This window comes from Myotis daubentonii, chromosome 5, assembly GCF_963259705.1.
Source record: "Myotis daubentonii chromosome 5, mMyoDau2.1, whole genome shotgun sequence".
NCBI lineage: Eukaryota > Metazoa > Chordata > Mammalia > Chiroptera > Vespertilionidae > Myotis > Myotis daubentonii.
In genome coordinates, this window is record NC_081844.1 from 1,541,061 (window position 1) to 1,829,418 (window position 288,358).

Consider the following 288,358-nt stretch of genomic DNA (forward strand, 5'->3'; position numbering starts at 1 on the left):
TTTCTTCTGAGGGTCTGCCTTGGGCTTCGAGGGGGGCGCTACAGCCTATACCCCTGGGCTCACCTCTCCTGGGCCTCCTGAGCCAGAAACCTGCCCGGCCAGGGTGGCCACAGCCCTGCTCTGCTGTGGTCCATGCACCCTGTCCAGGCAGTGGCTTATTCCTATGGCCTAGACCCTGCCCTGCCGTGGTCCAGGGAGTGGCTAATTCTTGTGGCCACGGGCCCTGCTGTGCTGTGACCCAGGCAGTGGCTTATTCCTGTGGCCATCCTGTTTCCTGTGGTTTCATCCCACACAGGCTTCCGGAGCCCAGCCCTGAGGCTGTCTCTGACCCACCTTGACTGCCGCTTCCCCAGGTGCTCACCTGGGATCCCGCGTGGCTTCCTTGCGTGGCCGCCCTGTGGGTCCCTGGTTTTTTGTGATGCTGGGGGTGGAGCTCAGCTGCCGGCCTCCGCCTTTATTTATTTACTTTTTAAGTGTATACTTTTTATTGTGTCTCTGCCTTTAAAAGCAGTTGTAACCCGGCCGGCGTGGCTCAGTGGTTGAGTGTCGACCTATGAACCAGGAGGTCATGGTTTGATTCCGGGTCAGGGCACAGGCCTGGGTTGCGGGCTCGATCCCCAGTGTGGGGCGTGCAGGAGGCAGCCGATCCATGATTCCCTCTCATCATTGATGTTTCTCTCTCTCTCTCTCCCTTCTTCTCTGAAATCAATAAAATTATATTAAAAATAAAAAAAAATAAAAACAGTTGTAAACACGGCCAGGAGGCGACGCGCTGAGCAGGGCTGGCTCGGCGAGGAACCCGGAAACCGCGGCGGGGACTGAGCTTTGACACGGCCGCTTGGCTCTCCTCCCGGGAAGGCCCGCGTCCCCGACTCCGGCCACGAAGTGTATTGCAGACGGCGAATCACAGTGGCGACCTGAAAGGAGGGATTCGGTGACGAGTGGTGTCATGGTGACAAGTAAAATGCTGCCGACAAATAAAGGCCTTGAGTTGCTGCTTCGAGGAGGGAACCAGCTGCAAAGAGCCACAGGCCTGTGTCCCCAGGGCTGCTGGGTTCCAGGTTCGCAGACTCTACAGGGCTCAGCAGTCCCGGGCTGGCTGTGCCCGTGTTGCTGGGTCACACATGCATGCACGTGTATATGGGGGTGTTTTCTACACGTAGAATACCGTGTGTGAGACATAACATATACCACGCGTGTCCTGCTGAGGGCAGAGGGCCTGACGGGGAGAGGAACACGGGGGGCAGCTGTGCCTCCTGCTCACACGTGTCTCCTTGAATCCAGAGGCGAGACTGACGTGTTTGGCCGCGTCATTAAATAAAAGGACAAAGTAAGTATGGGAACAAATAGAAAACTTTCTACACAGCCAACCAGCCAACCAACCAACATTCGCTGTCACCCCCATCACAGGGCGCAGCTCTCTCTGTTACTATGGACACCCTCCTCTGATTTCTGCAGAATCAGAAGGAAGGCGGGTGGGGTTCAGACTTAATTCATGACTTTCTTTGAAGTTTCAATTCAGTCTATTCTTCATACATATATTGATCGATCTCAGAGAGGAAGGAAGAGGGAGAGAGAGAGAGGAACACCGATGATGAGAGAGAGTCATGGATCGGCTGCCTCCTGCACGCCCCGCACTGGGGATGGAGCCCGCAACCCGGGCCTGTGCCCTGACTGGGAATCGAACCCTGACCTCCTGACTCATAGGTTGACACTCAGCCACTGAGCCACACAAGCCAGGATTTAATTCAATCTGTTCTTAACCACTTACGCACGTGAAAGCTCCTATTCTTCCAACAGCTCATGTCCATCGCCCTGTTTATTAAAGAACTTCCGAATGTTTCTTCTACCTAATGACTGAACATGTTGTTTAACTATCTAATAATAGGAACTGTTCAAAGGAAGTCTCCTTTCGGTAGCTTCTGCCTTCTTTTGCGACAGGCACCTGAGACAGCTAGGTTCCCGGGTCCTATTCTTGCTCCGGGCCCTCATCTTCCTGGTCTCTAACTGACCCCCCCCGTGAAAAGACGCTCAGTGTCCACACCCGCCCTTCCTGCTTAGGGTCTTACCTTTCATCACCGTCTTGGTTCCTCTGCGACTCATTCTGCACTAATGTTAGTGGAAGAGCTGCAGGCACAGAGAGGAGCACAGGAACCTTCTGTGGGGCTCACGCTGCCGTCAGGGGAGGCACCTGCTGGGGGTCAGGGGGCTCAGGTGGGGCCCTGGGAGGCAGCGGGAGGGGAGGTGCTGGTGGGAGCCCAATGGCCCGGCAGAGGGTAGGAGGGGCTGGTGGGGACCCAGGGGGGTGAACACATGTCCTATTGGGTTTGGGACATCCCAGCCATCAGTCAGACATCCCCCAAGGGCTCCCAGACTGTGAGAGGGTGCACCGGGCCTCTAGTAAAAACTATTTTTTAAAAAAAGAAGGTTTGTGGGGAGAGAGCCAGGGTCATGGCTCCTGCAGGTTGCAGCCTGAGCACAGGCCTCACCCTGTGTGCAAACAGGGCCTTCCTTCCTCAGAAAGGGACGCGTTCCCTGTGGCTATAAAGTGGCCGCACGCTGCCTTCCATGTGGTGCTCATTGGAGACAGTCAGTCCTGGGCATGGTCTGCTCAGCACAGAACTGCCCAAAGCCACCCACTCTCCAACCCAGACCGCCATTCCCCTAACAGTCGGCACGAGCTGTCCGTGACCGCCCTAATCCTGTCCCGGCACCTGGGGGGCACGGCTTCATAGACACGTCACCAGGTGAGCACGTCCGTCTCCTATTGGGCCTGGGACGTGCAGAGGGTGAGCATGTCCGTCTCCTGTTGGGCCTGGGACGTCCAGAGGGTGAGCATGTCCGTCTCCTATTGGGCCTGGGACATCCAGAGGGTGAGCATGTCCGTCACCTATTGGGCCTGGGGTGTCCAGAGGGTGAGCATGTCCGTCTCCTATTGGGCCTGGGACGTCCAGAGGGTGAGCATGTCCGTCTCCTGTTGGGTCTGGGACGTCCAGAGGGTGAGCATGTCTGTCACCTATTGGGTCTGGGACGTCCAGAGGGTGAGCATGTCCGTCACCTATTGGGCCTGGGACGTCCAGAGGGTGAGCATGTCCGTCACCTATTGGGCCTGGGACGTGCAGAGGGTGAGCATGTCCATCTCCTGTTGGGTCTGGGACGTCCAGAGGGTGAGCATGTCTGTCACCTATTGGGCCTGGGACGTGCAGAGGGTGAGCATGTCCATCTCCTATTGGGCCTGGGACGTCCAGAGGGTGAGCATGTCCGTCTCCTGTTGGGTCTGGGACGTCCAGAGGGTGAGCATGTCCGTCATCTATTGGGCCTGGGACGTCCAGAGGGTGAGCATGTCCGTCACCTATTGGGCCTGGGACGTCCAGAGGGTGAGCATGTCCGTCTCCTGTTGGGTCTGGGACGTGCAGAGGGTGAGCATGTCCGTCTCCTATTGGGCCTGGGATGTCCAGAGGGTGAGCATGTCCGTCACCTATTGGGCCTGGGACGTCCAGAGGGTGAGCATGTCCGTCACCTATTGGGCCTGGGACATGCAGAGGGTGAGCATGTCCGTCTCCTATTGGGCCTGGGACGTGCAGAGGGTGAGCATGTCCATCTCCTGTTGGGTCTGGGACGTGCAGAGGGTGAGCATGTCCGTCTCCTATTGGGCCTGGGACGTGCAGAGGGTGAGCATGTCCATCTCCTGTTGGGTCTGGGACGTCCAGAGGGTGAGCATGTCCATCTCCTATTGGGCCTGGGACGTCCAGAGGGTGAGCATGTCCGTCTCCTATTGGGTCTGGGACGTCCAGAGGGTGAGCATGTCTGTCACCTATTGGGCCTGGGATGTCCAGAGGGTGAGCATGTCCGTCTCCTATTGGGCCTGGGACGTGCAGAGGGTGAGCATGTCCGTCTCCTGTTGGGTCTGGGATGTCCAGAGGGTGAGCATGTCTGTCACCTATTGGGCCTGGGACGTCCAGAGGGTGAGCATGTCCGTCTCCTATTGGGCCTGGGATGTCCAGAGGGTGAGCATGTCCATCTCCTGTTGGGTCTGGGACGTCCAGAGGGTGAGCATGTCTGTCTCCTGTTGGATCTGGGATGTCCAGAGGGTGAGCAGGTCCCCTATTGGGCCTGGGACGTCCAGAGGGTGGTGAGGTCCTGTTTGCAACGTGTACAGGCCGCTGGTCAGGCCAGGAGTGTGAAGTATGACTCAGCGAGACGTGGGCCCCCAGGTTCAGAGCTGAGACAGAGTCCACGGAGACCGCAAGGCCGTGGGGGCAGGTGCGCTGCGAGGCTGGGAAGTGAGGTCTGATGTCTGTGCGGCCGTGACCTGGAGGCTGGGACCACCTCTCCCTCCACTCTGCTCTCCAGGAGAAGGGCCCCTATCCAGTGGACAGACAGTCCCCGCTGCTCCCCGGGCAGTGGCCCTGGGTCCTCCCACGAACCCCGTCACATGCTGAGGCGGACCTTGATCTCCAGCCCTGCATTCACCCTTCCTGGTGGCCTGTGTGGCCTGGCCGCTGTGCGGGGTCCAATGTGTCTGGGGTGAGTGTCTAGCTGCCCCAGACAGTGGCAGGACTCTCTCAGTTCGTGCGTGGGAGGCGGTGATGATGGGGTGTGCCAGGCTTGGGTGGGTGGGGGGCGTTCTACGAGTGGTTAGAGTGAGACACACCCGCCTGAGCACGAATGTGAAGTCCCATCCGTGATCTTTATTGATCGCACAGGGAAATCATTTTGGAAGAGAGTGTATCCAATAGACATTAGATTTTCTGGTGCTTTCGTTATTTTAGAAGGAGTGTCCGTTTGACTCACCAGCATGCTTCCTTGCTGCCAACTTAATTCTTTCTGGGCTGTTGTTTGAATACAAACAAAATGTGGTTTTGGGTGCGATTTGTAAGATCATTTTTTGTTCTTGTTAATCCTCACCTGGGATATTTTTCCCATTGAATTTTTTAGAGAGAGTGGTAGGGAGAGAGAGAGAGAGAGAGAGAGATAGAGATAGAGAGAGAGAGAGAGAGAGAGAGAGAAACATCAATGTCAAAAACATTAGAACACATTGATTGGTTGGTTGCCTTCCACACACACCCCAACTGGGGCCAGGGATCGAACCTGCAACCCAGGTATGTGCCCTTGACCAGGAATCAAACCCAAGTCCTTTCAGTGTGTGGGCTGACGTTTCAACCACTGAGCAACACTGGCCAGTGCTGTAAGATCATTTTTAGAGACTGTGTTGGACAAACATCTATATATATATATATAGTCAGGGGCCATCACATCCGAAACAACTGAACAGACAATCGAACAAGCTGAGTAGGGCGACCAGGCCGGCTGGGGGTTTAGTGAGGGATGACCAAACGACTGAGCAGCAGGCTGTGTGGGGTGACCAGGCTGGCAGGGGGGCCAGTTAGGGGTGATCAGACAGGCAGGAAGGTGAGTAGTTAGGAGCCAGCGGTCCTGGATTGGAGAGGATGCAGGCTGGACTGAGGATCCCCTCCCGTGCATGAAGTTCGTGCACCACGCCTCTAGTATATATATTATAATGCAGGCTATTCATGAAACGCTGTCCCTGCCTTTATCAGTGTGAAGAAACCAGTGACTATATCTGTGAATCAGACAAGTAGAACAAAGGAGGGAAAAGGAGAAGGCACCTGTTTGCTCAAAGGTTTTAGAAAGTTCTTCACAAGTTTAAAAAGCATGTCGTTGCAGACCGAGAGATATAATTTATTTATTTATTTATATTTTTTAAATATATTTTTATTGATGTTAGAGAGGGAGAGGGAGAGAGAAATTGAAACATCAATGATGAGAGAGAAGCATGTGCTCTTGACCAGAATCAAACCCGGGACCCCTCAGTCTGCAGGCCGACGCTCTTTCCACTGAGCCAAACCAGCTAGGGCTAGAATTTATTTAAAATTTCAAAGAATTGCATATATTAAACATTGTGTCTGTAATTCTGAAGTAGCCAGTGAATAAAAATTGAAAAATCAAAACATTCCAAAAAATTTCCTGATTTATCATCATTTTCTCTGGCCCAGGGCCCCTCTAAGCAGTTTACTGAGATGAAGAGAGTTACACAGTTAGACTTTACTTTGTGGTCTCCGTCATCAACCTTAGTAAGAGGAACGTGCGTGCTGATTGACATGAACCGTGGAAATGGACCGGTTGGATTTGGGGGGCTTTCGCTCTCAGATACCTGTATGTCGGTGAATGATACTGTTTACATCATTTAGAAAAAAAAATGAAAAAATGTGCAGAATGAGTTTTATTCTTAAGCAATCTGGTGATGAACTGTGCTTTGAGTTCGGTGAATGTCGCTTAATATGAAAAATATCTCCTGTCTTCTATAAATATATCTGATATCCCATTTGGAAAAACAAAAAACGAAAAAACAACCTTTAATTTCTAGCTCCGGAAAGAAAGGAATCTACATATATAAAAGCCTAAGCGACAGAATGACCGAACGACCGGTCGACCAGTGGCTCTGACGCGCACTGACCACCAGGGGGCAGACACTCAATGCAGGAGCTGCCCCCTGGTGGTCAGTGCGCTCCCACAGCCAACCTCCCGGGCTGGCCAACCTCCCGCGGTCCCTCCCCACAAGGGACCCCCAACCTGTGCACGAATTCGTGCACTGGGCCTCTAGTTAGAATATAAACTGGAGGAGCCAGTGAACCAACCAACACAGTGTTGGCTCTTGGCCCACAATCCCCCTGGTCTGTGGGCACCCGGGCGCTGCTGGCACCCGCTCCCCCAGTGGCCAGGCTGAGAACTGGGGTCTCTCGGCAGACAAAGGAAAGTTGGTGATTTCTGTTCATCGTGCCCAAACGAAACCTTACATTTCTTTCCTTTTTTTTAGCGGCGGGGGGGGGGGGGGGGGGGGGGGGGGGGAAGAAAGATCAAGAGCCTCTGGCTGCCGTGGGAAGATCAGGAAGGAGCATCTGGGTGAATTCTGAAATAAAACAGGTAGGAATCCTTGATTCTCCCTTAGATCTGACTTGAATCGCCCGCTTAAAATAAAAGCACAAATAATCAAAAACAAAGGTCTTCCGTGCCCTCTGCAGACACTGAATCCTGTGGAGCAGTTTCTCAGGTTACAGGGGACGATCTACTATTTCAGCCCCCGGACAGCCCCGGGGGGCGGGGGGCAGGAGGACGGGCGGGCGGCCCCAGCGGAGCCGTGTGATGCGCGTCCTGCTGAAACGTCACCTTCATGTGTCACTGAGAGATGACGGGCTGCCACGTACCTTCAGCCACAAAACAGGACCAAGTCCCACGGCCCGAGCCCGCCCTCCGCACGGAGAGGCACCTGCCACGGCCACAGGAAGGGCCCCTCCCCGGACCTCCCGTGTGGGTGAGGCGGGAGAGCAGAGCGCTGGGGTTAGAGACGCCGACGGGAAAGAGGTCAGTCTCAGCTCACGGGTATATTTAAATAGGCGGGAAGGACGTGACCTCGTGCACAGCGCCCACACGGCACACAGCAAGCCGTGCTTCCACGGCCAACGTGCGCGGCTTTGAAGGCGCGAGGGCCCCCTGGACCCGTAAACATCCCTCCTCTTATCTGCGTGTCCTGTCCCCCGTGGTAGCGGCCCAGTCCATAGACCCACCACCCCTGTCCGGGCATCCTGCCGGGCTGACAGCACGGACGGCTTGCATCGCGTGGAGACGCTCCCACAAACCCGCTGAGAGCTCAGAGTCTGCAGTCTCGTCGCGTTTCCTGAATCTCGGACGGGCGCTGGGGACCCACGACGCCCGGGGATGCTATGCGCCGGGTCAGGGTCAGCTCTCCTGCCAGTGAGGGCGCTGCAGCCGATCCCTCCTCAGAGGACAGATGGACACGGAGGCTCCAGCTTCACGCGGTCAGCGAGCTGCGGGCGCTGATGGAGGAGGGACAGGGACAGGCCTGGGGGCTCACCCACCCAGTGACGGCCACTCAGAGTGGGGCAGGGTCCACCCGGCCTCCCTTACAACAAAGCACAGAGGGAAGCGGAGCCCTCCACTCAGCCCCGCTCACACCAGCCTCGGTCCTGTCTCCCGCCCAGGACTCTAACCTGTCCCTCGCCCACGGTCAGGGCTCCGGGTCACCGAGTCCCTGAAGCCAGAGGCACGGGCTGTGCTGGGATCCCCGCCCGGAAGCCCCCCGCAGCTCCCACAGGCTGGCGCCGGTGGCTCCGCTGCCCGCAGATGTAGGTTTCACATGTGGAAAGGACGGGGGGGCTTGGCCACAGTCCCTCCCCGGGGCACGCGTGTGCCGAGGGCCGCAGCGGGGCTGGCGTCCTGCTCTGGGCGGCGGGTGGTGGCGCGGTCCTGCCCGCGGGCGCTACCTGGCCTTCTGCAGCTCTTGGCGCAGCCAGGCCGGCAGGGGCTGCCCCAGCCGGTGCAGCAGCCGGGACAGCTCCACGTTGTGGTCCCGGTAGTAGCCGGACAGGAAGGCTCTGGCCTGCGAGGCAAGGGGAGAGAGGAGGCTGAGTGTGTCCCGTGTCACGAGAAGAGACCGCACGCCTGCTCCTCGAGGGGCTTGTGACAACACAGGCAGCGGCAAAGATGCATCTCTTTGTGCGTCCGCTCAGATGTCACTCATTTTTACCTTTTGAAACTGTTCGGGGCAGAACAGAATATGGGGGACCCGCTGCAGCGATCAGACTGAGGGTCCTGCTCCGTCACCGTGACGGCTCTGCTCTGGGTACAAGCACCGCCTCGCCCGGCTGGGAGCCGCCGCCTGGGCCCGGGAGCCCCCCTGGGAACGCGGCCCATCCTCCTTCCGGGAACCGCCCGTCACGATGGAGGGACTCACCACCTCGTGGCCGAGACAACCTCGTCCCGGAGGCACCTGCTCTTTCCACCCCAGCCCCTGCTGCCTGAGATCTGGTCCTGGGCGCCCGGGGGTGCCCCTCTGTGACCGCCCCACCCCCTCCCCGCAGCCCGCATGACCTGTAACCTGTGCGATTACCCCTGTCCGCTTCCCATGCCTGTAACTCCTCCTCCCCATAGAAGCAGCTGGTGTGTGGGGGGCAGAGCAGATGACCTGTGGTGACCTGCTGCTCCCCCTGCTGCCGGCAGGACTGGGTTAAACGCTCACATAGGATCCAGCCCTCTCTCTGCTGAGTTGGCTCACATGGTGACAGGCGGCTGGACCCCTTGGTCGTCCGGTTACAAAAACATCTGGAGGACGCGTAGCTGAAAATGAGACCCTGTCCAGGTGTGTCGGCTGCGGCTCGTTCACCATGTGCCCCGTTGAGGGCGGAGGGCGACGTCCACGGGGAGAGACGGACGGGGGGTCCTCTGATGCTACAGAGGAGCCAGGGAGGGGGCAGATCTGGTACCAACTCTACAGACCTCGCTGGACAAACTCAGGTACTTCCGCTGAATGTGGCCACCTTCTGCCACTTTGGGCCGTGGCATAAAAACAAAACATCCCACAAACGGAAATTCACGTTAAAGAAATCACTTGTAATGCTGCAGAAACATTTCCTATCTTTGTTTTGGGACCAAAAGAGGTTTTCAAAAAATCATCAAGAACTTCCTGCTTCAAAACGGTCTCGTGGGAGACCATCCTGGGCCGCGTCCCCGGGTCCCTGTTCCTCGCTGGCCGCAGGGCTTGGGCCTTTGCAGACGGAGGGCTACACGCCAGGGTTACACGATGGGCCATGGCCCTCGCTTACGCTTTCTTTTCTTTCTGGAAAACAGTGAGTTCACTGGGGTTCCTGTCCTGGGGTTCCTGTCTGGGTGACCCCTGCCTCACCCTATCCCCCAGGGAGCTCTGCGTCCCTGATGGAAGGCGGGGAGGACCGGTCCCCGCCTAAGCTCAGGCACCAACAGCCGTGTTTTCCGTCTGGTCAAAGCCACACCCTCCCTCGTCAGCCCGTCAGTAATTTACCACGAATGGACCCCTTTCTTCCTACAAACTCCCCACGCGCCTCCTGTGTCCGCTGGGAGAGGGGACTCGAACGACCACACCCTTCACGCACATGCACCAGGTGTTCCGTTACGTGTCCTCCCAGGACCCCGACGCACACCCTTCACGTCCCGATCAGCCGCTTGTAGAAGCGGTGGGAACGTTACGCCCACGGACGTCTTGCAGGTTAAAGTGATTTCGGAAGCCCAGTGACATTCTCAAGTCCAAGGTTCTAGTTTGAGGACCTCCCGGTCCCTCTGTTTGCATAGTAACGCCCGCATCACTCCATCCCTCCCCTGCTCGCCTTGCCTGGGAGGGATGCTTGTGGTCTCTGCTCCGGAGGCTCGCTGCTTCCCAATCCCGAGCCTCCTCCGAGCAGCCCTCCGGCCACAGACCCCCCTGCCTCGTAGAGGGTCCCGCTCCCCGGATCTTATCAGACCAGGGGCCATAGCTAGCTCTCCCTCCCTGCCGTCAATCCAGGCCCATGACTGTCTTATCCTCGCTGACGTCCTGGCAGAAGAAGAGATAGACACTTGGTCTGTGTCGTGTCTCCGGCACAGCGTGCCTAAAACGGAACATCCCAGGTGAGAGCGACCACATCGTCTTGTCAGGTGACGCGGTGGCCTTTGAACCTCACCCAGATGGGGCTGGCTGCTGGGAGAACCCCACAGGCATAGAAGGTAGGAGCTCGAGCCCCATCCCTGACCCCTGGGAGGAGAGAGGGGTGGGGGTGGCATGATCCCCAAGGCCAGGGAGTGCCTCAGTCCTGCTGTAAGGGAGCAGCCACCCCACACCCGATCGGAGGGACCACGATCTCCAGGTGGTGAAGCGGGGATATTGGGGAGAGGGAGACCCCGAGGCATGGTCTCCCTGCCCCTCCCCACACGGCCCTGTGCTCCTCTCCCATCCAGCCGTTCCTGGGTGAGTCCCGTGTTTATCTGAGTTCTGGGAGCTGCTCCCGCGAGTTAATGAAACCCAGGGAGGGGCGTGGGGCCCTGTGACTTCCAGCCGGTGGGTCATGGGGCACAGATGAGCCCGGGGGCTGGGAGGACTCTGAGGGGTCGGGGAGGGCGGCCTTGCAAGCCTGAGCCCCGAGCTGCGGCTCTGACGCTGATACGGTGGCGTGAGCCGGACGGTAGGACCCCCGGCCGGGGCCCAGCACTGCCTGTCGGCGGGAGAAGCCCCGACACGGTGCAGGGGCCTCCACGGCTTACTCAGCCCATGCACAGAGCAGGCGCTGGGCGTGCACTTACTATGTAAACACGCTGCTCACACACGTGATCCAGCCACGTGTCTGCTAACCCCTGTGGGTACCTCACACACCTGGAGCGGGTTGCTGTCCAGTGAGCGTTTCCGCCCTCGCTCTGGTGATGGTTTTGTGCGTGACTGCACCCCAGGATCCTGAAACCAGGGAAACCCACCTGGGGGTCCATGGGCGGGTACTTCCGGCCTTTGCTTTTCCCCAGGCATTTGGTCTTCCCTCCTTCCAGCAGTTGGCACCAAAAGCCCTTCTGGGGGTCAAACCTATAAGAGACCACACGTGGACGCGGTCAGAGAGATGATTACAAACAACGCGGAATCCGGTGGGGAGGCCTCCCCCGGGGACGGAGGGCCCTCAGGAGTGTAATTCACACCTACGTGTAATTGTTCAATTGGCCTGAGAGTCTAACCGAAATCAAATAAACACGATCTTATTACAGGGGAACCTCGTTCCGCTTCTGGAACCTAGTGCATTCGGAAGGCTGATTGAGAAGCGATTGGTTCCAATACGGAATCATTTCTCCCTAGAAAGACTGAAAATGGAACAAGTCTGTTCCAGACCCCCACCTGATCCCGTGTTAATCGTCCCCACACACAGTGCTTGTCTGATGGTCTGTTTACTGTATAAATTAACACTTCTTTTCTTTTTTTTAAAAAAAAGATATATATTTTATTGATTTTTTACAGAGAGGAAGGGAGAGGGATAGAGTTCAGAAACATCGATCAGCTGCCTCCTACACACCCCCTACTGGGGATGTGCCCGCAACCAAGGTACATGCCCTTGACCAGAATCGAACCTGGGACCCTTCAGTCCCAGGCCGATGCTCTATCCACTGAGCCAAACCATTCAGGGCAACCCTTCTTTTCTTAAACTTCTCGAACCACCCCTTCTGGCCTTGCAGGGATTTTTCCTGAATCACTGCCCCGAAATGCAGTCACTGCCTAACTGCTCCCCCTTGATCCAAACCAACACCAGCTCTGCCACCTCTTCAAGTGCCTGTGATGGCTGTTGTGTGAGCACGTTCACACCTTTACAACATTAGCACTCCCCAGGGCCTCTTCATGTTTTAAAACTGTGCTGATCGCCAGCAACAAAAGCATTCTCTCCTGTGCTAGCCGGGGCCGGACGCGTCTTGTCTGCTGAGGTATCAGCCTGGAAGGGTTATCAGGTCAAACACGGAAGATGTGGCTGACAACAGAGACATTTTTTTCTGTGAAGAACTTGGTCGAGAACCGAATCGTTCAAGATGGGAAACGTTTGAGAAGCGAGGTTTTAGCATCTTCCGTCGTGGAAAAACACACCTTTAGTCCGAGCTTACATTGAAGTTACTAAGTGCTGGGGTCCAACCCCAGCAGGTCCAGGAGTCCCCAAAGGTATGGACGGAGTCAGCGAAGAAGGAATGACACGGAGACAGCGTTCAGTTGATCAGCAGCCTAGCCAGGATCTCTAGCCAGGATCTCCAGCCAAGTTCTGGTCTGGATCTCCAGCGAAGTTCTGGTTAGGATCTCCAGCCAGGTTCTGTAGCCATGTTGCCTCACTAGGTTCTCCAGCCAGGTTCTGTCCAGGTTCTCCAGCCAGGTTCAGTCACCAGGTTCTAGTCAGGTTCTCTTGCCATGTTCTATCCAGGTTCTGTAGCCAGGTTCTGTCTCTAGGTTCTTCAGCCAGGTTCTCTCGCTAGGTTCTGTCTCTAGGTTCTGTCTCCAGTTTCTGTCCAGGATCTTTTGCCATGTTCTCTCCAGCGAAGTTCTTCTGTCTCTAGGTTCTGTGTAGGTTCTGTCTTCTAAGTTCTGTCTTGTTACATCTGTATTTATACTAGTTGACTCCAATCCTATCAATCTCTATTCCAAAGGTTAGGGCGTTTCTTATCTCCATTCCAGGGAGTAAAGATTATGTAGCTTAAGCATGATTGTTCATAGTTAAAGTGATTAATTACCCGCCTGGCACTTAGTTAAGGGGTTTTATTCCCTCCCTAACTTCAGGGGAAAATCCCGACCTGGGGAAACAACCTTTCTCAGAGAGGTGACCTTGGTTAAAACACGTAGTGCCAAGAAGGTGAGCAAACATATTAAGAACAGTATGCCATATATGCCAGGTCCCTTGAAACAGCAAGCATGGACCTGCTCCCAGCAACTAAGTTCCATGTTTTCCTTGTTCACCCATAAAGATCAAGGCCTCGTCATCAAGACGACAGCCCATGATGAAGGACCTTCAGCATATGAATCCACACCCTGATTCTCTGTCCGAGTGAGTCAATGTCTCTGAAATCCTTCCATGGTCTACAGGGCGGGCAAACATAGAGTGACAGCTGTGAGTACTGCAAACAGAGTTTATTCCTGTATTCTTACATATTCATCACTGTATCATTTCCCTTACAAACAACTGTAAACCGACTTTTGCCCCACCCTGTATATACAATGACTTAATGTAATAAAAATAAAATTCCGTGAATACAATCATGAATGAAACACTCTAATTTGGAAAAATACTGTATGTTTTTACAGTTCAAAAGGTTCATACCTTTCAAGGAGAGAATTAAAAGTGTAAAACATGCCTGGCCAGTGTGGCTCAGTGGTTGAACATCGACCTATGAACCAGGAGGTCATGGTTCGATTCGCGGTCAAGGGCACATGCCCGGGTTGGGGGCTCCATCTCCAGTGTGGGGTGTGCAGGAGGCAGCCGATCCATGATTCTCTCTCATCATTGATGTTTCTCTCTCTCTCTCTCTCTCCCTCTCCCTTCCCCTCTGAAATCAATAAAAATACATTAAAAAAGGATAAAATACAATGTGTTATATTTGGGGACAGTGAGCCGGGTGAGGGCGGTTGGAGAACCTCACTTCTGTTGAAGCCGGTGACCCCAGCAGGCGGCTCAGGGCCCTGGGCCCCAGGTTTCTAACTCGCTTGGCTCCCAGGGCTGCAGGAAGTTACAGGAGAAACGAGGTGTGGCCTCATTCACTGGTTTGAGCTCCACATGGAAGCAACTGAAAAGCAGAATTTCTGCTTAGGACTAACAAGGTAGGAAAAATGAAAGCCTGAGCCGGACGAGGAGAGGGGTGCTCGCGACGTCCCCCGGGACCCGTGGTGCACGGAACATGGGGGGTGGGGGTGGGGGGGCGCCTGGTCCTGCCACTCGGCAGAGGTTCCGAGGACGGAGTGTAATGGCCGGGGACGCAAAGTTCATTAGCCGCGGCACCTGTCGCGGCCCTGGGCCTTTGCCAGACACCGTGCCCTGCTGCTCATCGCTGCACAGGGGAGCTTCAGAGTCCCCTGGCCGCCTGCGGTCAGAGCCGTGGCCCTGCGGCCCAGGCTGCCCGCGGCGCCCATGTTGTCCATGAGAATGAAACACGTGGCGGGCGAACGGGTGCAGGGGCGGCGGGCCGTTTCCACCTGGGCTTTCAACCTGCTGCTTCCCATCCCCGTCCTGCCTCCGGCTGAGCTTTCCTTCAGTCCCAATCGGAGCGGCGATGACATTCAGCGGCTGCGCAGACGCGGCGGGAAGTGGCCTCGTGGTGCCCGGTGGCCTTGCTGCCGGGAGGGTGGGTAACTGTCCCGGTGACACGCAGCGCTGGCCATGGAGCCCAGGTGTCTGCAGGCGCTGCTCTCAGGTGTGCGGGCCCCTGGCTCCCAGCTACCTGAGGGGGGAGAACCTTCCAGAAGCCCGCAGGGCCTGCAGATGGGCTGTCATCACCTGGAATCCACGCTGCTCTGCTGTCCTGGCCTTGCTGACGGCCAACAGGGGCGTTTCTCTTCCCTGGGGTACAGGGTGCATCTTCCTCCGTGTTCCCTGCGCACGGAACTGTGAGACAGATGCGTGGCCTCCTCGGACGAGGGCTGGACAGCTTTGAGGACGTGAGGCAGCTGCCATCCGCGTCCCTCCATGGCCCGGAGCGTCGCGCGGTTATTAGTGTTCAGATGCTGAGACGCATTAGAAACCAGCTGTTCAGTGTCGGCCATCTTCCTTCCCCGGGAGGTGTGGCAGCTCTCAGGACGTCAGCAGCTGTTTGCAGTGAACAGGACGGACGCGTTTCCTCAAGTGCCGCCAGGAGGCGGAGGCCGGTCTCCTCCAGAGCAAGGATGCACCAGGTCAGGGGTGCGGGGCCCTGGGGGTGCGCTGCCCGTGCTGGTGGCTCTGCGTGCAGGTAACACCTCCTCAGGGCTGCTCCTGAGACCGGGAGCCACCCAACCTCATACCTGCTTCTTGTCCGCCCATGACCCTCTCTCCTGTCTAATTGATAGCCACCTGCCAGGAGCCGGGGAAGGATGTGATCAGGCTCCTTAGGTGTCGGACTGACATTGACTAGGCCTCCACTCTGCCTGGGGAGGGAGGCCAGTGCACCCGTTACTCTAGTAACGGCTCTGCCTTCAGCGGGTTTCGTTTGTGTTTGCCTTGTTTACATTTTCCCACTTTTACTTTCACGAGGACAGGGTTGTATTTCCCAAGCTGCTTACAGTGATGCCTCTCCAACCACATCCCCATGGGCAGGACACTCCCCCTCCCCCCGTGGACTTCAGTCCGCCCTCCCCCCATGGACTTGAGCTCCCCTCCCCCATGGATTTGAGCTCCCCTCCCCCATGGACTTGAGCTCCCCTCCCCCATGGATTTGAGCTCCCCTCCCCCATGGACTTGAGCTCCCCTCCCCCATGGATTTGAGCTCCCCTCCCCCATGGGTTTGAGCTCCCCTCCCCCATGGGTTTGAGCTCCCCTCCCCCATGGGTTTGAGCTCCCCTCCCCCATGGATTTGAGCTCCCTTCCCCCCATGGATTTGAGCTCCCCTCCCCCATGGACTTGGGTTCCCCTCCCCCATGGGTTTGGGCTCCCCCTCCCCCCGTGGACTTGGGCTGGCTGTGGTGACTTGGGTGTAATCAACAGAGCACGGCATCAGTGGCGTTGTGTGACCTGTGGGCGAGGCCCACGGAGGCCCTGGCTGTCTTGGACCACTGCCCCGATGTGCTGTCCACCCTCCGAGCCCAGCCAGCACGGAGAGGAAACCCCATGAGGGGTGTCCTCCCATTGAACTCGGCCTCTGATCCCTCCCCATCCACCAGGCAGAGATGTGAGTGAGGACAGAAGGAAGAGTCAGGTTCAAGGTGGCGAAGGTCGTGAGTCACCTCCTCCTGGGGTCGCGGGATAACTCCGTCTGTGGGGGGTCTGGGTGCGGGGTGAGCCTCCACCAGAGGGAGGACAGGCAGACACTCTGGCTGGGGACAGACAGCACACCTGGACCACGGACCTGAAACCCACTGGAGGGCGGCCGCAGGCGGGGCAAGTCGAGGAATGTGTTGATGAGCTGGGAGACAAAGCCATGGGACTCCCCCGAGCAGCAAATGAAAATAAACTTCAAGAGCGTGAAGAGACCTGAAGGGACCTTGGGACAGCAATTGCGATAACATTCACAGTGTCAGGGTCCCGGAACCAGACAGCTTCCCTGGCGAATTCTCCCGAAGAAGATCCCAACCCCTCAGACTCTCCCGCAACCTCGAAGAGGAGAGAGAGCTCGCACATTTCATCAGGCCCATGTCATCCCGGCCGCAAACCAGGCAAGGACACAGAGAAGCAGAATTACAGGCCCAAGTCCCTGGAGGACGCAGATGCAGAAATCCCCAACAAATCCAACAAGACGTGACCAGGCTCAGTCCCACACCGGCATCAAGTGGGACTCAGTCCTGGGAGACAAGGATGGTTCGACCTTCGCAGTCCATGCAACTTTACCAAAACACTGAGAACCAACCGATGAACACAGGGGCACTGCAGGATACAATGTTAATATTTGGAAATCTGTGGCATTTCTATACACAAATCATGAACCATTGGAAAGAGATCAAGAAAACAAACCCACGTACGATTGCATCTGAAAGAATAAAATACTTAGGACTACATTTAACCAAGGAGGTGAATGACCCACACACTGAAAAAGTAGCTTCCAGAAGATTCCAGGGCCCAGACATTCAAGTCACATCCAGACATCCACATCTTCCCAGCGGTGGCCCCAGGTATGATGAGCAGAGACAAGCTGTCTCCATTACCAGCCCACAGAATCCACGAGTCAATAACGTGGCCGTGGCTCCATGTTGGTGGGCTTGGAAATGGCCCCTCATGTAGCAACAGATCGTTGGACATGAGACATGATTCTCTCTGAGCAGGTTACCTCATTTAATGAATACAGAGTAAACCCAAAATCCGCCTGGCAGGCGTGGCTCAGTGGTTGAGTGTCAACCTAAGAACCAGGAGGTCAGGTTCAATTCCCGGTCAGGGCACATGCCCAGGTTGTGGGCTCAATCCCCAGTGTGGGGCATGCAGGAGGCAGCCGATCAATGATTCTCTCTCATCACTGATGTTTCTCTCTCTCTCTCCCTCTCCCTTTCTCTCTGAAATCAATCCTATATAATAAAAGGCTAATATGCAAATTGACCAAACAGCCAAATGACTGTTTGTTATGATGTGCACTGACCATCAGGGGGCAGATGCTCAATGCAGGAGCTGCCCCCTGGTGGTCAGTGCACTCCCACAGGGGGAGTGCCGCTTGGCCAGAAGCCCTGAGCTGGGCTCATGGTTGGCGAGTATAGTGGTGGTTGCGGGAGCCTCTCACACAGGATGTCTGACTGCTGGCTTAGGCCCACTCCCTCTTAAGCCATCAGTCGGACAACCCCCGAGGGCTCCCAGACTGCGAGAGGGTGCAGGCAGGCCTGAGGGACCCCCCTGAGTGCACAAATTTCATGCACTGTGCCTCTAGGAAAAATATAAAAAAAAGAAAAAAGAAATCTTCCCACTGTCATGGACCTCGTGATGCCATTGGGGTTTTATTCCTGACCCATAGACCTCGCAGGAGAGAGACTAACCTTTCACCTTTAAGCCTCCATTCCTGGGGATGGAAAAAGTGGACTTAACCAAACTTTTCCTGGGAAGAGCTCACAAAAAAGGCAGACACTCCGTAGATAACTAGGATGCCCCGCCTCCCCCCGCCCCCCCAGCTGAGGGCTCTTGAGTCACACAATGAGGTGTAAAAGAGTAGCTCGCGCTAATGGTGCAGGCCCATCTGCACCCCCACCCCCACCCCGGATCACTTATGACGGCAACTGATGGGTGCTCCAGCGAGCATGAGGCAGACTCACGTCAGTGCTTCTGAGTAGTTGTAACGCGGTGTCACTCCCAGAAACTTCTGGACGCCGTCCATCACAGTGGCCGGGTCGGACCTCAGCTGCTGTCCATCAATAATCAGCAACTGCCAAGGCAAAAATAGTCACTTAGTGAGGAACAAAGAGAAATTAACTAGACTCAGCCGCCTCCCTGGACCTCAGATGACCTGAACTAGTGGGTTAACCTGCACCACACGGAATGCAGGTACCACTGTGTCTCCAGCGGGTTAACCTGCGCCACACAGAATGCATGTACCATCGTGTCTCCAGTGGGTAACCTGCACCACATGGAAGGCATGTACCATCGTGTCTCCAGCGGGTTAACCTGCACCACACGGAATGCATGTACCATTGTGTCTCCAGTGGGTTAACCTTCACCACATGGATGCATGTGCTATCGGTGTCTCCAGCAGGTTAACCTGCAACACACGGAATGCATGTGCTATCGGTGTCTCCAGCGGGTTAACCTGCACCACACGGAATGCATGTACTATCGGTGTCTCCAGCGGGTTAACCTGCACCACACGGAATGCATGTACTATTGGTGTCTCCAGCAGGTTAACCTGCACCACACGGAATGCATGTGCTATCGGTGTCTCTAGCAGGTTAACCTGCAACACACGGAGTGCATGTGCTATCGGTGTCTCCAGCGAGTTAACCTGCACCACACGGAATGCATGTACTATTGGTGTCTCCAGCAGGTTAACCTGCACCACACGGAATGCATGTGCTATCGGTGTCTCTAGCAGGTTAACCTGCAACACGCGGAGTGCATGTGCTATCGGTGTCTCCAGCGAGTTAACCTGCACCACACGGAATGCATGTGCTATCGGTGTCTCCAGCGGGTTAACTTGCTCTACACGGAATGCATGTACCATCGTGTCTCCAGCGGGTTAACCTGCACTACATGGATGCATGTTACATTGTGTCTCCAGCGGGTTAACCTGCACTACACGGATGCATGGACCATCGTGTCTCCAGCGGGTTAACCTGCACTACACGGAGTGCTTGTACATCTGTGTCTCCAGAGGGTTAACCTGCACCACACGGAGTGCTTGTACATCCGTGTCTCCAGAGGGTTAACCTGCACCGCACGGAATGCATGTACATCCGTGTCTCCAGCGGGTTAACCTGCACCACACGGAGTGCTTGTACATCCGTGTCTCCAGCGGGTTAACCTGCACCACACGGAATGCATGTACATCCGTGTCTCCAGCGGGTTAACCTGCACCACACGGAATGCATGTACATCCGTGTCTCTAGATGGAACGCATGGCGATGTCTACTACGCGGTGTCTTCAAGTGAACGATTAGTTTGCTGGAGGCACTATTTAGAGCCCCGAGGAACCTGACTTCACGTCAGAGGTAACCGCAGACCCTCTCTTGGTTCAGTGGCTCCATGGGAACAGGGCCCTCCACGGCCGTGTGCCCAGGTAACCCCCAGTCCACGAAGCCCCCTGAGCACCCTCGGGCCCAGGGCAGAGAGCCTGGGGGTACCGAGGGGATCACCCCATTTCCTCGCAGACCCTGGTGAGGACGCAGCTTCCTGCCGCGCCCAAACGGGAATGAGGGGGTAAGCGGGGCGGACGCTGTCCTGCCATCCTCACTCCTGGCTCCGCCCACCTTCCCGGGTGTCCGAGCACTTCCCACGGCGGGCGACAGTCTACTCCCCAGTGGCATCTTCCCTGTGAGGCCGCGGGGACAGACGGCACGTGGGTAAGTGCATGCGTGGCGTTCCGTGGGCGTGTGGTCCCGGAGTCTCCGGTGGGAGGACAGGCCACTGTCCGCAGGGAGACCCGAGAATGGGGTCCATGCCGCTGACCCCATGTGACCATCGTGACTGACATTAAACATGTCTGTGACTGTCAATCCTGCCTGTGGCCATGTTACTGCATTCTCCCGTGTGTAAGACGCCCCCATTAGAAGACGCCCCCACTGTTCCAACCCAAAATTAAGAAATCGATATTTTAAACATGTTGCTGGTTTTCCTCTAAGTCAGTGGTTCTCAACCTTCTGGCCCTTTAAATACAGCTCCTCATGTTGTGACCCAACCATAAAACTATGTTCGTTGCTACTTCATAACTGTAATGTTGCTACTGCTATGAATTGTCATGTAAATATCTGATATGCAGGATTGTCTTAGGAGACCCCTGTGAAAGGGTCGTTCGACCGCCAAAGGGGTCGTGACCCACAGGTTGAGAATCGCTGCTCTAAGGCTTCTTTTTTGGCATCTTAAGGAGTTGTTCTTCCTGTTTTCCCCACTCTCTGATCCTACACCCAGTGGGAGTGTGTCCACATGGTCTCTCTGCAGCTCTATTTCCATTCTCTTTTGCAGAGCGGATTACATTCAGTTTGAGTTTTGCAGAGTAAGACAATCGCTTACCGGTATTTATCTTTTTATTTCTGACATCTTTATGAGCTCAGAACGCTCGGGTCCCTGTTGCAACTGCGCACTCTCCACCTCCACCTCCCATTACGGCATCAGCTGCCCTCAGTAACAATAAGGCTCGTGATTGGAGGAAGCCTGTTTGACCAGGTGTGGGCAGCTACGCACCCGCACGGCTCCCTCCTCAGCTGACTTCCGTGTATAAGACGCCCCTCAATTTTCAGTCTCACGATTTTAGAAAAAAAATAGCGTCTTATACATGGAAAAATATGGTAATTTCCATTTCCTTTTAAATATATGTTTATTGATTTCAGAGAGGAAGGTAGAGGGAGAGACAGATGGGAACATCAATGATGAGAGAGAACCATGGGTCAGCTGCCTCCTGCACGCCCCTCACTGGGGATGGAGCCCACAACCCAGGCCTGTGCCCCGAACGGGAATCGAACCCTGGACCCTACTGTCCACAGGCCGGCGCTCCATCCACTGAGCCACACCAGCTGGGGCTCCCATGGTGTCTGTGAGATCGGCACCATCCTGACACAGTGCACAGAGGCGGTCGGGGTCGGGACGCTACCTGCGAGGCCGCGAAGTGGGCCAGCCAGCGCTCGATGTGCACCGCGTACCAGCCGGGCACCAGGCAGCGCCGCTGCAGCGCCTTCAGGTCGGATGGGGCACCCTGGCCGGTGGTGACCACTTCGTAGAAGCTAAACCGCAGGGCGGCTGGGTCTTCGTGCGACCGCTGGTGCTGGAACAGAGAAGCCGCTGTCAGGGGAAGGCCTCCGTGCCTCGCCGGCGTCCATGCGCGTGAGTGTGAGGTGAGTGCCTCCCCCATGTCACGGAAGTCAGACAGACGATGGGTCGGCTCTAGAACAGCGGTTCTCAACCTGTGGGTCGCGACCCCTTTGGGGGTCGAACGATCCTTTCACAGGGGATGCCTAAGACCATCGGAAAACACATACATAATTACATGTTGTTTTTGTGATTAATCACTATGCTTTAATGATGTTCAATTTGTAACAATGAAATTGGGGGTCACCACAACATGAGGAACTGTATTAAAGGGTCGTGGCATTAGGAAGGTTGAGAACCATTGATCTAGAATAACAATGATGGTGAAACGTCCGGAAACGGACACCCAGCCCCCACCCCCTCCCGGCTTTTTGCCTCTGATTCCAGAATCTGCCCTGGGCAGACCTGTCCCAGCAGGGCCAGCACCCTCTGCTGGTTCCACGGCCACAGGACAGCCCCCCCCACCCACCGACTCTTCAGGGGACACCGAAGGTCCTCATGTTCTTGGTAGGTTCCCGGGACTGTGGCCACACACGGGAGCATGAAGCCTGCTTTACCAGGGCTGACACTTACAGGTTAGGTCCCGGGCGTCGCACCCAGAGCCAACGAGAGGGCGACGGCAGAACGTTACCCCGGGACCTGCTGCCTTTGGTCACCACCTAGGGGCCCGGGGGGGGGGTCTCGTCCCCCTTGACCCTATTTCCACGAGTTCTGGTGACTTCAACCCTGGGCCCCTCCTGATCCTGCCTCCCCCACCCCGATCCTGTCCCACCCCCTTCCACCTGCTGTCCTGGCCCCTGGCCCCGCGGCCCCGCTCCGTTCCCACGGCGACCGCTCCGGCGCCGCCCGCACCTGGTACCAGGAGTAGGCCCTGTCCGAGGGGTCGATGAGGATGGTGATGAGCTTGGCCTTGGGCACCAGGGAGGCCGCCCGCTTGGGAGCTTCTTCCGAGTGGAAGTAGTTGGCGCTCTTTTCAAACAGGAAGTCGCTGGTGACATTGGCCGGCGTTGGGAAGAAGTCCATGTACCTGCAGCGGGGAGATGCTGCGTGACGCTCCCGCCAGGGGGTGGCTGTCACTCACCGCGCGTCTTCACGTCCCCCCAACGGTTCCTAAGAGGCCGTGTGCTCACTGCGGGCACTGCTGTGCCGTGTGGCTGTGGGATGGCCGGTCGGGGAGGGAGCAGCGGGCAGGTGGGCTGGGACGGCGGAGGCACCGCCGTTGGATGTCATCGCTGTTCTGTGCTGCCAGAAGCCAAGTCCAGAGACAGCAGCGAGCCCAGAGGACCCCATGTCGCCAAGTGAACACTTTAAAGGGCACATGGGGGTTCATGGACTTAAATGCAAACTTCCTCCACTGAGCTTAGCGCACAGGACTTGGACCGAGAAGCCAAGCGCGCTGGGCAGACCCCGGGCTCTGAGCTTGCACCCCCGTGTCAGAGGAGATGGGTCCCCACTCTGAGCTCGCACCCCTGTGTCAGAGGAGATGGGTCCCCACTCTGAGCTCGCACCCCTGTGTCAGAGGAGATGGGTCCCCACTCTGTGCTCACACCCCCGTGTCAGAGCAAACGACTGGCTCTGAGCTCGCACCCTGTGGGCTGTGGGTGCCCTGCCCTCCCCATGGACCGTGGCCCTGGACGCTGCACTCCACGCGTGGGAAGGTCCCCCCAGGTGGACGTTACGGAATCAGTAAGTTCAGAGTTAGTTCAGGGCGAGGCTGTAATTGTGCGAGTCACCCCCACAGCTCACCCCTTCCCCGGCCTGCGCTGCCCGAGGAGACAAGCAGGGGCTGCACGGAGGACCTGTCTCCATGACGTGGCTGCGCTGCTTCCCGCCCTGAAGGCTGCAGGGGCTGAAGCTTCCTGCCTGGCCCTGCGGACACCGGTCCGTCCCTCACAGACGCCCTCCCGCGCGGCTGTGGCCGCTGCCTGTGATGCCAAACCCCACGCAGGGTCTGCAGGGGCCCCACAGCCCAATCCCAGGGCGAGGGGCGCGTGTCTACCGAGGGGAGGGGACCGGCTCCAGTGAGGCCCACTCAGCCCGGGGGCTCCGACCGGCTGGGGGGGGGGGGCTTGGTGGCAATTCCTCCTGGTTCCCCCTGCGGGACGGCCCTCAGGGACCGGTGCCCCTGCCTGGGACCTGGACCAGGACCCAATCTCTAGACAACGGGGCGGAGCTGGGAGAGCCGGGAGCAGGTCGCCGATGCCGGGTCCCTTCCATGTCAGTTCAGGAAGAAGGCTGAGCGAACGTTTCTCAAATGCGTCTAAGGAACAACATGCACTGATGGACGGAGGGGACCCAGAGCCATGGAGGCCGGGGACCAAGGGCGGAGCCTGAGGGGAGGCGGGGGGAGGGTGGGAGAGTAGGTGGGTGGGAGGTGGTCAACCGAAGCCCTTGTGTGCATCTATGCATGGCCCCTGGACACGGACAAGGTGAGGGCCTGGGCCAGGGATGGGGGTGGGCTGGAGGGGGTCGATGGGGGAAAGGGGAAATATGTAATACTTTCAACAATAAAGCTTAAAAAAAGGTAAAAAATGTTTTCAAATTCAAGGTAATATTCCTCTTATGCCCTTGTGTGAGCGGCAGGGACGCGGTTTTGTGTTAGCAGTAGGGACGCGGTTTTGGGAACCTGTGTTATTGCCACAACAAATCTGAGCTCACATCATCGCAACCGCCCTGTCTCTGCAGCTGATGAAGACCCACGTCGAGGGGTCTAGAATGAAACCCCCTCCCGATGCATGTGTCCCCGGGAAGACACCTTATACACCCGGTTCACACGCTCTAGGCCCAGCATGTCAGACTTCGTTTATCTGGCCCGTGTTAGCCTTTGAGTTTGACATGCATGCTCTAGGTGCAGTGACGGTAAAATAATAACAGGCAAGGAGGCTCTTTAAGCTCCTTACGCATAATCCTTACGGAAAGTATCCCACAGTCCTCTACTCCGTCATCTTCACTGACCAGAAAAGCGTTACCATCGTGGCAGCGTCCACATCACATGACGGGCCACACCGACCGAGCGGGTTCATTTCTAATTCACGTGGTGGGTGACACGGGTTCTGCGGTTCTGTGGGCGCCGTGGGCACCGCACCGCTGGGCCGCCCGTGGGCAGGGGGGCGGGTGCATGCGCGTGACGGCGCTGTCCTCACCAGTCAATCCCCTTGTGGTAGTTGTTCCCGTTGAAGAACTGCACCTCCTCGAAGGTGCGGGGGCTGGGCAGGCTGCCGACGATGGACGGGTGCATCAGCAGGAACAGGTACAGGGCTGTGGTGCCTGGCAGGGGCGGTGAGAGGAGAGGAGAGGAGAGGGGAGGGGAGGGGAGGGGAGGGGAGGGGAGGGGAGGAGAGGAGAGGGGAGGGGAGGGGAGGAGAGGGGAGGGGAGGGGAGGAGAGGGGAGGGGAGGAGAGGAGAGGAGAGGAGAGGGGAGGGGAGGAGAGGAGAGGGGAGGAGAGGAGAGGAGAGGAGAGGGGAGGGGAGGAGAGGAGAGGAGAGGAGAGGGGAGGGGAGGAGAGGGGAGAGGAGGGGAGGGGAGGGGAGGGGAGGGGAGGGGAGGGGAGGGGAGGGGAGGAGAGGAGAGGGGAGGGGAGGGGAGGAGAGGGGAGGGGAGGAGATGCGTGTTACTGCAGCAGCATCTCGGCTCAAAAAGCCCATCCAATTCTTTAAAATCTTATTATGATTTTTCAATATATTGTTATTGATGTCAGAGAGGAAGGGAGAGGGAGAGAGAGGGAAACATCAATGAAGAGAGAGAACCATGGATCGGCTGCCTCCTGCACGCCCCACACTGGGGATTGAGCCTGGGTGTGTGCCCTTGACTGGAATTGAACCCGGGACACTTCAGTCCGCAGGCGGATGTGCTAGCCACTGAGCAACACCAGCCAGGGCGCGTCATTCAATCCTTTAAAGAGTCAAAGCGATTTCCCTAAAGTCAGTGAGGCGCGTGTCATGCGGCAGCCACCCAAGTGTGTTTTCATTCTTGTCCCCGGCTCTGTGGACCTCAACACGTGATGGAAGGTCAACGCTGAGTACGGGCCAAAGCAAGCAGGCTGGCGAAACAGCCGGGGAGAACCTCAGAAATTGGGGTTCAGTTCCCTCCTAGGCCAGGCGCGTGGCCGCAGCATCAGGGGCGTCCGGCCCAGCACCGGGCCCTGCTGGGTCCCCGATCAGTGCCGCATCCAGGTCGGTTTAATAGAATCAAACTGTCCAGCAGATGCTGACTGGGCTAGTCTGTGCACATCCCTGCAGGGAAGGCCGGAAACACACCTCTGTGCCCTGCGCTGAAGGCGTGTATGGGGACATGGGTCACGTGACAGGCCCTACCTCATGGGGAGACGGGCCCCACCATGAGAGCAGAACAGGGAGCTTTCCCGCCCACAAGGAAGTGGGCGGTCAGGGAGGGCTCCCCGGAGGAGGCATGCTCTCAGGTTGGACCTTAGAAACACAGGTGTTCTCCGAAAGATTAAAGCAGGGGGCAGACTGCTGGAAAGACGGCCTTGGTGAATTCAGACGGCGCTGGAGCCCCCGAATCCCGCCCTCCTGCCCCCTGCACCCCGAGCCCCCGCCAGGCCCATCATGCACATTTAAGCAACGACGACAAAGGTGCAGGTCTGAGGCCTGAGCTGCCCTGCCACTTCCTGCTGTGGGACAGCCTACGTTCCTGGAGGAACAGCCTTCAGCACCAACACCCAACAGGCTGCGGACTGCCGCGGCCTCAGCGCCTCCGCTCGCGTGGGTCGGCCCCTCCGCGTGGGCCTGCGTGACCCCGTCTGTGCCGTGCGTGGTGCGCTCACCCGTGAAAACGCTCTCCCCGAAGCAGTGGGTCCCTGATACAGCGACTCAATAAAAACTGTAATAACCAGGACATGAGCGCCGCGCATAAAGCTGCCCCCTCCGGCCGCAGTGTAACATATTCTAATGGAAAGTGTCATCTGGCCGCTGAGTTACTCCCTGCGACGCCCCTGTCCTTCGGCGCAGAGAACACGGAGGAGCCCAGGTGCCCGTGGGAGTCAGCCCAGGCCGCATCACACCTGATGATGGGTCCCCCCTCCCCCCCTCCCACACACACACACGTGGAACATTTTAAGGCAATAAAGACAGTGGCTCTAAAAAAAGCCATTCAAGGCAGACATCAGTGCCCGGAGCTCTTTGTACAATAACTGAGGCAGGGTTACTCAGGCAAAGCCGCGGAAAGCAGAAATTAAACACCAGGTAGCAGGACAGACCCTCAACGTTGTCCAAAATGTGGTCTAGCCCTGGCCGGTCTGGCTCAGTGGGTAGAGCGTCGGCCTGCAGACTGAAGGGTCCCAGGTTCGATTCCAGCCAAGGGCACATGCCCGGGTTGCGGGCTCGATCCCCAGTAGGGGGCGTGCAGAAGGCAGCCGATCCATGATTCTCTCTCATCATGGATGTTTTTCTCTCTCTCCCTCTCCCTTCCTCTCTGACATCAATAAAAATATACTGTAAAAAACGTGACGTCTGTGCAACGATTTTAAAAGCTAAAACTTCAGTCCCTGAGCCCGGTTCCCAGGCAGCACCCGGACCGAGGCGTGAAGCCAGGTCCCAGCAGTGGGCCCCGTGCCTGGGTGTCTCCTTGTCCCACGCGCACCAGCCCAGCGACGCCACGGACGCCACGTCCCGGGACACGGACACGCGCCCGCCCGGCGGTGGCCCTCACCTGTCTTCTGCGGCCCGATGACGAGGAAGCGAGGTAAGTGCTCGCAGGTCTTCTCTCGGGACCAGATGTCCTTGTGCCGCTTGTCATCACAGGGGTTCTGCGAAGAGGACGCACTGTGAGCTCCGGGGCCATGGCGCCCGGCCCGGCCGCAGCGCAGCACCGGGGAGAGGACGGGGTCAGACCCTGTTCTGCCCTGGCCCTGTGATGTCCAGGGTCACCCGCTGCGGACAGCGTGGTCCCAGCTGCCGGGGCCCCACCCTCCGTTCCTGCGTTCGGTCTGTGTGCCTGCGTCACCGCCTGAACTTGGTTTGTAAAATAACTGGACCCAGGAGTTACTCAGGCAAAGCCACACAAAGCAGAAATCAAGCACCGGGCAGCAGAACATAAACTCGACGTGGTCAAGAAGTTGACGTCTGTGCGGCGGTTTTCAGATCTCTCGCTAAACCTCAGTCCCTGAGTCCATTTCCCAGGTGGACCCGGTCCACGGCGCTCATCCCTGCTCTCCCTGGTCCCCCTGGAGGCTGGGAGGCCGGCCTTGAACTCCAGCCGAGGCCGTGGCCTCCTTCCCTCTCCTCCCACTCTGTGTACCGGCCGCCGACCCTGCCAAACCCCAGTGTGGCCCCGCCGATGAGTCGGTGGCAGGTAGGGTCATACCTGTGGCCACCTCCTGTCCCTCCTCCTCCCCTGGGTCACTGCTGGACGGCAGAGGCGAGGGAACCTGGACCCAACCCATCGCCCAGCTTTGCCTCATCCCAACCTTTCCCTCCTGTCCTGCCGGCCCTGCCCCTTTCCACGGCCGGGACCAGGGTTCTCACCCAAACCAGGACGCTTCTGAGAATTCCCGGACCCGGCGATGGGAAGGGTGCACCTCTGAAACATTCCCTGGCTGGCAATTGGCTTTATGATGTCACCAATTCAAAAGCAAAGACAGTCAAACATCGCGCTCATGACGTTCTTTCTGAACAGCACGTGGGGCAGGAAAACAATGATGTTTCTATCCGAGTATGGAAAGTGACACAGGCGACCAGTCACGGCCGTTCACACTGACGCCCCCTCGGTCCTCGGCCACACGGCCCCCTCCCCAAGGCCCTTCCTGGGTCAGGACCCGTCAAGCTCGCTGCCAGCCCCGCCTTCTCTACTGGCCACTGCGTCTTCGTCGTTTTCTGTTTCGATCCTCACCCGGGACATGCTGTTTTTGTGTTTCTTTTTTCTTTTCTTTTTTTTAAAAAAATATGTTTTTATTGATTTCAGAGAGGAAGGGAGAGGAAGAGGGAGATGGAAACATCAATGATGAGAGAGAATCATGGATCGGCTGCCTCCTGCACACCCCACATGGGGGTCGAGCCTGCAACCTGGGCATGTGCCCTGACCAGGAATTGAACCATGACCTCCTGGTTCAGAGGTCAACACTCAGCCACTTGAGCCACGCTGGCCAGGCCAAGGATATGTTTTTATTGATTATATAGAGAGGGAGGGAGCGAGAGAGAGAAACATTAATCAGCTGCCTCCTGTACACACCTTGACAGTAATCGAACCCACAACCTAGGCATAGGCCCTGACTGGGATTTGAACAAGCCACCAATGATATATAGGGCGACTCTCCAGCCAATGGAGCCACCGGCCAGGGCTCGGCCGCTATGCTTTTGATTGCAGAAGTGTTTTCTCTATCGGGTTGAGGTAAGCTCAGAGTAAATTCTGTTAAAGGGAAATCTTTTCGGTTCAATTTTTTTTTATACTGAAATGTCTAAATATTAGAGACCAAATATTTTCACAGTGATTTTCATTTAGAGTTTCCTTTATGACAGATATTTTTTCAAGATAAAACTTGTCAGATAAGTTGTCTGTAATTATGATTCTTTTGACCATGTTGTCCAACACAGCTTCTGCAAAACCAGACTTCTTAACCCCACTCCATTCCAGCTCCGACTATAATTTCATTAATTAAAGTTAGGAGAGCCCGGCTGGCATGGCTCAGTGGTTGAGCATTGACCTATGAACCAGGAAGTCACGTTTCAATTCTCGGTCAGGGCACAGGCCCGGGTTGCAGGCTCGATCCCCAGTGTGGGGCGTGCAGGAGGCAGCCGATCCATGATTCTCTCTCATCACTAATGATTCTCTCTCTCTCCCCCTTCCTCTCTGAAATCAATAAAAAAATCTATAATAATAAAAGCATAATATGCTAATTAGACCAGATGTCCTAGCTGGGGCTGCAAGGGAAACCCAGGTCCCAGGTGCCAGAGGGAAGCTGGTGCCGGCAGCCGGGGTAAGGAAGGCCTACTCTTGTACGAATTTCATGCATCGGGCCTCTAGTATTTTAATAAAAGGTAGGAGATATGTCAAGAAATGCTAACCACAATTGAACTTCCAGAGTTTAATGAAAGAATGCCCTGTTAAACCCTCAATTTCACTCCAATTCTCATTATGTAACTTACCCAGTCCCTCTCCTTCTTGTTTTAAAGCTTTGTTTTGTTTTTAAAGAAGGTGAATAGCACTGAAGGCAAAAACGTTCAATATATCTTTTCCTCAAAAGAATAGTTTTCTCAGAAATAAGTTTCAAAGCTCATTCTTGTCGGTGTCATTACAGAGCCCGGAGGCCCTGGATCACCGTTACATCCCTGGGGTCTTGCCAGCCTGCTGAGCTGGTGGCCGATGCTAGTCAGACCTGGCAGGTCCAGGTGGTCACTCTACCTGCCGCGGTGGACGCGCGCTCAGAGGGGAGGCTCTTGGGCAGGTTCCAGGGCCCGGACGTCAGGGTCTCTGAGGTCCAGTGTCCGGCGAGGCCAGGACACCCTCTCACAGTGAGGGGAGCGTCCCTGTGCTTTGCAGCTGAGAAAGTGCATTGGGCTGCACGGCCTCTGGGTTTGGAGCCGCACCTCCTTGTTCCAGGGGACGCTGTTGTGTTGCTGGCCGGGCATGCAGAGGGCCACTGGTTCTGAGTGGCCCCAGAACAAGGACCGGCCCACAGGAGGCAGGCAGAGGGGCCAGGCGGACCGTGGACTCCGGCCTCTGGTGCAAGAAGGTGTCCAGTAGAATTCCGGTCAATCCCTAGGCAGACACAGCAGGCGCCCGGGGTGCTGAGCCGGGTGCCCTCAGGCCACCTGGTGCGCTCCTGGCCCCGGAAGAGTGGTCGCCTGTGCGCTGGGCACCGGCCACCTGGGGCCCTGGGTGACCACGTGGAGCGGAGCCGGCCTCCTGCTGGTCTGTACACAGTTGTGAGGAGGCAGACATTGTTTACTCGCCTCTGTATCTGCAGAGCGTCCTCGTCACGGTGACTGGGCCTGTGCTCTGACTCACTGTGCTACACGGCGCTTCTCTGGAGAAGGCGAGGGCTGGGGTCAGGCTGAGAATCGCCACACCGCTCGCTGGGACATCCTGCCACGAGGGAAACGGAACTCCAGCCGGAGTAGGCAGCCTGCGCAGGGTGGGGCTGCTGGGCGCGTCCGGGCAGCTCAAGGTCACGGCTGGTCAGAGAGGAGCCCGTTCTGCCCCGTTAGCTGTGCCTGTGGTCACACTGTGGCCACCATCACGCTGTGGCCACCATCACGCTATGGCCACCATTACACTGTGGCCACCATGACGCTGTGGCCACCATGACGCTGTGGCCACCATGACGCTGTGGCCACCATGACGCTGTGGCCACCATCACGCTGTGGCCTCCATCACGCTGTGGCCACCATCACGCTGTGGCCACCATCACACTGTGGCCACCATTACACTGTAGCCACCATCACACTGTGGTCACCATCATGCTGTGGCCACCATCACGCTGTGGCCACCATTACACTGTAGCCACCATCACGCTGTGGCCACCATCATGCTGTGGCCGCCGCTGCAGACACACGCACACCTGCTCTACAGTCTGGAAATAACCTATTTTTCTGGGCAATGGCCTATGTTTTTCCAATTTGATCAACATGTTGCCAATTCTTCTAGCATAAGCTAATAAATACCCTAAACCTGCCTTTTTAAATCAGTTGTTAAGAGTCCAAGCTCAGGGGAGACTGCCCGGGTGTTCAGCAATTTTCCTAAATTCTCTGAGATCCAGTTTCCTTGTTCACAAAGTAAGGTTGGTGTATCTACCTCACATGGGTATTGAGGGCATTCGATGCGTCTCTGTGTTTCAAATGAGGACACTGAGCTCTCGGAGAGCGAGTGCTCATTGTGAGACCCCACAAAGCCCAGCTCTTTCTCTATCCAGGTGAGTTAGGCCATTGGCAGAGCACATACCTCACCTTCGCTGAGGATGGGTTTGTGGCCAATGTCTGTCCTGAGGGCAGATGTCCTGGTCCCGTCAGAAAGCATGCACCTTGGGTGGCTGCCCCACCACGAGGAATTTTCTGTCACCATCTGATGACTAGACGTGTGGGATGTGAGTTCCTGGAGGACTAGACGGTTGGGATTTGGGTTCCTGGACAGGGAGAGAGCTGGGCTTTTCCAGATGCCTCGAGGGTAGAGGATGCCCTAGGCCAGTGGTTGGCAAACTCATTAGTCAACAGAGCCAAGTATCAACAGTACTTCTTCAAAATAGACTCGCCCAGGCTGAAAACCGACTTCTGTGCATGGGCCACGAAGTTTCAATCGTACTGTATGTGCGCGCCCGCACATGGTATTTTGTGGAAGAGCCACACTCTAGGGGCCAAAGAGTCGCATGTGGTTCGTGAGCTGTAGTTTGCCAACCAGGGCCCTACGCTGACCCAAGACCCTATATGGACCCTGCTGGTCCATTCATTTATGGATGCATTTGCTGTCTGGCTCCTGCCACTCGCCCACTAATGGATGTAGCACTTATCCTCAGGTGTCAACTCCAATGTTCCCCGTGAGGGCCGTCCTGGCTCCTGTCTCTACGGCACTTCCTGTCCCAGCCTCCTCCCCGCATTTCTGTGCTGGCACAGTCTTACTCAGGACGGGTTGGTAGTGTTTTACATAATAGTGCTGGGATATTGGTCATACCTCTGTGTCCACTGGAGTGAGCTCGCGGACCAGCAGATCCTCGTTGCTGCAATGAAATCGGAAAAATGCAGGACTGGGCTTGAGAGCGAGGGCGTGGATGGGCGTGGCTGCCAGGATGGGCAAGAGTAGTGCTGACGGGCAGGGGCGCTGCCACCTGCTCCAAAGCTGACCTCCCGGGGACTGTGTGGGCCTGTCCCCGTGTCTCCCGCAGAAAACAGGCTCCAGCGCGGCTCTCCAGTGGCTCCAGTGCTGGCTCCCGCAGCTCACCTGGCACTTTGGACTCACACCTGCTCCTCACACCTGCTCCTCACACTGCTCCTCACACTGCTCCTCACACCTGCTCCTCACACTGCTCCTCACACTGCTCCTCACACCTGCTCCTCACACTGCTCCTCACACTGCTCCTCACACCTGCTCCTCACACTGCTCCTCACACCTGCTCCTCACACTGCTCCTCACACCTGCTCCTCACACTGCTCCTCACACCTGCTCCTCACACCTGCTCCTCACACTGCTCCTCACACTGCTGCTCACATCTGCTGCTCACACTGCTCCTCACACCTGCTCCTTACACCTGCTCCTCACACCTGCTCCTCACACTGCTCCTCACACCTGCTCCTCACACTGCTCCTCACACTGCTGCTCACACCTGCTGCTCACACTGCTCCTTGTGAAGAGCTTTCTTCCTCGGTGGATGTTATTATTATTTTGTGACGGTGGGTCTATTTTTTCATCAATAATTCTGTATTGTTGAAAGCACTACATGTGATTCCTCGCTGTGTTTTGATGTCAGGCAATAGAAACGTAGCTGCCACGGCCTCCACTTGCTGAGTTTCTTCGCAGAGAACGCGATGAAGACGGCGTCTCGGTGGCGGTGGTGCCAGGCGCTTGCTCAGGTGGCTCATTGCCCTTCCCCAAGGCAGGAGGGCAAAGCGCAGGGGCCGGGACCCGGGAAAGCCAGGCTTCTGTGCGCTCGCTCTTGGCCGCACACACACAGCAGGCCATACCCTCCTCTCCCACGGCCCACGTCTTCAACATTCAAACCCGTACTTTTGGCCCTGGCAGGTTGGCTCAGCCTGCAGACTGAAGGGTCCCAGGTTTGATTCCCGGTCAGGGCACATGCCCGGGTTGCAGGCTCCATCCCCAGTATGGGGTGTGCAGAAGGCAGCCGATCAATGATTCTCTCTCATCATTGATGTTTTTCTCTCTCCCTTTCCCTTCCTCTTTGAAATCAATGAAAGTATATTTTTAAAAAAGAGGAACCCTCCTTCATGCTTCCTCAGGGTTATTCTATCAAAACAAAGGGGACATGAATTTCCAGAAACCTGTGAACATAATTTTTAGGGTCCCCCACCCCAGGGGTACATGGGGAGGGCACACTTGGGGGCAGATTTCCGCGTGCTGTGGGCACACGTCCCCATCCGACAGCTTTGAGAAACTCAGCCTCCCTCGAAGGAGCTCAGCGCACTGGTGGCCCTGCTGCTGTCCGTGGGCGGACACTCACGTGGCAGTTTTTAATGAGGCGACACGCAGTTTCACAGACACGGCCGTCAGGCCACAGGCCAGGGTGCTAATGAAAATGGACATAAGGAGCCAGAGGAGATGAACTACATGCAAAGGCTGTCGACGATAAGAATAAAGTTAAAAAAAAAAAAGATGCAAAGATTATCGCTGTGAACATTTTCTTTTTATTTGTGGTAACAGAAAAAGTGTGAATTAAAAATCTAATGGAAAATGACCGTTGACTAAGTTTTTAAGAGCGAACCACGCCATGTAGGAATGCACGCTTAGCAATACAAACACGTCCCCACACACGGAATCTGAGACTGTCCACAGCGACAGACACTGTAGCCCGATCTACCTGACTCTGTCGGGCTGTGGCGAATGGGTTATAAAGTGTTTAATTGGTGCCAGTTATGCGTTTATGTTTTTTAAAGTATTTTATTGACTTTAGAGAGAGAGAGGAAGGGAGAGGGAGAGAAAGATAGAAACATCAGTGAGAGAGACACATCTGTCAGCTGCCTCCTGCCCGCCCCCTACTGGGGATTGAGCCTGCACCCCGGGCACGTGCCCTGACCGGGAATTGAACCCCCAAACCTCTTGGTCCCTGGGACGATGCTCAACCCCTGAGCCACACCAGCTGGGCTGTGTTTATGTTTTTGACGAAACGGAACCCTGTATAAAGGTCCGGCTGCTGATGCCCACAGCTGGGCGTGTTGCTACCGTAACTACGAGTAGGCGAGGAGAGACTCGCCGGGAAGCAGCTGGGCAGCAGTTGTGCTTTATCTTTCCGGAGCCTCCCGCAGCCTCGGACGCTGCTCGTGGCCCACAGAGTCTGTCAGGTTTTCCTCAACGCGGCAGCCGCTGCCAATGCCATGGGCCCGAGTGATCCCTGACCCTCACTGCCATCCGCTCCCCTCCCTGTCCTTCTGAGATCCATCTGAGAAGGCGTGGCTTTGGTTCATGCGAAATGTTTGCAACGTCACCTCCCGTCTGAAGAAGCCACATAAACCATGCACCTCCCAGAATGCAATGGGAGTCTCTTACTCTCCTTTACTTAGATGCTCTGACAGCAGCTCTGTTTCGATGACACATCTGAAGATTTCTAAACGTATGTGAATGGCAGCAACGGTCACAGAACCGCGCGAACTCTCTAGGCTTTCCTGGCGAATTCTGTCATTTCATAAGAGGGTCCCAGAAACGACCTCTGTGCTGCTTTTCAAACGAGAACCGTCAGGCCCTGCCGGCGCTTCCTGTGTCTGTAGATGTTATGCCTCCTCCACAGCGACGTGGTCCCTGAAACACAGTTCTGTGTCCCATTTCTAATGTTCATGGGTCCCCCCGAACCAGCCCCGTGTTTCACGCTGAACAAACACTCAGTATTTAGAATCCTCATGGTGCCCCAATCATATGCCATTCACTCCTCAGCAAATAAATAGTGTCCCTGATATCAAAACAAAACAAAAAACAATTAGCTAGCCTAAAGAAAAGCTCACAGTGTTAATGATGCACATTCGTCATGAAAACAACACTTTGTCTAAAGCAGGAGAAAGAGTAGAGCTTGGGAGCATTGCCTCGTTTTTCATGTCAGCTGGCGGCACCCTTCTTTACGTTGCTGCTTTTTCTGGTTATTGTGCCATGAATTATAGATATCGCATAAGCAAACGTGTGTGAGAACAGGAGCGGTTTACTTCCGATGATTTATCAACGTCGCAAGTGTGTGGGACACGCTGCTTTGCCTTTGTTCAGCACGGACGGGGTGTGACTGTAGGCACCTTATTAAGGACTAGAGGCCTGGTGCATGAAATTCCTGCACGGGTAGGGCCCCTAAGCCTGCCCGGGGATCAGTGCCGATCAGGGCCTTTGGGCTGCGGCCGGGACCTTCCTTCATTCTGTGCTGTCCCCTGGTGGTCGGCGCACATCATAGCGAGTGATTGAACTCCTGGTCTCCAGTCGAACTCCAAGGGGACAATTTGCATATCAGGCTTTTATATAAATAGATGTCTGTACCTATTCATCAGCCTCTCAGGTTATCACCTCACACAGGTGGCCAGGACACTTACTGGGAGTGTGAGACTCCCACCTTATTAACCCACCGAGAGCGGCTTCAGAACGGGCTGGGCTCACGGTCACGGTTGTCTCCACGCGCCTGTGAAACATGTCCCCGCGAGCCAGACCCACAGGGACCCTCCACGGCTCTGGGAGGAAACCTTGTCCTCTGCTCCCTGCTTTCTCTCAAGTAGCAGCCTGGCCTCACGCCTGGGGATGCTCAGTGGACACGCGTTGGGTGGATCCCGCCACCCAGACTGCAACATGCAGCAGGGATCCTGGAGGAGAGCGCAGCACAGGCCGGAGGAGAGGGGAGAGGACACTGAGTCTGTCCCGGAGGGATTTCTCCTGAGTGATGCTGCTCCCGCCTCCTGCTCGGCGGGCCCTCCCACCTGCTCTGCAGCCAGCTCACCAGCCCCGTGGCTGGTGCATCGGGAAGAGCCAGCGGGGGAGGCGACTTTTCCAGCTGAGGCTACAGAGCAGAGGGTCTGTATCCCAGGCATTGAGGGTACGAGGCTCCCACTGTCTGTGAAAGCAATCCTCACCCTGGTGATTCCTTTATTATTATTATATTTTATTTTTTAAATGAATTTTTAATGATTTCAGAGAGGAAGGGAGAGGGAGAGAGAGAAACATCAATGATGAGAGAGAATCATGAATCGGCTGCCTCTTGCAGGCCCCACACTGGGGATCGAGCCCACAACCCGGGCCTGTGCCCTGACCGGGAATTGAACTGGGCAGCGATTCTTTTATTAATAGATCAGATCCTAGCAAAGGGTTGGTTAGATCTAAAGCAGTGGTTCTCAACCTGTGGGTAGCCAGCCTGTGGGTCACGACCCCTTTGGGGGTTGAACGACCCTTTCACAGGGGTCGCCTAAGACCATCAGAAAACACATGTATAATTACATATTGTTTTTGTGATTAATCACTATGCTTTAATTATGTTCAATTTGTAACAATGAAAATACATCCTGCATGTCAGATATTTACATGACGATTCATAACAGTAGCAAAATTAAAGTTATGAAGTAGCAACAAAAATAATTTTATGGTTGGGGGTCACCTCAACATGAGGAACTGTATTAAAGGGTCTCGGCATTAGGAAGGTTGAGAACCACTGATCTAAAGGAACGTAGCGACATGTTAAAGATGGACTGTGTTAAGCACGTGGTGAAGAGAGGCTCTTTGCTTTTTATGTTCACCCCCATCCCTGCCCTGGGTTGTACACACCCATGTCAGAGTCTAGTCGCGGGGCCTTAGATGATGGCGCTTGGCTGTCTATTCCCTCCCATACCCAGGGCGAGACACCCTCACCTCGAGAAGACATGAACCCTCAAACCACATCCTTGATGCAGAAGTCCCCAACCAACCGGACCAACAACCGAAACCTCAGGAAAACAACACAACAGAAACACGCAAACACGTAGCCCATCAGACAAACAAAACGCATCACTGAAGAGGAGAAAACCATTGGATAAAGAAGCGTGTGCCAAATGCTGGCTGTACTCTCTGCAGCTGAGCTCTTACCCCTGATGGGCATTCATAGTCTCCCTGCCCACCCCCTAATCCCTCCCCCTAATCCCTCCCCCACGCCTGTGTTACCTGCCAGAGCGGGTCCCTCTGCTCCGGGAAGAGCTCGAAGTACTTGCGGGCCAGCTGCAGGGGCGGCAGCGTCTGCAGGCGCAGGTTGGTCCAGCTCTGCACGAAGTTGGCCAGGTTCACGAAGGTGTAGGACCCCAGGCGGTCGTTGCCATAGTTGGACAGGTGGGTCATGAAGATGCTGATCTGGAAGAGGAACGAGAATGAGCGGACAGAGCATGTGCGAAAGCTCAAGTGGCAGAGGAGCCCCAGGCAGTGCCTCCCTCACGGGGATTTCCTGAGAAGCAGAGCCATCATTTTAGCTGGTGCAATGGACTGAGCCCTATTCCACCCCCCCACCCCCCCAATTCATATGTTGAAACTGTGACCCCAATGTGACTGCATTGAGAGATAAGGCCGTGAGGGAGGGAACAAAGGTTAAAGGAGGTCATCAGGGCGGGGTCCTAACTGACAGGTGTGGTGTGCTCGCTCTCTGTCTCTCCATCTCTCTCACCCCCATCAGTGCAGAGGGAGGAGCCCAGTGAGGACACAGCTGGACGTCAGCTGTCTGCGGCCAGGAGGAGAGGCCTCATGGGGTGGGAGGAGGGAAGAGGAAGATGGGGGATAAAGGGACATAAGTAATACTTTCAACAATAACGATTTATTTTTAAAAAAAGAGAGAGAAAGAGAAAGTGTACTGGGTGGGCAGGGCCTCCATTAGGGACTCCAGCCTCCAGAGCCGGGAGCTAGGAGCCAACAGAGTCAGTGGTACCTGGTTGGGGCAGCTCCTGCAGACACATGCGGGTGGAAAGCCACACGGGGGATTTCTACTTCAAAGTCATGCTCACAGTCACCCTGAAAACTAAGATGGGCCTGGCTGGAGTGGCTCAGTGGTTGAGCACCAACCTATGAACCAGGAGGTCACTGTTCGATTCCTGGTTAGGGTACATGCCCGGTTTGTGGGCTCGATCCCCAGTGTGGGGAGTGCAGGAGGCAGCCGGTCCATGATTCTCTCTCATCATTGATGTTTCTCTCTCTCTCCCTCTTGCTTCCTCTCTGAAGTCAATAAAAATGTATTAAAAAAAATGAAGACTGCAGTTGGGTTGGCACCCTTACCGGTCACGGGATGTGTGGCACCACTTTCCACATCAGTATTCCCCGTCGTGGAACCAGGGCCCAAACCCAAGGGTCTGAGACCCTTCAGATGAGCGAGCAGGAAGCAGAGGCCCTGGGCCCTGAGATGGACGCTCGCCCAGCCCTCTCCAGGGAAACTGCTTCTTCTGGGCTAATGAGGGATTGTTATTGCCAGAAAGACACTGAGTGTTTGCACAAAGCCGACTGCATTTAGGCCCAAACCCTTCCACACCCATTAGCCCTCTCCCACGGGTCGACCTCACACCAACTCTAAAGGCACCGTCTTTGGTCCTGGGCTTCTGTGGGCCCGAGACGAGGGCGGAGAGGAGTCTAGATCGGTACAGCCGAGAGGACATCAGACACTGGTGTGGACCCGGACATAATCCAGTCTACAACCCGCCGGGGCCCAGAATGATAACAAAGGCGGATTCTGTGAGGCCAAAACAACAACAACAACAACAACAACAACCACACAAACACCAAAAACTCAAGCACGGAGGGACCTGGAGAGTATCGTGCTAAGTGACATAAGCCCGTCCGAGAAAGACAAGTATGATGTGATCTCACTCCTACGTGGAACCTAAGTAACAAAATAAACGGATGAACGAAGTGGATCCAGACACATGGAGGCAGGGAGCAGGGTGAGGAATCTCAGAGGGAAGGCGGGGGAGGGAGGGTGGAAGGTAGTCAACCAAGGACCTTGTGTGCATCTATGCATGGCCCATGGACACAGACAATAGGGTGGTTGAAGGCCTGGGACGGGAGGCGGGGGTGGGCTGGAGGGGGTCAATGGGGGGAAGGGGACATCTGTAACACTCTCAACAATAAAGACAAAACAACAAAAAGAAAACAAAATAAAACCCCACAGAACCTGAATCCAGAGAACTGCGCAGCCCTGACCTACGTGGCCAGGTGGCTGAGGCAACTCACAAACGGCAGCTCGCCTTGTACCGTCAGCAGCGCGGGCCCTCGCTCCTCAGCCCGCGTTGCCTTTACCGCGTGTTGTGAAGACCCATCTGTTACTTATTATCTAGATCCACAAGTATTTCAGAGCAGCTCCCATTATAACTAGGTACTTTATCAACTTCATTAGAAAAGCAAAAGTAAGGTAATGTCACCAATAATAACCTTAGAGCAAATATAACCTGTGACTTTAACCGGGAAATAGCACCACAGGCCAGTGCGGAGGTGGAGGTCAGGGTTGGGGGCCGGTTTCCACAGGGACCCATCCTGCCTCTGGGTAAGGGCCCGTGTTCTTGGTGTGCGCATGTGGGTCACCATGGATGTGGGCTTTTTGGAAATACACATGGGTTTTTGGTCACCACTGCGATGGGCTGTCATTGCGGCCTGGCAGGCACGGCAAGCTGTCAGTCATGGTCATGCACGCGGGAGCATGGTCCCCAGACCCAGCATGCCATGGGGCAAAGCCGATGCCCAAAGGGGACACCCTTTGCTTTACAAACATAAAGCACTGGCTCCTCCCACATGCCCGGCGGGTTCTGCGAGGTACACGTTAAAGGCATCGGGTCCCCTAATGCCCTTTTATTTTATTTTATTTTTTTAAATATATTTTATTGATTTTTTACAGAGAGGAAGGGAGAGGGATAGAGAGTTAGAAACATCGATGGGAGAGAAACATCGATCAGCTGCCTCCTGCACACCTCCCACTGGGGATGTGCTCGCAAACAAGGTACATGCCCTTGACCGGAATCGAACCCGGGACCTTTCAGTCCGCAGGCTGATGCTCTATCCACTGAGCCAAACCGGTCAGGGCCGAGTGCCCTTTTAACTGTGGAAACCCCCACCCCCATTCCACGGGATGATGAAGGCCTTGGGGTTGGGGAGGCAGTCAAAATGGCCGCACATACTCCTCCCAGAGGGAGGCGGGGAGCAGAGGTTTAAAACAATAACTAGAATAATAACTAAAAGGTACACTGCGCTGAGCACGTGGGGGCATGAATCTAAGGGGTGAAATGATGAAACCCTCACAGCATCCAACAGGTAGCTATGTCCCCGGCCGCTCTCACGGGTGGGAGACTGAGGCACAGCTAGGTGACCTGTCCAGTCCCCTGTCTGGTCACGACAGGGCAGGACTTAAAACCGGGCAGCTGGAGTCCCGAATCCGACACATGACATGCCTGACACTTCCCCCCAACCAGCTCAGAGAGTTTACAGCTGTCATTGTATTCCTTTCTCCATTTTGAAAGTAAAAATCAAATAAAAATGAACGTATTTGTAGATCTCTGTCTACAGAAGAAAATGCACAATCCCTGTAAGGGTCATCTCGGGGACTAGAGGAGGGTTCACACTTTCCTCCTGAGTTGGGAGGACAGAGGAGACGTGACTGTCGGAGTCTCACGCGAGAGCTTCCGGGACAATGAGCCAGTGTTTGGGAGGAACATTGCGGAGAGACTGCAAATGCATCTCGGAGGCAGACTCACGCCATCGCCCCTTCAGCCCCTCTGTCCCCGGGGGCTGCACGCAAAGCATTTTATCCTAAAGGCCAACAGAGAAAGGCCCTTTGAGAACACAGCCTTCCCATAGCGCCGTAGATGGAAATTTAAATTAAATGTCCCGATGCCGGTCGCCACGCTGTCCTTCCGTGAGATTCACGTGGAGCCGCTGAGCAGACTCGGGGCACCTCTGCCTCCAAGCTGTGCATGGACCAATGTCTATCTGTCTGTCTGTCTGTCTGTCCGACTCTCTCAGGAAGAGCTCGCTCGGCAGGACTAAATTCCGGGTTTTCCAGAACATACCGTGGTGTCAGGAGTTGATGACCATGTAGTTGCTGTTGTTCTCATGAGAACTTTATGAATCAGCACAGAGAATACCCGCCTGATCCCAGCGCCTCTGCACGCACCTCACGTCACGACTGTGAGGAAGAAGTAAGGCCGTGCGAGCGGAGGCTCGGGTGAGAGCTCCTCACGACTGGATGATCCTGGGAACCGGCAGCAGCGGACGCCTGAGTCACAGGGTGAAGTCTCAGGGCGCCACCACCTGCCTCTGGGGCTGTGATTTCAAGGTGGAGATTTAAGGCCCCGAGAATCTCCAAAATCTGACAAAAGTATGAAAAAAACCACCACCTGGAGAGAATGTAAAGTGTGTATCCCACGGGCAGATGTGCATTACGTTTCATCGGGGTCAACACAAGGCTTTTAAAGGCTTCCCGGCCACTCCTTCCAAGTCATTCACCCAGAGTCTCCTCAGGCTGGAGCCGGGCTCTGAGGGCCATGTAGGCCGAGGGCAGGCCCGGGAGCCCACCACAGCTGCCCCGTGGGTCTCAGTGGACCTGTGCGTCCCATTCTAATCTCCCTTGACTGAGAATAGACTCGGGCACTGTGGTCGTGACGGGGGCCATCCCTGCTGCACGGGCACTGTGACATGTATCTTTGTCTCTGCAATTTGCCTGCTTCCCTGTGTTTGTTTCTATGTCTTAGGTAGAGCTGTATGTCTCCTAGAATTGGTAGAGTGGCCTTGTGTAGTGGGTGTCCTGTATGGGCCAGTGGCTCAGCCTCCCAGCCACCTGAGCTGGGTACTCTAGGTGTGGCCCTGTGTGGGCTGTGTGCACAGTGTTGTTGTAGTTGAACCTTGATTGCTGTTGGTGTCACTGGGAGGAATTGACTTCCAGGCCAATTGGCTGTGAGGACCAGCTGTGACTACAGTGAAAGAGCAGGAGACACCCCTATGGAGCGGGACTTGATTCAGTGGGGCTTTGGTGCTCACTGCGTCTGCCCCTTGAGTGTACCACTGGTGGATGTGGTAGGTTGTAATCTGGAGTGAGCTAAAGCTGTCCTCCAGGTGCACTGGCTTTGGGGCCTCCTGGGAGGCGCAAAGTCAGCCACTGTCCTGCCTGGGGCCACTTGTCAGGAGCTACAGAGAGATCTGCAGATAGTTGCTACTTGTGTTGGGCTTGGAAGTTCCCAGGAAGGCTGAGCTGTGAAGGCAGGCTGCTGCTGGTGCCGGACCTGGGACCTCTTATTGAGAGGCATGAAGGCCAGTTTCTTCTTGTTTGAGAGAGTTTAGCCAAGTCTGAAGCCTGAGCCAGGACAGGCCATTCATATGGAAAAGCTGCTGCAAACAGCTTGGGTGGGGCTGCAAATTGGATGGGGTGGGGTCTCAGAGAATCACCAAGGTGGAATGAACCAAGGTGTGAGCTAGGTTGATGGAGACTCAAATATGGCTGCCAGTCAGCTCTGTAGTGGGGGAGGTCTCAGCAGAGGAACAGTGACCTCTGCTAGCACTTTAGTCAGGGAGAAAGTGCCCTCAAGTTCTTGCCCCAATGCCAGACAACCCAGTTCCTCCTGGTATGTCCTTGGGTCCCTCCAAGCTTCTGTCCCAGAGCTGGAGTTCTGAGGGCGTGAGTCTGAGTAAGTCCATGTGCTTAAGAGGAACTGCCCGGGACTCCAGCAGCCTCTGTGTCACTCAGCCACAATCCCCACTGGGTTTTATAGCCTGAAGTTACAGGGGCTTTTCTTCTCAGCACTGGAACCCTGATCTGGGGGGCTGGTGTGGGGCTGGGACCTCTTGCTCCTCAGGGATGGCCTCTGCAGCCGAAATATCTTTCCCAACTGAAAAAAAAAAAAAAACGCCACACGTGGGTGCATGACCAGCTTGTTCTGTACCTCCACGCCTCCTACCAGTCTCCCTGTGTTTTCTTCTTTATTTCTCTGGTTGTCGGGCCTCCATCCAGCCAGATTTCAGGTGGTTCTGAATGACGGTGGTTCTGCATTTTGCTTGTAATTTTGACGTGGTGGTGGGAGGTGGTGAGTACTGTTTACCTACGGTGCCATCTTGGTTCTCTCTCCTATTTACTTTGAATCTTATCCTCCCAGAGCACCATCTAGAACAGGTGTCCCTGTGCGACATGGGTGCCACTGTTCACAGGTGCAGCTCACAGGGCCCGGAATTACTGCAGCCAAGAGAGACGGTTGTTCAGACATGAGCTTGTATCTCTCCTGCGACCAAAACTGGCAGGGGCATCGTGTCCAGTGGAGGAGTTCCGGAATGAGACGTCAGGGCTAATACCAGCAGGCCACTGCGGCGGCCACCCAAGGGTCCCTGAACTCTCTGCCATCACACAGGCTGGGCTGCCCCTGGTCCAAGCCTCTACCTCCGTCCCTCCCTCGACCCTTGGCCCTCAGCACTGTTATCACCAAACAGGAAACAAGTCTGAATCCTTCCTCCTTCTGTTGTAGAAACAGAAAACCAAATGCAAAGGCTCCAGAGTTCATTCTTCATGAAACACCTAGGGCGTTCTTTCTGAACGCCAGATGCAAGACGCATGCCCCGGATGTGGGAAGATGGTTACCTGTGGAATAAACTCATGTAATGCTGAGTCTACAGTCCCAGGAGAAAGAAGTTTTGTGTAAATAGTAATGTGTAAATCGTGACAATAGGGAATTAAGTAAACATGACTGAATTCTATGAAGAATCCTGAAACGTGGGTAGAAGTAGTGTCATGGTGGGAAGTGGGGCAGGGTTATAAACATTGTTGGCCTGGTGCATGAAATTCGTGCATGGAGGGGGGTTCCCTCAGCCCAGCCTGCACCCTCTCCAATCTGGGACCCCTCAGGGGATGTCCGACTGTCTGTTTAGGCCTAATCCCACAGGAATCGGGCCTAAACCGGCAGTCGGACATCCCTCTCATAATCTGGGACCACTGGCTCCCAACCACTCGCCTGCCTGCCTGCCTGATTGCTCCTAACCACTTCTGCCTGCCAGCCTGATCACCCCTTAACCACTTCCCTGCCAACCTGATCACCCCCAACTGCCCTCCCCTGCCGGCCTGATCTCACCCCAACTGCCCTCTCTGCCTCGGCCCCCCCCCACCACGGCTTTGTCCGGAAGGAGGTCGGACGTCCAGAAGATGTCCAGTTGACCTGGTCTAATTAGCATATTACCCTTTTAATAGTATAGATGGGTGGGCAGGCATCTTCCCCCGTCTTGAGGTGCAAGCTGTACATTAACTGTTTTATACAGATGTTCCTTTGCCTCTCTGGTGACATTGCTAACATACGAAACAGGAGAAAGGAAAGAGGGGGAAATAAAGGTCTCATTTCCTGTGAAATGCAGCATCCGATGGGGTTAATGTAGCTCCGACTGCAGGTGCAGGGCAGCTTCCTCCTCCTGTGCCCTCAAGGTCATGGTCAAGGGCGTGGTGTTAACAGCCAGAACCAGAAAGCCCAACGCAAGGCCTTACACTGCACTTTGAAATCACGTTTTAGAGCCGACCTTTTTACTTAAAGTACACAGCAGTATTTGCACGTAGTGCCTTTAAAAATCAAATCATTTACGGAGTAGTCAGATGCGTGGTTCATAGGAAACAGGCATCATTATCACAAATTCCGACAGAAACACTAGCTCCGCAGAGCGAGCAGGGAGGCGCCTGTGGTCAGGCCGCTGGGCTGCCCCGGCCCCAGCATGTGTCATGATGAGCATTAAGTATGAGCAGCTGGTTTCCATTCTATCCTCTGTGGCCCTGCCCGCCTGCCCCCGTTCCAACGGAGGCCGCTGTGTTTAAAAACATGTCCATGAGCTTGTTAAATTATTGATTGGGCTTTTAGTTCTCATAAAATGTGGGGATAAATGGAATACAGTGAGGGCGCCTATGATGGCCCCCCGTGGCAACCATCCAGACGACCTTCCGGACAAAGACAGGGCTGCCAGGGCTGGCCAAGGCTTCGAGGGCCAGCCGATGCTGCAAGGGGCTGTGAGAGCTGGCCAAGGCAGCTGGGCTGCGAGGGCTGGCTGGGGCTGCTAGGGCCGGCTGGAACTGTGAGGGCTGAGCCCCTTGCTCAAATTTCGTGCATCGGGCCTCTAGTCAACAATACAAAATATATTAAAACATGAAAAAAATAGCCTTGGACTCACTGATGCCTGGAGATGCCACAGGCCTTTCCCACATCCCCCACCACATTCTCCAAATTCCTTCACTTCCCCCAGGCACTGACTCATTCCTTCCTTTCTATCTGGCATTGGCTTTGACCTTTAAACCAAAACTCTCTTTCGAAAGCCACTAAGAACTTCTAGTTGGAAAATCCGAGGTTCTCACCCCGTGGTGGCCAGTCCTGTGTGACTAGGTTGACTTTCTTCTGACCTTGAAAGCCCAGTCTACCTGTTCCTTCTCTCTCGCCAACTCCTTCCTGCCTCGCTCCCTAAGTCCTGGGCCTTTGCATGTCTCTATCTGCTCCATTGTGTGTGACTCTCTGGGCCATTGTGTGTCTCTCTCTGGGCCTTTGCGTGTCTCTATCTGCTCCGTTGTATGTGTTTCTCTGGGCTGTTGCGTGTCTCTCTCTGGGCCATTGCATGTCTCTCTGGGCTGTTGTGTGTCTCTCTCTGGGCCGTTGCATGTGTCTCTCTGGGCCGTTGCGTGTCTCTCTCTGGGTTGTTGCATGTTTCTATCTGCTCCATTGTATGTGTCTCTGGGCTGTTGCATGTGTCTCTCTGGGCCTTTGCATGTCTCTACCTGCTCCATTGCATGTGTCTCTCTGGGCTGTTGCGTGTGTTTCTCTGGGCCTTTGCATGTCTCTACCTGCTCCATTGCATGTGTCTCTCTGGGCTGTGGGGTGTGTCTCTCTGGGCTGTGGGGTGTGTCTCTCTGGGCTGTTGCATGTGTCTCTCTGGGCCTTTGCATGTCTCTATCTGCTCCATTGCATGTGTCTCTCTGGGCTGTTGTGTGTGTCTCTCTCTGGGCCGTTGCGTGTCTCTCTCTGAGCCGTGTGCCCTCCTCTTTCTACCTCTGCCACGTTTGCCATCGGAGGCGCTGAGCTCCCCCCAATACTGTCTCTAGATCACTTCACAGGCTTCTCAACTCAGTTTTCTCTCCAAACCAGCTCCCCCTTACCATCCGCCTGGACACTATGTCTTGGACTCCCTGTCTCCCTGGTTCCCCCTGCCTGTCAGTCACGGGCCTGCTGTTCAGCCGTAGCACTTTTCCCGCTACAATCCTGTCCTTCGTTTGCATGTCCATCGTTCTAACGTAGCCTTTCTATGTCTCCTTAGCTTTATGGTAGGAAGCTCCTGGCTGCTCTCACTTCCCCCTTTTCTCCTGTGAAAAATAATATGCATGCAACTACTTCCAAATGGCGCTGACTGCCTGGCTGGTGTGGCTCAGTGGTTGGGTGTTGTCCTATGAACTAAGAGGTTGCTGGTTTGCTTCTGGTCAGAGCACATGCCAAGGTTGCGGGCTCGATCCCCAGTAGGGGGCGTGCAAGAGGCAGCTGGTCGATGTCTTGCGAATGTTTCTCTCTCCTCCCTTTCTCTCTCTTTACAATCAATAAAAAGATATTAAAAAATGGTGCTGGAGCTGCCAACACAGAGGAACTACCTTCTCCTCAAACTTCTGGAGGTTAAAACTGGGCAGGATAACCCGTGGACGGGGCCGAGGGCGGCCCTGCACCCCAACACGGGTTTGTTCGGACTCCCACTGCCTTCACAGCATCAGCTTCACAGGCGTCCCTTCCTAGCGGGATTAACACCAACACAGCGCTGCCTCCCGGTGAGGCCATCGGTCCGTCCCTCTCTCCCAAACCCCCGCACCCCCTCCTCCTGATCAGAACCCTGGGTTTCTGCCCAAACCCGGGGTCCCCAGGGGCTAGTCTTCTGGATCAAAAAGAAACGCTTGCCGCCTCTCGCTTTGGGCTTTTGTTTTAGATGAAAACAGCCCATCATTCACTCGGCACCAAGCAACACGTGATTCTCACACTGAGCATCCCTCGGAAATGCCGCTGCCGCCGGGACCTGCAGAGCAACGCGGACGCCACCCTGCAGGCCAGGCGGGCGCTGACATCACCGCAGTCCTCAGCAGGCACCCCTCTCCACTCCGTCCCACGCACCCCGCCTGTGCTCACCGGCTCGGTGTCACCACCCTTCCTCCAGCTTGCCTCCCAGCAGTCCTGCACTTTACCGTCTCCACCTGCCGACACCACACAGACTGTCTGCAGTTTTCGTCATTTTAAGGAGCCGCATGACATTGCCATGTTGCAGGCCCCACATGGCTGGGTCCAGGCACCTCTACCTGGTGCCACCTAACAGGTCCCCTCTTAGATTAGAGCAGTGGTTCTCAACCTTCCTAATGCCGCGACCCTTTAATACAGTTCCTCATGTTGTGGTGACCCCAATTTCATTGTTACAAATTGAACATAATTAAAGCATAGTGATTCATCACAAAAACAATATGTAATTATATAGGTTTTCCGATGGTCTTAGGCGACCCCTGCGAAAGGGTCGTTCGACCCCCAAAGGGGTCGCGACCCACAGGTTGAGAACTGCTGGACTAGAGGCTTCTTCAAGGTAGAATTGGATTTTATCTGTTCCTGCAAATTCTCCAGCATATTTATATTTATCACAAAATTACCATTAATTCACTAAACTTAAGAGTTGGTAATTAACACACTGCGGACCAGTAGTTTTATTGCTAGCGTTACCCAGTGGCCAGATAAGTTTCTATTGAACAAATGCAAAAAATGTTTTACATAAATGTTAAAAGCACACCTTAAAATGAAATACCCCTTGCATTTTGAAGTTATTTATTACATGTTCTTACAAGCTAATATCTTTTTAAAGTATGAGACTTTGTAAAACACTGTGTCATCTGAAGCGAGAATTCTCGTGATCCGTCCGCAATGTGTTAAGTCACGGACGTCACCGATAGCTGGATGTACTGTGAATGATGGCAACTTGGCTCTGCCAGCCAGCTCATGACGTTCTACCCATTTATTCCGGCATCCTGTGCTTTGAAATACAACACTGAGACAGCCAGGGGCATAGGGCCTGTTTATGCTGCGCCCTGGCATCTGGCTGGGGGGTTGCCCACTTGCTTCTTCTTTGAGAGCCATGGAATGCCGTCTGTCTTTGTATAAGAACTGTGCCCGCGTGACCGGTGCGTTCAATGGCCAGGCAAGCTCTACTTCATACCCACATCACGTAAGACTTTGCCATGACACAGGCACATACATTTCACATACATTATGCCTCTCGCAACGAATTCTGTTATGATTAGAAGAGTGTGTGCACGTGTGTGTGAGTGTGTGTGTGCGCGCCCGTGTTCTGTGAATGGGAAAGAGACGCTAATAGATCTGACAAGTTCAGTGATGGGAGGTGACCTCACAGGGGGATCTGATAGTAAATTCCTACCTGGGCAGGTCATGGTGGGTGGTCACACCCCGAGCCTATAACTTCTTTGGTAAAAGTCTTTTTTGTTGTTGTTGTTGTTAATCCTCACCTGAGGATATTTTTCCATTGATGTTTAGGGAGAGTGGAAGAGAGAGGGAAAGACAGAGAGAAACACATTGATTGGTTGCCTCCTGCACAAGCCTTGACCAGGGCCCAGGCCGGGGAGTAGCCTGCCACCGAGGTCCATGCCCTTGATTGGAATCGAAACCGAACCGGGACCCTCTGGTCCACAGGCCGATGCGCTATCCACTGTGCAACACCGGCCGGGCGGTACAAGTTTTACCTTTGCCTTGAGCCAGCCCTGCCCACTGTTCTTGGCCTCTAGGTTACCCCACCTCTGAAAGCCTCTTTTCCAGACCCCCAGAGGCGTGACTAGCCTCATGGGAGCGGGTGATCCATCGCCTTACCTACCTGCCCTCTGTCATGGAGCATCCTGCCTTGCGCTCTCCACCTCTGACTCTCCTTGGGTTCCCTCCTGAACCCAAAGGCACAGAAGGAGCTGCCAACTGCCAGGCTCCAGCGCATCTGAGCTCTCGCTCCAGGCATGTCGTTGGTTTGGCTCCGATAAACCCTTCGGGAAATTCCGTTCCGGTTTGGATGTTCTTTCTCGGTCAGCAGTAGAGAGAGTGAGGGGTGGCCTGGAGAGACCCGGGCAGGCCGAGCCAGGAGTGCGGAGCTGGGTCAGGTGCAAACCTCCTCCCTCGTTTTTAAAGGGTCAAACCTCCTAACAGACATTCACGGAGAAGCCAGCCTCTGGCGTTTCATCCAACAAAGCCGTGAAGGCAGGTCAGGCTGGTGCCCAAGAACGACTGAACCATATCGACGCGTTTCAGTGCCATAGGAACGGCGTCTGAGCAACAGGACTTGTGACTATGAAGCGGAGGTGGGGGCCTTTTCTCTGCCCGGGGCCATTGGATGTTTATAACCTCATTCGCGGGCCACACAAAATCATCCACTTAAAAACGAACCTGCTGTGTGTGGTCAAATGTTCAATTAACTCTCCCCCAACGCCTGGGCAGGGCCAGACCCAACGGTTTCCTGGGTCTGCTGCGTAAAGCAATCTCCATTTCCCCTCAAGTAACACGCTTTTACCCTAAAGCATACCACCCATTTCTCGTCTATTTTTTCTCTCACAACTAACACATCATTAATTATCTACTAAAATATAAAGGAACCTGAAACACCAGGCTGGTAACCAAGGGGTAAGAACAGGAAACTTTATAGAATTTTCTTGTTGATGTATCCTGCAACCACACAGGTTATTGCACGTAGTAATTATTGCTATTCCTTTCATCTAGCAAGATAATGTTGGTATCCATGATCCAAGTTTACTTTACGTGCTTATGATACCAAATTGCTAAAAAAGTCATAAAAATATAAAGAAAATAGAAATGTATCTAAATATTGGCCTTGTTTATTCATCTGCTTTCTTGCATAGATGTTAGAAATAGATGAATGTTAAAATAAAAAGTTTTAGAATAATGATGTCGATAATTAGGAGATTTGTGACAAAGAGGATGCGTGCCATTTTGGTAATTTGTGGTGATTTTTTTTTTAAAGGAACCAAATATAAAAAAGGAATAGCAAAAATATGAACTAGCATCCCAGGTAGTCTGATGGGTCTTACACAACATCCCCTTTACTATGTGTGCAGGCCACACGTGTAGCCTAGACATTTGCAGATACTCACACAAGTTGGAGACTTTGCTACCCTTGCCCATCTGTATAATTAACAGTTAATTAAAGGCTAACTGAAGACAGGTCTGAAAAGGAGCATTTTCCCTCTTTGGTCATTAACTGTAGAGTTGGAAACGTCCACGTGCTGCCCTGGCTGGTGTGGCTCAGTGGATGGGGCGTCACCTGTGCTCTGAAAGGCCACTGGTTCCATTCCCGGTCGGGGGCACATGCCGGTGGCGGGCTTGATCCCAGGTAGGAGGCGTGCGGTGAAGCGTAGTAACCTCCATCTTGTATACATTCTCTGCTATTGTGAGATAGTCCCTTGTTCTGTAAACTCTGTCACTTTTAGACAGTCTCTTATTTTGTAAAATTACTTTGTTTTTGTTTGAATAATAGAAAAAGATAAAAACTTAACTGTCTGACCTTGCAAGCTAGCCATCTAATGTAATGGACTAATACTGATAATACTTCCCATGTTCTTATGCCAGGTGTTTGTTCTTTATGTATCCAAGGTTACAAACTGTCTGTAACAATAACTCACACAGAGCTCTTTGTAATATCTGCAAAGAAGCTCGAAAGGTATAAATAAGGGAAACTTCCTGTGTGTCTTCCCTCAGAGATTTGGAAGAGACACCTCCCTCTGGGCCGCATGCAATGAACTCCTAATTAATGGGCTCACGAAGGCGTCTTGTGTCTCACGCGCTGATTTACGACACAACAGCGGGAGGCAGCAGATCAATGTTTGGTTCTCGAGTGGATGTTTCTCTCTCTCTCCTCCCTCTCCCTCTAAAAAGCAATTTAATTTCTTTAAAAAAACACCCACCTACTCTCCACGCTGCTCTACCTGCACCATCACAGCTGGGACGCCGAGGGACCAGCCAGACAAAGGTACGGCGGCCAGGTTTCACCAAAGCCGTGCTTTCTCCGTGGCCCTGCCCAGCTGGAGGGCGCAGGCACGTGGCAACGGCTCGTGTTCTCCTCTCTGCAAATGTGCCTGTGGTTCACGCACAGCCTCCGCCTGCCCCTGTGCCGCACGCGATGCTACCTCGCGGGAGAGAAGCCCGTTCAGGGGGCGTGCACATCCTGGAAAAACGACAGGAACAGCCCTGCCCTTCGCAAAGCCGCTGCCGCGCGGAGACACAAGCGGAATGTATTGTGTGTTAGGATGGATTTCCGATCAGCTTCTCAGAGGCGCCCGGAGGACATGAGAGCTGACTTTTTAATCAGAAATGTCCGTATAAATGGAGATAAAGGGTCCCGCTGGGCTCTGCCTCCGACCAGGGCGGCTTTAAGAGCAATCACAAAGCCCTGCGAAGGACAGGACGAGTGAAACTGAGGCATGAAGATGAGTTGTTTGTCCGCAGGGCTTCCTCTTGGTTTTCTTGTCTCGCTGATTTCATGCAGTTTTTGTTTGTTTGTTTGTTTTTAAAGGTAACATGACTCACTTTGCCTGGAAATGACCATAACCCCTCATTTCTGGAGCCCCACTATGTGCAACAAACCATGGAATGACTCCTGTTCCCTCTCCGGTTAGTTCATTAGCTGATATCGGATTTTCAAACCAACCGTTTGCCAATTAACTGAAACGGTGAGCAGCCCGCTCCCCCCTCTGTGCTTCCCCATTGACGGACATGAAAGGTTCATTTGGGCGATCAGGGAAGTCCCTGTCAGCTCTTTTTCACCTGAAAGGGTTGCTCCTGACACGCTCATGCGTTTCCCTGTCGTCTGCGCTCGCAGGGACTGAGTTGGGCTCAGCAGCCCCCTCCCTACACGCGCTCATTCATTACCGAGTCCCCAGCGGCTGTGCTCGCTCGGGCTGATGCTGACGGAGTGCTTGCCAGCACCGAGCCCATCAGTTCACATGAACGAGGAAATGGGGGAAGGCGTCTCGCGGACAGAGAAATTAGAAAGAGAAAAATGATGAAGTCTGGGGTCAATCTTTCTGGGAGTCATAACATAATAAACTATAAAACATGGAGCTGAAGAGCACCCTCCGTCGGCTGATGTGTTGCCTCGTTTAGAAACTCGGGATTAGGAAGGAAGAGGAGGGAGGACTGAGCGGGAAGATGGCAGATCACACCCAGGAAGAGAGATTGCGCAGGAGGCTCGGGTTGGGGAGAAACACGGAATCGTGGGTCTGCATTTGGGTGAGGAACGTCGCTTCCGTGTCCCTGTCTGGACTGTAATATTTCTATCCTATTATCGCCTCCAGCAGCAGTTCCTGTTGTAAAGGAGATATTTGGCCTCAGCTAGTGTGGCTCAGTGGCTGAGCATCGACCTATGAACCAGGAGGTCACGGTTCGATTCCCGGTCAGGGCACATGCCCGGGTTGTGGGCTTGATCCCCAGTAGGGGGCGTGCAGGAGGCAGCCTGGCCATGATTCTCTCTTATCAGTGATGTTTCCCTCCTTCTCTGAAATCAATAAAAATATAAGTTTTACAAAGGAGATATTTGGGGGAGCATTCTTTAGTAACACAGCTGTCACGGAAAACGTGCTCCTTGAGCCTCCCACTGCAAACACGCCTGTGAATAACCCACTCCATGCGCTCACACGGACATGAGACACGGAAAATGGCTTCATTGGTAGGCCGTCCCATCCGTACTGAAGCCCGGAGAAGTCCCCTTGTCCATCTTGCTTGAGGCCTTGTGACTGAAGCGTGGAGGAGACGGATACATCCCTCCAGCGCTTGCGCAGCGACCGCCGTGCATTCATTCTTCACAATTAGGCCTGTGTGTCAGGACTGGAACCTCTGCATATTTTATGAAAACTGGGCTTTCGATAAATGAAAGGAATGACTCCTTATGCTCCTGGGAGAGTCATGGTTCTATTTTCTTTGCTACCGTGTCTTAATTTCACAGGAAGAAGCACTTGGGGCCACTTAGTCGAGGGGAGGGCGTGAGGATGAGGAGCAGGGAAGCCAGCGCCCCCCACCGCGGAGCTCAACTCGGAAAGATTGTGTTTAATGTATGATCTATCTTGGCAGGTGCATAGTGGGTGAAAGAAGGGAGAAGCGCTGGTAAGAGACCTACAGTGATGGGAGAAAGGTCATGGGAATAGTGAACGCCCAAGTCATACTCAGGGCACAATACAAACACTCACAGTGCTCCCAACACGTCTGGCACCAGTGGGAGAGCCTCATGCTGAAATACGAAGTAAAAAGACAGGATCGAAACTCTGTTCTATGGTGATACATACTTTTCAAACTTCTAAAAAAATAATAAAATTTTATACCGTGTTCATGGATTGGTAGAATCAACATCAGTAAAATGGCCATATTACCCAAAGCAATCTATAGATTCAATGCAATCCCTATTAAAATACCAACAGCATATTTCACGGATCTAGAACAAACACTCCAAAAATTTATATAGAACCAAAAAGACCCCAAATAGCCACAGCAATCTTGAGAAAAAAGAACAATGTTGTAGGAATCACAATACGAGATTTCAAGCTATGCTACAAAGCCATTGTTCTCAAAACAGCCTGGTACTGGCACAAGACCAGACATATAAACCAATGGAACAGAACAGAGAACCCAGAAATCAACCCAAACCATTATGCTCAATTAATAGTTGAGAAAGGAGGCAAGCACATGCAATGGAGTAAGGACAGTCTCTTCAATAAATGGTGTTGGGAAAATTGGACAGATACATGCAAAAAAAAATAGCCCACCAACTTACCACACACAAGCATAAACTCAAAATGGATAAAAGACGTAAATGTAAGTCGTGAAACCATAAAAATCCTAGAAGAAAACATAGGCAGCAAAATCTCAGACATCTCTCATAGCAATATGTTTACCGACACAGCCCCTAGGGCAATGGAAACTAAGGAGAAAATAAACAAATGGGACGACATCAAAATAAAAAGCTTCTGCACAGCAAAAGAAACCATCAACAAAACAACAAGGGAGCCCACTGTAGGGGAGAACATATTCGCCAATGATACATCCGATAAGGGTTTAATTTCCAACGTTTACAGGGAACTCATACAACTTAACCAAAGGAACAATCCAATTAAAAAATAGGCAAAGGACCTAAATAGACACTTTTCAAAAGAGGACATTCAGAAAGCCAAGAGACATATGAAAACATGTGCAAAGTCACTAATCACCCGAGAGATGCAAATCAAAACAACAATGAGGCACCATCTCACACCTGTCAGAATGGCTACCATCAACAAATCAACAAATGACAAGTGCTGGCGAGGATGCGGAGAAAAGGGAGCCCTTGTGCACTGCTGGTGGGAATGCAGACTGGTACAGCCACTGTGGAGAACAGTATGGGGTTTTCTAAAAATATTAAATATGGAACTGCCATTTGACCCTGTGATCCCACTCCTAGGAATATATCCCAAGAAACCAGAAACACCAATCAGAAAGGATATATGCACCCCTATGTTCATAGCAGCACAATTCACCATAGCTAAGATTTGGATACAGCCTAAGTGTCCATCAGCAGATGAGTGGATTAGAAAACTGTGGTATATCTACACCATGGAATACTATGCAGCTGTAAAAAAGAAGGAACTCTTACCCTTTGGGACAGCATGGAGGGACCTGGAGAGTGTTATGCTAAGAGAAATAAGCCAGTCAGAGAAAGACAAGTGTCACATGACCTCACTCATATGTGGAATCTAATGAACAGCATAAACAAATGAATAAAATAGATCCAGAGACGTAGAAGCATGGAACGCTCTGTAGAATCTCAGAGGGAAGGCGGGGGTGAGGGGGAAGGAGGAGAGTGACTAACCAGGGAGCTCATATGCGTATATGCATAACCACGGACACAGACAACAGAGTGGCGAAGCCCTGGGAGGGGCGGGTGCAGGGTGGATGGGGTGGGGGGGGGGAACCCCAAGCAAACATTGGGGACAACTGTAATACTTTCAACAATAAAGATAAATAAATAAGTAAGTAAATCCTATATAATAAAGAGCTAATATGCAAATGGTTGTCACTCCCTCCCACCCTTGCACCCTCATGCCAGGGCTGGGGAACCTGAGGCCAGGGCTGGGGAACCTGAGGCCACACCCCTGCCCTGTGGGGCTTGACAGGGGTAGGGCCAGCCAGGTTTGGGTCTCGCGCAATTTTGAGGCGTGTACAGGTGGACGGGGACTTGACTCTGGGTCCTGCGGCACACCCCAAACTCTGACAGGAGGGAGATTTTCATATACTTTTACTAATTTTCTTTCATCTCTGACACTTCTATTATAAAGAAAGGGCAAATAGCAATATTAAAATATTTCCTCTAATTAATTCCCTTTTAATGTGCACGGATTTTGTGCACCGGGCCACTAGTAAATAAATAAAAAGCAATATTAGAAACCAGAAGAGACAATGCGAGGGTGTTCCTGGCAACCACTAACGAGGAAGGCAGCGTCTGGGTAATGTCTGCACATTTTGTGGAAACGGAATGTGTCTCTGGACTGTGTCTCTTCTGCTCTGTTGGCAGGTCTGTCAGACCCATGACTTTGTTTGCCATCTCGATGCCACCACGTCCCTGCTTGGGGCCGGTCCGTGGACTCACACAGCCCACGATGAATGCTGTGGGTGTCGGAAATGCACCTAAAGTCAAGTCACCGGTATGAGCACTCGGGGTAGCCCCTTCCCCAGCCTGCTTCTCCCAGCACTCTGCATCTTTATTTTATTATTTAAATTTTTTATTTTTTGTTAATCCTCACCTGAGGATATATTTTCTTTTCTCCATTGATTTTTAAAGAGGCTGGATGTGAGGGAGGGAGGGAGGGAAGGGGAAAGAGAGAGAGAAACATTGATGTGGGAGAGACATATCGATTGGTTGCCTCCTGCATGCTACCCAACTGGTGCCGGGGATCGAGCCTGCACCCCAGGTACATGCCCTTGGCCAGGATTTGAACCTGTGACCCTTTGGTGCTAAGGCCAAATGCCCTAACCACTGAGCCACCAACCGTGGCGACAGTCCACACCTTAGTCAATGCTGCCATCCATCCGCCTCTTCAAGCTAAACCTCTGGGGACATCACCGGCCCCTCCTCCTCCCACACGTCACATGCGAATCCCTCACTAAATAAATGTGTGCACAGCGCGGGGTCTCGCCATGGCTGCCACCGCCGGTCCCGCTCGCCCAGAGCCCTAGCTCCGCCTCCCCGGCTCCTGATGCGTCTCCATCCTGCAGTCAGACTGGTTCCTCAAAAACCGAATCCTCCTGCCCCGGCTCCCAGTCAGACCTCCCAGGGCTCCCATCCAGGTGTACAAATACAGAGTCTTTATAAAAACGTAAACCCACACTCGTGAAAATATGCAGGGCCTGGCCGGCGTGGCTCAGGGGTTGAGCCTCGACCTAGGAACCAGGAGGTCAGGGTTCGATTCCCGGTCAGGACACAGGCCCGGGTTGCAGGCTCGATCCCCAGTGGGGGGCGTGCAGGAGGCAGCTGAGCCATGATCCTCTCTCATCACTAATGTATCTATCTCCCTCACCCTCTCCCTTCCTCTCTGAAATCAATAAAAACAGAATTTAAAAAATATGCAGAACACAATGCAAAGTCCGCCCGTGGCCTCCGAGGCATGGCCCGCTCTGGTCCCGCGACTCCGCCGGTGGCCCCTCACCCCCTGCCTCTGCTCGCGGCACCCCAGGAACCCAGGGCTCCGAACGGGCCTGACAGCTGCCCAGCGAGCTCTGCCCGGGCCTCTCTGCCGGCGCCCTCTTCCCTGGGGACCACCTCACTGACCATCAGGCCCCCCTGACCAGCCCCCGCCTCCCACTCGCTCTCCGAGTGCCGCCTGCCGTGCCGCCTCCCCATCTCCCCACGGGACATCCCCGCATCCAGCGGAACGGGCCGGAACGGTGCCGCCGCACAGGAAGCGTGTCGGGTGAACGGACAGCGTGCGGGAGGGACGGATCGAGCGCCCTGTTCCTCTTGCACAGGAAATGGGGACGTTTATAAAATATGGTCCGTATCGGACTCTTTCCCCTTTGCAGCCTCAGCACTGCTTCCCCTCAGAGGCCGGTTAGTGAAGATTTTAAATAACGTGACTATTATTTCACCACCCCGTGGTCTCCTGACCTCTTTTCATCATCAAATTCGTTACAATCAGGAGGGAATTGCTCTCGTACTTAAGAAACTGCACTGAAGTCATGGTGAACCCCCCTGCCCCTTTCATCATCGTAACCAACTCCGGGAGGGACTGGGGAGAGGCGAGACGCACTGCAGCAGGCACTGGGTGGGGGGCGGGGGGCAGGTCCTGTCCAGTGGCCGTGTGGGCTGGGAGTGAAGCCCGGTGGTGAGCCAGCTGCGGCCAGTGGCGTGGACTGGCTCTGAGCTGATGACGGGGAGCCGGTCAGCGGTGCGGGCCCCATGGGTGAGGCTCACAGAGCCTCTGCTCAGGGCGGCAGACTTATTTCTGATACTGAACTTTTTTCAGGAATTTCTCTTCCAAGATCTTCAAAGAGGTGGCTCTTCCCTCTGATGGGCCTGACAAGGGATGAGACCCACAGAGCCGCGTCTGAGCAAGTCCACGGTGCCATGCAAACAGCTGTGGAGAGGATGGGCCGGGGGAGGTCTCGCTGGGACCAGTGGCCGCAGGGGGAGGTCTTACTGGGGACCAGTGGCTGCAGGGAGAGGTGTCACTGGGGACCAGTGGCCGCAGGGGGAGGTCTCTCTGGGGACCAGTGGCCGCAGGGGGAGGTGTCACTGGGACCAGTGGCCACAGGGGGAGATGTCGCTGGGACCAGTGGCTGCAGGAGGAGGTGTCCCTGGGACCAGTGGCCACAGGGAGAGATGTTGCTGGGACCAGTGGCTGCAAGGGGAGGTATTCCTGGGACCAGTGGCCACAGGGGGAGATGTCGCTGAGATCAGTGGCTGCAGGGGGAGGTCTCGCTGGGACCAGTGGCCGCAGAGGGAGGTCTCACTGGGACCAGTGGCCGCAGGGGGAGGTCTCACTGGGACCAGTGGCCGCAGGGGGAGGTCTCACTGGGGACCAGTGGCCGCAGGGGGAGGTGTCACTGGGGACCAGTGGCCGCAGGGGGAGGTCTCGTTGGGACCAGTGGCTGCAGGGGGAGGTCTCGCTGGGACCAGTGGCTGCAGGGGGAGGTCTCGCTGGGACCAGTGGCTGCAGGGGGAGGTCTCACTGGGGACCAGTGGCCGCAGGGGGAAGTGTCGCTGGGACCAGTGGCTGCAGGGGGAGGTCTCACTGGGGACCAGTGGCTGCAGGGGGAGGTGTCCCTGGGACCAGTGGCTGCAGGGGGAGGTCTCAATGGGGACCAGTGGCTGCAGGGGGAGGTCTCACTGGGGACCAGTGGCTGCAGGGGGAGGTCTCACTGGGGACCAGTGGCCGCAGGGGGGAGGTCTCAATGGGGACCAGTGGCTGCAGGGGGAGGTGTCGCTGGGACCAGTGGCCGCAGGGGGGAGGTCTCAATGGGGACCAGTGGCCGCAGGGGGAGGTGTTCCTGGGACCAGTAGCTGCAGGGGAGGTCTCGCTGGGACCAGTGGCCACAGGGGGGAGGTCTCACTGGAGACCAGTGGCTGCAGGGGGAGGTGTTGGTGGGACCAGTGACGGCTCTCATCTCACCTGCCTGGACCCCGGGCAGCTGTTACTGCACCTGGGGACACAGGCAGACGTCCCAGGACGGAGCCCCAGAAGCCGGTGGCCGCCCCAGGGGCCAGTGAGCCGCGTGCGTGTGGATTTGGTTTTATTTCTCACGGTTCTGTCTCCTCCCCGTGGACAGCAGGTCGATGCCATGAGGTGACTGCCTCTCGTTAGAAGCGCAGATAAACACACAGGGCAGTAAATTAATTCCTCCTCGGCAACTTCTCTCTGTTTCCAGGGAGAATGGGCAGAGAATGGGCGCCCCGTGTCGCGGCCGGGAGAACCGGTGAACAGCGGCTTCCTCGGGTGGGAGAGCTCCTGGGGAAGGGGTTTCTGTTTTTCTCCGATGCAGAAAACACTTCATTAAACACACGACACGGAGTGGGACAAAGCCGCTGTGTTTCCCCAAAAGTTCATTTAAAAAGCTTCAGTGGTTGTCATTAAAAGTCGGTGATTATTATGTTTAACAATATTTTTATTGACTTCAGAGAGGAAGGGAGAGAGATAGAAGCATCTATGATGAGAGAGACTCATGGACTGGCTGCCTCCTGCACGCCCCACACTGGGGATTGAGCCCGAAACCGAGGCCTGTGCCCTGACCGGGAATCGAACCCTGACCTCCTGGTTCCTAGGTCGCGCTCAGCCCCTGAGCCACGCCGGCCGGCCAGGCTGTTGATTTTTGTCCTGAACACGGAGATCGCTCTAACTATTCATTCACGTTTGCAGCAAAACGCGCACAGCAGCCCGTGCTGACCATTAGGCACTGAGGACGCGCGGACCTTCTGTGCCCAGCAAACCTCACTGTTCATAACAAAATACAAACGAAAGCCTTAAAGCCAGCAGCACCCACAACAGAAACACAGGCCTTCCTTTGCCAGCAACACCTGGGCACTTCCTGCGGCAACACGAGCACATTGACAAGGCAGCCCGCGTCCGTGGCTCCATTTGCTCCCGGAGGAAACGATTTTAAATGATGGAGTTGCCGTCAGTTAACAACAGCTCAGACAGCAGAACACGGGCTCCGCCGAGAACGTTCCCAGAAGCAAACAGGATGCGTGGAAACCTGTGAGGGACCGTGTCTCCCCGAGAGGCTCCTGTTCGGAGGCAGGGACCGTCCAGCAAACCCGAGCTCACCCCAGGGGCAGGGGCAGGGGCAGGGGCAGGGGCAGGGGCAGGGGCAGGGGCAGGGGCAGGGGCTGAGAACTCGCCACAAATACTAAAAATGACGCGTGATTCTTCTCTTTCCAAATGAGAGTTACGTGCAAGTTACCTTGTCTCATCTCTCGCTCTTCCCCCCTCACAGGCGGGTCCTGAGGGGGGAAATGGCCTGATTGCTGGTCCAGCCCCTGCTCGGGCAGGAGCCCTGGGGGAAGGGTAATTCTGAGTCTGGTTCCCCGATAATCATCCCCTCCTCCTGCCTGCCTGGCTGCGGAGGGGGGACCGACGGGCTCCCCTGCCCTCCTCCTGCCTCCCCTCTGCCCCTGTCCCTTCCTCTGCCCTTTCCCGCCTTCCTTTCCCCACAGTTTGATGACTCACATGACAGCGTGTGAGGCACCAGCCGCCCTGAAGTCAGAGTTTTCACGTCCTCAGCCAGGACCCGCTGAGCCACCCGGGCAGCCGAGGTGCGCGTGGCTGGATGAGCTAGACCTGCTCCCCCAAACCAAAGATGCCCCCAGGACAGTGCTGGGGGGAGCGGAGCAACCTGTGGGCCCAGCGTGGGAGGAGGTGGAGAGGTGGAGGTGACACGGAGGGACCGCAGGGAGGAGGAGGGGCGTTAGGACAGACAGACTGTGGGAAAGGAGGGGCCTGGTGAGCGCGGGGGCACAGAGGAGTCCCCGAGGGAGGTGTCAGCGGGGAGGACAGTAAAGGGGAGATGGATGTGCGCACCTGCTTGGACTCCTCCCTGCGAAGGCAGGTAACAGCTGTCAGCCCGCCCTGCGGACTCGCCCTGAGCCTCCCCACCAGCTCCCACAACTTCCTCCTCACCGGACTCTGCCAAAGCCAGGCCTCCCAGTGCCCTGACACCTCTCCTCCGGCCAGGCCTCCCCCTCCACCAGCTCCCACCCCCCCACCTGGCCTGCCCCAACCCCATGGGCTGCCCCATTTGCCTGTGACCCCCACTGTGGCTCAGGCCCCCTGGGCAGTGTCCCCTGCATCCGGCTCAGCCAGGCCCACATCAGGCTCAGCCAGGCCCACATCAGGAAGAGCTCCCTGGTGACAAACAAAACCCACGAAGAAATAAAAGGACTGAGATGCAAGCAGGAATGAGCACTGCACTCCAAGCAGCAGGCAGCATTGCAACAATTCATCACACATTAAGCACCAGATTCCAATTCTTTTTTTAATTTTTTAAAATACATTTTTATTGATATGAGAGAGGAAGGGAGAGGGAGAAAGAGATAGAAACATCAATGATGAGAGGGAATCAATGATTGGCTGTCTCCTGCATGCTCCCTACTGGGGCTGAGCCAGCAACCCGGGCATGTGCCCTGACCAGGAATTGAACCTGGGACCCTTGAGTCCGCAGGCCAACGCTCTATGCACTGAGCCAAACAGGCTAGGGCACAATTCTTTTTATCAATTATTTTTACACTTAAGATTAGAGAGTCTGGCTGGTATGCTCAATGGTAAGAGCACTGGTCAGTGCACTGAAAGGTCAGGGGGTCCATTCAAGGTCAAGGGCACATACCTGGATTGCAGGCTCGATCCCCAGTCCAGTCAGGGAGTGTGCAGGAGACAACCAACCAATGTGTCTCTCTCACACATCAATGTTTCTCTTTCTTATCTCTCTCTCTTCTTCCTCCCTCCCTTTTACACTACCTCTAAAAAATATCAATGGGAAAATATATCCTTAGGTGAAGATTAACAACAACAACAACAACAACAAAAAACAGATTAGATAAATCTCAGAAAAAATCCTATCTAATAAAAGAGAAACATGGTAATTGGCGTACGATCGCTACCCTTCCCATTGGCTAATCAGCAAGATATGCAAATTAACTGCCAGCCAAGATGGCGGCCGGCAGCCAGGCAGCTTGAAACTAACATGAGGCTTGCTTGCTTCAGTGACGGAGGAAACCAACGTTCCCCGCCTGCCCTGCGGCCTCTGAGCTTGCAGTTTAAAAAACAGTGTAACAAATATAGAAGCTAAACAAAACCCCAAGAAACCTGCTTTCAGCAAGCCCGGGATCTCAGAGCTGGAATTGATACAGAGTTTCGATTATAGAACCCAAACAAACCAGATACCTGCTTTCAGCAGCAGAGGCCTCAGGGCTAAAGCTGGCCCGGAATAAAAAAAAAAGAAAGAAAAAAGCAGCAGTTGGGAGCTTCAGTCCCAGCCTGAAAACAGCCCTCAGCCCCTCACCCAGACTGGCCAGGCACCCCAGTGGGGACCTCCACCCTGAAGGGTGTGTGACCAGCTGCAAACAGCCATCATCCCCTCTCCCAGGCTGGCCAGGCACCCCAGTGGGGACCCCCACCCTGATCCAGGACACCCTTCAGGGCAAACCAGCTGGCCCCCACACGTGCACCAGGCCTCTATCCTATATAGTAAAAGTGTAATATGCCTCCCAGCACCAGGATCAGCGGAGCCGAGAGGCCTCCCGGCACTGGGATCAGCGTGACAGGAGGCAGCGCCCAAACCCCCTGATCACCCTGCAGCTCTGTGTGTGACAGGGGGCGGGGCCACAACCTCCCTATCCGCCCTGCTCTGTTTGTGACAGGGGAAGGCGCCCCAACCCCCTGATCGGCCCTGCTCTGTGCCTGACAGGGGGCAGCTCCCTAACCCCCTGATTGGCCCTGCTCTGTGTGTGACAGGGGGTGGCACCGCAACTTCCCCATTGACCCTGCCTTGAGTGTGACAGGGGGCGGTGCCCCAACCCCCCAATCGGCCCTACCCTGAGCGTGACTGAGGGTGGCATCACAACCTCCCAATCTGCCCTGCTCTGTGCATGACGGGGGGGCGGCACCCCAACTCCCCAATCGGCCCTGCTCTGAGCCCGACCAGGGGCTGCACCTAGGGATTAGGCCTGCCCTCTGCCACCCAGGAGCAGGCCTAAGCCAGCAGGTTGTTATCTCCTGAGGGGTCCCAGACTGCGAGAGGGCACAGGCCCGGCTGAGGAACCCCCCCACCCGCCCCGAGTGCACAAATTTTTGTGCACGGGGCCTCTAGTCTATAATAATAAAAGTGTAATATGCTAATTAGACCCGACAGACAAATGACCTTCCAGACATCATTCCAGATGAAGCCACTGTGGTGGGGGCTGAGGAAGAGGTGGTTAGGGGCGATCAGGCAGGCAGGTGAGTGGTTAGGGGCAATCAGGCAGGCAGGTGAGTGGTTAGGGGCGATCAGGCAGGCAGGCAGGCCAGCAGTTAGGAGCCAGTGGTCCCAGATTGTGAGAGGATGCAGGCCAGGCTGAGGGAATCCCCCACCCCCTCCCTGTGCATGAATTTCATGCACCGGGCCTCTAGTGTAATATATAAACATCAATGGAAGCTAACTTCAGTGACAGGACCCTGTGACAGCTCCTGATGAGACTGTGTGTGTGGAAATGGTAAGACTTAAAAATAAGCAAACGCCTCAGTGTGCCCTGAGCCGTGTAGCTCAGGGGTTTGGAGTGTCGCCCTAGCCCCTAAAGGTTGTGAATTCGAGTCCTGGTCAAGGCACATGCCTGGGGAGTGGGTTCGATCCCTGGCCTGGGTGAGTATGGGAGGCAACCAATCGAGGTTTCTCTCTTACATTGATGTTTCTCTCTCTTTCCCCCCTCTCCCTTCCTCTCTCTAAAACCAATAAAAACATATCCCCAGGTTAGGATTAAAAACAATTCCTCAATGAATGCCAGCAATTTAGCAATTAGATGAATACACCTTATTCTATCAGTACACAGGCCACTCAGGGAAAAACTGAGACAAGTAATTCGATTTCCTGAAATGCAAAAATACAAATCTATCGACATGTTTTAGAAAAAAGTTCAGCCCGGCCGGCGTGGCTCAGTGGTTGAGCGTTGACCTGTGAACCAGGAGGTCACGGTTCGATTCCTGGTCAGGGCACAGGCCCGGGCTGCGGGCTCGATCCCCAGTGGGGTGTGCAGGAGGCAGCGGACCCATAATTCTCTTCCTCATTGATGTTCCTATATCTCTCTCCCTCTCCCTTCCTCTCTGAAATCAATAAAAATACATTAAAAAAAGAAGAGCGTTCATATTTTTATCTTTGAAATATCTGACTCCGAGGGGAGGCAGGGAAAGAGAAGCAGTAAACACCCAAGTGGGACCCTCAGAAGTGGTCCAAACAGCCTCGCCCGTGACGGCACCTCAGAACGGAAACGAGACGTGGGCTCCGATGCTGCACGGTCAGCAGAAGGGAGAATACAGTCGGGAATTTTACTCTGGGGGGAGGGGGGGACTCACAGACGAAGCACACACCTTCCACTTCCACCTCCTGACCTCAGCCCCTGCCTCGCTGCTGCCCCACCCACCGTCCAGGTCACGCCGACAGAGGGATTGTTCTCATTGCCACGAATTCACTGTTTCACTTCCAAAGGACCCCCGAGGCCCAGAGCACTGTGCCCCTCACATCTGTACATCCCATCCCATCCCATCCCATCCCACCCCATCCCATCCCATCCCATCCCATCCCATCCCATCCCATCCCATCCCATCCCATCCCATCACGTCACTCAAAGCAGCGAAAAGCCTTATCTAGTGACGAACATGAACACAAGCAGGAGGCTGCATCCTGCTGTTGAAAGTGCACTCGTGCTGAGGCGCCGCGCCCGCCCACCCCCCCACGCGCTCTGGGAAGAGAAATGACGCGGCCACGCTCCATGAAACAGACTCCCCCACGCAGTGCTGCTGCTCTCACTTATTTTCCCAGGGAAATGAAGTGGAAAAAACAATGTAATTTCACGGCTTGCTCTGGGTTTGGGCGTGTAGGGTGCAGGTGCCGCCTGCAGCACCTGGGAGAGCGGGCGCGAGGAGGGCGTCCACGCGTCCGTGGGACGGGGCGGCTCCTTCCTCCCGCTGGACAGGGGGACAGGGCGGGTTTGCAGACAAGCACGTCCTGCTCTGAGGCCTTGGCGCCCTTTCCCCTCCGAAGTCCTCATTGCCAGGATCCGTGGTGGGAATCCCACAGAACCCACGCTGGTCCCACTGGGAGGCAGCACGGCTTCCCCACCTCCCCACCCCAGAGCTGCTGGTCCCGCCTTTCAGGGTCCCGGGACCCCAGAGGGTGCAGGCCCAGCTGGGACTGTGAGTCAGGAGACTGGTGACCATGTGCTTTTGGAGAGGCGAGGCCTGCAAATCTCGAAGAGAAGTTTAAAAAGCAGGTCGAGAAAAAGAAGGGGTGCGTGCGGTCTTCCCGAAAACGGAAATAGGATTTCCCGCAGTCTCCACCCTCAGCAGGGCCGTGCTGGCCCCACGGGAGGCGGTTCTCCATGCTGAGCCCCCGGCTCCCAGAAGGCTCACTGCCTCCACGACCCTGACCAGGCCCGGAGCTCGGCTGGGAGAGCAGCTGGACCTGAATTTATCCTGTATAATAAAAGGGTAATATGCAAATAGACCAAACGGCAGAACAACCGAACAACCAATCAAAGCATAATATGCTAATGATATGCGAAGACTGCTCAACTGCTCGCTATGACGTGCACTGGCCACCAGGGGGCAGATGCTCCCACCAGCAGGTTAGCTTGCTGCTGGGGTCTGGCCGACTGGGACTGAGCAAGATGAGCCAGACATGCCCTGGAGCCCTCCCACGGCCCCTCCCCAGCCCGATCGTGCACTGGTGGGGTCCCTCGGCCTGGTCTGCGCCCTCTTGCAATTTGGGACTCCTCAGGGGATGTCAGAGAGTTGGTTTCAGTCCGATCCTGCAGGTCACTCCCCTTGGGACCTCCCAGATGGACAGACATGGAGCAGGGAGCTCGTTGTGCTGCCCAGGTGTGTGCAGCCTCATGTGTGCAGTCAGGTGTGTGCAGCCTCATGTGTGCAGTCAGGTGTGTGTAGTCAGGTGTGTGCAGTCAGGTGTGTGCAGTCAGGTGTGTGCAGCCTGGTGTGTGCGGCCCAGGAGTGTGCGGCCCAGTGGCAGCACGTGGAGAAGCATGTCACTGCTGCCCACTGTGCTCCAGGGTCAGCTTCAAGTTCTCCAGAATTTGCAATTGGCCCCCACACAGGCCAGCGGTGGGGAGTGTAGGCACCTCTTTGCTCTTGGGAACCCGTCGTAGGTTTTCTGCTCCAGCATCGCCACCGGAGAGAATTCTACAGTCTGAGCCTCTTTAAACATATTCATTAAGAAAACTTGGAAAGTTCCATTTTCACATTGTTCTTGTGCAACAGGAAAATAAAATGAGGCGGGAGGGCAGCTACACCCGGGAGGGCACATTCATCTCCCGCCCGCCAGCCGCGGGGACACCTCGGCTGAGCCGCCCCCTCCTTCGCGCTGTCCGCCTGCGCATTTCACCGGGACGTGTCTGGGCCTGAGCGATGCGGCTCACCTTGCATAAGCCGCTCCAGCTCACCCCTGATTAAAGTATATTTCTTCCTGTCGGAACAAAGATTGCATTGAAAATCCGGGGAGGATTTGGCACCAGGGAAATACAGGTGAGCATTTGACAGTGTGGAGCGGGCAGGGAAATGCCAATATGTGAGGAGGCCGTGTGGGCACCTGAGAAGAGGAGGGAGCCGTCTGAATGTGAAGTCGCGGCTGCCTGGCTGCTCTTGGCAATGCCAGTCAGAGGGGCCTCCTCGCAGTTAATTTTCAATCGCCCGATGCGTTTGGGCAGAGCGAGTTGGCACCGAGGAACGCAGGCAGCCCCGCGAGCCAGGATGCGGGCCGAGCCCCAGTGTGTGTGGCCCGTCTCAGGGTCTGTTAGGAACGGAGGGCATCTCGGCACGCGTGAGGAAACAGGATGCAGCAAGAGGCAACATTAAAAACGTGGAAGATCACACGCACAAAAAACGTATCCCATACTTTCGGGCACAGAAAGGGCGGGGGTCTGGTTTAGGGGCGACACCCAGAAACGTGGACCCAGCGTTGGGAGCGGGAGGGACGCGCTGGTGTTGGCACCACGTGGGCCCCTGACGGTAGGGCAGCCGCTGGACATCGCAGGTTACAGAGTCCAGCCCCTTCTCAGGCGGTGAGCTCCCGCCACGGGAAAGAACTGTGCGGCTGCTGATTCTACTGTCACGCACCCTGGAGAGAGACACGGGGACATCCCCCCACAGACTGTCCCAGCTGTAATTGGCCTCCGAGGGTGTGTCCCTACAAATGACTCCGGAAAGTACCCGGACCCACATGGCCCGTGCAGTCTGGCGGCCACAGCGCGGCCAGCACCCCCAGACGGGCTTGCGTCCCCCTCCCCTGGGGGCCTCACCCCTGCCTCTCTCCCGCTCGCTCATCCCATCCTCTCATGGTCTGCATGCTAACTGCGCCCTCTCCTACCACCTTACACTCACAGAGCAAAACCAAATGTATACTGTTGGCCTGTGGTATTTAAAATCAAACCCACTTTGGCCCTAGCCGGTTCGGCTCAGTGGATAGAGCGCCAGCCTGCAGACCCACGGGGATCAGATTCGATGCCGGTTAAAGGCACGTATTTTAGTCACAGGCTCCTCCCCGGCCCGGGCCCTCGTCGGGCCTCGTGCAGGAGGCAACCAATCGATGTGTCTCTCTCTCACACGGATGTTTCTCTCTGTCTTTCCCTCTCTCTTCCACTCTCTCTGAAAAGCAATGGGAAGCCCTAACCGGTTTGGCTCAGTGGATAGAGCATCGGCCTGCGGACTCAAGGGTCCCAGGTTCGATTCTGGTCAAGGGCATGTATCTTGGCTGCAGGCACATCCCCAGTGGGGAGTGTGCAGGAGGCAGCTGATCAATGTTTCTCTCTCATCGATGTTTCTAACTCTCTATCCCTCTCCCTTCCTCTCTGTAAAAAATCAATAAAATATATTTTAAAAAAAAGCAATGGAAAAATATCCTCGGGTGAGGAATAAAAAAATAAAAAAGGAAAAAAAAAAACTGAATCCCCTTTGCATTTTGTACGTTTTACAATGAAAGGATGTATGTACCAGGTCTCACTGGATCGGAATAGAATCAAGACTCTTCGCATCTGAGGAGACGCTAAAAGCGACAGGTTCCACATCACCACAGATAGACACTCTTAAAAACAAAACAAACAAACAAACGAAACAACAAAAAACCCCAGACACTCTTCAGTTATCTGGACCAGCGGTCACCAACCTTTCAGACCTTATGGACCACCGGTGGTTGGCGACCGCTGGTCTGGACAACTTCAGTTCAACAGGGCACGCGCATCGCGATGCAGCCCGTACGATTCCCTGGCCGATGTCGTCTGTCCTTACATGATGTTCATCCCTATTTAAAGCTGAAATGATAGCACTGTTTTCTAAGAAAGCAACTTGGGGGCCTTCCCATCACTCCCGGTCACCTCCTGTCTCGCTGGCTTTGGCCTATCATTGCAAGGTGCCCGGCGAAGCTGCATGTTAACATTACCGTCTGTGCAGGTACTATCGCCGCCTCCTTCATCCTTTCACCCACATCGTAAGGCCAGCCTTAGGGACAGACATGTGTAGATGAGAGGAGCCCACAGAGAAAACCGCCGTACAGAGAGGCGCCAGTGTTCCGAGGGCCTACAGTATTGCCAGGGCACGGGAATGCCGACCACCAATGAAAGGAAGAAGGGAAATTCGAACAGTCGCTCGTCCTCGGAGTTCGCACCAACACGAGTATCACGCATCCTGCGCAAGGCCCAGACCTCACAGACCCACGCGCGGTCGGTCCGGACGGTGGGTGGAGAACGTGCTCATCTGTCTGGGACCTCGAGTGCTTCCCGCTACAAACACACGTCCCCCCGAAAAGCCGACGGGCGCCTCCCCTAATGCACCCAGGCCTCTCCTCTGGGAGTGGGCTCGGTTAGAACACAAATGCTCTTTTTTGAAAAAATCTTTCTTCTTGAAAGTATTACATATGTCCCCTTTCCCCCTATTGCAGCGGTTTTCAACCTGTGGGTCGCCAACCTGTGGGTCGCGACCCCTTTGGGGGTCGAACGACCCTTTCACAGGGATTGGTCGCCTAAGACCATCAGAAAACACATCTATAATTACATATTGTTTTTGTGATTAATCACTATGCTTTAAGTATGTTGGATTTGTAACAATGAAAATACATCCTGCATATCAGATATTTACATGACGATTCATAACAGCAGCAAAATAACAGTTATGACGTAGCAATGAAAATAATGTTATGGTCGGGGGTCACCACAACATGAGGAACTGTATTAAAGGGTCGCGGCGTTAGGAAGGTTGAGAACCACTGCCCTACTGACTTCTTATACCCACCACCCCCACCCAGGCCTTCACCACCCTATTGTCCGTGTCCAATGGAGTCAGTCTCTTCAGGAAATGGTGCTGGAAAATGGGGCAGGTGCAGGCAAAACAATGAAACCAGGCCACCAACGTGCACCACACGCAAGAATAAACTTGCGAAATGGATGAAGGGCTTAAGCGTAAGACAGGAAGCCAGGAAAACGCTAGAAGAAGCCACAGGCAGGATAGAAACGCTCCTCAGGGCTTGCACATGACCTCACGGAGGCGGATGCCACACCTTCACACCCGCGGGCTCACAGGTGGCTCCCTCAGTGTCGTTTGGAGAAACACTAAGGAGATGCCGTTCACTCTGACAAAGCTGTAAGCGATGCTGGGCCGAACGACTAGGCCCAGGTGAAGGCCGGGTCCTGTGATTATTCCTCCTCCCCTCCCCTACCCTGTCCCCTCCCCTCTCCTTCCCCCCCTCCCCTTCCTCTCCTCCTCTCCCTCCCCTTCCTCCCCTCTGCTCCTCCCCTGCAGCCCATTCCCTGCAGACTTGCTGGAATCATCCAGCAGCCTCAACGCTCGCTTCTCCCGTCCGTCTGTCCGTGGGCTGAGCTCCCTCCCAGCCATCACCTTGGGGGCTCAAGTCCTGCCTGGCCCACAGACCAAAGCGCTAGGTTCCCGTGGTCATTCCTGCCTTCAAACTTGACCTGAAACACTGGGTCCCCTGGGTCTCCGCCCGCTGGCCCTCGGACCACACCTCCCGCATCACCCGCGAGTGCCCCGCGGGCGGCCCGCAGGTCCCGGGACTGTCCGCCTCCATCAGCACAGGACCTCACTCCTGACCCCTCTGCCCATCCGGGCCCCTGCGTCCCTGCGGAGCGCTGACCTGGGCTGGGGTAACCTCCCACGCGGCTGGATGGGCCGTGCTGACGTCACACCAGTAGGTGCTGTCCGCACCCCTCACCTGGAGACCCGAGTCCCCAAATAAAATGGGTGGAGCTTTTTAAAGAGGCCTCAGTGGACCCTCAATCACAGGACACACGTGGCCACGTGTGTGCAGCCGGTTTGCACTGAGAGCACTTCCCGGGCAGGAAGGAAGGTAGGGTGTCCCCTGGGCCACCGGCCAGGAGCAAACTCAGCTTACTAGCGCCTGGCGACAGGGTGAGGACGGGTCCTGGCTGCAGAGTGCCCTAATGTGTCTCCACTGCAGCTCGGCCAGGAGCCACCCGAGGGGCTGCGGGACACCGGGGTGCTCTGCTCAGCACTGCCTTTTATTTTTATTTTTTAAATTATTTGTATTGATTTCAGAGAGGGAGATAGAAACATCAATGATGAGAGAGAATCATGGATCGGCTGCCTCCTGCACACTCCCTACTGGGGACCGAGCCCACAACCCAGGCATGTGCCCTGATGGGGAATCGAACCCGGGACCCTTCAGTCTGCAGGCCGATGCTCTATCCACTGAGCTACACCAGCTCGGGCCAACACTGTCTTTGGAACAAATCTGAGCTTGCCTGGATCTAAGACAACCAGAGAGGTGCCAACTCGGACGTGTGGTCTGATTTCTCTCTGGCCGGGCTGGCCTCATCCCGTGATGGCTGAGGAAGGGCTGAGCACAGACACAGAATGAGGTGCACGTTCGCGAATCCCGATGTTTCGGGGGGTGGGGGGTGGGGGAGGGCGTCAGGGGGTACGTACTGGGTTCAGCAGGACCGTGAGGAAGAGCTCGCCTCCCTGGATGCTCTTGTCCAGCTCCTGGGGTCCCCCGGGGTACTCCTTGTAGAAGATGGTGTGGGTGAACAGCCCGCAGGTCTGCCGGGGGAGGACCTGAGGGGGGAACGGGGACAGGGCGTTACCCAGCGCCACTGACAGGCCCCGTCCGCACGCCGCGTGCCCACGGCGCTGCCCTGGTGCTGACGCCCAGGTCTACAGGAATCGAGAGCTGAGGATGGCGCGATCGCGTAAATATGGAGGGAGTTGTCACTTCAAAGCTAACGGTGTGTGTTATGTGCCCTCGAGTCGGCTCCGACTCCGGGGGACCCGTGAATGGTGCCACCCAGTGACCATCCTCACCGCCCTGCGCAGCCTGTGGCTCTTCCGTGAGCCCCTCCACCTCCTGTTTGGGCTCCTCTTCTCCTGCTGCCTCCGTTCCCGGCATCGCTGTCTTTTCCAAAGCCCCGCCTCCTCACGAGGTGTCTGGAGTAGGACAGTGTCCGTGTGTCCGTGTGTCACCTGCCCCAGCCGTGTTTCGGCCTGAATTTGCTGAGACTCACGTGTCCGTCTTTCTGGCGTCCATGTGCTAAAGCCTTTGCACTCAGGCCTATAAATCGCCCCCACCCCCCTCCTGAGCTCATTAGATGAGAGGGTTGGCCAAATTCAGGCCCTCTTAGGGTTAAGTTAACTCAAAGGAGGGGTTCCCCCAGGTTCCACTTCCAGGGCATTGGGCGTCCTCTCCTTGCCTCTGAGTTGCGGCCGGACACGGCTCTGGGCTCCGGGATAGGTAGGTTCTCATCACGCCCCCACCTCGCCTGGTGCTGTCCTCACTGTCCTCGGAATGGAAATGTCAATCACAGAAGTGGCCACGTGACCTGATGGCTGCCTCGGGCATATTCTGTGGTGAATTCTGTTGTAAATCTGAACGTGCCACAGAGAAGGCAAGGAAATGATTTTATCCTGAGAACTTATTTGGAATAATAAGCTACTCCCAATCTAACGGGAAAATGCATCCAGTTGTACGGAGTAGCTGTGATTTTATTTATTCTTTGCTTAATTTCCATAATAGCTTGTAAGAAAAGTCAAGGTAAACAGGTGCCTGTAGTATTGGTTAAAAGGAATGTTTTTATTTCAGAACTAGAGGCCCGGTGCATGAGATTTGTGCACTGTTGTTGGTGGTGGGGGGGTCCCTCAGCCAGGCCTGTGCCCTCCTGCTGTCCAGGACCCCTCAGGGCTGTCCGCCTAAGCCGGCAGCCAGACATCCCTCTCGCAGTCCGGGGCTTTCACAGTGTGGGACCCTCACTCCTTACCGCCTGCCTGCAGCGGAGGTGGAAGAGGCTCCCGCCTCCGCTTCTGCGCTCGCCACCTGTGACCCCGGCTTCTGGCTGAGCGGTGCTCCCCCTGCAGGGATCGCCGCCATGGGACACCCTTTCCAAGATGTGGAACTTGACTTGCACTTGCCAAGCCCCCACCCTCCCACCCCCACCCCCAGCTTCAGGGGCCAGCGTGCGGCCAGCGCATCCTGTGTGGCCTGTCACCACCATGTACGGCAGGAGCTGGGCTGCTGTGTGAGGGAGCTGGGTGCTGTGTGAGGAAGTTGGGGTGCTGTGAAGGAGCTGGGGTGCTGTGAGGGAGCTGGGGTGCTGTGAGGGAGCTGTGAGGGAGATGGGTGCTGTGAGGGAGCTGGGTGCTGTGAGGGACTGGGGGTGCTGTGAGGGAGCTGGGTGCTCTGAGGGACTGGGGGTGCTGTGAGGGAGCTGGGGTGCTGTGAGGGACCGGGGTGCTGTGAGGGACCGGGGTGCTGTGAGGGAGTGGGGGGCTGTGAGGGACCGGGGTGCTGTGAGGGAGCTGGGTGCTGTGTGGGAGCTGGGTGCTGTGAGGGAGATGGGTGCTGTGAGGGAGCTGGGTGCTGTGAGGGAGCTGGGTGCTCTGAGGGACTGGGGGTGCTGTGAGGGAGCTGGGTGCTGTGAGGGAGCTGGGTGCTCTGTGGGAGCTGGGTGCTGTGAGGGAGATGGGTGCTGTGAGGGACCGGGGTGCTGTGAGGGAGATGGGTGCTGTGAGGGACCAGGGTGCTGTGAGGGAGCTGGGTGCTGTGTGGGAGATGGGTGCTGTGAGGGAGCTGGGTGCTGTGAGGGAGCTGGGTGCTGTGAGGGACTGGGGTGCTGTGAGGGACCGGGGTGCTGTGAGGGAGCGGGGGGCTGTGAGGGACCGGGGTGCTGTGAGGGAGCTGGGTGCTGTGTGGGAGCTGGGTGCTGTGAGGGAGATGGGTGCTGTGAGGGAGCTGGGTGCTGTGTGGGAGCTGGGTGCTGTGAGGGAGATGGGTGCTGTGAGGGACTGGGGTGCTGTGAGGGAGTTGGGGTGCTGTGAGGGACCGGGGTGCTGTGAGGGAGTTGGGGTGCTGTGAGGGACTGGGGTGCTGTGAGAGAGCTGGGTGCTGTGAGGGACCAGGGTGCTGTGAGGGAGGGGGGGTGCTGTGAGGGACCGGGGTGCTGTGAGGGAGCTGGGTGCTGTGTGGGAGCTGGGTGCTGTGAGGGAGATGGGTGCTGTGAGGGAGCTGGGTGCTGTGAGGGAGCTGGGTGCTGTGAGGAGCTGGGTGCTCTGTGGGAGCTGGGTGCTGTGAGGGATCTGTGAGGGAGATGGGTGCTGTGTGAGGAAGTTGGGGTGCTGTGAAGGAGCTGGGGTGCTGTGAGGGAGCTGGGGTGCTGTGAGGGAGCTGTGAGGGAGATGGGTGCTGTGAGGGAGCTGGGTGCTGTGAGGGACTGGGGGTGCTGTGAGGGAGCTGGGTGCTCTGAGGGACTGGGGGTGCTGTGAGGGAGCTGGGGTGCTGTGAGGGACCGGGGTGCTGTGAGGGACCGGGGTGCTGTGAGGGAGTGGGGGGCTGTGAGGGACCGGGGTGCTGTGAGGGAGCTGGGTGCTGTGTGGGAGCTGGGTGCTGTGAGGGAGATGGGTGCTGTGAGGGAGCTGGGTGCTCTGAGGGACTGGGGGTGCTGTGAGGGAGCTGGGTGCTGTGAGGGAGCTGGGTGCTGTGAGGGAGCTGGGTGCTCTGTGGGAGCTGGGTGCTGTGAGGGAGATGGGTGCTGTGAGGGACCGGGGTGCTGTGAGGGAGATGGGTGCTGTGAGGGACCAGGGTGCTGTGAGGGAGCTGGGTGCTGTGTGGGAGATGGGTGCTGTGAGGGAGCTGGGTGCTGTGAGGGAGCTGGGTGCTGTGAGGGACCGGGGTGCTGTGAGGGAGCGGGGTGCTGTGAGGGAGCGGGGGGCTGTGAGGGACCGGGGTGCTGTGAGGGAGCTGGGTGCTGTGTGGGAGCTGGGTGCTGTGAGGGAGATGGGTGCTGTGAGGGAGCTGGGTGCTGTGAGGGAGCTGGGTGCTGTGAGGAGCTGGGTGCTCTGTGGGAGCTGGGTGCTGTGAGGGATCTGTGAGGGAGATGGGTGCTGTGAGGGACTGGGGTGCTGTGAGGGAGTTGGGGTGCTGTGAGGGACCGGGGTGCTGTGAGGGAGTTGGGGTGCTGTGAGGGACTGGGGTGCTGTGAGAGAGCTGGGTGCTGTGAGGGACCAGGGTGCTGTGAGGGAGGGGGGGTGCTGTGAGGGACCGGGGTGCCCACCCACGGAGCTCACCATGATGCCGTCGTGGACAAAGCCCCTGCGGTGGCGCGCGGGCTTCAGGTGCGGGTACTCCTCCGTGCTGGTCACCTGGACGCCCCACACCTGCTTCCAGGCCGCGTACAGCTGCCCGTGCACCGGGTAGACGCCCGAGTGGTGCGGGGCCACGGCGTAGCCCATGTCGACGGGGATGCCGTGCTCCTGAAAGAGATGGACGTCAGTGTGGGGCCGCTGGACTCAGTGAGGGCGGCCGCGGCCGCTGCGGGGGACACACTCCGTCCTCCCCACCGGGAGAGGCAGAGGAACAGCAGCCACGTCCGTCGGCAGCTCGCGGCGTATGGAGCTTGGACGGTGTGGCCGGCGGTGCCCCCCTGGGCCTGTGGGTGTGGGGGATTCGGAATGCTGACTGCAGAGAGCTGGGGAGAGAGCTAAGACACGCCTTTCCTCAGACGGATACAGAGAAAAAGTGTTACCGAGCCCAATACGGGAGACGACAGAGCACAGTGCATGTGTGTGTGTGTGTGAGTGTGTGTGTTCGTGTGTGCGAGTGTGCATATGTGTAGTGTGTGTGTATATGAGTGTGCATGAGTGTGTACATGAGTGTTTTTATGTGTGTGTATATGTGTGGTGAGTGTGTGAGAGTGTGTGTGTGAGTGTGTGTGTGTGTGTGAGTGTGAGCATGTGAGTGCGAGTGTGTGAGAGTGTGTATATGAGCAGTGTGTGTGTATGTGAGTGTGTGCATGTGTGTGTATGTGTGGTGTGTGCGTGTGTGAGTGTATGAGAGTGTGAGTGTGTGTGTGTGTGTGTGAGAGTGTGAGGTTGTGTGTGTGTGAGTGTGAGTGAGTGTGTGTGTGAGTGTGTATGAGTGAGTGTGTGAGTGCGTGAATGCGTGTGAGTGTGTGTGAGTGTGTATGAGTGAGTGTGTGAGTGCGTGAATGCGTGTGAGTGTGTGTGAGTGTGTATGAGTGAGTGTGTGAGTGTGAGTGTGTGAGTGCGTGACTGTGTGTGTGTGTATGAGTGAGTGTGTGAGTGTGAGTGTATGTGCAGTGTGTGAGTGTGTATGCTGAGTGTGCATCAGTGTGTGTGTGCCTGAGCCAGCACAGCCCAGTGCTGACTCCACAGTCACGCCCCTGGTTCCCGGAGCCTGGCGGATCCGGCACAGTGAGCGGCGGCGATGGATCCAAGGCGATGGTGCCCCAGTCACGTCCACACTCAGCCCCTAGGATGATGGTGGGCCTCCCCTCCTGCCGCCCCGTCCTTCCCGCCACGACCTCACCGCCCCGCTCCCGCCTCTCCTCACCGAGCCGCGTTTCCTGACACCTGTGACGATCAGTGATGACCCCAGAGAGACTGGGTTATGAAATCAACGCTATGAAATGAGCCGAGCCTCCCTCCAGGCGCCTGGGACAATTCTGTGCCCTGCAGGAGCCAAGGAATCACACATTTCCCAGGAGCCGAGTTTTCGGGCCGAGGAAGGCTGGAAGTCTAGTCACACAGCCGTGGTCGCTGTGGGGTGAGGGGTGGGGCGGCCCGCCCGTCCTGACCCCTCCCTGGGGCCACGATGCCCAGCCAGTGGTCACAAAGGGGATGTGTGGCAGGGGGAGCTGCCAGGTGCTGCCCTGCGTGAGGCAGGTGCGCTTCCCGGGAGGGAGCGGGGGTGAGGGGCTGTGCCCGCTGGTGGGGGTGGCCCCGAGCATGGGCTGCACAGAGGCCGTGATCGGCGGGAAAGGGCAAAGCAGGGTATTCCAGGCTCGGGCCCTTCCAAGCGGCTCACGCGGAGGTTTGAGCAGCTGCGTCCCAGAAGGAGAAACACAGCAGCGGCAGCTGTGGCCCTGACCGCCTTGCCTCGCCGCCGCGGCCCTCCTTTCTGTCCCAGGAGGGACTGAGGCCACATCTGGGGCCGGGGACACTCCGTGAGCAGGTGATGTCCCAGACACAAAGGGATGAGAACCAACATCAGGGAGAGAATTGAAATACCAGGAAGCGCTCGGTGGGCGAGGAGGAGGCAGGGCAGCCAGGGGACTTTATTGCTCGTATTGATTTCGGGCTCAGAGTTATTCGGCTCACAGGGTCGCCTTCCCCCTCTGACCCCCCGAGCGAGCCGGATATCAGTCACCCCAGGTAATTAGGAGTTCATGCTTTTCCCACCTAAACGATAACCCACAATGAAAAGTAACTCCCCAGTCACCCCTTTCCTGCGACCGTCTGACGGGCCTGTTGGCCAGGAGCCTTCATTCCTTACTGTCCAGAGCTGAAGGCCGGCTCTACACAGACCCGCAACCAAGAGCGACCTGAACATCAGACTCACACAAGATCCCCAAATTACAAAATGTGAGAGGCTCTCCAAGGCAAATATAGGAAGCATTTGAGACTGTAGAAACGGCGTCTGAATGACAGCATGAACACTCAGGTATGGTGTGAGTAGTTGTTAACACAACCTCTCTTACAAGATCGAGGAAACTCTATGACAAGCCGACGTGACCCCACAAATGTTTGCTGGGAGTTTAACCGTGACCTCAAGTTCCCAGGCGATTGGAAAATGAGGTAATGTGCTAACTCACAGGCTACATAAAAATAGGGTCACCATTTTTCAAAAACTAGAACAGCGTCAACTGTAATTAGCACCCAATCCCTAATGTAACTGACATGGTCCAGTATAATTTTTCTTCGATCGCATCAGCTTACAGGTGCTTCGTACCCGATCCGGGGGAAGCGTTTCACATTCATGTGGAATGTGGTCCTCAAGATGGCCTGTGGGGTGGCCTGGATGTCACTGTTGATGTGGAAACTGAGGCTCAGAGAAGGGGCATGAGTGGCCACACTCACAGATGTCAGAGCTAGAATTCTACTCCAAGTCTCTGCTAGACTCACACACTCAGCTTCTGTAACAACTCACTACTACTGTGTCCAAGTCAACGACCAAATCATGACCAAGTCTGTGTCCAAGTCAATGACCAAATCATGACCAAGTTCATGTCCAAGCCAATGACCAAGTCCATGACCAAATCCATGACCAAGTCCGTGACCAAGCCCGTGACCAAGCCGTGACCAAGCCCGTGACCAAGTCCTTGACCCAAGGGACTTGATTTCAGTAGGTATTTCTGACGAAAAACAGAGCATACTCCTGCCCTCTCTGATTGTACTGGAGAGGTTATAAAGCAGAATTCTGCATTTCCCACACTGCTCTGCTCTATCATTTTTGGTGCAAACAAGGGCCGGCCAATGAGAGGATGGGGGCCAATTTCAGAGGGAAGAGAAGGGCTTCCGATTACATTTCGTTTTGTCTTCCTGACGAAGCCACAGTTGTCATGGGAGCATCTGAAGCTCTTTCCTAATTGATGGCAGTTTTCTCAGAAGACCATCCCTGGGCTGTGAGGAGGGGCAGGTGTATGAGGATGGGGCAGGTGTGTGGGGATGGGGCAGGTGTGTGAGGAGGGGCAGTGTATAAGGAGGGGACAGATGTGTGGGGAGGGGGGAGGTATGTCGGGAGGGGGCAGGTGTGTGAGGAGGGGCAGGTGTGTGGGGAGGGGCAGGTGTGTGAGGAGGGGGCAGGTGTGTGGGGAGGGGCAGGTGTGTGGGGAGGGGGCAGGTGTGTGAGGAGGGGCGGGTGTGTGAGGAGGGGCAGGTGTGTGGGGAGGGGGCAAGTATGTGGGGAGGGGCAGGTGTGTGGGGAGGGGGCAGGTGTGTGAGGAGGGGCGGGTGTGTGAGGAGGGGCGGGTGTGTGAGGAGGGGCAGGTGTGTGAGGAGGGGGCAAGTATGTGGGGAGGGGCAGGTGTGTGGGGAGGGGGCAGGTGTGTGGGGAGGGGCAGGTGTGTGAGGAGGGGGCAGGTGTGTGGGGAGGGGCAGGTGTGTGGGGAGGGGGCAGGTGTGTGAGGAGGGGCAGGTGTGTGGGGAGGGGGCAAGTATGTGGGGAGGGGCAGGTGTGTGGGGAGGGGGCAGGTGTGTGAGGAGGGGCGGGTGTGTGAGGAGGGGCAGGTGTGTGAGGAGGGGGCAAGTATGTGGGGAGGGGCAGGTGTGTGAGGAGGGGGCAGGTATGTGGGGAGGGGCAGGTGTGTGGGGAGGGGGCAGGTGTGTGAGGAGGGGCAGGTGTGTGAGGAGGGGGCAAGTATGTGGGGAGGGGCAGGTGTGTGGGGAGGGGGCAGGTGTGTGAGGAGGGGCGGGTGTGTGAGGAGGGGCAGGTGTGTGAGGAGGGGCGGGTGTGTGAGGAGGGGCAGGTGTGTGAGGAGGGGCGGGTGTGTGAGGAGGGGCAGGTGTGTGAGGAGGGGGCAAGTATGTGGGGAGGGGCAGGTGTGTGAGGAGGGGGCAGGTATGTGGGGAGGGGCAGGTGTGTGAGGAGGGGGCAAGTATGTGGGGAGGGGCAGGTGTGTGGGGAGGGGGCAGGTGTGTGAGGAGGGGGCAGGTGTGTGGGGAGGGAGCAGGTGTGTGAGGAGGGGGCAGGTATGTGGGGAGGGGCAGGTGTGTGGGGAGGGGGCAGGTATATGAGGAGGGGCAGGTATGTGGGGAGGGGGCAGGTATGTGGGGAGGGGCAGGTGTGTGAGGAGGGCGCAGGTGTGTAAAGAGGGGGCAGGTGTGTGGGGAGGGGGCAGGTGTGTGAGCTCTGTGCATTTGAGGCCCTTGGAGGTCAGCATCACCACTTCAAAGTGAAGACGCTGAGAGCGGGTCTGGCCACGTTCAGATCAAGAGGTGACGGCTGGACGAGGAGAGACTTGGGTGCCAGTGGGGTTGCGGCTTCTTGGGGACCAGGACGAACCACGAAGTGCCCAGACGGCAGGTGTATCCCAGGAAGGCTCTGGCGAGGGGCCCGTGCAGAGCTGACTAGCAGGGAAGCAGGACTGAGGAGGGGGAACGGCACAGGGGACACGTCCACACCTGCCCCCCTCGTCGCCTCAGCTGCATGGAAAGGTCCACTTTAGCAACAAGGGCAACGGCACCAGGTAGTAAGTGTTCAGAGCTTCTCACAATGTCTGACCCGGGAGAGGTGGCGACATTCAAGATTCTTAAGTGGCTGAAGAGTTGAGTGGAAAGAGGAATAGCATCACCCACCCCACTGCGTCCTCGTTTCCATAGTTACTATCAGCACAAACAAGCAAGAAGAAGGTACTCAGAATAACTTCCCTTCACACACATCACACCATTTTCACAACAGATTCATGTGGAGTTTTGTTTCAGGCAAACACAACACCTGCTTTATCTTATCTCCATCCTCAGTGCCTGAGCATTTACACACAACACGCATCGAAGGGTTTGTTTTTTAAAAATCTTCAACCTGATGGCCTAAGTTCGTGGAGTAAAGCACTAATGTGGGTACAAGGCGAGGTGTGTGCATGTGTGCGCACCTGTTGCTCCCAAAGTAGAGAGATGGAAGAGGGAGACTTGTCCTTCATGATGCTGGCTGAAATGCTCTTCATTCTCTACTTTAGAGAAATCCCAAACGTTTGGGATGTCCCCATGATTACACAGACGATGGTTCAGAATCACTAATTTAAACACATCCCTTTGCAGACATAGATTTGCCTGAACTATGACTCTCTCTGAGCGATGGAACCTCTTTCCAATATTATTTTTGCGCCAAGATGAGATTCCCCTTCGGAGTCAGTTTCCCCCTTTAATGTCAGCTCAATGCATTTATGGAAAAGTGCCTTAAGCATTTGGGGTGGGTAGGAGCCATCCTTCTGGTTGGCTGTCCCTCCCCGTCTCCCATATTCAGCTACATTCAGGGTATTATTACATCTGACTCCCAGGACGGCCTAGGCCTCTCTAAGACCTAAATTAATTCATGTCTGTGGTTGTCTTCAATTTTATGGAACCTTGACTACCATGTCAAATAGGTCACGTTTCATCAAACGAAAGGTAATTTTATGTTAATAAATGGTACCTACATGTTTAAAAACCCAAATAAATGATGACCACTTAACTAACTTCCTATAAATATGACTCAATTACTATACTTCTCTGTAGACATGTTGACATATTTCAAGCAAAAATCTGACCAAAATAGTACATTTCCATTTTATCACCATCATGTGAAAGTGACATCATATTTGGATATCAAAGTGTAGGTACTGTTCTCATCTCAAAATGACATCACATCCAGCACCACCCCGCCTCCCACATCATTAACCAGCTCTGCCCCCCTCCACTGGCACGTGCCTGGAAACAATTTCTCACGCTTCATAGTGCTCAGGTTACCATGGGAACGGCTGTGGGGGACTAAGGTGTCCACTGGAAAGAGGTACCAGTGGAGCGATGGAAATGTTCACCCAGGATAGATGAGCGTAAGACAAACAGGCTGAAAGACTTTTCCAAACTGAAAAATGCAAAAGTGAAAAAAAAAAAAAGGAAAATAAAAGAACATGGCAACTAATGTGTTTGATGGATTATCTAATTTGAATGAGTATGCTCAGTAGGGCAGGAGTTAGATAACGATAAAATCTCTTAAGAATCTTGGCTCTTGACTGGGTCACAGTCATTTAAGCATTGAAAGCAAGTTTGGTCATTGAAATAATAACATTAAAGCAAGTCAGTGAAAGCTCATTATGCTGTTATTGACTATTTTAAGAATCTGCTCACAAAACTGCTATGTAGTAATTGATTGATGAATAGGCATAAAATCTCACTATCAGCACTCCTTAAAGAGTGTTGGGTCATTATGTTCAGGTATTCTATATAAATATGCCTTTTATGAGTCTACAAATTTTAGAGAGCGGGGCAATTCGAAAAAAAAAAATGCAAACGCTATGTGCCCATCACGCGGGCTCCAACTGGGTGCCAGAAAAACAAAACTGAAAACAGAAACAGTAGATTATAAAAAAGAGCTTGTTTTTCTTGAGTTAGTCTGGAGCTGGGCGGTTGGTTCAGAAGTCTGCGTGCCAGGGGTGGGATTTCTGAGTCCCTTGGCCTTTCCTCCATAGTCGTGCGATGAATCCCTCAGTTCCAGCCAGTCAGGCTGTAAACAAGGCAAGAGACAGAAACCAAGGCCAAGGGCAGAGAGCAGAGTCCGTGTGCCAAACCCCCTTTCCTGGAAGTCCCAACCCGTGACTTACGCTTTCATCTCATTGGCCAGAACTATGTTAAATGCCCCGCCCTAAGACAAAAGCCAAGAAGTCAGTCCTTTAGCTAGACACCATGGCTCCACAAGCAAACTATGGATTCATCCACAAGCCAGGATACGAAAATGGGTGCAGTAGTTCCCCCTTATTCCTGGGGACAGGATCTAAGACCCTCAGCTATCCTGAGACTGTGGGTAGCACCAAACCCTTTATTGCCTATTAGTGATCCCATTCCGTGGAGGACTGCAAGGCAAACGCGAATGTCTTGTATCTGTCCACAACTTGCATGTCAAATATGGGAAAAGTCACCTGGTGGCTACATCTTCCTCCTCCTCCTCCTATTTCAAAAGGAATGATCGTATACTTCTTGAAGAAATATGTTGAAAGTGATGGCAGCCGTGAAAATGATGACAGTAAAGATGATGACAGTGATGATGATGATGATGGTGATGATGCTGCTGATGTTGGTGGTGATGATGGTGATGATGTTGATTGTGATGATAATGATGGTGATGATGGTGATGATTGTGATGGTGATGATGGTGATGATGTTGATGATGATAGTGATGATTATAATGATGGTGGTGATGGTGATGATTGTGATGGTGATGATGTTGATGATGATGGTGATGATTATAATGATTGTGGTGATGGTGATGATTGTGATGCTGATGATTATAATGATGGTGGTGATGGTGATGACTGTGATGGTGATGGTGATGGTGGTGATGATAATGATGGTGATGATTATAATGATGATAGTGATAATGACAAAAGCTTTTTGAAACACTATGTACCAGCAGTTTGCTAAAAGTCACACATACACAGACACATCGCATCCAACCCTCACAAAACTCTGTGTGGTAGGAACTCCTATCACCCCCATTTTACATATTTAAAAATCAAGCACAGGAATTGGAAGTCATTTGCTAAGGTCACCCACCTAGTAATTGGCAAGAATGAAATCTGAACCAAGAGTGGTCTGACGCCAAACACACGAGTTTACCTACCACCGACAATTAGCTAGTGGCCCTCATGGGGTAAATGCATGTCACACGAGACTTTTACGTGTAAAAATCGCTAAGGTTTTGTTTTATTCAGAGGAACATGACTTTTTCTTTTGCATTTTGAGTGCAGTTCATTGATCTCTACAATATAAACAAAACTTAATGCTTAGAGGAAATATTTATTCGTGCTTAACAATTCCATTAGACATGCACAACTGCTTTAAGCAGTCTTTAGCTTGTCTCCGGGGGAACTCTCTGCTACGACTGCCCCTGGCATCAGCCTAGAGAAGAACTGCAGCTCCTCTGGCTACTCCTAGGAGACGATGTAAACACATGAACACTGAGAAGCGGGAAGGACGTCTTTCCAGGCTTTGCCCTGAACCAGAGGAATGGCCACTGGTGCCCACAATGGAGCTGTGGCCCCGATAGGCTCACAGCCATGTGTTTTAAGGGATATAAATAGTGCACTTCCTCCCATTACTGCTGCCCAATATGAAAGTGCATTTTTTAGGTGGTATTTATTCATTTGAGGTTAGACATGTTCAGAAATAAAATAGCTGATGGAAAGAACAAAGCTGTTGCAGCTAAAACAGAAATTTGGGGGGGTGGGGGTGTGTTGCTGCTCTCCCACTAGGAAAATCAAATAGATAAATATGTATTGTAGAGATTTTCTGTCTAAGGGGAATTTTTTCATTTACCTGCCCATATAAGACCAGCAAGTCAAGGACTTTCCATGACACAATCCATGAGAAAAGGAATTTTTTTCTCTAAATCCAGCGCTAAGCAATATGAATATTAATAGCTAATGAAATACCAATTCTAATTTGCAGGCAAAAAAGGGGTCCCAGATTGGAAAGGGTGCAGGCTGGGCTGAAGGACACCTCCCCCTCCCACCAGTGCACACATTATGTGCACTGAGCCTCTAGTAATCTAATAAGAAGAAGGCATTCCTGGCTCTTGAGGGACCCATGGACTGGGTCCTGGGAACAGTGAAAGGGGAGGTTCAGAGTGTCCCCATGTCCTGCTCGGATGGTCCTGGCTTCTGAGTGTCCCATGTCCCGCCTGGATGGTCCGGGCTCGAGAACCATGTCATGCCAGTGCCTGTGTTGAATGGACTTCATTTCACTTGTGACCTTTTGACGATGCAACAGATAATCCAATATTTTTGTACAAAACCTATTTCTGGGTTCCCACCTAGCTCTTGGCCACACTGACCTAATGTGGCCAATTGTTCTGAATGGACTTTAAATGGCCATCAACATTTAACTACAGAGCAGTTACACCGGGGCCTTCCCAATGCTCCGCTTGGCTTCCAAAAGAAGTGGCCCACTCAGGCTGCGAGGTGGCTGCTGAGAGTTCAGCATGTTTCCAGGCAAGCTTGTTTTTGGAAAAGGGAGTATTTCCTTAATTCAGGATCACTACCAGCTGTCTTCCACACCCCCAAGAGGAGTTAGTCTAAACATTCTTACAAATCCACATTTTGAAAAATATTGGGCTTTTTTTTAAAATATATTTTATTGATTTTTTACAGAGAGGAAGGGAGAGAGACAGAGAATTAGAAACATCGATGAGGGAGAAACATTGATCAGCTGCCTCCTGCACATCTCCCACTGGGGACGTGCCTGCAACCCAGGTACATGCCCTTGACCGGAATCGAACCTGGGACCTTTCAGTCCGCAAGCCGACGCTCTATCCACTGAGCCAAACCGGTTTCGGCTGAAAAATAGTGGGCTTTTAAAAATTGATTTCAGAGAGGAAAGGACAGGGAGAGAGAGAGAAACATCAATGATGAGAGAGAATCATGGACAGGCTGCCTCCTGCACGCCCCATACTGGGGATCAAGCCTGCAACCTGGGCCTGGGCCCTGATGGGGAATTGAACTGTCAACTCCTGGTTCATAGGTCAATGCTCAACCACTGAGCCATGCCAGCGGGGCAAATATTGTTTTTTTTTTAAAGCGAGACACACTGTGAATTCCTCTGGGCTTAGGACGGTCATCACTGGTCAATTAGCGCCTGCTGAATGCTTGGGGGCGGACCCTCTCTGAGCATCCTCAGAAAGACCCTCGTGGTAGTCACTATCATTCTCATTTTACACTCAGGGAAACTGAGGCACAGCCACACTTATTGAGTCATGTTTGTTTAAGATCAAGCATCTGAGGATGGGAGTCAGGACCCAAAACCCTGGCATCACGGTGCCACATCCACGATGAGAACCGCTGGGTGCGCTGCCCACACCACAGTGAGGACCCCATGGGCGGTGTGACCCAGGCCGGGGACTCTGCGACGGGGACCGAGGGGTCCGCCCACGTCCTCGCAGGCGGAGCTTTAAAACCCCGGGCTCCCGTGGCCTGAGGTCTGCACCTCCTGACACGCTGTCAGCACCCCCGTGGCACACGAGCGGTTTGTGTCCACTGAGCACCGCCGACGGGGTGTCCCAGGGGCCGGTCCTGGCGGGCTCTCCCCTCTCCCCCTTCCCGGCCACGTGAAAACCCAAGGACGTGCATCCGGGCCTCCTTCTGGGGAAGGGTTTCTTTCCTCAGGTTGTTCGAGGGACGCATGCTTTAGTTGATTCCAGAGCAGTGGTGGCCGAACCTTCGGGGTAAAGGTGTGGATGTTAACGACCACAGATTTGGGGGCCAGATGGTCCCTTTGGGGACCCAGCTCTGCTGTTGCAGGAGCAGCTGCGGACCACAGAGGCGGGTGCCACAGAGGCGGGTTCCACAGAGGAGGGTACCACAGAGGCGGGTGTGGCCAGGTCCACAGCACTTGTTCTGGACACTGACATTCGGATTGGACATGACTCTGTCACAAAGCCTTGCTGGGCCTGTGACTGCTTTTCAATCATTTAAAAAGAAAACAAAGAACAGAACTATCTCACCGAGCACAACACAGAGCGCCCGGGGGTCCCAGACTGCCACCGCCCGCGCCAGCAGCCCTTGCAGTCCCAGCTGCAGGCACATCTCAGCAGTGGCGTACAAGGAGCCACTTTAAAATGCACGGACCTGCAGGTGTGTTGTGGGAAGGCCGCCAGGTGGAAGGGGAGCTGCTAAGCTCTGGGTGCCATGGTTGGAGCCACCTCTCCAGTGACTCCTCCCACCAGCCATCGACCTGCAACAATGCTTCTAAAGATTTTCTAAAATGGATTTTTAGAGAGAGAGGAAGAGAGAGAGAAACATCGATGTGAGAAGGAAGCATCGATGTGATTGGCTGCCTCGTGCACGCCCCCCACTGGGGATCAAGCCTGCAACCCAGGCATCTGCCCTGACTGGGAATCGAACCAGGGACCTTTAGGTGCATGGGATGAAGCTCAACCCACTGAGCAACACCAGCCAGGGCTAAAGCATTGCTTTTAGAGGCTAATTATAATGCACAGCCGGGAATGAAATGGAGAAAGTGCCACTGTTCTTCACAGATGCCGACGAACCCTTCCATGAAACACGAGAGGGGAGCTTTCTGACAATGGCCTACTCTCCCAAGTATATTTGATATCACATCACGGCCCAACACACACACACACACACACACACACAGGCACACACAGGCACACACAGGCACACACACGCACACACACACACACCACACACCACACACCACACACCACACACACAGGCCTGAAACAAAAGAACGCAAAGCAATGTGTGCCCGTAACACATGAGACGCACTCTGATGTTTCCTGCTCTGGTTCTGCTGGATTCAACCCAGTACATTGATGCTGTGGTCCTCGGAGAGACAGCCACCCCAGCCCAGCAGCCGCGGCAGCAGGCGCACTCACCAGGGCGAACTCCTTGTTGAGCGCCATCTGCTCCACCAGTGAGGACTCGTTGTGGAAGAGGTGGGGCTGCATGTGGCTCCACATGTGGGGGAACCACCAGAACTCGTCCACGGACCTGAGCAGCAGGTCGTCGCCCGCGTCCTCCTCCTCGGTCCCTGGAAAACACCCGGTGAAAGAGGCGTCGGTGAAATTTCTCATCGGCTCAAAGGTCATGTTTGTCAGAGTTTTGCTGTTCTTCTCACTACAGACACATAAATCCAAGTGCATGTTGTTCTAATAAAAAAGAATAAAATTCATGGTCTACATTACATCAGACATCAAGGTTTAGGTTGGCGTGAGGTAGGGTAGGTTTGGTGGCCCCTGGGACAGTCCATGGTCCACAGTTCTCCTGTCTGTCACTGTCCTAAGTCTCTATCATCCACAGTTCTGTTTGTCACTGTCCCGGGATGTCCATCGCCCACAGTTCTCCTGTTTGTCACTGTTCCAGGGATGTCCATCGCCCACAGTTCTCCTGTCTGTCACTGTTCCAGGGATGTCCATCGCCCACAATTCTCCTGTCTGTCACTGTTCCAGGGATGTCCATCACCCACAGTTCTCCTGTCTGTCACTGTTCCCAGGACTGTCCATCACCCACAGTTCTCCTGTCTGTCACTGTTCCCAGGACTGTCCATCGCCCACAGTTCTCCTGTCTGTCACTGTCCTGGGATGTCCATCACCCACAGTTCTCCTGTCTGTCACTGTTCCCAGGACTGTCCATCACCCACAGTTCTCCTGTCTGTCACTGTCCCGGGATGTCCATCACCCACAGTTCTCCTGTCTGTCACTGTCCCGGGATGTCCATCACCCATAGTTCTCCTGTCTGTCACTGTTCCCAGGACTGTCCATCGCCCACAGTTCTCCTGTCTGTCACTGTCCTGGGATGTCCATCACCCACAGTTCTCCTGTCTGTCACTGTCCCGGGATGTCCATCACCCATAGTTCTCCTGTTTGTCACTGTCCTGGGATGTCCATCACCCACAGTTCTCCTGTCTGTCACTGTTCCCAGGACTGTCCATCACCCACAGCTCTCCTGTCTGTCACTGTCCCGGGATGTCCATCACCCACAGTTTTTCTGTCCGTTGACCTACGCAGACACTTTGCCATATAAAATCCTATACATTTTATGTAGAGATTGTGTCAGTTTATAAACTCTGCCCAGGAGGCTGAGAGGCATGGGCGGAGCCTCTGTTTAACCTGGTGGAGCAACTTCCCATCAGCCCTCTCTCACTTCATCCGCGTCCACAGTTCAGAGGCCTGTGAGGCGAGCTCTTGCCACAGAGACAGCTCAAGGCCACGGGTGCTGCGGGACTTGCCATGTGGAGAGGAATCTCAGATGTTATCAAGTCCAACTGACTGAAGCCACTGGATTTTCCTTCGCTGCCAGCAGGCCGCTGTGCACATCGTTGGTGCTCAGGGACACGGGCGAGCACATGAGTCCACACTGCTTGTACTTAACACGCGTGTCTGACCAGTGGTGTCTGGTCCCACCGAGCCTTTCCCTTCTCACAGGGCCCGGATGCAGGCCTACGTCGTCATCTGTGAGAAACAGGTCGCTTTGTCCTCAGGAAAAAGTCAGTTTCCAGTTACTTGGTTGGTTTCCCAGAAAATAAAAGGTGCTTCAAGTCAGAAGTAAACTCCTGACACATTCACTTCTCTTTACCACTTTTGGAGGATCTGTGCTATAATAGTCCGTTCCTACAATTCTTCAAGTCTGCCAAAATAAGAGTCGTTTTAGACCAATCTGGGGTGTGGGTTAATTCCCAGAAGGCACCGCTGCAACGTTACGTTAAAAGAAGATGTAACTTCCCAGGGTCTGCACTGTCGCTTTGGTACAAATGTCCACCTCATATTTGCTCATTGCACATGAATACTGTAACTCCCAGATATTAACAAGATGTTTCTAGCTTTCTTTTTTCATTGACCCTGGCAAGGTTTCATATAGTTGGGTACAGAAAACACTAACTTTAATATTATACTAAATGGCCCTAGCCAATTTGGCTCAGTGGATAGATCATTGGCCTGCGGACTGAAGGGTCCTGGGTTTGATTCCACTTAAGGGCACATACCTTGGTTGCAGGCTCCTCCCTGGCCCGGGCCCTGGTTGGGGCACAGGCAGGAGGCAACCAATCGATGTGTTTCTTCACAGTGATATTTCTCTCTGTCTCTCCCTCTCTCTTGCATTCTCTCTAAAAATCAGTGGGAAAATATCCTCAGGTGAGGATTAAAAAATAAATTAAAAAATATTATACTACATAAAAACAACAACAATGGTTTTGTGATAAGATTAATGAACAGCATAAAGACATGAATTATTCACTGTTCCATATGGGTAATGTTTGACTGACGTACAAAAATACTTTAAAAAGTCATGCTGACACACCCTCTCCTGGCACTCCCACCACCTGCCACGCTCAGGGCCGGGTGGGCACACTGTCACTCTCCCCTTCTGCACTGGAGGTGCAGACACGGAGGCACAGAGAGGGTGAGTGACCTGCCCAGTTCACACAGCCCGTGAGCCTCAGAGCCCGGATGGGAGCAAAAACTCTCTGCTCCCCATACCTGGTCCTGGAGCCAATACTTTACACAGAAAAGCAAACACAGAGGAGAAGGAATGTAAGTCTTGTTTTTACTTTCACGTTTGAAAGTTAATAGCTTTATATAAGGGGTATTTTTTTTTTTTTTTTTTTTGTCAAATGAACTCTAATGGAAAAGACCCGTATCAACCCAATTTGCACATATTCATGAAGTCATTAACCGATCCACGCCGATGGATTAAGGAGGAAGAGCAGCAACAATCACCCCAGAAGCGGTGTCATACGGAAACCCTGCAGCCCCCCCTTCCCACTGCGGCGTCTCCCCTTCTCCATCCAGCGCCACCGGGCCCTTCCAATCCAGCCTTAAACATTCCCAGACCCAACACTTTCCTCCAACCCCCTGCTTTTCACTTCCCCCTTTTAACCGGTGGGGTGTCCTTCCTGCTTCTGCAGGGCTCCGTGAGTGGCTGCTGTCTAGGGGGGCCTGGCGACGTGCCCTGTCGCGGGAGATGGTTTTCAGCACTTGAAGGACGGGGACCAAATAGGAAAGGACGCGGGGACATATGATAAGACAAGCAGCCTGGGAGACGTGGGTTCTCTCCTCCTTGCGCTGGGGCTGGGCGGAGGCGATGAAATGTCTGCCAGCAATGGGACCCATCACTCAGCACCCGGGGCATCAGGGAGTCCCATCGGCCAGGGAGGACGGAGACAGCCCTGTGACAAGGCCCCCTCCCCCTGGGCACACAGCACGGCCGGCCACAGCTCCACGCGGGAAAGGGGCGGGAGGGGGTGCCCTCCGCAGGGACAGCGCCCACACCTCATGCCGCTCCGGTGAGTGGATATGAAGTCCGTGTGGTTTAAGGGCCCCTGGAAACACATTACGGAGCACGGTGTCATGCTGATGGGGAGGAATGTAACCTTCAAGGACGCACACACGTGTATCTGTCACTTTCCCACAGCTTCGTGGAGCAGGGCTCTTCCGTGTTGTCGGTAACACCAGCATGCAGAGGTGCTGTGGTCTGCTCACGGGATAGAACGGAAATGTCTCTTCTGTCTCTTCCCCGAGGAACTGTCCCCGCGTGTGACGTGCACCGTGTGCCGTGGGCTCCCCGGAGGGGACACGTCCTGGCTACAAAGGAGAAACGAGGAGCGGGAGCCGCTATGGGCGTTAACGCCTGGGCCATCGGGGCTCAGCGGGCCTGAATAGGAAAAGTGAGTGAAAGCAGCGGCTCCGATCCAGACATTTCTCAGCCCAAAGAGCGGCTTCGCCTGCAGGCTCCGGCCCTGAGGACAGAAGAGCGTGGCTGTGCGCGCCGAAATCCTCCCCCCGTGTCCCGCCCGCGAGTGGAGGCGGCCTGCAGACCCGCGGGCTTTCCGCCTGCGCAGCCAGGGCTCCGTGGGCAGACCCGGCTCCTGGGGGCTCTGGAGAAGGTTTGGGAAACCAGGTCTGTTTTCCAGCGGGGAGCTGGGGTCCTGTTCCTGCGTGGACATACGACACCCCAACTCTCTCTCTCTGCAAAATGCCCCTGAACTTGAACCATCACCGGGTGCATCAGCTGCTCTAAGCACCCGCTTCCTCCATCCCTGGGCACAGATGGCGTGTTCCAAAGCAGGAGGGAACGGGCATTAAAGAAAAGCCATGAGGCGTCGCCACCTCCGTACCCCGATAATTCATGGGGGCTCTCCGGGGACACAGGTAAGGCTGCTTTGGGGAGAGAAGCTGCAGTTGTGAAACTTAACGACGCCTTTGCCTGGGATATTTTAACGTGGCAGCAAGTGGCAGGCACCATAGGCAACCTCATGGAGGCACATGCTGCGAGGAGTCCGGGAAGATGGGGTCCCCCCGGCCCCTGGGGTGCGGAGAGCGGCGGACAGCAGGGGCTCCCCTGAGACATGCTGGGACACACCACCGGGCTGCTTCTGTCCCTATGATGAGATAGTGGCTTTCCTGCACCCGCTTTCTCTATGCCAGTGGTTCTCAACCTTCCTAATGCCACGACCCTTTAATACACTTCCTCATGTTGTGGTGACCCCCAATTTCATTGTTACAAATTGAACATAATTAAAGCATAGCGATTAATCACAAAACCAATATATAATTATATATGTGTTTTCCGATGGTCTTAGGCGACCCCTGTGAAAGGGTCGTTCGACCCCCAAAGGGGTCGCGGCCCACAGGCTGAGAACCGCTGCTCTCTGCGATGTTACAGGTGTCAACGCTGATGTTCAGACCATATGTGTCCATTTCCGGAGGTGAAGCAGGCAGAGGGGAGACGCATCGTCACCTCCTGAGACCCTGGGGGGCAGCTGAGACGTGAGCGCCCAGGACTGCCATGGCCATGGCCGTGGCTGGATGGCATCACGGTCGGGAGGCACGTGGGGCCGAATGAGCGATGGCATCGCCACGGACCTGTTTCCAGAGTCACTAGGCAGAGACAAGCCCTGTATTTGTTGCTAAGAAACGGGAGGATGACTTTTGCTTGAGCTGCAATTGAGTGTTTTATTGACCTGTGCTCCCCCATCATTTAAAGGCATAACCATCGAGTTTAAAGCTTTAGCGCTTACTTTACAGACTAAAGGAAGGGGGAGGGAATTAGAAAGGATGCCCGTTCAAATCGACCAAATAGCATTGAGGCTACAAAATCACTCACTATCGAGTGTTTCCAAAGGGAAATGATATTCACAAAACTGTGACCTCGACTACCTGACAGTTTAAGAACAGTGTTCCCTGTGATTACCCTTCCTGCGAACCCCCGCCCCCCCACTGTCCCTGCCACTGTGCCTTCTGCCTCCACTGCCCTGCACGCCAGACGCAGTCACCCCCAGTGGAGAGGGCTCCTCTACTGGTTCGAGGAAGCCCCTTCTCTCTCTCTGGCCCTGGACGCTAGACATCTTTGCCACGGCGAAGCAGCACAGTGATGCTGGGCTCGGCTGCCCAGCTCTCACGCTTCCATCTCCCCCGGAATCGGTCTGGATTGTCCGTCCGTCCATCTGTCCACCCACTTCTGACACTGACCATCGCTCTCCCCCATGTGAGCAGCTGCCGGGCAGCCACGTCCCCTCTTACCTGTGTGGTAAAACTTCCCTGAAAATCCAAGGTTGAAGGTAAAATTGGCAACCTGAGTGCGCAGTAAGGTTTGAGTCTCTAGTAAGGCCTGAAATAAACAAGAAATTAACACGGTTTTAGAAAAATCAGTAGGAAGCTTGGGGATGCCTCTTTTTCAAAGGCGTTGGCACGAGGGAAACAAAACATGAACTTTGGGGTTTTCGAAGGGGACAGTCACGTGGGGTCCCTGTTTCAGGCATGAGAACCCCACTGGCTGTTGCTATGCTGACGGAAGGTCCCCAAACTCAGAAGCAGTTCAGGCAATTATCACACACACAGCGCTGACGTCTGTGTTCCCTTCGGTGTGGGATTTCCCCAACTCCAGATTATTACTAGGGGCCCAGTGCATGAAATTTGTGCAAGGGGGGGGGGTTCCCTCAGCCTGACCTGCACCCTCTCCAATCTGGGACTCCTCGGGGGATGTCCTACTGACAGCTTAGGCCTGCTCCCATGGTTCTCTGCTCTCTGTGGACCTGCCTGCTTGATGCCACTGCAGGCCCTGGTGTCTGCTCTCTGTTGGGGCCTTGCGAGGGACTGCTTGCCCCTCACTGCCATGGCCAGGGGCAAGCAGGGCCCTGCTGTCTGCTTGCACACTGTGGGGGACATTCCCACCCTGCCCCTGGCCACTTGGTGTCTGCGAGTGCAGGCCTGGAATGGCCAAGGGTGTTCCAGGATCCCGGCCACTCTGGGCCTACGCACGGGCCTACAGGCTCAGAGCAGCCTGGGTCCCGAGGACGCCCGTCCCTGGGATCCAGACTGCTTAGCACTGGCACGCACGCAAGCAGCCACCCCACCCCCGGCCACTAGATGCCTGTGTATGCAAATTAGCCCCCCATCTTTGTCAGGTTAATTTGCATACTCACTCCTAATTGGCTGGTGGGCATCGTGAAGTGATGGTCAATTTGCATCTTTCTCTTTTATTAGCATAGATATGTATTTTCTTGGGTAAATTTTTACAGAATTAATCAATAGAGACAAGTCCTGTATTAGTTTCTAAAGGAATCGCAAGAGAACTTTTGTTTGAGTTGCGATTGAGCATTTTATTTCAGTGTCCTACCTTCCTCGTCATTTTTAAGGCATAATTAGTGATTTTAAAGCTTTAGATGTTACTTTACAAACTAAAGAGCAACATCAATGACTCAGGGTGTTGACGGCAAATCTTGAGAGAGGACCAGGAGGGGACTCCCAGGAAACAGGTGGCCAATTTCAGAAACAAAAATCTGTAAACATGGCAAAAACTTCTCTAATTTCTCGGTGTGTCGTTAATCCATGTTAACTTCTTGAGGCGACAGGATAAGAACTCACGGATGCGAGTCTTACAGTCTGACCGAGCGCTGTCAGTGGCCGCTGCCCTCCCAGGGCCGCGGGGCTCAGGAACCGCCCCCCCCCCCACCCCGCCGCGCCCCCCATAGGCTGTGAGTGTGTGTGTGGATCCAGACGCTATTGCTGCGCTGTTATAGGTCTTTAACGAGGACGGCTTTGGTTCCGATGGCAATGAGACACGCATTTCAAGCCCGGGATACAGACAGATCCCCGGTAGCTGCTACTGGGGCGCAGGGGCGTGGGGGGAAGAAGGGGGCATAGAGGGTACAGGGGGAAGTGAGCTGAGCGAGCGCCTGAGGCATGGCATTTTCTGTGCAGCATCATCGAGGCGGCTGAGGACTTGCTTCACAATTTGTGAACCGAGCCCGGCCAGCGTGGCTCAGTGAGTGTCCACTCATGAACCAGGAGGTCACCATTGGATTCCCGGTCAGGGCACAAGCCCAGGTTGCGGGCTCCACCCCCAGTGTGGGGCCTGCAGGAGGCAGCCGATCCATGATTCTCTCTCATCACTGATGTTTCTCTCTCTCCCTCTCCCTTCCTCTCTGAAATCAATGAGAAATGAAAAATAAAATAACAAACTTTTAATAAATGTTACTTCTTGGAGCATTTTTTTCCTGTTGAGAAATTACTTAAAACAACTGTTAAGTTATTTTCATTTTTAAAAAATGACTCTTTACTTAAAGGAATAACATGTCCTGACGTCTGGTTCTCATTTTGTCTTTTAAGCCCTAAATAGCGGAACCTCAGAGGCAGTCACGGCTCAATGAAGACACAGACCCCATTCTTCCCGGGGCGCTGCTTTTATTCTGCGCCAGCTGAAACCCCAGTCCTGGCTCACAGCACTGGGCACAGCCCGTGGCTCATAGGGGTACCCAGGACCCAGGGGTACCCAGGTCACAGGGGTACTCAGGACCCAGGGGTACTCAGGCCACAGCGGTACCCAGACCACAGGGGTACCCAAGCCACAGGGGGACCCAGACCCCAGGGGTACCTGGGTGCCCAGCCTGGCTCCCCTCACTCCATCTTGGACGCCCTGGTCACAGGCTGGTTAGCTCTTGAGGGCACAGGTGTCCACTATTAGCTGTACGGACCACAATCTCCTTAAATAGCGTGTTGTGGTCCCTGCCAAACGTTTCTTGAGCACACGTTGCTCTTCCGTGTCTACAGCTCCGGCTCTTCCGTGGGCCTGGGAGCATCTATCTGATCGGTCGGATTTCAGGGGCCTGGAGGCGGCAGAGGCGCCTGGCGCGGTGTGGGCAGCCGGGCTGGCCCTCCGGAAATTCTCTCTCAGGGAGGGACCGCAGAAGCCGCGCTGTTGAGGGCAGGAACTCGGGGCTTCCAGGTCAGATTTCCCCTCTGCAGCCATTTCGTTCAAGATGCCTCCCCGCTCGGGTCTTATTTTGTTGGTCTGTTCATTCTGTTCGTTAGATTCCACAAGAGAGTGAGGTCAAGTGGTACTTGTCTTTCTCACATTGGCTTGTTTCACTCGGCACAATCCTCTGCAGGTCCCTCCATGCTGTCCCAAAGGGAAGAGATCCTCTTTTTTACAGCTGCATGGTGTTCCCTGGTGTAAATGTCCCACAGGCTGACATACCTCGATGTGGGGGTGGGCGGCGAGGAGAGATAAACCAAAGAACTTATAGACTTATATGCACAGCTCATGGACACGGGCAATAGGGCAGGGGAGACCTGGGGGGTGGGGGGTGGGGGGTGGGGGCTGGGAGGAGGGGGTAGTGGGGAGGTGGGTAACATCTGTAATACTATCCACAATAAAAAGTATATTTAAAAAGAAAAGAAAAGAAAAACAGCTCTTCCTGGTCAAGCCCACCATTCTGGCCCCCAGATCAATGCTGCACCCTGAGTGTTGGGGGGCCTGCCGGCTTTTGCCCACTTTTTCTGGGCACAGCTTCTTCCCTCTGTGAGATTTAATTCATGACTTCTCTCTTTTTTTAAAAAAAAAATATATATATATTTTTATAGCTATTGCATTTTATTTTATTTTATATTTTCTTTTTTTTAATATATTTTATTGATTTTTTACAGAGAGGAAGGGAGAGAGATAGAGAGTCAGAAACATCGATGAGAGAGAAACATCGATCAGCTGCCTCCTGCACGTCTCCTACTGGGGATGTGCCCGCAACCCAGGAACATGCCCTTGACCGGAATCGAACCTGGGACCCTTCAGTCCGCAAGCCGACGCTCTATCCACTGAGCCAAACCGGTTTCGGCTTAAAAAAATATTTTTAATGATTTCAGAGAGGAAGGGAGAGGGAGAGAGAGATGATGAGAGAGGATCATTGATCAGCTGCCTCGTGCACGCCCCACACTGGGGATCGAGCCTGCAACCTGGGCATGTGCCCTTGACTGGAATTGAACCCAGGACCCTTCAGTCCTCAGACTGACCCCCTATCCACTGAGCCAAACCAGCCAGGGCCACGACTTCTCTTTACCCGAAATATAAATGGATTTCAGGTGAAAGTCCATAGGACTCCTCCAGCGGCCTGACTGCTCCGTCTACTGCTGACACATCACTTAGCTGGGCTTGGAAGTGACACCTGGATTCCCAGCATCACTGCTGACTTCCTGTCTGTGTGCAGCGGGCCTAAGGCTGCGTGCTTCCTGGCTCTGGGAATGGAGGAGCCCACCGACTTCGGTGCCATCCGGGCAGGGCGAGAGAAGGTGAGTCAGGAGAGCGGGTTCCGGCGCAGACACGCGTGTGCGGGATGAGTCCACCCCTGGGATGGCGCGTGTGAGGTGACCGCTGGGAGTGACACTGCCTGGACGCAGAGGACAGGCGGCACACAGAGTGCCCCGCACGCCCCATAGGAAAACGCATCTGTCTTCTGGTAAGAAGGGCATCTCGTTGTAAGTATATATTTGGGTGAATCCGTGAATAAACAGGCTGCATCTCATAGCAAATTTATCATTTGTTACCGGGGTCTACTCCATTAGTGGGGTCCATGATAACTCAACTGTTTAGACTTTTAATTAATTAATTAATTAATTTAAAAATACATTATTATTTATTTCAGGGAGGGAGAGGGAGAGAGAGAGAGAGAGAGAGAGAGAGAGAGAGAGAGAGAGAGAGAGAGAAACACCAATGATGAGAGAGAGTCATGGATTGGCTGCCTCCTGCACGCCCTCTACTGGGATCAGTCCACAACCGGGGCAGGGAATGGAACCGGGACCTCCTGGTTCATAGTTGAGGCTCAACTACTGAGCCACGCTGGCCGGACTAATTGTTTAGACTTCTTAAAAGTATCATCCTATTAGAAAATTGACATATTTGGGTAAAAAGACAGGAGTGAAAGGTAAAAAGTTCACAAATATCCCCTTGATGACTTAAAAAAAAAAGAATTATTCCCGATCATAGAACTGAAGACACAATGATTCGTTTCTGTGTGGCCGTGGTTAGCAGCGTCCACTCAGTTGTTAGAAAGATGAGCTCACTTAGAGGTGAAATGAAAAGGAAGTATTTGCCCATGAACGCCTCTACCTGGAGCGACTCCCGAGGCCCAGGTGAGTCTCCGTAAGAAACGGCCCAGCAGCACCGATGGAGCCACTGCTGTCCTTCAGGCTCCCGGCCCAGGTCCTGTTCACATACTGGGTCCCAGAGAGATTACATACATTCACATACGTGCAGTCTGCGTGTGAGAACGTTTCTGCTCGATTTTCATGCTATTTCACCATATCTGAATAAACCTGGATTAAATTGTTCATGATCAACTTTATAAACCTTTGGGAATCTTTTGTGCGATGTGTAGTTGACCATTTTGCAAGCACACATTCAGATACAGCTATCTTTTTTTTATATACAAATAACATTTATTTTATTATTTTAATATATGTATTTTATTGTTGATAGTATTACAGATGTCACCCATTCCACCCCCCCCCCTTCTTCCAGCCCCTTGCTCCCCCTCCAGGTCTCCTCCCCTATTGCCCGCGTCCATGGGCTATGCACATCTATATATATGAAAGCCTAAACAACCAAACAAACAACTGGTCCACTGGTCGCTATGACATGCACTGACCACCAGGGGACAGACACTCAACACACAGGATCAGGCTCCCTCCTGTCTGGATCGAGCCTGCAGGGATCGGGCCAAAACTGGCTCTCTGACATCCCCCAAGGGGTCCTGGATTGCGAGAGGGTGCAGGCCAGGCTGAGGGACCCGCCCATGCACGAATCCATGCACCGGGCCTCTACTAAGTATATAAGGTCTTTGGTTTATCTCTCCTCGTCCCCCCAACACCACATCGAGGTATGCCAGTCTGTCCTGTGCCTCCATGTATATATATATACACCTTAAAACGCCTCCCACAAAGACCAGTCTGAAGGCTAAATGCCCAGTCACGTCCGTTTGTATGCACCGGAGGCATTAGCGCCTACTTATGCTTAAGCTCAAATGTCACGGAACTTTCTCCTCACACCACCAGCAGGGCTAAGACGCGTTTGTGTTCAGGTTTTGCTGTAAACATGGGATGCACACGTGACTATCCGTGCAGGGCCATGACCCGGCTGCAGAAACCACAAGGGACATGTGTCGCGATCTGCAGGGCGCTCACCTTTGCAGGTGGAAGTCGTCTGGGGGCCCCTCCCTCTGACGAGAATGGGAAGTTTCAGAAATGAGCTCCCCCGAGGTCTCTGCTACCTCCCCACGCTCCGCGCTATTTACAGCCTAATTATCACCCCACTTCTAGCCACACCGCCCCCCTCGTCTGAGAAACACCCCCTCGTCTGCCAGCTCTGCTTCCACCCAGGAGGGGCCCCTGAGAACCTCCTGACAGACGGGACAGAAGTTTTCCAAGGCGGCACTTTCCCACTTCCCACGAGGGCAGGAGCGTCAGGGCGGTTTCCCACAGGAACGTGCCCTTCAGAGTCCTTCTGCTTCCTGTCACCCTCAGGAAGGTTCCTGAATGAGTGAAGCACGTTACTGCGCTTGTTAAAGGGATATTTGAAAACCTAATGTATTTCAGATGTTCTCGGTCCTAGAGATCCCACTCTGAATAAGGGAGTTTAGATTCAAGGGGACAAGACAGACAATAAATAAATGATGATCGTGGTGCAGAGATGAGTGTGGGGAGCCGGGAGGGGGGGGAGGGTGTGTGTGTGGGGAAGGTGTGACGTTCCTCAGACGCCCAATCCTTAGTCACTGTGTGAACTGACCAGGTTGGGGGGGGAGGGGGCTGAACGGAGGAGGGAACAGCCCTACAGAGAAGTGAGGGCCTGGGGGGCGGTGCAGGAGGAGGAAGGGCTGAGGTTGGGAAGTGGTTTGGGGAGGAAGGTTCTGGACTCTGAACATCAAATGCTACACTGAGTGCGGGTGGGAGAGGACTGGACATGCTGGGATGGCACCCGGGTCTGCTCACAGGCAGGGGTGTAGGGGGGCCACTGACTCCGGGTCTGCTCACAGGTGTGGGTGTCAGGGGCCACTGAGTCCCGGGTCTGCTCACAGGCAGGGGTGTCGGGGCCACTGAGTCCCGGGTCTGCTCACAGGCAGGGGTGTCGGGGCCACTGTTGGAAACCTCAGCACCTTTGTTCTGCAGGAGAGGCACCCCTGGTTAGTGAGTCCCCATCACCTACATAGAGGAGGTGTTCCCAGTCCATTGACATTTTGGTTTAAACAACATGTATATTTACAGTAGGTCCTCGGGTGACGTTGGAGATCCGTTCCTACAGCGACGTAATGCGATTTTCGCCGTCAGTCGGAAACCCACCTACATAAGCACCCATGTCACTCACATGGACCACATACACAGCAGAAATGACGTGAAACAGTAAAAAAATTATAAAAGAAAGATACCATTCCATCAACCTAGGAACCAGGAGGTCACAGTTTGATTCCCAGTCGGGGCACATGCCCAGGCTGCGGGCTCGATCCACAGTGTGGGGCGTGCAGGAGGCAGCCGGCCCATGATTCTCTCTCATCATTGATGTTTCTCTCTCTCTCCCTCCCTCTCCCTTCTCTCTGAAATCAATAAAAATATTTTTAAAAAATGTCTGGGGGGCCCTAACCCGTTTGGCTCAGTGAATCGAGCGTCGACCTGTGGACTGAAGGGTCCCAGGTTCGATTCCGGTCAAGGGCATGTACCTGGGTTGCGGGCACATCCCCAGTAGGGGGTGTGCAGGAGGCAGCTGATGGATGTTTCTCTCTCATCGATGTTTCTAACTATCCCTCTCCCCTCCTCTCTGTAAAAAATCAATAACATACATTTTAAAAAGTATCTGGGGCTGTGGGTAGTGATGGGAAGGGCACGTGGACGGGCGGAGAGAGGAGCGAGCTGGCGGCTGACTGACCTGGGGAGCCCCGGCCGTGTCGGCTGCTTTCGCCCCTGCGGCACCTCTACCCCCGGTCAGGTGGGGTTAATCACACACAGTCCCCATAGGAGGGGAGACCACTGGCTGCTGAGCACATGTGAATACCAACAAGATGAGGAGATTTCGGCCCAACGATGCAATGGATCACCTGCCTTAAACGAAGTTTTATTTCACTCTGATGACGCACACACCCCATCGGGATCCCTTTAACCTTGGGCTCTACCTCCTCATGCAGATCTGAGTCTTTAAGACGATATCAGTGCACATGTACTTAGGTATCTGCCTTCAGGGGCTGTATCTGCACGTGAGAAACCTGCTACGTACCATCCCTAATGTGTCTAGCCCTGTTCCTGCCTAGGAGACTAGATCTTTTTCTTCAACACGCTTTTCACTTTGAAAATGCTCAGATTTGCAGGAAAATGGCAAAGGTGATAGAGAGCGTTCCCACATACTGACACCACTCCATCTTATGTTCGTGGGTGTATCTGTCACCACTCATGATCCAGCAGACACATTATTGTTGACAAAAGTCTACACTCTATTCTCATTGTTCTTCCTTTGCCCTGAATTTCCTTTGTATGATTTTTCTCCCACTCTCAGCCCCCCACCCCCATCCCCCACCCCATCCCCCACCCCCACTTCCCCACCTCCACTGCCCCACCCCCAGTCCCCCACCCCCACTTCCCCACCCCCAGCTCCCCACCCCAGCTCCCCACCCCCACTTCCCCACCCCCAGTTTATCATCCAGGGAGCAGTTAGGGTCCCATGTCATGTTTAACGGGGTGTCTCCTAGGCCCCTCCCTGATGCAAGACTCACACCTTTTTAAAAATATATATATATATTTTTTTTCATTGATTTCAGAGAGGAAGGGAGAAGGAGAGAGAGATAGAAACATCAGTGATGAGAGAGAATCATTGATCGGCTGCCTCCTGCACGCCCCACACTGGGGATCAAGCCCACAACCCAGTCTGCAGGCTGACACTCTATCCACTGAGCCACACTGGCTAGGGCGTCACACCTTTTTTTTAAAGCATAAGCACAGCCCCCATTCACTCCCCCCTCCCCATATTTGCACAGACTCCCCATTTGTAACCCTGAATGCCTGTCAGTGAGGTAACCTGTCCCCAACCCCAATCCCACTAACTCTCCTTCCCCTCCCGGCAACCACTCGCCTCGTCACCGTCTCCACAGTTCTGCCCTTTTTGGGACACCTTTTATTTATATTTTTACAAGGGGCCCAGTGCACGAATTCGTGCACCTTAAAAGGTACTGTGGGCCATGAGGCTGAGGTGGGCACAGGGGCGGGTCTTGGCACATCCTCTGCACCCCCTCCTGGCCCCTCCTGCCATGGCCCTGGTCCCGTTTGCCTGCAGCCCCACTCCTGCCACCGCTGCTCCCATGTGCTGACAGCGCTGGCCCTGCTCACACCTGTGGACAGCGAGGAGCGATTGGGGCCAGTGCTAGCAGTGTGTGCGATCGGGCCTGGCTCTGGTGCTGGCACTGGGTACCAGTGGCGTCTCCAGCACTGGTTGTGGGTGCAAGCGTGGCCATCACCGGCAGTGGGTGTGAGTAGCAGCTGCCAGCCCCAATCACCCCTCAGGAGCAGGGGTAGGTGGAGAAGCCCTCAGGGGCAACTGGAGCCAGTGGCCGCCGCTCACACCCATTGACAGTGCTGAGCGATCAGGGCCGGCAGCAGGCGCTGGCTGTGGGTGCGAGCACCAGGCAGGACCACAGCCTGTGGGGGCAAAGAATTTTCAGTAACCACCAGAGGCTCGCCCTCATGACAGCGACTGGTGCTCTGCCTTGGTCTGGCACCCGCGCTCCCCTGCTCCAACATCCCACCATGGCCGAAGCCCCCATGTTCCACGCTCCTACATGCTCCCCACTGGGGATCGAGCCCACAACCAGGGCATGTGTCCTGACCGGGAATTGAACCTTGACCTCCTGGTTCATAGGTTGACACTCAACCACTGAGCCACACCGGCCAGGCCAAAAAACTTTAATCTTTTTTTAAAAAAATATATTTTATTGATTTTTTACAGAGAGGAAGGGAGAGGGATAGAGAGTTAGAAACATCGATGAGCGAGAAACATCGATCAGCTGCCTCCTGCACACCCCATACTGGGGATGTGCCTGCAACCAAGGCACATGCCCTTGACCGGAATCGAACCTGGGACCTTTCAGTCCGCAGACCGACGCTCTATCCACTGAGCCAAACCAGTCAGGCCAAAAAACTTTAATCTTTAAAATTAATATAATCTGGCCAGTGTGGACAGGGCAGCCAGGGTGATGAGGCAAAAAGAGGTTATTAAAATAATATCTACTTAGACTTTAAGAGCTTAGATGGTGATAGCAGTGAGTGGGAAGGAGAGACAGGCAAAGTGCCTTTCAGAGGACGAGAACACAGGACTGGTCTACTCACTTACCTAAGCCTAGAGGCCCGGTGCCCGGATTCATGCACATTGGAAGAAAATGAGTTAGAAGAGATATTTTAATATCGCTATTTACCTCTCACTAATGAAAAGAAAATAGGGTTCTACCGAGTCTCCTATCTACCTACTCCAGGACTTCTGTGAGGATCAAATGAGATGAGGCACGGGAAAATTCTTCACAGACATTTGGTTACAGTGTGAAATGTTTGCACCTGTCTATAAAGCAAGTCGTGTTCCTGGGCTGAATAAACTGCAAGGAGGCTAGTCGCCAGAGAGAGGAAGCGGGCATTGCTAGGTGACGTCATTACCCGGCGCCCACAGCCACCGTTTCTGGGCTGGGCTGGGCTGTGGGCTGCATTTTGCACTATGGGGTCTTGGCAGCATTGGCTGCAATTTGGTGAGGTGTCGCTCTGGGGTGGTGGTGGGGCCTGTGCCCCACTTGGGGGAAGCCGAGTGTTGGTTTGTCGGTGCCAGGTCCATGGTGCGGTTTATTTTTAAATGGCCAGTGCGCATCATGGCAGCTCCTGCATTGAACATCTGCCCCCCCGGTGGTCAGTCCATGTCATAGCTACCGGTCAGATGGTTGGACAGTCGTTTAGCCTTTTATATACAGAGATAAGAAGGAGACAGGAACTAGAGAGCTTGGAGCCCACATGGGAAGACCAGGACCTGCTCACATACAGACCCTGAAGTTAAAGACGAGAACTGGCTGGCTGGGGACATGGACGAAGAGCTAATAGTAAATATTGTAATTGAGTTTAAATGACCTGAAAACGGATTAAGCACATAATGCTCTTGCATAAATGCATGGACATGTTCCAAATATAAATACCGAAATGAGAGTAATAGCTCAGCTGGGAAAAAGAGATTTATTCGGACATTTAGAAACATTTAAAAGTTATAAGTATGGATGATTAATTCCTATGCATTTGTAAATACAGAAGTAAGTTAACGTTCATTTTATAATAAAAATCGATCCTCATTTATAATGTAAGTTATTTTGATGATGTAGATCTGTGGTCCCACAACAATCAGTAAATATTTTGAGAATGTACCCGTTATGCACAGATATTTATTTTTACAGGTGATACGCTGGTCCATCTATATGCATTTATGTCCTTTATCAAATATGCAAAATGGAAATGAGCAAATGAACAAACACTATTTAACATTTTCTTCTATTTATTAACATCTTTACACCTTTTTGGTGCTAACGAAGATAATAATGTCTTTTTAAAAAATAACATATTTTTATTGATTTCAGAGAGGATGGGAGAGGGAGAGCATGTGCTGTGACCGGGAATGGAACCGTGACCTCGCCGGCCACACAAGATTCTAATGTCTTGATTGTGAGGCCTGTGACTGGGCGGGTGGGAGCTGAGCAGGCTGCAGAGTGACTGATGGACAAGACATGGGGACGCCGCTGGGCACCTCCCATGTCCACTGGGCCCGAGGTATCGGTGGCACGTTCCACTGGCAGCCTCTCCGAGGGAGGGTTTTCAGACCGCCCACTGCCTCTGTGAGGGCTCATCTAGTCAAACAGATACAATCTGCAGGTCCCTTCAGCAAGTCCCACATGGAGCTCTACCTGGAACTGAAGATGCTGGGAGGGTGCCACTGTCCCCCAGGACACCCCGCCCCCACCGCAGGGAGGCTGTGCACATGGTCGCAGATGCAAGGCTGCCCGAGAGCCCCCGAGTGGGGTACCAGGGCTGTCTCTTCTACATGATACTTCAGGTCAATCTCTTTCTTACTCGCAGATGAGTATCACCCAGCGTCCTAACACTGTTCCCGCATCCCAACGCATCGCCCTCATCCGGCCAACACTGGAGCAGCGGCCGGAGTGGCTGGACGTCACCCCGAGGCTGAGCTCAGGCTGGGGGTCCCAGGTGTGGGTTGGAAGGCGAGGTCTACAACTCACCCCTTTACGCCTTGACTCTCAGCTCCCACGTGTGGAGACGGGGATGCCCCATACCGCGTGGACTCCCCACCTCCGAGGTGCACGCCCGGATGAAGGGGGGAGCAGTTCCTCTTTGCACCCCGATGTGTCCATGAGGCGAGAACAGTACCTGGAGACAGAGCTCAATACAACACGCTGGGTGGTGGCCGTGCTCAGGGCTGAGGGGATCAATTTCCAGGAGCTGGGCGCTGCACCCCACCCCGGTGTGGGGCAGTCTTCACCCTCCGCTGACGGAGAGGACGGGCATCAAGTTCAAACACACAGCAGCCTCCCTTATCCCTGAGACAGGCCTGGAGCCGGCCGGTTAGACAACCAGAGGACACATGTGATCGCACACCCGGGAACACGTCGCTGTTATAAAAAACAAACTCTCTGAGTTAAAAACGTCAATGGGGTTCGGTTTCCCTGTTAATTACTCACCTGGCTGGAGCGAACCAGGTATTCATGATTCACCAGCACAGCGGTTCTCAACCTGTGGGTCGCGAGCCCTTTGGCGGTCGAACGACCCTTTCACAGGGGTCGCCTAAGACCATCCTGCATATCAGATATTTACATTACGATTCATAACAGTAGCAACATTACAGTTATGAAGAAGCAACGAAAATAATCTTATGGTTGGGTCACAACATGAGGAACTGTATTTAAAGGGCCAGAAGGTGGAGAACCACTGCTAGTGGAACATGCCAAGAGGAATGGAGGAAGCCATAAAGTCTCCACAGCCCTGGCTGGTGTGGCTCAGTGGATAAAGCATCAGCCTGTGGAATGAAGGATCCCAGGTTCGATTCTGTTCAGGGAACATGCCCTGGGTTGAGAGCTCGATACCCAGTGGGGGGCATGCAGGAGGCAGCCAAGACATGATTCTCTCTCATCATTGATGTTTCTCTCTCTCTCTCTCCCTCTTCCTTCCTCTCTGAAGTCAATAAAAATCCTCCTATATAATAGAAGCCTAATATGCTAAGGGTCTGGTCGTCCCATCGTCTGTTCAACCAATCAAAGCTTACTATGCTAATGATATGCTAAAGCAGCTCAATCGCTCGCTATGATGTGCAATGACCACCAGGGGGCAGACGCTCCAACCAGTAGGTTAGCTTGCTGCTGGGGTCAAGTCGATCAGGACTGAGCGAGAGGGCTGGACATTCCCTGAAGCCCTCCTGCAGAGCCTCCCCAGCTGGCCAACCTCCTGCATCTCTACCCGGCCCTGATTGTGCACTGGTGGGGTCCCTCAGCCTGGCCTGCACCTTCTCGCAATCCAGGACCCCTCAGGGGATGTCGGAGAGCCAGTTTTGGTCCCACAGTGGAACGACTGGTTGCTATGATGTGCACTGACCACCAGGGGGCAGACGTTCAACGCAGGAGCTTCCCCCTGGTCATCAGTGTGCTCCCACAGGGGGAGCGCCGCTCAGCCAGAAGCTGGGCTCATGGCTGGGGAGCACAGCAGTGGTGGTGGGAGCCCCTCCCACCTCTATGGCAACGCTAAGGTCCAACTGACAGCTTAGACCCGCATCCCGGGCCTAAGCCATCAGTTGGACATCCCCCGAGGGCTCCCGGACTGTGAGAGGGCACAGACCAGGCTGAAGGACTCTGTCCCCCCATCCCCCAGTGCACGAATTTCATGCACTCTAGTCCTATATAATAAAAGCCTAATATGCTAAGTGTCCAACCACTCGTTCGACTGTTCAACTAGTCATTATGATGTGCACTGACCACCACGGGGTGGATGCTCCAACTGGTAGGTTAGCTTCCTGCTGGGGTCCAGCACAACAGGAGACAGGCTGGACATGCCCTGGATGAATCCAGGCACCTGGCCAGTTTCAGCCTGATCCCCGCAGGCCAGGACGAGGGACCCCACTGGTGCATGAATCCGTGCACCAGGCCTCTAGTATATTTATAAGAAGTCTCCACAGATTGCTTGAGCTGCCTCGCCTGGAAGAGGTCACGTTGGAACTGTCTGAGATGCTATGATTTGCCACCATTCCAGACCCTCCCCTGGAGCGGCACGGCGGGTATAAATCCAGTGGCTAGACATGCACTGGCTGGCCGCTCTCACCCAGCCCTCTCTCCACAGGAAGCATACATAAGACCTTCTGTTTAATGGCATCATCCAACGAGGCCAGAGCCCCCTCAGCACGGGTAGGGGCGCGGTGGACACGGATCACACAGGAAACATTTGCACCTCTTGACACATAGTTTAATGTCAATTAAAAAGAGATTGGCATCATGATAGTCTATACCAGTGGTCGGCAAACCGCGGCTCGCGAGCCACATGCGGCTCTTTGGCCCCTTGAGTGTGGCTCTTCCACAAAATACCGCGTGCGGGCGCGCATGTACAGTGCGATTGAAACTTCGTGGCCCAAGCACAGAAGTCGGTATTTTGTGGAAGAGCCACACTCAAGGGGCCAAAGAGCCGCACGTGGCTCGCGAGCCGCAGTTTGCCGACCACTGTGATAGTCTATACTACGGATTTGTTTTCAGTCAACTGGTAGCCCGGCCATTTCCACTCAGGAGCAGGAAAGGGTGAAAGTGCGCTGACCTCTCTTTTGTGTGAAATAACTGCTACCCCTGGGACTCTGACACTGGGACACCGCGTCAGCTCGAATGAGCATCTAAATTAGACACATGTATGACCCCATCAGGGGACACGCCTGGGTTGCAGGCTCGATCCCCAGTGGAGGGGGCGTGCAACCCTTCGGGCCCCGGGTACCACCAGGGACTGAATGATATGGCAGGACCCTGACGTCTCTGTGCGAATTTTCAGGGCTTCCTCCAGCACTGTCTTCCCGTGACCCATTTCAATCTGAACACCTTCATTCTTACTTATTTCCTGGATTGTGCGTTTGATTTTTACAAATACCTTTCACATTTTCTCTATCATAATAATGTCTTTTATAATCTCTTTCTTATGGCTTGCAAAAACAAAACCCTTGTTTTTTGATGCATTGAAAGGACAATGCGGTGGAGTTTTAAAGCAGACGCTGGGGTTGTCCCCTCAGAGTGCATTTCCTGAAACTTGGTTTTCTTACCCTTAAAGTGGGGCAGGAAGACCTGCGGTGAGGAATTATGGGAGACACAGGTGAGGCGGATCCGGAAGAGCTGCCTGGGGCTTATCACTTTTATGCGCCAAGAAGCTGAAAACTGGGGCGATCCTCAGATTGCGGGTTTCCCACCGGAAGCTCACGCTGACAGACACTGGGCTTGGGTTCGGGGACCCCTCGTCTCCTGCTGTGCTTCTCCGTCCCTTTTGTGTCTGACCCCACATTTGCGGGTCAGAGGGCACCTCTCAGCATAGGGGCACGTTTGAATAACAGCAACAGGCAAGGGGCATTCTAAGGGCTGAGTCTTCCCCTCTTTTTTCTTTTTAAATATATTTTATTGATTTTATAGGGGAAGGGAGAGGGAGAGAGAGAAACATCAGTGATGAGAGAGAATCATGCCTCCTGCACGCCCCCTCCACTGGGGATCGAGCCCGCAACCCGACCATGTGCCCTGATGGGGAATCGAACTGGGACCTCCTGGTTCCTAGGTTGATGCTCAACCATTGGGCCAACGCCGGCCAGGCTGAGTCTTGCCCTCTTGGCGCTGTCCCCAAAGCGCCCCCTCAGATCTAGGGGCACCTGTGTCGCACAGGTGGCCTGGTCTCCTCCGTGCACCTGTCGGAGAGGTGGTCAGCCCAGACTGAGACGTAACCTTCCATTTTTGGGACCATAAGCCACTTGGGTTATGTAAACAAGGCCAATAACAAACACCCACTCTCATCCAGAGCACCCGTCCTCTCCAGACCAGAACTCACACCACTGGCCCGTGGGCCTGTCTTGCTCAGGCGAATGGAGAAGGCGTCCCTGGAGAATTCCTTCCTGGGGGTCCTCATGGACCAAAGTGAAAAAAGGAAGTCATTTAGAAGAAATAACGCAGCTTTTTAAAGTTTAGGCAGCTTTCCATGATGGTAATGGAAATAGCTACTATTCTTTTTAAAAATATTTTATTGATTTTTTTACAGAGAGGAAGGGAGAGGGATGGAGAGGTAGAAACACCGATGAGAGAGAAACATCGATCAGCAACCACGGTACATGCCCTTGACCAGAATCGAACCCGGGACCCTTCAGTCCGCAGGCGGACGCTCTATCCACTGAGCCAAATTAGTCAGGGCTCAACGCAGCTTTGTAAAAGCTGAATGTTATCAACCCAATTCACTTCCAAATATCATGGCAGCCAGGTCATCTGGCTTTAAACGGGGGATGATTTGACTGTTACCCTAAGTCAGAAAACTGATCACATGAGGGTAAGGTTAATTGACGGTTAATTGATGTAAGGGGAAGACAGTGTGGAGAAATCACATTTGAACATTTTACCTGATTTCCAAGTAATTTAATCTTTTACTTCCCTCACGCATTGTTTCATGGGGACGTCTGCTTCTGAGAAGCCTGCGAAGAAATCCGGTATCTGCAGTAATCAGCGCCTGATAAGGGTTTCCGGGGTTTTGGCTCCTTCCCCAGCGTGCAGGGAGCAGGCTGATTAGGGGCGGCTCCGAGGGGCCCACCAGTCACTAGAGAAGGCCGAGAAGGAAGGTGGACCAAGTCCGAAACGCCTAGGGCAGAGCCTGGCAGCTCTGTCTTCCTCGCCCCAGTCTTGGAGCGACCCTCATTTCCATGCCAAAATTATTTCCCTTTTCCAAGTTCTCTGCACCCATTTTTAAAAAATATATATTTTATTGATTTCAGAGAGGAAGGGAGAGGGAGAGAGATTTAAACATCAGTGATGAGAGAGAATCATGGACCGGCTGCCTCCTGCACGCCCCCACATTGGGGATCGAGCCCAAAACCCAGGCATGTGCCCTTGGCCAGGAATCGAACCATAACCTTCTGGTTCCCAGGTCGATGTTCAACCACTGACCCACACCAGCTGGGCTCCCTCCCGCTTTTTAAAAAATTTTTTTAAAAATATTTTTTATTGATTTTTTTTTTTACAGAGAGGAAGGGTGAGGGATAGAGAGTTAGAAACATCGATGAGAGAGAATCATTGATTGGCTGCCTCCTGCACGCCCCCCACTGGGGATGTGCCTGTAACCAAGGTACATGCCCTTGACCGGAATCGAACCTGGGACCCTTGAGTCCGCAAGCTGATGCTCTATCCACTGAGCCACACCAGCCAGGGCTCCCTCCCGCTTTTTAACAGAAATATGTGAGCCGTCACACACCTTCCAACCCACCAATCTGACTAAAAAGAACCAGAGTCTGACCCCGTCTGTCCACCGAGGAAAACCGCCCCGTGTGCGAGGGAGCTCTGTCGAGGCCCTTACTTGGAATCTGGTTACGGGCCCACCAGTGTGCCCACTGGTTTCCTTTCGTGCTGGACTTCTGTGCACAGCAGGGTGGCCCACGCCTGCGGGGCTGCAGCAGGAAGGATATTTCCCCACGCGGCTCAGCAGCCGCTTAACAAATGCTTGTTAACTCGGCGCTCAGCTTTCAACCACAATCTACAGTCTTGCATTTCCTTCATGAAATGGAAACTACCTACTGTGCGCACGTATCCAGGGCGGGCGTCAGAGCGGTGCCTGCAGGCCCAGGGCCAGCGGGCGGGAGCAGTTGAGCGGTCTGGGCCATGCCTCCTGGTGTCAGAGAGCAGGTATCAAAGTCTGTGTCCAGGCACGAGGCTGCTACCTGACGATGTGAAGGCTCTAAGGCTCATGAGCCATCATTTTACGAATCATGACAATGAGGCACAAGATGTTGAAGTGGACGTCACGTACTCGCGTGGTCAGCAGGTGGCTGGGCGGGGAGGAGACTAGACCCTGGGTCCCTGGACGGGGACAGCCCAGGATGGCAGGCCCTGCTCCCTACTCCCTCCCGCTCGCCAACCATGGCACCTGAACTTCTAGAAATTAAGTCAACATCCTCTCCTATCCCTACGTCAATGGATCTCATCGCCTGAGCCTTTATGGATTTTGAGTGGTTAAAAAGGAAGTAATTAAAAAATGTAAGTCATTGAAACTAATTTGTACTAACACAATGCCATCGCTCATCAAAGCAAAAACGAATTCACCAGGGGTTTGTTTCTTTTTATCATGATCACACGTCAACAGTAATATGTACCCCGGCTTCAACACGTGTACTAACTACTGATGATAAAAGCAGTAGGTAGGAGCCTTCACGGGGATCTAGGAAAGGAACGGTTTTCAGATAGAACCATCGCTCTGATGGCTTAGCGAGTCGCTCCTGCCCCTGGTGGGACTGGTCACTGTCCACAAAAAGCAGAGCTTGGCTATCCCTGTGGCACGGCTGCAGGGGGTGGCTTTCTGGGCTGTGCCGGATGGAAACCAGGGCTGTCTGTCCTTCTGTCCATACAGCTGGCCTGGTCTTGGGGCTGGCACCTCGTATTTTCATCTTCCTGCTGCCACTCCAGCCGCACCCCAGGGGCCCCCGAGTCATGGCACCACGTGAAGTGCACTCACAGACATGTTAGTGCCGTGAATTGCACGTGGCATGAATGGTGTTGCCTCAGGACTTAGTATTTCATCCCTTTCAAGCTAATTGGAAAAACATGACTAGGATTATTTCTGAATTGATGATCAGAGGAAAAGTGGAAAATAGTTTAACCTCTTTCACAGGAAAATTAAGCTCTAACCAATTTAATTATCAGACGCTGAGTCTGAAATATAGTTGATTTCCAAGGCTGACTATTTTTTTCAATCTTACCACCATGGGAGACCTGTTCTTCTAATTTTAACCAGGACTTGATTCTTTCATTTCAAATTGCTGGTGTTTAATTTGATGAAGTTGAACAGGTTACAGTTCTTACTTTATCATTAACCCTATGAATAGTCACTGAATGCCTACATGTGTTTGGTGCTGGGCTGCCTATAAGAAGAAGAATTACTTTATCATTCCTCCTACTCATTTGTTTGCTAAATTTCTGTCGAATGTGTACTTTGTTCTAGACACCAGTGCTACAAAGGAGAACAACAGAAACCAATGACCTTTCATGACTGCGGAGGAGGCAGTACGCAAACCTCTAATTACACAATCCTATATAATAAAAGCCTAATATGCTACGTGTCTGGTTGTCCGTCCAACCAATCAAAGCGTAATATGCTAATGACATGCTAAGGCCGCTCAACCGCTTGCTATGACGTGCACTGACCACCAGGGTGCAGAGAGTCGACCGGCTGAACAGTCACTATGACATGCACTGACCATCAGGGGGCAGGTGCTCTGACTGGTAGGTTAGCTTGCTGCTGGGGTCTGGCTGATCGGGACTGAGCAAGATGGGCCGGACATGGCCTGGAGCCCTCCCATGGTCCCTCCCCTGCTGGCTCAACCTCCCGTGTCCCTCCCTGGCCCTGATCATGCACCAGTGGGGTCCCTCAGCCTGGGCTGTGCCCTCTAGAAATCTGGGACCTCTCAGGGAATGTGGGAGAGCCGGTTTTGGCCAGATCCCGCAGGCCAGGATGAGGGACCCCACTGGTGCATTGAATTCGTGCACCAGGCCTCTAGTATCACATAATATCACAGAGGCTTTATCCTGCTGGGAGAGATGGTGGTCATGGCAGGTCTCTCTATGCAAATAGAACCTGAGCCACTCTTTGGATGAGGGAAGAGAGCAAGCCCTGCGTACATCTGGCAGAAGAAACACGAAGTGCGAACATCCTTGTAGAAGAGAATGTTGGAGGTGATGTCTGAGATGGGCAAGGACCAGGCAGGACAGCAGGAGGAGGACAGCAGGGTCCATCCTTGGTCCTGACTGAGTTCACAGGAAAAAGACAGGATATTGGGATCTAAAGCACAGCACAGGATTTGCTATATTCAAAGTCCTCTTTACTGTGAATGGGCTTCTGTGTGAGGCAGAAGCTTCCCAAGGGGTTCTCTTGGCTCAGAACATATTAGCTAGATGAGAGGGTAGGAACCTGGAAGGAGACAGAGATGAGAACTCAGATGTCTGAAGAGAGAACAAACAAAACAAAACACAAAAACATTCAGGAAGGTTCCAGAAGTTCCGTAGGACTGAAGAATAGTTGATTAGAAAACGATAATAGATTTTATGTTACACACTCAAGGATTTGAAATTTTACCCTCAACATCAGAGTGCCATCAAAGTTCTTCAATGACAGGAGTGATGGAGAAAATTCAGGTAACATTTCTTCAGCCAGCGTGGGCAGGTAGAAGCCTGCGGCTGTAGCACAGGGGAAACATGAACTTGGGGAGAAGGGCAGGAAGAAATGAAAGTGCTAATGAGGCAGGATAATACACAGACTGGATGTGTGAAGGAAGTGAGGAGATTGCAAAGTTGATGCCCACATTTTTGGTTTAAACACGTGAACAAGAAGGAATGATGTTCATGAGCAGAGGAAAAAGAAGTTGTGGGAAAATGATGGTTTCATTGTGACCTGCAGATCTGAACTGAAGAAAGTCTGGAGTGGTCACGGATCTGGTGAACTTGGCACCATGGGTTTAAATAAAGTGTACAGAAGGAAGAGCAGATGAGTAGTGCAGAAGGTCAAGAGAGTACACTTGGAATATGCAACATGAGTGGAGAAAGAGGCAGCCAAGGAGACTGCTAGGAAATAGCCAGAAAAGACAAGAGATGGTGGTGATGATGGTGATAGCGATAGTGGTGATGGTGATGATGGTGGTGGTGGTGTTGATGATGTTGATGATAATGTGATGGTGATGATTGTGATGATGATGGTGATGATTATGATGGTGATGGTGATGGTGATGACGATGGTGATGATGGTGGTGGTGGTGGTGTTGATGTTGTTGATGATGTGATGATGGTGATGATGGTGGTGGTGGTGGTGATGATGGTGGTCGTGGTGTTGATGTTGATGATGTGATGATGGTGATGATGGTGGTGGTGGTGGTGTTGATGTTGTTGATGATGGTGATGGTGGTGATAGTGATGATGGTGGTGGTGGTGTTGATGTTGTTGATGATGTGATGATGGTGATGATGGTGGTGGTGGTGGTGTTGATGTTGTTGATGATGGTGATGGTGGTGATAGTGATGATGGTGGTGGTGGTGGTGTTGATGTTGATGATGATGTGATGATGGTGATGACGATGGTGGTGATGATGTGATGGTGGTGATAGTGATGATAGTGATAATAGTGATGATGGTGATGATGGTGGTGGTGTGATGGAGATGATGATGTGATGATGGTGATGATGATGTTGGTGATAATGGTGGTGATGATGTGATGGTGGTGATAGTGATGATGGTGGTGGTGGTGATGGTTAAAATTATGGTGATGTGACAGTCATGAAGGTGATGATGATATGATGGTGATGATAATGGTGATGATTATGATGATGATGGCAATGATGATCTTGGTAGTCGGTGGCATGTGAAAATGTCAGTGAAAATGATGGGTTTGAGCAAGACTTACAATTTTGAGAGTTTTAAAATAGTTCGGTTTATCAAAAGCTTCTTACTAAAGCCCTTTACCCTGGTTAAGGCATTTATCCTCACGACACTCTTTTTGGAATGAACTGTTATACATTCTACATCCCAGGAAAAGGTGGTACCAAGAGCTGAACTTGTTGAGCTGCTAGCCCCCTGTATGGACCAAATAATGTAATTCTTACAACCACCCATCTCCCCAGGGAGTTCCTGGAAATGCTATCATTATCGCCCCATTTTACTTGTGTGGCAATTGGGGCGCCACCAGGATGAGCAAAACTGATCAAGGTTATGGAGCTAGTGAATGTGCAGGCAGGCTGGGGCCACACCCCACATGCTCAGCCCTTATCGCTGTTTTTGTGAAACGGTGACATGAACACGTGCTTTTGCTCGCACAGTTCGGGTATGAGAGAGCGGTTTCCATGGAGCGATCATGGCTGGAGCACAGGCTCCTGGTACTGAAGACATCAGTGCGAAGGGATGTGGCGGGCAGGCCTTTGTGGGGTTCAGCAGTGAAGGAACCAGCTTGATGAGCCAGGAGCTGGGGTTCTGTGTGGATTGAGGAAGATGATTTATTTGTGGTTGTTTAAGAGGACAGCCAGGTGAGCGGGGAATTCCAGTGGAAAAGAGAGATGATGACGTGAAAGAGAAGGGCTGATGGAGCCAGGCACCAGGGAAGGGGGAGAGATGGGGATACAGCAAAGGCCAGAATTCGTCACTCAGGCACAAACAAACAACACCACCTCGTCAATGACACCTCATCCTCTCAGATGCTGATGGCAACAGGAGGGCCCAGCACATCCACGCATGGCCTCCTGCTTCTCTGGAGACCGATGTGGTCGGACAGTCCCCTGAGCTCCCGTCTGGCCTGTTTCTCACACTTTTGTAAGGATTTGGGCCTGAGGGAGAGCTGGTTCTCTTCTTGAATAACTTGGGATTCCAGGGGTCCAGGAAACTAGGATAAAACCACCATTTATTTATTTGTTTATTTACTTATATTTTATTTATATATTTTTTAAAAAATATTTTTATTGTTTTCAGAGAGGAAAGGAGAGGGGAAGAGAGAGAGAGAGAGAGAGAGAGAGAGAGAGAGAGAGAGAGAGAGAAACATCAATGATGAGAGAGAATCACTGATCAGCTGCCTCCTGCACACCCCCTACTGGAGATCAAGCCCACAACCTGGGCATGTGCCCTTGAGTAGAATCGGACCCGGGACCCTTCAGTCCACAGGCCGATGCTCTATCCACTGAGCCAAACCAGCCAGGGCTAAAACCATCTTTTAAATCCACCACACGATGGGCCTTAAATGCCTTCATTTTCTTGCCAATTAAATTAGAAACCTGGGAAGTGACATAGAGTTTAGGGGTCTTTCTAAGGTTTTTGAACAAAAGGGGAACTGAAGCTCGGATAGACCTTCCTGGATGGCCACATGGGGCAGTTAGAACTGTCTTCTCAGGCATTTCCTAACCCTGCAGAATGCTCACCGGACACACATCCTCTGTACGATATTTCAACCGGGCCTGACAACAACTCCCCAATCATAACTACACCGTCTCTCTTTCCCTGATTTCTGTGTAGTTATCAGAGACTTTTATTCACAGCCTGTTATGATGCGATGATTTTATAGTTCTCCAGGGAGTACATTTGCTGACTAAGGCCATCTATATATATATAAAAGCCTAAGTGACCAAGTGACCGAATGACTGGTCGCTATGATGTGCACTGACCACCAGGGGCAGACGCTCAATGCAGGAGCTGCCCCCTGGTGGTCAGTGCGCTCCCACAGCCAACCTCCAGTGGCCCTGATCGACCCTGATCACCAGCCAGGCTGAGGGACCCCACCTGTGCACGAATTGTGCACTGGGCCTCTAGTGTGTTTTATATTTTAGATTTTCCTTTTACCTGGACTCATGCTTTCCTCAAGAATTCCTCCCTGATGGTAATCTTGACCAGAAGCTGTGCTTTCACTTCTACTTCATTTACCTTCTCTCTTCTAATTTCCTTGACAACTGTGAGTGGCAGTTATGGTACTTGATTGTCTGTATAGTGTGGGACCAGCAAACACATCACTGCCCCCAGCGCAGGGCATGCCCTGCTCTGGCCTCAACCACGTGCATGTCAGACACCGCTATTGCCTGAGGCCGACAGGATCCACCTATTCTCCTCCCACTGGCTCCAGGGCTCCAAGCGTTTAGGATGTGGTCACAGCGACCACCTTGGTCTTTCAGGGCTTTGCTAAATAATTTACTTTGCAGGAAGGAAGCCAGGGAAAACGCATTGCCCACTCGCTCGCTCCTGGAGAATCTGTTCTGGACAAAAGAGCCACTGATCCGTGGAGCAGTGTGGTCCAGCAGCTGTGAGGATCATTTCATTGACACAGACAAGGAAACGAGGGAGAGGACTGGGTTGGGAGGACTTGCACTGGGCTTCCCTCTCCAGAATCTTTGTTAAAATCCTTGTAGGGAGATCAAACGGCGCCACCTCCTCCAGAGTCATGTTCCCTCCGCCAGGTGGGTGCTCCCTCCTCCAGGTGGGTGCTCCCTCCTCCAGGTGTCTGCTCCCTCCTCCAGGTGTGTGCTCCCTCCTCCAGGTGCCAGCTCCCTCCTCCAGGTAGGTGCCTCCTCCTCCAGGTGGGTGATCCCTCCTCCAGGTGCCAGCTCCCTCCTCCAGGTAGGTGCCTCCTCCTCCAGGTGGGTGATCCCTCCTCCAGGTGGGAGCTCCCTCCTCCAGGTGGGTGCTCCCTCCTCCAGGTGGGTGCTCCCTCCTCCAGGTGCCAGCTCCCTCCTCCAGGTAGGTGCCTCCTCCTCCAGGTGAGTGATCCCTCCTCCAGGTGGGAGCTCCCTCCTCCAGGTGAGTGATCCCTCCTCCAGGTGGGAGCTCCCTCCTCCAGGTGAGTGATCCCTCCTCCAGGTGCCAGCTCCCTCCTCCAGGTAGGTGCCTCCTCCTCCAGGTGGGTGCTCCCTCCTCCAGGTGCCAGCTCCCTCCTCCAGGTGGGTGCTCCCTCCTCCAGGTGAGTGATCCCTCCTCCAGGTGCCAGCTCCCTCCTCCAGGTGAGTGATCCCTCCTCCAGGTGGGTGATCCCTCCTCCAGGTGCCAGCTCCCTCCTCCAGGTAGGTGCCTCCTCCTCCAGGTGGGTGCTCCCTCCTCCAGGTGAGTGATCCCTCCTCCAGGTGGGTGCTCCCTCCTCCAGGTGAGTGATCCCTCCTCCAGGTGGGTGCTCCCTCCTCCAGGTGAGTGATCCCTCCTCCAGGTGGGAGCTCCCTCCTCCAGGTGAGTGATCCCTCCTCCAGGTGGGAGCTCCCTCCTCCAGGTGAGTGATCCCTCCTCCAGGTGCCAGCTCCCTCCTCCAGGTAGGTGCCTCCTCCTCCAGGTGGGTGCTCCCTCCTCCAGGTGGGAGCTCCCTCCTCCAGGTGGGTGCTCCCTCCTCCAGGTGAGTGATCCCTCCTCCAGGTGCCAGCTCCCTCCTCCAGGTGAGTGATCCCTCCTCCAGGTGGGTGATCCCTCCTCCAGGTGCCAGCTCCCTCCTCCAGGTAGGTGCCTCCTCCTCCAGGTGGGTGCTCCCTCCTCCAGGTGGGAGCTCCCTCCTCCAGGTGGGTGCTCCCTCCTCCAGGTGAGTGATCCCTCCTCCAGGTGGGAGCTCCCTCCTCCAGGTGGGAGCTCCCTCCTCCAGGTGAGTGATCCCTCCTCCAGGTGGGTGCTCCCTCCTCCAGGTGGGAGCTCCCTCCTCCAGGTGGGTGCTCCCTCCTCCAGGTGAGTGATCCCTCCTCCAGGTGGGAGCTCCCTCCTCCAGGTGAGTGATCCCTCCTCCAGGTGGGTGCTCCCTCCTCCAGGTGAGTGATCCCTCCTCCAGGTGGGTGCTCCCTCCTCCAGGTGAGTGATCCCTCCTCCAGGTGGGAGCTCCCTCCTCCAGGTGAGTGATCCCTCCTCCAGGTGGGTGCTCCCTCCTCCAGGTGAGTGATCCCTCCTCCAGGTGGGAGCTCCCTCTTCCAGGTGGGTGCTCCCTCCTCCAGGTGGGAGCTCCCTCCTCCAGGTGGGAGCTCCCTCCTCCAGGTGGGTGCTCCCTCCTCCAGGTGTGTGCTCCCTCCTCCAGGTGTCTGCTCCCTCCTCCAGGTGTGTGCTCCCTCCTCCAGGCGGGTGCTCCCTCCTCCAGGCGGGTGCTCCCTCCTCCAGGTGGGTGCTCCCTCTTCCAGGTGAGTGATCCCTCCCCCAGGTGGGTGCTTCCTCCTCCTTCAGGTGGGCACCACCTCCTCCAGGTGTCTGCTTCCTCCTCTAGATGCTCTCCCCCAGCGCCCTCCTGCCCCTCCTCTCACCCTCCTCACTCTGCTGGGACACAGTGCACTTTAAATATAAGTAATACTATCCAGTTGCTTTTTTAATTTAATGAATTGGATCCTGCAGCGAATAGGAGACTTTTTTTTCATTTTTAAAGAGAATGCAATTTATGAAGCCCCAGCTTCTTAAGATGCATAGACATCAATTAGTACATACATATTAAGAATCGGTCAAGAAATAAACATACAGCCCAGCCAGCGTGGATCAGTGATTAAGCATCGACCTATGAACCCAGAGGTCAAGGATCAATTCCCGGTGGGGCACATGCCTGGGTTGCGGGCTCTATGCCCAGTAGGAGGCATGCAGGAGGCATCTCATCATGGATGTTTCTATCTTTTCCTCTCCTTCCTCTCTGAAATCAATAAAAATAAATTTTAAAAAGGAAAAATAACTTTTAAAATTAATACACTATGTAAAACAAAAGAGGTGCATGACTCACTGACGAAGAAAGAGAAAAAAGATGTGAGAGATTTAGACTGTAAGAAGCTAAAGTGTAAATTTAAAATCCCACGCACTTTAAGATACATTGGTGACTCATGACACGTTCATGTATGACCTTCAGTTCTGGCTCTGCAAGTCCACTTCTATGTAGGGAGCAAAATTAATTCTGCAACTGAAAACACACGTGAGTCAATCTTTACACCAAGAGCCACGCGGGGCAAGCATGTACGCCTAGAGGAAAGACTTACTTTACTTAATTTGGGTGAAGAGATTCTAACCAGAAAAGAGGCAGTGAGGTTGCAGACTGTGGTGTTGGGGTGGTAGTTCTGTTTTGTAACATCTATACTGATAAAAGGGTAATATGATAATTAGACCAGACATCTTCTGGACATCCATCCGGACCTCCTTCCGGACAAAGCCACGGTGGCCAGGGCGAGGCAGAGGTGGTTAGGGAAGACCAGGCCGGTAGGGGAGGACAGTTCGGGCGACCAGGACAGCAGGGGAGGGCAGTCAGACATCCCCCATTTGGTCCCGGATTGGAGAGCGTGCAGGCCGGGCTGAGGGACCCACCCTGTGCACAAATTTCGTGCATCGGTCCTCTAGTCTATAATAATAAAAGCGTAATATGCTAATTAGACCGGACAGCCGAATGAGTTTCTGGCTGTCCTTCCAGATGACCTTCCGAATGAAGCCGGGGCTGCGAGGGCCAAGGCAAGCCACCGCAGCTGCGAGGGCTGAACCTCTTGCACGAATTTCGTGCATCGGGCCTCTGGTGAAGTAATAACACCGTTGATTGTGGGTGACGCTGAGCCATAGCATCAGGCAGAGAAGTTTTTATGAGGCCGGTTCAATTTCCCGTCAGATAACTCAGCCGTTTATAAGTGGGAGGGGCCATACATCAGTGATGAATGTAAAAATAAATGTTGCTGGTCGTAAAAGATGGTCTCAGGAATATCGGCTTTAATAGCCACGGCGTCTAAACGCTAACACTGAGACATGATCATGTCTCATGATGAATATCACTGACGGTTTTAACCAATGGTTGCTTGTTTATTGGCTTATAGTTTTTGCTTTGTTTTCTGATGTAACTGATTAGCTCTAGTGGACATTCTAGGTCAGTGATGGCGAACCTATGACACGCGTGTCAGAGGTGACACGCGAACTCATTTTTTTGGTTGATTTTTCTTTGTTAAATGGCATTTAAATATATAAAATAAATATCAAAAATATAAATCTTTGTTTTACTATGGTTGCAAATATCAAAAAAGTTTCTATATGTGACACGGCACCAGAGTTAAGTTAGGGTTTTTCAAAATGCTGACACGCCGAGCTCAAAAGGTTCGCCATCACTGTTCTAGGTGGTAATTAAATGTCTTTCCACTCTACCCACCTCCCCCAACTTTTCCTCTCTTTCATTTTGCTATTTCTGAATCCTATTTATAAATTCTTTGAAGAACTATTTCAATTCTTTTCCTAAAATTAACAAAGTCCATGTTTTTTATTGTATACATGAAATATAAACTCTGCTCTACTTGTCTGCCACACAAGCTGCATAGGACTGCCCTAACTGTTATCGGCTAAGAACATTATTTCTGATTTCTTTTCTTAGTGAAATAGAGTTCTTTTGCCTTACAAGATACATAGGAATATAAACAGAAGTCATTCTGCAGTTCTTCAGGAAGATAAAAGTTTTCATTCGTTAATAGACACTGTATTACTTATGGTTCTGAGATGAGTGGGACTTAAAGAAATAGATATTTATTGTTTACTAGTGGCCCAGTGCATGAAATTCGTTTATGGGTAGAGTTCCTAGGCCTGGCTGGCAATCAGGGCCAATCTGTGGGGTGACCAGTGGGGCGATTGGGGGGGCCCCCATTGGCACTGCCTTGGCTGGCCTGGAACCTGCAGGCTAGGGGCAGCTCCTGTGTTGAGCATCTGCCCCTTGATGGTCAGTGCATGTCATAACAACCAGTCGTTATGCTGTTTGGTTGATTTGCATATTAGGCTTTTATTATTTATTGTTTGTGATTACCAGACATTGTTACATCTCCAACACATTAAACTCTCACTTGAAAGAGAGGGTGTCTGCATTGACGGTGGTAGCACATGTGAGAGGCATCAGTTCCTGAAGCTGGCAGTTATTTTAGAAAAGCATGTGCATGTGGAGATTGCAGGAGGACTAAAATAATGATGTCCTGCCTGGCCAGTGTGGCTCAGTGGCTGAGCCTCGACTTATGAACCAGGGAGTCAGGGTTTCATTCTTGGTCAGGGCTCATGCCTGATTGCGGGCTCGATGCCCAGTGTGGGGCATGCAGGAGGCAGCTGAATAGTGATTCTCTCTCATCATTGATATTTCTGTCTCTCTCTTCCTTTCTCTCTGAAATCAATCCTATATAATAAAAACCTAATATGCTAAGTGCCCAGGTGTCCAGTCATCTGTTCAACCAATCAAAGCATAATATGCTAATGAAATGCTAAGGCCAAGCATGATGTGCACTGACCACCAGGGAGCAGACGCTCTGACTGGTAGGTTAGCTTGTTGCTGGGTTCTGACCGATCAGGACTGAGCAAGACAGGCTGGACACGCCCTGGTGCCCTCCCGCGTCCCTCTCTAGCCTCGATTTTGCACCTGTGGGGTCCCTCAACCTGGCCTGTGCCCTCTCGCCATCTGGGACCCCTCAGGGGGATGTTGGAGAGCTGGTTTTGGCCCGATCCCACAGGCCACGGCGAGGGACACCACTGGTACATGAATCTGTGCACCGGGCCTCTAGTAAAAATATTTAAAAGAAGAAGTGATGCCTTGATGTAGTTCCTGTAAAAACAGAAATTCTGACAGAGTGTGGAGCATGAGGAAGTGTTGAGACATGGACATGCCAGGAGCACCTGAGAGTCAGGTGATGGGCGTCTCAGGCTGCAGGTGCAGCTCAGCACCTGGATGGCAGTGAGGCTACGAAACCCTCAGTGCACCTGCAGACGGGCAACTGCGAGTAGAAAACACTCCACAGACCAGGAGGGCCTGTCAGGGGATGAGACAAGACATCGTGTCTCACTAGGAACTCCTGCGGGCAGACTGCATGGAAACTCGCGGGAATTCTACCATTCTCCCTTTTGCTGTCAGTGGCCGCAGTGCAGGCTGGGGCGACTGCGGGAGGGAAAGGCTGGAAGCTGCACAAGCGGGTTAACCATCTCAGGGTGGAAACGCACGGCACACGCCTCCTCGGCGACCTGCTCCGCACCCGCGGCTCTGAATGGGTTCGAGCCGCCCCTGGTGCCACTCCATGGTGCCCACGGCCGTGGAGCGCTGGGCATGTTCCTAAGCCACGATCTGTTCCTTGTTTGTAAGTAAGCAAAGTGCAGCGGCCTCACTTTTAGAAGAAGTCCGGGTCTCAGTTGAGAGAAGGGAGAGTTTGCACTGCGACCGTCTTTTGCATCATCTGAGAGTCCAGTCTACGCAGCCGGCTGCCGGAGAGGCCAGGGAGGCCCCTCACCAAGGAGGCCCCACACCATATGTCTGTCTCAGTGGGGGCGACGGAGGAAGAGTGGGAAGGGGGAAGGCAAATGCTTTAAGACGTAAAGGCTGAGAATACGCCCATGTTGCAGACAGATAATAAGGTCCTGTTCAAGAAATCAGGACGAGCACAGAAACAAAAACACTCCCTCTAAGAAGCCTCACAATGAATGAATACCAACACGCAGAAGCAAAACCCAACGTCTCCCCAGGCACACTGAGCGGAGCCCGGAAAGCCAGGATGGAAGGAGAACCCAGGAGACGCCCATGTGGAGCTTCTCCCTGTGAGGGCGCCGCCGCTCTACGGAATCGCATCGCTTCCCCAGGGACACTCGGCCTCCTCCCTGCAGCTGTCCCCACACCCCTCCCTTTCCCGTGTCCGCCTCTCACACACTGACCAGCCAAGGTGTGCGCTCGTCCCTCCTGGGCACTGCGTGGCCAGTGTGCGTGTCCAGCCCCAGTCACGTGACGCCTCGTCCTCAGTCCCCTGTGCAGAAATCTGCTTTCAGACATTCTACGCCAAGTATTGAATCGCGGGTTCACGCCTAACCTTGTCCAAAGGGCTTATGAATTTTCCCCTCAAGACAAAACACACCCTAAGGGAAAACATTAAAAAAACCTTCAACAACATGTAAGTTGCTGACACAAGGGCGACACGCCCTGGTGAAGACAACTTATTGCTGGAAAGAAGGTTCAAGCAGGTGACCTGTGACCTGTCCCGGGAAAGAGGAAAGGCGGGGGCCCTGCCCCACCTTCCTGTCCTTGGAATGTTGGGGGCACGTGCTGATTCGGTCGCAGGAAGGAAGCGGGTTCCTGAGAGCCCTGCCCTGGCCCAGGTGACTTTGAGGGAGCAGAGCCACACCTGCCAGACTGGCCCGTGATTAGGGCACCTCAGGCTAGAAGCGGGCACGTTTCATAACGTCAGTCCTCCCCCTGCGTGAGGGACCCCAACACCTCCCTGAGGGAGCTCACTCTTTTGGGCCAGAGTGGCATGACCAAGGTGGCAACAACCTTGATGTTCTAGAACATTCTCTGAGCTTCATGAGTGTCAGCATCCTTGAAATACCTAAGCAGTGGGATGCTGAGTAAGGTCTCTAACTCACGCTGTCTGATTTGATGTCTGACCTCTCCGTTAGCTCAGTCTCCTGCTTGGATACTGACTGAGCGGCTTTGATGAGGCAAAGAGGTCACTTCCTGACAGTACCTTGTAAAGGGACAATGTGCCCTCAGATACAAATTTATTTCCCAGCCGGCATGGCTCAGTGGTTGAGCATCAACCTATGAACCAGGAGGTCCCAGTTCAATTCCAGTCAGGGCACATGCCTGGGCTGTAGGCTCGATTCCCAGTGTAGGGCGTGCAGGAGGCAGCAAATCAATGATTCTCTCTTATCATTGATGTTTCTCTCTCTCTGCCTCTCCCTTCCTCTCTGAAATCAATAAAAATATTCTTTATAAAAAATATAAATAAAATAATATGGGAGAGTACTATTGAGAGTTCCTGACAGAATCCAATCTTCTGGGAGAATTTCAACCTACTAGTGACTGTCTGTCCCTGTGATTTGCTCCTCCCATGGCCACGGTCAGCAAAGAACTGCTCCGTAGCAGCGTGTGCCACAGTCTAGGGTTCACGTGTCCTGCGGCATATTCAGCACCGCAAGAAAAATGGGGTTTCGATACTGAGATGTAATTGAAAGTGATGCCCGAATATAAGTGTTCTTACTCTCAAACTTACTAGTCACAGATGTATTTCTAAAGACATGCTTACCGAAGGCATGCACTTACACGATATGACTTGTTGATGAGAACTGTGTAAATTCTGTAAAAATGAGAACTATTTTCTTAGATCTATGTCAGGCGTGGTCCTTCCTATTAAAGTGTCACTGAGGTTGGTAAATTAAGGCTCCTATGGCCACTGAGCTGGGTTTGCCATCTTAGACATGAATCTTTCTGATTTTCCATCCGTGACTCTGAAGGTTACAGAGCGCTTTCCTTCCAATCGTCCACACTCTAGTTATAAAATCACACAGCTCCACTTCCTGGGCTGGCCGATTTGCCACTTGGTTGCATGTGGGTACACCTGAAGTTAAGTTTCTACAATATAGCAAACTAGAGGCCCGGTGCACGGATTCGTGCACCAGTGCGGTCCCTTGGTGTGGCCTGCGGGGATCGGGCCAAAATCAGTAGTCCAACGCCACCTGCCGCTCCCACTCATCCCGACCCCGCTACATCTGCCCCAGGTTTGTGCCCAGTCAGTCCCGATTGGGAGAGGCTTGTGCCACCACAGTGGCGCTTGCCAGCTGTGAGCCCTGTGTCTGGTGCCCGTCCATCAGCTGAGTGGTGCTCTCGCTGTGGGAGCGCAGTGACCACCAGGGGGCAGCTCCTGCATTGAGCGTCTGCCCCCTGGTGGTCAGTGCACATCATAGTGACCAGTCGACCAGTTGTTAGGTCTTCGGTCGTTTAGGCTTTTATATATATAGACTAGTAGCCCATCGTGCGATATCGCGAGCAGTAGGCCACCCGCCACTTCTGTGGGAGATGGCGGGAACCACAGCATGCCGCCGGGAGCCACGCCACTTCTATGGAAGCTGTGTGGCTTCCTCGGGAGGCAGAAGCGAGCTGCTGGCACCCACGGGAGCTGGGAGGGACCCGCGCCAATTCAGTGGGAGGTGGGAGGGACCCGCGTTGCTTCTGCGGGAGACGGGCCTGCTGTCTCCTCTCTGGGCCTGCACTGCGGGCTGGCCCCCCTGTCCTTGTCTGTCCACTCAGGCTCTAGGGGGCCGGCCTGAACTGGGGCATGGCGGCTTGCCGGCCCCCTGTCTCTGTCTGTCTCTGCTCCGGGCCTCACCTGCGCGTGCAACCTCCTCCTGTCTGGTCGTAACCTGTTAGGGCGTCCCGGCCTAATTTGCATATTTCCTCTTTTTATGTATATATGTAGATCTGTTGTATCTTTGACTGAAGGCTTCTGTGTTTACTGAAACACACTGGTTTGGGTCAGTCAGAACGTGTATAAGAAGGTCTGTGATCATTACTGTCAAGAGCAGAGAAGGTGATGGACCTCACCTCGATTTTTCAGTAAGATGCTCTTAAACTATCGTTTCCGCATGTTTGCGCCCCCAAACACTGACACACATGCATAAACACACACACATATGCATATCCCCACACATCGGACACACAGTATCTCATTTCTTGAAAAAATTTATCTTATGTACACACACACATGCACGCACACACACACACACACACACAGAATCTGGTTTTCCCATAAGTCACAGTGTGGGGAAGGAGCCCTGATAGCGACTTCTCGCCCCCTCAGGCTCACCCCTCTTCTGCACATTGAGTCTAGACGTGTGAGACTTGTTCTTCTCTCATGAGAGCTGTCCCTGGGGCCTGTATTTTTGTTGCAGTGACTCGGATTTCTATCCCAGCCCCTCTGAGCCACCAGGGAGCCAGCAGGCACAGCATGTGGGGGCACTGGAGGCACAGGAGCTTGTAAGAAAAGGAGCCACGAGGGGCTTTATGTGGGACTTTCATTCAGGACGCCACTGATTCATGCTCTGGATGGATTCTTCCTGTAATTCTGTGGTCACTTAGGCTTTTACATATATAGACTAGTAGCCCATCGTGCGATACCGTGAGCAGTAGGCCACCCACCGCTTCTGTGGGAGATGGGGTCCCTCGGCGTGGCCTGCAGGGATCGGGCCGAAACCAGCAGTCCAATGCCACCTGCAGCTCCCGCACATCCCGGCCCTGCTGTGCCTGCCACAGGTTCGTGCCCAGTCAGCCCCAATCAGGAGAGGATCATGCCGCCACAGTGGCGCTTGCCAGCCACTGAACTTACCGAAACCAAAGTGGAGTCAGTACAAATGTTAGGCCGTTCCAGGTTTACAAGAGCGGACGGGACCCTGAAGTGAACGTCGCCATCATCATGGTAACGACAGGAGCAATCACAGAGCAATCACAGGTCAGCAGACGGCGAGCACCCAGTGTGGGACATGGTCCACATGACATGTACGTCTTCCACTCCCCGGGGATGCGCACACTAGGCTTAGTCCTGAATCACAGGGGCCATGATCTCACAGTTGGAAGTGTCCCAACAAAAGTATGAATCACATTCATCTCAACAGAGCCTCTCTTCAAGGCGAGACTTCTCCGCCTTCCTACCCCTCCTCTATCTACAACCACCTTCAAAATGGAGGCGTGATGGCCCTGCGTTCCCAGACGCGAAGGCAGGGTGGTAGGGACAGGAGGGGGCCTGGCGGGCCCTTGCGCAGGAGTGCGGTGTCTTTACGGGCTCTCTGGATGTCCCTGGGGTGTCATCCTACGACACTCTCAGGTTGCGTGTCTGCGTGTGGTGCCTGCGAGGCCTCTCAGCTGTGTGAGCTCATGGTGGGCAGCTCTGGGCACGTGCTCTGGCCCACACGTGTCCCATCCCCAGGAGTCCCTCGTGGACAGGACTTGAAACTGACCGACTCCATGTCTGCCTGCGTCCTACGTCTGCTCCCTCTCAAGGTCTGTGTCTCCGTTGCCATTGGGGAGGGGAAGGGAAACACCCTCACCTCACTGGCCCTCTGGAGCAGGGGGCAGCTTTTGGGTGAAATTTCTGGGCTGGAGTGACGTGTCTCAGGCTCCACGAGGGGCAGTCCCTGGGCTTGAGAAGAAAAAGGGAGCAACCCTTTCCTTCTTTTCTTTTAAAATATATTTTTATTGATTTCAGAGAGGAAGGGAGAAGTAGAGATAGAAACATCAATGATGAGAGAGAATCATGGACCGGCTGCCTCCTGCACGCCCCACACTGGGGATCGAGCCTGCACCCCGGGCCTGTGCCCTGATCGGGAATCGAACCGGGACCTCCTGGTTTTGAGGTCGAGGCTCAACCCCTGAGCAGCCCTCTCCTTCCTCTTTCTGAAGAATTTCTCTCCAATTGCTCTTCGATTTCAGAGTGACTGAGAAGTTCCAAGTGTCCTGGAGATGCCTCGGACGCTGTCCTGTGTACGTCCCTCATACCCTGACCTGATTTTGTGATTTTATCTCTACCGCATCTTGGCATCGTGTTGGAAACTCGAATTCTAACATCACGTGAAAGCACCACTTTTGAGCACTTCATCTCCCCGGCAGGCACTGTGCTAAGAGCTCCCGTAAATCAGTCCACGGACTCCTCACCATCACCCTGAGTGGGAGAACATCATCGCACGACACGCATGAGGCCCTGTGGCGGGCAGGGGAGGGAGGGCATCCCGGGGGAATCAGAAATAGAATCAGCAGTGAGTCATGATTAGACGTGAGAGGCGATGAGGAGGGCAGGTCCTTAGCATGGGTGTCTGGCCGCACGAACTCGCTATCAAAGCAGAGTCTTCGTACCAGCAGCACGGAACCCTCCTACAGGGGGGCTGGGAGGCTCTGCTTCAGACAGGGGCTGGCAGGGGGGACACCTGGAAGGTGGGTTGGTATAAATCCAACCTCAGGGGAGAGAGGTGGACACAGGTGTGGATCTGGGACACACCAGCCTGCGCGTGGCTGCTGACACTGCACCCCTTAGCCTCCCAGCTCTCAGGGGCAGAATAGGTAACGGTGGCTGAGCTGGAGCCACAGAGATTGAGACACACAGAAGGGAGAGGAGTCAGAGAGGGGGAGGGAGGAACTGCGGGGGAACAGGGACTCTGTGCCTGGACGTGAGGAGAGCACACTGGGGGGGCCGTGGCATGTGGGGCCGTGGCGGTGACACGGGACTGAGACGGCTCATGGACCAGGAAGGAGGGGGTGTCTCAGAACTCTGAGCAAGAGCAGCTCACAGCAACGCGGCAGAACCCAGAGCACATGAGGACTGGCATGGCGTTTATTAGTGAGGATCCCTGCAGAAAACATGTGCCTGCCCAGCGTGGCTCAGTGGTTGAGCATCGACCTATGAACCAGGAGGTCATGGTTCGGTTCCCGGTCGGGGCACATGCCTGGGTTGTGGGCTCCATCCCCAGGCGGGGGTGGGGGGGGGCGTGCAGGGGGCAGCTGATCCATGATTCTCTCTCATCATGGATGTTTCTCTCTCTCTCCCTCTCCCTTCCTCTCTGAAATCAACACACACATATTTTTAAAAATCTGACGACGAGAGGAGAATTTTACGAAGGCAATTTATCAAAATGAGGCTGGGAGCAGACAAAATGCAAAGGCGCATGCAGTAGCATAGGATGTAAGAGCAGGGCTCCGTCACCACGCCTCAGCCTCCAGGCCCCCGGGACTGGTCACAGGACTGAGGGAGAAGAGGTCTGTGCGAGGGGCTCGCACCTCCTCAGGACACCCAGCCAGAGCAGCCCCAGAAGACCTGTGTCTTCCTCTCTCCCCCTCCTGCCGAGTCCGTGGGTCATGTAAACAGAACCCACTGGACGCTGAAGTGGGGGGAAGGATCACTCAGAAACCATCGAGGAAAGTCATGTGGATCCAGATGTGACAGAAGGTATCACCTTCTCTTTGTTGTCCGTCTGCCTCAGGAATTGGAGAATGATATTAGACGGCCTGATGAAATGATGCAGTGATGTAGGGTTTTTGGTTGGGATGCTTAATGACATCATCTTGGATATTTCTCTCTCTCTCTCTCTCTCTCTCTCTATCTATCTATCTATCTATGAAAGGAAATAATATGCAAATTAGGCCGGGATGCCATAAAGGTTACAACCAGCGGAGGAGGAGGGGCCGGGCATGGCCCGGAGCCTGAGAGAACAACACACAGGAGTGTGGCCTGGCCTCCAGCAGCCCCGGAGCAGGGGCAGGGGATGTGCTCAAGCTGCAGCTGCAGAGGGAGGCCAGACTGCAGCCGTCAGTAGGACATCCCCTGAGGGCTCCCAGACTGTGAGAGGGGGCAGGCTGGGCTGAGGGACACCCCCGCCCCAGTGCACGAATTTCATGCACAGAGCCTCTAGAGTCACATATTCTCACAAGCACATGTGTTTGTAAGTCTCTGACCAAACCGCATGTCAGACAAGGGTTCTCACTGTTGTCCTTATAGGAGTTTGACCTTTGGCCCAAAGCAATCAAATTCACTAGTTGGAAGATGGATCTTTCCATCCATTTAGTCTCTCAAAGAGACGCTTTCCTCAGCTGCCGGGGCCCAGGCCCTGCAATGCTGCTCATTCGTAAGCGACATGCTTCCTTTGACCTTATGTTGGTTTGATTGCTAGTAAGTGATTACATGTCATTTTCAAATGTCTACCATTTGTCTTTTACTTTCGTCTCAGGAGTATATCTTTCAGTTTTTCTGTGGGGATTTTAAGGGCCCTAATTTTGATGACCAGATAAGTTTATTTTTAATGCAAAAATATTATGCATTTTAAGTAGTTAAATGCATCTTTAATTTTTAATACATGCATTTCTTCTTCACATTGATGACTACCTGGTATGTTTTGTTCTACATTCTTTTAAAAAAGATTCAACTTTTGCCCTGGCCAGTTTGGCTCAGTGGATAGAGCATTGGCCTGCGGACTGAAGGGTCCTGGGTTTGGTTCTGGTCAAGGGCATGTACCTTGGTTGCAGACACCATCCCTGGCCCTGGTTGGGGCGTGTGTTAGAAGCAACCAATCGATGTGTCTCCCTCACATCGATGTCTCCTTCCCTGAGTCTCTCCCTCTCCCTCCCACTCTCTGTAATAATCAATGGAAAAATATCCTCGAGTGAGGATTAACAAAAAACATATCATAATAAAAATATAAAAAATACTCAACTTTTCAATCTACTGATGAGCTATTTGCTACCTTGTGGAAGGTGGGGGTGCCATTCTCCCCACAAATCAGTTGCATTTATTCACTGACAGGATTTGCCCTGCGGTGAGGATGTCACTTGGTGACTATTTCATCATCAGCGATGATGGTACAGAAAGGCCGCTCGGCAGAAACACGCGGGGTGTGGCGGGCCGTCTGCCTGGTCTTAGGGTGGCATCTGGCCAACAGCAGGTGGTCACCAGAGGTAGGGGGTGGGGGGCTAGAAAGGGTAAAGGGTCAGATATATGGTGACAGCAGGGTACCTGCTGGGCACACAATGCGATATCCAGATGATGTATCACAGAATCGTGCACATGAAACCTCTATGGCAGCGGTTCTCAACCTGTGGGTCGCGACCCCTTTGGGGGTCAAACGACCCTTTCACAGGGGTTGCCTAAGACCATTGGAAAACACATACATAATTACATATTGTTTTTGTGATTAATCACTATGCTTTAATTATGTTCAATTTGTAAATGAAATTGGGAGTCGCCGCAACATGAGGAACTGTATTAAAGGGTCGCGGCATTAGGAAGGTTGGGAACCACTGCTGTACGGTCTTATTAACCTACTAGAGGCCCGATGCACAAAATTTGTGCAAGGGGCTTGGCTCCGGCCCAGGCCGCCACAGCTGCCTCAGCCCCCACCTGCCACGGCGGCCAGGGGGGCCTCTGCCATCGCTGCCTTGGGCCCTGCTGCCACGGCGTCATCCGGAAGGACGTCTGGAAGGATGTCTGGTCTAATTAGCATATTACGCTTTTATTATTATAGATGTCACCCCAATACATTTAATTTAAAGGAAGGAAAAAGGGGAAATCGCAGCCAGCTGCTGGAAGGGGCACCTCCCTGGGCTGTGGACGGACTGCAGGGCGGAGGTAAAGGCAAGACTCCCACCACGACACCCGTCTGGTGAAGTTTTCTTTGGAAGCAGCTAACAATCTTATGTCATTTTTTATAAACAAACTAGAGGCCCAGTGCACAAAAGTTTGTGCACTCGGGGGGGAGGGAGGGTCCCTCAGCCCGGCCTGTGCCCTCTCGCAGTCTGGGACCCCTCTGGAGATAACGACCTGCTGGCTTAGGCCTGCTCCCAGGTGGCAGAGGGCAGGCCTAATCCCTAGGTGCAGCCCCTGGTCGGGCTCAGAGCAGGGCCGATTGGGGAATTGGGGCGCCGCCCCCTGTCATGCACAGAGCAGGGCGGATTGGGAGGTTGCGATGCCACCCTCAGTCATGCTCAGGGTAGGGCCGATTGGGGGGTTGGGGCACCGCCCCCTGTCACACTCAAGGCAGGGTCGATGGGGAGGTTGCGGCGCCACCCCCTGTCACGCACAGAGCAGGGCCAATCAGGAGGTTGGGGTGCTGCCCCCTGTCATGCACAGAGCAGGGCCCATCAGGGGTTTGGGGAGCTCCCCCCTGTCACCCACAGAGCAGGGCCGATCAGGGGGTTGGGGCACCGCCACTCTCACACTCAGGGCAGGGCCACTGGGGAGGTTATAGCTCTACCCCGTCACACACAGAGCAGGGCCCGTGGGGTGGGGGGGGGGGTTGGGGCACCGCACCCTGTCACACACAGAGCCGCAGGGCGATCAGGAGGTTGGGGAGCTCCCGCATATCATGCACAGAGCAGGGCCGATCAGGGGGTTGGGGCGTCTTTCCCTGTCAAGAAGAGAGCAGGGCAGATAGGGAGGTTGTGGCCCCGCCCCCTGTCACACACAGAACCACAGGGCGATCAAGGGGTTTGGGCGCTGCCCCCTGTCATGCTGATCCCGGTGCCAGGAGACCTCTCGGCTCTGCTGATCCTGGTGCTGGGAGGCATATTACCCTTTTACTATATAGAATAGAGGCCTGGTGCATGGGTGGGGGCTGGCTGGTTTGCCCTGAAGGGTGTCCTGGATCAGGGTGGGGGTCCCCACTGGGGTGCCTGGCCAGTCTGGGTGAGGGGCTGAGGGCTGTTTTCAGGCTGGGACTGAAGCTCCCAACTGCTCCTTTTTTTTTTTTTTTTATTCTGAGCCAGCTTTAGCTCTGAGGCTCCAGCTCTTAGGCCTCCGCTCCTGAAAGCAGGTATCTGGTTTGTTTCGGTTCTACAATTGAAACTCTGTATCAACTCCAGGTCTGAGATCCCGGCTAGCTGAAAGCTGGTTTCTGGGGTTTTGTTTAGCTTCTATTTTCGTTACAATGTTTCTTAAACTGCAAGCTCAGAGGCCGGCAAGGCAGGCGGGGAACGTTGGAGTCCTCCCTCACTGAAGCAAGCAAGGCTCATGTTAGTTTCAAGCTGCCTGGCTGCCGGCTGCCATCTTGGCTGGCAGTTAATTTGCATATTGCCCTGATTAGCCAATGGGAAGGGTAACGGTCGTATGCCAATTACCATGTTTCTCTTTTATTAGATAGGATCCTATAAAAAGCCAACTGTAAACAGTGAAAATAAATGAAAGAGAGGAAGAGACTTGGGTATCAGTGAGGGGCCGCCACCCAGCACCGTCCAGTGGCCTGTGAGCAGAGCAGTTGTGTGCATTTGAGAACAGGGAACCAGAAGGCGGGTGGCTGTCAGTCATCCCAGCTGTAGGATGGCTCTGAGCACATGGACTGGACACGGGGCTTGCAGGCCGCTGGCCCTCCTGCTGTGCTCGGGGTCACTGGGTCCCTCTGCGCCCTGGAGACAGACAGCAGCGAAGCCTGCGGGCCATCTGAGCCAGAAGCGAGCGCCTGAGGCTTAGACACATCCCATGCGTCCCCTGAGAGGAAGGAGTGTCCTGAGGCGCTTTGTGGCCGTGGCCCGATGGGGCCTTTCACAGGACAGGGCTCTGTTGCCACGGAACCAAGTCCCGTTCCAGGCCGGGCAACAGACAAGATGCTCCATGATCCATGAGCAGGTCCCTAGCAGTCACGCGGGCATCATTGGAGCATGAAACACAGATCATGACTTCTTCGATGGGCTCACATCTGCACATACATCTGTGTGTGTTAGAATCCATTAGCTGATAAGCACACAGAGAAGGAGTGAAGAACTGTCCCCCAATTAACCAGCAGGCTCCGCTGACAGCTGTGCTGCCATAAGCACACAGTAGGGGGTCGTCTTATGGAGGCGCCCCAACAACGAACAAGCAGGAGTTACAGCTGCCCCGTCTCACAGCCCCGAGAATTAATGGATGAATAATGGGCCCAGGCAATGACCACTGAGAGCTGCTAAAGCCACACACACAGACAGCGGCGTCAACTGCCTCCTGGTAAGTGAAACAGCTCATTTTTTTTTGAAAAAATTGATTTTTAGAGAGAGAAGAAGGGAGAGGGGGAGAGAGAAGGCAACGTTGATGTGATAGCGAAATATGAATTGGCTGTCCCTGCACGCCCCCTACTAGGGACCTAGCCTGCAACCTGGGCATGTGTCCTGACCAGGAATCAAACCTGCAACCTTTTGGTGCATAGGGTGGAACTCAACAAATTGCACCACACTGTACAAGGCAAAAAGCCCCCCTATAAAAGAACGCTTACCCCAGCCGGTATGTCTCGAAGGCTGGGCATCGACCCATGTACCAGGAGGCTGCAGCTCGATTCTGGGTCAGGGCACATGCCATGTGTTGGGTTCGATCCCCAGCAGGGGGTGTGCGGGAGGCAGCCGGTCAATGTTGATGTTTCTCATCAGTGATTCTAACTATCTCTCCCTCTCCCCTTTTCTCTCTAAAATCAATAGAAACATATTAAAAAATAAAAGGACTCTTGCTTAAATACTGAACCCGACTCTCATCTAGGCTCTGGATCCAACCCTGAATTTACAGAAAAGGCAGAGTATGTCAAAGATAACTACTAGACAGATCATTTGGCAAATGATTGCTTTTCTCGGATTTCATATCATTTACTAACTGTACCCCCTAAAACATGGAATCATTTACCGAGTGGAGTGCCTGAGCCTGCCAGGAGAACTGTCCCAGTCGCTTGGGGAGCTCCGAGCAGGTCTCATGCTCGGAGTGAAGCAGCTGGGATGCAGCTCGCGGGACGGATGGCCGGCTCGCCACGCTGACAGCTGGCTAATGGCATCCCGGGGAGGACTGCCTCCTCAGGAGGGTGCGCTGCTCCAATATGAACGCGGAGAAGAAAGATGGCGTGTCTTGTTTCGGAGTTAATTTAATCACAGCTCTGGTATCAATCCCCTTGCCTCTACCGGAAGGCTGCTGCTCATTTTACCGGAATCCGCCATTCCATTTATTTCTCCCTGACATAGCCCGTCACCGCCGGGTGAGACGGCTGAGCTCCTGGCATCGCTCTGAATTCCCCTCCTCACGCAGGGAGGTCGTGTCCCTCGGATGGTTGTGAGGGCGACGTGAGACATTAAACCCAGTGGCGCCTTCTCCCAGGGGGCAATCGCTTCCGTGAGCGGCCTGGCCATTAGCCATTGATCACTCATACTTTCCACGTGTATCGAGTGTCCATGATGTGTCCACTTCTAAGGGGGGTGCTGGCGAAGAATGGCCACAGACTACATTCATTTAACAAACACTGTATAGTCCTCCTGACAGGTGGGCTGGCAGAGCTGAGATTGACAGCAGAGGGGCTGGCGGATGTGTGATTGACAGCAGAGGGGCTGGTGGATGTGTGATTGACAGCAGAGGGGCAGTCAGATCTGAGATTGACAGCAGAAAGTCCGGCAGAACTGATATTGACAGCAGAGGGGCTGTCGAATCTGTGATTGACAGCAGAGGGCTGGCAGATCTGAGATTGACAGCAGAGGGGCTGTCAGAGCTGTGTTTGACAGCAGAGGGGCTGTGGGATCTGTGTTTGACAGCAGAGGGCTGGCAGAGCTGTGATTGACAGCAGAGGGGCTGTGGGATCTGTGTTTGACAGCAGAGGGCTGGCAGAGCTGTGATTGACAGCAGAGGGGCTGTGGGATCTGTGATTGACAGCAGAGGGGCTGGGTCCAGAGGCTGTGGAGGTTCCCAAGGGGTCGCAGCACAGCGTGTGCAGTGCCCGTGGTTGGTCTCATGGTGCTCTCAGGCCGGAGTCTGTCTCCTGGAGTTCCATCCGCGCGTATGCAGGTTCTAGGAGGGAACAGTGGGGGTGTATGTGGCAGCGGACAGAGGTCTGTGTTTCTCTCAGACACTGGAGAGACCTGGCAGCACCCAGAATTCCCCGCTGTCCGGGGTGCCTTGGGAACAGGTTTGGGAAGCACACACCCGTTCTGTAACTGCTGCACAAGCCACCAGGCATGGAAAGTAGTCCCCGCTCTCAGACTGGGCTCTGACCACCAGGAAACCAGAAATGGCCTATCGGTTTTAAAACTTATTTTTTTAAAGCAAGGCAATACATAAAGGGAACTATAACTTTAAAAATTGAAATTCCAATAAAGCTACAAGACTTGGGAGCATTGCTCTCTGCCAGGGTTTCCTACCGACGCACCGGCATGACTAACAGCTGGAGCACAGCTCCGACAGCAGGCGGAGCACGAGGTTGGAGGAGGATGAACTCAAAACACAGCGTGAAGTCGATTCCAAGTTGCAGTATCACAGGCCCCAGCCACGCACCGTGTGGAGCGGAGATGAGCCGTCATATCATATCTGCTTGTCGGCCACTGTCCGTGCCTCTGTCCACGAGACACACCCCGAGAGCAGGCGACCTGTGTGCCCACCCAGGTCATGTGTTTGCAGGAAAAACGAGGTTAGAACGACTGTTTCCAGGAACATAAAGGCAGCGTCAGGAAGGAGATTAACTGGGAAACGAGTTAACGCTGGCGAGGGCAGAGAGAACATTTGTCGGAGTTGGGGTACGAGAGAGAGAACTGGAGGTTTTCTTCCATGGACAGCATTTAAAATGTCGGTTGTGGACACGTGCTCGCCTCCCACAGGACCATCCCTGGAGGCCCGAGGAGGGGGCTCCCCCCGGCTGCTCAGGTGCATCCCCCCCCGCCCCCCATCCACAGGTGAGGCGCTCGGACCCGCGACTTCCTGTGAGTGGGCTGCCAGCCAGGACCACAACCCAGGCTGAGTTTTCTGGTTACCAAGGCCATCATTTTTCCCCCCCAACATCTCGCTTTCCTGTCTTATATTCTTACCAACTCCCCTGGATTTCTACGTTTTCCTATGAGGATGCAAGTGAAGTTATTTCTTACATTTTCACAGGAAAGACCCTGATGATACCATTTCGCATCTCTTCCATGTCAGTGCCGGGGATCGCAGCCCCCCGACATGTCAGTATATCTCACCACTTTGAAGACTTCGCTAAGAGCATCAATTACAAACACTGCCAACTGACCTTCCAGAGCCTGTGAGCAGCTAAGAGCCTACGTAATCCATCATAAGCGATACCTGCTACTTGGCATGCATTGCTTTGCAAGTGAAGCCACACACACACACACACACACACACACACACACACACACACACACTGTTCGGAACACAGGCCTGCTGGTTTTTAATGGAACGGGCTACTCTGGAGGCTGCCGAGATATTCATGGGGCTCAGGGTCATGGCCGGGCTTCTCGCCCTCACATAATCATGATGCCATTTTACGGGAAATGTTGCCCTCACCTTTAGCAAATCTTGCAGAATTATAGTTTGTGAAATCCCAATCATGCCGTTATTGTGCCCATGAATCCCGGCAGGTGCTCCTGGTGGGAGACACGCCCGTTCTGTGGGTTTGTAAAGGCTCAGCCGGTGTTGGCATCTCTCCCCAAAAGGGCTGTTACCAGTCACGATCCTGAAATGGGAGATGGGAGGTGTCACACTATATTCGATCCTCATGGCTTCAGAAACAAGGAGGTGACGCACGCCTTGACGATAGCGTCTCCAGGAAACTGGAAAACAGTTTGGGTTTATACAGCACAGAAGCAAATTCCAGAAGCAAGTCCCAAGTTAATCAGTGGGAAATGGTTTCCGAGCGTGGCCTACGTACTGCATTTTATTTGGATTGTATGCATTTAGTACAACGGTTCTACGGACCTCTAAGCTGATTGAAATAAAAAGGTGATTTCAAGTGAAAACATTTTTACAGATAGAATTTGTTTTAAAATTGCAAGATTTCACCGGACGAGGTGCTCACTGGCTTCCTATGTCCACTGTTTTCCCCACGACAATGGGGTGTTATTTATGTTTCCTGGTTTTATTGAATTCTTACTTGCTATGTGATTTTGTTTAGTTGTAAATGCATTCCCAGCAGTAGGTCCACTTTCAGTGCTCCCACACGCTGGGGCCCGAGCTCACATAAGGCCTGCGTTCCTGCCTGCAGTCTGTGACGGCCTCTGGCTTCCTGGACGCTTATGATCAGCTTGAAATTTACATGAACCTGCACCTGGACACCTGGTCTCCGGGCTTTCATTTAAAATTACCAGGAGGCCGGCCTGCTCCACAAGCCAGCACTGCCATGGGGCTGTCAGACCCACACAGCAGTTACCCCTTCAAGTCTGAGGTTTCCTCAAGGCACACAGCAAAAGGCAGAGACAGGCATGTCCACCCTGGCATTTTGCCAGAACACAATGTTTCACTCACCTATTTGTTCATTCACTCATTCATTCATTCAAACAAATATCCAGTGAATCACACACCTGCCCAGACAAAGGTATTCAAGAAGGAATGATAATCACCTAGAAAACTTTGCTGTGATTCTTTTTGTTGTTGTGTGAATCCTCCCCCAAGGATATTTTTCCATAGATTTTTAGGGAGAGTGGAAGAGAGAGGGAAAGACAGAGAGAAACATCGATGTGAGAGAAACACACCGATCGGTTGCCTCCTGCATGCACCCAGACCAGGGCCCAGGCCAGGGAGGACCCTGCAACCAAGGTATGTACCCTTGCCCGGAATCGAACCCGGGACCCTTTGGCTGACACTCTAACCGCTGAGCAAGACTGGCTAGGGCTAATTCTTTATGTAGAAAATGCAGACAATAAATGCTGATGATAAATATAGATGTCAACACGGTTCTCTCAGAGGCAGTAAGCAAAAGAGGTAGCTGACACAGGCAATTAAAACAAAATGCAGTTGCCTGATTTACAAAGAAATCTGCATAGCAAATATTGAAGAACATGCTAGCCGCCAGTGAAGCATTCGTAGTGGAGTTTGAGGAAAACATGCTCCATGTACTGAAATGGAATGAACTTATTCTTTAAAAATTATGGGAACGGTGGTAATCACTTTGCAACGTAAGTGGATCAAAGCAATACGTCGTACAACTTAAACTTGCACAACGTGACTGCCCTTTATCTCTCAATAACCCTGGGAAAATGATGAGCTAAAGTCTCGGTTGCCTGCATTTTATTATTCAACCAGAGGCCTGGGGCATGAATTCGTGCATGGGTGGGGTCTGGCCGGCCGCCCTGATCGTGGCTGAGGCCAGGTGGGGGGTAAGGGGGACCCGCGGGAGGTTGGCTGGCTGGCCCCGCCCCTGATCAAGGTGCGGGGGGCAATTGGGGGCAGTGCTGGCCGGGGGGAGGGACTGCGGGAGGTTGGCCGGCCAGCCCCGACCCTGATTGGGCAAATTGGCCGGTTACAGTGCATGTCATAGTGAACGGTCATTCCAGTTGTTCCGGTCATCCTGGTCGTTCTGGTCGCTTGGCTTTTATATATGTAGACTAGAGGCCCGGTGCACAAAAATTTGTACACTCAGCGGGGAGGGGGGTCCCTCAGCCCGGCCTGTGCCCTCTCGCAGTCTGGGACCCCTCAGGGAATGACCACCTGCTGGCTTAGACCCGCTCCCCGGGGGATTGGGCCTAAGATGGCAATCAGACATCCCTCTGGCAGCCCAGCAGCCCTTGGGGGATGCCCACTTGCCAGCAGGGAGTAGACCTAAGCTGCAGTCGGACATCCTTAGTGCTGCTGAGGAGGCAGGAGAGGCTCCCACCACCACCGCTGTACTGGCAGCCATCAGCCTGACTTGTGGCTGAGCAGAGCTCCTCCCATGTGAGAGTGACCTGACCACCAGGGGGAAGCTCCTGCATTGAGAGTCTGCCCCCTGGTGGACAGTGTGTGTCATAGTGACCAGTCATTCCCAGTCCTTCTGCTGTTAGGGTCAGTTTGCATATTACCCTTTTACTATATAGGATAGAGGCCTGGTGCACGGGTGGGGGCCGGCTGGTTTGCCCTGAAGGGTGTCCTGGATCAGGGTGGGGGTCCCACTTTGGTGCCTGGCCAGCCTGGATGAGGGGATGATGGCTGTTTGCAGCTGGTCACACCCCCTTCAGGGTGGGGGTCCCCACTGGGGTGCCTGGCCAGTCTGGGTGAGGGACTGAGGGCCATTTTCAGGCTGGTGGGTGACTGAAGCTCCCAACCCCTCCTTTTTTTCTTTTTTTAATTTTTTATTCTGGGATTTATTTACCTTCTATGGCTGTCATTGGAGCTGAGAGCTGGCTTTAGCTCTGAGGCTTGGCTCCAGCTCTGAAACCTCAGCTGCTGAAAGCAGGTTTCTGGGGTTTGTTTAGCTTCTATATTTGCAACATTGTTTCTTAGACTGCAGCTCAGAGGCCGGTAGCGGCAGGTCGGGAACCTTGGCTTCCTCAGTCACTGGAGCAAGCAAGCCTCCTGTTCGCTTCAGCTGCCTGGCTGCCGGCCGCCATCTTGGTTGGCATTTAATTTGCATATCTCGCTGATTAGCCAATGGGAAGGGTAGCGAAGTTACGGTTAATTACCATGTTTCTCTATTATTAGATAGGATAGGACCTAAGCTGTCTCCTCTCCCTGCCACACCCTTCTCTGGGCCAGTGTCTCTGACTATTAAATGCTGGCCCCCTGACCGCCTGGCAGACATTCTCATGTGCTTGCAAAGTTCTGACACTTGAGTGATGGACACAGTCACATGCAAAACTATGCTCAAGGATATAAATATTTTCCTGGGAATGCAAAATTCAGTGACTGCTGTCTTCAGTGACTGACCCTGTGAGGGAGAGTGGAGTCTGAGATGAGAGTGAGGGGGGGGGGGGCAGACATAGGGAGTGTGGTCCTGGTCTGCCTCTGGCCTTCCCAGCTTCTTCATCAGCCCCCATAGGCCTCCCACTTCCTACTCCACAGTCAGGACAACCACACTGCCCTTCTTACACAGAGGGGTGTCTATCTAAGCATCTAAATTCTTACCTGCCTACGTGATTTTGTTGAGTTTCCTCAGATCTAGAAACCTAGTGGGTCCTAATCATATTGGTTCTTAGTAAAGAATCTTGTATCTACTGAATCTCTCTACCTGTTACTCAGTGAATTTCTCTAACAGCTAATAAGTCACTCTGAGTTCCTTAAAAGCAAAAAAATAACAAATATTATTAAAGTTCAAAAATTTTGTGTTTAAAAATGAATAATCTTCTACATCCTTAAAGCTTGCTTTACTGGTAAGGTAAGACCTGACAGGTTTATGTTCAATGTAAGAATCACAGGAGAACCACACAAAGACACAACATCCTACATACATGTGAGGCAGGATGTCCCTGGGCCACCCGCCTGCACATGAGGGAAACCGAGCACACAGGGCAGCAGCAGCAGCAGTTGGACTGAATCTCTGTTTTAGTGATTTGATGTACTCATCTAGGGCAGCATTTTTTTAAACTGGAATCAGACTTATTCTAGCAAGCATACAAGTTCCCTGCTACACACACTCATAGGTAATACATACTTCTGCGTGCTATTTCACGTATAATCTTTAAAAAGTATGTGCATAGTTCAGATCCAATAGAAACATGAGGCCCAGCTGGTGTGGCTCAGTGGTTGAGTGTCAACCTATGAACCAGGAGGTCATGGTTCAATTTCTGGTCAGGGCACAGGCCCGGGTTGAGGGCTCAATCCCCAGTAGGTGGCATGCAGGAAGCAGCTGATCCATGATTCTCTCTCATCACTGATGTTTCTATCTCCCTCTTCCTCTCCCTTCCTCTCTGAAATAAATTTAAAAAAAACAACATGACCACCTACCCTTTTGATTGTACGCAGATTTACACAGATCTACTACAAGACAGTTGTAGAGTTACGTGTATTTTTATGAGATAAAAATGACTTAAGTGATCATGGCCGTTCATAATTGTTTTTCCTTCTATAAAACATTAAAGTGTGAAAGACACTAAGAGGGACAAGACTAACAATATAACGGATGGCCAATTGCGTTAGAATTACAGAATATCCCTACCCAAGCCCAAGATCTCTGACTCCGTGGCCATGGTGTGAGGCGGATGATGTCGCCTGAGTTAACTGTTTCAAAGACTCTTGATTTTTCTTGAAGGTTCCTTCCAGTGGGAGTGTCTGAGCCGGGGAGCAGCCAGAATGATGTGTGGCTTCATAAAGCACCTGAAAGGCCATTTCATTGGCCGCCCGCCCGCCTGCCTGACAGCTCGCCGCTCCCACGGCCGCGCCACCTTTCTTAGCGGCTGTGTGTCCCTGTGAAGCCAGGGTCTCCCCCAGGTTCAGGTCCTGCTCAGCGAATACATAATCTGGACTTAAGCATCGTTTACAGACTTGCCGTGGATCCTCATGTGAAGACAATGTCTTTATATCAAAGACCACTTGCTCTTCTTTCAAGAAATTTTAATTCTCGGCAAAGGCGGCCTTCCTGTCTCCGATGCCTGGTCAGAGCTTCGGCTCTGAGAGCTGTTCTGCAGGGTGTCCTAGCGACAACAGGGTGACCTGCTCCCGGGGGAAGCAGCCGCTGTGGGTGACTTTCCCACTTCTTTCCCGGCATTTTCTTTCTTCTTTTCTCTCAGACGCACGTTCACACACACTCATGTTTCTAAATGACCTTCAGAAATTAAAGGTGTCACTGAACCGCAGTCGGTGCACCTCATAGATGCCCTATCTCAGGCCGATCCATTTCCCTAAGTTCTGAACATGAATCGACACAGACGGGAATTAAGTTTTCGTATCAGCGTATGTGTGCCTGCACATCATTCTGATGGTTTCAACGTAACAGGCCTGGCTGACTATTTGTACGTTGTCTTTTTCCCTCCCCCACACCCTCCTACCGCCCCACACTTGTTCATAAAGAAGTCTCCTTAAGAAACTGGGGACAGGCAGGCCGGCGTGGCCCAGTGGTTGAGCGTCGACCTATGAACCAGGAGGTCACGGTTCAATTCCTAGTCAGGGCACATACCCACAAATTATATTTTTTTATATTAGAATTTCTTTAAGAAAAAGTTTTTATTGATTTTAAGGAGAGAGGAAAGGAGAGGGAGAGAGAAACATCGATTGGCTGCCTCCTGCTCACCCCCTACTGGGGATCCGGCTGCAACCTGGGCATGTGCCCTGATGGGGAATTGAGCCAGGGACCTCTCGGTGCCTGGGACGATGCTCAACCAAAGTACTGCCATAATATTTAACTGCCTTAATGCATATTTTAAGTTCAACAAATGACTAGTGAAAGTGTGTAAGTTGTAGCCATTGTGGAAACCAGGATGGAGGTTCTTGAAAAACTCTACAATAGAACTCCGGTCCAACCCAGCAGCCCCACATCTGAGCATACAGCCAAAGGAACTGTCACAAGGGTCTCTGAGAGACACCTGCACTCCCATGTTATTGCAACATCGCTGATGGGAACGACCCACGTGTCCATGGATGAATGAAAGGGTGTAGACGTGTGGTGCGTGCACACCATGAAATATTGCACAGACTTGAAGAAGAAGGAAATCCCACCATTTGCAACAACACGGTGGCCTGGAGGGTATTGTGTTACGGGAAATGGACACAGAAACACAAGCACTGTAGCTCTCGCTCACCTGTGGAATCCAAAATAGTCAAACTCACAGAAAGTGAGTAGAATGGTAGTGGCCGGCGCTGGGGGAGGGGGTGGGGTGGAGAGGTGATGGCCAAAAGGTATGACATTTAAGTTACGCAGGATAAGTCCACTCTGAAGACCCATGACGCAGCAGAGCGCTTATAGCTAACAACACAGTGTTGTCTGTTTAAACTTTGCTACGAAGGTGTATCTATGTTACGTGTTCTTACTGACACAACAATAACACGGGACTAACACTAACTCTAATACTCACACTTGTGGTAAAGGAGGAGGGAGAAAACTTCGCCAAGCGATGGGCATGTTTAGGTCCTTTTTGGCGAGATGGTTTCACAGATATGTACTCATTCCCGAACTCCTCGAGTTGGAGACATTACATATGTACAGCTTTTCACATGCCAATCACACCTTCATAAAGTGGTGAAAAACTTAAGTGTCATTGATGCCTTACATGGTACCAGGCAGGGACTGGAATTATCGGGGGGATCACTTCATAGATTATGTAATTGTATAACCACCATGCTGCCCACCCGAAACTAATCTCTCTATATAAAACCCTAATATGCAAACAGACCAAATGGTGGAACAACCGAACAACCAGTCGCTATGACGTGCACTGACAACCAGGTGATGCGCACAGAACATGGCGTGCATTGGCCATGGTGGATGGTGGAGCAGGTGAGCAGGGGTGCCAGACCAAGGCAGGGCGCTGATCACTGTCATTGGGGTGAGCCTCTGGTGGTTACTGAAAATTCTTCACTTCCGTGCACCATGGTCCCACCTGGTGCTCGCACCTGCTGCCAGTGCCCGAGCCACCGCCTGCACCCGCTGTCAATGCCAGAGCTGCTGCCTGCACCCGCTGCTGGTGCCTGGCACCAGCCCCGATGGCTCCATCAGTGGGTGGAAACGGCAGCTGCAGGCCCGATCACCCCTGAGGGTTTCTCCACCTCCCCTGCTCCTGAGGAGTGTTCGGGGCAGCAGCCGCCACTTGCACCCTCTGCTGGCGCCGGCCCCATTCACTCCAGCCGTCAGCATGTGGGAGCAGCGGTGGCGAAAGCGGGGCTGCTGGCAGATAGGGGGTTGAGGGCTGCGGTGGGAGGGCCCGGGTGGGAGCATGGAGGATGGGCCGAGACCGTCTCCTGTGCCCACTGCAGCCTCAAGGCCCACAGTTCCTTTTAAGGTGCACAATTTGTGCACTGGGCCCCTAGTATAAAATAAAAGTAAGTGTCATACAAACACCAAATAAATAAATACCATTGATGCCTTGATATTTTCAAATGTTAAAAAAATAACTGACAGTTTCAACAATGGAATACAGACTCCAGAAACCGTTTTTATTTTTGTGCTGTAACATTTAAAGATGCAGAGGATTTTTCCCTTGAAGTGTGAGATGACTTGATGCCCTGTACCCTCATATTATGCATTTGCAACCACAGTGGATCACAGTTACATTGAATGCACGCCCCTCCACTGAATAGCAAGGACTAGAAGAAACGGCTGTTTTCCATAGCACGTAGTCGCTCTCTGATGAGCAAAGGTTTATTTCTCAATACAAGGGGGCAAGACAGGGAATAACGACAACTTTCAGATTTCGCCGTGGGAACCTGTATCAGGCAAGAAGGCAGGCACATTAGGACCCGCGGCCTCCATTTAAACAAAATCGATTTAAATTACGGCACCTCATTAAACGGAGACGCGATCAGTTAAAGACGCGCCCGCACGCCTGAGATGCTGAAATGCAAAACGGAGTCCTGGCTGAGCATCAGGGGGGTGTGGCCATCGCACTATTGACAAAGTCACGGGAATCTTTCCCCTTCGGCTCCCCGTGAGCGAATGAGGCCGCCGATTTTCACACAGTGCCAGGCTTTTCTCCGTGTCACTCACGGGCGCGCTCACTTAACCGCCTGGAGCTGGTGAAGGTGGGCGCTTACTGGCTCCCAGGCCACCGGCCAGGAACACAAGATGCTGATGACGAACTTGCACGAGATTATAGCTCATGACTAGTCAGCTCAGGTCTCTCCTCAGAGCTAATGTTTTCCAGTATTATTTCCCCCCAAAGATAATGGCCTCCCCACCTCCCCATCACCCCAATCCAGTTTCCTCTGGTGAAACATATGCTCGTGCCCCAAAACAAATAACTTGTGCCCCAGTCGGTTTGGCTCAATGGATAGAGCGTCAGCCTGTGGACTGAAAGGTCCCAGGTTGGATTCCGGTCCAGGGCACAGGCCCGGGTTGCAGGCTCGATCCCCAGTCGGGGGGCGTGCAGGAGGCAGCCGATCCATGATTCTCTCTCATCGTGGATGTTTCTAAGTCTCTCTCCCTCTCCCGCCCTCCCTGAAATCAATAAAAATAGATTTAAAACAAAACAAAACAAAACAAAACAAAACAAAACAAAAAGACAAGCAACTTGTATTCAACAGGCCAGATCTGTGTGGAGCGGAGTTTGAGGCTGGGATAAGTGCCTCCTCATCATTCAGCTTCTATTCCCAGAAGAGGACTGTGTCTCCGTTTTGCAAAGAAAAAGACAAATGAGTCCCCCAGAAGAGGACTTCCGCTCCCACTGGGCTTTGGACAAACCAGCGGCTGGTCCCCCCTGCATTCCTCCCACAGGATCGTGGGCCTTGCGTTGCCCTGTGTCCTTCCCGTGCACCCGGGGCGGGATTTATTTGGGGTTTATTCTGCTGCAGACTCTGTGAGGAGGCGTTCTGAACCGGAGATCTGCCGTCAGTCATCACTTCTCTCAATATGACACCTCTATCACCTTCTGTAGACTTTTATTTGTATTGACTTCAGAGAGGAAGGGAGAGGGGGAGAGAGAGAGAAACGTCAATGACGAGAGAGAATCGTGGATCAGCTGCCTCCTGCACGCCCCACAACTGGGGATGGAGCCTGCAACCCGGGCATGTGCGCTGACCGGGAATCGAACCGTGACCTCCTGGTTCATAGGTCCACGCTCAACCCCTGAGCCACGCCGGCCGGGCTGCCTTCTGCAGACTTGATGGGATTCACTAGTAAGGACAAGATGGTCAGGCTACGTGAACAACCAACGTCAACCACATGGACCTACTTCTGTCACCAGAGACACAAACAGGTTGCAGATAAGAACATGCGACATGCTTTAGCGGGCGGCGCTGCTGGAGCGGAACCGTAAAAGCATTGAACTAGTAAAAAGAAGCATTTCGGGGTGACCTGAGTCACTCGAAATGCGATAATAAACGTGTAATTTACCAGGAAGATACAGTTGCTCTAAATGTCCCCGTGATCATAGAATTGACCTCAGAACACACAGGGAACAGGGAAGGCGCAGGGGCTGTTTAGACCTGAAGCCCTATGGGGTCTCTTTTGCTGAGTGTCATAAACATGCGGTGGCCCTGCCCGGCCAGCACTGCTCAGTGGTTGAGCCTCGACCTATGAACCAGGAGGATAGGGTTTGATGCCGGGTCAGGGGACATGCCCTAACCTCCTGGTTGTGGGCTCCATCCTTAGTGTGGGGTGTGCAGGAGGCAGTCAATCAATGGTTCTCTCTCATCATTGATGTTTCTCTCTCTCTCTCTCTCACTCTCCCTTCCTCTCTGAAGTCAATAAACATATATTTAAAAAAATAAAACAAATAAATAATTCGTGGATGCCCAGAAAACAGGTGTCCATGACAGCGGGCCTCCAATACCCTTCTTTCCAACAAGGGGCAGTCCTCTCCCCCATGAATAGGCATTAGGAAAATGAGCAGAAAACCGAAGTGGCGTCCCCTCAGCAGGCCACAATTTCTGGGCGGAATCACTAAAAATCGAGGCTTTCGCTTCCTTGTTCCCTGGAGACTGTGAGCTCTGCACATCCCTCCACATCGGGAGTTTATGCCTTGGTCACTGGGCGCTGCGGTCACCTCAGTGCAGGTCGGGCTGCGGGCCTCGTGGGTCAGGGTCGTAAGTGAGGAGAGAAGCAGCTGACAGGCCACATCCCCGACGGATGGCTGGCCTCCTGGTCGCAGACACCTGCGGGCTCAGTGGGCGGCCAGGGCCTCGGTGTGGCCGAGACACAGCGCTCGCTGCGGGCGGCCCCTCCTCGGGCCCAGGGGAGGCCATCAGGTCCCCACTGTGTCTTGGGACCTGAGAGTTTTCTCCGTGGGACTCACTTGTTGCGACCCTGGGATTAGTGCCGGAAATCCAAAATGGTGCTCCCAGCTGCCTTCCTGCTTGCCTGACGCCCTCCCTTCAGGGACCGGCACTGATAGGCAAGCGGGAGCCCGGTGACGCCTCACCCAGCGGCCCTCTCGGCGGCGGTGTCTGCACACCAGGATTGCTCTGGCGGATGCCTGCGCCTGGATGTCCCCCTAACGCAGGAGGACCCTGAACCACACTCCCGTCTCCCCGCACCTCCCGCTGCCCATTCTGTGTGTTATGGGGCACCTCCAGGCTAAACCGCAGGGGCTCAATGCACCTCCGCCAGTTCTGTGTCCGCCTGGCTCTGCCAACCGCCCCTTCTATCCGCTGCCCCCCCAGTGAGCTGCACCCATGTCACAAGCCCCTCTGTCCCTCCATCTTCCCAGCCCCTCTCGGCTAGGGCTCCCGCAATGCTCGGAACGCGGCTGATTCCTGCTGCTGTTACAGACCCACAGTCCAAGGGCTAGGAAGGTCAATCAATAAACTCGTCTGAGGTTAACTAGTAAGGGCCGGCGCTGAGGCTCCAGCCCACACCCAAGCCGCTGTTCTCAAGACAGACCTGGGCTCCTTCTGCCCTCCGTCACTGCTTCGCTCCACGGCCAATGGGAGTGAAGTGAATATGCTAAGCAGTGTTTTATTCATTCAGAAAATGCACACATATTTCCTCTGGGTGTTGTCCTTAATGATTAGCACTGTGCTAGCGTACAGTCATGTGCTAAACAAATACTATTTTTAAAAAACATATGCAGCCCAGTCGGCGTGGCTCAGTGGTTGAGCATCGACCTATGAACCAGGAGGTCACAGTTCAATTCCCCATCAGGGCACAGGCCGGGGTCGCAGGCTCCATCCCCAGTGTGGGGCGTGCAGGAGGCAGCTGGTCAATGACTCCATCTCATCGATGTTTCTATCTCTCTCTCCCCCTCCCTTCCTCTCTGAAATCAATAAAAACAACAAAATGCATGTAATGACTATTGTGCCAATCTTGTTGTAACAGGCTCTTGAACCGTCTTCTCACAAACACCTCCCTGCTTCACACCGTGGTCTTCTCCGAGCCCGGCTCCGACCCAGTCACTCTCTGGCTTAAACCGTCAGCATGTGGCTGGTACCGTCCGTCTCCAGCGCTCACTGTTATGGCCACGGCCACGTTCCAGCGTCTCGTCCCATGACTGTTTCAGATTTTCATCAGCATCCAACCGACACGGGCAACTCAGCCTTCCCAGGCGGCCTCGATTTCCAGCCACACCTGGCCTGGCTGAGCCTCTGGCCAGGGACTCGCTCCCCAGACTGTGCACACACATAGCCCCCCCCCCCACTCACACAGGCCCGCCCACACACACAGGACCGCATACACACAGGCCCCCCCCCCCCGCCAAACTCACACAGGCCCGCACACACACACAGGACCGCACACACACAGGCCCCCACACACACACACACTCACACAGGCCCGCACACACACACAGCCCCCCTCCCCCACAGGATCACATACACACACAGCCCCCCCCCCACACACACACACTCACACAGGCCCGCACACACACATACCAGTGCTCCCCCCTCCTGCGGTCTCCCCGCTCTCTGTCCCCGTCGTCCACAGTGGCTGCTGCCCTGTAATACGGAAAGTGGTGAGTGTGCCCAGCCCGGCTCCTGGGAACCACCCGGTCCCGAGCTCCATGCCATCTGACAGCTCCACACGAGGAGCGACGGTCGGAGCCGTGCTGAGAGCGAGGACTCGGGCCCTGGATGGATCATATTAACATGGAAGAGCCGCCCCTGGTTCATCCCCTCTCCTGGGGGTGAGGACACGTCACACGCTCAGAAAAGAAACGTGAGCAAGAAGAACACGGAGTATCCAGAACTTTCTACATACACTTTCAGATCCTTTCCCACGAAACCACATTCACCCAAAAATACAGTTAAAACACAAATCGGATGCCAGGCCTGAGGATAGAAGTTTTACGCTTGAAACTGTTTCCTATTGGCCGTACGTGGCCGAGGGTCACAGCCCGCGGGGCCGATCTCGGGGCTACTCTGCTTTGATTACTCATCAGAAACAACACCAAAGGGACAAAAGTGGATGTTTTTCTAAAGCGTGTGTGTGTGCGCGCGCGCGCGTGTGTGTGTGTGTGTGTGTGCGTGTGTAGAGTATATAATTAATATCCATATGCACAGACACAGACATACTCACACAGATTCACACACTCACATGTGCACACCCACACGTGCACACACATGCACACTCACATATGTGCACACACTCACACAGGCACACTCGCACATATGCACACACACCAATAATCAGACGCGCGCGTATACAAGCCCTCACACTCACACGTGCGCACACACACAGCGCCTCCGATTTCCTGCCTGTGCGTGGGCGTCCGCTATCCTGCGTGGGGCATGTCACAGGCGTCGGCGCTGACCTCTGTCCACGTGTGAGCAGAGGTGAGGAGGGACAGGGACGTGCTGCCTGCAGAGGGAGGGGATCGCTGCCTCTGAGTGGCGGGTGGCCCAGTGATTGATGGAGAGCCTGCGTCCCCGGGGGCCGGCTGGGGGACAGGCACGCCTCAGGGCTTTAGGGTCACTCAGAGGGGCCAGGAGGCACTCGGCCTCTTTTAAAGTTTATGATTTAAAAATGGAACTGAAACTAGAGTTTGAATGAATTAAAATGAAGAGAAAATACAAAAAGTCCAGGAGAAAACAGAACGTCCAGGTGGGCCTCAGGGGGTCACTGACCCCTCACAGCACGGCCCTCGGGGCAAGGCCCCCTCCAAGCGCCTGGGCTTGTGTGTGTGCCACACACTGGTATGTGTGTGTGCCAGGAGCCCGGCCGCCGCTCACAGGCCGCGGGAAGGCTGGACACTGTGAACTCGTTTCTCTGTCATGATCACGGTCTGTCACGGTGGAGACAGAGGGTCTTGGGGTGCGGGGGGAAGACAGCTTGTGTTAGAATCAGTACAGAGGAGTCGTCTTTGGAGGACAGAGCCTCGTAGCGGGAAAGGGGGCCTGACCCTAACACTCCTCATTCCTGTGTGATTCCAGGCTGCATCCTCTTCCTGTGGTTTATGTCTTTGCTGAAGTTATGCACTCACAGGAGGGGTGTAGGTGCCCACAGGAGGGGTGTAGCTGCACACAGGAGGGGTGTAGGTGCCCACAGGAGGGGTGTAGCTGCACACAGGAGGGGTGTAGGTGCCCACAGGAGGGGTGTCGGTGCCCACAGGAGGGGTGTAGGTGCCCACAGGAGGGGTGTCGGTGCCCACAGGAGGGGTGTCGGTGCACACAGGAGGGGTGTAGGTGCACACAGGAGGGGTGTAGCTGTACACAGGACAGGGGAGGCACACGGGAGGACGCTGAATCCAGACGCAAAGGGAGGGGACTGTCCTCAGAACTGCCTGCCCTCCCGGCGTAACAGCAGCTCCGGCTCTAACATTTCACCAGTGAGTGTGTCACAGTCTGCCCCGGCCGGGATGTGTCCTTGCCCCCTACTGTGCGACCTCCACGCGGGGTGCCCCACCCCCCCAGCGGGAGCTCGAGGGCCCGCCCAGCACACGCCTGTCAGACTCAGACTCTGCTCCGCTCGTCTCTGCAGCCACAGGGCATGGCCGTTCATGCACGAACGCCGGGCTTCCCTGGGGGTCCAGCCAGGTCCAGGCTGTTTCTCCGTCTTGTGCTTCAACCACCATCGTCAGGCCCGACGGGGCATGGGAGCCGCCCGGGGTGGCTCTGGGGCGCACTGGTGCCGGGGCACACGTCAGGGGGCCCAGAGACAGGGGCCGGCCGGTGCCGCAGCGGCGAAGTGAGAGGCCAGGCAGGGATCAGCTCAAACAGATACTTCAGCTCGAGCCCCGCAGCAGCACCCAATGTGGGGGGTGTGGATGGAAAGAGGGGCCACACGCCACCCTGACAAGTGCAGCGGAGGCCCGCGTGGCGGCCTCGCAAACTCAGAGACCTACCGTGACCACAAAGGACAGCCTGAAATTAAACTTGAACTAAAAGCAGTGATGGGGTAGTCCCCTCCCAGGCAGGTATCTTCCCTGACACGGTCAGCCTTGTCCTTGACTGAGCCTGTCTGTGGTCTTTTTGCATCTAAGATAACCGCCCCGTGAAATGTCAGGGTCGCTTGTAACTTCCATCACTGTGGCCATCATGGTAATTGCTGACTGATAACTACCCTGCACCCCCCCCTAAGTTAAAGAAGTGTGTGTCCATCAACTTACCTTTTACCCAATCCCAGAGGTTCCCCGCTCTGCTCCCTCCCGCCTCCCTGGTCTATCACCAATGGATTTCATGTGACCCACCTACATCTCCTCCTTGGATTGTAATGCATAAAACAAGGTGAAAGTCGCTGTTCTCCAGAAAACTATCCCAATCCCTTGAGACTCTGCTTCCCGTCAGCTGCCGACCGTTTGGCTCAAATCAACTCACAAACATTCTTGACGGGTTTGACTGTTTCTACGTGAACCTTTGGTCAAGATTTTGCTAAATGACTCGTTTCCTTCAAACCTGCTGCGCCTTCACCTTTCCGGGGACCGAGGAGCCTAAAGAATCCACATCACACTCTGCCTGGACCGAGTGAGAGAAACGGAAACGACGCCACCGACGACCCGCGCCCTTACCTTCACGTCTCTGACGTTCATCCGCGTGCCCTCCTTGCCCACAAAGATGTCGTCGATGTCCACCAGCAGGTACCTGTCCAGCGACAAGCTCAGCCGCCGCCCCGTCAGGAAGGACACGGCGTCCACGAAGATGAGCTTGTGCAGCCAGAAGCTCAGGTTGTTGCCAAAGAGCACCCGCCGGACGCCGTCGTGCAGCCCCAGGTCCTGCACCACCGTGGCGAGGAGCGGGGCGCCGGGCGCGGCCGGGGGGCCCTCCCCGCCCTGCGGCGCGGCCAGCAGCACGGGCTGGTAGGTGGAGTGGTTGGAGCGGAAGGCCGTCCAGTCCCGGCCGGGCAGCGGGCCCTGCTGCACGCGGGGCGCCCGGGTGAGGCGCAGCAGCGGGGCGCGCGGGTCCACCAGGCAGTCCCTCAGCGCCAGGTTGTTCAGGAGGCTGAGCGGCAAGCCCCGCAGCGGCGCGCTGGGGGGGCTGTTCTCCGTGGCTTTGTGGAAGCCGATGACGCCCACGCCGTACTCCACGCAGTACTTCTCCAGCAGCTCGCGGTTCCACGCGTCCATGCCTGCGTACTTGAGGACGTTCTCATAGATGACCAGGACGTACTTGCCCCGGCCGCCCTCGGTCAGCGGCGGGACGTCCCCCTTCCCGGGCGCGATGACCATGTGGTAGGCGAAGCGGCCGGACTCCAGGATGGCGGCGATGTCCTGGCCCAGCTGGGAGTACTGGCTCTCCACCAGCAGCAGCACCGTGGGGTCCGTGCGCGACGTGTCCATGGGCCTGGCTGTCCGGGGCTCCACGGCCCGCAAGGGCAGGAGCCTGAGGTCGGCGCACTCGGCCTTGGCGGTGGCTTCCAGGAGCACCACCTCCTGCCGGGAGCCCGCGTAGAGGAAGTAGGCGGAGAAGGCGATGCTGGCCAGGCAGGAGGCGGCCAGGAGCGCGATGAGGGCGCGGAAGCTCCTCCGCAGCCTGGGGAGGAGGTTCATGGTCTGTGGTCCCCCCGGGAGCTTTTCCCAGCGTCTCCCCTAACGGGCCATCGTGGGCGCAGCCGGAGAGGGTGCGCGTGCCGCTGCCCGCGAATTCATGTAACCATCGCAGAGCATGTGAGGGCTGGAGGGGTCCCGCGGGGCAAGCTGGGAGGCCGGGGAGAGAGTCCAACCGAAGACGGTGGCCCGGTCCGTCAAGCACGACCTGGAAAAGGGAGCAACGCAGTGACCGGGACAATCAGAAGAAACATGTATGTGCCCACGCAGGCCAACAGCTACGTAGCACGCAGGCCCCAGATCATGTCAGGGCAGCTGCGGTGCTAAAACACGAGGAGCCTGCTGTGTGCAGTCGAGATTTTACTACTTAGAATACGGTGGATTTCTTTCATGTTCTCAGGAAGACAGAACCCTATTTGTTTTATGTATATATTAGGGGCCCGGTGCACGAAATTCGTGCACTGGGTGTGTGTGTGTGTGTGTGTGTGTGGTGGGGGGGGGAGTGTCTCTCAGCCCAGCCTGCCCCCTCTCACATACTGGGAGCCCTCAGGTGTTGACCCCCATCACCCTCCAATCGCAGGATCGGCCCCTTGCCCAGGCCTGGCGCCTCTGACAGAGGCATCAGGCTTGGGCAGGGGACCACCAAACCCCTCCGATTGCTGGCTCTGCCCCTTGCCCAGGCCTGATGCCTCGGCCAGAGGCGTAGACCCCCATCACCCTCCGATCGCCTGATCGGCCCCTTGCCCAGGCCTGATGCCTCCGCCAGAGGTGTCAGGCTTGGACAGGGGACCCCCATCTCCCCCCGATCACTGGCTCTGACCCTGCCCAGGCCTGAGGCCTCTGGCCCAGGAATCATGCCTGGGCAGGGGACCCCCATCTCCCTCTGATCACTTGCTCCACCCCACGCCCAAGCCTGATGCCTCTGACCCAGGCTTCAGGCCTGGGCAAGGGGACCATCATATCCCTCCAATCCCCGGCTCCGCCCCCCACCCAGGCCTGATGCCTCGGCCAGAGGAGTTCACCCTCATCACCCTCCGATCACCAATCACCAGATCGGCCCCTTGACCAGGCCTGAGGCCTCCGGCAGAGGTGTCAGGCCTGGGCAGGGGACCCCCAGCTCCCCGCGATCTCCCGCTCTGCCCCTGACCAGGCCTAACACCTCTGGCCGAAGCATTAGGCCTGGGCAGGGAACCCCCAGCTCCCCATGGTTGCAGGCTCTGCCCCTGCCCAGGCCTAACGCCTCTGGCCTAGGCGTCCGGCCCGGGCAGTGGGGACCTGCAGTGGCAGCGGGGGGCGCCGTGATAGCGCAGGCTCCGCCCCTGCCCCTGCAGGACGCCTCTGACTGAGGCGTCCGGCTCGGGCAGCGGGGACCCGCAGCTGCAGCGGCCCCACAATCGTGGGCTCCGCTTTAGGCCCAGGCAAGGGACCCCTAGCTCCCGGGACTGCCAGCTTCGACCGTGCCCAGCTCCCATCGCTGGCTCCACCCCTACTTCCTGCTATGACTGGCCAGGGCGGCAAAGGCGCCTGATTCTCCGATCATGGCTCCCCCCTGGGTTTCCGATCACTGTCAGTGGCAGGGGGCTTCTTCCTGCTTTCCCTTTCGCCTCCCTGCATTGTGCCTACATATGCAAATTAGCTGCCATCTTTGTTGGCAGTTAATTTGCATATAGCCCTGATTAGCCAATGAAAAGGGTAGAGCTGTATGCCAATTACCATTTTTCTCTTTTATTAGTAAAGATTTTGTCTTGTATTATAGCCGTTGCTACACTTCTCCTAGCTCATGAATTGGGTTTAAAATTCCATTTAAACAAACATGAGACCATCCCCACCTGGCCCTGCCCTGCACTGTGCCCACCTGGCCCCATCCTGCACCATGTCCACCTGGCCCCGCCCTGCACTGTGCCCACCTGGCCCCATCCTGCACCATGTCCACCTGGCCCCGCCCTGCACTGTGCCCACCTGGCCCCATCCTGCACCATGTCCACCTGGCCCTGCCCTGCACCATACCCACCAGGCCTCATCCTGCACTGTGCCCACCTGGAACCCCCACACTGTGCCCACCTGCCCCCCCCACACTGTGCCCACCTGGCCCCCCCTGCATGGCCCCACCCTACAGGGACCCACAGGAGCAGCCCTCTGTCCAGTCCACCTGCTGTGGGTTTGCTTGGTATTTCAAAAATAAATTCAATCAGGAGCTTGAAAAGAAACAGTGCATGACAAGTTAATACTTTGCTAGGTCCTTATCTAATCTGACATCAAAAATGTGACTTTTATGTTTGAATATACAAAGGATTAGATGTCAGTTTTGCATATTAGAACAGCACAGGGTAATAAAAAAGCATATGGGATTAGAATCTGTCAACCAAAAGAATAAGTGAAATTTAAATGTGACATTTATTTAACATTAATATGTTCAGAGTTAGAATGATGCATACATATTATTACCGTCGTAGATAGCTGGTTTGAATGTGTGTGTGTGTTAATCTAAGGAGTTATCATTTCTTCCATTCAATCCTCCAATTTCTGCTTTATCTTAGCCAGTGGAGGGGAGGCATCTGGAAAAGCATAAAATGGGCACAAGGAGATTTACTTTTGTTCTGTGCCTGAGGTAAGAGATGGGTCGGCACTGTCTGCGCCAGGGAGATGCAGTCTCTGACGTGCCTGAGCTACTTACTGTAGAATCGACAGAACAACAATCCTATAGAATAAAAGGCTAATAGGCAAGGCGACCGAACGGCAGGACGACCGGTCGCTATGACGCACACTGACCACCAGGGGGCAGACGCTCAATGCAGGAGCTGCCCCCTGGTGGTCAGTGCTCTCTCACAGGGGGAGTGCCGCTCAGCCAGAAGCCAGGTTCATGGCTGGTGAGTGTAGAGGCAGTGGTGGAAGCCTCTCTTGCCTCAATGGCAGTTGGACATCCCCCGAGGGCTCCCGGACTGTAAGAGGGCGCAGGCTGGGCTGAGGGTTCCCCCCCCCCCCAACCCCCGCGAGTGCACGATTTTCATGCACCGGGCCTCTAGCTTATATATATCTGCCCCCAGTTCCTGTCACAGACTCCCAAACCTTCGGAATTTCCGGGTGAGAGCCATGTCCTCTGTTCCCAGGAGCCTCGCCTGGTGGGGACTGGGTGGGGCTGGTCCCCAGGAAGCTTGGACTCTCAGCCCCACCCCCATTCTATGGGAAGGGAAGGGCTGAGATGGAGCTAAGGATGGATGGGGCCCCCATGGGAAGGGGAGGGGCTGAGATGGAGGGGAGGGTGGAGGTGCCCCCATGGGAAGGGCTGAGATGGAGGGGAGGGTGGAGGTGCCCCCATGGGAAGGGCTGAGATGCAGGGGAGGGTGGAGGTGCCCCCATGGGAGGGGCTGAGATGGAGGGAAGGGTGCCCTAACAGGCCTACTGTTAAATGTGGACGGGGGGCCTCCTCATTATTTTGGGGGACACGCTGTCTCCAAATGTGGGCCCTGTGACCCTCGGCGGCCCCCCTTGTCCTCACCGTTGGTTTCCGTTTTCTTTCTTACTTCCAGCCTCCAGGCGAGGCTGCCCTCAGCAGCACCGGGTAAGTGTGGCCTGGATCCCGCACTCGGATCCCGCACTCGGATCCCGCACTCCCTCCGGACGAGCTCACGGGGAGTCATGACGGCCTGGCCGCTCCGTTGCAACGGTTCTCGGACTCATTTCCGAGGTGTTTGTAGAGTCTCAGGAACACGGGCCGGAGTCCCTCCCCCGAGGGTCCAGGCCGCAGAGGACTCAGCGGGCCGTGCCCGTCTTTGGAACCAGAGGCGCCAGCGGAGATCGAGGGTGGAGTCCCTGTGGACGCACCGCAGCCGCTTCTGTCCCCGGGGTCTGAGGGGACACGGGTCGCCGCTGGAGTTCAGCTGCAACGGAAAAGAAAGGGACCTTCACCCGCGTGGCCCCGGGGCGGCAGCTTCCACCCACGGAGGGGCCTCCTGCCCCCGTCCTGCGGCGTCAGCCCCGGTGCCCTTAGCGGACACGGGGACGGAGGGGCCAGGAGGGGGGCGGACAGTCGGCTAGTGTCTGTGAGCTGGGCCCAGGGTCCCGCCCCCCGGGGAGAAACCGGGGTGAAGTCAGATGAGCAAGTCCCAGCAACTGGGCGGATTAAGTAATTTCACTCCCACATCAGCAAGTCTCATTTCCGTTTTAAAAATTCAGATATTCAAAGTTAGCGGGGTCACCAAGCCATGGACAACTCCAGAGGTGACCTGGAGCTGCTCTGGGAGTTGCAATATTTCAACACGCGCTGCCTGTCAGGGGCGGCCCACCCGTGTGTTCCCAGGAAAGTGGGCCGCCCAGCCAGTGCCTGCAACCTCTGTCACCTTGTGAGTCAGCGGTCCCCAGTCACGGAGCCCTGGTCCTCTCTCCTCCTCGACGCGTCGGAAGATGTGGTCAGACCTATTTTTGTGCCTCGCTTACATTTTTATTTCGCTGATTTATGCATCCACAGTCCAGTCTGTATATTGTTTCTCTTTCCGCACTAAGCAATTTCCCCTTCGCCCAAGCGCAACCCGACTAAGTGAGACAGACACACGGAGGAACCTTCGTGACCCCCGAGCCAGGTGAACGGACGGTGCCATCACCGCGTTCGTAGTGGTTTTATTGGAACAGGGACCTCAGAGTCCCAGGCCGAGGGTTTAAGAACCTGAAAATCGGTTGCACGAGAGCATCTCCGTTTCCTTAGAACGTGGGTGTCATCTGGCCTCCACCGTTCCTGACCACTCTAACCCTGTCGGGAGGTAGGACACACGTGCACATCACCCTTTAAAACACCACAGGCATGTTTATCTGCCACTGAAAATATAATCGGAGTAAAAAGTGTCCGGATCCCCCAGAGCGGAAGTTCCGTCTGCCTGTGAGAGAGGTCCTGGCATCTCCGCTCACCTGGGCCTCCCCCCACCTGCCCATGAGAGTGATCCTGGCACCCTGCTCACCTGGGCCTCCCCCCGCCTGCCTGTGAGACGGTCCTGGAACCCTGCTCACCTGGGCCTCCCCCCACCTGCCTGTGAGAGAGGTTCTGGCACCCCGCTCACCTGGGCCTCGCCCCGCCTGCCTGTGAGAGAGGTCCTGGCATCTCAGCTCACATGGGCCTCCCCCCACCTGCCCGTGAGAGTGATCCTGGAACCCCGCTCACCTAGGCCTCCCCTCACCTGCCTGTGAGACAGGCCTGGCATCTCCGCTCACATGGGCCTCCCGGGAGAGGCGGGCACACCTCCCCCCCCCTGCCTGCGCCGGTTTCAACATCTGCTCCAGACCCCGGTGCACCTGCCGCTCGGATGCAGCAGGCGCTGCTGGATGCACACCTGTGAGCCCACGACCACGCCTGCAGCAGGGCCGCCAGGCACCGTCACTGCTTGCTGGGCAGGGAGCCGGGGGCAGGAGGCAGCCAGCCCAACCTACCAACGGGCACCCGCAGACAGGACCCTGGAGGGGACGGAGGGCACAGTGCGCATGAGAGGAAGAGCCAGTGTCACACGGCTGTTCCACCCAGACCGGGGTCGCCTGGAGAAACATGGATGTGTCAGTGCCGCTACCTTTGGCCCAGAACTGACTCAGTCTCGGACTGTAATGTTACGACGACAGTGGTCCACAGGTTGCTCTTTCTAACTCGGTCACTCACTTTCTACTCGTGTTATTTTGTAGATTTTTTTCTAAGGAAGCTTTACTCCGGCCTGGGGCTTGCATGTCAGCGGAGGGCATGTTTCTCACCAGCCACGGAAGCTGGCTCCCCGGGACCCACACAGTCACCCCAGCCCGGGGAGTGGCCTCGCTACCGAATTGTGCTCTCTCCTTCTGCAACAATTAAAACAATATTTGGAGCTAATTCGTATAATGAAAGCAAAGCAATAAGAATATTGGAAGATAAAGTGTTGTAACTAATTCAGCTTTCCTCAAGTTTTAAAATACGCAAAACGATCATAAAAATAATGCAACTGAAATGACAAGAAGTAAACTCTTTTTAAAAATTTCTTTTCAATCCAGTTAACATTTTTTTTATTACCCGGGTCACAAAAACAAGTTAATCATGCCTGATACGTGTTTCCCTAGGAGCCTGGCTTTTTATCAAGTGAATTATTTCTGTTATTTCTGAACACTCTCCCGATTTCCCAGCCTTTTCAACACCAGGGGGCGATATGTTCCCGCTTTTACTGCAAAAATAGGCCTAGGGCACCTGATCTCCACTGCTGGCTCCCTGACAAAGGCAGGTGCTCAGGGGGAGAGTGCACAGCTCAGGGGTCACTTATGCTGAGGGAACGAGGTCCCCCGTGATGTCAGAGACACAGCAGGGTTCACACCGTCCAAACCCCACTGACGCCTCAACCCACACCAGTGTGTTCAGTCACTACTCTTCCTCGGGTTGGTAACAAACAGTCAATGTTGCTTGTATCTGTTTTTTTATCCTTATATCTGTTTTTTATTTAATTTAAATCTTCTTTTGGGGTGTTGTGCCCCAGAAAGGGATAAATGAAGTACCACCTCTGCTTAATACTTTGCTAATTTTTGGTGATTCGTTAACATCGAAATCTTTAAGGGAACAGAAGTGAATGTATTATAATTCAAGGAGGATACGTTTATTTTATTTCTGAAGTAAATGCAATAATATGCTTTTCCCGAGAGTCACCGTTCAGTTGGACATATCTCTACTCTGCAGACATGTTTGTGCAATAATTTCATTTGCTCAAAAAACACTGCCGTGATGTCTAAGGATTTGAATCTGCTGAAATGATTAACTCTGTTTTTAATATCTTAAGAGTCAAGAACATAAAATAAATAGGCAAAATACATACGACGAAGAAAAAAGCATACATACAGCGTGACTTAGGTCACCTTCCCATTTACCTCCCAGACCTGATGTGGAAATGCAGAACATAACACTTATATTTGAAATAATTTAAAACTAGGGGCATGGCTTCGATGTAGGGTGTCAATATGATTTATTTGCGAAGGAAGATTTCCGGGACCAAGTACTGCTGTTCAGCTGTAGCTCAGCCTTGTAACGTGTTGTGCTTCCTCTATCATTCATCATTTACCTGGGAACAGTGAAAACACCTGCTCACTGTAGCGGCTTCGCAGGTGACTTGAAAGATAATGGGTCATTAGGAGGTTGTACGCGCAATGAAATGGACTCAAATTAATCATCCTGGGTAAAATGCAAAAAAAAAAAAAAAAAAATGAACAACAGGATTTATTTCTATTCCTGTGCTGAGTTTTTGTCCAAAGTCAATTTCTGAAAATCAGTCATTTGCCATTTGTTAAAGTTACGTAGTTTTTAGGGACTAAGCCACATACTCAGTATCTCAGGATCCACCATACAGAGTCCGGAAGAAGACAGTAAGTTACAGACGACACTTGGAATGCGAGCGCCAAGGCAAGTGAAAAAAAATCAATATAAATACAATTCTTATCTGGCCCATCACTCTGCTCAAACCATGGATAAGGCCACACATACGCGCACACACTCACTCACACCTCAAATCACGAAACTCAGTTTTGAAAAAGTGGCAGTTGATCAAACCCTGCACCATCATCACTGCCAACACCGAGGGCTGGGCAGTTCCTCACGCCGCCGCCCTGCCCCTGGGACACAGATGCAGGCGGAGATATCCCACCTACAGGGACCCTTTTACTTCAGTAGCTTTGGCCTCAAAGCCTGGGGCAGGGGGGAGGGGGGCAGCCAATCAGACCCTTTTCCTTGGCACATCCAGGACTTGGCCATCAGAGAGGCAGGGAAATCAGCAGCTGATGTCGAAAGTTAAGAGGTGGAAACTCCTAAGATTGCACATTTCTCCAACAGAGGAAGAGTGTTGAAATTGCTGAACAGACTGAAGATAAACCAACTGACAAAAATGTGAATTAATCTAAATGACCTTAAGTACATAGCAAGGTAATAATAAAGCCTCAACAGAGTAAAAATAAAAACAAAGACTAATTGAAATCCATAGGAACAATACCATAGAAGTCAGCGGTAGGATATGAAATAAAAATGTACTAAGGCCCTGACCGGTTTGGCTCAGTGGATAGAGCGTCGGCCTGTGGACTGAAAGGTCCCAGGTTCGATTCCGGTCAAGGGCATGTACCTTGGTTGTGGCCACATCTCCAGTGGGGAGTGTGCAGGAGGCAGCTGATCGATGTTTCTCTCTCATCGATGTTTCTGACTCTCTGTCCCTCTCCCTTCCTCTCTGTAAAAAAACAATAAAATATATTTTTAAAAAATGTACTAAGAGCCCTGTACTAGGGTCATGATATTGACGGACTTCCATCTTCGGTAACATACTTTGATTTTTAATGAACAAATAAAGAATATGCACTTTCAAAACTAGTAGAGGAGAAAAAATGAAGTGCAAGAAAATACTCAATTAAAAAAATAAAGGAGAGGAAAAGAAACCTAGAGAAGGCAGGACTGATGGAAAAGAAAATAAATAGGTCTCTTTTTGTCAGTAATTCCATTAACTTTAAATGAACTACATTATCTTTAAAAAACAAAGACTGGCAGATGGGCCCAAAACTCCCATGAATCCAAGTGTGTGCCGTTTACAAGTGATATATTAAAACATGGGAAAGTAAACATCTGGAAAAGGTAGAGCAGACATATTTTAAGTAGAACAAACTGATGTAAAGTATTAGGAAATTAGAGTTAAAGCACAAAGAATTCCTGGAGATACAGAGATCATCTGTAATAATAAAAGCATAATATGCTAATTAGACCGGACGTCCTTCCAGATGAAGCCAGGGCTGCGAGGGCCAAGCCCCTTGCATGAATTTCATGCATTGGGCTTCTAGTCTATAATAATAAAAGCATAATATGCTAATTAGACCAAACAGCTGAATGACCTTCTGGACGTCATTCCGGAAGTCCTTCCAGACAAAGCTGCCACAGCGGGGGCTGAGGCAGAAGCAGTTAGGGGTGATCAGGCAGGCAGGCGAGTGGTTAGGAGCCAGCAGTCCTGGATTGTGAGAGGAATATCCCCTGAGGGGTCCCAGATTTCGAGAGGGTGCAGGCCAGGCTGAGGGACCCTCCCGTGCATGAATTTTGTGCACCAGGCCTCCAGTTTTATAATAATAGAACATTCCATTTATTGGGAAGTCATGGGGGCCCTTTGGTCTTAGTTAGAAGATCTTCTATACAGATGTCTGGTAGTTTTCAAAGTTAATGAATTAACCACAAACGAAGATTTTTCAGGGTGGGGTTGAAGCAGCTCACCATGAATTAGTTGATGCCTTCTATAAGAGAAGTGGTGGATGGAATGGGTGAGAAGATGGAATGGAATAAGAATGGACAGTAGTCTAGACATGACCATGAGGAGCAAAAGGGCATCTAACCAACCTCCTGACCCACCGGGAGAACTGGGAGAAAAGCTATAACTCAGACCAGAGGCCCCAGGGCCTGGAGGAGGGTGGGTGTCCGTCAGAGCGAGAAGATGGAGACAGCCTCAGAGTGAGTTTCACCCCAGGGGGAAAGAACGTTGCTAATCACTGACCACGTGTTCTGCTGAGCACAGTGAAAGGTTTCAACAGGTGGAGACCTCATCAGTGTGACCGCATCCTAGCTAATCTATAATAGTATAAGTGTAAAATGCTGAGATTAGACTGGACAGCCAAATGACCTTCCGGACGTCCTTCTGGATGAAGCCAGGGCTGCTAGGACTGAGGCAAGCCACCGCTGCTGCGAGGGCCGAGCCCCTTGCATGAATTTCATGCATCCGGCCTCTAGTTACATCTACAATAATCTTATTTTTAAAAAGTTCACATTCTGAGCTACTAGGACCAGGACCACAACAGACAAATTTTGGGGGGGGGAAAGGGTACTAGTCAACCTACAGCAGCTACTCTCCACTTTTTCGTGCTATTTTATTCGGTTTCTGTCGATAGCTGGCTTGGTTTCTAACTATTCTGTTTAGAATGTTTGCACCTTATGTTCTTGAATTATATCGCCCATCACTTCCTTTTCTGGGCTGTCCCTTCCTCATTATGACTGTCCGGTTATTACTCTCAGTTATTCAATCAATTCTTGGGGAACGCCATTGCCAGTTACGATGGGAGCCTAAAGCAATGAGGCTGGCAGGTCTCACTCTGTTTCCCATTCTCTGGAGAAGTCTGTGTCAGGTTGGAATATTTATGGTTTGAAGCTCCGATAGGACCTTCAGGTGAAGGAATTTGTGACAAGTTTCCTTTGTGGGGTATTTTGACTATTTATTTGAATTCTAAAATTTTGCTTTATTCATTTTGAGGCTATTCTAAGTTCATTTTATAAAGCTACATTTTCTTGGATGCTTCGTTTTTTACATAGTCTGCTACCCAATCTCAACCGCTCATGTTTTTCCCTCTTGTCACCTATCACCCCAACATCAACGGGGCTTCACACTCCCGACATCGTTAAGCCAAGCTCCTTTAAGTTTTCACGCTCCATCTCATGGCCTGGCACCCCTTTGCTCCCAGGTTAAAGTCCTCATCAATCAGATCCATCCCATTTTCTATATTCTCCAACCTGTTTATCATTTTTTAAAATTATTTTCTATTGATTTCAGAGAGGAGGGGAGATGGGAGAGACAAACATCTATGATGAGAGAGAATCATGGATGGGCTGCCTCTTGCACGCCCCACACTGGGAATGGAGCCTGCAACCCAGGTCTGTGCCCTGAATGGGAATCGAACCATGATCTCCTGGTTCCTAGGTCGATGCTCAACCACTGAGCCACACCGGCCAGGCTAAGATCTATTACATGGATCAATTAACCCTTCACTCTAAGAGCAAGAGTCCCTTTCCTTGAGGGAGAAGTGAGAATGGCAAGTGTTTTATGCTGTTTGCTGAGGTGTGTGGTCATAGAGGTGTGTTATCATGGAGGTGTGTGGTCATGGAGGTGTGTGATTATGGAGGTGTGTGATTATGGAGGTGTGTGATTATGGAGGTGTGTGGTCATGGAGGTGTGTGGTCATGGAGGTGTGTGGCCATGGAGGTGTGTGATTATGGAGGTGTGTGGTCATGGAGGTGTGTGGTCATGGAGGTGTGTGATTATGGAGGTGTGTGATTATGGAGGTGTGTGGTCATGGAGGTGTGTGGTCATGGAGGTGTGTGGTCATGGAGGTGTGTGGTCATGGAGGTGTGTGATTATGTAGGTGTGTGGTCATGGAGGTGTGTGATTATGGAGGTGTGTGATTATGGAGGCGTGTGGTCATGGAGGTGTGTGGTCATGGAGGTGTGTGGTCATGGAGGTGTGTGGTCATGGAGGTGTGTGGTCATGGAGGTGTGTGATTATGGAGGTGTGTGGTCATGGAGGTGTGTGGTCATGGAGGTGTGTGGTCATGGAGGTGTGTGGTCATGGAGGTGTGTGATTATGGAGGTGTGTGGTCATGGAGGTGTGTGGTCATGGAGGTGTGTGGTCATGGAGGTGTGTGATTATGGAGGTGTGTGATTATGGAGGTGTGTGGTCATGGAGGTGTGTGGTCATGGAGGTGTGTGATTATGGAGGTGTGTGATTATGGAGGTGTGTGGTCATGGAGGTGTGTGATTATGGAGGTGTGTGTTCGTGGAGGTGTGTGTCCATGGAGGTGTGTGATTATGGAGGTGTGTGATTATGGAGGTGTGTGGTCATGGAGGTGTGTGGTCATGGAGGTGTGTGATTATGGAGGTGTGTGATTATGGAGGTGTGTGGTCATGGAGGTGTGTGTCCGTGGAGGTGTGTGATTATGGAGGTGTGTGATTATGGAGGTGTGTGATTATGGAGGTGTGTGGTCATGGAGGTGTGTGTCCATGGAGGTGTGTGATTATGGAGGTGTGTGATTATGGAGGTGTGTGGCCATGGAGGTGTGTGATTATGGAGGTGTGTGATTATGGAGGTGTGTGGTCATGGAGGTGTGTGATTATGGAGGTGTGTGTTCGTGGAGGTGTGTGTCCATGGAGGTGTGTGATTATGGAGGTGTGTGTCCGTGGAGGTGTGTGATTATGGAGGTGTGTGGTCATGGAGGTGTGTGATTATGGAGGTGTGTGATTATGGAGGTGTGTGGTCATGGAGGTGTGTGTCCGTGGAGGTGTGTGATTATGGAGGTGTGTGATTATGGAGGTGTGTGGTCATGGAGGTGTGTGGTCATGGAGGTGTGTGATTATGGAGGTGTGTGATTATGGAGGTGTGTGTCCATGGAGGTGTGTGTCCGTGGAGGTGTGTGGTCATGGAGGTGTGTGGTCATGGAGGTGTGTGGTCATGGAGGTGTGTGATTATGGAGGTGTGTGGCCGTGGAGGTGTGTGGCTGTGGAGGTGTGTGATCGCACAGGTATACATCCTGCTCCCGAACAGCCCATCCTCACCGGCAGTTAGAAAACTTCAATAAATTTCAAGTGAACAATTGGGAAAAGTTTCGTAGCGGCCCTGTCTCCACATGCTCCCACGATTCCCACATGTAAAGCAAAACCATGTTTCCATTTCCCCATTTTCCCCCCAAAGGTATTTTGAAGATCAACAACATATTTTACCTTTCATAATCTCCCAGGGTTTTCCACAAATAGGCTTGTTAAGTGAATTATTGATTATGGTAACTAGCGTCCTTTTAAAACATCCATACAAAATGTTGTGCTAATTCTAGGAAATGTCCAAGGCAGATGCCACATGCGCTGCCTTGTAGAGTTTTACTAGAGAAAGTTGCACACTGAGTGATGTTCCTGCTTTTGTTTGATCCGGTTTCATTTTCTGAAATTCGCCCAGTTGCCTTCTCCTCCTCCCGCGTATCCCCCACTCCAGGGGCCAGAAAAATCCAGCTCCCCCCCCACACACACACTTCTTCCCTCTTCTCAGGACGTTTTAGGGTCTGTTTTCTTAAATGTGAGTTAACTTTGGAAACTGTGATGAGTCCGATTAAAATGTTGATCGGTGAAGTTTGATGGTTTAATTAGATTTACAGTGATTAATATTCATATGTTCTTTTTGTTTCAGAGAGGAAGGGAGAGGGAGAGAGATTGAAACATCAATGATGAGAGAGAATCATGGATCGGCTGCCTCCTGCACGCCCCACACTGGGGACGGAGCCCGCAACCCGGGCCTGTGCCCTGAGTGGGAATCGACCCATGACCTCCTGGTTCCTAGGCCGACGCTCAGCCACTGAGCCAGGCAGCTGGGCTACAGTTATTAATATTCAAAGATGTGATCCAAGGACAGGAGACAGCGCGGTGGTGGTGTAGCTGATTGCCACCGGTCAATACCCGTCACTCGGTGGCTCTCAGCCGTGCAGCGGGTGACACCACAGGCCACCCGGTGCCGGCGGCTCACACTTCATGCCACTAATTCAACACGGCTCCGTCTCCGACTCTGCACCGGGAACTTGACCGCCCCATCGAGCCTTCCCGCTGTTCCGTGAAGCAGGTATCGCTACCTCCACTAGCCATGGCGGGTCCTGAGCTTGGTCTAGGGCCACCCCAGCGAGGGCCACCCGTGACTTAGGATTCAGATCGGAGAAACCAGCTTCCCCTCCAGCCTCCGCCGCCTCACTCTCACCTGGACAGCAATTCACGTCTGCAAGGAGACTGAACACCCCCATCCCCACCCCCTGCCTGGGGCTCACACCTCACCGTCTCTAGACTCCTGTCAGCAGAACTTCCCGGAAGCCGGGGTGTCTTTCTGATGCACCCACGTCTCCCCTGCATGTGTTCCTTCCTGGACAGGCTCAAGTGAGGGGCGACACCGATACGTGTAAATTTAAAAAAATCGATCTGCTGAAGGTATTCATGGCTGCATGATCTTTGAGAGAGTGGACCTTGCGCAATGACCCTTGGACGAAAAGTCGCTTCCACATCAGAGGGACGCACTCCTGCTTGGTGCTCTCACCGGGTCGTCATCGACCTGAATTTGCGGGGAGGGCTGGGCCAGGTGGGCAGCGCCACTCTCACGCCTTCCAGTGGAAGACGTGGGAAACCCCGGTGACCCCCATGGTCTCCGCCCCGAGGCAGGAACTTCTGGAAAAGCAGCTCCCGCCCACGGCAGCTGCTGCCATGGACTGGAATCTCATTCATCGTTAGAGTGCACTATTTTCCCTGGTGTTGCATGAAACATCCGTTATCAATCCAGGCTCTTTCGGACGATCATCCACTGGCAGCCCATCACATGAACAAATGCACTTTTCATGGAAACTCCTGCCACATAGAAAGGTGACTATCCTGGTCCCACAGTCTCTTTATTTTTATTTTTTAACATATTTTTATTGATTTTTTACAGAGAAGAAGGGAGAGGGATAGTTAGAAACATCAGTGAGATAGACCTCCTGCACACCCCCTAATGGGGATGTGCCTGCAACCAAGGTACACGCCCTCGACCAGAATCGAACCTGGGACCCTTCAGTCCGCAGGCTGACACTCTATCCACTGAGCCACACCGGTCAGGATGCCAGAGTCTCTTTAAAACACCATCGCTCCTCCTATGGCTGCTGGTAGGACGAGCCTCCCCATGTCCCCTCGCACATCACAGTGATCAGCCCTCTGCCCTTGGCCTGTAGGTCAATCATCCGCTCAGCCTTCTGCTGTCATATCCCTGGCTGCACCAGGGCACTAAGGTATGGTCACATCCCCAGGAACCACCCCGGAGGGTAGGAGGGACTCGCCTCAACTGTGAGAGCAGAGCGGGACCTGGGCCACAGGGCGGTCAGGGAAGCTGGGCTGGAGGGGCCCAGGAGTGTGAGGCAGGCGCTCGGGCCGGACCTGTGCTGAGGGGTTACCAGCCCTGCCTCCTGGAGGCTGAGAACCTACCCACCACTCGGAACGCTTAGCACTGCCTTATCCGCACAACATTTTAAAAAAAACCTCATCCAAGGATGTTTTCCCATTGATTTTAGAGAGTGGGAGGGCGAGGGAAGGGCAGAGAGAAACATCAATGTGAGAGAAATTCATTGATGGGTTGCCACCGAGGTCCGTGCCCTTGACTGGAATCGAACCCGGGACCCTTCGGTCCATAGACCGACGCTCTATCCACTCAGCCAGACCGGCCAGGACAATCCCTACCACATTTTATTCTGGCGGAGTTTGAAGTGAGTGTTTTTGTGACTGTGCACGTGTTTTAGCAAATGGAATCGCGACATGGACCCTCTGCAGCTCCCTTATCTTACGTCCGTTGCTCCAGCCACCTGGGGGGCCTTCTTTAAGATCTGGGTCTGACACCCCTCAGTTTGGGAGAAGGAGACAGGGGCCAGGTCTCCACTGTGTGCGTTTCAATCACAGCATGAGCCCTCGGGGTGCAGGGGAAAATGTGACAATTCGAGATAATTCACCCACAGGCCGCATTTTAATTACCGCAGTGCGAGGAAGAGTAGCAGGAAAGTGGAAAATTACACTTTCTGAAATGGACTGAACTTCCCGCTCCCCAGAGAAAGTAGGGAAGCAGGGGGTCCTACCCTCACCCCACAGCTCCCCAGAAGGAGGGCAACAGTGAGGGGGCGGGGCCACGTGCAGCTCGCAGTTTACAAGCGGCCGCTGCCCCTTGTCCCATCTCCCATGCGATGCAGGGACGTTCTCATCACGGAAAGCAACTTCAAAATACATGTATTTTTTATTGACTTCAGAGAGGAAGGGAGAGAGGAGAGAGAGAGAAACTACAATGATGAGAGAGAATCGTGGACCGGCTGCCTCCTGCACGCCCCACACTGGGGATGGACCCCGCACCCCGAGCATGTGCCCTGACCGGGAATCGAACCCTGACCTCCTGGTTCAAAAGTCAGGCATGGAATCCGACTTGTAAATGGGTTTTCCGAGTGTCATTTTCTCCGGACGGTATTCCCTGGCCCTCTCCCTGGCTGTCGCCGCGCCCCCTCATGGGGCCGGCAGGTCCTACGATGTGGACAGGATATTCATCATCATCATCACCACGAACATGATCGCACCCACGTGAAAGCGCTTTTCTGGGGTTAACGAGGGCAATCTCTCCGACGGGACGGAGGGCGGCGCAGGTCCTGACCTGGGCTCCACCCCGTGACCGTCCTGGGCTTTGTTTTTTTGTGAAAACGCCTGGTTCCGAGGAAAAGGCCTCACGGACGGGGCGTCAGGAGCCCTCGCCCTTGAACGGAACTCACAGGTGTGGTTTCCGTCCTGCTAGATGCTGCCGTAAGTGTGCCTTTCAAGTGATCGCCTGTTTATCTCCGCGAGTCCCGTGCGTGGGGCCTGGGTGGCACTGATGGAGCTCGTGGTGGGAGGCCAGACGGCGCAGGCGATGCCGGATCCGATTGCTCACGGGTCCCCCCGGGGAAATGGCGCAGCGGGTCCTCGGACGTGTCCTCAGGCGCATGGACAGGCCGCATCTGCGTCCCCCCCTGGATGCGCGCTGGTGTGGCTGCATTTACCTCCGATGCTGGACGGAGCTCAGTGCCCGGGGTGTCTGATGCAACGTGACAAGCGGTGGGCACAGCGTCGAGGGCACAGTCCTGACTCGGACATGGCCCCGCAAGGTGTCCTCATGTGCAGAAGGCACCACTGTCCACTAGCACGGGGGCCGCTGGACTGCATACAGGAGAGTGATGAGAAAGGAGAAAGGACGGAAGGGAAGGGAAGGGGAGAGGAGGGCAAGGAGGAGGAGAGGAGAGAGCCATCGGAAGTGTTGCCCCCGTGCTTCTGGCTGGAACCGCGGAGCCTGGTGACTCTCCGCTCCCAAGGGCTCTCCTTAAACACCAGCCGCAGCGCAGGCTTCCGTGGGGAGCTCCCATGTACACAACGCCGCCCAGGCTCCTCTGCAGCTGTGTGTCCACACGGGGATTTTCTCTTTTAATTTTGGGAAAAGAAGAATGTGTGTGTGTCAGTGTGTGTGTGTCTGTGCATTGAGTGTCTGTGTGTGTGTCTCTGTTTGTCTGTGCATGTGTCTTGTGTGTCTGTGTGTCTATGTGTATCCGCATGTGTATCCGCGTGTGTATCCGCGTGTGTATCCATGTGTGTGTCTGTGTGTATCCGTGTATCTGTGTGTTTATCCGTGAGTGTGTGTGCATGTGTCTTGTGTGTCTATGTGCCTGTGTATTGTGTGTGTGTCTCTGTGTGTATCCGTGTATCTGTATGTGTATCCATGTATGTGTGTCTGTGTGTATCAGTGTATCTGTGTGTATCCGTGAGTGTGTGCACATGTGTCTTGTGTGTGTCCGTGTATGTGTGTGTATCCGTGTATCTGTGTGTATCCATGCATGTGTGTGTCTGTGTGTATCGTGTATGTACCCGTGAGTGTGTGTGTGTGTCAGCTTGCTGAAAGTCGCCTTCTCCATCGAACTCTTAGCTGTTGAAAACCATCGTTTCTGGAAAGTGCGGCGCTGAGCCTGGGGCGGAGCCGCGAGCCTCCAGGTCAGGAGTGATCGTTTGTTTTCGCAGACGCCCTCGGCACGCCATGAAATGAAGCTTCGAGCACTTAAACGTCGTCTTCTTCCCCCTTCACTTTCTCCTCCTACATTTCCATAATTCTAATTAATTAACCATGATTCCATTTAGTATTCACGAAGGGCCTGAAGTGTGCCTCTTACGGAAACCTTTCTAACAGCCTTTCTGTGCAGACGCCCCCGGCGTCCCGGGAAGCCGTGTGGGCTGTGGGCTGTCATCTGCGGGGTCTGTGCTATGACCTTCTTCATGGCCTGGCGGTGTGGACACCGGGACACAGACACATGCAGGAAGGCGAGGGGCAAACCCCCCTGTGGGGATGGGAGGCGCTGCTGTGCACGCTTTCAAACCTATTGGCTCTGAGACACCCGGAGCCGCTGCTGCTCCGATTCCATCATCAGACTGGGGTTTGGGAAAATCCGCTGTCAATTCGATCTGTTCTTCAGGAACCTTCCTGAGGAGGCTGAGACGAAGCTCGGAGACAGGGCGCCTGGGAGGAAAGGCGACACCCCAGACCTCGGGGTGCTGCCCATACTGCCCGGGTGCAGGTAACACTCCGTGGGGGCCGCTGAGCCCACCCCGGGGGCTGAGGGAGGAGGGGACAGCCACCCATGGCTGCGAGGAGGGGACAGACACCCATGGCTGCGAGGAGGGGACAGACACCCATGGCTGCGAGGAGGAGAGAGCCACCCATGGCTGCGAGGAGGGGACAGACACCCATGGCTGCGAGGAGGAGAGAGCCACCCATGGCTGCGAGGAGGGGACAGACGCCCATGGCTGCGAGGAGGGGACAGCCACCCATGGCTGCGAGGAGGAGAGAGCCACCCATGGCTGCGAGGAGGGGACAGACACCCATGGCTGCAAGGAGGGGACAGACACCCATGGCTGCGAGGAGGGGACAGAAACCCATGGCTGCTAGGAGGGGACAGACACCCATGGCTGCGAGGAGGGGACAGACACCCATGGCTGGCGGCTGGAGGCTGGCGGCAGGAGCGCCGTCTGACACCTGCCCAGCCTCTCACAGCCTAGACTTCACTGAGTGGCAGAAGAGGCAGGGGCGGGGGGGGCTCCCCCTGGTCTGGAGCCCAGAGCAGGAGCCTAACTCTCTCCTCAGCTGCCCTGCAGCCCATGTGGGTGCTGGTGTCTCTCCTGGGAACCCGTTCACCAGGGGCCGCTGCCCAGCCTCGCACGGGGCCCTGGGTGTGGTGGCCGCGTGGTGGTTCTGCCCCCGCTGCTCTCATCCCAGTTCCTCTGCTCTCGGGGACACCCTCCCCCCAGGAGGCTCCCGGGGCTCGCAGGCGGTTTCCTTAGAGCGGCGCTTCATAGGAGAGGACTCTGTCACCTGAGCACTGACCCATCGGAGAGCAGGCTGGTTCTGGAAGGGCCCACATGTGTGCCAGGGCAACTGCCCCACTGCAGGTTAGATGGCGAGCACCGGGCACTGTCCATGTTCCAGCCTGGAGAGGAGCAGCCTTCGCGCACAGATCTCCCCCTGGTCCTTCCACGGCCCTGCCACAGTCCCCATCATGGCCTCTACCACGGCCACCCCACGGCCCCCCCACGGCCCCATCAGGGCCTCTACCATGGCCCCCCCACGGCCACCCCATGGCCCCACCACGGCCCCGCCACAGTCCCCATCATGGCCTCTACCACGGCCACCCCACGGCCCCACCACGGCCCCACCATGGCCCCATCAGGGCCTCGCCACGTCCACCCCACGGCCCCACCACGGCCCCGCCATGGCTGAGGTCCACCGGCATCATATGTCTCCTGGCTGCTTCCCAGACCCGGGAGGCCGCTCCGCTCGCATCCTTTGCTTGGCAGGAGGCAGGCTAACGCCTCACTGTTCTTCCCCCAAATCACAGCTCCTCCACGAGCACAGAAAGTCCCATCTTTGGGTTTTACCCTCAATGACACCTTTTCTGCTCAAACAGATGCTCACAGGGCCCATGCCCACATCAGAGCTGCTGGGGTGACCGGCTTCCTGGGTGAGCAACACCGACGGGGCCTCTTTAAGATGCCAGCGCAGCACTGAGATTTGAACTAAGACTCTAACTTCCTTTCAAATCCAATTACAGAATTTTTCCGGAGGGCGAGAAAGGCTGAGCATAACAGTCTGAATACTCAGATACAATAGAAAGGATCATGAGGTGACTATATACACGTACATGCACATACGCATATACATACATGTATAAGCATGTTTGTCAAATATAGAATCTTCAAATTACGATTTTATGTATTTAGGAAATCATCTCCGTTTACTTCCTGTTGGTATTGAGGGAAACCATCACTTACATGGACACACCTCTTAGATAATAAACCCAGCTGGCAGAAAACAAATGCAGTTCATATACGTTTGCTGGCTTCCCGAAAGGAAGCTGAACAGTAAAATCCTTATGAAATGCCCCTTTTTCGAGAATGCTCTGAGTTTCCAAGTCGCATTACCTCCCCTGCCAGCCTGGCTTCCCGTCACCGGGGATAAGCCACTCACACGCCAAATTAGCCCCACTGTCTTCTCAGCGTCAATCTCACTGCCCACCAAGAGCCATTAAGAGAGAGTTAAAAAAAAAAAAAAAGACTATTCCGTTTACCATTTAATTCCCCCAAACCTCCCCGGTGAGCTTCCCAGGGGGTCTGTCAGGGCAGGTACCTGCGACAGGGGCCACACAGGTGAAGGTGCAGAGGGTCCTCCCTGTGAACTGTCCCCACTGTCAGCAGCAGGTGCTCAGCCTGTTAGGGTCCTGCCTGCACTGAGGAGGACGGAGCGCCGCCTCACCACCCCTTCCCCCCTTCCCCCCTCCCCCACTCTCTGGGGACTTCTGCTGACCGGCTCTGTCCTCACTGTGCTTCGGACTCTCCACATTTATTCACGAAAATACCAGCCCACACACAGCGCCTCCTGGGCACCTGGATGTGCCCGGCTGGCATCATTTTAATAGAATAAATGAAAATTATTCTTTTGGTATGTTTTTTAAAAAAACACACACACATTTTAAATCTGTGTGTGTGTATGGTGGGGGGATCATTACATCCTAGTTTTAAAGAAATTCAACCATCGACAGTAACTTTTTTTTCTTCATCCATTTCCTTTTGTGGCAAGAAACCCAACTCCCAGGACTTGAACCATAAAGTTGACAATAAAGCGAAACAAAAACACCTAAAATCACCAGGAGAGCCCGCCAGCATGTTTGCCTGCCATTTGCTTTGCACCCCGTTAGATGAGACATGTTCTGATAGAAGATCCCAGGAGAGTAGGACCAAGAGGGCTTGAGAAAGACGGGGTGAAGCATAAACCCCTGAAAGTTCTTCTGAGCTGCGTGAGGGCTCACACACAACACAGACCATCCCTGACAACACGCTGACAATCATCCCCAAAGCAGCCCCATTCAGCCGGACAGAGGAACACAAAAACGGGGGTTAGGGGTCCCCTTTCCCGGAGCTTCCTCTAACAGACATTCATTCCAGGGGCCCCAAAGCCATATTTACATAAGGCCCTGGTTCCCTGCTCAGTCTGCGCCTGAGGGGTCGGGAGGGGCGTTCACAGGCTCAGCATTTGTCTGTCCTCCTGGGAGCCCACGCCTGCGAGAAGACATGCATGGTGGCGGGAATCTATCTATTTTTCCTTGCACGGCCCAGGAGGAAGGCATCTCTTTCTGCAAAAGCCATCGGTGGCAGCACCTCCTCGTGTCACACGCGTGTGACAGGCGCCCCTAAGACAGACCCTGGGAGCACAGCATGCCCGTGCGTCTGGGGCCCGGAGGAGCCCACCCGGGATCAGGACCAGAACCTCCCACCCTGGTCCAGGGACACCTCTCAGGCCACCTGCACAGCCCGGGCTGGGGGGGCTCAGCTGGCAACACGGGCCATTTGCACCGGAAAAGGCCCACATCCTACCCAAAGAGGCGATTATTATGCAAATGTTTGGCAACAGTTTAACACATTACAAGTCCTCCTTTTGGGGGGGCAGGGCTGCAGGTTCCTTTTCTCGTGCAAAGAGAACTTCTGCAAAGCGGGGTGCGCGCACCGGGGAGAGGGGGCGGGAAGGGCTGACCCCCGCGACTGCTTCTGCGTCAGTCTCCCCAAATCAAACTTTATCCCGCTCGCCTTCTGCACACGGAGCTCAGCGGCGCTCCAGTCTGCACCGCCCGGGCTCGGACCCGCAGCCGGGACTCACCTGGGAGGCAGCCGGCGCCGCGGCCCGAGCGCAGAGGATGCCCAGTCAGGGGCCAGCGGTCCGGTGCGGAGGCCGCGGGGCTCGAGCTGTGGCGGCGCCCCGACTCCTGCCGCCTCCTCGCTGTCTCTGGGGCTCGGGGCTCGGGGCTCGGGGATCCGGTGGCTCCCGCGCTGACGCCTGAACTCTCGCCGCCGCCGCTCCTCCGGATGCGCCCGCGTCTCTTCCGAGCGCGCAGCCGCTGGAGGACGCAGCCCCGGCTCCGCGCTCCACGCTCCGGGCCAACGCAGCTCCCTCCCCGGACGGACGGCGCAGGGCTGCAGCCGAAAGCGGGGAGCCGGGAGCGGGGATCAGGGAGCCGGGATCGGGGTGCGGGGATCGGGGATCGGGGAGCGGGAGGACGCGCAGGCGGGGAGCGGGGAGCCGGGAACGGGGTGCGGGGAGAGGGAGGACGCGCAGACGGGGACCCGGGGCCTCGGCGCCGCCGCCAGCTGTGCGCGCAGGCGGCTCAGGTCCCTCCTCCCTCCGCCCCGACCCTCAGGCGGCTCCGCGGTGATTGGCAGCCGCGCTGAGTCCTCCAGCTAATGGAGCCCCGGCCGGGACCTGGCTGCCGTGATGTCACCGGGCAGGGCTGTTTGCAGGGATCCGCTCCACAGAGCTCCGCCCACCGCACCCCAGGCTGCACCCGCTCCCCCCGCTGCACCCAAACCCCAGGCTGCACCCGCACCCCTGGCTGCACCCGCTCCCCCGGCTGCACCTGCACCCCCAGCTGCACCCGCTCCCACAGAGCCCCCGCTCCCCCCTCCTCCCGCACCCCCGGAGATGCGGGAGGTGCTCCCGACTCCTCTTCCCGCAGTTGTCTCTGGGGTGGAGAATAAAATGCCACTTTGCAGCGGTGACACCCAAGGATTCCATTGGGCGAAGAAAGAAAAGTTCAAGATTCGAGCGGGCGGGTGTCAAACCCATAAGTAGGGACCCAACAAAAAACAAAAGCCAGGGCGACCTGGAGCACCTGGAGAGGCAGCGGGGAGCCGCACACTGAGATTAATGTGGCATCTTAGGCCGTGATGAAGGACGGGCAGCCCGCACTGCGTGGGCGCCTACTGTATACGCTGCTTGTTGCCCTCGCTGGCTTGGCTCAGTGGATAGAGCATCGGCCTGCACACCAGTGATCCTCTCTCATCATTGATGCTTCTCTCTCTCCCTCTCCCTTCCTCTCTGAAATCTATAAAAATCTACGAAAACACACATACTGCATCCTTACGAGGTGAATCACAGGGTTATGAGGGAGAAATTCGCTTCTGCTCCCCATGCAGCTCCTCTCCTGGGCCTCCGGGATGCGGATCAGCTGCCCTTCCTTCTCCTTCCCTCTCGATGCCTCTACTGCGCTCACCATGATACAATGACTCGCACCTCCTTCAGGGACAGGTGTTTGACTTTCTCCATGGAAAGGCACAGGCGACCAAGGGTAGGGGCCCTCGGGCACGCGTCTCCGGCCAGTCCCTGTGGGCCCCTGGCTTCTTCTCCTGGCGCTTCGTCCTTGCGTGTCCACCCCTGAGCTCAGTGAGATAAGCGGTGCTGGTGGCGATTGGGCCCTGGATCCCCTCATAGGCCAGGGCCACTGCTGCCCCCCCCCCCCCCCCCCCCCCCGTTTCTCCAAGGCAAGGTGCCCTGTGGGGTGCGCGTCTCCGGTTATAGTTCTGCTTGGACTCCAGGGGGTATCAGTGACTCTGTCATATGCTACGGGGAGCGGGTCCCTCAGACACAGCGTTTCCTGGTGATGTGGTTTCTCTGTCATACGCCGAGTGGGCGGGTCCCTCTCACAGGGCATGTGCTGGTGATGTGGTCTTTGGATGAGTGACGTTGAAGCACGCAGCGTTGCTAGTTGTTAGACTGTACAAGGCCGAGGGTCAGCAAGCTGTGGACACGAGCTGGGAAGAGGATGGCCGACACCTGGTCACTTACAAAGATCACCTGCAGTTGCCTGGTGACCACGGGCACCGTCACTGGTGGGTGACAGGGAGCCCGCCAGCTCCTCACTCGGGTGCACACGCTGAATGTGCAGGCTGCAGGGAGCACTCGCATTTGAAAGGCCTCCGGGAGGAGTCCCGGGGCCGCTCCCTGCTGGGAACCTCACGGAGGGAAGAAGCTGTGGAGGTTCAGTCGCAGGTCCCACAGGGCACACCTCAGCGCTCACCTGGAGACATGGAAGCTACCAGGCCAACACTAATACTGGGAGTCAAAACAGACGAGAAAGCTGGTTCAAGGGCCTCCGTTTCTGCCGTCTCTCAGGGGAATAGTGCCTTTTGAATGGTTCACGTGGACTAGCCGTTCTCGTCTTAGCCACAGGAAGGGTAAGAGGAACATTTGAGAAAATACTCGAGTTCCTCACCCTGTCGGCATGGTCCTGCCTTACAGCCCAGCAAGGGAGCTGCGGCAGCAGAGAGATGGCGGAGAGGGGACCAGGGAGCAGGCAGGGGCTTGGCCCCTGACCCGGCTGCAGAGCAGGGCTGTCCATGGGCGTCTCCTGCCCCGCGCCGGCCATAGCCTGGGTGGGGCCCCCTGACGCCGTGAGAGGTACTTTCCCCGGCATCAGTCTATGCGCACGCTTTGCAGCTAAATAACTAACGTATTACTCAGGGCACGTGGATAATAAAGCGAAGGTGCTTTAAAGGTGTAAACGCTCTCCACACAACATCAGGGAAGATCCTCGTAACATAAACTCTAACATAAAATACGTTCGAATATCTGCTAAATGCTAATTCTAGAAGCAACCCATGCCAAGGCTCCAAGTTCAACTTCCCGGTCGGAAAGGAAAAAAGAATCGCGTTACTGTTCTTTCATCGCTTGGAAATAACCCACATCTTGGGGAGAGACCCCCCATTGCACAGGTGTAAGGTATGGACCCCTTAAAGTGCTTCCTCCTCTCCTCCCAGGGGCTGGGAAATGCACCGTCCATTCGAAACCCTAAACATAAGACCACCCCCAGATACCTGAATAGTTTCCTTAGGATTTCCTCTGAGCATTGCATTTTCCAATGATTAGGAAACGTATTTGTGAAACCACTAACGTGGATGATGTCTTCACCTGCTACGTGAGGGAAATGAACCCAATGACCTTGAGTGTGTGTGTGGGTGGGTGGCGGGGGGGGGGGGAGGTGGGCGCGGAGGGCGTGCTAGGCAGGAGACCTGGGAGAACTACCTTCTCCACGTGTTTGTAACCGGCCCGTGCTGTGTCCCCCGTGTAGCCTTGCCCTTGACTCAGACGTGGGGCCTCTCCCGTCAGCCCATAGTGCCACCCTTGATGCCACCCCTGCCCACGCTGAGATGAACTGCGCCACGGCTCCTCGGACCTGCCCCGGAAGGTCCTTTCCTGTGTCACTTCCTTTGCCTGTGATCACAGAGGTCCAGTCTGCAATGGGTCTTTACTAAATGGAACGGAATTTATTGATCAAATACATTTTTTTGGAGATCCGCCTATTTTTATTCAACTGCTATCAAAACCTCTTTTATTCAACTGAGTTACCCCGAATGTTCAAAATGAAAGGTGTCGTAGGCTTGGCTTTGAAATGGAAGAAATGAAAAAACTTGGAAAAAATTCCATAATACCCACTTAAAGTGCATCTGGAGCACATAGAGCCTGTATCAGTGACGAGCTGATAAAAGAAGCCCAAACAACACCACAGGTTTATTAAACAGGGAAACGTGCAGAGGCCGGCTCAGTTATTTTACGGTGAAAGCGCGTAATTACACCCACTAACAGGAAAAGTGAAGACGGCAGAGAAATCCAGCACATCTCATGAGTTCTAACATTTCTATTAGTTAGTTTCCTTCTTATCAGCTTCTGTTTTCACTGTTACTAAAGGCTGATTTTGAGACCATCATTCTAAGACAAACAGAAATTTGCAAAGAAAATGCCAAAGTACCTTGCACTTTCTATTAAAAACACCCTATCTTCTGCATGGACAGATTAAAAATAGATATCATAGCTTAAAACAGACATTTTTACTTTTCCACGTTTCATTTCTCTTCCTTAATTCTGCTGCAAAGAAAAAAAATGACTATTTTGAATTCAGACAAGTAATTTAATTTACAGTTTAAACCATTCACGCTGAAGCATGCGGGGTTCTGTCATCACGGTACCAATTTGTGTCTCCTTGTCTTGCAAAGATTTATTTATTTTTTTCATGAGCAACTTCCCAGCTGTCCCAACAAAACCGGAGGCTCTCACTATCTCCTCTTTAAAGGAAACGGCTCTGTTCAGAGTTCCTGCCTCCGGAGAACGGCCTCTAACTGGGCTGTGGTGGCGAAGCCACACTCCATCTGCTGGGAACCACTCAGAGGAGAGCCGGGGAGGGGAAGGAGGCCCAGCTTTCCCCACTTCTTCCTCAGAATCACAGTGAGTGCAGGCAGCACTGCTGATGACACAGCGCCCCCACCTCCAGCAGCGATGCCCCTTCCCCACCTGGTCCCTGCGGGCAGGTGTCTGGAGGGAACGGGGAGCCGCAGGCTGGAGGGAAGAGCCTTGTTGCCAGGACGGCTGAGTGGTTGCTGCACAGTCAGTGTGTTCCTGTGTCAGCTCACCCCGTGGACCGCGGGGCTGGTGCGGCCTGTGAGGGAACACGGCCCAAGCGAGCATGGTTTTCTTTTCTTTTTAAAAATCTATTTGTATTGATTTCAGAGAGGAAGGGAGAGGGAGAGAGAGAGAGAAACATCAACGAATGAGAGAGAATCATGCATTGCCTGCCGCCTGCACGCCCCCTGCAGGGAGCCTACAACCCGTGCTGTGCCCTGACTGGGAATCCAACGGTGCCCTCCTGGTTCCTAGGTGGATGCTCAACCACTGAGCCAGGCCCGCTGGATGGGGCAGGGTTGTCAATTCATAGCAGATGTTGACCAGGGTATCGTGGAACCACACCTTCGGGCTGCAGTGAGCGGGCACACTGTGCGGCCGTGGGGGCGGGCGGTGCAAATTAAATCGTCAAGATTCCACGGTCTGACGGCTGCGGGGAGCCCTGGCAGCGCATTGTCTTCCTGCGGCTGTGGAGGGCGTCAGGGTCCATGCAGTGCACGGCCCAGCCCGGCCCAGCCAGGGGCTTCCTGTGAGGGGCTGCAGACGGGCGCTGCACGTGGCTGCTTCTTCCTTTCCTGTGTCATGTGTTTGCCACCATTTCATTAGGGCTTCCTGGCAACGTCCTTCTGAGGGAGGCCGTACAATCCACGTCACTCTCTAGCCTCTAGGGCAGTGGTTCTCAACCTTCTGGCCCTTTAAATACCGTTCATCATGCTGTGACCCAACCATAAAATTATTTTCGTTGCTACTTCATAACTGTAATGTAGCTACTGTTATGAATCATAATGTAAATATCTGATATGCAGGATGGTCTTAGGCGACCCCTGTGAAAGGGTCGTTCGACCGCCAAAGGGGTCATGGCTCACAGGTTGAGAACCGCTGCTCTAAGGTTACGTCCCAGCCGCCTGGATGGAGAGAGCTGCCCGCAGCCCAGAGGCTAGCGTTGCCAGGATGACTGTGAAAGCCTTTCCTGTCCTCCGGGCACGCTGTGCTCTCTGGGCCACTGCCTCTCATCCCGGTCCCTCAGGTCACTGTTGTCGGTCCGTCCCAGTCTTTGGGGGAAAGGCAGCGTGTAGAGCCTTCCCGGCTAGTATCTGGCCGGCCCGGGAGACATGGGTGGCTCAGGCCTCGACAATCACTTTCTGTCCCTTCAGCGCCTATGCCTCACTCCGCGTTCCCACCACTGCGGGGTCCCCGTGCCCCCCTCCTTCCATCTCGGCATAGTGACGTGTGGGGGTGCGGGGAGGGTGAGCAACGTACAGGAACCGCGTTGGGAAGCCAGCCTGCTGTGGTCGGGGTCTCCTTGCTTGAGGGGTGGCACAGCTGAACGGACGAGTCACACGGCCCAGGGCCAGGCTGTGCCCGGCCGCAGGCCCAGCGGTGCGCCCCTGGCCGGCGGGAGGTACGAAGCGGGCTCTGCCTGCCACCGCGTGCCTCACGCACGCGCGGTCATTCTGAGTGCCAACCGGAATCCCCGCCACGAAACCTTTGTTTTTTGAGGACGGAGACCATTTTCCCAGAGTTTTATGAATAGATGCAGTGCCATGGCCTGGAGCGGATATGTGTGCTCTAAAAAATTACACTTATGAATGAAGGAACAAATGAATGAATGAACGAATGAATGAATGAACAAGTCAATGAATGAATGAATGAATGGTGGCCACTCAGAGGTAGGGAATGGGGAAGGCGCGCTGACGTTCTGCAGGCAAATACGTTTTCCACGCGACCCTCACTTCAGTTCCGAGTCCCGCGAATACGAGCGCAACTCCCTTCAAAGAGACACAAGGCTGCTCCACTAAGTGATGCTCCCGTGGGTGGGCGGCAGTGGGCCAGCGCTGCTCCTAGATCCCGTTCACGGCCAGCGTCCTGACGGCAGCCACAGGTGGAAAGATCTTGGTGAGGCTAACGTCCCCTTTTCTCCTTTAATTATTTAAGTATTTGCGTGCACTTAATTAGACGTGTATTTATAGAATCACAAGAACAGCATTGCGCTTTCTGAACGCTCCAGCGCATGAGAGAACGTGCCCGTCGCCTACGCTGCAGTGAGCACCATTTGGTTTTAGGGTTTTAGTTGAAGGCTCCCTGCTCTGAAGAGTAAGTACCCCCATGAAGTGATCGGAGATTAACTGGAGGGTCTCTTACCCTCTGGGCCGCATGGAGGGACCTGGAGAGCATTAACGCCGCGGGAAATAAGCCAAACTGAGAGACACACACATCACAGGATTGCACTCATTTGTGGAATCCAATGAGCAGAAGGAATGGATCCGAAGGAGGGAGGCACGTGCCAGACTGACACACCTCGGTGTGGGGTTGGAGGGGACGAGAAGAGACAAAACAAAGAACTTCTGTACTTATAGGCTCGGCCCACGGACATGGGCCAGAGGGTGGGGAAGACCTGGGGGTGTTGGGTAGGGACTGGGAGGAGGGGGTAAAGGGGAGGGAACGGGAGACGTCTGTAGTACCATCAACAATATAAATAAATGAATAAATGAAATTAACCTGAAATCAATGTTGTGCTCCGAAGACACACACAGTTTACCCAAACCGGACAGACACGTCACTGAAGGGAATATAAAACCAGCCGATCCAATGAAAGGGGCTCTGCATTGGATGAAGGGAGAGGAGGCAGCCAGCATTGTCTGTGGTACAGGAATGATGGATGCCTGCCTCTGCCCAGTCAGGTCGAGGTGGAGATGGGGGGTGGGGGGAGGGGGGCGGAGCTTACACCCAGAGGGAGAGAACAGCCATGAGGACCAGAGAGGGTCTCCAAGGACACCCGTCCCCCGGCTGAAATCTCCACCGTCCCAGGCTCCCATAGAGGGCAACCTTGTCTAAAGGATGTGAGCCAGAATCTGCCAATTCATCCTGACGATGAAGCCACAGCGACTGACCGTGAATCCCACGCTGCACTTGGCCTCCGCTCGGCCCCGCTGTGTCCTCAACGCAGGAAAACACACAGAGGAGACCCATAGAGACCGGCACCGTGAGCTGGGGTCCTTACAGTGGCTGCGGAGTGTCCAGCACCTGTCCCCGTCCTTGGCCGCCATCCCTGCATCTCAGAGAGCAGGTTGCATCATCTCCTGTGACTGCGTAGACCTCTAGTCGTTGAATCCAGGGAAATGTCAGGGAAACGGTGCTTCTGCAAGCCCCGGGCAAGACAGGCAGACTACAGGGACGAGGGAGCGGCGTCTACATTTCCAGTCCAGCATCACCGGGTCCATGTGCTGGGCAGGGACAGCAGCCCAGGGGGAGACCCCAGGTTGGAGGGGGGTCAAGGGGTGACCCCAGTGTGCAGGGAGGGGCCTGGCCGGTGCAAGGCCACCCATAGTCATTTCCAGAGTCATTTCCATCCCAGAGTCATTTCCATCACTGAATACGCAGGGGCCCTGAGCAATGACTCCTCTTTCATCCCTGAGCTTTTTCAAGGTAGCAAAGAAGGGAGGTTGTGCATCGAGTCACCCCATTCAGTCATATTACTTTATTTTTTATATTATTTTTTAAATATATTTTTATTGATTTCAGAGGGGAAGGGAGAGGGAGAGAGAGATAGAAGCATCAGTGATGAGAGAGAGTCATGGATCGGCTGCCTCCTGTACTCCCCACGCTGGGGATCAAGCCCACAACCCGGGCATGTGCCCTTGACCGGAATTGAACTGTGACCTCCTGGTTCCTAAGTTGATGCTCAACCACTGAGACACACCTGGCCAATCATTTTATTTTAAATGTCCGATTACTTGCCGAAACCGGTTTGGCTCAGTGGATAGAGCATCAGCCTGCAGACTGAAAGGTCCCAGGTTCGATTCCGGTCAAGGGCATGTACCTGGGTTGCGGGCACATCCCCAGTGGGAGATGTGCAGGAGGCAGCTGATCGATGTTTCTCTCTCATCGATGTTTCTAACTCTCTATCTCTCTCCCTTCCTCTCTGTAAAAAATCAATAAAATATATTTTAAAAAAAAAATAAATGTCCGATTACCTGCTGCTCTCAGTCCGCACGGTGCTGGGGGGGCCGGGGTGATGGGGGTTCACGGGGTCATCTCTTCTGAGACAGGCGACTTGCGGGGCCCCTTGCGATGGGCTGTCCTTCCCGAGATGAGGGTGATGGTGTGTAGGAAGTTTCAGGATCAACATCAGTGAACTAATATGAATGAAACTGTAAGTTAGGGTTTCAGTCCCTTTTCATAAGAAATAGAATAATGAGACTTTTGATTTAGGCTATTGCTTTGTCCATGAAGGTCAAACCCAAGTGAAGGAAATGGTTCAGATAAAATTAAGTCATGCTCATCTGTAAGCTAAAGCTCACTACTTACCAAGTACAGCCTCCAAGTCTAGATAGCAGTTTCCTCTGCCAAAGGAGCCATGGTGTGTGCCTGTGTGTGTCTGTGTGCATGCATATGTGTCTCTGTGTTTCTGTGTATGCACATGTGTCTCTGTGTTCCTGCATATGTGTGTATGCATGTGTTTGTGTGTCTGCATATGTATGTGCATGTCTCTGTGTGTGCATATGTGTCTCTGTGTATCCATATGTGTCTGTGTTTCTGTGCATGTATGCATATGTGTCGATGTGTATGCACATTTATCTCTGTGTGTATGCATATGTGTCTATGTGTGCATGCATATGTGTTGGTGTGTTTGCATATATGCATACGTATCTCTGCGTGTTTCTGTGTATGTATGCACATGTGTCTGTGTGTCTGTGTATGCATATGTTTCTCTGTGTGCATATGTGTATGTGTGTCTGCATATGTGTGTTTGTGCATGTTGCTGTGTATGTATATGTATCTCTGTATGTGTCTGCATATGTGTTGATGTGTGTTTCTGTGTATGTGTGCATATGTGTCTGGGTGTCTGCATGTGTGTAAGCGTGTTTGTGTGTGTCTGTGTCTGTGGTTCATTGAGCATCACCGTTGGGACCCTTGGGCTTGTCTCCCACTCAGCACCCAGAGCGCCTGGGAAGAAGTTCCTTGCACAGCAGGAGCCATGGCCCGCCCTGTCCATGTCCCTGTCGGGTGAGGGCGGGAGCAAAGGGGCCTTTTGAGCTTAATATTCCCGGTCATGCTGTCGGAGTTTGTTCCAACATGCTTCTTGCGTACTACATTCTGCACCCTCACGCTGCCACCTTCAGTCATTAAAAACTGCTTTGGGGCTCACAGAGGATGCTCCCATGCACTGTCCGGAGCCTCACGGTGACCCCGTGCTCCGGGCAGCCCCGCCCATGTGGTACAGGTGGCTCCGTGGCCCGCTGTAGGGTTCAGCGACCCCTCCCCCCCCGCCACCTGTCCACCGCCCACAGCGCTTCCCTCCGCGTCTCCGTGTGGACCAAGCTCTATTGTGACTAATGGTTAATATCTCGTTTCCCTTCAGGGCCTTAAGCTGGGCCGTCAGCTGGTGGCCTCCCAGGTGGCCGCCTGAAACCCTATGGTCTGCGGTGCATTTGGTGGGAGAGGGTCACACTTCCCACCTTCCCACCTGGCAGGTGAGCGCTCATGTGTCCATGTGGCTCCCCAAGTGCCCTGGGCCCCAGCGCTCATCCCTGTCGCCCTCCAGCCAGGAGGGGTGGGTGAGTGAGGGCTGCACACTCAGCAGGACGGTGGCCCTCGCGGGAAGGCCTCGCGGGGAGGGAGACAGACGAGGGCCATGTGGGAGGTTGGCCCTTCTGCACGGTCTCTTTAAGTCCTGCAATTCATCTTCCTGGTTTGAATAAGGGGGGTGAATGGAGACTCTCTGAGATCCAATCACAATCTAGATTAGTGGGTGTCAACATGTTGAGACCCGCAGCATGCATGTGCACGCACGCGCGCGCGCGCACACACACACACACACACACACACACACACACCACAGAAAGAAGAGCAGCATAAAGCAACGCTCACTGGGGCTCCGTGCGGGTGCTGGGCGCGTTATTTCTGTGCGAGCCCAGGCCGCTCCTCATCGTAAACACTGTGAAACGCCGACTTCATGTGCGAGTGGGAAGGCCCGCCGCGAGCCCCAGGCTCTGCTCTGTAAAGTGCAAAGCTGGGTTCATTGCATCTCTGTACGACATCGAACATAGAAAGATCAAGCCATTCGCGTGCTTTTGTAACTGGAATGTTTGCCTGTTTTTATTCTACTCAGCTGACCGCTTCTATAGTAGTAACAGAACGCCGTTTTTATGTCACAAATAAACCAGTGCGTGGCACCCACAGACGAGGCTGTCCTTCGGAGTCTGTGGTGCCGGAGGCCCCGGGTTAACTATGAACAAGGGGACAAATGGAGCTGCCAGTCAGCCGTGGTAACACCGGCTCCTAAAGCAGACGGCCCGGATGGCTACCCTCCCCGTCCCCTTCAGGACCTTAATTGTGAGCCATTGTAAATGTATAGACACACACGGGACATCCCCAAGCTTCCAATTACAGGGAGCAATGACCACAGAAAGCCGGGAGGGAAGCACTGGGAATGCTGCCTGACCTCCTGTGAGAGACCGAACTCCGAGGCCGCGGCGGCACAGAGCTCGCTGCCGGCGCCGGGCTGGCCTGCGTCCTGCTCTGGCCACAGTGGGGGTCGGTCCAGGTCACGCTAATGAAAACAAACGCTCTTCTCTTGTGAAAATGTCTTAATGTGCACATTTCTTTTTAAAAAATTATTTTATATATTTTTTATTAAATTTATTGGGGTGACATTGGCTAATAGGGTCATTTAGGTTTCAAGTATACATTTCTTTCTTTTTAATCTTTATTGTTAAAAATATTACATATGTCCCCTCTGTCCCCCATTGACCTCTCCCAGCCTGTCCCCATCCCCACCCCAGGCCCTGACCCCCTGTTGTCTGTGTCCATGGGTGATGCATATACACATATGAGGTCATTGGTTGACCTCTTCCCACCCACCCTCCCTCCCCTGCCTCCCCTCTGAGGTTTGACGGTCTGTTCGATGCTTCTCTGTCTCTGGGTCTATTTTTGTTCTTCAGTTTATGTTGTTCATTAGATTCCACATGAGATCATGTGATCCTTGTCTGTCTCCGACTGGCTTAGTTCACTCAGCCTAATGCTCTCCAGGTCCCTCCATGCTGTTGCAAAGGGTAAGAGTTCGTTCTTTTTTACAGCTGCGTAGTATTCCATGGTGTAGATGTACCACTTTTCTTAGTGTGCAGCTATAATTTGAAGGAAAAAACCAGGGCTTCAAAATAGAAAAAACAAAGAAAATGCGGGGGTGCCTCACTGCCACCCCTCTCCTGCCGGGTCCCTGGCTCCGTGCTGGCCCCATGGTGGTCGATGCCCCCATTTCTCTCAGAGTCCACTGTATGGCAACCTGAGGAGGAGAGAGCGGCACGATGCCAGTTCCCACCTGAGGCCTCCTAGGCCTCCCGTGTTTCGCCCACGCTGCCCGCCAAGCTCCTGGCCAGGCCGGCCCCGGGCAGAGATCCCCACCCGTCCACATACCAGCCAGCCTCGTCTGCCAGGTGGAGGGCACCACGGAGGCTGAGTCCTGAGTGACGCCGGGGAGCGAGCTTCGAGCCCGATGTTAACACAGCCCGCACCGTGTACGTGACAGCGGCGTAGCTAACACGTCACCTCACTGCACGGCTACAGTTGTTCATAATTACGAGGTCTCAGATGAGCACACCCAACTTTAACAGGTGTAAGGCGTGAGCTGAGTGTGTAGGAAAGCTGCTGCACTGGGGTTCTTTGTTACGCAGCACTACCTAACGGACACAGAAAGCTGCTCTCCCCTGTGTACCATTGGTTTTAGATGCTCTTACTCCACTTAACATAGAGATCTCATGAAATTAAGCAAGAAAAAATAATGATCGCATATAATCACTAGAAATTACTATATGATTGTGAAAATAATTTTTTTATCTGTGGGGACATTTTTAAAAATACACTTTGTAAAATGTGAGTAAATTTCAAGATTTGTGTCCACTCTGTTTAGTTCTGCCGATTTCCATGAAGCAAAAGCATCCTATAACAGATTTCCGTTTTGTTGCTAAGATAGAAAGGGAGTTCAAGGCAGAAATGTGACTGATAAGCATAATAAGGGCTTTTTTCCTAGTTAATGTGTGGAATAAAATATACGTGAAAAAAAAGTTTAAAAACCCAAACTTGTTTGCTTTGGCATTAGTGGTCCTAAATATATGAAGAAAGACTTTTTTTTTTTGACCGGTGCCATTGAGGCTGAGAGAACCGCCAATTTCCCTGTGAGAGCCGCATTGCGGGGAGTGAACTGCGCTCTAAAAAACGCATTCATGACCAAACACTCGGCATACATTTTCCGGCGGGTGACGTAGTCCACTGAGTGAGGACAAGGTAACATTTCATAGACTCATATTTATAGGAACAGTATCCTTCACCCGTCAAAAATATGAAACAAGTAAACAAACAATGGCCTCAGAGTGTGGATTCTAAGGGAGGTCGCTGTTAATCTGCCCTTTTCTCTTTCTGCTACAATTTCCGAAAGATATTTCGATGCTTCCACGTAAGAAATGTTTCGAGAAATGGCTGGTATGCCTCAAATTTCTCATCTTTTGAATCCCTAGAAATGGGAATAATAATAACTCCCAAATAATGTGAAGTAGTGCCCAGCTGGTGTGGCTCAGTGGTTGAGCGTCTACTCAGTAGGTCATGGCTCGATTCTTGGTAGGGCACATGCCGGGGTTGTGGGCTCGATCCCCAGTGTGGGATGTGCAGGAGGCAGCCAACCAGTGATTCTCTTATCATTGATGTTTCTTTCTCTCTCTTCCTCTTTGGAATAAATAAAAATATATTAAAAACAATAATACAGTGAAGTAGTTATTGTGACCTCCACGGCACAATGCCACCACTCACCTCACCGAGTAGTGACGGCCGTTATCCTGAATCCGTGGGGCCAGGCAGGGTGCCACGTGGCCTGAGCTCCGGTCCTGAGGGTACACTCACACTTGTAAACAAAGCCCAGCCCACGCTCCATTGGCCTTAGGCGACCCTTTCCAGACTCCATGGGTCATGTGCATGTCGGCATGGACAGCACACAGTGAGGTGACAATAAGAATAACAGTAAACAGCCCTGGCTGGTGTGGCTCAGTGGATTGAGCGTTGGCCTGAGGAATGAAAGGTCTGTATGGGTTCGATTCTGGTCAAGGGCACAGGCCTGGGTTGTAGGCTTGATCCCTGGTGGAGGGCATGCAGGGGCAGGTGATCGATGGTTCTCTCTCATCATTGATGTTTCTATCTCTCTCTCCCTTTCTCTCTGAAATCAATAATATATATATATATCCTATATAATAAGAAGGGAATATGCTAATTGACTGCTTGCCATGTATCTTCTATGCAGTTCATGGTTATACACACTGCATACATACATGTACATATGTATCGTAGCTGAGTCTGCAGTACATGCCTTCTCTCTGCCCCATTCATCATTCAGATTTCAGGAAAGTTAGCTTCGGCTTTTGAAGAACTATTTTGTAAACCAACTGAAATTCCCTGTCACGGTATCTAACTTTTTAATATGTTAGTTCTCTTTACTTTGTCTCAATCCTTTTCTAATGCATTTAGAAAACTTGCACAAAGTATTTCAAGAATGAAGCACCAAAAATTCCTCATTTTTTCAAGGTTTACTGAGTTATAATTATTAACCACAAAATGTGCAAAACAGAAAAATGTTGAAATTAAGCTCTATAGAGGCAAGAGTGGTGCTGAATAAATCAAATTATGTGAGCGCATAGGGTGTATAAAATTGAATTTTTGAATTATATTATTGCACTTTGCAGTATCTTCGCTTGTAGGAAGACCGTTATGGCTTTTCTGTTTCATTGGATACATTTATATTCCACATCGAGATGGCTTAAATGGCGACCCAGTATTCTGAAGCACAAAGGAATTGTTTTCAACTGGAATTAATCTGTCTCCATATTCAAGATGCATTCTCAGTCAATTGCACTTGAGATGATACATCATCCAGCCCTCGTGACTGTGGTGAGCAGAATCTCAGTCTAATGATTCAGAGCACGTGGGTCCCCAGGTCTGCTTCTGAACACACGCAACTGTGGGTCTTAGCATGTTAGGATGTGTTTCCTGAGCCCGCGAAGCCTTCTACATCCGTGAGCTGTAGGGTCTACAACAGGGCAATGCTACCGCCACTCCCGGAAAACTTCCGCCAGGAAGGTACACATTACAAATGACTTGCTTGGCCCTGGCCGGTTTGGCTCAGTGGGTAGAGCGTCGGCCTGCAGATCAAAGGGTTCCGGGTTTGATTCCGGTCAAGGGCACATACCTCGGTTGCAGGCTCCTCCCCAGCCTGGGCCCTGGTCGGGGCTCATGCAGGAGGCAACCAGTCGATGTGTTTCTCTCACGTTGATGCTCTCTCCGTCTTTCCCTCTCTCTTCCACTCTCTCTAAAAATCAATGGAATATCCTCGGGTGAGGATTAACCAAAACAAAACAAAACAAAAAACCCCCAAAATCCACAGATGACTTGCTTGTGTCAGGAACTTCCCATATATCCATTTAAATAGACATCCAAGTGTTTAACTTTTGCTTTTTATATGATTTTATTGCTCACAGCGAGAGGGTGAGAGAAGCGTCAGTGAGAGAGAAACGTCTATGGGCTGCCTCCCGCACACCCCCTACTTAGGACCCAGCCTGCATCCCTGGGAAGGAACTCTGACGTGGAATCGAACCGGCATCCTCCTGGTGCCTGGGACGACGCCCAACCCACTGAGCCACACGGGCCAGGCACAGCGTTCAACTTTTCAATAGGTCACCTCAAAGGACTGTGTGTTCTCCAAGATTCTCTGAAATCCTTGTCTCAAGTCCCTATCAGCATGATGTCTCCTGGACCAGTGGTCGGCAAACTCATCAGTCAACAGAGCCAAATATCAACAGTACAATGATTGAAATTTGAGAGCCAAATTTTTTAAACTTAAACTATATAGGTAGGTACATTGTTATTAACTTAATCAGGGTGCTCCTAAGCTGGCCTTTGCTGAAAACGTCCTCAATCTGATTGAGGTACGTTCACTGAGGTCGACCCCTTCCAACTCTCCCATCCACACTCACCTTGTATACTTGTTTCGTCTATCTTTGTCACCCGCGTGCGATTTGCGGACGTGACTAGCACTAACCACTGCACAGGAGACTGCTGACTGACTGGCTCACTCAACTGGTGCATGAATCGCGCGTGCCTCCCCGGCGCTGCGTATCCTGCTGGCCTGCCTGCACCGTCTCCTGTCGCCCAACCGACCGACACCCCCACTTCTTCAAACGCCACTTCTTCAAAATAGACTCACCCAGGCGGAAAACCGACTTCAGCGCAAGGGCCACGAAGTTTCAATCCCACTGTAGGTGCGCGCCCGCACGTACTATTTTGTGGAAGAGCCACACTCAAGGGGCCAAAGAGCCGCATGTGGCTCACAAGCCACGGTTTGCCGACCACTGTCCTAGACTATCACGTCATGACCTTCACCCGCAGTAATCAGACCCCAAGTTCCACGTGACCCAGCAGGGACATGCCACCAATGTCCTCGCTCCCTCCTCCGGGACAGGACTGTGACGTCCAAGTCGCCTCCCCCTGGCACCAGCTCAGATGTCTAAGGAGGTGGGAAGGTCCTCCGGCCACTGTCAGGGGGACCCTCATGGCACTGCCTCCTGCCATCCGGTCTCAATATGCCTCGTAGGCTCAGCGAACCCCCTGGATTACAGAGGGAGGCTCAGGTCAGAAACGGCAGTTTTAAAGGCGTTCCGAACACGTCGGAGCAGCCCTGGCGGTTGGACTAGACCAGCTGTGGGCAAACTACGGCCTGCGGGCCGGATCCGGCCCGTTTGAAATGAATAAAACTATTGAAATAAAAGACCGCACCCTTTTATGTAATGATGTTTACTTTGAATTTATATTAGTTCACACAAACACTCCATCCATGCTTTTGTTCCGGCCCTCCGGTCCAGTTTAAGAACCCATTGTGGCCCTCGAGTCAGAAAGTTTGCCCACCCCTGGACTAGACGCTGAATTTGATCTTAAAAGATTCAAGTTGGCCAAGAGGAGAGTCTTCCTTGTGAAAACCAAGAAGGGACTCAGCATTTCCACAGCGAGAAGCCATGCCCACTCCCTGGTGGGAAAATGCAGCCGACGTCTGGGAGAAAGGGTGCGAGTGAAATGAGACAACTATGACTTAAGAAATCTGTCTTTGTAAACCTTTCTTAAAAAACAAACCAACCTCTATTGTTGAAGTCACATATGTAATCTTCTGTATTATATAATACTAGAGGCCCGCTGCATAAATTTGTGCACCAGTGGGGTCCCTTGGCCTGGCCTGCTGGATCAGGCCAAAACTGGCTCTCCGATATCTCCTGAGGGGTCCCGCATTGCGAGAGGGCGCATGCCAGGCCGAGGGACCCCACTGGTACATGATCGGGGCTGAGGTTGGCCAGCCAGGGAGGGACCATGGGAGGGCTCCAGGGCATGTCCCGCCAGTCTTGCTCAGTCCAGATTGGCCCGACCCCAGCAGCAAGCTAGCTTACTAGTCAGAGCATCTGCCCCCTGGTGGTCAGTGCATGTCATAGCGAGCAGTTGAGTGGCCTTCGCATATCATTAGCATATTACACTTTGATTGGTTGAACGGACAACTGGATGACCAGACACTTAGCATATTAGGCTTTTATTATATAGGATTACATATGTAATATCTGTATTACATATGCCCCCTTTCCCCCCATCAACCCCTTCTAGCTCACCCTCCCCCCCACCCCTGCCTTCACCCCCCTATTGTCTGTGTCCACGGGTCATGCTTAGATGCACACAGGCTCTTCGGTTGATCCCTTCCCACCCACCCACCCTCCCCCGCCTTCTCTCTGAGGTTCCACAGTCTGTTCCCTGCTTCCATGTCTCTGGGTCTATTTTGTTCATCAGTTTATTTTGTTCATTAGATTCCACGTATGAGTGAGGTCATGTGATGCTTGTGTAAACGATTTTTTTAGATTCTTTTTTTTTAATAAAAGTTTCTAAAGATCATTGTGAGAATTCAGTTTCAGAGGAAACTAGGGAGAGGCAGCTTTGTCTCCATAGGACCTTGACGTTCGAGGGGCAGGGGGACTTTTGAGACTCCGTGTGAACAAACATCAGGAAGGACAGGTGCCCCTCCTACTGCTCCCGGTACACCCTGTCCTACTAAAGCCTCGAGGGACTTGCATCTCAGAGAAGCAGCAGCAAAACCCCAAACAAGACACCCAGTAAGTCTCCCAGGTCCCACTCAGCGTTGAGGCCTGAATAGCAAGGGCCCCAAACTCAAGTCTTGCTACTGCTGTTGGGAACCGTCGGGCCTGCACTGAGGCTCCCACATGCAGAGAAACTGCGCAGTGCGGGGGGTGCAACACCTGAGAGGAAGAGGTTTCCAGCAACACTTTGCATGCGCATGAATATTCAGGAAATCAGTGCTAAAATCCAAGTCACAAAGGAGATCTGTGATTTGGATTAATGGAGATGGTAATCAATCAGGGAAAACCTTACATTAGCCATTTCCATAATGAACTGGAGTAAAGAAAACCCACAAGGTAATGACAAAAACGGTGCCTGAAGGAACCCAGGACGGCTTGGAGGAACAGTGAGTATTAAAGGTCCCACTACATAGAGCCTCTGTTCAGAATATGATCGCGACCTCTGTTCATGTTTGCTTTTCGTGAGAACCAGATGGGGACTTTCCTGAGTGAGAGAAACAGCAGAAATCACCAGAAAAAACACTTGCAATTACAACCAGTGCTTCTTGGAAAGGTAAGAGGTGTCAGATAGTAGCCAGTTGTGCTCACGCAACCTAACAACGGATACGACCATCAATGTGGAGCCTGGCGCTCGCACACCCGTAGCGTCCGCACTGCCTAAAACATATGCATTTCTTTCTTCCTTCCTTCCTTCCTTCCTTCCTTCCTTCCTTCCTTCCTTCCTTCCTTCCTTCCTTCCTTCTCTCTCTCTCTCTCTCACTCTTCTTCTCTTCTTTCTTTCTTTCTTTCTTTCTTTCTTTCTTTCTTTCTTTCTTTCTTTCTTTCTTTCTTCTTTCAATATATTTTCACTGATTTAAGAGAGGAAGGAAGAGGGAGAGAGAGCTAGAAACATCAATGATGAGAGAGAATCATGGATCGGCTGCCTCCTGCACGCCCCACATTGGGGACTGAGCCTGTAACCTAGGCATGTGCCCTGACCAGGATTCAAACCCATGACCTTCTGGTTCATAGGTCGACACTCAACCACTGAGTCACACCGGCTGGGCCATTTCTTTCTTTTTTTAAAAAAATATTTTTATTGATTACAGAGAGGAAGGGAGAGGGAGAGAGAGGTGGAAACATCAATGATGAGGGAGGATCATGGATCGGCTGCCTCCTGCATGCCCCACACTGGGCATCGAGCCCACAACCCGGGCATGGGAATCGAACTGTGACCTCCAGGTTCATAGGTCGATGCTCATCCACTGAGCCACACCAGCCGGGTGTGCAGGACATTCTGTACGGAAGATGATGGCGTGGATGTTCTTGCTGAAACCCAGAACTAGAAGCAAAGATTCTAAATGCTGGAAGGATGGGGCATTGCACTCAGAGAAAAACACTGAGATTCCAAATATTCATAGAGTGAGTGTTCAGATCATGAGAATCCCGGAGCGTGGCTGTAGGGATGCCATAGATAAAGGGCAGAGAGTAGTGACTGGACTTGGGACGTGGAGTCACAGAACCACGATGAGCGGGTCCCACACAACACACAGCGTACTCAAGGCCCAGAGACTCGGGGGAGCCAGGTGCAGCAGTCTCCCGGGAGAGACCCGCGTCTCTGTGCCCATCCTGTCCTTGGGGGCATGAGCAACTCCTGCACCAGAGAGCATGGTAGGGTGCCGGGTGCCTCAGGCTTTCTGGGCCAATGGAACTTTCTGTTCAGCAGTAGGGGATGGGCTACGGGGGAGGAGGAGGAGAAGGAAGAGGAAGAGAAGGAGAGGGGAGGTTGGAGGAGGGCAGTGCGATGGGACTGGACAGGAGCACCAACCCCTCAGGGCAGTGACACGGGAAGGACCTGCCTGCACTCCAGGCCGCGGGCCATCACTAAAGCCATTGGATGCTCTGGGATGACTGGACTCACCCGTCTGACCTCGGAGCTCTGGCACAGACATGTTGATGGCAACACAGAATAAAGCACCACCCTCCCCCCAAATCACAGCTAAAGCCCGTTGAGCTCCTGTCAAGCACCAAGCAGATCTAAGCACGTTACCTGGGTCACCTCCTTCCAACGGGGCCGCTGGTCACCAGCCTCATCGGGTCGTGGGCTCTTCCAACGTCAGAACCGACCCTGTGGGCATGAGATCGGACTCAGGTCAGCCGGACCAGAGCCAGGCGTTTGCCACTTCTCCGCTCAGGCGAGTGTGGGAGGAGGGCCAGCAGGGGTTCCAAGGACATGGGGTGCTATGGTGGGATGGAGGAAGCATGGGGGACCAGCTCCTGGGAGCAGCTCCTGCCCCCAGACTCCCAGAGCCCTCTGTGCTCTGCGCTCACACTCGCCTCTGTGCTCACACTCGCCTCTGCTCATGCTCATCTTCTGCTCACACTAGCCTTCTGCTCACACTCACCTCTGATCTCACAGTTACCACTGTGCTCACACTCACCTCTGCTCTCACACTAATCTCTGTGCTCACACACGCCTCTGTGCTCACTATTGCCTTTGCTCTCACACTCGCCTCTGGGCTCACACTCACCTCTATGCTCACACTCATCTCTGGGCTCACACACGCCTCTGTGTTCACACTTGCCTCTGCTCACACTCACATCTGCGTTCGAAGGCAAAGAGCAAACCCAGAACACTGCCTCCTGGGAGATGAGCAGCCGGGACTGAGACAGACGCCCAGGCATTCACCTCTAAGCAGGGACACGGGAATGTTGGGGAGTGTCATAGAGGCCATGCCGGGTGGCAGGCTGGGGTACCTTGGGAGGGAGGGGCAAGCACAGGTGGGCGGGCTCCCAGGAGAGCCCTAACTGTGGACCACACCTGAGGTGGGAGCTGTCATTTCATCGCAAATATAAGAACGCCAATGGCCCCCATGAGTATCTGCCCAACCCTCGCCGCTTAGGTGGTTAGAGATGGAGCCCGATTCTCACTCAGCAGTCGGTCCGCCCGCGGTGCCCGGACAGGTCCCGGCATCAGCTCTCGGGGAGGTTTGCGCTGAGTTAGACCTGACCTCGCAGACGCCTGCTGCCCCGACAGCCTCGGACAGGCCGGGGAGATGGCGAAGGCCGCTGGGCCAGACCGTGCGTAGGCGATGCTCTAACGCTGGCCAAGTCCAACCTGGGCCCGAGCTTGACTGTTCTCTCTCCCATCTCAGGCTCGTGGAGGAAAGGGGCGACTTTGAAATGTTTGCTTGTAAGAACCTACCAACGGATTCCAACACCTGGCTTCTCATTCAAATCCGCCCGACGTCGGGGGTGACCTCTGGGTGACCCTGGGGACTATCGGTTCTGTACCACTTGAAAGGCATCTATTCAACAGCATTAGCTTGTTAATAATTTCCAGTTTCTCTTCTTCCATCTTTATCTCATGTGTGTTCCTTTCTCACCGCAGAGGCTTTGCCATTCCAGCATTTGGGTTCGACAGCTTCTTGGGCAGACAAGGGGCTGAGGTGCCCCTCTCTCCTCTCTCTCCCCCCCATCTCTCTCTCTGTCCCTCTCTCTCCTTTCTCTTCTCTCTCTCTCTTTCTTCTTCTCCTTCTCCTTCTCCTCCTCCTCCTCCTCCTTCTCCTCCTCCTCCTCCTCCTCCTCCTCCTCCTCCTCCTTCTTCTTCTTCTTCTTCTCTCTCTCTCTCTCTCTCTCTCTCTCTCTCTCTCTCTTCTTCTTCTCCTTCTCCTCCTCCTCCTCCTCTTCCTCTTCCTCCTCCTTCTTCTTCTTCTTCTCCTCCTCCTCCTCCTTCTTCTCTCTCCCTCTCTCCCTCCCTTTCTCTCTCTCTCTCTCTCTCTCTCTCTCTCTCTCTCTCTCTCTCTCTCTCCCCCCTGTAAAAGGAGACCCCGTGTCCTCTGTTAGCCTCAGTCAGGCCTGTGGTCGGTCGGTTGTGATGTCCACGGCGTGGAGCACAGTGTTCGCAGGCGGCTCCCAGCTCTGAGGTCAGGCCTCAGGCTGCCCTGGGCTGGTGCCCGGAGCCACGTGCCGTCTCCCCCGCGGTGCCCGCAGTCCTGGCCTTGCTTTCGGGAGCCGGCTCGGTCCTTAGCCAGAGCCGCCTGTGGGCCGGCTGGTGAAGGGGCCCTTCCAGCTCCTCTCACTCAGAGCAAACACTCCTTCTCTCCTGCGATGACGCCTTTCCCGCTCTCTCTGCTGAGGCCCCCGCGAGGCTGTACACAAACGTGTTGATGTTCCTGGACTTGAGCACAAACGCGAAGCAGCAAGCGCACACGGGCTGATTTCTGCGCCTTCGCAACTTAAGTGTCCAGTGAAGTGCGTTGTAGGGATTTGAAGACGGGGGGGGGGGGGGCGGGGGGGGGCATTAGCAGAATTAGCAGAGGTTCCCAGGAGGGGAGCTCCGCACAAAGGGGCTGCTCTCCCGAGACAGACGCCGCTCTGATCCGCACACGCCCAACGGAGCCCACGGAACAGGCGACAAAACATGTCCAACAGGCAACTCACGCGTCTCCGTTGCTCAGCGAGTCACAGGGAATGTGTCCATCACTTTAGCTGAAGGCAGTGGCAGGGCCTGAAGGTGCAGGAGCTGTAACCAGCCCCCAGTTAGCTCAGCATCGCCCATGAAACGGAACCTGGACACCAATGTGGCAGCCAGAACGTGGGCGCCTAGCTGATGCTGAACTGAGAGCAACAGCGAGTAACTTTCAGTCCATCCCCGATATTTGCCCAGGACGTTCTTCTGCTGAAACACGACCTGTTCTTTCTCCGAAATACAAACAGGCCGTCTTTTCATTTTCCAGCCCTGGGAACACCCCGTGAGCTTCAACTCCCCCCGGCCACCACGTGCTAGGGACCCCAGGCTTTGCACACGCCAGGTGGTTCTAACAGGAAGATTGCAAAAATCCATAGGGTCGTTTGTGTGTATCAATAATAATTCATCGTAACAGGAAACTGCGATGCGGAAGGGAGATGGGGCACACGGAACCCTAAAGAGTACAGCGTGGTTTGCCAAGTGCCGATTATCTTGGGGAGAATGTACGAGACCTCCGGCTGGGAGAAGCGAGGGAACTCCACGGGGGGACACGGAGGAGGGGCCACCTACTCCCACCTGTGAGGACCGGGCATCGTGAGCAGGTCAGGATTCCCAAGTGCTACTCCAGTGCATTGTAATTCCAGTCAGATTCTGAGGGTAGATTAGAGCCAATTCTGAACTCATTCTGAAATGTCTTCTTGGACAAACGGGGAGGAAGGGAGTCCTCGGGAAGCGTGGGGAGAGGGGTGGGGGGAGGCGCCCCGCCAGGTGGTGAGATGAATCACGGACCACAGTGAAGACCTGGCATCCATGTGAGGACAAGAGGCAAGACCAGCAATACAAGATAAAGAGCGTGAAGATGGACACTGTGCATTTGGGAAAGTCACGTGTCATAAAAGTAGCAACACCCACTAGTAGAGAAAGGACGAATTGTATAACTGTGGTCGACAAACTGCAGCTCGCGAGCCACATGCGGCTCTTTGGCCCCTTGAGTGTGGCTCTTCCTAAGCCTTAGGAGTACCCTAATTAAGTTAATAACAATGTACCTACCTATAGAGTTTAAGTTTAAAAAATTTGGCTCGCAAAAGAAATTTCAATCGTTGTACTGTTGATATTTGGCTCTGTTGACTAATGAGTTTGCCGACCAACATACTATAGCACATAGTGTGTTGAAATCTTGTTCATGTAAGCGGGAAAAATAAAACTCTATATTGGTAGGTTTCTGCTGAACTAAAGACCAAAACAGGACAGAAATAACTACCGAGGTAATAAAATGAAAAGGAGGAGGAAGTAGGGCCTTAGGGAGATGATGGATTGAATATTCAACTCGCTCCGGCCAGAAGGTAAGATGTGATATTCTAATCATTAGCACCATCACCAGAGGGAAGGCATAGTGCACAGAGATTATTGGCAACATGGAAAACTCACGAGACCAGTATCTAGAAGGTAAAAGAAATTCCTACAAATCCATGAGAAAAAAGTAAGAAAAAAAAGGGATAACGATTAGACAAAGGACTTCAGTAGGCGAATCAAAAATGGAGGACTGCAGATGGGTAATCTATAACAATAAAAGCATAATATGCTAATTAGACAGGAAGTGCTTCCGGACAAAACCAGGGCTGCGAGGAAAGCCCAGGTCCTGGGTGCCAGAGGGAAGCCAGTGCCCGCAGCCAGGGGAAGGAAGGCCTGCTCTTGCATGAACTTCGTGCATTGGGCCTCTAGTCAGTATATAAAAAGTGTGTTTGATTTATTAAAAATCACGGGGATCCCAATGGAAGTTCCCAAAGTTACCCATCGTGTTAGTTCACAGACGAAATCACCACAGGCAAGGGACCACCGCACCAGGCTGCTGACCTCGCACTGGCTACTCTTCACTTTGACTCAAACTCCTGCCAGGACAGAGACAGAACTAGCTTTCCAACTTCCTGAGATCATTTCACCCCTTTCCCGCTGGAAGAACATGGAGACACTTTCATTCCTGCTACGGCCAAATCCTTATCAGGCCTTTCCTATCGTTTTCTTTGGTTACCATCTCCTACATTTGGAAAATTTCGTGTGAAATTTCTCATAAAAACTGTTTTGCTGGAAACACCTTTTGTAGGAGAATTCTTTCTCTAATTGGTTCGCTGGTTTTGGATTTTATTTCACACTGTGCTTAATTTTGTTGGTCTGCCCAGTCTTTGTTCCCTATGTCAGTCCTAAAGTTCTCCCACTAGAGGAGTACTACCATCACTCTGGGTAAGTAGGTTTTTACGTCACCTTTTATTAATTAACTAGAGGCCCAGTGCACGAATTCATGCATGGGTGGGGTCTGGCCACCCTGGCCTGATTGGGCCAGGCCAGCTGGGGGGAGGGGACACGGGAGGCTGACTGGCCAGTCCAGCTCCCAATCAGCATGCAGGGGGGGCGATTGGAGGGAGGGGCAGTGGGTGGTTGGCCAGCTTGCCCTGTCCACTGGTCAAACTCTGGGTCGAGGGGACAATTTGCATATTAGCCTTTTATTATATAGGATTGATTATTTATTTATTTATTTTTATTGATTTCAGAGAGGGAGAGAGATAGAAACATCAATGATGAGAGAGAATCATCGACCGGCTGCCTCCTGCACGGCCCCTACTGAGGATTGAGCCCGCAACTTGGGTATGTACCCTGACCGGGAGTCGAACTGTGACCTCCTGGTTCACAGGTCAGCACTCAACCACTGAATCACACCGGCCAGGCTATGTCACCTGTTTTGTTCCCACTCACTTCCTTCTTCCTTCCCATCTCCTGGCCCCTTTCCACTTGGTTCCCCAGCTCCCCCTTTTCCAGCCTTGCCCCTGACAGGAGGGGGGTGTGGGCTGTGAGAGTGTGGGCTGAGGCTCGGGGCAGAATTTCCCATGAGACACAGCATCACCCGAGGCACCTGAGAGAACTCGGGGTGTGCAGGGGACCATTGCATTTCTACACCTGTGTCCTCAGCTGATGGGGTGCATCAAACAAAACACATGTTTTACCTCCAATTTCTGCCTTTGGAAACATCTGAGTATTTGCAGTAAGTACAGTTGTAGTCTAACTAAACACAACAGAATACGATTTTCACCAGAGGTTTCTGTTTAATGCCAAGATAGCGCCCAAGTCTAGAATACCATGAAAATGCCCTGAGAAGGGCAGCCAAGAGCAGCATCCAGACAAAATGACTGACGGCACGTTTCTACCTGGCATTCTAACTCCCGCCGGCAGGTCCGTTTCCCTGGCACGTCTTTGGTTCTTGTGACAAAGCAAACTATTCCTTGAAGGAGGAGGTTATTGTAACCACTTATCATGAAGGAAATTGAGACTTTGCTAATCAAAGACAACCGAACAAGCAGAGTTGATCCTGCTTAATGAGACCCAGGAATAGAGGGAAATGAATATTAATGTCAGCCCCTCAGCTCCCACAGGGGACGGAAATGTCCAAGAAAGCAGCATTCATTAATTAGGCCCCTAATCACTAACGACACCTCTTCATTGTAATTGACTTTATTCTATTCTATTGAAAGACGCTGCATTCTAGACCCATAGGAGCATCTGAAGGAATAAAGACCACAGTAATGGTGGGTCCCAGCCCCTCTCCTTCACCTCCAGTTGGCGGAAATGTTCGGGGCTTCGCGGGCAAAGGACAAGACCCTGGGTTCATTTGACGGACATCTTCCACCTCTGTCTTCAGCATCTTTTATCCTAATCTTGATATTAATGTTCTTTCCCTGCTTCTGCATTTCATTGGAATAACATGTTATTTGCCGTTCAGGAACCAGAGCCCTAACGTTTTCCAAAACCTTGCACCCCATGGCTTTGCCGCCATGGTGTCTGGGCCTCCCTCCCTCATTCCGAGTCACTGTGTCTGTTTAGCACCCTCGTTGCACGTCTGTGCACACATGGTCACGCCCGGCGTTCGTCTGCACACACACTGCAGCCAGGCCGGCCACCGTTCTCAACAAGGAACATGTGAAATGCCAGCGTCACGCGGGAGCGAGGAAACAGAGGCCAGTTAGCGACATGATTCCGCGGCGCTTTTAAAAATAATTGTTCTGCTCGGTTCTTTCTGCTCCTCCCGTGTCACCATTGTCTTCCATCTCACATCACAATTACGGCAATTTCAGAGCAGGAAAGTGGCCGACCTGGGAGAAGTACTTGAATCTGGGACGGCTGATTTCGCTTCTGTCAGGGCTTGCTAGTCCCTCTCCTCCTGGCGCCGTCTGAGGACTCCATTCATCTAGGAGAGGTGTCCTCGGGGTTCTGATGCCACCAGGTGACACTGTAATAAGTTTATGAAACATGTAGATGGTGTCACCGAGTACTTGCCAGAGAAAAAAAGGATTTTAATTTCCAAAACATCTTTTCTGTGTTTTCAAAGGGGAGAGGAAGTACTTGTGTCGAGGTTAAGCTGGAGACGTTGGTTCCGCGCGGGAAGACAGCGGCTGTTCTCATTTCCCACAAGCGGGAAGGTGCACAGAGAGCGGGTGGGCCAAGTGGTAGGCGGAGCGGCTACTGAAAGCTGGTGGCAGCACAATAACAGAAGATGCCTTTGACGAGGCCAAGTCACATTTTTATAGAAACAAGTGGCATCTGGTGGGTTTACATTTTAGGGCTGAAACAGGAAAGGATGAAGGTTGTAAGTGAAAGAAATGGCGTGTGGATGGTGGCAGGGCCAGGAGAAAATAAAGCCAGAGGAAGCAGGTCTCCAAGAGGAGTCGCATCGAGTCATGCAGACCTGCAGGCAGAGGTGCAGGCGCGGGTGCGGGCGGAGCTGTGAGCTGCATGCTTCTTCAGTAACAGGAACCTCAGCCTCAGTAATGAAGTTGTTGTCAGCATTGTCTAAGGATTTTTCAGTCACTGACCACCTCAAGGGACTGCGAGGACCACCGCACTTAGAGCTATATCATTTTTTCAGCATTTTCCCTTGAACCTCTGACTGCAAACTGCTATGGCGGGGAAGAGGGGCAGGGGATAGGGGACAGGGGGCAGGGGGCAGGGGGCAGGGGGCAGAGGGGCAGGGGGCAGGGGGCAGGGGGCAGAGGGGCAGGGGGTAGACTCTACAGTCCTGGGTAGTTCACAGGCGATGCCCGGGCAGGACGCACAGGTGCCCACACGGCATCTCCCCGGTTTGCCTCCAGAAAGGCCGTGCCTTCCCCCGCGTCCTCTTCCAAGCAAAGTGCCTGCGAAGTGGGGACCTGCCTAACCATAGGGACAGGAATCGGGGCCCGCTCCCCAGGGGGCTGCCCTGACCAAGGCCGAGTTCTGGCCGAGGGAGCGTCCCAGGGACAGTGCGAGGCTTCGTGGCTCAGCCCCGGCGGGAGGCAGGCGGCCATGGGCCACAGAGGACAGTGTCTCCCCTTGCAGCACCCCTGCTTGTGCCGGGGGACAAGGACTGTGACTTAACCTGTCAGCGACACACACCCATGGCTTTGGGTTCACCCTCCGATGGAGGGAGCGGGCGCCAGTCCTCCAGCCGCTGCTCTGGGGGGCACAGAAGACGTGGAGGGGCCGGAAAGGCGGTTCCTGGAGGCGGAGGGTCAGGAACTCTGCGTGGCTTCGCTGGGAGTCCCACGCGAGCTGAGCCTGGCTCAGGCGGCCGGGAAGGGAAGGGCAGTGTGCTGGGGGATACACCCTGAGGGCCGGGGCACCGTGTCCACAGCTCACAGGGAGTAACCTGAGGCTCCGGGTCTGGCCTGTGTAGTCTATGTAACAGCACTGGGTACTTGAATGAAAGCCCGTGTCCAGGGTATATTTTTAAAAATATATATTTTATTGATTTTTTACAGAGAGGAAGGGAGAGGGATAGAGAGTTAGAAACATTGATGAGAGAGAAACATCGATCAGCTGCCTCCTACACACTCCCCACTGGGGATGTGCCCACAACCAAGGTACATGCCCTCAACTTGAATGGAACCTGGGACCCTTTAGTCCGCAGGCCGACGCCCTATCCACTGAGCCACACCGGTCAGGGCCAGGAAAGGGTGTGTTTTTAATCTTCCCTTTGCACGTCTCCCTTTATATCTTCATCACTCCATCCTTATTCTCACGCTCAGGGGACAACTGTTAATGACCGAGATGCACGCTATCATTTTCAGGCACAGCCATTTAGTACTTCATCTTCCTGGGGAAAAAAATCTTTCCAATTTCTTACAGTGAAATGGCGCTAAAGCAGCGCCCCTTTTTTGGGCACTTGCCAACAGCTCGTTTCTATTTCGGTTGTTTTAGTATTAAAATATCTATTTCTGTGTGTTTTCTTACAAGTTCCATGAATATGAAGTCTTATCTGCTACTAAGTCTGGGTGGAACAGACTTCCTTCCAACAGCGTGTTTTGAAATGTTTTATGGAGTTGCTACTTCACCTCCCGATGTACATTTTTTAAGTCGGGAAAATAATTCGGCTGAAGTCTATTATAGCGCAGTTATCTTATTTGTTACACTAGCTTTGTAGCTACCCAAATTCCCTTGAATGATGGCCTCGAAATTTACCCAAGGTCCTCCACCCCCGCTGTCCACGGCTGAACTCATCCCTAATAATTTTCTCTGACTCGATACATAAACAGCAATATATTGACTTTATATTCCATCTGGATGTGGCTAATAAATTTGGGTTACTCAGCTTTAAAATTGTTTGGGGAACATAAAACTCATTTAACTCATCAATTATGGGGATGCAGTCAGTGTCGTTCGGCTTTTGGGCGTATAAATAACTTGTACAGCGAAGCTACTGAGCTGTTGCTTTAGGGATTTCATCAACCAGGGGCCAGTGCGCACCCGGGCAGGTGCCGGGAGGACAACCAGAGTCCCTCTACCCTACAATGTATGCCCTCTAACCTTTTAAAATATTCTGTATAAACACATGCGACTGTGGCTGGAGTGACTACACGTGGTGCACTGTCGTGCCTTCCCTCCCAAAGAGTTGGCATCTTTTAAAACAGGTGCCAATCCTGTGCGTTCGGAGGGCAAAGAAGTCGCATATGACCATGTTCCCCTCACTGACATATGTGTGCTCAGCGGAAAACACCAACGCGTCACTCACTGTTTTGTTACTCTTTGGAGACAATCTAATCCTATTTCCATTTACCATCGAGACCTGATTAGCTTCCGACAAATCTCTCTAAAGAAGCAATACTTAGGTGGTTAATTTTGAACCAGAAGTCAATACTTGTTTGATTTCTCAGTGTTTTTTACACTAGGATATGAAAAACACTTTCATAATGTGCACAATCTCTCTAACTTTGAAATGTTAATGGTGTCCCTCCATATCATTTAAACCAAAAATTGGTATAAGCAGACAAAAATGTTTTCTTTGCCCTTACGCACCTCAACAAAAGCAACATTTATTTCCTTTGGTGTCATGCTATTTGAAAGCACAGAGCATATTTCATGGCGATATCTTGCAGCTCCTGAAGCTCGTTTTTTTCCATGATGTGAAATAACCCCCTTCCGGGGGGAAATGGCAGCCACGCGCACCCAGCAGCGGCACCTGTGTTAGTTCACAAGGCTGAGCACAGTCCCGGTTCAGCTGCTTACGCCCCTCCAAGTTCACACAACCAGCTACCCACTATTCGCTCAAACACTAGAGCCAGGAAAGGGACGCGTGGACTCTTGCACTCACCCTGTTCTTACTGGACACGTGCAGACACACAGACACGCACAGACACACACGTGCAGGCACTGCTGCTGCTCCTGCACACGCCCTCGCTGAGTGCCTGTGGGCCACGCAGTCCTCGCGGATGAGCTGCTGTCCCTCCACCACGGAGGCGACAGGCGGAGAAGCGGGTGGAGGCTGAGCCCGGGGAAGGGGCAGCAGGGACGGGCCCAGACCACCCACTCCAGAGCCAGGCGCCCACCCAGGGCTCCCCAACAAAATGTTCTCCAAGGTCCCCTGGTCAACGTTTGATTAAAACGCAGCTCCCCCCGCAGGGCTGGTGGAGGGCCAGTGTCCTCTTCCACTTAAAGCGGTAACCACGGGCCGTGTATTTACATCAGCGCGATGGCGCCTTGCATCGGAAGCACCGATCAAAGTGGCTTTTCAATACCAAAGTGGAACTTGTTTCTTAAATTCTTGCACGCTCACCCTCCCTTAGTCATAGAGCCCCTGGGCTCAAGGAGAAGAAGAAGGAGGAGGAGGAGGAGGAGGAGGAGGAGGAGGAGGAGGAGGAGGAGGAGGAGGAGGAGGAGGAGGAGGAGAACGGGAAGGGGAAGGGGAAGGAGAAAGAGAAGGAGAAGAAGAGAAAGTCCTTAGAATTTCTTAGCAGAGGGAGCAAGTCCTGCTTTTCCTCGCTAACTCAATGGTGGGTGAGCCACAGGCTCTTACGTTTCTCACGTGCAGATCCCCACACATCCCTCTCCTTCCTGGAAGCCGTTCCTGGTACAGCCCACAGTTTTTGCAGGTAAATCACTCATTTCCCGTGAATGTGTGTTCAGTGCACGTACCACGGGGCTGCCTGATAACACACTCTGGTAGGAACAAATGACGGAACACTCACCAAATAGCACACATCTTTGTGGAGTATCCAGTGATATGTTGGGTTAAATTTTGGCAACTTTTACATTAGAGTATGTGAAGCCATTCTGTGTGTTTTCTGTTTCTTTATATTCTCTGCGTATATCACTGTCCATTCTCTTCTAAGTCTAAATGGCCACTGTTTCTTCTTTTCTTCTTTAACGAAGAGCAGGGAAATGATTTGTTCTATGTATGTGAGCTTAAACCTCATCAGAGTGATTACCTTAACGACACATATTCTTAGCTGAGAATAAGGATCTCACACAGATAAATATTTTAGATTCTAATAATAATAATAATAACAATAATAAAACAGAAATCAGAAGTTCACACTCAAGCTTGAACCATTGTGAACGCGGGACCTTTCTGCTTCCTTCTCTGTGTTTGGGTCGCTTGGGGTCATCACGTCTGCAAGGTGCTGCTCGGAAAATAACGCTCACAGCTCTGGGTCCCCGAGTAAAATTAACATCTGAATATTGATTATTGGTTTTTTAAAATATACTTTTATTGATTTCAGAGAGGAAGGGAGAGGGAGAAAGAGCTAGAAACAACAATGATGAGAGAGAATCACTGCTTGGCTACTGCCTGCACACCCCCTACTGGTGATTGAGCTGGCAGCCCGGGCATGTGCCTGACCTAGAGTCGAACCGTGACCTCCTGGTTCATAGGTTGATGCTCAACCACGGAGCCACACTGGCTGGGCTGAATATTGATTATTGGAATGCTGGCACCATTCTAATAGAGAACAACTGACATTTAAACAAATATTACAACACGTAAATAAAAACATAGCCTAACCTTGAAATGTGTGATCTATTTTTGGGGTTAATTTGGTCTGAGAGCAGCTTATGTGAAATGAAGACAGCAATGCAGCCAAGAGAAAGACATCTGTCTCTGTTTTCTGGCTCCTTCCCCTAAAAATCCCCCCCAAAGCTCAGCGCGTCGGCCCTGCACGAGCCAGACTGAAGGTTAACCGTGCGCTGGGGGCGTGTCTGGCTGGAAGCCTGTGGAGGGGCAGGCAGGTGCGGGTTCTGTTAAACAGACTCAAGGCGGCCATAGGCAGGCGGCTCTGACAGCCCCCTCAGTGCGACAGGGTGCCCAGCTGACATGCTGGTCACAGTCATTCTTACTTTCCCGAGAGGTGTTGTCCGGGACAAGGGGCCTGAGGAGCCCAGGGGAGAGCGGGCTGTGCCATTCAGCGGGTGCGTCTCTCTGGGGCGCTCGGAGGCCCGGCTGTTTAGGGGCCCCTGTGAGCCCCTTCCAGGGAGGACGCTGCCCCCTGCCCGCTACCCGCCCGGGGTGAGCAGAGGTTGGCATTAACGTGGGAATGTCCCGGCCGTGGAATCAGAAATGCAGACACTTAAGCGATGCCATAGAGCGCATGGTTGTAGTTCTTGTCTTGTTCAGATCTCAGCCGCGTTTATGTTTACGGCGGCTGAGGTCCCTTAAAGCCGCCGGAACAGGCAGCTTGCTTCACGCGGCCTCTGCCTTCCTCCCCTGGCCCTCCTTCTCCCTCCTCTCCGCCTCTTCTCTACCCTCTTCTCCTCCCTCCTGCCCGCCCCACCTCTCTCATCTGGGCCTTCCCTTCCCTTCCCTTCCCTTCCCTTCCCTTCCCTTCCCTTCCCTTCCCTTCCCTTCCCTTCCCTTCCCTTCCCTTCCCTTCCCTTCCCTTCCCTTCCCTCTTCTCCTCTCCTCTCCTCTCCTCTCCTCTCCTCTCCTCTCCTCTCCTCTCCTCTCCTCTCCTCTCCTCTCCTCTCCCCTCCCCTCCCCTCCCCTCCCCTCCCCTCCCCTCCCCTCCCCTCCCCTCCCCTTTGAGGTGAACAAATGGTAGTTTGTGGGCATTTGGGAAACTAACTGAATCAAATCGCTGTTGTTTTTAATCACTGGTTTTAACAGCAGAAAAGAGAGAATCAGAATAACTTGCAGGCGATTTCCCCAAATAAGCCCCTGTTCTCTCAGCCCTGGGGTGACAGATGATACTCTCACCCCTGCCATCCAGGAGGGAGACAGCCTCCTGGTGCCACACTGTTGTCCCCGCGTGCCCCCGGCTCCAGGGGGGCCGTCATGTCAGGGTGTCACAGAGACCTCGGCACAGCCTGTGGGGGTGACCGCCCACGGCCAGATGCAACCGAGAGGCCCCAAACATTCTGGGGCCAACTTCCATGATGTGTTTTGTTTTTTTAAAAAAATTCGATAGGAATGCAGAACAGCCTCTTCCTCGCGGACTATGAGTTCCGGAATATTCCCGCTGTTCCATAAACAGGATTCCACTTGCTCACACCCTGTGAGTATATATGCGCGCAGGTTCCGAGCTGAGGGGAGGGTCATGTGATCATCTAAACCAGCGGTTCTCAACCTGTGGGTCGCGACCCCTTTGGCGGTTGAACGACCCTTTCACAGGGGTCTCCTAAGACCATCCTGCATATCAGATATTTACATGACGATTCATAACAGTAGCAACATGACAGTTATGAAGTAGCCACGAAAATAATGTTATGGTTGGGTCACAACATGAGGAGCTGTATTTAAAGGGCCAGAAGGTTGAGAACCACTGATAAACAAAGCAGCCGATTTACAAAAGCGGCGCCAGGAAATGCAGACGTGACCGCAGGACAAGAACACGGCTCCTCACTGTAAAGGCCACTTGGTGTCGATCTCATATCGCAGTCCAGCCTCACAGGGGCCGACCCCCTTCCCAGCTAACAGGGCAGAGGCTGGAAATGCTCACCTTACACAGCTGCTGCTGCTGCTCTAGACGAAGCGGTCGTGCGCCTGGGCCGGTAACACGTTCTATTCAATCATGTCTCCATGCAAATGGACTAACCTGGTCCCCAACATATTTAAGAAAAACAGTGATTCTGCGAGTTACAGAGTTGTACATGTAACCGCCCCGACAAATCACAGACATCCGGGCTCTGTGCGAGGAAAGAGAAGTAAATACACAGAGAAGGGGCTCCTCACAGGAGAGGGGACTCAGGGTGAAGTGGGCTCCTCAGGGCTTTTGCTTTTCTCCTCCTTCCCCTTCACTGCTTTTCCTAAACAATTCGTCGTCCCTGGGAGGGGAGCGAAGGTCAGGCAAGGTGGCCGCAGGGGCCTGAGGGGCAAGGAGCTGTGCCCAGAGCCCAGGCCCAGTGGCGCTGTCAGGTTCGTTCAAGGCAACAAACGGGTAAACCAAACAGATGCCAGTCGGGGTCATGATTGTTTCTCACTGTAACCTCCAGGGTGGCTGCATGGTGCTTGAGGCGTGTCCAGCAGAAACTGACCCATGGACCTGGGCAGCCATCTTTCTGCAGAGTCCCGACCTGGGCCCCCCAGCCCCCCAGGCCCATCGCGTGGCTGAGTGACGGTGTGCTCACGAGGACAGGCGAGCCCTGCAAGCAACGGTTGCCGGGAGCCGGTCCATCCTTACTGTTTCAAGGGACCTGGCATATATGGCATACGGTTCTTAATATGTTTGCTCACCTTCTTGGCGCTGTGTTTTAACCAAGGTCACCTCTCCGAGAAAGGTTGAATCCCCAGGTAGGGATTTTCCCCTGAAGTTAGGGAGGGAATAAAACCCCTCAACTAAGTGCCAGGCGGGTAATTAATCACTTTAACTATGAACAATCATGCTTAAGCTACATAATCTTTACTCCCTGGAATGGAGATAAGAAACGCCCTAATCTTTGGAATAGAGATTGATAGGATTGGAATCAACTGGTATAAATACAGATGCAACAAGACAACAACAGACAGAATTCAGAACACAGAATTTGGAAGACAGAACTTAGGAGACAGGGCTTGGAAGACAGGACCAAGAGAGACAGAGCCTAGGCACAGAACCTACACAGAACGTTCTCTAGAGACAGAAGAACTTCGCTGGAGAGAGCATGCCGGAGGATCCTGGACAGGGACTGGCCTCGGAGCCTGGAGGCAGAGCCTGGCAAGAGAGCATGGCAGGGGATCCTGGACTGAACCTGACTGCGGAGATTGGCAGGAGAGCCTGACTAGAACCTGGTGACTGAACTTGGCTGGAGAACCTGCAGAACCTGGCTGGAGATCCTAACCAGAACTTGGCTGGAGATCCTGGCTAGGCTGCTGATCAACTGAACTCTGTCTCCGTGTCATTCCTTCTTCGCCGACTCCGTCCACACCTTTGGGGACCCCTGGACCCGCTGGGGTTGGACCCTGGCAAACGGTGATGACGGCGTAGGAAGATGCCTCATTTCTGTGAAAACTCCTGAGAGGCGTGTCCATCTGCGCCTCTTCCTGCCAATGCCCAGTCCCGGGTGCACCCGGTGCCCACCCCTCCGTTGCAGGGTTTGCTGATGACCATTTGCTCAATGAACACTGTTCTTCCTGGACATGTGCAGACATGCAGACACACACGTGCAGGCACTCGTGCTATTCCAGCAACCCGCCCTCCCTGAGCCGCTGTGGGCCACGCGGTCCTGGCCGGTGAGCTGCTCACAGGCATCACTCACAGTGACAGGGGCAGGGCTGGGCTGCGGAAGGGACCTGTGTGGGTCTGGTCAGTCAGAGGGGAAACTGACCCTGAAGCTCAGACGCCACCCTTGGGGGTGGGCACCAGGGGGGAGCTGGAGGCTCAGGGAGGGATCGGAAAGAAAGAGATGATCCCCGACGTTAACCAAGTGCATTACAAGCGATTTCCCCACTTTGTGGAATGAGCACGAGTCCATAGAAGCCGGAGCGTGAGGCCTGGAGACCCAGGTCTGCTCACGTCCAGGGGCAGCGTGGAGGCCCGAGGGGAGGAAGGACAGTCCTGGATGCGGGGAGTCACCGCAGGGGACAGTGTCCCAAACAGTTAGTGTGCCTGCAGGCCACGCCCCTCAGTCCCGGACTGGCTGAGTGACAATGGGAAGATGTGCCAGACTCAGCACCGTGACTGACTTAGTGTTTTATAACCAGTCCTATAACTTGGGCGCAGAAGTCCCCGTTCCTTACCGTGGCAATTCCCAAGGGTGCCGGGGAAGGAGCCATGGTGGTATATCTAGTTCCCTGGTAACAATTACTGTTAACGGTTTTACTGGGAATGAGCTGCCTTGATGTGAATCAGCCATGTGATGTGGCTGCAGGAAAGGTAACGTGCTCTGGGCTGCAGCCATTGGACCAGCGCATCCACCACAGGAAATGGCCCTCCCAACTGCACTCAGTGTATGAACATTATTTACAATGTGCCTCGCTCAGACTTACACCCTGAGTTTAAAAAAATCTGGACTGTGCCCGGCTGGTGTGGCTCAGTGGTTGAGCATCAACCCATGAACCAGGAGGTCAGGGTTCGATTCCTGGTCAGGGTACATGCCCGGGTTGCAGGCTTGGTCCCCAGTTGGGGTGTTCAGGCCGCAGCCAATCAATGATTCTCTCTCATCATTGATATTTCTCTCTCTGTGTCCTCTCTGAAATCAATGAAAATATCTCTCTATATAAAAGCCTAAGCGGCTGTTACGACCGAACGACCGAATGACCCATCTACCAGTTGCTATGATGTGCACTGACCACCAGGGTGGCAGATGCTCAATGCAGGAGCTGCCCCCTGGTGGTCAGTGCACTCCCACAGCCAAACTCCTGCAGTCCCTCCCCCTGCCAGCTGGCTCTGATCGCCCTGATTGGCGGTCAGGTCGAGCCGCCCCCACCCCCCCACGAATTTTGTGCATCAGGCATCTAATATACATATAAAACTCTAGAACAGGGGTGGGCAATCCCTGGCACGGGTGCCAAACATGGCATGCCAGTAACTTTTGCTGGCACGCGAAACCCTCTCTTATAGTCTTCCATTTATAATTTTTTTCTTTCTTTTTATTTTAATGATTTTATTTTTTTATTTTTTAAATATATATTTTATTGATTTTTTACAGAGAGGAAGGGAGAGAGATAGAGAGTCAGAAACATCGATGAGAGAGAAACATCGATCAGCTGCCTCCTGCACATCCCCCACTGGGGATGTGCCCGCAACCCAGGTACATGCCCTTGACCGGAATCGAACCTGGGACCCTTCAGTCCGCAGGCCGACGCTCTATCCACTGAGCCAAACCGGTTTCGGCACAATTTTTTTCTTAATATCGACTTCTTTATTTTTCAGATAAATTCAGTGTAGGTGCATCTTAGATAAATAAATAATTTTACATAACATGTATACATTAAAAAATAAATGTATTTTTCATTATCATATACTGTGTTTTTGTCGCTCAAATGAATTTTATTATTTCTTCAAGTTTCTTCACATACGTACACCTTAAGAGATATCAAGTAGGCGTAGCATGTTCTCAAAAAATTAGGGTTGGCACGCAGAAGAATTTTGAGTCAGCGATTTTGCTGGTTTTGGCACGCACTCACAAAAAGGTTGCCCACCCCTGCTCTAGACTGTGTCAGGAAAGAGGAGACTGGAGACCACACACTAAGCAAAGCCGTTTCTCCTGCAAGAGGCAGCTAGAGACACTCTCCCTGGCTCTGCCCGGCTGGTTTCCCCCAGATCCACTCACGATGGCCCCTTCTTATTATTCAGGTCTCAGCTCAAACGTGACCCGGGGAACGGCGAAGGCTCTGGTCAGCCACCATATCTAATATTTCTCCCCAACACCCTCTCATCTTGTTCATTTATGGTCACACACGAAGCAGTGCTCTATAACTGTATATCTTACGTTCTCCTCCCGGAGACTATGAGGGCTGGATGGGATGGGAGGGACGGGCTCTCCATCGCTCCTGAACGCCCGCCCAGCTCCCCTCTCAGCGCACAGGAAGCCCCTGATACAGAGAAAGGAAAGCTGCGTCCCTCGGTCGAGGCATTCGGTCTGCGGACGTTTAGAGGTGAACACAGTAGCTCGATGGAGAGCGCCGGTGCTGATTCAGAATCCAGAGTGAGAGATGGCAGTTACATTTGGAAAGGGACATACGTTATGTCAGCGCAAGAAACTGCTCCCACAAAACTAACGGGCCGTGGCGGCGAGAGGTGCCACTGTGCGGGGGCCCGGGGGAGGCCACGTGGGGGCCAGCTGCTCGCTGCCGGGAGCTTGAGAGTGGCCTGCCCAGCCTCTGAGCCCTCCATTCTCAGAACGTGCTGTGATGCAGCCCATAGCCTGTGCGTCAGGCCAGTGCTAGAGGAGACTGTTGATATTTACCCGCTAGAACAACACATTCGCTTCAAGGCTCCCGCCCAGGCCCACACAGGCTCCTGTAGGAACAGACGACTGATATCTCCCTCCTTTGCATTTTAAGGAAAAAAATGTATTAATTTCCATCTAACAGAGGGATAAGCAATACGATCAAACCAACAGTGAGTCCAGAAACGATTGCATCACTGACAACGCATTCCGGGGCCGGTGTGGCCGCTCTTGATGTCGTACTAAGTTTCTGGCTTTTCAAAATACGGAATTCTAGGAGGCTGCATCAGTCCCAATTCACCTGATTTTCAAATCAGCTCACCCTCCTGTCACCCCACGGGCAGTGTTTATCGAGGAGACACCTGCTGTTTCAAATGTAAAAAAAACCGTCGACTCTTCGATTCTCCTGCTTGGATTCGGAGTGGACAGTTATTAGTCAGGATTCCTTTGGTGGGAAGTGACAGTGCAGAACCTCTCACTATTTGAGGCATCCTGAAGGGAGCTCGTTGCTCGTACACCTACCATTCCCTCGGACAGACCCGGCTCTCGGCGAGTCGGAGCCCACCTCCCTCTCCCCCAGCACCTCTCCCCACCTTTCCCGTGGCTGCCGTCTAACCCGACGACCTTCTGTGAAGATATAAATTCCCTTCCATGGGCTTCCCATTCCCAGCAGTGGTTGAACGTTCACCCCAGTCCCAGTAACTCCTGGCCCCCGACTTTCCCAGTCCAGCCTGAGCCAACCCTGATCTTCCCCACACGCACCGTGTGAACTGATAACAGGTGGTGTTACCCCCAGAGCTGATGGGTGTCTGGCTAGTAAAACAGCGTCTGTCTCCCCAGGTCCTTCTTCTGCCCTCGGGGACCAGCGGACCGTCCTGGGGTTGCCCTGCTTGTGCTTCAAACCACACGTTTGAAATGCTGTTCTCCATCTTCCTCATTTCAACTCTTCCGTTTAAATTAGTTCCTCCTGCCTGGCTGGTGTGGCTCAGTGGTTGAGCATAGACCTACGAACCAGGAGGTCAGGGTTCGATTCCCGGTCAGGCCACATGTCTGGGTTGCGGGATCAGTCCCCAGCGTGGGGCGTGCAGGAGGCAGCCGACCCGTGATTCTCTATCATCATCGATGTTTCTATCTCTCTCCCTCTCCCTTCCTCTTTCAGAAATCAATAAAATATATTAAAAAAAAGAAACGTCTGAGAGTCGGGTGCAGTGGTCAGTAGCACCCCCACTAAGGAACCACCTTCCACAAACCGCCCACCTCTCTTCTCCTAGTGCACCCTCTTCCCAGACAGACCGAGAGACAGGGGGCATAGAAGGCCGCCTCTGAGCCAGCCTCTAGGAACCAGAAATGTTACCTCAACAGCCTCAACTGCCTCCTCTGCAGTGTGAGAATGACATCGGTTCATGAAGCTCATGGGTCATCGGGAGCAAATGATAAAAATCCATGGTCAGCCCTGGGCATCCTGGTTGTCAGTGTTTCTCATCTGAAGTCAACAAGCAATCAGACAATCACTCAGCTATCTCAGCAGCACCCTGGGGTCTGGGGATGCGTGGGGAACAGCAGTGCCTCTTCCGTTTCCCCTGGAACCACTCACATTCCTCCCAGCACAGTGCTGGTCCCTCTTTTCTCCTTTTTGTTTTTGTTTTGTTGCTAATCCTCACTGGAGGGGGATATTTCTCCATTGATTTTAGAGAGAGTGGAAGAGAGAGGAAAAGACAGAGAAACATCGATGTGAGAGAGACACATTGATTGGTTGCCTCCTGCACCTGCCCCAACCAGGGCCCGGGCTGGGAAGGAGCCTGCCACCCAGGTACCCGCCTTTGGCCGGAATCAAACCCGGGACCACAGCTGGCTTGGCTCCGCGGTCCTTGCGAAGGCTCCCCTCCCGGTCTGAACTCAGGCGCAGTGTCAGTCTCTGGGCTTCACGGGCTCCCTCCTCGTGTGCAGAGGCCACAGCTGAACCTGCAGGCGTCCCCACCCCAGCTCCTCAGAGGGGCCGGCTCGGCAGCCGTGTCTCCCAGGTCCCTGAGCGCATCCACGGTGCTCACACCATGAGCTCGGCCAGAGGGTGTGTGCACTGACGCCCTGTTACACGGCTGGTTTCTCCTCGTTTCTCTCGGCTTGCCTTGAGAGTTTTATTTCCATCCTCTCATCTTTACACCATTCCTGTCTAACTTTTGTCACACACACATACACACATACATACACACATACTCACACACACCACAAACACACCAACACACACCCCCCCACCAACACACCACACACACACACCCCACCAACACACCACACACACACACACACACACACCACCAACACACAAACACACGCACACACACCACCAACACATACACACCACCAACACACCAGCACACCACACACACACCACACACACACCCCACTAACACACCACACACATCATTAACACACAAACACACGCACCCACACCACAACACACACACATCACCAACACACACACACAAACACACACACACCAACACACACACCAACACACACACCAACACACACACCAACACACACAAACACCAACACACACACCAACACACACACCAACACACACACCAACACACACACACACACACCACCAACACACACAGACACCAACACACACACACACCACCAACACACACACACCACCAACACACACACTCACCAACACACACACACACATGGTCCAGAACATACTGAGTTGGTAACTGCTTAGTGAAGGAGTTAAATAAAGTGAGGCGGGGAGAAAGCAAACCAGCTCCAGTGACCACGGGGAAGAGGCTGGCTGAAGAGATGATGCACAGCGCCTGCCTCCACACCTCCCATTTCTCAGTCCCGGGTCCCCCTGTGACCCCCCTACACCCCCCTCCCCCGACACCAGGCTGCTGCTCTTAGCACCTCGGCGCCACGCTTGTCCGAACCCGTGGATGCCAGTCCCAGCCACAACAGCAGCAGAAACAGCTGAACCCGTTTGTCAACACAAATGCCACTTCCCAGCCGCCCACACCCGGCCATCTTCACTCTGAAGTCTCTGCCGCGGACACTTGTGTTCCAATCGCCGGCTCTTAATGGCAGAACATAAACGAACGGCACAGCACAACCAGTGCGACTTTAAATGTGATCAAAGGTGTGATTTAAAAGCAGTGGCCTGGTTTGTAGCAGAACTTCAGACAGCCTTTAACTTGTCGTTACAGCAGAGGGGGTTGGGGCATAGAAACCGGTGGCAGCCCAGCTGGCGTGGCTCAGTGATTGAGCATCGACCTATGAACCAGGAGGTCACGGTTCGATTCCCGGTCAGGCCACTTGCCCGGGTTGTGGGTTCCATCCCCAGTGGGGGGCTTGCAGGAGGCAGCTGATCCATGGTTCTCTCTTATCACTGATGTTTCTATCTCTCTCTCCCTCTTCCTTCCTCTCTGACATCAATAAAGACATATTTTACAAAAAGAGAAAGGAACTGGTGGCGGACCACACCTGGGAGGAGACGCTGAGCTGTTATACCTGCAGAATGAGAGGAACGGCCTGAACACAGAGTTTATCAGGACAAAGGGTGCAGGCGCTTTCTCCTGGGGAGCCGAGAGCCCCGGGGCGCCCTGTGGGGATTCGTCTCACAGTGACTGTCACCGAGAAAGGCCGCGTGAACCGCCACCAGAGTCAGGCCCTGGTGAGGGCACGAGAAAGGACCAGAGAGACACAGAGCATCGGGAATGGGCTTCAACAAGACGTGGCTTTCAGGCCTGCAAAGCCCAGAGCACTCCATACCAAAGAGCACCCATGCCCTCAAGTCAGAGTCCCGCCCTCTCCGCTCTCCTAACCCCCTCCCAGCCCCGTGACCGGGAGAGCTGGCTGGAGAGAGAGGACCCCGCTCCTGTCCGGACACCTTCCATTCCTTAGTCCCAAGAACCCGCTGTGCCCACCCTCCCCCTTCCCACCGTGCTACTGCTCTTAGCACCTCCACGCCACACTTGTCCTGCCCTGTGGATTCCACTCACAGCCACAACAGCAGCAGAAACAGCGGACTCTGTTGTCAGCATGAACTCCCACCGGAATGAATTTCCAGCCATTCTCACCTGGGCCGCCAGGCGGTGGAGGTCAGAATCTCAGCCTGCGGCCCTTCCCTTCCACAGGCTTCCCTCCGGCATCTCCCGCCATCGGCAGGGACAAGGCTGAACGTGGAATGGAGTTCTTGGCTTTTAATTATTACGCTGGATTGTTCTTGCTAATTGTGAAAATGCGGTCCTCCTTCTCATTGGAATGGAAAATGGTTCAGCCAAAGGATGAAAGAGCTTGTTGAAGACTTCGTCTAAGGCAGGGAGGATCTGTTCTCCCAGAGCAGGTGTGCGTGAGTAGCAAGGGGAGGGGAAACAGCCCTGGCTGGTGTGGCTCAGTGGATAAAGCATCGGCCTGCAGACTGAAGGGTCCTGGGTTCGATTCCAGGCGGCGAGGGCACATACCCAGGTTGAGGGCTTGATCCCCAGTAGGGGGTGTGCAGGAGGCAGCTGATCATTGGTTCTCTCTCATTGATTGTTCTATCTCTCTCCCTCTCCCTTCCTCTCTGAAATCAATATATAAAATATAAAGAAAGGGGAGAGAAAGAAATTTGTTTTTTTTTTACAGCCTCAAAGACCTGCCTGTTCAGTGAAATTTTCCCATAAAATAACTTTTTCTTACAAAGCATAATCAAACATATCCTTCAATTGTTATTTGGATGGAAAATCTAAAATATTGAACATCTACCAGGAAATGTCTTAACTATTTTATCTGAAAAAAACCAACAACATTTGAGTCTACAGAATCCAGTATTTTAGGTTGAGGCATCTTTTTAGGGAGTATTTTGGAAATACTCATAATTCATTGAAATGTCTACTAGCTCTATAAGATTGAACTGGTCCATAAATATTGATTGGATTTATCAATACTTTTTAAATAAAATATACTAATTTCCAAGACTATTTTATTTTTGAATTTACACTTAAAAATCAATGCTTGTGGAAAAAAACCATTAATAGGCTATTTCAATAAATAATTTACATCTTGATTATTCGAATCTCCTAGAACACAGTCAAGTTTTGAGCTGAGGAGGCACCGATGCAGATACCAAATCTTTAAAACATTTAAACCTCTTTGAATTTTCACACGGATCCTAATTCCCACTTTATCTTATACTCACAACCATCACTGTAAACTCCAGTCATTTCTGCTAATAGATAACATCTTCTGGGAATCAAAACCAGACATGCTCTTGGCCCTCAAAGACTTATCATCGCAACAACAGAGGAATCATAAAGACATGCTTTCCACCCTGTTTCACGTGACTCTGAAGTGGACGCAGATCATTATCAAAGCTCCTCACACTGAAACCTCAGGTCATTGCACTGTAGTGCACGGAGCGCATAGCTCAATAAGAAAATCAGGCCAGAGGTAACTAGCAAAGACAGTCTCGAAGAGCGTGACAAAGCTTGAGGATTTCTGCGGTCACAGTCAAGACACAGGCACCTGCAGCAGGAGAACCGTGTCTGGCAGATGACGTCCAGGAAAATGAGATTCCAGAAAAGACATGGAAAACCAGAAAAACACTGAAAAATAGCCAGCGACGGGAGAGAGCCAAGTTTACGCGGCAGTGAGTTAGGGAAGGGTGGCCTGTTCAGTGCCAGTCCTGGGTCCACTGGGCATGTAAGGAGAAGTAAGTCTCACCTTCCACATCACAATGTACTAATGACACAACGAATTCCAGCTAAGAAAGGGATGCAAGCGTGAAAGGCAGAAAAACAAAGCTTCCAGAAGAATCATAGGGGAGTATCTTTCTAATCTTGGGTAGGCCATTTGTTTTAGCTACATTCCAAATGTACTAACCATAAAGGAAAAAAAAAAAGATAAACAGGGAAAGAGAACTGCATTACCACTAAGACTGCTGTGTATCAAAAGACAATGTAGAGAAGATGAATAGTTCATGCACAGACGAGAGAAATGGATTTGCAATGTGTGCACCTGATAGAGGGGTTCCTGGACTACACATAAGCACTGCAAGTGGACAGACAAGAGAACCCCATAGAACACTAAGAAAGAGACTGGAGTGGACACTAGAATAGCGAAATGGCCAATCAACACTAAAAGTTCTCGCCTCATTAAGCACAGAGAAATGCGAGTTAAAACCCAATCCAATCCTCATACAACCACCAGAAAATGAAGTAAAAAAGAGATAATCCCCTGCTTTTGTGAGAACGTGAAGAGATCAGACTTTGCTTCCTGCGGAGACGGGGGTGGAGGGTAACGTCAAACAGTGAAGAGCGCCCGGGAAATGGTTTGGCAGCCGCGGTGGATGCAGAACATCCACTTATTGTGTGACCCAGCAATGCCCCTGGGCGCGTACCCAGCCGGCAAGCACACGCACAGCCAGCAAAATGTGCCTGTGGCTTTTCCTAAGAGCATCAGTCATAGGTGCTAATAGCTGGGAACAGCCCAGTGAGCACTGACAAGAGAATGGATACAAAATATTGCATGTTGCTTATAAAAGCAAACATTTCTTAGCAATGAGAACGTACCAAGTGCTGCTACACAGGACACCAAGGCTGTGTATAAACTCATAACATTGAGTCAGAGAAGCGACATTGAAGGGAACACACTCACTGATTCCAGTCCTGCAGCATTCACAACAGAGAAGTGGAGATTATAGTAACTCTCAGAGGTTGGCCGTGAAGAGAAAACGAGAATTCAGACACTGGTTTGAGGAAGCTGGACAGGAGGGTTTGCTAGGAATGACCCACCAATGGTCCTGGGTGGAGCAGGAGGCTAGACAATGAATGACTTAAAGGTCTGTCTGTCTGGGGAAGTCTTAATCCTCTACAATCCTATATAATAGAAGCCTAATATGCTAGGTGTCCGGTTGACCAGTCGGCCGTTCAACCAATCAAAGTGTAATATGCTAATGATATGCTAAGGCCACTCAACCGCATGCTATGACATGCACTGACCACCAGGAGGCAGACAGTCAACAGGTCGACCAGTCGCTGCCCACCAGGGGGGCAGAAGCTCTGATTGGTAGGTTAGCTTGCTGCTGGGGTCCAGTGATCAGGACTGAATGAGATGGGCTGGACACACCCCGGAGCTCTCCCATGGTCCCTCCGCAGCTGGCCAACCTCCCGCATCTCTCCCTGGCCCCGATCGTGCATGGGTGGCCTGCATCCTCTTGCAATCCGGGACCCCTCGGGGGATGTCAGAGAGCTGGTTTCAGCCTGATCCTGCCGGCCAGGGCGAGGGACCCCACTGGTGCATGAATTCATGCACCGGGTCTCTAGTTTCATATAAGAAAACACGGTTAAAGTGCTGCCATTGTCACCATGGGCTGGACAAATACTCAGTTCCCTGTGAAGGCTCCATACCTAAGAAGCAGGAGAACAAGAGACGTCATGGTATGTATTTCTCCCCTCCCAGTGGGACTGAGTTTACATATTACCTACTTAGTTACCTGTAATTCATACCTGCAGACATTTTATCTCGTTTTTTTTCCCCCCTATTTTTAAAGGATTTGTTGCACTGGGAGCAGGAGAGCGGTAGCCTAGGATTCTGAGCTGTAAAATGAGAAACATGGAATCTGACTAAAAGCAAGCTCCCCCCTGCACAGTGTGAGAGAAGGGACACTCGCACCATGTCATCCCTGCCCTGTGACAGGCCCACTGTGACACGCACAGGGACGGAGGAGAGGCAGTGGAACATGGCGTGGCTGGTACTGACTCTCCTGGTTTAAGAAGATAGAACACATTGCTGGTCTTTTTGTAGGTGCTGCCGTGGTTATTTTATTTTAGGCACCTGCCTTTATTTTAGCAAAATGTTCTTTTTAAAAAAAAGTGTCTTAAGTCTGGCAGCTGAAAATTATTCTACTCAGCGGTTTCTGAAACCCAAGCTTCATGGTGGAGACACGCCCGCCCGCGATGAGGAGAGAAGGCGCGTGTCCGCGAGTTTCAGGGCCGTGTTTTTGAGCCTCATTGCACTGCCCTTCCCTTTTCACTCCTTATTGACTTTTCATATTCAAACAAAGAGCGATTTTGTTTTTTAAAAAAAATATATTTTATTGACTTTTTACAGAGAGGAGGGGAGAGGGATAGAGAGTTAGAAACATCGATAAGTGAGAAACATCTATCTGCTGGCTCCTGCACACCCCCCACTGGGGATGTGCCCACAGCCAAGGTACATGCCCTTGACCAGAATTGAACCTGGGACCCCCCCAGTTCGCAGGCCGATGCTCTATCCACTGAGCAAAACCGGTTAGGGTGCGATGTTGTTTTTCTTTCAAGGGCCCAGTTCCAGCAAACTCTCACCCAGCACTATCACCTACACTCAGCCAGCACTATCACCTACACTCAGCCAGCACTATCACCTACACTCACCCAGCACTATCACCTACACTCACCCAGCACTATCACCTACACTCACCCAGCAGTATCACCTACACTCACCCAGCAGTATCACCTACACTCACCCAGCACTATCACCTACACTCACCCAGCACTATCACCTACACTCACCCAGCACTATCACCTACACTCACCCAGCACTATCACCTACACTCACCCAGCAGTATCACCTACACTCACCCAGCACTATCACCTACACTCACCCAGCACTATCACCTACACTCACCCAGCACTATCACAGACGCTCAGACGAGAAAACATCTCTGCGGTGGAGATTGCTCAGTGTCCTTCCGCTGCCCCACTTGTGGAATTTAGTGGCCAGGCCTTTCAAACTCCATCACAAAGCCTCCGACCAGTTAATGGCTGGGGAGGGAGGCCTGGCTATGTTTAAACCCCATTAGTGCTTTGCGGGCTCCCACTTCCTAAGAGGCCCTTTTAACTCCCAAGCAACGCCTGTGAGGTCTACACTCATTTGCTCTCAGCAAACGTACGGTTTCAGTGCGTTAGAATAAAAACTGTTCTCCAAGCATAGAGCAATTTTTAAAAACACGTCCTTGTGTGAAATATTCCCCTGCCATAAAGAGAAGCCTGGAATTCATTTTAAAATCAAAGTGTTAGTTGTCCTGAAGAAGTTTACATTTGAAGTTAAGTGGAAGGAGTAAACTGAGCATTAATCAATGGCAGTTTTTTCTTTATTCCACTTAGAGAGGAAGCATTAAGTAATAAGAAGACAAACAGCTCATAACGGCAATGTGGTAAAAGGGGAAAAAAATACATTATAAGCCATTTCAAACCGCATGGTACAGTTCTCCTCCGAATTCTGACGCTTGGTTTTAACAAAGAACAGATTAACTTCCAGAGCCTCCTGCAAGACGGAGTTTGCTTGGCCTTCGTAAGCTCACGGATAAATTCACACGAGGGAATGCATGATTATGAGATAAAATGCATAAAACTCATTCAGGTCCGTTTATACCAATTGCATTGATCACATATATTCAAAATATGGCGACAGCAGCGCTGGTGTTAAGGGCACAGCCTTCAGTCACCAGCCAGACGGACACTTCTCTGATTGAAGCAGTTTTTCTTTAACTTACCTATTTCCTCCACGTTTGTTTCTTGGAATTCCTGTGTTTTTCTTTTTTAAATTCTTAATTTAAGATTTTTTTTTTTAAATGAAAGCATTTTACTTCTAGAAAACAGTTGTGGCCACATGCTAACACATTGCAAAGTATTCCCATTTCCAGAAATAATCCTTTTTTTTTTCTTGATTAATCCTCACCTGAGGATATTTTGCTACTGATTTTTAGAGAGAGTGGAAGAGAGAGGGAAAGACAGAGAGAAACATCGATGTGAGAGAATACACACCAATTGGTTGCCTCCTGGCATGGGGTGGGGTCCCTCAGCCCGGCCTGCATCCTCTCGCAATATGGGACCCCACGCACACCTGCCTGCCTGCCTGCCTGATTGCCCCAAATCACTTTGCCTGCCTGCCTGATTGCCCCTAACCACTAGCCTGCCAGCCTGATTGCCCCTAACTTCCTCTTACTCGGCCCCCACTGCTGCGGCTTAGTCCAGAAGGACGTCTGGAATGATGTCCGGAAGGTTTTTCAGCTGTCCAGTCTAATTAGCATATTACCCTTTTATTATTGTAGATGGTCTTACTTCAGGTCTCTGTAATCTCTGAACCTGATTTCAGTATTGCTTTAGAAGTGTTAATTCCTCCCAATGATTTTACCCTCGTCATCTTATGCATCTTGATCACTTTTCCTTTGTGTTGCTTTATCTCATTTTTAATCATAATCTTTTTGGACACATCCTCGGAAATCTAAACGTTTGGTCATTTTGATGTGCGTCTATGCTGTGCTGAACCCAGGTTCCCTTTTATTCCCTGTAGCGACCTCCTCCTGTGCAGATCCGGGCAGCGGTCCCACAGCCTGTGAGCTTCAGAGCGAGTGTTGGGGGAGCTTTGGGGAGCTTTGCTGACAAGCACAGGTGACACAGGCGAGGGCAGGAAAGCTAATCTGAACCCCGCTGACTCCACCGACACCCAGGAGTTTAAATATGTGGGTGCAAATACTTTCCTATTGCTATTGGGGGACAGAGAAGAGGCCCCAAGAGATCTGTGTGTTATATCAACAACAGGAAACAAGTACAGATTAGGAAATTGTGTCTGTGATGTCCCCTGAACCCAGTGCCTTTATTCTCATTCTTTCAGGAAAGGCACTGTGAATAACAACTCAGCATCCGTGAAATTTTACACGTTTTATTCCACATACATTTTTTAAAATATATTTTATTGATTTTTTTTACAGAAAGGAAAGGAAAGGGATAGAGTGTTAGAAACATCGATGAGAGAGAAACACCGATCAGCTGCCTCCTGCACACTCCCCTCCCCACTGGGTATGTGCCCACAACCAAGATACATGCCCTTGACTGGAATCGAACCTGGGACCCTTGAGTCCACAGGCCAATGCTCTATCCACTGAGCCAAACCAGCTAGGGCTCCACATACAATTTTATAATAAAAACGTTGGAAAGAACTCCTACCATTTGCAACAGCATGGATGGAGCTGGAGAGCATTATGCTAAGTGAAATAAGTCAGTCAGAGAAAGATAAATATCACATGATCTCACTCATTTGTGGACTATAATGAACAACATAAACAGATGAACAAAAACAGATCCAGAGACAGAGAAGCATCGATCAGATGCTCAAACCTCAGAGGGAAGGTAGGGGAGGGTGGGAGTAAGGAAGAGATCAACCAAAGGACTTGTATGCATGCATATAGGCCTAACCAATGGACGCAGACAACAGGGGGTGAGGGTAAGGGCAAGACTGGGGAGATGAGGGGACAACGGGGGGATAAAGACACATTTGTAATACCTTAATCAATAAAAAATTTAAAAAAAACCAACCAAACAAAAAAACAAAACGTTGGTAGTGCATTAGCAGGGTTGGGTCTTATGCATTGAGGGACACTCCCGACCCCCAGGCTGAGAATATGGACAGATATTCCCTTTTCCTTCTGTGGTTTCATAGTCTGCATCTTAGTCTATATTTGTCTGGCATTTGATAGATGGTCTGGCTGAACCTTTTTCCTACTTAAGCAATTTGCAGTGGCCACAGCCCTCATGCTGGTGCATTGCGCCTCCTGATTCACGCGCGCTCTACGAATACCCTGACTGATGCTCAGTGGCTCCTTGACAAGAATGGGACTGAAGACAGCGCTCAGCACAGGGCGCCGTGTACTCTTCTCTGCAGAGACCCCTCCGTGCAGGAGGCAGTTCTGGAGTCACTGCTGAGCCCGAGCCGGTTGCTCAGTGGATAGAGCATGGGCTGCGGATTGAAGGGTCCCTGGTTCGATTCTGGTCAAGGACATGTACCTTGGTTGCAGGCTTCTGCCTGGCCTGGGCCCTGGTTGCAGCGGGTGCAGGAGGCAACCAATCGATGTGTCTCTCCCACATCGATGTTTCTCTGTCTCTCCCTCTCTTTTCCACTCTCCCTAAAAATCAATGGAAAAATATCCTTGGGTGAGGATTAATAAATAAATAAATAAATAAAATAAATAATAATAAATAAATAAAATTTAAAAAGTCACTGCTGAGATACACTCTTCCTGTCTGACCAAGTGTCCTTCTGTCATAGCGCCTGCACACCGTCTCCCAGTCAGAGCCCCTGCCAGGCCGGGACAAGGGTGTAGCCACAGGCAGCGTTCCTCAGGGACTCAAGGGTTGCGCCTCCCCCGAGTGCCAGGGCAGTGACTCCTCCCAGCTCCCATCCTGGCGCTTGGTTCCATGCGTGCGCTTCAGGCCGACAGAGGAATGGCCCTGCTTGCTTCTGAGGATGAGGTGATTTGGACGGAATGTCAAGAAAAGGAGAAATGACAGAGGTGAGTGAAGCCAAACACATCCTACATGAGGGTGACGTACAGTCACCGGCAGAAAACAACAAACCAACAACAACCCCACGCAACCCCACCAAGCCTCTCTCATCCTTCCAGGACCTATGAGAAGCTAGACTGAAAGAAAGACCATTGTCCCATAGGCTTGCAAACAGCGTCTTTAAAGTCACAGAAAAGGGACACAGTATATTCATAATACGACCTAATGGGGTGACTATGGACTATGCATCAGATAGCTAGCATGATTTATTTTATTTTATTTTTATTTTTGTAAATATAGTTTTATTGATTTCAAAGAGGAAGGGAGAGGGAGACAGAGAGAGAAACATCAATGATGAGAATCATTGATCGGCTGCCTCCTGCACGCCCCCTACTGGAGATCAAGCCCTCAGCCCGGGCATGTGCCCTGACCGGAATTGAACCTGGGACCCTTCAGTTCGCAGGCCGAAGCTCTATCCACTGAGCCACGCCGGCCAGGGCTGTTTTATTTTATTGTTGATGGTAGAGAGGGATTTTAAAGATACTCGTGAGCACGCAGCCCAGTGGAAGCACGGCCTCCCTCTGTCTGAAGGTGTTCTCCCACAGCCCTTCCTCCCGGCTCCCGTTCATAGAGGAAGGTCTGAGGGGCTTCGTGAAGTTGAAAAATGTGATTGACGACAGGATGGAGGGACCTGGAGAGCATGATGCTGAGGAAATAAGCCAATCTGAGACAGACACATGTCACATGATCTCACTTATCAGTGGAATCTAATGAACAAAACGAATTGACCAACAAAATAAGACCCGAAGCAGAGAGGCACGGAATAGAGTGACACCCTCGGTGTGGGGGTGAGGGGACGAGAAGAGAGAAACCAAAGACCTTATCTACGTACAGGCACAGCCCATGGACTCGGGCCGTAGGGTGGGGGGTGGGTTGGGGCTGGGAGGAGCGGGGAGGGAGGGAAAACCGAAGACATCTGTACTACTATCAACAATAAAATATATTTAAAAAAAGAAAAATGTGATTGATACTTTGATTGTTGGGACTGACAGGCATCGTCCGCCTCGTGCATTTTCGAGGCAGCGAGCTGCAGTTGTTTAAAGACACACGCTGTCTGGCAGGGCTGCTGCTCTCTGCTGTCCACTCACAAGAGCAGGGAGGGGTGCTGCTCACTCCCTTTTGCTCTGTGCTGAGCTACAGGGCCCATCGGGCCTGATGAGTCTCAGCGGGGGACCCCTCCTCCAGGGCCATGCTGCACACAGACAGCAAGCACCGCGTGTGTGGCTCGCACTGTCCTGCTCACTCCTGCACAGTCCTCATCGGGGGAGACGTAGACCCCATGGGGGGTGACCGGGACATTTTAAAGCAGGGGCAGGTCCGTCCTTAGCTGCCTCCTTTCCTTCGCTGCCTGGCTTTTCTGTCCTGGAGAAAGAAAGGTGAAAATCTCTGCACACAACTCCAGAAAGTCACGGAACGTCTCATGCCCTTCCCATCCCCGTGTTTTATTCCCATCTCTGGTGGTTTACTCCGGTGGCCTATTCCATTCCGGTGGCTGATTGGTGGTAGTCACCGCGGTGAAGGGCTCAGTGGAGGGCACCGGGGAATGAATGCCAGATGAAGAAGATCCCTTCTGCCTTGAGCGCCCAGGGTCATGGCCTTGGCTGAACTGGACACGGACAGAGCGGCTTACACGGATCGGTCCTTTCCCTTCAGATGGCGGCGTGTTTAACAGACGGACAGTGTGACGCGCCCGGACCATCAGCCGCTCAGAGGAGGGACTTTGCCGTGGACTGCATGCTTGGAACCAGGTCGGCTCATGACTGACTATTCACTCACTACGCTGGACGCCGTCCCCTCTGTCCGTCAGCCTCCTCATCCTGGCACGAGAACCCCAGCCACACCAGCCTGGGAGTGGCTGAGAGAGGGGAGTGGGTAATGATATCAGTAAGCGGTCAGCACAGGACCCTCCACACAGAGCAGCCCTCAGGGTTCCTCCCGCCCACGGCGATGGGCGGGCTTGAATCGCAGCAGCTGTTTTCTGGCTCGCAGCGCTTCCGACAACTGACCTGAATGTTGGCTATTTAACTGACAAAGCCCGGTACCACGGTGCTGAGATGCCCACCCGCATGGCAGGAAGATCCAGTGGCCATCAGTCCGGCCTCCTGTTTTAGCAGCTAAGACCCTACATGACAGAGACCACGTGCTTTGCCTGCATGTGAGCATCCGTGCTCGGTGCAGCTCCGAGCCTGGGACCTGGAGGCCCTGTCTGTCTGCATCTCTGCCCGCACCTCCACCTGTGCGTCCTCCTGGGCTGGATTTGCAGATGTGGGTGGACGAGAGAGGCTCCCATGACAGAAGCTAGACTCGCAGGTGAGGCCTGGCTCCCAGGGCTGCACATGAAGAGGGTTCTCATTGGGAAGGACACAGCGTCTGACCCCCTGGGGTGAGGGAGCAGCTGGCAGCATCACCGTCTGGTGGGTGAGTGACAGCCCCGTCAGAACAGCCGACTGGAAGCCTGGGGCCTGCCCCTCTCACCAGACACATGGTCAGAAGCGCTGACACGCCCAGCAGAGCTGCCCCTGCCGTCCGAGGCGTGGAGGATGCTGACGCCGTGTCTCCACCACATCAGTGTCCAACTCAGCAGCGTTGGTTTCACAGAAACCAGATGGGCAGGAGCAGGTGACAGTGGGTTACATGTTAACCTGTCGTGAGCCTCAATCACATGTGTCCTCATGAATGAAGACTCTTTACCCAACACATTAGGGCAGCCCTCGGCTCTCAGCAGCTGGTGGTGTTCTCCGCTCTCTCCACCAGGGGAGAGGCTGTAGCCCTTCCTCTGTGAGGAGCACACAGGGACAGCCACCTGCCTGAGGGGAGGGCCTGCTCCTCTTCTCTGTTCAGAGCCATCTGCAGGCCTCGGTCACCTGCACGTCCTGTGGGATATCTCGCTGGTTCCCTATTTAATCACATCATGAGAACTGCACCCGGTGAGCAGGAAGTGGTCTCATGTAGTATGTCTGCCCTGGGGGAGGAGCAGGAAGTGGCCTCATGTAGCATGTCTGCCCTGGGGGAGGAGCAGGAAGTGGTCTCGTGTAGCATGTCTGCCCTGGGAGAGGGGCAGGAAGTGGTCTCGTGTAGCATGTCTGCCCTGGGGGAGGAGCAGGAAGTGGTCTCGTGTAGCATGTCTGCCCTGGGAGAGGAGCAGGAAGTGGTCTCGTGTAGCATGTCTGCCCTGGGAGAGGGGCAGGAAGTGGTCTTGTGTAGCATGTCTGCCCTGGGAGAGGGGCAGGAAGTGGTCTCGTGTAGCATGTCTGCCCTGGGGGAGGAGCAGGAAGTGGTCTCGTGTAGCATGTCTGCCCTGGGAGAGGAGCAGGAAGTGGTCTCGTGTAGCATGTCTGCCCTGGGAGAGGGGCAGGAAGTGGTCTTGTGTAGCATGTCTGCCCTGGGAGAGGGGCAGGAAGTGGTCTCGTGTAGCATGTCTGCCCTGGGAGAGGAGCAGGAAGTGGTCTCGTGTAGCATGTCTGCCCTGGGGGAGGAGCAGGAAGTGGTCTCGTGTAGCATGTCTGCCCTGGGAGAGGGGCAGGAAGTGGTCTCGTGTAGCATGTCTGCCCTGGGAGAGGCCTCTACACAGATTCTGAGACACACCATGTTAATGAAGGGTTTCAGATAGTTGTCAGGGTGGCTGATGCACAGTGGGGCAGCCCCATGTATCCAGGACTCAGGTGTTGGGTGCACAGTGGGGCAGCCCTGTGTGTCCTGTGTGTCTAGGACTCAGGTGTTGGGTGCACAGTGGGGCAGCCCTGTGTGTCCTGTGTGTCCAGGACTCAGGTGTTGGGTGCACAGTGGGGCAGCCCTGTGTGTCCTGTGTGTCCAGGACTCAGGTGTTGGGTGCACAGTGGGGCAGCCCTGTGTGTCCTGTGTGTCTAGGACTCAGGTGTTGGGTGCACAGTGGGGCAGCCCTGTGTGTCCTGTGTGTCCAGGACTCAGGTGTTGGGTGCACAGTGGGGCAGCCCCATGTATCCTGTGTGTCCAGAACTCAGAGGAGGCACTGGGTTTCAGCTTGCACTTCCATGCGTCTGTAGTGCCCATAGCTACACAAGAACAAGGCCACAAAGAACCCAGAGCATTATGGGATTCTTTCAAGAAAAATCAATCCACTGTGAAAGCAAGGTAGACCAGCTGTGTTCCTGACTGGGGCTGAGAAAGGTCTGGAATGTGCGGTAGAAGAGGAACATGTTTGCTGAGTGTAACAATGGTGGCGGTGACAGTTTGGTTCAGGGGCTCCCGTTTATAACCTGTCGTGTAATATACAGAAGGTGGTCGCCATCAGCTGGGACACGTGGTGACAGGAGAGAGCGAGACGGAGCTGTGGGGCCAGTCTTGGTGCCTGAATTTCCTGACCTGAACCTTCTTCATCACACCTGTACCTCACGGAGGCGTGTGGACGGCTCTGTGTGGCTTGCAGATGCCTGGTGCCCTGGTATCCTGTCTGTTTCTAGGTTCTCCAATGATGCAGAGAAACGTGAAGCTACTCCGGCCCTCGCAGTGCTAACCCAGAATCAGAGAGCAGTGGTGCCCGGGGAGCCCCCCTCACCCGGCAGTGATGGCGCAGGTGCATGAGCTCAGGATGATTCCAGGATGTATCCTACCCTCTGTATGTCCCCACTGACACAGAGCCTCCCTCTGCCCATGCGCAGTAGGGTTACTTCCCCACAGTCTGCCTTTCCTCTTCCCCCAGTTCTTGGTCTCTTCCTTCTGCTCCCTAAGACCCACTCCCACAGTGCTGTCCCCTGGGGGGTTCTGTTTCAGGGCCTCCTGGGCTGAGGCACCCTCTGGAAGCAGCCCACCGAGGGCCGTGTCCATGGTCCCAGGCCGTGTGTATTTTGGTGGCACGATTACACCAGGATTTCCACCCATGGATAAAAGTAGTTCTTACGATGATGAGCTTCACAGTATCTCATATGGCTCTGTTTGCCTGCGTCACCGTCTCCGTATACATGTGTGGAGGTGAGGCGGGTTTGTAATGTTTACTTCTTGTTCATTAGTCACCACCACACGTAAGCCCATAAGCTTCTCCTCCCCTTGAGCTGCTCCACCAAACCCCCATCTCTGGGATCCTAGAGACCCCGGCTCCATCTGAACTGACTCAGGAAGAAGAGAGAGAGGCCTGGTGCCCACCAATGCAGGCCCGGCGTCACGGGGAATGAGGTGAGGGAGTCCGATGCCTCGCTCCCTGAGTAATAGATCTGTAATGAGATTAAGTTCAGGAGGGTCGGACCCGCGAGGAACTGCTAAACGCACGCATGCCTGGCTGCGGTGGCCTCTCGTGGGGTCCTGCTGCTGGAGCCTCTCTTATTCTATTGAGGGTTTCGATGGCAGGCTTCACGAGAGGATTTGATTGCATCTTGGGAAGCCAGCAATGCCACTCACATCCATTTGCTTCCCGTCCTGCGTAGGGGACTTCGCTGAAAGTGGAGACATTCTGTTCCTTCCTTCCTTCCTCCCTCCCTTCCTCCCTCCCTTCCTTCCTTCCTTCCTTCCTTCCTTCCTTCCTTCCTTCCTTCCTTCCTTCCTTCCTTCCTTCCTCCCTCCCTTTCTCCCTCCCTTTCTCCCTCCCTCCCTCCCTCCCTCCCTTCCTTCCTTCCTTCCTTCCTTCCTTCCTTCCTTCCTTCCTTCCTTCCTCCCTCCCTTTCTCCCTCCCTTTCTCCCTCCCTCCCTCCCTCCCTCCCTCCCTTCCTTCCTTCCTTCCTTCCTTCCTTCCTTCCTTCCTCCCTCCCTTTCTCCCTCCCTCCCTCCCTCCCTTCCTTCCTTCCTTCCTTCCTCCCTCCCTCCCTCCCTCCCTCCCTCCCTCCCTCCCTCCCTTCCTTCCTTCCTTCCTTCCTTCCTTCCTTTTCTTCTTCTTCTTCTTCTTCTTCTTCTTCTTCTTCTTCTTCTTCTTCTTCTTCTTTCTCTCTCTCTCTCTCTCTCTCTCTCTCTCTCTCTCTCTCCCTCCCTCCCTCCCTGCTTACTGGACTTATTGGACTGCTTTATGCAATGGCTCCTATGTTTGAGGCTGCTTGTATGTAGGGCTGGGCTGCTGTGTGTACAAGGACTCCTGTGTCTGCCACTGTATTCGCGAGGGCTGCTTGGCGCGGCTGCTGTATGAAGCTATTTTGAAGAACTGCTTTGTCTAATGGCTAGTTAGTAGCAATGGCTACCCGGCCTGCACTAAAGTCTCTCCTATGTGTCTGTGACGGCTGGTACTGTCTTCTCCATCCAATACCCGGCGTCTATGGAGGTCCAGTTCCTGGCAGGGGAACGGAGGCCCCACAGTTGGTGTAATCTAGAGGGGTCAAGGAGGAAGTACTCCCACAATTGGCGCCGTAAGCAGGGTCCGGGAGTGTGTGGAGGGCCCAGGAGTAAGCACTCCGACAGCACCTCAGTGCTTCTCGTGCGAACGGGGTGTGATGGTTGTGCACACTTCGTGTGAACAATGCCAGCACTTAGTCGATGCTCAGTAAATGCTACTGATGCGTATCATCACTAAATATATTAAGTGTGTGTGTGTATCCAATGTTCAAACTCCGGTGATTTCTCATGTTTTTCTGTTCTCTTTTTTTTTTAGTCACTACATTTATTAATGTGATGTTTGTATCCTAAAACCTGTCAAACGTGCTGAATAATACTGAAGAATTATAACGCGGAAGTTAACTGTAACAGAGGATGGTATACTAGTCCTTGGGGTAAACGCCCTGGGCGATACTGACTAACCTCTCTCTCCACGGCATTTTTTATGTTGTTATTACGTGAATAACGTAGAAGGCGCAGGAAATCGGAGCCCATCGTGTGAGAGAGAAAGGGACCCAGACCCTGACGGACACTGTGGCCTAAGAAGCAGCCCGTAGGAAGCAGAGTGCCTGAGAGGGAAAGGCAGGCTATTGCAGGGTTGTTTTTAAAAAGTAAATGCACATGTTCCTTTTCCTCCCTCTATGTGTTTCTTAGAAATGAGGAATGCTGTTATGACCGGAACACCAGTCTGTCAGGCTCATTCACATGCAGACAGCATCCCCCCAGCCTTCTGATTCTAAATGCGCCTCGTGCTATTGAACAAATGATTAGGCATTTTCCACCTCTCAGGATGTAAGACCAATATTGTTAAATCTTTAATCAAGCCCAGAGGCAATACATCAAAGGAATCAACTGTTGTAATGATGATGACTCCAATTAACCAGTTTGTAATCCGATAATGCATCTCCTTCCAGGAGTCTAAGAAGTTTCCAGGCACCATTCCCGGAATCGTCAGGCTCCTGTTGGATATTTATGTTGGGTCCTGAACATAATAAAGAGAAAAGCACAGTCTCAACCACCAGGCCACTTTCGTTTCTTAAAAGAATGCACCGCAGAATAGCGGGCGTGGACGAGGAAATGTTTGCAGCAACGTCTCTCTCCTGCGGATTCGAGACAGGTCCTGCGGGTTCTGCAGAGGAAACGGGGACAGCAGGTGAGGGTCACTTGCTTGGCCAACAGAGAGCCAGACAACTGGACAGGAAAGCTGCTCCCATCTATGCATGAAGGTGAGGGTCCACGTGCCTCTCACAGCACGTGTGCGAAGCTGACACCCGGTCGTCACCACGTGTGACGAGGAAAGCTGAGGCGTTTGCTCACATGAGGAGCTGGACTCTGCGATCCTCCCCACCCAGATGGATGTTCCTGACCCTACTCTCCTCTGTGCTCATCTGCACCCCTCACTAAGGTGACCCTTCCCTTCACCGCTGTCTTTGTGAGCCCAAGTATACGTCAGCTCATCTAGTGTCCTGGTGCAGAGCGAATGCCTGAGCGTGGGCACACACCCACTACTCTACCCCTGGCTGCCTCCCTGTCTAACAGGTGCTAGACCCTGCGAGACTCCGTGAGGCGTCAGCTACTGGTCTCAGGCTAAAGGACCCGCTTAGCTTCCTGGGGTGGGAAGAGAAAGATGACGTCCAGTTCACTCCCCACTTCCTGTGCTGCAGGGATACCTAGGAGGTCAGCTGGGCTGTGCAGGAGCTGATGGAGGCGATGCCGCCCACCTGGAGGCCAGGTGTCCCCGGAGACAAGTGTGGTGTCCCTGGAGACTTGGTGTCCCTGGAGGCCAGTGTGGTGTCCCTGGAGACCAGTGTGGTGTCCATTCACAAATGGTGGTCTCCTGTGTGTGTGTAACACGTGGTCCTTTCCATTTTATCAGCTCTGTCTAGAGGGCATTTCATCGAAAGAATCACATAGCTCCTCCTGCTCAGACACATAAGGGGAGGTCAGAGTGACAGCAACTTATCCTGTCACTTCAACTAATTACTAATTTGTTACGGTTATTATTGCTCCACTTAACAGGCAGAGACAAACAGTAGGCAGAGTTTAAATAACATGCTTTATACAAAACTATGTATTAGAAAAGTCTTGTTTTTAATTTCAACTGATGAACCTCATCTTTTCATCAGAGTCCTACAATAGTTCCTGTCTGAATAGATGTAAAACTAGATGACCAATGATCACAACCTTGATGTGTCATTTTAAACACATTCCTATCATGGTCTTTTTTTTTAAAAAATGATTTTTAAAATTGATTTGTGGAGAGAGAGGGAGAGGGAGAGGGAGAGAAACATTGATGTGTGAGCAAATCACCATATTTTCTATTGGCTGCCTCCTGCCAGGACCAGCCAGGGCGCCTGTCTTTGTCTTAACGACACATTTCCAAGAAGGGACACCCTCTCCTTCAAACCTGCATGACCTCTTCCAGAGCCGCCCTCAGGCCCTGGCCTCCCAGATCACCTTCCTGCGAGCCTGGATTCCTCAGGCTGCTCTCTCGTAGGTGCAGCCCCAGCTGCCATCGGTTAACACCTGTGTGTGCGCGTGTGTGTGTGTGCGTGCGTTTGTGTGTGTGTGTGTGTGTGTTGACCTTTTTGCTGCTGCTGTTCTCACAGTCTTTGAGCAACCAGCATTCAGTAAGCAGCCAGAGGAAGTGGGCGGGAAGGTATAGAATTCGGGTGCAGGGGAGGTGCGGTGGGTGGGGTCCCAGGCTGGTGAGCAGGGACCGGGTTAAAGACGAGCAGAACACACAGTACCTTGATATGTAACATAAGCCTGATCTTAGGAGGACAAGAGAACCCCATGTTGGAGCTGGACTCTGAGGACACATGTAAAAAACAGCCCGGCAATGACCAGCTAACCAGTTGTGTCAAGTTACATATTCGCAGGAATAGACCCATTTCGTGTGTCTTCAAATTGCTTTTCATAGGGTCGCCACCGGATTTTCTTATTATCCGTTTTGACAGTTGGTTATAATTGTCCAAAACATTTGCTCTATTTCCTATCATGTTGCTGCTGAGGCGACGAGTCGCTGTTTCTGAAGGCTCCCTCTCGCTGGGGTGAGCCCGCTGACCGCGACGTCCACCCTGTGAGCGCCCTAGCCTTCAGGACCATTGTAGGCGAGTTTTGTACATTTGTTCTTTTTATGCTATTCCCTTCTGTTCCTTTGGAAGCTGAGCATTGTATTTCTTTCTTTCCACAGAAAGATTTTTATGTAGTTGCTCTAAGTTAATTAACCAGATGAAATCCCATTCCCTTGTGATTCAGAGGTTTTTTCCCTCTCCTTTAACAACACAACAAAACAGTCATTACGATGATTATTGTTCAGTCAGACGAGGTTTGGTGAGCTTGGCGTGCGCTGGTTAGCTTCTTTCCTCACCACGAGGATCGTTTTCTTCCCAAAGTGTGGTTTTTAGAACTCCCTTTCCTTCATGTCTGTGTTTGGTAAACTAGTAGTTTTCTTTATCTGAAAATGTTTGTTTTTATCCACATTCTTGAAAGTGTTTTCCCTAGAATTCCTAGAAATTCTAGACCTACAATATTTTAACCTCTCTGTATTTTAAACATCACAGATCAATGGCTTTTTATACTTCACTAGAGGCCCAGTGCGTGAAATTCATGCACAGGTAGGGTCCCTAGCGGCTGCCGGCCACTGGCAGGGGCCTTCCTTCATTCCACGTTGTCCCATCATAGCAAGTGGTTGAGCTCCCAGTAGGTCGAATTCCCATCTGAGGGGACAATTTGCAAATATATATATATATATATATATATATATATATATATATATATATATATATATATATATATATATTTCTCACATTAAGAAGTCCACTGAAAGAGGAAGACTGTTCTTTGGAAGAAATTCCCTTTCTCTGGCTTTATGATTTTTCAATTGTAGATGTGTCCAGTTTTTGTATTTCTTTTACTTCTCCCCTGAGGATATTTTTCCATTGCTTTTTGGAGAGAGTGGAAGAGAGAGGGAAAGACAGAGAGAAACATCCATGTGAGAGAAACACGTTGATTGGTTGCCTCCTGCACTCAACCTGACCAGGGACTGGGCAGGGGAGGAGCCTACAACAAACTGAGGTCCGTGCCCTTGACCGGAATCGAACCCAAGACCCTTCGGTCCACAGGCCGATGCTCTATCCACTGAACCAAACCAGCTAGGGCCATTTATTTTTATTTTTATTTTAAATTGCTCTGTGTCTGTTTCTTCCACCCACTCCCTTTGATACATCTTGTGCCCGGGAATTTAGACCTTCCATCAGTTCTGAGCATTTTATTCTTTGACTCTCAAATCCTCCTCCTCTCCTCTCATCTGTGCTTAGGTGTATGTGGGGACTTGTTCTCTACCCCTTTAAGCCTGATTTCAGATCACTCTCCCTTTGTGTAAGTCACTTGGAGTAAAGAGAAGAATTTCCTTTTAGCGGAATCCCTTATCTACTGTGTTTCACCTGTGTGTTCCAACAGTTATCTTTTCACTTAGGACCTTTCTGTCCATGTCTTTTTCAAACACGCCTCTGGCCGCTCATTGGAGTAATTCTAATTTTTGCTCCTTAAACACCCGCTCCTCATTTTAACATCTGAGTGCCGAGCATGGTCTGCCTCTGGCCTATGTTGGGAGAATTACACTCATGGCACTTGGATGGACTGCAGTTGGTGGATTCTCAATCTGCTTGAGTGGATGGTCACAGACTGAGAAGTTGGGGGCATGGACAGATGCTTGTGTCCCCAGGAGGCCTGTGCTGGCTCCTAGTGATGGGGAGTCACCGCGATGCTTGGGGCCGCTCCGCCTCTGGCAGCCGGAGGTGCCCAGCACCACCTGCCCTTCCCGCTCCACACGCCGCTGGGACCATGAGTGTAGGGAGCGCCTGGGAAAGGCTCCTGAGCTGATTGTCATCTGAATCCAGTGGCGCCTGGCAGAGCCACGTCCTGGAAACATGCCTTGCCAGAGGCAGGTGTGTTGTCAGCCTGACCTTCAGCTCAGGCGCCAGGGGGTGGGTTTCATTATCGAAATCCAGCCAGGCCCCAGGAACAAACACGACTATCCGGGCCCACCCAGAAGGGACGATGACAGAGAAGCCACAGAATGCACATCATCTCCTTTGTCTTGGGCTTCAGTAACACTCCCTGGTCTTTTGCCGTATAAAATAAACGCGCTGTATCGGCTCTGGGTCACCATCTCTCCATCAGAGGACGGCCGTCCCACCCGGCCCCAGCTTTTCCCTTCCATCTCTGTGTCTGTCTCTTTCTTTCATTTTCTCAATCCCTAGCTGCCCCTACTCAGGAACCGGACCACTGTCTAGCCACCCTGGATGCGGAAAAGAGAGAACTATTTATACATGGACACTTCTCTCCCTTCCCTGAGCCTCCAAGTGCGAGGCCCCTTCATGCACAATCGCAGCATGAGGGTCCCGTGGAGGACCTCGCCCCAAAGTGACATTTCCTCCTTCAAAATGCTCCTCGCACCAAAGAGTGGACACCTGGCATCTTAAGAGCCGCTACGATGTATTTCTATCCTGTTTACAGTGAGTTATTTGACATTTTAATTTGTGGACGCATGTATATATCTTCACAAATAAAGTGCTGTGGCTAATTTATTAAACAGGATCCATGGCTACACGGGTAGAGGAGACCCTTAGGAACACTCGGTCTCTCTTTACCACATGTCGTAGCTTACAGTTCACGTGCTGAGCCCATGAAGTTGTGACTATCTTTTCTTTTACTCAATATCTCAATCTGATTTAAGTCGATTAGATGGTTGTTTTAATGACACAAGGCCCTGCATGAATAACTAAGGCGCTGGGGAGTACATGCAACGGAGAAGTCTGCCATCGTATATCACGTCTGCGCACACGACCGTTTTCTCATTGGAGGACTCCACAGTGAGCACAGAATCAATTCAAATCAAACCCATGGGTGGCCGTAGGCATCTCAACACTTTAATGGGTTTCAAATGCTTATAGTAGGTTTACTCTTAACACTTCATTTGAATCTTTAAATCGTGTGCGGATCAAGTTCCATATTACATTATATTTTTATTTTTTTAAAATATATTTTATTGATTTTTTACAGAGAGGAAAGGAGAGGGATAGAGAGTTAGAAATATTGATGAGAGAGAAACATCAATGAGCTGCCTTCTGCACCCCCCCTCCCCCACTGGGGATGTGCCCACAACCAAGGTACATGACCTTGACCGAAATCAAACCTGGGACTTTTCAGTCCACAGGCCAACGCTCTATCCACTGAGCCAAACCGGTTATCACAGTAGGTTTACTCTTAACACTTAATGTGAATCTTTAAACAGTGTTCAGATAAAGTTCCATATTACATTTATACTTTTAGCGAAAATACATGTATACTGGAGTGTACATATGATTGGCAGTGAGGCCTTGGTGCATACTAGTAATGCCATGGCCATGAATGTCCCCCCTCAAAGGGTTAAGGCTAACTTTATATTTTAGAGCATTTTAGAGTCTATTTAACACCAAACAGAAACTGCACATTTTATCACATGAAATTGAGAGACCACCTCCCTCCCCCATTCAATCCAAAGAAAAGCGACTTTTTTGTTCATTCGTTTGGCCAATTTGTTGTGTCTCTTTACGAAAGCACTGGACCCTATCACCACACCTTCCTGTGCATCCCGAGACCAAGGCGACGCTGTAAACGACAGCTAAGTGGTCTGGCTTCCGTGTCCCTAAGCCATTTCACTGCCTAAATGTTGCATCAGGACTCACGACAGCAGCTCATCCCTGACGCCTCTGTGATGAAATGCTACTCTGCCAAATGGTGCCCGGAGGGAGGACAGCCACGTGGGGAGGGTTGGTTTCCATCCAGGAGACAAAGTGTAGCCCTCGCTTTAAGCCGCAGTCCCCCATCATTTGTGGGGTTTGAGAGTAGCCCAGTGATGGCGAACCTTTTGAGCTCGGCGTGTCAGCATTTTGAAAAACCCTAACTTTGGTGCCGTGCCACATATAGAAATTTTTTGATATTTGCAACCACAGTAAAACAAAGACATATTTTTGATATTTATTTTATATATTTAAATGCCATTTAACAAAGGAAAATCAACCAAAAAAGTGAGTTCTTATGTCACCTCTGACACGCGTGTCATAGGTTCGCCATCACTGGAGTAGCCCCTCCCGCCTGTGGACGGCAGCCCTGAGGGCGGTGCTGGCATCGGGCGGGTCGGAAGGAAAGAGAGGATGGCTGGCTCTCAGCCCTCTGTCTTCCCTGTCCCCTCGGGTCCCCATAACTCAGGGCAGGGATGACGGGTGCGTCATGGACATGGAAGTGGGCGTGTGCTCTCCCGCAGCCTTGAGGGCTGTAGGGTCCCCTGGGGAGGCCATCGGGTGGCGCAGTGTCCAGAGCTCCCAGCTCCCCGGCGGGGTGTCCTTGGCTGTGCCACGCAGCCCGGGCAGAAGCGGGCCCTGCAGCTCCTGGGGTGTCGGGGTGTCAGGGTGTCGGGGTGCAGGAGCCCCTCCCGTGGGCCAGAGGGGCCTGCCCCCCCCTCCTGACCCGGGGCAATGGCGCGGGACGCCCTGGGTGAGCAGGCGCCTCAACCTGGTTCCAGTTCCTTTGGAGAAAGCCCGGCCAGAGGCCACGCAAAGGCCTCGCCAAAGCCCAGAGGAGAGGAGCCTCCTGGCCCCGTCCCTGGTTCGCAGACTCCCTTCCCAGCTCCAGGTCGGGGTGAGGCAGAGCAGGACCCAGAGGCTCGGCCATGCTGGGCTCGGTCCTGAGGCCCCCACTGGCCACCGCCAGAGGCCCCGATGTCCTCTGCACCTGCTGCCCAGGGCGGGGCCCCTCAGCAGGAGAGAGAAGGACAATCTACCTCACTTGTCACCTGTCCTGTCACCTGTCACCTCTCCTGTTACCTGTCCCAAATCTACCTCACCTGTCCCATCACCTGTCACCTGTCCTGTCACCTCTCCAAATCGGAAGGCCGCCAGCCTACACTGCCTCCCTGGCCCTGCTTGAGGGACATGGAAGCGCATTAAAGAGTGGGGGCTAGCCACGAGTAAACAACAAGTGGACCGGAACGGAAACACGAACGAGTAGTCCTGGCAGTAAATGTGCGTTTACAAATCCACATCCTCATCCTCCACCTCGCGCCTGGCAGGCTGGCCTGGACCCTTCCCGCAGAGGCGTGGCCGGGTGGCCCGGCTGCCCTGTGTCATTTCACGCTCTTCCTGTAAGGCCGTCCTGACGGAGACTTCCTGCATTTTCAATCGTCAGTGTCTCTTCCGCAGCCGGGATGCAGGAGTGTTACCCCGCCTCCAAGTGATGCCCTTGCTGTCAGGCCGCATGAGGGTGAGTTAATGTGCTGGTCCTCCCAGGCCCTGCCTCAGTTCATTATGGATTTCCAACCAGCAGCGCATGGCTGTCCGCGCCCAATGGCTCTCCAGTGAGATGAACAAGCCCCTGCTTTCTCCTCCCCATGCAGCCTGAGGTCAGGGAGGAATTTCGGCAGAAGAAGGAAAACTGATCAACACAGCACAGTTTTGTGTTTCCGTTCCTTCCTGCGCAACACAGCGAAGACAGGTGTGCCCGCTCCCTGGGTGATGTCAGCGCTGAGGAGCCATTCTTGCCGTGATTGTCCCTCCAGGAGAGCAGGGTGCTACAGGCCGAGACCCTCCCTTTCACTTTCCAGGCACAAAATGCAGCTAGAAAGGGGCCATGTTTCGGGAATTCGTCTCTCGGGGCAGCAGGGAAATTCAACAAGAACACATGGTGTTTGTTGGAAAAGACGAGCATGATTTGTGATGGAGACCTGTGATTGCAGAAGTCTGCATCGTAGCTGCCGGGCCTGGCCACGCACCGAGCCATGTCACGTGCTGTAGGATGCAGTCGGTGCAGAGAGCTGCGGCGTGGGTGTTAGGTCTGAGTCACTTACGGGACGAATGGAGATCAGAGGGTTTGAGTGACTCTCCCCCGTCCCAGGGAGTAAGTGCTCGAACCCAGACCCGGCCAGATGTGTGAGCCCACCTCCCGCCCTGATCCGTTGCTACCTTACATAGGGCACGGTGGCTATTTCATGATCAGCTACTGTAGTGCCTAAAAGGCGAATAATGAAATGTTTCTTCCATTTTCCAGGGGTTCCTTTGTTCTGTCTCCCCCCTCCCCATTTTTTGGGTAAATAGCCATGATTTATTCTCTAAATGACAGGTGACTAGCACCCTTCAGCTGTTCACGTCAGTGCTCTTTCTCAGAGAGCGTAAGAGACGCAGCTCCATTCTTTAAACAAAACAGAAATTTCAAGCACTCGTTCTCCCGGGGCTCAGAGGGATGAGAACTTCCCTTCCTGTCCGGCTCCCGCGCCCCACGCTCCACCCACAGCGCCCCACGGGGAAATGGGGCCCCTCCGTCCGGGTCCGAGGGTTATTACTACGCCTCTTTTTAAAGAAGGAGGAGATCTCATCTTAAGGGAAATGGAAACTGTCCGTGTCCTTTTTGCAAAACAACGTGAAGATCCTGGATTTACGATGCCTGGGAGGAGACTGGGGCAGGCACACTTGCTTGGAAATACGCTTCCTCTGAAAATGTGTGATTCCCCACCAAGTACGGGGGGGGGGGGGGGGGGGCGGGGCTAGAAAGAGGCATGTTCACTTCCAACTTCATATTTAGCATTTTTGATTTAGTGAAAACTTCATTTTATTTATTTTTTGCTACAAACACAGAAATAAATGTAAGATAACACTTGACATGTTTTGAAAGAGTGGGGCCCAGTGATTGAGAACAGCAGCAGCAAAGAAAGCCACTTGATAGAAGGTTACCATAAAGTCACATCTGAACATTTCTATCAGCCCCTAAATGAGTTTCAATATAAAACATTTGAGTTCTGCCTCGATTCTATTCTTACGGAGAGTGGTAATATTAGCTCACGCTTATTATGAGCATCGATCCGGATCCATTATCCTTTTTTTCCACTTCCTTTATGGTGGAAGTTGACAGTATTTCCATTAGAAAGAGGACAACATTTCCCAGCTGGCGTGGCTCAGGGGTTGAGCATCGACCTATGAGCCAGGAGGTGATGGTCCCCCCCCCCAGGGCACATGCCCGGGTTGTGGGCTCAACCCCCAGTAGGGGTGTGCAGGAGGCAGCCGATCCATGATTCTCTCTCATCACTGATGTTTCTATTTCTCTCTCCCTCTCCCTTCCACTGCAAAATCAATAAAAATATCATATATAATAAAAGCCTAATATGCAAATTGTTTGACCGGGGGTTCGACCAGTCACTATGACATGTGCTGACCACCAGGGGGCAGCGTGGAACTTGGTTGGGTTCCGCGAAGCAGCGCTGACAGCGGGTGGCAATGGAAGTGCTGCCGGCCCTTAATGGGCCCCCAACGAGAGCAGGACTGCAGCGGGATGGTAGAGCAGGTGAGCAGGCAGTGCCAGGCCAAGGCGGGGTGCCAGGTGGGGCTATGGGGCTGTGAGTCTGGGGGTGTGAGCTGGGACTGCAAGGCTGAGGGCACAAGCTGGGGCCCAATCCCCACAGTCCACTTTGAGGGACCCCACTGGTGCATGAATTGCTGCACCGGGCCTCTAGTTTAAAAATCAAAGAAAGAAAGAAGACAAAGCCAAGGACTGGTGAGTGGAATGACTCATTGTTGGAGAAAGACAGCTCCTTCCTGGCCCCTGCAGGCCCCGCTCTGAGTGTGTGGAGGCCACAGATGCATGGGGTTGTGGGTTGAAGACCAACCTCCTCCTGCACGTTTCTCTGAACTCCATTTCCTCTGATTTACGTGTTTCAGGCCTAGCCGTGAACCCTGACTGACCGGAGGCTAAAGAAACACGGCTGCTCTGGGCTGACAGCTAATAGGGCCTCCTGGCATTTTCCATCTCACGTGGCGGCCGTGCAATTGCTCAGGCTGCGCTTGGGCGTTGGCACCTATTGCCCTGGGAGGAGGGAGCGGGGCCTCCCGTGGCTTCTATAGAATCGCGAACGGCGATATGCGTTATTGATGCTGCCCAGCCCGCTTCTCCCGTGACCACAGCCACAGTGACATGGAGACCCAGGCACCGTGGAGCCAGCACACTTTCTCCAGGAAATCCTTTCCAAGTCCCACGGAGATGCGGCCTTGACACAGCTGTGTTAGCTGGGGCGCTTGTGGCTGGCTGTGTCCTTACAGTCCTTCCCGCTGGGGCTCCATCGGCCACTCGGGCCGGGAAGCCAAGGGCCGCTTCTGACCGTGAGTGGGTGGGGAAGCCAGTAATTTTCGCAGTGTCTGCTTTGGGGGCCATCATGTGTCTGCATGGGAAGATGGGAAAGAGTGTGTCAAGCCCCACTGATACATGGTGCTTCACAGTGGCATCCCGTGACCCAAGATGACTGCCCCAAGAAGATCAACTCGCATGTTGCTGTGTCCTATGACATCTTCTCATTTAAAGGAACAGATCCACTTGTGTTGCGTAGAGAATATTGCAGAGAAAACCCAGGGGTCCCCCATGGATCCTGTCCCTCAGCCAGAGAGGTGCTCCGCCTGGCAGCCACGTCGGTGCTCCCCTACGGGTGCAGGGTCCAGAGCACAGACTCCATCCAGCAAGGCTCCCCTGAGGACGTGTGCACACACCTGTTGCCAGGGGCCCAGGGGCTCCCAGGGAGAGAGGCACCTGCCCCTGGCAGCCAGGCAGGTGGCCCCTGAGCTGTGTGTGAACCTGGGACTGCTGGCCAGGGCCCCACAGATTCCCGTCATGTGCTGACTGTCTGAGAGTCTTTAGCAAATGTTCAAGGCCAACAAGGGCTGTAGTGTTTACCCAGTTTCCTCACACGGGTTTGTGAAAGCTATTGGGACCAGCACATTTTTTTTTTCTAGTTTAAGCAATTATTATTGTTTAAATTTTTTATTGTTTAAAGTATCCTATCTAATAAAAGAGAAACAAGGTAATTAGCCATACCTCCACTACCCTTCCCATTGGCTAATCAGGGTGATATGCAAATTAACTGCCAGTCAAGATGGCGGCCGGCAGCCAGGCAGCTTGACGCGAACATGAGGCTTGCTTGCTTTAGTGACGGAGGACTCCAACGTTCCCCGCCTGCCGCTGCCGGCCTCTGAGCTTGCAGTCTGAAACATTGTTACAAATATAGAATCTAAACAAAACCCCAGAAACCTGCTTTCAGCCAGCCGGGATCTCAGAGCTGGAGTTGAAACAGTGTATCGATTATAGAACCCAAACAAACCAGATACCTGCTTTCAGCAGCGGAGGCCTAAGAGCTGGAGCCAAGCCTCAGAGCTAAAGCTGGCCCAGAATAAAAAAAAAGAAAAAAAGGAGTGGTTGGGAGCTTCAGTCACCCGCCAGCCTGAAAACAGCCCTCAACCCCTCACCCAGACTGGCCAGGCACCCCAGTGGGGACCCCCACTCTGAAGGGGGTGTGACCAGCTGCAAACAGCCATCATCCCCTCACCCAGGCTGGCCAGGCACCCCAGTGGGGACCCCCACCCTGATCCAGGACACCCTTCAGGGCAAACCAGCCAGCCCCCACCCGTGCACCAGGCCTCTATCCTATATAGTAAAACGGTAATATGCCTCCCAGCACCGGGATCAGTGGAGCTGTGAGGTCTCCTGGCACTGGGATCAGCATAACAGGGGGCAGTGCCCGAACCCCCTGATGCCCTGTGGCTCTGTGTATTACAGGGGGTGGGGCCACAACCTCCCTATCTGCCCTGCTTTGTTCGTGACCGGGTGCGGCGCCCCAACCCCCTGATCGGCCCTGCTCTGTGTGTTACAGGGTGCAGCGTCCCAACCCCCCTCCCCCCACAAGCCCTGCTCTGTGTGTGATGGGGTAGAGCCATAACCTCCCCATCAGCCCTGCCCTGAGTGTGACAGTGGTGGTGCCCCAACCCCCTGATCTGCCCTGCTCTGTGTGTGACAGGGGGCGGTGCCCCAACTCCCCTATCGGCCCTACTCTGTGCGTGACAGGGGGGAGCTCCCCAACCCCCTGATCAACTCTGCTCTGTGCATGACAGGGTATGGAGCCCCAACCCCCTGATCGGCCCTGCTCTGTGCATGACAGGGGGTGGCGCCGCAACCTCTCCATCGACCCTGCCTTGAGTGTGACGGGGGGGTGCCCCAACCCCCCAATCGGCCCTACCCTGAGCGTGACTGAGGGTGGCATCGCAACCTCTCGATCTGCCCTGCTCTGTGCATGACAGGGGGTGGTGCCCCAACTCCCCAATTGGCCCTGCTCTGAGCCCGACCAGGGGCTGCACCTAGGGATTGGGCCTGCCCTCTGCCACCTGGGAGCAGGCCTAAGCCAGCAGGTTGTTATCTCTGGAGGGGTCCCAGACTGCTAGAGGGCACAGGCCAGGCTGAGGGAACCCCTCTCCCCCCCGAGTGCACAAATTTTTGTGCACTGGGCCTCTAGTCTATACTAATAAAAGGGTAATATGCTAATTTGACTGGACATCCTTCCGGACAAAGTCACAGTGGCGGGGCCAAGGCAGAGGCAGTTAGGGGTGATTTGGCCAGCAGGGGAGATCAGTTAGGGGTGAACAGGCAGGCAGGTGTGCAGTTAGGAGCTAGTGACCCCGGATTGGAGAGGGTGCAGGCCAGGCTGAGGGATCCCCTCCCCTGCCCCTGTGCACAAATTTTGTGCACCGGGCCTCTAGTTACATATAATATTACATAAATCTCCTTTTCACCCATTGATCTCTCCCCAGCCCCTCCCACCCTCCAGCACCTGCCCCCCCCTACTGTCTGTGTCCATTGGTTATGCTTATATGCATGCATACAAGTCCTTTGGTTGATCTTTTAACCCCTCCCTTGCCTTCCCTCTGAAGTTTGATGGTCTGATTGATGCTTCTCTGTCTCTGGCCCTAGTTTTCTTCATCAGTTTATGTTTTTTATTATATTCCACATGAGTGAGATCATGTGATATTTTTCTTTCTCTGACTGGCTTATTTCACTTAGCACAATGCTCTCCAGTTCCATCCATGCTGTTGCAAATGGTAAGAGTTCCTTTTTTTTTTTTTATAGCAGCATAGTATTCCATGGTGTAGATGTACCAGTTTTCTAATCCACTCATCTGCTGAAGGGCACTTAGGCTGTTTCCAAATCCTACCTATGGTAAATTGGGACCAGCCCATTTTTAAAGGTGCAGTAACTCTGGCCTCTGTGGTTGGAAATTCCGCCATCTTAAAATGACCTTCCACATGTTCTTGGCCCCGAGCTGAGGGGGTGGTGCCCCTTGGGGTCTGTGCCTTGTTGGTAAGTGACTGCTTTCTGTTTTGCTCCCACCCAGGTACCTCTTGTCTTCGGCTCCGCTGCCTTACATCAGCACTCCCTCCCTGGGCCTGTCAAACCTCAATTCTCAATTTCACTTTATTTTTTCATACAATAGATGATGTGAAACACAGTTGCCAGTCGCGTTTATTCTGCTTAACGTGGTTTATACTGTGTATCATCAATAAATGCAAGGTAAGCAGTTTTTAAGCCCAGAGCTGAACTACTTCAAATGTAAAACAAATTTTCTTCATTGATAAATGGAAATAAAATAAAATACTGACTTTGAAGGTCAGCTTGTGTTTCTGGGATGCAGAAGTCCTGCCCATTCTCCTACATTCACGTGTGCTCTCTGAAATGCAAATACATGCTGAGAACCGTGAGCAGGTGGTGGTGGCCAGCAGCCCGGCCCCTGAACAGGCAGCTTCTCCCTCTCTCCCTCTCCTCCTCTCCCCGCTCCCCCATGCGCTGACAACAAGCAGAGGATCCAGGGGCCTCCCGGGTCTCCCCAAGGCCATCCCAAGGCCTTCAGGAAGCTGCATAGGGAGGAGCCTGGATTTCTGAATGACTGTGCAGAGAGGGAGTCCCCACAAAGGCCATGCCACTGGACGCCATGGTGAGCAGGACAGCATCCCTGACCACAGGAAGGCATGGTGGCGATGAAGCCAGGATTTTTATTTTTTTTAAATAATGGGAATTATAATTTCTTTCTTTTAATATATATATATGTATATTTTTTTAGATATTTTTTAAAATATATATATTTTTTAATATATATTTTATTGATTTTTTACAGAGCGGAAGGGAGAGGGATAGAGAGTTAGAAACATCAATGAGAGAGAAACATCCATCAGCTGCCTCCTGCACACCCTCTACTGGGGATGTGCTCACAACCAAGGTACATGCCCTTGACCAGAATCGAACCTGGGGCCCTTCAGTCTCCAGGCTGACGCTCTATCCACTGAGCCAAACTGGTTAGGGCTAAAAATATATTTTTATTGATGTCAGAGAGGAAGGGAGAATGAGAGAGAGATTGAGGAACATCAGTGATGAGAGGGAATCATGAATTGGTTGCCTCCTGCACACTCCCTCCTGGGGATCGAGCCCACAACCTGGGCATGTGTCCTGAGCAGGAGTTAAACCATGGCCTCCTGGTTCATAGGTCAATGTTCAACCACTGAGCAACACTGGCTGGGCCTAAAAAGTTATTTAAATAAATACTATGCAGCAGTAATAAAGAAGGATCTCTTACCCTCTGAGACAGCATGGAGGGACCTGGAGAGTATATGCTGAGTGAAATAAGCCAGTCAGAGAAAGACAAGTATCACATGATCTCATTCATACGTGGAATCTAATGAACGAAATAAACTGATGAACAAAATAGATCCAGAGACATAGAAGCAGGGAACAGACTGAGGAATCTCAGAGGGAAGGCAGGGGAGGAGGGGTGGGTGAGAAGAGATCAACCACAGACCTCATATGCATGTATGATATAACGCATGGACACAGACAATAGGGAGGTGAGGGCCTGGGGCGTTGGGCAGGGGTGGGCTAGAAGGGGTTAATGGGAGAAAAAGGGGACATGGGTAATACTTTCAACAATAAGAACTTTTTAAAAAGTTATTTAAACAGACATCTTGATTTACATGAATATAAAGGTATAGTTTTCAGATGTCAGCAGAATTAGTTAAATTGGTCAATGTGATCTCAGAATCACTTGGAGCAGCACCTTCTGACAGACAAAGAACATGAACCTCACACGCACTTTGGAAAGTTCTAGTAGGCACGTTAAAATTAGGAAGAAACAGGTGACATTAGTCTCATGCATTTTATTTAAGCCCATGCATCCAAAAGTGATCATTGATAGTATGTAATCTATACAGTACTATTAACGCGTTCCTTGATATTATTCTCTTTATCCTACGCCTCCAGAGTGCAGTGTGGCGCGCACTCTCAGGGCTTGTCTCAGTGTGGGGTGGGCCGGGCACGGTTCAAGGGCACGGTAACCCCAGGAGGCCAGTGCCACCACGGTGAGCAGCGTGAAAAATAACGTCTGCTTTCGTTGAATTGCCTCATCAAACTCAAAGATGGCTATTCAATAAAAATGACACGATGCCAAGACACCCTCTATACCTGTGCCTGAGCCATTTTTTTTTTAAATTTAATCTTCTCATGTGAGCAGAAATATGTGGTGGCAGGAACACTGGGTTAGGAGTTGGGGTTCCCAGGCTGAGTGGGACCTGGCTCTCTGCAGGACCTGGAGTGAGTCCCATAGATTCTTGGGTCCAATTCTATCCAATGGATAAGGAAGACTTAGGGTTTTATGTTATTTAAGGAAGACTTTTTTTTTTATACATAAAATAGCTTTAGTTCTAAAATTGTGTCAGTCTTTGCAGGCCAAATAAATGAATGGAGAAGGGCAAAAAATACTGACTTGAGGAATAGGTAACCCTAACTTTGGTAACTCAATGGTCACCATATGTATCCATTAAATCTGCTTTGTATAGGGTCACATACAGCCACATAAACATATGCAGTTAATTCCTCACAAAGCCCCGGAATAGCCTGAGAATAAGAACTTAATAAAAATCATGGGGATTATCTCATGCTCAGAGTTGAGGACTATAAGGTATACCTGAAGCATCTATTTCAGAAGTGCATTTTTTTCTTCCAAAAAGAAAAGTCAGGTGCAGTGAAATGACTCAAATGCAGTAGAGGAAAATCGACGCATTAAGCATGCTGCAGGCTTCCTGTCTGGCTGATGTATTTGCTAATTCATTTCACCCAGGACGCGGTCTTGAGAACTCACAGCTGGTTTCAAATCCAATCGTTCACGAAGCAGTCAGCTCACAGAAATACTCAAGTTCAACTTCAACGGCAACAGGAAGTTATTCATTAAGTGAACTTCCTGTTTTTCCTGTACAACGGAGTCAATCAGATTGAACTTGCCCTTTCACATGCCAAAAAGTGGTTGGACCTGGAAGGAGGGGGTAAGCCCAGCATCGATAGAGCAATTGCAGGAATGTTCGCTCTGCAGCCACTGAGCCTGCCACTCATTTGCTGATGAACCACTGCGTTTGACTTCAGATTTCAGAAACTGATATTCTACTGTTTCCTTAATATTTAGGGCAATGGAGTTGTCTACTTGTATTCAACAGACTGTGCCCAGGACTTGTTCAACTGTGAGAGGCACGTTCTGCATGGTTCAGGGTTCGGGATCTGGAGAACGGCCGCACGCAAATGACAGAGATGAGTCAAGAAGTAATAATTTGGAAATATTGGGGGCCAGGCGGGAAGCCCAACAAAAGGGAAAACACTTCCACTGGTGCCCAGGCCTTGCCAACCTTTAACTCAATTTTGGATACACATATTGCCTCTTAGTCAGGCAGGCAATTCCGGTAACAGACTATCTTAAAGGTCAGTAAACATTAGAAGGATTTACTCCGAGACCATTTGGTCAGGAAATTGCTTGAGCCCCCAATGACTGGACTAGACAATCGGTGCATAGCTCTGGCCCTTGCCAGGGCTCAAGGTTCACCAGCGCTCTGAGCTCCTTGTTTACACTTCCCTGATAGTGAAGACAATGGGTAGCTTCCTAAATTTAACCAACAGGAGCCTGCCCTGCCCAGACACACTTGGTGTCGTATTGGAGAATAAATCTCATTGGCACAGAACGTAAAGCCCCTCTATTTAATAACAAGGGTTGTGTTTTATATGTAAAGGCAATGCCTAAAAAAATTCCAGAAAAAATGACCTCAGCTTTGTTCAAGGGGCCTTGGCCTCCCATCCTGGCAAGTCCAAAAATCTCAGGATATTTTGGGGACCCTGATCCACAGAAACTCCCCAAGAGCAGCAGGTGCGCCAGGGGTGATGGAGACCCTCAGCAGGCCCGGCCCCGTGTTCTGCGTGAGAGTGGAGGGTAGAGGTCAAGTCCACACTGAAGCAGTTGCTCAATAATTTGTCTTGAAGGAGCAACACTTTAGTTAATACCTTAGGTTGCAAACAAACAAACAAGAGAGACCAGCCTTCTTGTTAAATGCAGTGCTGTTTAAGCTGATTTATGATCAAAATTAAACACAAAACTGTTAAGAAATGATAGGAATCTATGAAAATACAATAGAAAAGGACCGTGGCAGTTTTAACAAGCCCACCTAAACATTATCTATTTCTTTAGGAGAACTGGCCAGTTACTTGCTGTTAGGTCGGAGCTCCGTCACTGAAGAGTGACATGTTAACTTGTGAAGTCATTTTCTGTTGAAAAGAGACTCCCAGAACTGTGAGCATTAGGTCTGGCTCCAGCCCGGCAGCCTTTTCATGATATTCTTTTTAATTTATTTTCATTTATTCTTAAATATGTTTTGGTTGGTTTTAGAGAGGAAGGGAGAGGGAGAGAGAAACATCAATGATGAGTGAGAATCATTGGTTGATGAGTGAGACTCATTGGTCGGCTGCCTCCTTCATGCCACACTGGGGATTGAGCCCCCATCTCACAACCTGGGCATGTGCCCTGACCGGGAATCAAACCGTGACCTCCTGGTTCATAGGTCGAGCTCAACCATGGAACCACTTGGCTGGGCATGTATTCTTTTTATGAAAAGGCTCTCACAATGGATGCTATTTTCTGGTTCTTTAAATGCCTGTGGAGTCATCATCCTATCAGCTTATGAATCCACGACTTGAATAAAACAATGCACACCCATTCTATTCACATATGAGAGTCATGCTTCTAACATTTGAAAATGACAACTTAACCCTTAAAACTACCTTGGAGATTCAATTATTGATGTAATTCAGTTGTCTTATATGTATAAAAATGTTTACATAGGAGACCTGTATTTCTGCTATTTATGTCATTTTATATTGATTATGTTCTGAATTTAATGATAAGAAAATCACTCATAGAGAATGGTTTTAAATTTTCAATATTATTTCCAATCTTTCTTAATTGACTAGTGTTAACTTCTTTAGGATTAACTTTATTTTTAATTCAAAATGTTACCACATAGTCCTTCATTGTTCTGGCTCATAAATAACCACAATAAATTAAATGTACAAGTTTCAAATCTGATTTTATTAAAACCATCTATAATCTCTAACTTTTTATTAGGACTAGGTATAATTAATAAAAGTTACATATATATATCTTTTTCTTTTTCTTTTTCACATTCCCTAAAATCCCATTTTTGGAATTTTAAATGTTATGCAAATGAAAAACTATAAAAATGAACAAAAATAACAGTGAAGAAAAGCCATAAACTGGATAATTAGCTTCTAACTAGTTAACACTGGGCTGAAAGGAAACTTAAAATAAAATTGGCCCAACTGGCATTGCTCAGTGGTAGAGCGTTCACCTAGGAACCAGGAGGTTATGGTTTGATTCCTGTTCAGAGCACATGCCAAAGTTGTGGGCTCGATACCTGGAAGGGGGCATGCAAGAGACAGCCGATCAGTGATTCTCTCTCATCACTGATGTTCCCGTGTCTCTCTCCCTCTCCCTTCCTCTCTGAAATCAATTTAACAATTTAAAAATAAAATAAAATTGGACAAGGGAGTTTGGATAAGCATGCACAGCTCTTAGGAATACAAACCACAGGCACTCGTGCCATTGGCATAAACCAGCTCATGGCACAGTGACCTCATTCACGGTGTCACCACCTCGAAGGACCTACATGTTAAATGAAGTTTTTCTGAGACAATTTTCAAACAGTTTGATCTCAGTTAATACCACCTTTTCAGGGCCAGTGACTTAATGATAAATCCATTCCCTGAACGAGGCACCATACCAAGTAGCGAAGACTCATTTGATTTTTCAAGTGTGTCGAGTGCAAGGAACTTATAACCACCCTGAGACGGCTGTACATTTGTATGTTAATGTTGCCAGGTAATCACCTCGAAAGACTGAAAACGATGAGCACATCGGAGCATAAACCACAGAAAATGTTCCACACTCGACAGAAACGGGAACATTGAGGACAAGGCAGAAGCATCTGCCCAGGAAATTGTTTTCTAAACACTGGAAATTATAAGCAATTATCAAGACTGTTACCTGGCTTAGTGACAGCTCAGCTGGTATGAAGGTTCCTTTTCCTCTGCACTAGGAGTTGGGGGTGGCCATGGCTGCCTGCAGTTTATAGCGCTCCATCTTCCTTCTCTGTATGTGTTGACAATATTTCAGCAACATAGGTTTCAGGAGGGCAATTAGGTTGGAGTATAAGGTTGATTTTACTTTTCAAAACTAGAGAAAGGAATTTGGTGATGCTGTGCTTACCTAAAAGTTTGAGAACATACGTTTTCTCATTTTATTCTTTTATTTAAAAACCTAGAGGCCCGATGCACAAATTCATTCACGGGCCAGGGGAGGGGCCATGGGCAGTAGGCCAGCCTGCCCTGCCCCCTGGTCGAACTCCAGGTCAAACTCCCGGTTGAGGGGACAATTTGCATATTAGCCTTTTATTATATAGGACATCACACCAACCCCATCTCACTATCAAAGTGTGTACATTCCAACTGCACATGCATGTTAGTGGTCAAGTCTGAAACTACCAACGATAAGAGGAAATGTCGCGAAGGACTGCACGGGGAAGTATAGGTTTTGCATCCGGCAGAGTAATAGTCGGACCTGAGCTGCGTCCCTCGCCCTCTGACATTTTTTAGCCTGAGTGTCCTCTCCTCTGTAAAATGGGCGTTTCCTCCAGAGGGGCCGCGGGGAGTGCACATCCCTCGGTTGTGAAAGGGACGGGCCCTACTTCGCTCTGGGTGGATTACAACCATTCTGCCAGCCAATGAAACGAAAAGGTCAACGCCATTCACTGCGCTGAGCACCAACACAGAATCCACCTGCTGTGTAGTCACATGGACATACACACTTCCCATGACCAAGGGAAATACAAGAGGAGAAGCAGTTAATGAAGAAAATCAATAAAATGATACATGAAGATCAACGAGCCTCAGCAGAAGAGCAATCAGCGATTCTCCGTGAGTTCACACCTCCGTGGAGGGCACAGCGCCCGCCTTCGGGGACCCTATTCCCCAGGACCTGGGAGCCTGTCCGCCTCCGAGAGGCCAGCGTCCTGGGACAGGATGGGAGGCCCTGAGCTCTCTTCCTATCCAAGCGGAGGGACCTGCATCCCCAGAGCGAACCCCAGTTTATGGGCTCAGATCAGACACGGGCCTGCTGTCCATCACCCGGAGACCACAGAACACAGAAAAGGCTTGGACGCCTGAAAAAGGCTGGAAGGTACTAATCTCTTTATAAAGCAGTCAGCTCGCAGGGATACTCAAGTGCAACTTCAACGGCAATGGGAAGTTACTCATGAGCGAACGTCCTACTTTTCCTGCGTGACTGAGTCCCCAGCTGGGCAGTCAGGGCGGCTGCTTAGGGCAGTGGTCAGCAAACCGCGGCTCATGAGCCATATGCGGCTCTTTGGCCCCTTGAGTGTGGCTCTTCCACAAAATTCCATGTGCGGGCGCTCAAGTACAGTGTGATTGAAACTTCGTGGCCCATGCGCAGAAGTCGGTTTTCGGCCTGGGCGAGTCTATTTTGAAGAAGTGGCCTTAGAAGAAGTGGGGGGTGGACATATAGAGAGGATGAATGAAAGGAGATGGATGAAACAAGTATACAAGACGAGTGTGGGTAGGAGAGTTGGAAGGGGTCGACCTCAGTGAACGTACCTCAATCAGATGGAGGACGTTTTCAGCAAAGGCCAGCTTAGGAGTCCCCTAATTACGTTAATAACAATGTACCTACCTGTTTAGTTTAAGTTTAAAAAAATTTGGCTCTCAAAAGAAATTTCAATCATTGTACTGTTGATATTTGGCTCTGTTGACTAATGAGTTTGCAGACCGCTGGCTTAGGGCTCTGTGTGTCAGTGTGTGTCTCGGCTTTAACATGACAGAACCTACATGTGAAGTGTATGCAAAACCATAAGCAGGACACAGAAGCAGACTCCTGCCCCATCTGGGGGCTAGTTCATCACCGCCTTCTCCTGCCACGCTCTCTGTCACCGGCTCCAGATGCCCCTGAAATGACGAGTTCTCTTCTGTATTTCAGGTTTGACACAACAGCAAATCACAAGGTTCAAGTTTAAACATACACATTTTTTAAAGTGCTGCACAAGAGTAAGTTATCTGGGAATTGAGTTATATGTACCTACGTTCTCAAAACTGTACTTATAATCCTTTTATCACATTTATTTTCTTTGAAACCAGTGAAAGGCATTCATTCTTCTTTTAGAGACATACAATTATCTGCTTTCCTCACAACCGTGTGGAGGAAATACTAGAGAACACCTACTTTATATTCTAGCATTTTATTTAAATCTTTATTGTTGTATTACATACGTCCTCCTTCGCCCCCTACTGATCTCTCCCAGCCCACCCCCACTTAATAATTCGTATCTTACAGTGAATTTAGGGTTTTGCAACTTGTGATAAAAAGGAGAGAATCTGACGACAGAAATGTTTAAACAGCTGAGTAATTCCTCACCATCATTATCATTTTAATAATCAGCAGGACTGGTGAAAGTAACTTGCAGTGGTATGTACACTATTAGGAAAGAAAGCTGTCCATTTGATGGATAGATAAATAGAAATGTTGAATGCCTGAAAAACATCGAAAGATCTGTTGAACCCAAATCTCTAATAAAGTATAAGCAATGTGACTGGGTGACAGCTTAGAATGTTGAATTACATTTCATTACTTCCCTCCCAAATGTTAGATAGCTGCTTTGTATGTGGTTAAGAGAGGAACTAGATAGGGAAAATATGACAACGCAGATGTTTGTCTTAATGCCCGTTTTTAAATTTTTTTCTCATTTTTGAAAATCCGCAGTTGGCTGGGAGTGGCATTTGCCAACAGGGAGGGGTGAAGAAGTATGCACAGACGAGGGGAGAGTGGTAGGCACTGCGCCTGGTGCACGGGAGCCTCATGAATTAGGGAGCGTGGCTCAACTTCCTTTACAGGAGGACATGGAGGCCCAGGCGGGGCCAGATGCTCCGTTTTTCAGGAGAAGCTGTAAATCCAGATTTTTATCTGAGACCATCTGTGTGGAAATGTTAGCACGTAACCCGTTTCTTACACATTCTTGATTCAAAATAAAACAGCCTTAACCTTGAGGAGATACAGGGTCTGTGGCCCAGGCTCCATGCAGATGGGAGGGGAGCGAGCTCTGCGGTGTGAAGTGTGGGGGCAGACGCGCCCTTGGAGGGGGCACACATCACGTGGACCGGGAGGCTCCAGCCACCCCGGCTCAACGTGTGGTGAGGCTGAGAGATGTTTTACAAAGATGTTTACCCGCGCCCCTTTTCTCAGGAACCCCCTGGGCTTAGAACACACCCATGTTGGCAGAGACAACCATGAGCCCACCACGCCAGCCAGGGTGGGGGTTTCCATGACCCTGGGACCTTTGCCTCAATTCGGGAGTTGATGTCTCCCAATGCCTCATGGATGTTGGGACAGATGTAGAATGGGTTAAATTTCAGTAAGTGGCATAAAGTCAGTGTGACATCTGCCGTTAGCATTTTGTTGTGTGGAGCTCATGTTTGCCACAGATACCTATACTAATAAAAGCCTAGGTGGCCACCCCCACGTCATCACAAGATGGCCGCCACAAGATGACCAGCAGGGGAGGGCAGTTGGGGCAATCAGGCCGGCAAGGGAGTGGTTAGGGGTGACCAGGCAGGCAGACAGGTGAGCAGTTAGGAGCCAGCAGTCCCGGATTGTGAGAGGATGTCCGACTGCTGATTTAGGCCTGGGATTGGGCCGAAACCAACAGTCAGACATCCCCCAAGGGGTCCCAGATTGGAGAGAATGCAGGCTGGGCTGAGTGACCCCCCCCCCCTCACCCCCACCGATCAAGGTTCATATGAATCCTTTAAATATGGATTTGAAGCTTAGCCGAGAAAGTTGAACCAGTGACACAGATTTGAGATCACTAACTTAGGGATGACATTTATAGCAGACAGATTGTCATGAAAAATGTGTAGAGACGAGAAAAGGCTTGACAGATAGGGAGCTCATCGTGACAATACCACCTCCTCTTCCTGCTCCACCTGCACCTGACAGATAGCTCATTATTACAACTACCACCCCTCTTCCTGCTCCACCTGCACCTGACAGGTAGCTCATCGTGACAACTACCACCTCCTCTTCCTGCTCCATCTGCACCTGACAGGTAGCTCATCATGACAACTACCACCCCTCTTCCTGTCTCCACGTGCACCTGACAGGTAGCTCATCATGACAACTACCACCCCTCTTCCTATCTCCACGTGCACCTGACAGGTAGCTCATCATTACAACTACCACCCCTCTTCCTGTCTCCACGTGCACCTGACAGGTAGCTCATCATTACAACTACCACCCCTCTTCCTGTCTCCACGTGCACCTGACAGGTAGCCTATTGTGACAACTACCATTTCATCCTGGCTCCACGTGCAACTTGACCCAAACTAGACGCCTGATGAGCCCTCCATCCTGGTGACCACTTCTGGGAGGAGTGGGCATCCACCTACCCATATATCAACCTACCCACCTATCCACCTGCCCACCTATCCACCTACTCACCTATCCATCTACCCACCTATCTACCTACCTATCTACCTACCCACCTATCCACCAGCCCACCTATCTACCTATTGACCTATAAATCTACCCACCTATCTATCTACCCACCTATCCACCTACCCCCCATCTACCTAACCACCTATCTACTTACCCATCTATCCACCTACCCACCTATCTATCTACCCATCTACCCATCCATCTAGTAATATAGTCAGTTCTATTCCAAGATCCAGAGTTTAGGATCAAACTCAACATGTAAAATATCAATATTTATTTCAGAAGTTATGAAACGAATGTCCGTGGCACCGAATCGGCTCAGCTTCTGACTCAGCACTTTCTGAGCTTCCTTTCACTGCTCTTACCTCTGTTGCGACCAGTGACACACGGCACTGTCATCTCAGGATGCTTTTCTTTGTTACGTTCACGCCAAACAGCACACGTTCCTAACGGTTGAGGATCAATCTCAGTTTGGTGTACAAACAGCATATCAGCCTTGTCTTAATTTTTGTACTTAATGTTTTTAAGACAAACACTTTTTATTTTCTTTTGGCCTGCTTGTCTGGGGGCTGTTTCTACTAGATGCAAGCTTTCATTTGTTACTAATATAGCAAACCTGTGTCTGTGTGTATTTTACACGTCTTTTCATACTTTGTTACTTTACATGCCCTGAAATTTTCCTCCTTTTCGTCTCTTCTTAATAGGAGCTGTGCATAGTGTGAGTGTGTGTGTGTGTGTGTGTGAAAGAGAGAAAGAGAGAGAGAGAGTGTGTATATGTGTGTGAAAGTATGTGAGTGTGTGTGTAAGAGAGTGAGTGAGTGTATGTGAAAGTATGTGAGTGTGTGAGGTGTGTATGAGTGTGTGAGTGTGTCAGTGTTACTGTATGGATGAGTGTGAGTGAGTGTGTGTTGTGTATGAGTGTGTGAAAGTATATGAGTGTGTGTGAGTGAGAGTATGTGTGAGTGTATCTGCATGTGAGTGTGCTAGTGTGTGTGTGTGTGTGTGAGAATGAGTGAGTGAGTGTGTGAGTGTGTGTGTGTGTGAGTGCATGGTTGTGTGTGAGTGTGTGTGAGTGTGTGAGAGTGTGTGAGTGTGTGTGTGTGTGAGTGTGTGTGTGAGTGCATGGTTGTGTGTGAGTGTGTGTGAGTGTGTGAGTGTGTGTGAGTGTGTGAGTGTTAGTGTATGGATGAGTGTGAGTGAGTGAGTGTGAGTTGTGTATGAATGTGTATGAGTGTGTGAAAGTATATGAGTGTGTGTGAGTGAGAGTATGTGTGAGTGTATCTGCATGTGAGTGTGCTAGTGTGTGGGTGTGTGAGAATGAGTGAGTGTGTGAATGTGTGAGTGTGTGTGTGTGTGAGTGCATGGTTGTGTGTGTGTGAGTGTGTGTGAGTGTGTGAGAGTGTGTGAGTGTGTGTGAGTGTGTGAGTGTGTGGGTGTGTGAGAATGAGTGAGTGTGTGAGTGTGTGAGTGTGTGAGAGTGTGTGAGTGAATGGTTGTGTGTGTGTGAGTGTGTATGAATGTGTGAGTGCGCATGTGCGCAGTGCAGCCTGTGGTCTGTGAGTCAGGAATGTTTGTGTCCGAGCCCCATGAGATGAGATTGTTCACCACGTTAACTGGCCTGCGCAGAGCGCCCGTTAGAGGGACCTGGAGACTGAAAGCAGTGATGCCTCTGACGTCCTCTGACCTTGCTCCCATGTGAAGCTGTGATGCTCACGGGCGTGTTAAACGAGCACATGGCACACCGCATGGATGGCAGCCACTCTGCTGGTGACTGTGTGGCTTTACTTTGCTCACAGAGGGAACAGGCGTCCCATGCTTTGCACGTTGGGTGTGTGAAGTCAGGTGGTGACCCCGTTCCATCACCTAGAAGTGGCTGGGCTGTCTGCTGCCCTCTCACCCCCTCAGACGAATCCCCCACCATGGCCCCCACATGGGAGGAGAGGGGGCCCAGACTGTGGGGCGGGGAGTCTGAGAAAGTGTGGCTGAAACCTTCCCCTTCCCCCGGGGCCTGGGGAGGCAGGGTGGCTAAAAACCTGGCCTAACGCATCGTCCAGGTGAGAACACGAGAGTCAGATGGGGCTACCACCTGTAGATATAGGACATATAGGGTGTCCCAAAATTCATGCAAGAAGTAATTTTGATAGAAAACAGAGATTTATTAATAAAAATTATAAAGTTTTTATTGATTCACAAAGTAAACAGTATAGGGTTATGTATGGAATAGCACATCGGGTAAATGGCCTCCACGGCTTTGCTGGCACAGACGCAAAGCCGTGGTCTTCATTGGTCTTCCTTGTCCCTGCTCCTGGGCCATGATTGGTACTTGGTGATGCTTATCAAATTGAAGGGGTTGAAATCAAAGGGCAACAGATATTAGAATCTGATTCAATAAACCAAGTAAAATTAGGCTTTTATTTTGTTGTTGTTGTTGTTAATGCGCACACAAAATTCAAATCTTGCGTGAATTATGGGACACCCTAGAGTTCTGAGGCTTGTGAATTAAAGAATCAGGACATATTTAAATTGCTTGTTTGTTTAGTATGACGAGCTCTCGTTTTAGTCTTTAGTTTTGCGCACATTTACGTTAGGAAACGAACATTTTAGCAATATTTGCTCAGCTGCCATGATGAGAGGCTCCTTAAAGGAAAGATGCAGAACATTAGCCAGCAGCTAAGCTGGATCAGCTGTGCTACCCAGAGGGCATGGCTCAGGCTGCATGTTCCCCGCCCACGGTGCCTGCCCAACGGCCACACAGGGGCTCCACGCCCGGCTGCCCCACGCCCCGCCACCCTGCGCACCGTCGCCCCATGCACCGTGTCTGACTTAGTTTTGAGACTAACACTGATTGATGCCCAGGTCAGACCTCCCCCCACCCCACCCCACATACCCGCAGGCTCCTTTCCTCCTTCCCTTTGAAACCGAGCTGTGGCCGCCAGGGAGGCTCCCAGAGGCGGTGCGGACACTGATTGCTTTGGGAGCTGGAGCAGAGGGTCCCGGGAGGCCCGCTGGTCTGGCTGTGCATCTCGGGCAGCCCGGCTCCGTGAAGGGGACGGGGAGGCTGTGAGCCAGCTGACACGCCCTGTGATGGCAGGTTCACACGGATGGCTGGGTGCTGTGGCACAGCCCGCTGCTCTCCACGGGGTGGTGATGGGACAGCAGCCTGGACGGCTGCCCCTGCCCCTCAGCTTCCCTGGGTCACGGCTCACGCGCCTCACCTGTCACGGCAGGTATGTGGCGGGCAGTTCTCAGAGGAGAGGGGATCAGGGAACCGTGGGGGCAGCTCCTGGGCCGTAGGAGACCCAGAGTGGACACGCCAGCTTCATGAGGCCCCTTAAATCCGTTCCCTCCATTCCACTCGATGCCCTGAGTGAACAGGACCGCGGGAGGGAGGGGGAGACCCAGATGGGCCGGGGTCCCTCCTGTTTCTCTTCCTCCCAACACCCTCCTGGCCGGTGCCCGTCACCCTCTCACCAGCTTCTCTCTTTCTTGGGCCCCTGACCCTCCGCAGCTCCATGAAAATGTCTCCCACGCCCACCTGGCCCATGTTGCTCAGTGGTTAAGCATCAACCTATGAACCAGGAGGTCCCGGTTCAATTGCCAGTCAGGGCACGTGCCCAGGTTGCAGGCTCCATCCCCCGTTGGGGGCATGCAGGAGGCAGCTGGTCGATGACTCTCTCTCATCATTGATGTGTCTGTCTCTCTCCCACTCCCTTCCTCTCTGAATCAATAAACATATCTTTTCTTTAAAGAAAAGTTCTCTCAGGATGCTGCTATGAAGACTCACACACTCGTGCTCTCTCCTGGCCGAGGCGGGCATGTCCACAGCAGGCGAGCAGGTCTGTGCTGACCCCTGCAGCGGTTCTCAACCTGTGGGTGGCAACCCCTTTGGTGGTCAAACGACCCTTTCACAGGGGTCGCCTAAGACCATCCTGCATATCAGATATTTACATGACGATTCATAACAGCAGCAACATGACAGTTATGAGGCAGCAACAAAAATAATTTTATGGTTGGGTCACAACATGAGGAGCTGTATTTAAAGGGCCAGAAGGTTGAGAACCACTGCCTTACTGACATGTGTTGAATGTCATCTGGACCCTGAGCCTGAGCCGTGTGGGGAATGGAGAAGACTGGGCACGGTCGCTGTCGGGGATCACGCTCGCCCTGGCCTTTCCTCGCACCAGGACGCGTGGGTGGTCGTAGGCTTCCTGGGGAAGGTGCATCGCCCGCAGAGGGATCATCCCCTGAAGGGGCCCAAGCTAAAGGAAGCAAGTGGCCCCGGCAGCGTGAGGGCCATGGCCTGGCCCTCCCCCGGGACACACGGCCGAGCGGGTGCTGATCCTAGCAGCGTCTCGTGGTCCTCAGTGTGGCTGGGCCATGGCGCCGCCCCCAGGCCACCAGGATTCGGGGTAGGTGGGAGGAACTGCTCCCGCCTGTGGGGAGGCCCATCGAGGGGATTGTATGTAAAATGAAGAGGGAGCTCATCTGTGTTGGACCACGGACTCTTCCCGGAGGTCAGGGCGCATTCACGCATGGATGGGCGTCCGCTCCAGGCCCGACCTGCCTGGCCGCCTGGTGAGCAGCCCTGTTTCCAGACTGTAAGGCGCATGATGCTAGGATGGGCGCCCCGTGTAACCAGGAGACGGTCACAGCTCCTGCCGTCAGAAGAGGGGCAGCAGCCGGCGCGGAGCAGGGACCCTCACGGGACACTGTGCACCATCGCTGTGTCTCAGGGCCACACGGCACCAGGCACCCTTCCCGCCAGTGGGAGCAGGGGCCGGAGAGCCCACACAGCCCCCTGTCCTCTCCTCGTTCAGGTGGGCGCGCCGGGCAGGGGCCAGGCGGGTGAGGAGGGACCTGCTCTGACCAGTGGGCACCCTCCCACCCCCCCAGCAGCACTGTGTGGGCCACTGAGCACCAGCGAACCCAGCCCAGCCGGGGCGGCGCCCGGAGGGCACCTGGGAGCCCTCTGACCAGGGCACACAGTGTTACAAGATTTGCAAATACTCATGGCTCCGTCCCTGGCTTCAGGGAGAGCAGTCTTTCAGTGAACGCTCAAGAATAAAGTCCTAGAAATGTCAGTATGATTGCTTTTCCTCTTTCCCCTTGTAAGAAAAAAAAAATATTCTGGATGATTTACATTCTGCCAAAATAATGAAAATGTTTCAGCGCAAAAACAGAAAACAGGTTATGGTCATTCTAAACACATTTTATTAATAATTCTTGTTTTTTCCTAGGCCATAAGCATTGGACTACAAACCCACTAGCTTCGCGAGACGTTATAAAAGAGCGCGGCGTTCATTAGCGAGTTCAGTGCCTGGAATCAGGGTTTGGGCCCATCCCCAGGAGATAACGAGATCCCTGGAGTGGCAGGAGTCTCTCTACTCCTCTGCGATGTCCACAGAGGAGCCACATCAAAGCTCACGCTGCACACAGCCCACGAGCTCTGTCCTGACTCCTCCATTAGCAGCCTCATTAGTGTCGCCCGGAGTGAGCCCATCACCGCGGCTCAGGTCAAGCCATCGAGCTCTCGCGGCCAATTCAAGTGTCACCTGTGGGCGGCAGTCCATGCGCAGGTCTCACCTCTGAAGGGCCTGTCAACACACATCCCTTCGACACCCGAACCCCGCACCCCTTTTCCTAGCGCAGCGACGCTTCCAGGGGGCTCTCGCCGGATCGCCGGTCTCTCCTGCTCAGAAGCAAGAGTTAGAAATATACGGCTCTGTGCACTAATTCATGCCATCAAGTGTTCTCTTCGTCTCGACTTCATACACGACACGGCCCGGGACAGAGGGAGATGGGGAAGGCCAGATGCGGGGACTCCCTGACGCCCAGTGACGGAGAGAAGGCGTGGATGAACAGACAACTCGCCATCTCAGCCACCAGGACAGGTGCCTGATCGTGAGCAGAGTGAACCTATGTGAGGAAATCCGCGTATTTGAACGCAGAGCTAACACGGCTGGGAGTGACTCCAGCAGGATCTGGCAGAGTCTAGTCCAGTGACGGCGAACCTTTTGAGCTCGGCGTGTCAGCATTTTGAAAAACCCTAACTTGCCGTAACCGGTTTGGCTCAGTGGATAGAGTGTCGGCCTGCAGACCGAAAGGTCCCAGGTTCGATTCAGGTCAAGGGCATGTACCTGGGTTGCGGGCACATCCCCAGTGGGAGTTGTGCAGAAGGCAGCTGATCGATGTTTCTCGCTCATTGATGTTTCTAACTCTCTAGCTCTCTCCCTTCCTCTCTGTAAAAAAATCAATAAAATATATTTTTAAAAAATTAAAAAAAAGAAAAAAGAAAGGAAAACCCTAACTTAACTCTGGTGCCGTGTCATGTGTAGACATTTTTTGGTATTTGCAACCTTAGTAAAACAAAGACTTATATTTTTGATATTTATTTTATATATTTAAATGCCATTTAACAAAGAAAAATCAACCAAAACAAATGAGTTCGTGTGTCACCTCTGACACGCGTGTCATAGGTTCGCCATCACTGGTCTAGTCGCTGGACGGTCTTGGCTCCAACAAACGCTCACTAATGGGAGCCCGGCGTCCACGCCACGGCCTGCATTGTGGAGGTTTTAGAGGAGCTGTCTCCTCCCGTCCGGTGCCAGGAACACAGGCCCCATGACACCTGCCCGCGACCGGCTGTGCTGCAAACAGCTCCGCTCATCAGACGTGGCCACGTTCCAACAGCCACTTGACATTTCCCCCGCGGGCCCTGCCTGCCAGCTCTCCCAGGTGAGTGACACTCCGCGGCTAATTGGTCCTTGGATTTGGGGAGCTTGCTTTATGGTGAGGTGCGGGCCGGGAGACAGAATAACACAGGGAGAAGCGTGGTCTCGCGCTGCCCGCTTCAAGAAGCATCGCGTAAATAGTTAAATACAAAGAGTGTCTTTGCGGGCAACGCAGCCTTTGCATTCCTGCACTCACATCTGCAAATGGAGGCTGTGCGGGGAGCCGGCCGCATCCTTCTTCCCCGTCAGGAGAAGGGTGCCCGAAGGTTGTAAGTAATTGGACCCTCCTACAGGCCTGCTGAATTATTGATGCTCCTATTGACCGCCTGACACGGGCCCAGCCCTCCCTCAGCACCTGGGAGAACATTCTATAATTAATTTCCCAATGACATGCGGGGAACTAAACAGTCTTTTAGGTTTAATCAGTGCGTCTTAGATGCTCTGCTCTTAAAAGGGATATAACTTTCTCATATGTTTTTCTATTTTGCTCAAGTCACTTGGATTATGTTCTTGCGTGTAAATCTGGGATCTCCTAAGGGCTCAGTCTCCCATGGCCCTTGAAAGGCTGCCACCCCTGACAGCCAGGATTCTGCACTGAGGCGACGTATTTTATATTGGACATCTTGGTATTTTGCACGGTCAGCAAGTTGAATTACTTCTTTCTCCGCTAGAGATTCTCATAGTGATAGAAGGGTATGGCCTTAGCTGGTTTGGCTCAATGGATAGAGCGTCAGCCTGCGGACTGAAAGGTCCCGGGTTGGGTTCCAGTCAAGGGCACATGCCCGGGTTGCAGGCTCTATCCCCAGTGTGGGGCAGGCAGGAGGCAGCCGATCAATGGTTCTCTCTCATCATTGATGTTTCTATCTCTCTGCCCCCCCTCTCTTCCTCTCTGAATCAGTAAAATATATTTTTAAAAAAGTGTATGACTCACTCCTATCTGTGACTCTGCCTTTGATGTGCAAGGCGCCCTCTATGTCAGCATCTTTGTACGTACAAGTGAGGAGCCCTGTATATGATGCCTGCACTGCGTGACGGGAAAGCATGATGCGTGTTGTGTAATTACTATATACTTTTTATGTTTAATTTTTAATATGTCTTTATTGATTTTTTTTTAGAGTGAGAGGAAAGGAGAGGGATAGAGAGATGGAAACATCGCTGAGAGAAACATCCATCGGCGGCCCCTTGCACGCCCCCCACTGGGGATCCAGCCTGCAACCCAAGCACGTGCCTTGACTGGGAATCCATCCAAGGACCCCTGGGTTCATGGGCGGACACGCAGCCACTGAGCCACACCGGCCGGGCTCAGCTGGCATTTCTGGAAGTTACCCAAAGTGACGTGGACATTTAGGTACCAGGATTGGGGGCTGAGCGTAGGCAGACGATTTGGGCAGAGTGATGATATGCTATTGATCATGGGGCCCCCGTTGGGATTGAGAGCAATTAAATAACCAGCAAGTGTTACTTAATTAGAATTCGGCAGCACATGGCCTGCGGGAGTAAAACAACTAATTACACACCGTGTGTGCTCATCAGAAATGGAAGGCAGCTGAGGAGGGACTTGGCGAATCAAGTGGCCGTTGGTTAAACTTCATCAACAATCCACCCACCACCACATCGCACAACCATCGGTGGAGGGAGGGCGGAACACAAGGACTGTCCGTAGATCAGACGCTGCTCATGTTTATAGACCAGCGGGAGAAAGAGGAAGGCAGCGCAGACACCTGCCATGTCCCCTCCAGGCCCAGAGGCGTCCTGGATAGAGGTGTCTGCGAGCCCTTCATCCAGGCAGCGGCGGGGCCACGGCGCTCGCAACCAACACGCAATGTCTGGACGGCTTGGGTTCCAACTTGTAACGCTAGCAGGACTTACCTTCGCACAAAGTTTTAAAAATGACATTAAGGGCATTTAACAAGCGAGAGGGAGCACTAAAGGCTAGGGTGGGGGCTCCTGGGCGTTCCTCTCCCATCCCCGTGGGCCTGCGCCCGGACAGTGGCTTCCTTGCTGGTCAGTATGTCTCCTGCATCATTGCAATCTCGTAAGGCGAGCGGATTACACAGAGAGAACATGTCAGGTGAGTGGATTACACGGGGAGAACACGTAAGGCGAGCGGATTACATAGAGAGGACATGTGAGGCGAGCGGATTACACAGAGAGAACACGTAAGGCGAGCGGATTACATGGGGAGAACATGTAAGGAAAGCAGATTACACAGAGAGAACACGTCAGGCGACTGGATTACAAGGGGAGAACATGTAAGGTGAGCAGATTACACGGAGAGAACATGTAAGGCAAGCTGATTACACAGAGAGAACGTGTAAAGTGAACGGATTACACAGCGAGGAAGCCAGTTACTGCCCCCAGGTCTCCCGTTCTCACCCTCCTCCCACGCTGTGCTTGCTTCTCACAGAACACAGGGTCAGGACCTCAGGGCTCTGAGGGGAAAACCAAAATCAGGGGCAGGAGTCGAAGGACTGACTCAAAAAGGGACTTGGGACCTTTTCTTTCATATGCACAGGATTTGGAAAAACAGGCATGGGAATGGGAGATGGACAGGGACAGGGAGAGAGGAGCATAATTTCAGAACAGAGGTAAAGGTAGTGATGTGGCTGGACATACCTGTCAGTCCATATTCAAAGAGGGCACCTCATTATTATCACGGAGATGATGAGAGCAGTGAGAGCTAACATTTATCAAACACTTCCATGGGACCCTGTTGTTCTTAATTACTGTTTTTACTTTACATGTGGTGAAATTCACTTATTTGGGTGATTATCAGTTCATTAAACATTGACAAAAGCAGTCATATAATGGCCACCACATTCAAACTATGGATCTATTTTATTTTATTTTTTTAATATATTTAAAATATATTTTATTGATTTTTACAGAGAGGAAGGGAGAGGGATAGAGAGTTAGAAACATCCATCAGCTGCCTCCTGCACACCCCCTACTGGGGATGTGCCTGCAACCAAGGTACATGCCCTTGACTGAAATCGAACCTGGGACTCTTCAGTCCACAGGCCGATGCTCTAGCCACTGAGCCAAACTGGTCAGGGCTATTTTTTTAAGATATTTAAAATTTATTTTAGGGAGAAGAAGGAGAAGAGATAGATAGGGAGGGGGGGGAGAGAGAGAGAGAGAGAGAGAGAGAGAGAGAGAGAGAGAGACATGGATGTGAGAGAACTATCTACAGGTTGCCTCTTGCATGTACCCCGACTCAGTATAGAACTGGCAACCTGGGTATGTGCCTTGACTGGGAATCGAACCCGCCACCTTTGGGTGCATGGGACGATGCTCCAACCAACTGAGCCACACTGGCCCGGACTCAAGATGTAGATCAATGTTAATAGCCCCCAACAACCCCTCATGCCCCCTCTGTAGTCAGCCCACCCTCACTCCCACCCATGGTGACCGCCCATCGTTGCCACAGTTTCACTTTCCCAGGATGTCAGGAAAAAGTAACCAAAGAGCAGCACGGCGCGTCCTGCTTATCTCACTGAGCAGAGTAAGTGATCGGCATCGAGTTTGCTTTTATTCTGAGGAGTATCCCATTGGATGGGTTTTCAGATTTTTAAACATGTCTACCAGTTCTAGGCATTGGGTATTTCCAGTTTGGGGCAATTATGGATAAAGCTACAAGTAGCAGTCATATCCAGGTTTTTGTGGGCATAATTTTGATTTCTCTCCATTAGATACTTAGGAGTAAGGTTTCTATGTCGTGCTGTCGGTACATGCACACTTAATAGGGAACGGTGGAGCTGTTGGGGGTGGAATGGAGGGGTAGATTCCACTTAATGTAATCACTGATGCGGTTGGATTTAGGTCCAACATTTTATTCATTTTTTTTTATGTTAATAGCTCCAACAACCACTCATGCCCCCTCTGTAGTCAGGGTGAGCCCTTTGTCTTTCTAATGGAAAGAATGAAGAAAGGGTTTGGGTGAAAAGCACGTGATCTATTATAATGACAGCGTTTGTTAAGAATTAAGAAATACAGACGTTTCATATCACAATATTCTTCTATCATGATTTAGCCAGACAACAAAGAGTATGGAGGATGAGATATTATTAGACTCTAAAATTTTAAAAAAACCCCACACACCACACACTCAGATTCATGAAGATTTTACATATCATAAAAGCACGCCCTCATCATTGTTGTCTGCGACATATTGAATAAATTAGCTCAGTTCTGCAATGCTTAACGACTATTTCAGATGCTACAGAATGGGTGCCTTTCAGCTGTCAGCTCATTTTTTCCTTCCAGTTTGCATGCCTAGCACATTCCTAAGCGGAATCTACAATCCACAGTCTACAGCAGCGGTTCTCAACCTGTGGGTCGCGACCCCTTTGGCGGTCCAACGACCTTTTCACAGGGGTCGTCGCCTAAGACCATCCTGCATATCAGATACTTACATGACGATTCATAACAGTAGCAACATGACAGTTATGAAGTAGCAACAAAAATAATGTTATGGTTGGGTCACAACATGAGGAACTGTATTTAAAGGGCCAGAAGGTTGAGAACCACTGGTCTACAGGAATCCATCAGGGAATCTCTGCTGTTTTCCGGAGGGCTCGCGCCTCAGGTTTAAAACAGCCGGATGCACACTGGGCTGCGCTGACCCCAGCTTCTGCAGTTGGCTCGAGTGTCTTGCTGCCCAGGTACTTCAGGAACCACACACTTTCCCCAGGCACGCATGTTCTCCAAGTCTTTATCTAAAAGGCGTCTGAGAAGGAGTTCATCGCAGTCACTGGAATATGGGACGTCAGCTGCCTACATCTGCCTGATTCCATGAGTAGGACTGTCGCTCTGGGGGGAGGAGATGACTGTTGGTGTTTTTCCCTGATGCTTGGACCTCAAGTGTAAAAACCTTTGGCATCTTTCAGAACCAGACTCTCTGCCCCAGCTGGTTTACAATTTTTTATTCACAAAAATAATCATGATAGTATTTGCTCACTGCTCTCAAATGGCAGCCCGCAAGGACACTGTTGCTGTCGGAAGTACTGAATACAAAGGGGGTCCCCATAACCTCTGCTCTTTGATTTGTTTTACGTCAGACTCCCTCTTAATTATTCATGTCTTCATTCACGCCTACGCCTTTTCTCACATTTTCATCTTATTGTTGAGAGAAAAGCAAGTTTTTAATGATATATTTGTTAAATTATTACTAAGTTTTTAATATATATACATATATATTATTATTAATTTCAGAGAGGAAAGGAGAGAATTAAGAGATAGGAACATTAATGATGAGAGAGAATCATTGATCGGCTGCCTGCTACACGCCCCCGACTGGGGATTGAGCCCACAACTACAACCTGGTCTAGTGCCCTGTCAGGGAATTGAACCATGACCTCCTGGTTCACAGGTTAAAGCTCAACCACTGAGCCACGCCTGTGAGGCTATTGCCAGTTTTTGATCCGAGGGCAGGACCATCTCAACGTCATTTCCCATGTCTCCTGAGAGTCCTCTGTGCTGAATGCGTGGTCAGTACCTGTTAGAGTTGAAGAGCATGTGGCTTCCTGCCCAGCACCGCTCAGACGAGGGCATTTAGAGCAACAGACAAACCTGATCAACGGGCTCTGGGGAGGACAGCTCCCTCTGCAGGCTGAGAGCGGCTCCTGCTCACACACAAAGGGGTGCGTGGCTCAGGCATCCAAGCTGGTGGGACACCTGATACAGATCCCCACAGTTCCTGTGCCTCGGCCGGAGCCCGGGGTCCTGAGCTAAGGGCACTGGGCCAGGAGGCTCCTGATTGAATCATGGCTCTGCTCCCCCGTCACAGGCCTGAGCACAGCGACGCTGCACATGTCACTCCATCAGCGCCACGGAGCGCCGCACATGGAGACGGGGGTCAGGCAGTGGCCTTGTCCACTCACAGGGTGACGCAGGGGAGCTGTGCAGGCCACCTGAATGTGTACAGTTCTCTGAGATCAGCGTTATTGCCCTGACGTGGAAATGATACAATGTGGGTCTTCCCCCTTGCCACGAAGACGTGGGGGCAAGTTCAAATGAGACCTATCCCATGTCTATGGGAGTTGTTTCTGAGTGACCCATATGCTATCATTTCCTGAGTTGCTCTCTCTTTTCTTTCCCTTTGCAACTGCCACGCATGCTGTCATTACCCATCTAGGTTCTGCATGGATAGGTGTAGGTGAGGGTAGGTGTAGGTGTAGGTAGATGTAGGTGTGGGTAGGTGTGGTATAGGTGTAGGTGAGGGTAGATGTATATGAGGGTAGGTGTAGATGAGGGTAGGTGAGGATAAGTGTGGGTAGGTATAGGTGTGGGTAGATGTAGGTGAAGGTAGATGTGAGGGTAGGTGTGGGTAGGTGTGGTGTAGGTGTAGGTGTGGGTAGGTTGAGAAAGGCCCTAATTAAGAAAGAGTCCTTTTCATTTTTTCTGTATGTTTGCAAAGAAAAAAACTCAGACTTTTCAGACAGAAGAGACATTCTTGTGCTGAAAGTTAAAGAAAAGAATAGCACTGTTGGGGAGAAAAATATAATATTGGGGACTGGCTATGGTTATGGGAAATATTAATCATGCTCTGCTAACCGTGATTGCCTTATTCTGGTTAAAGAAAGGGCATTCTAACCTGGCTGGGAGTTGTACACCCCTGGGACCTGGGAGTCAACTTTGGAATGCGGTTCATCTCATTCAGGAACTGCCTATTACCACGGAAAGATGAACAACCTTCTTGCCCAAACAATGGAGTCCCACCGCAGCCTGCACAGCGCACTCCCCCGTGTAATCTTCGTCCTTCTCCCCATATAAGCAACTGGTGTATGTGGGGGGAGGGAGCAGAGCAGATGACCTGCTGCTCCCCCTGCTGCCGGCAGGACTGGGATAAACGCTCACATAGGATGCAAATCCTATGCTGAATTGGGTCAGGTAGTAACAGGCGCCCTTACCCCTTGGCTGTCTGGTTTCAGAGCCAGAATCATCCATGTAGAAGCAGGATGAGCAGACTGGACAGTGCAGGAAGTCCAGTTGGATATACAAAGGATGACGTTGAGACATGTACCTTTATTTATTTACTAGAGGCCCGATGCACAAAATTCATGCAAGGGGCTTGGCCCTGGCTGTGGCGGCTTGCCGCAGCCCTCGCAGCCCCGGCTTCCTCCAGAAAGATGTCTGGAAGGTCTTTTTGCTGCCCAGTCTAATTAGCATATCACACTTTTATTATTATAGTTTGTTATTATTTGTTAATGAAGAAGTTGAATGTTTTATTATTAAACTTTGTTTTCCTGCAAGGCCACTGCTTCAGTGTGTAGAAATAGCACCAGCAGCCCAGCTGGTGTGGCTCAGCGGTCGAGCTTCAACCTATGAACCAGGAGGTCAGGGTTCCATTCCTGGTCAGGGCACATGCCCAGGTCACAGGCTCGATCCCCAGTGTGGGGTGTACAGGAGGCAGCCAATCAATGATTCTCTCTCATCAGTGATGTTTCTCTTTCTCTCTCCCTCTCCCTTCCTCTCTGACATCAATAAAAATATTTAAATAAATAAATAAATAAAAAAGGAAATGATAGGTGCTAACTCATAACTAACAGAACCTTCTCGCTGCTGCCATTACTTCTAGTGGAAAGATCATTAAGTATTTTCACCCAAATCCAGACACTGAGGTAAGCAGATTACAATATAATATATTATGACATAAGGCTCAAGATAATGTGGTCCTTGAAATTCCATAATTTTAGGACTAGATTTCACCACAGATAATTTCAGGAATTCTGAATGTTATAATACGCATTTGATACATCTACCTTTAAATGTACTCCATGACTCTATTTTGTAATAGGGGTCCAAAGAGTTATTTGTCTATATAACTCAATTTTATATGTTGATTTTCGTTAAAGTTGTTAGCAACATCATCATAATAGGTAGGATAGTGTTTTTGATAACCAAACATTTATTTTCTGTGTTTTGGAAACTCACAATGGTCAAATACCTCGGGATTGAAAATCTCTAATTCAGGAAAGAATCATTTCAGCAAAGGAGCTTACATAAATAAAAATGGCTTTGCCACCAAAAACATTCTAAGTAAATAAAAATATATTTTATAAATTTATGTGAGAATGAAAATTTATATCTTATACATTACTTTATGAATAATTAGACACATATATACTAGCCATTATTCATTTTTAAAAAGATGTGTTCATGAAAAATACTAGCCCATAATCCCATGGGGATATTTTTGTAATATTGTTTAAAATAAAATTTGCATATAGATGTGATGAAGAAGTTAACCATAAAAGAACAATATAATCCTGAGCAATAAAATTAACTTGTTTTAAAGAATTCTGCATTCACCTCCAGGAGGAAACCACGCCTTCCCACCCTCTATTTTTAATTTTTTTTCCCTTTTAACTTTTATTCATACACTAGAGACCTGGTGCATGAATTCGTGCACTGGTGATGTCCCTCAGCCTGGCCTGTGCCCTCCCTCAATCCGGGATCCCTCAGGGGATGGGGACAGGCCTGTGGAGATCGGGCCAAAACTGGTAGTCCAACATCCCCTGAGGGATGTAGTAGTGCGTGAAGCAGCAAGCAGCCAGGGAGGAGCCTGAACCCGGGCCAGGTGTCACGCCACTCCCGCTCATCCCAACCCCGCTGTGCCTGCTCCTTCCACTCACTAATGTGCTGCACTCGCCAGTCGTAAGCCCTGCATCTGGCACCTGTCAGTCAGCTGTGAGGTGCTCCTGCTCTGGGACTGCACTGACCACCAGAGGGCAGCTCCTGTGTTGAGTGTCTGCCCCCTATTGGTCAGTGTGCATCATAGCAACTGGTCGACCAGTGGTTTGGTCGTTCGGTCGCTTAGGTTTTTATATATACTAGAGGCCCGGTGCACAAAATTGTGCATGGGTGGGGTCCCTTGGCCTGGCTGGGGATTAGGGCCAATCGGGGCCATCTCACCCAGTCCCAATCAAGGCCTATTTGGGCCGGCCAGTTGGCCGGGGGGAGGGACCACAGGAGGTTGGCCGGCTGCGGGAGGTTGGCTGTGGGAGTGCACTGACCACCAAGGGGCAGCTCCTGCATTAAGCATCTGTCCCTTGGTGGTCAGTTCATGTCATAGCTACAGGCCAGTTGTCCAGTCGTCCGGTCATAATGGTCACTTTGGCTCTTATATATATAGATAGATAGATTGGAATCATACACTATATCTTGTCTGGATTTCAGTTTTTATTTTTTAAAATCTCATCTGAGGATATGTTTTTGATTTTTTTTTTTAAAGGAGACAGGATGGGGGTGGGAGAGAGAGAGAGAGAGATGAGAGAGAGCCATCAATTGGCTGCCTCTGGTACACACCCCAACCAGGAACCAAACCTACAAACTTTTGGTGTGTGGACAACACTCCAGTCAACTGATCCACATGGCCAGCCAGGGCTGGATTCATTTTTTTAAAAAATATATTTTATTGATTTTTTACAGGGAGGAAGGGAGAGGGATAGAGAGTTAGAAACATCGATGAGAGAGAAGCATCAACCAGCCGCCTCCTGCACACCCCCTACTGGGGATGTGCCCGCAACCAAGGTACATGCCCTTGACCGGAATCGAACCTGGGACCCTTCAGTCCTCAGGCCGTCGCTCTATTCACTGAACCAAACCGGTAAGGGCTGGATTCATTTTTAATTATAATAATACATTTTGAAAATACTCCCTCTCAGTATCTGCAGACCCACCTCCTGTGCATGTGCTATAGATTATTGAACAATCACTCGATTAATTTTGCACTCTGAATGTAGGCTAATTTTGCTGTTTCAAGCTAAGCTACATTGTCATAGATCTTAAAAAACATCTGTGAGTGCATTCACATAATGTATGGTCCTCATGATAGAATTGCTATGTCAACAGTCACGTGTGGTTTAGGTTAGAACAGTGGTCAGCGAACTCATTAGTCAACAGAGCCAAATATCAACAGTACGATGATTGAAATTTCTTTTGAGAGCCAAATTTTTTAAACTTAAACTATATAGGCAGATACCTTGTTATTAACTTAATTAGCGTACTCTTAAGGCTTAGGAAGAGCCACACGCAAGGGGCCAAAGAGCCACATGTGGCTCGCGAGCCGCAGTTTGCCGACCACGGGGTTAGAAGATGATAACAAATTGTGCCCCCAAAAGTCTGTACCATTTTCACTTCCAGCTAATTGTGCCTGAGTGTGTCTATTGGCCCATGTCCCATGACCTATGGATGCTTAAATTTAAATGATAGTTTACTAAGTGAGAGCACTAGAGCCCTGCTCGAAGGCCTGAAGGCCCCCCTGTCTGCGCTCCGTGAACCTGGGGACTGTGGTTGCTGTAACAAAAGTTTTTCACAGGCAGCCTTTGATTTTTCGTTTCAATGCAATTAGAAGATGCAGCTGATACCTCCCTTCATTCACTAAGAGGGTGATGGTCGCATGAGGAGAGGTATGAGCTTACAAAGCTTTGCTTCACACGTGGATTGCGGCAAAGCTCGTGCACCCTACACGTCCTCAGAAACAGCCCACCTTCATCCGAGTGGGTTCCTACATGAACCCCGCCTGGATGCCAGACTGGCTTCTGCCAAGAACATCGGGAAAGACGCGGAGCCCTGAGCCCTCCCGGGGCCGCCGTCCCCTCCAATGCGTGGCTGAGATCGATGTGAGGCACTGACATTCCCACAAGCTCTGCAAAATCAAGAGCCCAAACCAGGTTAACTCCCGCCAGAGGAGCGCTCAGGCGGCTGCAGCTGTGCCTTTTTCTCAGACTTTATCCTGGTAACTGGGTTGTGCAACTATTGCCGTGTTGTGCAATTGGTGCAATGACCCACTCATGCCCAATCCATTCTCTGTAACATAACAGTGTCATAAAAAGCAAAACACAAGCCAAAATGAGACCATTTAAAGCAAATATCACAGTTACAAGATGGTCTGTTCACATCTAGAAATAAAAAAATAAAAGCCCTCGTGTTTGGGGATGAAATGACATGAACTCTGGCCTTAGGGAATAACTGTTTGGCTTTATGCATAGTTTCCACTCATTGAGTTAAACATCTGTGTAATGAGTCCTAACTTAGGTATCGGTATCCTGCAGGCAAGCAGTTTTTCTAAGCCTGAGATTCTATTGATCCCGCGTCTGGCTGGTTGTAGGTGAGATGGAGGGAGATCCATTACCGGGGAGACAGGGCCATTAGGGCCCCAGCTTTCCATCAGGCCAATACTTTCCATCTTTGCTGACTGCTAATAGCATCATATATAATTGCTGTTAATAAGTCTCCGCTAATTTGCAGAACGACACGTGAGCACCATCAGTAGAATGGTGCTGACGCCCAAGATCAATGTGTCACCTCTCTGCTGAGCCCACAGTCGGGGCGGGGGGTGGGGGGCAGTCACTTAAACTGGAGGAAAGTCCTTGACAGCAAAGTCTGGTGTCTTTCTGTGTGTTTTCAGAGCAACACGATTTCTTTTGGCTGTTGTTGTTTTGTATTTGGGGGGAAGAGGGTGGATTTTACAAGGATACTAGAGGCCCGGTGCATGAAATTCGTGCACGGGGCAGGAGGGCGTCCCTCAGCCTGGCCTGCACCCTCTTGCAGTCTGGGAGCCATCAGTCGGACATCCTTAGCACTGCTGTGGAAGTGGGAGAGGCTCCTGCCATGCTGCTGTGCTCACCAGCTGTGAGCCCGGCTTCTGGCTGAGCAGTGCTCCCCCTGTGGGAGTGCAGTGAGCACTGGGGGCAGCTCCTGCATGGAGCATCTGCCCCCTGTGGTCAGTGAGTGTCATAGCGACAGATTGTTCCACTGTTCAGTTGATTTGGATATTAGCCTTTTATTATATAGGATTACTCTGGGGTCTAGATGGATAGCCAAATGGTTCCAAAATTGGAATCACTGTTATTCTAAAACCTTTATGTTTAATTACATCAGGAAGAATATGTGTTTAGAAGAAAACCTCCTCACACAGGAAAACAAATCAAGAAGAACAAGAAGAACATACCCTTCAACCTAACCAGACCTACCACACGCACTACAGTGTGTGAGCTGTGCACACACACACACACACGAATATATATAATTGATTTCAGAGAGGAACAGAGAAGAAGGAAGATAGAAACATCAATGATGAGAGAGAATCATTGATTGGCTACCTCTTACACACCCCACACTGGGGACCAAGCCTGCAACCTAGGTATGTGCCCAGTCTGGAATCGAGCCATGACCGCTTGGTTTATAGGTTGATGCTCAACCACTGTGCCACTCCAGCCAGGCATAAATGACTTTAAAATGTTGGATTTGTTTAATGCAGATTGCCCCATGAGCATAAATTAAGTGATTTCCCTAGCTATTTTAACTCAGCCAATGTGATAATATTTTACTCAGCCTTATAAAATAGAACAGTTTCTTTTATTTTTTATACTGTTGCAAAAAACATGTGGAGAAGGAAAAGAAGTGCAGAGATTCCCAAACAAGAGGAACCCAAAGAGGCCCACACCAAGACACCTCATAATAAAAATGCCAAGGGTTAAAGACAAAGAATCTTAAAAACAAAAACAAAACAAAAAACAAAACACACACACACACACACACACATATGTGTGTGTGTGTATTATTGATTTTATAGAGGAAAGGAGAGGGAAAGAGAGAGATAGAAACATCAATGATGAGAGAGAATCATTGATCGGCTGCCTCTTGCACGCCCACACTGAGGATTGAACCTGAGACCCAGGCATATGCCCTGACCAGAAATTGAACTGTGGTTCATAGGTTGATGCTCAACCACGGAGACACTCCGGAAGGGCAGGGCAAAGAATCTTAGAAGCAGCAAGAGAAAAGCAGTCAGTTACCTACAAGAGACCACCCACAAGACTGTCAGCTGATTTCTCAACGGAAACTTGGCAGGCCAGAAGGGAGTGGCAAGAAATATTCAAAGTACAACAATTTCTTTCAGCCTAACCAGTTTGGCTCAGTGGATAGAGCATCAGCCTGCAGACTGAAGAGTCCCGGGTTCGATTACGATCAAGGGCATGTACCTTGGTTGCGGGCATATCCCCAGTAGGGAGTGTGCAGGAGGCAGCTGATCGATGTTTCTCTCTCATTGATGTTTCTAACTCTCTATCCACCTCCCATTCTCTCTGTAAAAAACAATAAAATATATTTAAAAACAAAACAAAACAATTTCCTTCAGAGAAATAACTGAGACAGTGCCTCAGGGTCTCAGTACGCGTAAAGCAGCCTGGGTCTGAATGAGCGTTCCTGGTGCCAGGAGGGCATGGCCTGGGTGTGGGGAGATGGCACCCTCTTTGTGGCAGCAGAGGGCTGGAGAGGAGAATGGGCAGGAGCCCCCCCCCCCCGAAACAAGCAAGGGGCACATTGTTTGAAAAGCCAGCTCCCCCAGTGCCCGGAACCGCCCTCTGAGATGAGACGCTCATGAGGTTCTGCTTCATGAAGGCAGAGCCATGCTGTACCGAGAACGCGGCTGCAGAGAAACGTGGTCTTAGCGAGGTGATCTGACTTGCCCGAGGCCGCAGGCAGCAGTTACTGCTGATAAATAATGAGTTTCCCGGGTCCTTTGAGCAGCTGTAATTTTCCGGTGGGTGCTAAGGCCGCTGACACATGAGCTCGCTGCAGGAAAATTTGCACAGCCCTGTGCTGTTTTCAATCAAGGTGTGCGATGTCTCACACGTGTTTTCAATTTGGGGACGGACTCTTTACTGCTGCTTTGCAGACGCAGTTTAAACACACGTTTCTTCTGACACCCGGACATCCTCACCGCTCGCAGCCCTTGCTCATGGGGACCAGGGGCAGCCGCCGCCTTTCCACCGACTCTCAGCTGCTGAGCAGTATTTCCTACTCGACTGGAAGGCGAGTGAAGAACAAATTGTAGGGAGAAAAAGGCACATCTCTCCATTTTCCAGCTCAGTAAGATCCCTAAACGTTACACACATTCTAAATGGTGGGGCGTGTGATGTTTGAAGAGCGCGCTGGGCTATTTCAGCAGACAAGTCTGTTTCTTCTAGGGCAGAACATGATTTGAAAACCGGAGGACATTTCAAACTGTGTTGCAAAACCACAGGCGTGCAACTGTCTCCCAGGCCTCCTTTGTTCTGTAAGGCACAGTGTGGTAATTGAATGATGCTTACTCGTCGACAGAAAAATTCACAGTTTCCCCTCTTCTTCTCTTTCTTTGAACGTAGTTTTGACTGGATATTCATTTGCAGGGAAGGTGATGGGATATCTATGCCATATACAGGATGTGATAGGAGCCCAGCTGGCGTGGCTCAGCGGTTAAGCGTCAACCTATGAACCAGGAGGTCACGGTTCGATTCTGGGTCAGGGCACATGCCCAGGTTTTGGGCTTGACCCCCAGTGTGGGGCCTGCAGGAAGCAGCCGATGAATGATTCTCTCTCAGCACTGATGTCTCTCTCTCTCTCTCTCCCTCTCCCTTCCCCTCTCCGACCAGGACTAGAGCCGAGCCCTGACCTCAGTGCTGGAGAGGGGAGGAGCCTCTGTCTCACACTGGAGCCTGCCCACGTGCTGGGCTCTGGGAGATGGGCTGGGTGGGGGAGGGGGGTGTGGAGGGAGAGGGTAGGAATGTCAGGGCGCTGTGCTTTGTCGTTATTAATGTCAAAATAGAACACCAACTCAAATGTGCCTTTCATGTAATACTCAAAGAGTAGGGATAGTATGGACAGATTTTAAAACGGAGAGAGAGAGAGGGGGCATCTTCAAAAATTCTAAGAATGAGTGTGGGAAGGGTTGGAGAATAACGTGAAAAAGTGAGGGAATCATATCAACACCATCTCAAACACATCGCCATGTGTGTGCATTGGTTATTGGTCATATTACATTCCGAGACTAAAATAAGGTTAACGATAAAATAAAAATAACTGCCCTGGCCGGTGTGGCTCAGTGGATAGAGTGTCATCCTGCAGACCAGAGAGTCCTGGGTTCGATTCTGGTCAAGGGCAGGTACCTCGGTTGCAGGCTCCTCCCCAGCTCGGGCCCTGGTTGGGGTGCATGTGGGCAGCAACCAATCGATGCGTTTCTCTCACATCGATGTTTCTCTCTGTCTCTCCTTCTCTCTTCCATTCTCCCTAAAAATCAATGGGAAAATATCCTCCGGTGAGGGTTAACAACAACAAAATTACAGAAGAATAAAAAAAATAAAAAATAAAGATAACTAAACAGACAGCACCCAGCCATGTGCTCTGTGCCGGATATAAAACAAACAAAAGGACTCCCAGGGCTAGGAACGCAGACGCCGAGAAATGCATCCAGGGAGGCATGGAGGCAGCGGGCAGGGGGTGGCCTCTGTGTCAGCGTGGAGGGTCCAGAGGGATCTCGGGGGGACAGGCCACCATCTGATGTTCAAAAAGGCACCGTCTACTCAGCAAGCAGCAGCAGGCTCCCAGCTAGGACATCAGCTTTGGGGTAAACCCCATCAGAGAACATGTAACATGAAACGGACACAAACACAATAAGGGCAGGAAAGTTTAAATCACCTCTCAGAGGAAGACAGCTTGTGGGCAGCAAAAATACATCCAGGTTTAGGGAAATGGTACAGAAACAAAGCTTGTAACTTGTTTAAATATAATATCTGTACATATGATTTTATGATATCCTAGAGGCCTGATGCACGAAATCATGCAAGAGTAGGCCTTCCTTCCCCCGGCTGCCGGCCAGGCTTCCCTGGGGCCCTGGCTTCATCCTGAAGGTCATCAGAAAGGATGTCCAGTCTAATTAGCATATTACACTTTTATTGTTATAGATACATATAATATTTATATTTATATATATGTATTTATATTTAAATAGACATCTTAACCAAATAACATTTTTCTGAAAAACATTCATAAACATTGAAGGTAAAAGTGGCCAATGAATACAGTGAGTTCCCACCATAGGAGCTTGCAGAGGAAAATCTCTTTCCAGGGGCTTCTCAGAGTGTCAGGGCCAGTCCTGCTCCATTAGACTCACCAGGGAGCTCGTTAGAATTGCAAATCGTGCATCTCTGCTCCTAAAACCTGAATCAGAAACTCTGGGGGAAAAGCCAAGTAATCTATATTTTGATAACCCCTCCAGGTGAGTCCGACATGTGCTAGAATCGGAGGGCCACGGTCTCAAAGCCATGCCTGAGACGGGGAACAGGAGAGAAGGACGGGGGACGAGGGAGGGGGAGGGAAAAGAGAGGGACCGTTTCACACCATGAAGCACTGTTTCTAAATCTATGGGCTGGATCATCGATTTCCTCCCTTCGAACACTGTGCAGACTAAAGGCACAAACCTGGCCTCCCACTGAGCACAGGGCTGTCCAGTCTTAGCCCTGAATTTCCACATCTCCCAACCCCCACGGGGCCAGGGAGGCTGGGGGAGGGGGCAACCATGGCTGCCCATTCATAGGGCCCCACCTGTGGACAGACGTTCTGATGTTACTCTCCCCCTCTGTCCCGGGGATACGCCCTGCTCTGTCTGGGGGCGCTAACACAGTCACGTGCATCCTGATGTTAAAGGCCTTTTGTAAAAGGGTGAAGACTGGATGTGGGTGCATGGGAACGATGAAGCCAGCATAACTGTGGGTGAAAATATACACCTTTCCCCCTCATGTTTCGGATACTAGATGTGGTAGGTCAGGGCTGGCCCCCGGTTCTCTGTGACGTCAGGTTCCCTCGGATTTGATTGCTTCCTCCCACACCGCCCTCATGTCCCCTCTCGATGGGCCCCCAGGGGCTGCTAGAGGGACATCCTCCACGCCCTCTCCCTGCTCAGCAAGGCAGCCCCCGGCTCCTGCGAGAGCCCAGCAAGCCTCCCATCCTCCAAGTCTCCACTTGAGACGGCTCTTCTGCAGGTCGGGCCCACGTCCACCTCCCTTCTGGCCGTTCCGTCCATGTTCTTAGCAGACACCCCTCTGCTCTTAGGGCCTCGCTTGTCTGGCGCTGTTGTTCCTGGAGAGCATGTCCCTTCTCAGCTGTCCCACTGGGACTTCCTGAGGGATGGCGGGACCAGCTCTTCCCCCCAATGGGCCACGTCCTTGCTCCAGGGAGAGCTCAGCGCCTCCACCACATCCCCCTGGCACAGGGGACCCGCTGTGCCCCTGGCTGCAACCTGTTTAAATGCTGTGCTGCCCCAGTCAACTGCATGGCACTGCATCTAACATCACTCACTTTAGTCCAGCGGCGTGGCTCAGTGGTTGAGCGTGGACCTATGAACTGGGAGGTCACAGTTCGATTCCCGGTCAGGGCACAGGCCTGGGTGGTGGGCTCGACCCCCAGTGTGGGGTGTGCAGGAGGCAGCCGACTCATGATTCTCTCTCATCATTGGTGTTTCTCTTTCTCTCTCCTTCCCTCTCCTGTCCTCTCTGAAATCAATAAAAATATATTTTAAAAAATTTTAAAATAAAGTCACTCCTTTAGTATATTAGTAAGATTTTCAAAAGGCACTGAATTGCATCACAAAGAGAGCGCTGGGGGCTCCGCGGTCCTCAGAGGCTGGGAAGCTGCACTGCAGAGCCAGGTGCACCCGTGTCGCTGAGCGTGAGCTTTCACCAGTGTTGGTGCCAAGAAGGTCCTCGAGCTCATGGGAATGAACTCCGTGGCCGCTGCAAACTACGTGACAGAAATGACAGGGAGAACCCAGCATCCAAAATCCAGGACACGTGTCCGCCTCCGACGGGGGAGGGGTTTCCGTGCCATTAGCAATGTCCTTATTGTTAAACTGGGAAACGGCTTAGTGGGTGTTCCTTAGGTATCCAACATTAACATAAATATTACATACTAGTGGCCCTGTGCACAGATTCGTGCACATTGAAAGGAAATTAATTAGAAGGCACATTTTAATATCGTTATTCGCCCTTTCTCTACAATAGAAGTGTCAACTAAATCCATGATCGACAATGACAGATCGAAACACACACATGTGATTGGTGTCAGCGAGAGCTTTATATGTATCGCGTCATATGTACTGGCCAGTCGGACGGACGGATGGTTGGTCACTTAGCCTTTTATATATATAGACGAGAGGCCCAGTGCACGAAATTCATGCACGGGAAGGGTACCTAGGGGCTGCTGGCTGCCAGCCGGGGCCTTCCTTCATTCTGCGCTTCCCCCTGTTGGTCAGCACACATCATAGCGAGTGATCGAACTCCCGGACGGTCGAACTCCAGAGGGGACACTTTCATATAAGGCTTATATATAGATAGATAGCCTTTCATATCTGATGGTGAAGTCTAATTTTCCAAAGAGCAAAAGTCATGACTGTAATGCACATATAAAATTTGAAAATGCGTCAAAGATTTTATTCAGCTCATTCATAAAGGAGGTTCAGGCAGAGGTGCCGAGTGATGAGAGGGGTACTGGGGTTCGAGTCAGTGTAACAGGAGTGGGGTGAGGAGGCCGAGGGCCAGGACGGCTCAGCCGATGGTGCAGGAGCAGGCAGGCCCCTCGCTGGCCTTTGTCCTGGGATGTTGTGAAGATTTGCCGCTCAGAGGTCCGCCTGGTTTCTGTAATTTGGGGTAGTTTTCCTTAACGGTCTGAAAAGTTTAAAAAATCAGCTCAAAATGAGTACATTGAAGCAACAAAAACTTTCATATTTATACACAAAGATGTTGCTTCACTTAGAATTATCACTGAAACAACCTAAATCACTCACGGATGCTTAGAGACGGAGCACGACATTTTCTTAGAATGTATTTCATTGTCTCTTTTATGTGTGTTTAAAATTGAGATTAAGCCAAAACTGGTTTGGCTTAGTGGATAGAGCATCGGCCTGCGGACTGAAAGGTCCCAGGTTCGATTCCGGTCAAGGGCATGTACCTGGGTTGCAGGCACATCCCCAGTGGGGGATGTGCAGGAGGCAGCTGATCGATGTTTCTCTCTCATCAATGTTTCTGACTCTCTATCTCTCTCCCTTCCTCTCTGTAAAAAATCAATAAAATATATTAAAAATAAATAAATAAAAAAATAAAATAAAATTGAGATTAAAATAGGGATAGTCCGTGACACATTAGTGAAAGCCCTCGGACCCGGGCCTGGTGAGAGCGCGATCTCTCCACGCCGGTGCTCAGTGTCTCAGACAGGCCTCGTCAGCGACACTGTGTCTAACTTGAGGATAAGGGTGAGGAAGAGGCAAAACAATGAGCAGATGCTTCTCAAATGTCCTTAGCACATTTCTTCTTAAAAAAAAACAACCCAAAACTAAAATGAATCCATAAACCCTAACAACTTGCGATGAGAAAGGAGCAGCGAGTGAGAAAAAGGTCCTGGGAAACAGCGAGACAATTTTCCAGAAAAAAAAAATCAATACGTGATGAGAAGATAAAGCCCAGGAAACCTACCAGCCTGCGTCTGACAGAAGTGTCCGAGAGAGAAGAGACGGTACGGGAACAGCAGAAATAACAGAACAAGGAGGGAAGGCGTCTCAGGCTGCTGACGCGGCTTCGGACAGGCCCGTTGCTGTTAGAGCGAATGACCCCGGGAAAGACAGGGGCCCCAGAAACGCTGGGGTTCGGAGGACAGAGATGAGCATCGTCTCCCAGGGGAAGCAGGGGAGGGGAGGTGTGTGCGCAGGTAGAGGAGGGAGCACATGGCTGGCTTGGGGCTGGGAGCTGGGAGCTCACACCTGCCTCAGGGTCCAGGGTCCCCCTTGCTTCCCTGAGAACATCCCAGCTCACTGCACCCATGTCAGGACCTTAGTCCCCATCCAGGTTGCAGCACATCCATGCTGGGCGGAGATCCGGTCTACAGCTCGGGTCCTCACTGCTCAGGGGGAGCGCCTGGAGGGGCCCCGCCTACCTGGAACCCTAGACCCTCCTTGGGGGTGGGATCCAGGCGCCCAGGCCACTCTCTCCCTCCCTGTTGCCCTGACTCCCTCCCCTCCAAGGACTTTCTAGGTTCACCTTCCACACCAACTATTTGGGATCCAATGCTTGCCTCAAAGGCCGCTTTGAAAAAGACCAAAACTATGAAAAAAACATCTACATAGTTTCATCAGGCTTTTCATTAGCCACGGCAGCGAACATGCCTGCAAGGTTCTCAGGAAAACCAAGCTTCCATCTGAAGCCACGGCCGCCAGCCTCTCGGACCCCAAGGGGCCACCAGCGGTCCCTGTACCACTGGCTGGCGACCCTTGATCTAAAGCATGTCCCCGTCAATCAGTGTAAGAAAGATAAGCATAACAGACAACGCACAGGATGCAGACGTTTCTCAGGGGCTGAGACAGGGCTGAAGAGAGGGCTGCAGATCTAAGCTGGGATTGAAGATAACAGCCGGCCGGTGTTGCTCAGTGGTTGAGCGTCGACCTATGAACCAGGAGGTCAGGGTTTGATTCCCGGTCAGGGCACATGCCCAGGTTGCAGGCTCCATCCCCAGTAGGGGGCGTGCAGGAGGCAGCTGATCCATGATTCTCTCTCATCATTGATGTTTCTATCTCCCTCTCCCTCTCCCTTCCTCTCTGAAATCAATAAAAATATATTTAAAGAAAGAAACCAACCCAAGGCTGGCCTGGGGCACCAGCCCTGGAGTCACACTGACTCACCTGGGAGGGAGTCTTTCTCCCTGTGCTTCCCTCTTCACGGACATAGAGAGCCTAGACTAGAGGTGCCTGGGGGGCCGCGGGGAGTACCAGGTGAAGAACATGAGTGTCCAGCATGTCACAGGAAACCTATAGAAACAAGACATCACGCCTCCGGTCCCTGGGGCCGCGGTAACAAAGCAGCACAAACAGTGGCTTCAGTGACACTGGTCTCCAGCTCCGGGGGCCGGAAGTCGGAGACAAGGTGTGGGCAGGGCTGCCCCTGCCCCGAAGGACCTCGGGTCCCTGTCCCCTGGCTCTCCTGACCTCACCAGAGCCTGCCCCCATCCTCCTGAGGGGGTGTGAGCCCTGCCCCTCCCCCCCCCCCCGCAGGGCCTCCCATCACAGTGGCTGTGGACCCATGCTACCCAAGGACCTCATTTTAACTAATTAACCAGCAGCAACCTGTTTCCAAGCCAGGCCTCGTCCAGCGGAGCCAAAAAGTAGCACCGGACGGTGGGGCGGGGGGCAGTCAGCCCCTAACAAGTCACCGCGATATTAAAATATTTCTTCTAATTAATTCCCTTTTGATGTGCACGAATCTGTGCACTGGGCCACTCGTATGCAATATTTCTTCTACTTCATGTTAAAATGGACTCTGCTATTTGACACTAACATCATTATTCCTAATTTCTTAATTACTTTTTCTCAAATGATGCTATCGGGTGATCATGATTAAAGAGAGGAAAAGACAATGAAACAACCAACGAGGTTTGGAGTCTGAATAGCAATCTTGAACGAAGACAAAAGGTTGCAAAATGCATTCAAGACAGCAGGTGTGAAGAGGGAGATGACACTCCCCGGGAAAGGAATCGCTTGTTGGAGAATCGCGTTGCTCGCGCCGGCCACACAGGTGTAAAGAGAGAAACGCTATTGCTGGAGACATTTCCCTCCCGTGCTCCGGCGACGGCGTGGAGTCAGGTTCAAGGAGAAGTTTGGAGTGAACTTGTGGGCACTGCGGCTTTTCTATAGAAAGACTCTGCTCCGTGGGGATAATTAGATAAGAGACTACGGCTGAAAGGACAGAACTGTCCACACCTGGGACTGACGGGGCCACAAGGAGCACAGATCAGAAGGTTAGGAAGAGTCGGGAACTAGGAGCAATGCTCCCCCAAGAGACCTGGGGAGGAGGCTGGTCACGCTCCTCAGGGTATAACCGAGGCCACTGTTGCCGGGAAACCAAAGGGGGGAGTTAAAAGACACGCCAAACTGCCACATAGGGATGGAAGGAGAGGGGGAATGGAGCCTAGTGAGTAATGATTTGAGTCAAAGGTCCACTACAATTGCCTTAATTACCTTTTTGTTGCTGTTGCTGCAAATCCTCACCCCAGGATATTTTTCCATTGATCTTTTAGAGAGAGTGGAAGAGAGAGGGAAAGAGAGAGAAACATCGATTGGTTGCTTTCTGCATAAACCCTCACCAGGCCTGGTCCAGGGAGGAGCCTGAAACCGAGGTACATGCCCTTGACCAGAATCCAACCCGGGACCCTTTGGTCTGCAGGTCAGTGCTCTATCCACTGAGTCAAACCGGCTAGGCTATGGCCTTCCTTACCTTTTAATCAAGTAATGTAAGAGGAGCCACACTGAAGGGAGCCCACAGAAAGAAGTGGGAGATGCAATTCTCACTGGAAAATTCGGAAAGACTGCAATGATAAATATACAGGAAAAATCGTAACAGAACTGGCGACCCCAGTCTTAAGCCTGGGAAAGTATTAAGGGAACAGGAAAAAGTAAATGACAAAGTAACCATTCTTGACACTCAATTCCTACACAAAATATGTCCCCAACATTTTTCGCAGCAACTGTCATTCATACTAGTACCATACAATTGTCCAGATCGTCACACACGTGAGCTGTGACTGACATGTCCATTGTGTGCACACACCCAGGGGTCCCCGAAAGGGGATGCGCAATTTTTCTAATAGCTCAGTGGATGCTTCTTTCTTTTCAGATTTAAATAAATATATTTTTATTGGTTTCAGAGAGAAAGAGAGAGGGAAGGAGAGATAGAAACATCAATGATGAGAAAGCATGATCAATGGGCTGCCTCCTGCAGGCCCATTGCTGGGGATGGACTACACAACTTGGCATGTGCCCTTGACTGGAATTGAACCCAGAACCCTACAGGCTGATGCTCTATCCACTGAGCCAAACCAGCTAGGGCTCTTTTCAGATCTAACCCACTGGAATTTATCATTACAGGCCATCCTCCGGTTATGTGGGACTCGACCTAGGCCATTTCATGGCTACCTCACCATCTCCCATTTATTTATAAAAAAAAAGTTCCATTATTTTGACATATGTGCTTTATGTTTCTTATTATTTATTTACCACCAGTAAAGATCAGGAATTGTTACCTTTCTTTTAAGCTTTTTTTGCTGTTTCACTTCATTACTGCTGCGTATGTGCGCTATGTGAGTGATGTAGGTGCTTATGTAGGTGGGTTCTGACTTACAGCGAAAATCACGTTACGTCACACTGTCGGAACGGGTCTCCGATGTAACCCCTCTGTTTCATGTCTTGAATGGGCACTGGGTTCGGGCACCCTGTGGCCCAGCCACGTGGCCTCCAGGCGGCCTGGTAGAGTTGGTCTCCGCGAACCTGTGGATCTGTGGCCAGAGGCCCGCCTGGGTCTCAGCAGCCCCATGCCTGCTGGAGAGGGCTGTTGGAGGAGGACCAGAGCCCATCCGTCATTAGCTCTCCAACTCCCTTGCAGGCACCACAGGCCTGCGTGCCCTGGCTGCCGAGGCCCACCCACCCTGGCCTGCTGCACGCGCAGCCTGCTAAACTGGTCGTTACATTACAGAGTTATGGATAATTAGCATATTCCTCTATTATTCTATAGGATGGGACTGAGTGAGGGGAGGTCACCGCTCTCATTCACTCTTGGTGCACACACGCACACACACACACACACTCACACACACAGACACCCACACAGAAACAGACACACACACAGGAAGACACACAGGCACACAGACATGCACACACAGACACTCACACATAGATAGACACACACACTCACACACTCTCACATACACACCCTCCTGGGGGTAGGGGTCTTCGATTCTAAAAGCTGTTCGGATATTTACAATCACACATAGATAGACACACACACTCACACACTCTTACATACACACCCTCTCAGGGGTAGGGGTCTTTGATTCTAAAAGCTGTTTGGATATTTACAATCACACATAGATAGACACACACACTCACACACTCTCACATACACCCTCTCTCAGGGGTAGGGGTCTTTGATTCTAAAAGCTGTTTGGATATTTACAATCATTTCCTTCATCCGTTTTCTCCCCAAAGTGCGGGTGCCCACAGCTTAGAACACGGGGGGCTGAGTAGGAAAGACTCCCGCTCTGTGCCCCTCGTAGATGAACACTGGAGCCCACAGCTCGAATCCCCTTTCCTGACCTTCCACGCGATGAGAGTCGTCACAGCGTCGGTGCCACGGGGCTCCAAGCCCGTTGGGTCACAATGAAAGTGCTCCATCTGCTTTGTTCTCCCCCGTCCCAGCAGCACGAGGGCCAGAGGCACTTTCCTGTTCCTTTAATAACGTGGAACTTTCATAGCCTTACGTGCTCCATCAAACGGGCCTGCCTTCGTCTAAAATTCTCTTCACCACATGCCTTCCCCTCCTACTATCCCTTTAACTCGGCCCATTATGAGCCTAATTCTCCCCCCTCAGCTTACATGGGGGTGGGTGGGAACTGCAATTCTCACCTTGTGGGCACCGCCCTTCTCTGTGGCTGTTCCACCTTCACAACCCAGGGATGCATCTTGGCTTAGTGTGTGGCACACAGACTGTATGTGTGTGTGGGCATGCATGCATGTGTGTGCATGCATGTGTGTGTATTTGTGAATGCATGTGTGTATGAGTTTGTGTTTGCACATGTGTGTATGCATGTGTGAGTGTCCATGCATGCATGTGCACATCCACACGTGTGTGGTTGTACATGGGCGTGCATGTCTGCACACACGCACATGTGTGGGTGCACATGTGTGCATGCACACACATGTGAGTGTGTATATGAACATACATGTGCACACACGCATATGCATGCGTCTCTGTGTGGTAAACTGTCTAAAACATGTATTGAGGCTTCCAAATTGCAGGTGGAAAATTAATTAATGCATATCTTCTAAGCAGTCCTGGTGATGTGCTGCTCCTCCCCGGTGACAGCGGTTACATTGCTAAGTGTGGCTGCAGCTCATAGTGGGCGGAACATGGCGTTTGGAGACACCACTTTGTCTCCTCAGAAACTGGGCAGCTTTGGGGACTCCGTGCAGAGCCTGTGGGTGGAGTGCCCGGGGGCAGGCCAGGGGACAGGGACGGGCAGGCTCATGAGGGAGCTGGTCTCCAGCTGGCTAACTGCCTGCGCGCTCTGCTACCTGGCTTGAGAGGAGGAGCTGCGGACCACGTCGGGGTTCCTTTGTCATAGAACATGAACATACAGTTTAAGTGTTGATTGGATTTCTGGCGCATGAGCTTGTTGCCTCCCAGCAGGACTCGGTCTGCACGAACCAGGAAGCCACCGGGTCCAAGAGGATCCAGATGGCAGGGAGGCGCAGGCCAGGGAGCCACAGGCCAGGCCTCCCACATTCCACCCCAACAGCGCGACACACGGGGCACGGTGCCCTCGGCGGGACAGGCTCCTGCCCCTGCCCAGCACCCAGCCACATCAAAAGAGGAAATATAAGGACCCTAGAACCCCAACGCATGAGATTCTTGCAAGGCCCTCAGCCCTCGCAGCCCTGGCTTTGTCTGGAAGGACGTCTGGAAGGACATCCGGTCTAATTAGCATATTATGCGTTTATTATTGTAGATACTGACCCTTCCCAGCCCAAATGCCATAATTCAGTGAGCAATCGCAGTGCCCACTGCTCTGCCTTTGAATTCCACTCTGACGCCAGGTTCCTGGGAGGGTGGAGGAAGCTGTGTATCAGACACAAGTTATATGAAACGGCTGTGTCCTGCCAGGTGGGTGTGGCTCAGGGGTTGAGCATCGACCTATGAACCAGGAGGTCACGGTTCCATCCCCAGCCAGAGTACATGCCTGGGTTTCAGGCTCCATCCCCAGTGTGGGGCGTGCAGGAGGCAGCCGATCCATGATTCTCTCATCACTGATGTTTCTATCTCTCTCCCTCTCCCTTCCTCTTTGAAATCAATAAAAACATATTTTTAAAAATGTCGTGTCCTCCCCTGCATGCACCTCAGACCCCCTCGCTGCCCTGTGCCTGCTGTAGCCGCTGACCTGATCGGAGGAGCCCTGGGCGGGGTGGCACTCAGAGGGCACTGCCCAGGCGTTGTTCCTCCTCAGGAAGGAGGATGGAGGAGTGTGGCCAAAGAATACCTGGGGGAATTTTAATTTTATCCATTCCCCCCAAATCTGTGTTCTCCTGTAACACTGAAGAAGTGGGCTGCCTCTCTGCTTAATGCCCTCAGGATGAATGGAAGGCCCAGCAAACTGGAAAGGAGGCAGGTCTTGCTACTTTTAAATGTATATTTGTATTGATTTCAGAGAGGAAGAGAGAGGGAGAGAGAGAAAGAAACATCAACGATGAGAGAGAATCATTGATTGGCTGCCTCCTGCATAGCCCCTGCTGGGGATCAAGCCCACAACCTAGGCATGTGCCCTTGACTGGAATCGAACCTGGGACCCTTCAGTCCACAGGCTGATGCTCTATCCACTGAACCAAACCAGCTAGGGCAGGTCTTGCTACTTTTGCTTTGTAAATGGTTAAGTGCTGGGGACCCACGAGTGTGAAAATGAAGAGCATGTACACAAGTGCCCACTGGGCCAGCTCCAGCCTCGCCTCTTGTCCTGGACCAGAGAGACAGGCTGATAAGGAGACAGATAGTCCCTTGTGCCACCACTGCCTGGGCAGCAGCCCATAGCGGGGCAGACTTCTACCAAATGGTTTTACGTGGGGATGCCAAACTCAGAGTCGTTAGCCATGTGCTCAGAATGTAGTTTTTAAAAATCTTTATTGTTGAAAGTATTACATATGTCTCATTTTCCCCCTGCCCCCCCCCCAGGCCTCACCACCCTGTTGTCTGTGTCCATGGGTTATGCATAGATGCATACAAGTTCATTGGTTGATCTCTTCCCACCCCCGCCTTCCCTCTGAGGTTCGACAGTCTGTTCCATGCTTCTGTTTCTACAGATCTGTATGAGAAAGATAAGGATCGCATGATCTTTCTCAGAATGTTTTTTATCAAGCATCTTGTGGAGGAAGAAGGTGAGTGTGGTGTCTTCTGGTAATTATACTCAGTAGAGTGTTCCATGTTATCGGAGCAAAGTCAGTTCCAGAAGGGACTTGGTTCCAAGGATTTTCCATGACCAGAGACACGTGATCCGTTGGTTTCTTCCTTTCTGACTAAGAAACCCAGCTCTGAAGGCCCTAAACCACTTCCCATGGCGACGGTCATAATCCAGCAAAGTTTTATATATACAGTGACGGGCCAGAGTATTATGGCCACCCCATCAGAACTTCGTTGGGCCACCTTTGGCCTTCAATACTGCAGCGATTCTTCTTGGCATTGACTGCGCGAGATGTTGAAAGGTGGTGCGAGGAACCTGACACCATGCCTGATGAATATCACCGTCCAGTTCTGTGAGGTTTGATGGTTGTGGAACCA

General features: G+C 52.6%; 1 protein-coding gene across 1 annotated transcript; it reads right to left on the reverse strand.

Moving 5' to 3' along the window:
• Window positions 1-6,851: 6,851 nt before the first annotated feature.
• NDST4 (N-deacetylase and N-sulfotransferase 4) lies at window positions 6,852-173,944 on the reverse strand. The gene is made up of 15 exons (XM_059695563.1): window positions 173,260-173,944; window positions 155,247-155,628; window positions 150,776-151,958; window positions 91,839-91,926; window positions 86,199-86,353; window positions 74,384-74,569; window positions 70,757-70,885; window positions 37,213-37,395; window positions 27,112-27,208; window positions 24,587-24,710; window positions 22,296-22,470; window positions 21,229-21,399; window positions 18,245-18,354; window positions 11,296-11,398; window positions 6,852-8,419 (listed from the first exon to the last, which is right to left on the reverse strand). The coding sequence occupies exons 3-15, from the start codon at window positions 151,751-151,753 to the stop codon at window positions 8,300-8,302; spliced, it is 2,619 nt and encodes an 872-aa protein (XP_059551546.1). The 5' UTR covers window positions 151,754-151,958; window positions 155,247-155,628; window positions 173,260-173,944; the 3' UTR covers window positions 6,852-8,299.
• Between the last annotated feature and the right edge of the window lie 114,414 nt (window positions 173,945-288,358).

What these genes read in the sequence shown, in the direction of transcription:
- NDST4 (XM_059695563.1), bottom strand. Translation starts at nt 151,753, where the DNA reads ATGAACCTCCTCCCCAGGCTGCGGAGGAGCTTCCGCGCCCTCATCGCG. An exon ending in TTGTCCACGACGGCATCATG is followed by an intron (nt 70,886 to 74,383) that starts GTGAGCTCCGTG and finishes TTCCCCCCTCAG; the next exon opens with GTCCTCCCCCGGCAGACCTG. An exon ending in CCCACTTCGCGGCCTCGCAG is followed by an intron (nt 18,355 to 21,228) that starts GTAGCGTCCCGA and finishes TTGCCTTGGCAG; the next exon opens with TTGCTGATTATTGATGGACA.